This window comes from Ruditapes philippinarum, unplaced genomic scaffold (assembly GCF_026571515.1).
Source record: "Ruditapes philippinarum isolate M1 unplaced genomic scaffold, ASM2657151v2 ctg1417_1_1_1_1, whole genome shotgun sequence".
In the NCBI taxonomy this organism is placed as follows: Eukaryota; Metazoa; Mollusca; class Bivalvia; order Venerida; family Veneridae; genus Ruditapes; species Ruditapes philippinarum.
In genome coordinates this window covers 1-250,088 of record NW_026860012.1, presented here as the reverse complement: position 1 = coordinate 250,088, position 250,088 = coordinate 1, and the positions used below count along the sequence as shown (strand labels likewise).

The following is a 250,088-nucleotide window of genomic DNA, read 5'->3' as shown; positions in this document are numbered from 1 at the left end:
TAACTCTAACAAAACTGAAAAAAAAAATCCACATGCAAAGTCCCAGGTGCATAGTTCCACAGTGATGTTGATCATTATTCCTGTAATTTTAGTGATGTTTGTCATTATTCCTGTAAAGTTGGTTGATTCTAACTCAAGCACACAAGGAACAAATAACACAACATAATGAAACATTTTTTACGAAGTCAAGGGCAATAACTCTACAAATACTGGATAAATCCACAAGCGAAACCCAAGGTGCACAACTACATATGCTGAGCAACATTTCCGTAAGGTTTCATGACTCTATGTCAAATCCTCTTTGAGTTACATGCGACACAAGTTGAAAATTGCAAATTTTTACTAAGTCAAGAGCAATAACTGTAAAAATACTGAATAAATCCAGATGAAAATACCCAGATGACCACTGCACATGCTGATCAACATTCCTGTAAAGTTTCATGACTCTAGGTCAAATCCTTTTTGAGTTACACGCGACACAAGTTGAAAATTGAAAATTTTTACTAAGTCAAGGGCAATAACTCTAGAAATACTGAATAAATCCACACGAAAATACCCAGGTGCAAAACAGCACATGCTGATCAACATTCCTGTTAAGTTTCATGACTCTAGGTCAAATCCTTTATGTCAGTTACATACGACACAAGTTGAAAATTGCAAAATTTTACTAAGTCAAGGGCAATAACTCTAAAAATACTATATTAATCCACACAAAAATACCCAGGTACACAACTACATATGCTGATAAACATTTCTGTAAAGTTTCATGACTCTAGGTCAAATCCTTCTTGAGTTACATGTGACACAAGTTGAAAATTGCAAATGTTTACTAAGTCAAGGGCAATCACTCTAAAAATACTGAATAAATCCACATGAAAATACCCAGGTGCACAACTGCGCATGCTGATCAACATTCCTGTAAAGTTTCATGACTCTAGGTCAAATACTTTTTGAGTTATGTGCGACCCAAAAGAGAACGGACGGACAGATGGAAGGACAGAAGGACGGATGGAAGGATGGATGGATGGACGGACAGACAAGGGTAAATCTAAATGCGCCCCCCCCCCCCCCCTAAAGTGGGGGCACAAAAAAATTTGTTTAGTTTGAAAGTGAGTGTGTTGCCTTCAACACAAAATGTCATACATCTTCTATAATTAAAATATATCTTACACAAGATAAAAGCAGAAATGCGGTGCCAGAAAATAATTCAATTGCTTTAAAGTTAAAACAACGTTGCCTGAGGAGAAATCTACCTATATATTTTTTTTTAAAGGAAATGATATACAAGCATAAAAGGTAATTTCCAGAAATATTTTCATACATCTCATTGTTCTAAATGTTACAGTTTTTTTTATTTTTAGCATTATTTTTTTTTTGCTCAATTTAAAATCAATTTACCACAAAGAAGATAAAGTACCAAAAAGTACCCAAGGGTAAAACTCCCATCATTAAAAATTCATATTCTAGCTTTCAGAATTTTGCTGCTGCTTCTCAAATGGTGTCTAATGATATGAATATTTTATAAATCTCAACAGAATATATCACATTCCATCTGATGGTGATGTTCAATGATTACTATCTTAGATTTTTAATCTGCCATGTATAAGTATGTATAACCTTTGATTCTTAAATGGACTTGTCCAGCTACCAATCTAATTAAAATCTGCAGCAGCTCCTAAATTACACTCAGGGAAATCCAAATTATAAAGAAGGCAAAAAAACGTATATACCGTCTTCATCAGATCTACATAAAAGAAGTACATGTAAGTAGATCTGAACTTTATTCAGACCAGTCCAACTACCATATTTAAACTGTCCATTATCATTTTTTGAGGGAGGTCTTCCAGATAAAAATTTCAAGTTGGTCACCAATAGTATAGAGCCTGGTCAGACGACACTGACATGCATGCTAGACTAGCTCTATACTGGAGGCAAAAGCTAATTCATTTCAGTTCCAGCAAAGGAAGGGTTTGTCAGTTATCATTGATCAGAATGTTGATATTTTTAGCAATTAAGGTTTTACGCCCATGTGAAATGGCTGCAAAGGAGGGGTGACAACTCTCTGCACTGCATACCTTAAAAAGAACAAAATAAAATGCTACTTAGAGAAATGTCTATATCTGCACAGTTGTTGAAACTACAGGGGAAGGCCTTAAGACATGAAAATGCCATTACGTCCGTACTTTTACTTCTAGTAGTACTCGTTTTATACTGTGACAGGATAGGTATAATTAAGTCAATGTCGTATTGTGCCAGTAATCCAACACCATGTGTAATATTTATATGTAGACAGTGTTGACAAGCTCGTAATAATTAATCATATGTCTGCATAGCACTTAAAAAATCAAAATAATCAAAAGAAAAATAAAAAACTTTAAGAGATATATACATTTAAATGTCTTCAAAACAAACTTGTTTCCTAGTTTCTAAAAGTTAACAAATGGACAGATTGAAAAATGCAGATGTTTTATGACAGTGCAATGCATCAGCTCTTACACCAATGTGTTTTGCCCAAATGCAAAACAGTTCCCCTTAAGGTGGTGACAAAATGTTTACACATGATTTAATTTAAGCCTGGTTCCCAGTAAACTACAGACAGATGCGAAGTCCATTATTTGTATATGGGGATAACAAAACATTGTCTTTCCATTTAAAGAAAATGAAAATAAAAAAATGATTTGCAACAAAGCAAGAAATCTAAAATTATGGTATCCCTGCTTAGAATGTTGCAATTATCTGACTATTTCAATCAAAGTTAATACACCTATATTTTTTAACATAATTTCAGTTATGGCCTATTAATTATAGTATCAGTGTTCCTGGATAACATATGGATCAACAGTAGAGGAATATTTTTTCTTTCATTCATTAAACTTTTTATTTGAAAGTGTTCAAAATATTCATTTGTAGTTCAAATGCAAAACACAAAATTTCAGGATCATTAAGGCTTTGACCTAGCCACCTACTTTGCCCTTTTTTAAGACATATAATTATACTATCATGAAGGATATAAAGCAATTTGTCTGTAAGATAGCGTCCCAACATTCTGGTGCTTGACGTAAAAAAGGGAAACAAACTCTGAAAAAAAAAATTTTCAGATTATGGGACCTGTCCCCACATGTAGAAATCAACAGTAACAAATTTTAATCCTTCAGATTAGTAGATACCAATTAAACAAAAAAAACTAAAAACCTAAGTTTTATGGCCATCCAATCCAGAGTGATACAAAAGCTCACCCTATTTTTTCAAATATTGGAAAAAACTACCGACTGATCTGATAAGATAAATGTAAGAAGGACCTTGACCTTGTGACCTTAACAAAAGTATGACTTAATCCTCCATATTTTTATCTACAAAAAGATCTACCATCACATTTGAACAATTTTTTAATTTTAGATCTAAATCGTGTTGATAAATCTATCCAATCTAATGAAATGCATTTCTCATAAAAATATATCAGTTTTATTCCTAAACTAATAACTCATGCAATATTTATCAACACTTTCAGACTGAACAATTAATTTCAATTGCTGCTAATGAAATAAATAAATTGAATTGTCTTTTCATCCCATTAGGAGATCATAATGATATCATTTAACAAACTTTATCAACCCACTTTGATCTCATACAAATCAACTGAATCAGGCAATTTCAGATGAAATTTCAGACCTGGTCATTTTTGCAACATAATTATCATGACGATGATTGCATGCCAAAAATGGTGACAAATTGAAACAATCAGACAAATGCAACAATTGACAATAAATATCATTCTGATATCTAGTATTTATTTGATTTGTGGGGGAAAAAAACACTCTTATGATGATGATGACTCGACTGTTGATGTCATACAAAAAAAAATTATATGAAAGTCAGGTTCTGCAGATGATTAGTTTTACAGAAACACTAGAATTTTAGGGAACAAACTGTTTACTCTTAGCAAGTTTAATTTTATTGTAAGGAACAAATTGTAAAAGCTTGCATTTAAAGAATAATCTAGGAATATTTTGAAAGTTCACAAATGGCCGTAATTCAGTGAAAATCAATGCTATAGTAAAGCCATGTGTAAAAATTACAAACAAATATCTTTCTGGCTGATAAGATATAAAGTTTAACCAGTGTTATGCTGACACTGATGCCAACACTTAACAACCTGCATTGATGCTAACATTGAACAACAGACATTGATGCTAACACAACTGATACGGATGACAACACTGTACAATTACACTGATGACAACCTTTAGCAACCGACAAAGATTCCAACTTTTAACAACCGACACAGATTCCAACCTATAACGACTGACACTGATGCCAACCTTTAACAACTGACACTGATGCCAACACTTAACAACCAACACAGATGCCAGCCTTTAACAACCGACACTGATGCCAACCTTTAACAACTGACACTGATGCCAACACTTAACAACCAACACAGATGCCAGCCTTTAACAACCAACACAGATGCCAACCTTTAATGACCAACACAGATGCCAACCTTTAACAACTGACACTGATGCCAACACTTAAACAACCAACACAGATGCCAGCCTTTACAACTGACACTGATTGCCAACCTTTAATGACCAACACAGATGCCAACCTTTAACAACTGACACTGATGCCAACACTTAACAACCAACACAGATGCCAGGCCTTTTAACAACCGACACTTTGATGCCAACCTTTAACAACTGACACTGATGCCAACACTTAACAACCAACACAGATGCCAACCTTTAACAACCAACACAGATGCCAACCTTTAACAACTGACACAGATGCCAATCTTTAACAACTGACACAGATGCCAACCTTTAACAACCCGACACTGATGCCAACCTTTAACGACCGACACTGATGCCAATCTTTAACAACCAACACAGATGACAACCTTTAACAACTTACACAGATGCCAACCTTTAACAACTGACACAGATGCCAACCTTTAACAACCGACACTGATGCCAACCTTTAACAACCAACACAGATGCCAACCTTTAACAACTTACACAGATGACAACCTTTAACAACTGACACAGATGCCAAACCTTTAACAAACTGACACAGATGCCAACCTTTAACAACTGATACAGATGCCAAACCTTTAACAACTTACACAGATGCCAACCTTTAACAAACTGATACAGATGCCAAACCTTTAACAACCGACACTGATGCCAACACTTAACAAAACCCAACACAGATGCCAATCTTTAAAAAACTGACACAGATGCCAACCTTAAACGACCGACACTGATGCCAACCTTTAACAACCAACACAGATGACAACCTTTAACAACTTACACAGATGCCAACCTTTAAACAACTTACACAGATGACAACCTTTAACAACTGACACAGATGCCAACCTTTAACAACTGACAACAGAGCCAACCTTTTACAACTGATACAGATGCCAACCTTTAACAACTGACACAGATGCCAAACCTTTAACAATTGACACAGATGCCAACCTCTAACAACAAAACACAGATGCCAACTTTTAACAACTGACACAGATGCCAACCTTTAACAGCTGATGCAGATGCCAACCTTTAACAACCAACACAGATGCCAACCTTTAACAAATGACACAGATGCCAACCTTTAACAACTGACACAGATGCCAACCTTTAACAACTGACACAGATTCCAATCATTAACAGCTGACACAGATTCCAACCTTTAACAACTGACACAGATTCCAACCATTAACAGCTGACACTGATGCCAACCTTTAACAACCAACACAGATTCCAACCTTTAACAACTGACACAGATGCCAACCTTTAACAACCAACACAGATGTCAACCTTTAACGACTGACACAGATGCCAACCTTTAACAACTGACACAGATTCCAACCTTTAACAACTGACACAGATTCCAACCTTTAACAACCAACACAGATGCCAACCTTTAACAACTGACACAGATTCCAACCTTTAACCACTGATACAGATTATCAAATTAATAAGGATTGTATAGCTCAAACAGAGTGACAATAATTGATCTAAATTTCCTTAGTTCCAATTATTTTAGCTAGCAAAGTGAAATTAATCAAAACCTTTATACTCTTAGTGGCAACTGAATCTACCCCATGTGACAATTTTGATCATAGTCTGCACTGTTTACTATTAAAGTCAATATATGTTATATATATGTTTTGAATTTTTCCCTTAAAATAATTAATGGTTTTGTCCAGAATAAAGGTTGGACAAGTCTATTTACGATATTTAGTGTGGTAAGGTTTAACACAACACATTAAACTATTTCTGATTTTATAATTTGTACATGGATGTCAAAAAAGTGAAATAATTATGTCAGAATCAAGAATAACAAACTGATGTCGGTGATGATCATATATAAACAATATTAACATTTTTTTAAAACATTAACTCAAAGGATTCAGTGAAAAGTGAGGTGCCAACCAAAAGTAAAAAGGGGCATTATTCTGTCAAAATCGGTTATAAGTTGCCTACAAATGGTGATTGCATTTCAACAATTATTATAGGATCTAAAACAGCATCTTTGTAAGTGGTAAATTGCAAAATTTAATAATAACCAAGATTTTACACTACCTTGATGCAATCAGCAATGTTTACACTCTGGTAAGTAAAATTTAGCTCCTTGAAAAATATTGTTCAATGTATCTATGTTTGAGATATAAAAAAAAGGGAAGATAAAAAAACAATTAACGCTTGACTTCTGAATATCTCTATAAAACTCTGTTCTATAATAAAGAACAGCTTTATTTGTGACAGTGTAATTAATTGAACTTGACTTGTTGGAAACAGAAATTAATGAGAAGAGACTTGTTTCCTGTTTGTGACAATCACCGTAATAAATTTCCTATGCAACACCCACTTAACATGACAGCAAACTGTAGTGGTCAAGCCAGATATAATAGCCTACCTGTCAGCAAAATAACATGGTGTCTCCAGAAACTCCTTTTCTTAGAAATTATAGGAAAAATATCATTATTACTGGTAAAGGCATAACTACTACCTCTGGCAATAATCATATACCTCGGTAATAGTATGAACTCCTTTGACCCATAATGCAAAAGATTAGACCAGATTTACCCAGCATGCAACCAACTCCAATGATGGTGAAATAGGAAAACTTTGGTGAACAGACCAATGTAATACTCAAGGATGTCAGAAATCAAAATTATTATCTAACTATTATGCCAGATCAGTATTTTATTTGATTCAAATCATCAAAATATTTTATTTTCTATGTTAATACTTTTAACTCAGAGAGTGGTTTTGTTTCAAACTGACTTTAAAAAAAAAGTTGTTTTTGCTTAAAATTTTTCCCCTGTTAAAAATTTTAAAAATTTTGGTTTTACCTTTTCCAAAATACTTTTGTTTTTTTTTAATGGCCCCTAAATGACCCAAGTATTTAAATCCCTTGAATTTATAATCTCTTTGCAGCAAACACCTTTTTACCATTATGCTTTTATTTTTTCCAACAATAACTTTTTTAAATTTTAATTTTGGGGCCCAAATTTTGTTACATATAAAAAAAAGGAAATATTGAATTCATCGGGGACAATAATAAAGAACACATGCAATTTTAAAAACTACAAAAATTTTTAAAAAAAAAATATTTTTAAACACAAAAAAAAGAAATTTAAACAAATTTCTGTAATAATTTTTAAAAATTAATTGCTAAAATTCACCACTTATTTTTTTTAAACCCAACATTTAGGAAAAGCAAAGTAAGGGTTATGAAAAGTGAAAATTTTACAAAATTTTTACAAGATTGAAGTATTTCCACAATCCCAAACATAGAATATAAGAATATTCATACAAACATTTCTTGAATATAACTATTGATAATTTGCATTCTTTCTAGAATATAAGCATGCTATAATTTATAAAATAAGTGCCAAGTTGGCACTATAACTATGTCTATGTCATGAGAATGACAGCTGTCAAAGAAAATTGTCCAATTAAATAACTTAGTAATTATTGTAAACTATTATGAATATTGTAAGTTAAAACAAGTAAAGATAATTACAATGTGACTAAATGACATAAATTTTAGTAATAAAACTGTTTTCTTATTTTATTTTTTTTAATTGGCAAGCAATATTAAGTGGCGGCTTGGCCAAGTATTAAAACACCTGGACAATTTAAAGGGAGACACAGGCAAAAATTTTCATTTCTTAGTTTTGAATTTTTTCATTCATTATTCTGTAAAGCCCTCAAAATAAGTATATTATGACAGTCAAAGGAACACAAACTTTTCTCCATATAAAGAATTAAATTGGTGGTTTCCTAACTTGACCCGCGTGGGTCAGGTTTAGGAGCGCTAGCATTTAACAATAGTTGTCAAAATGAACTCTGGAAACGTTAAAGAAAATGTCAAATGTATGACTTAGGCTTGCTTCAATCATACAATATCCACAATATCTGTTATTGTAACTTCAATGGTCTGTTCTAGTCACCTGACTTGTTTTAAAACTATTTGGTGATTCTATTGGCGTCTAAATTTTGTTCAAAATATATAGATATATTTACGCTTCAAACCCAAAATATATAGTATTTAAACAGAAATTCATGCTGAAAGTTCAAGAAAAGTCATTTTAACGTGATTTGAGTACATAAGATCATTTTAATATTTTTGTCATAATTTTGACTGAATATCCCTTTAAGGTCAATTTTTGTATTTTGACATTGAAACCCCTGTAACTTGGAATGGACAGTTTCAAATTCAAAGTAGAAAAAAATCAGTTATTACAAAAATTGACGAGTTTCCAAGTTCCTGAATGCTACACAAGGCATTGAATCCTTGTAACTTAGCAAGGCAGTTTATTAATCAAAGAGGTCTGTGAGCTGAAAACACTTCCAGAACACTTGCGTCATTTTCTACAATTTTGCGGGAGAGAGTTCCAGAAATATCATTTTCAATTCTATTACGTCATACCAACTGTCCGTCTCAAATGAGATGTGCGCATACCGTGACCGAGAACATTCAGTACGCATTTTGATACCGTACCGAACGGACGTGGTTCGTTTATTAGACCGAGAGTTATAATCTCTATTCCTAGATTAATGCGGTTAATCTATTTTATTTCATATTTTCTGATAAATTAGATATTGTATTTTTACAGTATCAATTTAATTTCTTTTCTTGATATATTTTGTTTATGCGAGGCATAAACTTCAGTTTTTCTTTCGGCTTTGAGATTTTCATTCCATGTGCTTTTCAAGATGGCGGATGCCTCTACGTCGGGAAGAAAAGTAATAAATCAAGGAACTTCTGGTTCTAACATGACTAAAGATGTCGATAAACAACCTGATAAATTGTTTTGGGGTTTTTTTTTCGTCAAGTAAATCTGTTGCGTCCGAAGGGTCGTAAAAATGAGTCTCGTAGTAAAGTGTCCACTCAGAAAAGTCAAACCACCTGAGAAAATAAATGACGAAGTCATTAAAATTTGCAAGAACTAAACACTAACGTAACAAAAACAAGGTTCTAAACTTGAAAGTTTATCAAAAAGGGTAGACGATTTATATGTTGAATATGATGAATATTGTTATCCTGACGACAGTTGTAATGATGGGTTTTCTGACAGTCACAGCGTCTTGTCCAATGTCAGTGAGTCTGGTGAAGATTCCCAGCCACCACGCAAGCGGGTTTGTAATGAGAGTGACATATTTAGGAATTTGTGTGACAAATTTCAGAGTGCGGAAAAATGTGACACTGAAATAAATGACGATCTTGCTACTTTTGTAAACAATTCTTTCCGCAATGGTATTGCTGATGATTCTTTGTCAAACATTATTAAAGAAATTCACAGACCCGTTAATTGTGAGTCATTGGTGAAAACTAAGGTGAACGGTTGCATATGACGTTTGTTGAAACCCCAATCACAGTCTGACGATGTGAAATTTCAAGCCATACAAAATGTTGTTGTGAAAGCTGCTATAAACATTACTAAATTGTTGGATAAAGAAGGGGAAAAATTAGATACCCAGTCAATTGAATGGGGCACAAATGCCCTTGCTTTGTTGGGGCAGTCAAACAAACTCATTAACAACAAGAGGAAGGAATGTCATCGTTCGGATTTAGATCCACGATATTACCCTTTGACTTCTGCAAGCCTACCGTTTACAGAAAACCTGTATGGTGATGATATTAACAAAAGTGTGAAGGATATCCAGGACATTAGTAAAATTGGTAGAGATGTTGGAAGAAATCCTTCATTTAGGCCGTTTGGTAGAAGACGTAGTGGTCGGCCAGGCATGTTTTCTCGTGGTACTGGCAGAGGTTTATTTTAGGCCAGGTCATGGTTTCTTCAGTCGTTCCACCACCAAAAAACTCCCGTGTGGGGTACAAGAACAAGTAAATCAGGTCAGTAATATTTTTCAGGCAGGTAGATTGAAATTATTTGAAGAAAATTGGAGAAAATTGACAAGTGATGAAAATATATTAGACATAGTTAAGCATTGTCATATTGAATTTTTAGAAGGGCATGATCCTGTCAATTACGTATGTACAAGGAATAATTTCAGTGAAAATGAAAGTAAAATTATTGATCAAGAAATAAACAAGAGCTGTCCGTAAGACAGCGCGCTCGACTTTTTTATTGCTTGCCAATAAAAAAAGTTTTTGCAGTAAAAGGCAATACAAGAATCTCTTGTTTGATACCCTTGAATATTACAGCAATGTTTATATGACATAATTTATGGTAAAGTGAACAAGTGGATAGGAATGAATTTTTTTAGATTTTTTAAGTTTTTTAGTGCTTGCCTATAATACAAAACATTGACAGTTAAGGGCCATAATTCAAATAAAATCTTTGACAGAATTACCTTCTCCTGGACATGTTTGGGGAATCATGATTGTAAACAAGTATTCCAACTTTCAAATTAATATCTCAAACAGTTCAGTCAAAAAGTGGACTGGTACTAAAAAACTTAACCAAGATTCTAAGTCGATAAAAGGCCTTAATTTTTAAAACAAATCCTTGACAGAGTTACCTTCTCTTTGCGTACAGATGGGGGTAATGATGTGAAATAGCATTTAAAAGTTTCAAAGCAAGTATCTCAAAGGGTTAAGGCAATAAGTGGATTTTACCCATATTCCAATGTATTTTCTAAGTCAAAAAGGGGCATAATTCTGTCAAAAACCTTGACAGAGTTATGTCCTCTTGTCTGTTGATGAAGGTCGTGATGGTAAACAAGTATGGTCAGTTTCAAAGCAATACCTCCAATGGTTTTTGAAATAAAGTGAGGTGGTACAAAAACTTAACCAAGCTCAATACACTTTCTAAAGTCAAAAAAGGGCCATAATTCTGTCAAAAACCTTGACAGAGTTATGTACTCTTGTCTGTAGATGGAGGTTATGATGGTGAACAAGTATGGTAAGTTTCAAAGCCATACTTGTAATACTTCTGAAATAAAGTGGGGTGGTACGAAAAACTTAACCAAGGTGTGACGCCAACGCCGACGGTGACGCCGACGCCGGGGCGAGTAGGATAGCTCCCCTTTTCATAGAAAAGTCGAGCTAATAAAATGATTGATATGAAAGTTTTGATTGAAGTTGATCATCATGAAAATGAATTTATTTCTCCAATTTTCTTAGTCAAAAAGAAGAATGACGAGTTTAGAATGATATTAAATCTTAAATTATTAAATGAGAGTATTGTTTATCATCATTTTAAAATGGAGACATTTGAGTCTGCCCTTAAACTGGTAAAACCTAATTGTTTCTTTGCAAGTGTAGACTTAAGACATGCATATTATTCAGTTCCCATAGCTAAGGAACAACAAGTTAAGTTAAGATTTCAAAAAGATGGGAAAATTTTTCAATATGTATGCCTGCCTAATGGTATTTCTTGTGCCCCAAGAATTTTTACAAAGTTGATGAAGCCAGTTTATGCATCACTTCGCATGCTTGGACATGTTTATTCAGGGTTTATTGATGATTCTCTGCTTCTTGGAGATACATGTGATGAATGTCATCTGAATATAACAGATACAGTTAATTTGATGGGGAAATTAGGGTTTATTGTTCATCCCCAGAATCTATTCTTATCCCAACTAATAAAATTACATTTTTGGGAAATGATATTGATTCCATCAATATGATTGATTTTACTTTACTGTTAGATAAAGTTCAAACAGTTGTCCAAGAATGCAAAATGTTGTATAGACAGAAAAAGGAAAAAATTCAGCAAGTTGCGAGGGTTATAGGCCTTATGATTTCTACCTTTTCAGCTGTCAGAAAAATGGTCCTTTGTTTTATAGACAAATTGAGAATGAAAAAATTTTGGCATTAAAAAAAAATAAAGGAAATTACAATGCATATATGATTATATCAGATGAAATGAAGGGAGAACTTAAGTGGTGGATTGACAATCTAGCCACCGAAAAAAGACATATTAGTCATGGCAATCCAGATTTGACTATTACAACGGATGCAAGTTTAGTTGGCTGGGCAGGTATTTGTAATGGAACAAAATAGGAGGTAGATGGACCTCTCTAGAATCTGTTTTTCATATTAATGTTCTCGAATTGTTAGCAGTTTGCCATGCTGTCAAAATCTTTTTGTTTGCACAGAAAAGACATTCATGTAAAAATTTATACAGATAATACTTGTGTTGTTTCTTATAATCATGAATAAAGGTGGTATAAAATCTGAACTTTGTAATAAATATGCCAAAGAAAATATGGCTTTGGTGTTTAAAGAAAAATATATGGCTTTCTGCTACACACATTCCAGGTATTAGCAATGAGGCAGATTTTCAAAGTAGAAATTTCAATGAAAATGTTGAATGGCAACTTAACAGAAATATTTTTAAACAAATTGTAAAATTATTTGAAGTGCCAATAATTGACATGTTTGCCTCTAGATTGAATAAACAAGTTGATCGATTTGTTTCCTGGAAACCTGATCCAGAAGCGGAGGCAATTAATGCATTTTCTTTGTTTGGTCAGATGTATTAATTTATGCATTTCCTCCTTTCAGTTTAGTTGGTCGAACAGTACAGAAACTGAGAGAAGACAAAGGGGAAATGATACTGGTGGCACCTCTTTGGATAACACAGTATTGGTATCCCAGCAGTAATGCAGTTGTTAATAGAAGTACCTTATGTTTTGAAAGTGACTACAGACACACTTATTCTGCAAAATACAAAGAAAGTTCATCCACTAGTAGGTCATCTACACTTAATGGTATGTCGTTTGTCAGGGAATTGTTCCAAAGTAGACAGATTTCATCAGAGTCTACCGACATCATCATGGCATCGTGGAGACATTCCACCAAAAAACAATATTCATCGTATATCCACAAATGGGTGGAATTCTGTAGTAAAAGGAAAATTGATAAATTTCAAGTTACTGTAGACAATATTATAAGTTTTTTGACAGATTTATTCCATTCGGGTTACAAGTATGATAGTCTAAATACAGCTAGAAGTGCATTATCTTCATTATGTATTACTGAAGATGGTTTTACAGCAGGTGCTCATCCTTTAGTGGTTAAATTTATGACAGGTGTGTTTAATTTATGTCCACCAAAAAGTAAATATAATGAAACTTGGGATGTTTCAAAGGTACTGTGTTACTTAAAGACATTGTCACCAGTAGATACGTTGTCTTTGAAACAGCTAACTTGGAAGTTAGCTATGTTAATAGCTCTGACTCAAGCAAGTCGGTCTCATTCATTAAGTTTAATAACTATTGATGGTCTAAGGCAAAGATCAGGATTCAATTACTGTACAATTATTGCGGGTTATTTTAAAACAGTCTAAGAAAGGCAGAGATAATCCAGTTCTTCAATTGAAAAAATATACTCCAGATAGGAGGTTATGTGTGTATAGTGTTTTCTTGAATACATAAAACAGGACTAAACATATTCGAGGAAGTGAATCAAGACTTTTTGTCAGTTATATGAAACCACATAAAGCTGTTACTTCTACAACTATAAGTAGATGGCTAAAATCAGTTACGTTTTTATCAGGCATTGACATTAAAAGATTTCAATCTCATAGTATAAGAGGAGCATCTGTATCAAGAGCTAAATGTTTTGGAATTCCAATTAAAGAGATCATGAAAGTAGCAGGTTGGTCAAATGAAGCAACTTTTGCAAAATACTACGATAAACCTATTAAAGATAGTCTTTACGAAACTGCAGTGTTCACAGGATTGACGGAATGAATCGTGTTGGTATGTGAATGTTTATTTTTTCCGTTCATTGTGTTTACATGCAAAAAATTTTTGCTATTTGCTTTAAAGTCTCATTTGAGACGGACAGTTGGTATGACGTAATAGAATCCCCCAAATAAACTAGACTTACCTTGAGTCGACGTTTGGTTGGGATTCTATGTAGTCATACAGCAACTGGAGGGATCAAATGCCCGCCCATCCCTCCCTGAATGTGTGTGACACATTCTTTAATGCATTTTGCATTTAGTTTTTTATTTTTATTGAAGCAAAAATTATTTTGCTTAATGCTTTAAATACTGAATGTTCTCGGTCACGGTATGCGCACATCTCATTTGATCCCTCCAGTTGCTGTATGACTACATAGAATCCCAACCAAACGTCGACTCAAGGTAAGTCTAGTTTATTTGGGGGATTATTCTGCATAAAGGAATAACTATACAGGCCTGGTCAATATCATTTAGCATTCATAGGCCGATGTTCACACATTTTATACAGAACGTTAAAAGCAACCCTGTCCGCAATATTACATATTTATTACCACTGTGCTTTATACATTAACATACAAGACTTGTTGCTGATGACAAATAATAATGTTTTATTTCTCTACTTGATAGCAAGATTGCCAAGAAAAATACTTTTGCAGAACAATAATTTTTATATCTGATCGAATTCTTTTCTATTTTGTTGACATTTATTTTACTGTTGACTATTTTCCCCTACATTTCTGTGACACAGAATTATATTTATGTTGTCTGTGTAAATCTGCTGTAACCAGAGAAAATGATATACAAATCCTAAAATATTTTTAAAAAATAAACAAGAAGAAAAAACAACTTTATATTCACCAAAATGATGTAGTACTTAACACAATTTAATTTAGACAAATAGATCCATAGTCAACATAATTTAATTAAAGAAGTATTATCAACACAATTTCAGGTCAACAGTAATATAGTCAACACAAATTAGTCAAAACAGAAAAAGTCAACACAATTTCAAAAAAAACAACAGAAACAATAAACACAATCTCATGAAGACAGAAATAATCAACTGAAACTCATGAATAAAGACATAATCAACACAATTTATCTCATAAAGGCACTCAATCTCATAAAGACTGCAGTAATCAAAGACAGGAATATTCAACACAATATCATAAAGACAGGAATAATCAACACAGTCCCATAAAAAAACATTGAAATAATGAACATAATCCCATAAAGATATAGGAATAATCAACACAATCTCAAAGACATTGGAATAATCAACACAATCTCAAAGACATTTGAATAATCAACACAATCTCAAAGACATTTGAATAATCAACACAATCTCATGAAGACAGGAATTATCAGTCAGTATAATTATGCTCAATATAAAAATTGTGATTAAACAAATCTTATACAGAAAAAATAATTAAACATAATTTAACAGAGACAAAAATAATCAAATCTTATTACATACATGCTGTACAATTCTAAACAATTTTATAAAGAAAACAGATAAGTGTCACTCAACAAAAATTAGTGTAAAACCAACTGAAGTGTCCACACAGCTTTGTATGTGTAACACAGTAAAGATAAGCCTGGGTTACAGTCTGTTGATTTTTTTATGTGCTTCTGTTCTGCAAATCAACATTGTTGATACTATGAAAAACACAAACAAATACGAAATAGCATGTATGTTATGAATAAGCAAAAACTATGTTATAAATAAGCAGAAATCACGCCTGAATCCCAGTCTAAGTAATGATAATCGGCATAAAAATTGCTAAATCCCACAGAACACATGAAACTCTCCAGAAATACTCTCAGGATACCAAAACCTGATGAGTTCCTTCCACTTAGAGTGCCTTAACTGAGCACATATACGCTTATAGCATAATTTTTGCACTGGTGAGCAGTTTATTCATCAAAATAAGTTCATGTTTAATCTGTATACTGTATATAGATCTTTCCTACACTTGTTGAACATTATTCATGAAAAAAGCTGAAGTTATAAGCCTTACGAGTTAAACTACAGTTGACTCAACAGTATTTAAATAAGATGTTTTTAAATCCTTTTGATGTTTACCCCTTTACCTTCCTTTTAATAGTTTGAAATAGTTCATTATAATATTAATTTAATGGATATCATGATTACCTGGTGGGACTAAAAAAAGTGATATTATCCTTTGCAACCAGTACAGAGTCAGGTCAGACAAACTTGAAGTTTTCATCTTGATATCCCTAAAAATATAATGGACAGTTCCAAAACTGGAGGAGGGATGATTCCATTTAAGAAATTCAGCAGGTTAAGGGTTGAATTATGCTGAGACTGACGTACTGCTGTTCTGGGCCAATAGACTTGCCATTAAACCCTGAATCAAACTAAATGGTCTAGTTAGCATCTAATTAACACCTGATGCAATGAAAAATATCTGTATTAACTAAAGCTCAATGAAGCAAAGACAAACTTTGTGGGTTTTTTTCACATTCCAATGCAACAGATACCATCACTTGATTCTGGATGTAATTTGTAAGTATTTTATTTAAATCTGAAAATTAATAAGTGAACATGTAGCACAGTCCAAAGGGGTCCGACACACTTGGGTGTGTTCATATATAGTGTAATTAACTTACACAAGCAATTTGAGAAAAAATATTGGGACCAAAATTTTATATAGAGTCCCAATATGTGTCGGACCCCTTTGGCACAATCTGCAGAGCCACAGAATGATTATTTGTGATCACATGTTATAAACTGAAAATTTTCGACTTATATCTATGACAGAAAATTTAATGTAAAGTAAGCACTTTTTTCTCAAAGAAAAATCCCTCATATATTGTTATGTTATATTACTTATAAAAAAGATTTAATATGTAGCTTTATATACACTTAATGAAACTTATAAGTACTCCGATTTCAAACTTGCAGGAAAACTCCGGTTTTCAAAATATATACCAAATCAATGTTGAAAATGTGTACTGACTCTACTTTCCGACTGCATGAATGATTTTAAAACAAAATCAATCATCCGAAATGCAATATAGCGGTCACATGCAAAAACCTGAAAATGGACTCGTGCATTTCGTGCAAGATGCCCACATTGTGTATTTTGATGCAAATTGTTAGTTTATTGATGTGCCTAACATAAAAACACAAAATGGCCAAAATGTCGCTGCAACAAAGAGGAATTGCCATTGGGCTATTACAGGGCGGCGCATCGCATGCAGAGGTATGAATTTCAAACACGCAATTTTGTTTATTTATTGCGCTTTTTCAAAATATACTTTTGCTATAGGTTTGTTGTGTATCGAATTTCTTGACTTTGATATAATTTATTTTATTAAGGTAGCCCGTGCAATGCATGTACAGAAGAGAAGCAATACTAAGCTCCTAGCTAAATACAGACGAACCGGAAGTATCGCCAATCTCCCAAGACTGCCACGTGGTAGAGCAACAACACGTGCTCAAGATAGATTCATTGTTTTAACACATCTCCGTCAGCGGAGGTGCACATCGGACGAAACATCAAAGGCGACAGTCGGCACCCACAGACGACCAATTAGTGACACTACCGTTTGAAATCGCCTCAGATCTGCAGGACTACGTGCAAGAAGACCATTCCGTGGTATAGTACTTAGCAGAAACCATCGACTTGCACGTGTACGTTGGGCAAGAGCACATTTACGATTTACACGTGCTGACTGGGTGCAAGTCTTGTTTACGGACGAGTCCCGTTTTAATGTTTAAAGTTTATACAGTATCGACTTAGACTAGTTATAGTAATTCTAACACAATATAATAAAAAATTGGTCGGAGTACTTATAAGTTTCGTTAAGTGTACTTTAAATGATTCACAATACCTGGTTGTAACTATAAATTGAGCAACTAACAAAAAAATCAGTTCTCATATAGTCACAATTTAATTATTATAAATAATCAATATTAAATATTTCATCCCTATTTCTTAAGTTCTCAAAACAAATTTCACATTACACTAGAATCCATGCATCAACCGTAACTTTTCTCAAATTTTACACTTCACCAACTTAAATATGACGACATATTGAATAATTCAAAAGCTCTCAGTGTTCAAAAGATGTGTTTTACAAATCATCATGAAATATACTGACACAGTTTAGAAGTTTACTGTAAATGAAAAATTCTTTAAAGGCACATAATGCCTCAGAAATCCATAATTTTTAATTCTATATAAATATCAAATAAGTGTTCAAACAAGGGCTGTCGGTAGGACAGCAACACTTGACTATTCTTAGTGCTTGATAGTAAAAATAGAGTAAAAATAGCCTTGATTAAAAGGTAAAATTTTCTCAGTAAAGAAAAAGGCAAATTTTTTTCTTTAAATCCATATTACAGTCATAGGCCTTGGAGAGAGTCCTATTATGCTCTCAAAGAAGAGTATAAAATTTCAACATGTTTCAAAGCCTTATGTCAATGAACTTTGAAAATATTTGAGGTATTACAAAAACTTTAACGTAAATTCTAAGTCGAAAAAGGGGCATAATTCTGTCAAAATGCTTGATAGAGTTACCTCCTCCTGTTAACAGGTTGGGGTCATGATGGTGAACAAGTGTGCAAAGTTTCAAAGCCATATGTCAATGGACTTTGAAAATATTTGAGGTATCACAAAAACATTAACATAAGTGGTTACGCCGACGCGGACGCTGACGCAGACACCGACGCTTGGGTGACTACAATAGCTCTACTTATTCTTATCGAATAATCGAGCTAAAAATGGTTACATAATAGATTTAGAGCATTTTTTAAAACAGAAGAAAGTGAGCGAGCTTGTGGCGAGGATAATGTTGTTTTATTCAATAAGTTCTACATGTATAATTTTAGTACTGAATCTCGGAGACAACATCACATCAAAGTGTTTTTACACAAGTGCAATATTTTTTTTTGTATAAAATGGGTTTATTACACTCCTGTGCTGTGGTTTATGTGATAAATATAGTGATACTGTAATTGATTTTTTTTTAAACTAACATTTTAATGACTAGGATAGGTTACTGACAATCCATTTGCAAATTTAAATTTTAATTGTAGAATAGAATCCCAGGAGATTTAAACATAAATATCATACACCTTGTAACACTATGAATATTTTAACATCAAAAAAAGAAAAGTCCATTAACTTTCAACATTTTGGAAACCACTTATTGATCATTTAAAAAAAAAAAAATAAATAAATAAAAAAAAACAACCACTGACTTATGCATTTAATTATGTAGACCTGTAATTAGATGTTTATTAATAATTAAACATGTACATGTGTAGCTCTTACAGTGTTTTCATCATATATCAGAATATGGTAAAAATATGTGCCAAATCTAGGGACTTCCATCTTCACAGTTTAAACTGCAAAATGCTCTCTTTTGGTAATTTTAACAAAAAAGAAAGAAAAAGTTCTTTAATGTTATGATTTATTCTTTGCATATATTTCTCAGCAAGAAAAACATAACATTAACAGACCTATTGTTTTTCGTTTGGATTTTTCTGAGAAGAATTGCAATGTTCTGAGGAAAAAAAGGTGTTGAATCAATATGAAATTTTTATATCACAGTCTGGTATAAAACAATATTTTTATACCATTGGGAAATCACCTCCTTTCATTGGAGGTTACTTCATACCTTATTTTAAATGTGTACTGTCTGACAAGAATCTTCACTCTAGACAGCTCATTTCTTGTATTTTAAAATTGATATTGAAAGTTTATGAATGGATAGTTCCAAATTGAAGTAAATTTGAGAAAACTTCAAACATGGTGTCCAGAGTAAATTTACTTTCTCAAAATTCATGATTACTTATTTAAAACAGTGTAAATCTATTGCACCAGATAAGTTGGAAAACACTTAAAAAATTGTGTCTTAAGAAAATCAATTTATCATATCAAAACACCTTAAAGTAAACATAAAGTGAACATTCATATTCATTTATACATGAAGGGCATGAGGTCTTCCTCCACCAGTAAAGCTGGAATGTCGCGATATGACCTATACTGTGTCGATGTGACGTAAAACAAAAAAAAACAAAAAAAAATATTGGCTGAATAATCTAAGGGAAACAACTTGTTTTCCTTTCCTGCATTTTCAGACTGCATTTGTCTCCCTTGTTACACATGCCAAGTTGATTGTATAGTATACACACATACATGTATATGTTTAGTATATGCAAACAGTTTTCATGTCTTCCAAAAATTCATCTCAAGCTATACCATCAATGTTGGCTGAAAGCTGAAAGGTTAAATTGATCTGTAATGTCAGGAAGACACAGTTAAATTGCCAGCATTACCAGAAAAGACATCAGCTGCCCCTCAATGCATTATTTCATGCCTGATTTTATACCTGAGTCCAAAAAATATGAAAAACAATACATTGTATCAATGACCCAGCAACACACACCACCGACATGGAGCCCAGCAGGACACCAAACAAAAACAGGACAGGGTACAAGGGCAAGGGGTGTTCATTTAAATGATTCAGAAAAGGAAATTATAGAAACCAACAAGGAAATAAAAATGTAAACTAGCTGGAACCATCTCATACATAACAAAAGTTCCTGTCTGGTCAGATATACAATAAATATACTGAATATTAAACGAGTCTTGGTAAAGCTGATACTGTAAATTTTAGGAAATTTGAATGCCAGTGAACAAGACAGATATCCAAACATAAAATTACTAACATTAAGATTGATTGTGCAAGGGAAGTAACTACAAAGTCTAAATTAAATTTGAGCTGTATGTCTTGCCTCCCTTACCCCGCATGAGGCAAAGTTAATTAAAATTTTGAAAAAAACAATTTGACCCAAAGACAGACATTTTTTTCAATAAAAGGGGAAATGGCAGAGACCTGCTGAGCACTAAATAAGAGAGGGCATGTGTCCTAGTATTCAATATGTAAATGTTATAGTAATAATTATGTACGAGATAGGAATGTTTCACTACTAGGTTTATATAACTACACGTATCTGCAACTAAAATACAAACATTGTCTTCATTAATTAGGCTAGTGCAAATCTTAAGTACTTTCAAAATAAATGAGAGTAACCATATATGCATTTTAAATGTAAATCTATATAGGGTTCTTCATGCTTATGAAAAGTGATTTTACATCAGTTATGACATTAGCCAAACTTTAAAACTTAATATTTATTCAGGTGGTCATGAACAAGTTTATCCTAGATTATGATTTTATCAATGCAAGTCTTGCAAAACATAATGAAAACTAGAAATGTGTCATCATGCCACGGATGCACCCGCATGCAGCCAAAATTTCAGATGTTATAATATTTAGTTCCAAATTTGTTTGCACAAATTATTTTTTTCATTTGCAGTTCAAAGCCCTTAAAACTTTTCAATGTTAACACAAACCATTTTCATACAATGTTGAAGGCACTGAAATTATTCAGTCTTAACCTTTTGAAAATAGCATATTTTATATTTGTAGCCAAAATAATGGCTACATATATTTCCACAAAAGTATGAGTGCTGAAACTGAAAGTTCAAAATTTTTCCAACATTCAAGAAAGATAAGTTTGTCCAAAATCATTGAACCACGACCAAATTCAAACTTAAACTGCTTATTCCTAAGATGTATCTATATTATTTTCAAAGTGAAAGGGACATAACTCTGCCAAAAAATCATCGAACCATGACCAAATTCCAACTTGACCTGCCCATTCCTTTGACATATCCATATGTCAAATTTGAGTTGAATATGTAACACTGTTGGGTAGATAATGAACAGAAACTGTAAATTTCATATTACTTTCAAAGTGAAAGGGGCATTACTCTGCCAAAAATCATTGAACCATGACCAAATTCAAACTTGGCCTGGGCATTCCAAAAACATATCCATATGTCTAATTTGAGTTGAATGTGTTGTACTGTTGGGGAGATAATAAACAGAAACTGAAAATTTCATATTATTTTCAAAGTGAAAGGGGCATTACTCTGCCAAAAATTATTGAAAAACGACCAAATTTGAACTTGACCTGCGCATTCCTTTGATGTATCCATATGTCAAGTTTGAGTTGAATGTGTTGTACCTTTGGGGAGATAATGAACGGAAACTGAAAATTTCATATTATTTTCAAAGTGAAAGGGGCATTACTCTGCCAAAAATCATCGAACCATGACCAAATTCAAACTTGACCTGTATTTTCTCACGACATATCCATATGTCAAATTTGAGTCGAATGTGTTGTACCTTTGGGGAGATAATGAACGGAAACTGAAAATTTCATATTATTTTCAAAGTAAAATGGGCATAACTCTGCCAAAAATCATCGAACCATGACCAAATTCGAACTTGACCTGTATTTTCTCATGACATATCCATATGTCAAGTTTGAGTTGAATGTGTTGTATCGTTTAGAAGATAATGAACGGAAACTGAAAATTTCATATTTTTTTTAAGTAAAAGGGGCATAACTCTGCCAAAAATCATTGAACCATGACCAAATTCGAACTTGACCTGTATTTTCTCATGACATATCCATATGTGAAATTTGAGTTGAATGTGTGCAACCGTTACTAAGATAATGAACGGAAACTGATGATGACGGAATGACAGAATGAAGGAAGGATGGAAGGACGGAATGACGGAACAGGGTAACACTATATGCCCCGGCCATTACATGGCAGGGGCATAATAATGAATGTGTTAACACAAAGTTATAATCTAAGTTATATGGTAAAAGAGAAGTAACTGCATTTGGCATTTTGCAAACTTTTATTATTTACTTCCCTTCACAACAATATAAACATTCTTCAAAATTTGAAATGTAATCAATATAACACACAATTTTGATACCTTATATGATAGTAAAATTTGAAAGAAGATCACAAAAAAAACTAGAAATGTGTCATCATGCCACGGATGCCCCCGCATGCAGCCAAAATTTCAGATGGTGCATTAATTATTTTTTTCATTTTAAGTTCAAAGCCCTTAAAACTGTTCAATGTTAACACAAACCATTTTCATACAATGTTCAAGGCACTGAATTTATTCAGTCTTAACCTTTTAAAAATAGCATATTGCATATTTGTAGCCAAAATAATGGCTAAAAGTATGAGTGCTGAAACTGAAAGTTCAAAATTTTTCCAACATTCAGGAAAAATAAGTTTGTCTAAAATCATTGAACCACGACCAAATTCAAACTTAAACTGCTTATTCCTAAGATGTAACTATATTATTTTCAAAGTGAAAGGGACATAACTCTGCCAAAAAATCATCAAACCATGACCAAATTCCAACTTGACCTGCCCATTCCTTTGACATATCCATATGTCAAATTTAAGTTGAATATGTAACACTGTTGGGTAGATAATGAACAGAAACTGTAAATTTCATATTATTTTCAAAGTGAAAGGGGCATTACTCTGCCAAAAATCATTGAACCATGACCAAATTCGAACTTGGCCTGGGCATTCCAAAAACATATCCATATGTCGAATTTGAGTTAAATGTGTTGCACCATTGGGGAGATAATAAACGGAAACTGAAAATTTCATATTACTTTCAAAGTGAAAGGGGCATAACTCTGCCAAAAATCATTGAACCATGAATAAATTTCAACTTGACCTGCGCATTCCTTTGACGCATCCATATGTCAAGTTTGAGTTGAATGTGTTGTACCTTTGGGGAGATAATGAACGGAAACTGAAAATTTCATATTGTTTTCAAAGTAAAAGGGGCATAACTCTGCCAAAAATCATCAAACCATGACCAAATACAAACTTGACCTGTATTTTTTTCATGACATATCCATATGTCAAGTTTGAGTTGAATGTGTTGTACCTTTGGGGAGATAATGAATGGAAAGTGAAAATTTCATATTATTTTCAAAGTAAAAGGGGCATAACTCTGCCAAAAATCATCGAACATGATGACCAAATTCGAACTTGACCTGTTTTTTCATGACATATCCATATGTCAAGTTTGAGTTGAATGTGTTGTACCGTTGGGGAGATAATGAACGGAAACTGAAAATTTCATATTATTTTCAAAGTAAAAGGGGCATAACTCTGCCAAAAATCATCAAACCATGACCAAATTCGAACTTGACCTGTTTTTTCTTATGACATATCCATATGTCAAGTTTGAGTTGAATGTGTTGTACCGTTGGGGAGATAATGAACGGAAACTGAAAATTTCATATTATTTTCAAAGTAAAAGGGGCATAACTCTGCCAAAAATCATCGAACCATGACCAAATTTGAAGTTGACCTGTATTTTCTCATGACATATCCATATGTCAAATTTGAGTTGAATGTGTGCAATCGTTCTTAAGATAATGAACGGAAACTGATGATGACGGAATGACAGAATGACGGAATGACGGAAGGACGGAACAGGGTAACACTATATGCCCCGGCCATTACATGGCGGGGGCATAAAAACTAGAAATGTGTCATCATGCCATGGATGCCCCCGCATGCAGCCAAAATTTCAGATGTTATAATATTTAGTTCCAAATTTGTTTGCACAAATTATTTTTTTCATTTGCAGTTCAAAGCCCTTAAAACTTTTCAATGTTAACACAAACCATTTTCATACAATGTTCAAAGCACTGAAATTATTCAGTCTTAACCTTTTGAAAATAGCATATTTCATATTTGTAGCCAAAATAATGGCTACATACATTTCCACAAAAGTATGAGTGCTGAAACTGAAAGTTCAAAATTTTTCCAACATTCAAGAAAGATAAGTTTGTCCAAAATCATTGAACCACGACCAAATTCAAACTTTCCACAAAAGTATGAGTGCTGAAACTGAAAGTTCAAAATTTTTCCAACATTCAAGAAAGATAAGTTTGTCCAAAATCATCGAACCACGACCAAATTCAAACTTAAACTGCTTATTCCTAAGATGTATCTATATTATTTTCAAAGTGAAAGGGACATAACTCTGCCAAAAAATCATCGAACCATGACCAAATTCCAACTTGACCTGCCCATTCCTTTGACATATCCATATGTCAAATTTGAGTTGAATATGTAACACTGTTGGGTAGATAATGAACAGAAACTGTAAATTTCATATTCTTTTCAAAGTGAAAGGGGCATTACTCTGCCAAAAATCATTGAACCATGACCAAATTCGAACTTGGCCTGGGCATTCCAAAAACATATCCATATGTCTTATTTGAGTTGAATGTGTTGTACTGTTGGGGAGATAATAAACAGAAACTGAAAATTTCATATTATTTTCAAAGTGAAAGGGGCATAACTCTGCCAAAAATCATTGAACCACGACCAAATTTGAACTTGACCTGCACATTCCTTTGATGTATCCATATGTCAAGTTTGAGTTGAATGTGTTGTACCATTGAGGAGAAAATGAACGGAAACTGAAAATTTCATATTATTTTCAAAGTGAAAGGGGCATAACTCTGCCAAAAATCATCGAACCATGACCAAATTGGAACTTGACCTGTATTTTCTCAAGACATATCCATATGTCAAATTTGAGTTGAATGTGTTGTACCTTTGGGGAGATAATGAACGGAAACTGAAAATTTCATATTATTTTCAAAGTAAAAGGGGCATAATTCTGCCAAAAATCATCGAACCATGACCAAATTCGAACTTGCCCTGTATTTTCTCATGACATATCCATATGTCAAGTTTGAGTTGAATGTGTTGTATCGTGGGGAGATAATGAACGGAAACTGAAAATTTCATATTATTTTAAAGTAAAAGGGGCATAACTCTGCCAAAAATCATCGAACCATGACCAAATTCGAACTTGACCTGTATTTTCTCATGACATATCCATATGTCAAATTTGAGTTGAATGTGTGCAACCGTTACTAAGATAATGAACGGAAACTGATGATGACGGAATGACAGAATGACGGAAGGACGGAATGACGGAACGGAAGGACGGAACAGGGTAACACTATATGCCCCGGCCATTACATGGTGGGGGCATAAAAAAAAACAATTTATGACCATTTTCAAAGTTCTATGCTGAAAGACATTAATGAAAAAAGTCTAAATTCTAAGAAAAATCAAAATTTTAGAGTTCTTGTTCACACTTGATGTAGATTTATTGGGTTTTATGTTGTTTTATTAATTATTTACAAACCAGAAAACAAAAGCAGTTGCTATAATGAAGACAGTTGTAAAAAAATGTTTTTATTATTTTACAAGTCAATACATCCCTGGACTGGAGGAAAAAAAGAATTGAAATGCTTTTTTATTATTTCAAATTGTTTTTGACAAAAAACAGTGTTCAATATTTCAAAGCAGAAATGTATTTTTTTTTCACACTGGTGACCTTGACCCAAGTCACCCCCAACTCTGGTCAATAAAATTAAGTAGGAGCAAAAGTGTATTATCTATTTATAGCATTAGGGACCTTGATCTCAGTAACCCCCAAACTCAACTCAAAGTTATAAGACCAACACAGGTATCTAAGTGTATTTACCTACCAAATATAAAGATATCAGTCAATAAATAAAGGCTGCATGAGCATAAGAAATGTAATTAAATTGGTCTTGTAACTTTGACCTTGACCCAGTTAGAAACAGAAGCAAAGGTTGACAAATCACAGACAATGACATGCAACAGACTTTAAGGCACTAAATTGTTTTTGGAAGCATTAAAATGGAATTTTGATAACAATAACCTTTGAGTGTCACCAAAAACTAACACAAACAAATGCAGTGAATTTTAAAAGGGGAATAACTTTTTCAAAAATAGAATTTACAATTTTGAAAACTTGCTCTTCTGAAGCTGACTTGTGACCTTTCAAATAATTTCAAAGTTAGTGAGCAATTAAAGGGACTCTACTCAGGTTGTTTGACATGATGGAACTGGAAATATCCTTTTAGATCTCTATACCATTTGACATAAGTCTAGACCAAAATCTTTTTTTTTGAAATTTCAGATCATTTGCTCACTTTTCCCCCTGGAATAATCATTTTAGTTGTGCAAAATGACACAAAAATGAAAGCATTGGAACCCCTTTAACTTAAATCAGACTAAAGAATTGCACAAAATATTATTGATTTTCCATTTTATTTTGAGATGTTTCCTTATTATCTTTTGCATAATGTCTATTATATGTGCACCAGATGTTTTATGTATACATTTCAAGTTTTATGTGTCTTATATAAGCTTCTGGAGCTCCTTAAAAACAAAATTACTTGTGACCCTGCAATATAAAATTTAAATTTCAAATTAATGCTTTTACTAATGTCAGAGATATTCTGAATTTAATGATGATGTAAACTTTATGACATTTTCAAGTCAAAAGGTGATGTAATTTTGTTGAAATAAATACATCATTTCTGAGACTTTACATTTGTAATTTATTTTCTCCTCCTTTTCCCAATCCACCATGAGATATGTGTCTGTTTTTTCTTTTAAGATAATTTTCAGCTTTAATAGTTTAACTACAGTGATTTTCATTTTGAAACAAATTTAAAGCTAAGCTTACATAAAATACATGTATTTCTAGACACTATTGTTTTGATCTGTTAAATCTGCTAGAGGATTGTTGAATCAATTGATAAATATGCATTATTTAATAGGAAATTATTGGGTCACAAAGCCACAGAATACAGTGCCATGCTTAACAAGTAAACTGGCATTATTTGTATTGGATTTATTCAAATGACTCACCTCTTGTTGTCATCCTATTTCCAAGTCCTAATTATATCTATTCATAAAACTAACATGAATGGCATGGCATGTCCTAAACTCTTGTTAATACTTCAAAATTTTGAGGGGAAATATTGACGAAATCTGGCATTAATGCAATAAAACACCTGCCCAATGGGAAAGCGATGTCAGAAAATTTGTCAATATTCAAAATCCACAATATTTTGAAATTTTCACAAGATAAGCGTGGTTTTGTTGTTCGGATAATTGATATAACTACAGCCCGAGGAGGGTGATGGTGGAAAATCAATGCAATTATACAAAGTTGTTACAATGATTAAAAATAGAGCAATATCTGCAAATGACAGAAAAAGCATAATATGCCAAAGTTTGTCTAAATCATTCATAAGCAAGGGAGCAAACTGTGTAGGTAACAAGTTCAAATGAATAAATAATCTCCCTTCTTTTATATCATATGGGGATTTGTTTTTATTATTGAATTGCAATAATAAATTTCAACTCATTTTCAAGAAAGGGGTGTTAAAATTGAAAGAAAGTCACAGTGAAGGCTTTCACTAAATATAAAGATATTTTTTTAAGAACAGTTCTAGTGTCTGGATCCATTAAGTTTCATTTATGTTAATTGAGAGAGTTTGTCATTAATGAATTATATAGATGAATATTTCCTACTTGCTAGATTAAGTTATGTTTAGTTTAAAAGATATTCAAAATAACCCCAAATGTTCTTACAATATTGGCACAGATATAAATTTAGATTTCAAGATTCATATCAAAATACACAAGTTGAAAAGACAATTGATGATCTTCAGTGAGAAAACAATGTTTGCTAAACTGTTATATAATATTCTATGACATATTATCATACTAACATATACAAACATCTTACACCAATCCTTAATCATTTTATTATCACTGAATGTCAGATACATGCCTGATGTCAAACCCAGGAAAATTAATCAACTGAAAAAGCTCACAATAACTGTATTATAAGCACCTTTAAGACAAATCTAGAAACCTTTAAAATAGTTTCTAAAAGGAGAGCTGTCAGTTTTTGTGTCGCCTCTACGGAGTAGTGGCGACATATAGGGATCACTTCTCCGTCGTCTGTCCGTCTGTCTGTCTGTCCGTCCGTCCGTCACAAAACTTGTCCGGACTACTCCTCATAAACTACTGGTGCAATTTCATCCAAACTTTACAGGAATGATCAGTACCAAGTCTAGTTGTGCATATTGTCAGCATTTTCCGGTTCAATGATTTTTGTCAGAGTTATGGCCCTTTAATAATTTTTATTTTAAAGTTTGTCCGGACTACTTCTCTTATACCACTAATGCAATTTCAATGAAACTTTACAGGATTGATCTGTAGCTCAAGTCCTTGCGCATATTGCACGGGTTTTCCGGTTGAATGATTTTTGGCCGAGTTATGGCCCTTTGATAAAAAGGTGTTTTTTTCTGTGTGTTGCCAGATATGCAAAAGCTTGTCCGGACTACTCCTCATAAACTACTGGTGCAATTTTATCCAAACTTTACAGGAATGATCAGTACCAAGTCTAGTTGTGCACTGTCCGTCTGTCTGTCCGTCTGTCACAAAATTTGTCCCAACATGAAATTGGCCATCATGAGGCGACACATGTGATTACTGATCGCTCTTGTTTAGAAATTAGAGTTCCAAACTTAAAGCTTTGTCATGTAACTGATTTGGAACTGTCTATTTATTTAGTATAAGACAATATATTATATATATTAGAAAATGTTTAAAGATATTAAATATCTGATGACATATTTGTTCATTTTACATTACACCTTTCATAAAGTCTTCACAGAAATTTAGTATGCAATTGTCTCGTACCTTTACTATTACAAATGTATGTATGTAATATTTTTCTTGTTTATTAGCATGTCAGAAAGAAATTATATTAATTATATTAATTTTTCTTGCATTGTTGTATAATGCATGGTTTATTGTTCAAATGCTTTGTTATTATTCACTCAGGCATATTGGTCTTCATGATTATATTCCTGTGCATATTAACCTAACCATGCATTATGCTACAACAATGCACTCAAAATTGATATCTATTTCCTAATGCTGCTAATATGGCTCAACTAAAAATGTTAGAGCTTAATTCAACTCAAAATGTTAGAGCTTAATTTGACAGGCTCAATGTTTAAGCTTAAACAAATGATATGATAAAACTTAATTTCTTTCATATCAGACAGGATTATCTGCTGTTTCCGGTGCTAGAAAAATCTGTCTTACAGCCCCCTCAAACTTGTGTAAGACAAGTAATATGCTTTAAATGACGACATTCTCAAGTGCCTTTTATGAATTGTGTTCTTGGAATGATGTAATTTACAGCCCCCTCAAACTTGTGTAAGACAAGTAATATGCTTTAAATGACGACATTCTCAAGTGCTTTTTATGAATTGTGTTCTTAGAATGATGTAATTTTTCTGTTATGAATGATGTTGTAAAATCATAATTATGCTACTAAAAGAAAAATGTGCTACATGAAAATATTACTTTTCATAATTTTTTTCCGAAACATTATTAATATTTGATATGCAAGAAAAGAATAAAACACAAGCTGTTGTCACAGACGGGAATATCTAGCTCTCAGGTAACTGTTTAGCGGAAACACAGCCTCTTTACTGCTGTAAACAGTTACCCTCAAGCTAGATATTCCGGTCTGTACCAGTAGCAATTGTAAGATCCTTATAGTCTGAACAAGACTTAATATTAAAGTTGACCCAAAATCTATCTAGTCAAAGCTGCCCAAAAACCTATCTAGCAAGACATGATGAATGCTCAAACTCAAACAATTACTAGAACTAGACTTGCTGATAAAGCTTAATTCATCAAGAAATCAGAACTCACCGTACTCAAGGATATAATCATCACTAATTAATACAAGAGTTTGAAGCACAGTACCAAGATAGGCAAGCATAAGAAATGTGACAAACATCGTGAATTTTTAATGAAGGAAGACAAGTAAAAATAAAAGCTGTAACAGTATTCTGTAACCTGTCGTCTGCTGTTTAATGACAGCCTCTAATTAACATATATCTTAAATGTCAAAAGGGCATAATAAAAACTTGTAGCCTGACTTGTGTTATATTCTCAACAACAAAAAAATCGGAAAATATTGTTTTCTCACTTCAGAATAATTTCCTTAATGGAACCAGACAGCTGTCTATGGAATAGGTTGAAAAGAACATAATTATTTCAATTCTATGTTATCTTAAGCAATTTGTTTACATCTTCATCATATCCTGTCAAAAGACCGTAATAAACAAAACTTACACAAGGAACTATGCACATTACATGCAAATAGAGTATGATATTTGTGTTTGTTCTTCTATCACTCATTTTTTGTCTTCAAAAGTGATCAGACTTTGGTAAGTCCTCTGATCTGTACATAATGACAAATTGAAAACACCAACAATCCATGCCTTCAGTGCAGACAAAGATCAGCCAGCACATCTATGCCATTTGATCATGGTCTGCACTATTCACTATTCAGTCAGTATATATTTTGAAATTTTCCCTAAAAATGTTGAATGGTTTTGTCTAAATTGAAAGTTGGATGATTCCATTTAAGATATTAAGGGTGATACAGGTTAAAGGGGTTTCTGTGTAATTGGCTGAAGTATTGAAATATCTCCCTGGTTATACATCTACAACTAAAGAACAGATTTCATCAAGGCAAGTCTTCAATTTCCACTTTAAATTAGTAATTGTATATGGCTCCAGAGAGATTTCTTTATTTGAGCCGCGTCACAACAAAACCAACATAGTGCGTTTGCGACCAGCATAGATCCAGACCAGCCTGCGCATTAACGCAGTCTGATCAGGATCCATGCTGTTCGCTTACCAACCCTTTTACAAGTAGAGAAACTGATAGCGCACAGCATGGATCCTGATCAGACTGCGCAAATGCGCAGGCTGGTCTGGATCCATGCTGGTCGCAAACGCGCTATGTTGGTTTTGTTGTGCTGCGGCTCATTTCAGAATTAAAATATGATCTGACATTTTTATTTCTGTACACTCAAAAGAAAATATGTATCTGTTCTAAATGTCCTATTATTTGCACTACACAAATAATAATTTCTGAAAAAAATCATAATTCAACAATTGATGGTAGTCTAGGGATTCAAACCTAGGGATAATCAGTTCAAGCCCAACTGGGGTCAAAACCATTATACCTCATACAACGTCTGTACTGGCTAGTCAAGTCATGGAAGCTGAATTTAAAGAGACTGACAATGAACCTTTAACATTACCTTGGTGTATTATAAAGTGAGTCATCCTAGCCACTTGCATGGAGCCAGGCTAGCCTACACATTCATGTAGTCTGGTGAGGCTCTATACCATTGGCTGACTAACTTTCTAACAGTTAATACTAGTAAGGGCCAGCTCCAAAATGGAAAATAGATACCATCGTTGAAATTTTAGCAGGATATGTGTTAAATACAACCTAACGTCACCTTAGTGCAGTAACTCGTTAACTCCTTAAATGATTTAATAGAAGTTAACCCGTTATTGCACTAAGGTGACAATAAATATGTTTTCAATAAGATTTTACTTACCTAACCCTCTGGCCCTGGATTCTTTTTTCTTTGGTTTATTATCAAGACAAGGGAAGCCACCACAGGAGGAGAAACAGAGGGCCTTGTTTAGGTACAGGAAGAAGATAATCAGAATTAGGAGGAAGGCTCCTACAGCACCTAGAAATGCAACTGCTTCTGATGGTACTGAAAATATATAATGCAACATTTTATAGTATAAAGTGCCACGAGGCATACTAACAAAAGGTATGAAAATTTATGGCTGGAATCAAAATGTGGAAGAACATAATTATGTGGAACATCATATGTTGAACTTTATTTAATTTTACCCATGAAATATGGTGCTATATCAGTCAAATATATTTCATATTTTTTAAAAATAAATATGAAATATAAATATGAAAGTGGGAGGAGTCAAAACTCATATTTATTTTACGGGACTTCTTTCGCCATTTTGTTTGAAAAATCTGAAAATTCATAACAAATTTTTGTCGAATTTTGTTTTGAAAACTATCTAGAATGATAGAAAACGGTCTAACTAAGAAAATAAATCCGAACACCAATATCTTTAATTCAGTCATTAACGCTGTACAGACGTTTGAAGAGTTGTTTACGTGACGTCACAATGTAGCACTAAATATCACGTGCAAAACAAGACAATTATTATATTACTGCTCGCTGTACAATTGCAGTTGCGTAGCAAGCAAGGGGGTTCGTAACCATTTTTCTTTGATATTGAAATTAAATAAAAAGGTTATTTTTTCGTTTTTCGTGAAATATGGTATATATTTTCACTCAACATGATAAAATGCCACATGTTTCCACTCGCCGTCCCGGCTCGTGAAAATATGTGGCATTTTATCATGTTTCGTGAAAATATATTCCATATTTCACTCAAACGAAAAAATATCCTCTTAGTATTGAAATATAGAGGATATTGAATGAGTGTAGTTTAATACTAAATTTATTGAACAAGTTAAATAAAATCATATTATGCAAGCCTCTGGCGAGCATAATATTGTTTTATTCAATGAGCTCAATAAATTTAGTATTGAATCTACACGAATATAATATTCTATTTATCACATATATGTTTGTTTGTTTGTTTGATTTTACGCCTTTTCCCAACAGTATTTCAGTCATATAGGCGGGTAGTTTCCTAACCATCGTTCCTGAATAGTTACACCAGTACTAGACTACCTTCCTCCATGCTAAAATACCAAAGCATCTTCCGGGGATCGAACACACGCCAGAGAGGTTACTGGATTAGAAGTCATAGACTCTAACCCCTCACCACAGAGGCGGTCTTATCACATATATAAAATAAGAACAGTAAACTGTTAAAATGAGTAATTTTTCAATGTCGCGCCTATAGTGTAACGTTAACATTAGCACATTAGCGCGCTTTAACGCTACACAAATTACATCACGTCAAAGTGTTATTACACTAGTGTAATATCGTTTTTATTAAATGCATTTATTATCTTCCTGCGTCGCGGTTTATGTGATAAAAATGTATACTATATATGGAACAATTAGGTGTTTAATGTTTTGTCTTTATTGTGTTTAATAACTTGCATACCTGGATCCTTAAAAAGGGGACAGAAGATTTTAAGATAAAATAGTTGAACACTTTAAGAGCTTCAGAATTCAGTATGGGATTTTGAAGCTCCCAAACATGTTAATATTATTTTTTAAGGAGTTCACCTAGAACTGGAAGATGTTTTCTGATATTAACAGTAAAAAATGAGTCACCAAAACCACTGGTAGCGACTAAGTGATAAATTTTCTGTCTGACAGTTTACAAATAGGCATAATGGTCAAGCATTAGCAAGAAAGTTTGTAAGATGGGAAAAAATCATAGATGTCAAAGTCATTAGGCTGAGTTTCAGCACAAATTAGAGACTAACACTTCAAATAGGATGCAAACATAAACTAGCTGAGTGATGTTTTCTCATATTTTACTATGTTGCATGAATTTCTCCCTCAAGTGGCTTTTAAATGAGACAATACCAACTGCATTTGCATACATCTCTTGAAAACCATAATTATAAACAACATTTGCATTGTATGCACATTCATTTTTGCATAGCAGTCGTTCTAATAAACAGAATTGAATTTTATGAAATGTACATTTAAATTCTTTTCAAATGGTAATAATCTAAAGCACAGAGCTATATACAAGTTTATATACCGTTAATAATCTAACGGTAATAAAAATAAAATGGGATCAGCTTCCTTCATACCTATCTCTTTAAGCTGTCTTTTTCCAAAAATAAGTGAGACCCTGATAACCTATGTTCTAAATTTAAAATTACATGAATAATTTGATAAAATGATAAATGGGGGGGGGGGGAATTTCCGTCACAGTGCATTTATTTTAAAAAATACAGTAATACATGTATATTTGTATTTGTGTAGAAATATCGAAAACTACTTTACCTGATACAAAAACTTTATGAAACACCATTATAGCAAGCTAAACAATATAGTTGCGACATTAATTCCTCGGGAAACCAGTCAAATTTCCATATTCAATAATTTCTGAATATCACATTTTGTTGACTTATCTCACATTACTGTAACAGCAACGGGCAAAGTACTTCTTTCCGTGAGATATATCTAAATTTACGTCTGCTGCAATTTCTGTGTATAAAATGTCATTTGTCTTTCTATATTTCTTATTATTACATTTTGCAGTGTCAGTTTCTTTTTATATATGAACATCCAACATTTTATGAAATTTTCTGGTAAAGGTAATTCCTTATAACAAAGGTTTGATCATCAGTCACGAGTGCTAAAAATGTTACAAGAAAATATTACAACTAAAACAGACATATGAAATATTTTCAGAAAAATATCCAGATATTGCATACTAGTATTAAATCCTACCTAAAATGCCTCTGCATGCACAAATTATAGTCAAAATTATAGTCATATAAATAAATAAAATCCATAAGCATTACACCATAAACCTGCTTCAAATGCACCAAGATAAATACAAGTTGAAAAGTACAATCTCATAAATACTGCATTACACTCTTTATTAGTATTTGTGCGAGTTTTGCACAAATACTAAAAGTAAAAATGTTTAGAAGTATTAAGTATTACATGATGTATTGAACAAATCCTATTATAAGTACTAACGCACCAATCAATGCATCATAGCCACCATAAGTTTCTTCACCCTAAGGGGAATAGCACGGACATTGACTTTTGAAAATTCAAACCCTATGGTAACAGCCTGTGTAGCTTAAATTCCCTCACACTGCGAGTTGTGTAGATAAAATATTTTGGGGTCAAAACAAAACCATTCTATTGTTCGAACGTTGCAGGGACAGCGGGGAAGTAAAATCTTTGGTTATATCTCTCAGCAGTGCAGGGACAGCAGGGAAGTAAAATCTTTGGTTATATCTCTCAGCAGTGCAGGGACAGCAGGGAAGTAAAATCTTTGGTTATATCTCTCAGCAGTGCAGGGACAGTGGGGAAGTAAAGTCTTTGGTTATATCTCTCTGCAGTGCAGGGACAGCAGGGAAGTAAAGTCTTTGGTTATATCTCCCAGCAGTGCAGGGACAGTAGGGAAGTAAAATCTTTGGTTATATCTCTCAGCAGTGCAGGGATAGTGGGGAAGTAAAATCTTTAGTTATATCTATCAGCAGTGCAGGGACAGCAGGGAAGTAAAATCTTTGGTTATATCTCTCAGCAGTGCAGGGACAGTAGGGAAGTAAAATCTTTGGTTATATCTCCCAGCAGTGCAGGGACAGTAGGGAATTAAAATCTTTGGTTATATCTCTCAGCAGTGCAGGGATAGTGGGGAAGTAAAATCTTTAGTTATATCTATCAGCAGTGCAGGGACAGTAGGGAAGTAAAATCTTTGGTTATGTCTCTCAGCAGTGCAGGGATAGTGGGGAAGTAAAATCTTTAGTTATATCTATCAGCAGTGCAGGGACAGTGGGGAAGAAAAATCTTTGGTTATATCTCTCAGCAGTGCAGGAATAGTGGGGAAGTAAAATCTTTAGTTATATCTATCAGCAGTGCAGGGACAGCGGGGAAGTAAAGTCTTTGGTCATATCTCTCAGCAGTGCAGGGACAGCAGGGAAGTAAAATCTTTGGTTATAGCTCTCAGCAGTGCAGGGATAGTGGGAAAGTAAAATCTTTGGTTTTATCTATCAGCAGTGCAGGGACAGTAGGGAAGTAAAATCTTTGGTTATATCTCTCAGCAGTGCAGGGACAGCGGGGAAGTAAAGTCTTTGGTTATATCTCTCAGCAGTGCAGGGACAGCAGGGAAGTAAAATCTTTGGTTATATCTCTCAGCAGTGCAGGGACAGCGGGGAAATAAAGTCTTTGGTTATATCTCCCAACAGTGCAGGGACAGCGGGGAAGTAACATCTTTCCATATCTCTCAGCAGTTCAGGGACAGCGGGGAAGTAAAATCTTTGGTTATATCTCTCAGCAGTGCAGGGACAGCAGGGAAGTAAAGTCTTTGGTTATATCTCTCAGCAGTGCAGGGACAGCGGGGACGTAACATCTTTGGTTATATCTCTCAGCAGTGCAGGGACAGCGGGGAAGTAAAGTCTTTGGTTATATTTCTCAGCAGTGCAGGGACAGCGAGGAAGTGAAATCTTTGGTAATATCTCTCAGCAGTGCAGGGACAGTGGGAAAGCAACATCTTTGGTTATATCTCTCAGCAGTGCAGGGACAGCGGGGAAGTAAAATCTTTGGTTTTATCTATCAGCAGTGCAGGGACAGTGGGAAGTAAAGTCTTTGGTTATATCTCTCAGCAGTGCAGGGACAGCGGGGAAGTAAAATCTTTGGTTTTATTTATCAGCAGTGCAGGGTCAGCAGGGAAGTAAAGTCTTTGGTTATATCTCTCAGCAGTGCAGGGAAAGCGGGGAAGTAAAATCTTTGGTTTTATCGATCAGCAGTGCAGGGACAGTGGGAAAGCAACATCTTTGGTTATATCTATCAGCAGTGCAGGGACAGCAGGAAAGTAACATCTTTGGTTATATCTATCAGCAGTGCAGGGACAGTTGGAAAGTAACATCTTTGGTTTTATCTCTCAGCAGTTCAGGGACAGCAGGGAAGTAACATCTTTGGTAATATCTCTCCGCAGTGCAGGGACAGTAGGGAAGTAAAATCTTTGGTTATATCTCTCAGCAGTGCAGGGGCAGTGGGAAATTTAAATCTTTGTTTATATCTCTCAGCAATCAGGGACAGCGGGGAAGTAAAATCTTTGGTTATATCTCTCAGTAGGGCAGGGCAGGGACAGCAAGGAAGTAACATCTTTGGTTATATCTCTCTAAGCAGTGCAGGGACAGCAGGGAAGTAAAGTCTTTGGTTATATCTCTCAGCAGTGCAGGGACAGCAGGGAAGTAAAATCTTTGGTTATATCTCCGCCATTCTTAAGTACTGCCATAGGGTGGTCATAAGGGATAAAATTTATGATTGATTGATGAAGGTCATCAGTATCCACTCATCCAGCTGTCTAACCTGATTCAGGGTATGTACCTATGCAATGTCAGCTGGCTAGAGCAAAGAAAATAAGAGGGCATTGAAACTGTTATTAGTAAAAACATCAATTCTTCTGCCTCCAATAGGAAAATAATCCTTCTAACACTAAAAGCACTATCTTATCAACTCCTAAATCATATATTACTGTAACTAATAAACCAGTCTACAATCACATAAAAATCTCCAAAAAAAAAAAAAGAATCACTTCATAAACCAACTGATTTTCATATACACAAGTTTTTCAGTCACCAATTATATTCCCCACAACACAATGGCAAATTTGTGTAATCCAAGACAGGTGAAAACACACAGGTCATAATAAAAGAGCTATATATGCACATGTATATATTTTAACATCCTATTTCTATTTAAATTGTTGCCACAACATTTCAGTACATACAGTATATTGTATTACAGCCATTCATTATAAACTTCATCTCAAATTTTCTTTACAATTAAGCCCTCACATTTAAATAGAATGTTTTATATACAATAAATATATAAAAGGTCATTACAATTATCTTTTCCTGACCTTGAAAAAAATAATCGCATTGGCAAAACTCATTGTTCAATACATAATGAATTTTTTTGGGTCGAACAAAGACATAATAGTGAATTATATATTCCAAATTTAGCCAATATTTAAAAGGGTATACATAATTACAGTTACACTTAACAGTACATGTACATGTACTTAAAAAATATTATTAAAGAGGAAGGTCCATGTGTATAAAATGATAAAACCAGAATAGTTGTCACTTGAATGAGAATGACTTTATTTTTCTCAAAACTTTACTATCTCTCCTATACTTCTTTAACCCGTCCCTAATTAAATTTGTGATATAAATTTGAACATGTTTTAAAGGACAAAATCCTAAAAGCATTAATTTTGTAAATCTTACATCATGAGGCACGTAAAACTGAAAAATATGATATAGATGATAGAGATATAGACACAGAATTAAATTAAAAATTGATGTTAAATGCTATACTTAGGCTGACTTGTGCTAAAAGTAATTTTTTCCCCCATTTTTAAGTCAGTTTGTACTATAAAAATGATAATTTTGCAAAATGGAGTGAGTGAATGATCTGAAATTTTGCACACAAGTTATATTGCTATAGAACTCAGACCCACATGGAATAGTATAAAAATCTTGAAAAATTATTTCTAGTCTCATAGTATAAAAAATCAGTGATGTCCCTGGCCATGACTAATTCAAGACAAAAGTCTAAATGAATCAGACTTAAGTGGACTGCACAGTAATGCATCCTACCTAGTGGTTTGCATTCAAAGAAAGTGAATTGGTCTAAAATAAGCACATTTTGCCATAACAACTGGGTTACAATGGGCACACTTTCAAAAAGTTTAAAACAATAGAAATGTATCATTTTGTTACTCATATAATACATTTCTTACAAAAGTAATGCTGGAAAAGTTATTTTGACAAAATTTGGTCCAAATCCCCTGCTTTTCCCCTATCTGGGTGGCTGGAAATATGGCATGTATGTTTCATATGGTAGTGATTTTGTATGAACAACTATACTTTTGACAATAATAGTTTGTTCTAGAACAATATACTATCTGCTATATATATGTACATGTATGACATATCGAATCATGTAATTCTCACCACCAATATCATAGATAATTTTTTCGTGTTGAGTTGTCATATATGATTCTAATTTCACTACCAAAATAAGTATATATGGTATCTAACATTTCCATTATAGACCAATTCACTTTAATTAAGCCACATCAAAAAATGTAAATGTATAGAGTAATTCATTTGTGCTACATATAGATCTCATTAGAAACTAACTCTGTTTATACTAACCATTCACAATGTTTTTCTTTTGTTGTTCCTATTTTCATTATCTTCATTTATTTCAATTTCTACTTCATGTGGGCAGACTTGATCTTTCAGGGTTTTTCTTTTTTATTGTTTGAGTACATTGCTAGTTTTATAATCATAAATAGATAAGTAACGACATAAGGAGTGTTCCTAGAATTTTGTACCGATGCTAATCAGTTTTACTAAGATAGTAACTGCCAATTTCTCCAACATAAATCAATGAGAGGAATGGCATTATACTGTTGTTCTTTATCCAGATAAAAAAATTAATGTGTGGTGACCACCGCTCAAAAATGAAAATCCAAGACCACTATTGCGGCAGGTAATCCATTTTGTGATTATACATTTATGTTGGCATCAAAAGGGTTCTTGTGTAGAGAACCTTTCTAGGCATATGCTATATCGACTACTTCTATACTTATTTCTATTGTGTGTGCAAGGAAAGCCATAAAATTCCTCAGATCTCATAAATAAGACCGATTCTGTTATTCTTTGTACATTTTTTTGCATGAAATATCAGACGTTTTTGACTGACTCCCATGACTGAAGAACAATTGTAATTACATTTCATTATTTCCTTTGATGACAGATAATATTTCCTTTTTTCTGCAGAAATAGCACTCCATTATGGTTTGCCTTTGTTTGTAATAGCATGAAAAACGTCAATAAAGTAATGCAATTAAGTCTTTATTTGATGTAATGTTCACGCTTTGCGTTTAATCAGAGTAAGTTACATGAATAAAAAGTTATAGAAAAGTTTAACATCAACGCTTTAGCATCAGCCGTAACAGACCAATCGGCACATTTTTTATTACTAATTTTTGTCAGTGAAATTTAACTATGTAAGAACTGTTAGATTCCAAGAAATTACTAGCCTATAAAAGACTGTTAAAAAACTATCTAATAATAATGTAAGTAAAGATCTACACTAAAGCATCTTTGAAAACATGTTTAACACAAATACAAAATTATTTAATTACCTCCCTTTTTCAAAACTTAGTTTACTGTAGTAAACCAGCTATGTGGTTTTTGCATGTGTATTTTTTTATATTCTAAATCATTTCAAACACTCCACTTCATATTCTTTCACTAATATTTTGTATCTGTAAGTAAACTAGAAATGTGTCCATAGGACACGGATGCCCCCACACGCCACTGTTCTGTCAATCTTATGACTCAAATATTTTTTGGACTACAATTGTGCCACAAGTTGAAAACTAAAAATTAACAAAGGGCCATAATTCTGTTAAATTTGGTTGCAGCAAAAATTCCTTATATGGTATATAGTGAAAAAAATCAACAAAGGGCCATAATTCTGTTAAATGTGGTCACAGCAAAAATTCCTTCCTTTACTACCATCTACACATTAAGGTTGTTCTTCCCTGTAAGTTTAAGCAAAATCTGCCATCCGGTTTAAGAGAAGTTGCGTTCACAAAATTTCGACATAGTATATAGTAAAAAAATCAACAAAGGGCCATAATTCTGTTAAATTTGGTGGCAGCAAAAATTCCTCCCTGTACTACCATCTACACATTAAGGTTGTTCATCCCTGTAAGTTTAAGCAAAATTTGCCATCCGATTTAAGAGGAGTTGCGTTCACAAGATTTCGGGACGTACGGACGGACAGACGTATGGACGGACGGACAGACGGACAAGTGCAACGCCATATGCTCCCACTTTGTGGGGGCATAAAAACTTAGTGGAGTCCCATTAAGGTTTCATCAAAAGGACCATAAGTATTGTTAGTGGTGAAGCTGAGGATCACACCTGCAACCACTGGATAACTAGTGCATTGTGTAACCACTAGAGCTTAGATCAGCTTTCATCACTTTTTACCTATCTTTTAACATGTTACGTACTAATATAAATGGGCGAGGCCAATAATATAACATGATATAAATGAAATATCATTTCCTGATAATATAATGTATTTTAGCATATACAAGTAACATCTGCATGACCTAACTCATTTCTAGGTTAATTAATAGAAAACACTAATAACAAATAGTGTAAATTACACCCAATTTCTACATGTATGCCTACAAGCTGGAAAAGTCATATTGTGTACATTATGGTCATTACTTAATAATAGATACAATATCAAATTCATTAAACATTATTCACATAATAATATTAAAATTATAAGTCTGCTACCTGGCACTGTCAGTTCTAGTTTCATACACATAACTAAGAGGGGATTTTGGTCATTCATACAGTGGCACAAAGGTGACATGTGTGTGTTTTTATTTATCTCGTGGCCACGAGATACTATGTCGTGGCCACAAGATAGCTAAGTCGTGGCCACGAGATACTATGTCGTGGCCACAAGTTACTAAGTTGTGGCCACAAGATAGCTATGTCGTGGCCACGAGATACTACGTTGTGGCCACAAGTTACTAAGTCGTGGCCACGGGATAGCTAAGTCGTGACCATGAGATACTATGTTGTGGCCACGAGTTACTAAGTTGTGGCCACGGGATAGCTAAGTTGTGGCCACGAGATACTATGTCGTGGCCACGAGTTACTAAGTCGTGGCCACGAGATAGCTAAGTCGTGGCCACGAGATACTATGTCATGGCCACGAGTTACTAAGTCGTGGCCACAAGATAGCCAAGTCGTGGCCGAGAGATAAATAACCAATCAGATTACACCATTTATGTGAATTTCCATAATTAACTTGACATGTGCTATAGTACAAGGATGCCCCTTCTTCACCAGCCTGTAAAAGTGCCATTTATACAACTTATTGGCTTGTCAATAATTATGCTCCCCGAAAAAATTTCGGGGGAGCATATAGTCGCCACCTTGTCCGTCCGTCCGGCTTTCCGTCTGTCCGTCCCCTTTTCTTGTCCGGGACATAACTTTGAAACAACAAGAGATATCAACATGAAACTTTGTAGGTAGATAGATCTCATTGAGTAGGTGTGCAGTGCACAAGAACCGTTACTCTGCCTTGCCTAATTTTTGAATTATTCCCCTTTGTTTATTTTTACACTTTGAACTTTGTCCGGGACATAACTCTAAAAGTATAAGAGGTATCAACATGAAACTTTGTAGGTAGATAGATCTCATTGAGTAGGTAAGCAGTGCACAAGAACCGTAACTCTGCCTTGCCTAAGTTTTGAATTATCCCCCTTTGTTTATTTTTACACTTTGAACTTTGTCCGGGACATAACTCTAAAACTATAAGTGGTATCAACATGAAATTTTGTAGGTAGAAAGATTTCATAGAGTAGGTGTGCAGTGCACAAGAACCGTAACTCTGACTTGCCTAATTTTAGAATTATTCCCCTTTGTTTATTTTGACACTTTGAACTTTTTCCAAGACATGACTGTAAAACTATAAGAGGTATCAACATGAAACTTTGTAGGTAGATAGATCTCATTAAGTAGGTTTGCAGTGCACAAGAACTGTAACACTGTCTTGCCTACTTTTGGAGTTATTGCCCTTTGTTCATTTTGACACTTTGAACTTTGTCCGGGACATAACTCTAAAACTATAAGTGGTATCAACATGAAATTTTGTAGGTAGAAAGATTTCATAGAGTAGGTGTGCAGTGCACAAGAACCGTAACTCTGACTTGCCTAATTTTAGAATTATTCCCCTTTGTTTATTTTCACACTTTGAACTTTGTCCGGGACATAACTCTAAAAGTATAAGAGGTATCAACATGAAACTTTGTAGGTAGATAGATCTCATTAAGTAGGTTTGCAGTGCACAAGAACTGTAACACTGTCTTGCCTACTTTTGGAGTTATTGCCCTTTGTTCATTTTGACACTTTGAACTTTGTCCGGGACATTACTCTAAAATTTTAAGAGATATCTGAACATGAAACTTTGTAGATAGATAGGTCTCATTGGATGGAAGTGCAGTGCTTAAGAATCATTACTCTGCCTTGCCTTATTTTGAAGTAATTGCTCTTTGTTTATTTTTACTTTTTGACTTTTGTCCGAGACATAACTTTAAAACTATTAGAGATATCAACATGAAACTTTGTAGGTAGCTAGATATAATTGGATAGAACTGCAATGCTTAAAGAACCTAAACAAAGCCTGGTCTAATTTTGGAGTTATTGCCCTTTGTTCATTTTTACACTTTGAATTTTACCAGGGACATAACTCTGATATCATCAGGAAACTTTATAGATAGATAGATCTCATTGAATAGAAGTGCAGTGCAAAAAAAGCATAACTCTGCCTTGCCTAATTTTGGAGTTTTTGCCCTTGTTCATTTTTTTTATACTTTCCTGTGTCCAGAACCTTCTCAGGGAGCATCACCCGGTTCAACCGGTTCTTGTTTTACATTAAGCATCACTGTGACCCTGATTTTTGACCCAATGACCTCGAAATTATTAGATGTCATCTACTGATCAGGTGCAATGATCTTTCTGGGTAACATTAACCATGGCTTATCCTTTCTAAATTATTCATCAGACAAGAATTTTACCTTATAGGCTATTTACTGTCCATGGGCAATGTAACTTACAAATAAAACAAGAAAAGCATTGATGCAAAGCATCAAAGGGGCGTCCAAGCAAGAAATGCAGCAGGTGAAGATGAACTAGTAGACATATGATGACAAGATATTCTTATAATCTTTTCAATGGTTAATTGGTTTTTACCAGAATTGTATATCACTTATGAATGAACGGACGAAAGACATTGTTCATTATGAACTTTGATTGGCATGCTACAGATTTAGAATATTACTTGTTATTTCTTTATGATCGTGATTATAAATAGCAACGGATATACATGTATACAATCATTTATAATCCATATGTGTAACGCATGATCAACACCACACTAAGTCTTGTGTAATCATTATGTAATCGCTATTAGAGAAGAACCCCTCTTAAGATATCTGTTCATACAACACTGGTTATATTACCATGTTGATCATGTTGAGCATAATTGTTTATTATACAATAATTGTAATATCTATTTTAATAAAAATTTTAAAGATTTTATGAATATTGTTTTCTTTTCTTTTTTGTGTTTCATGTGCTATTTTAATACTACTCTTTTTTTTTATTAAAATTGTAAAATAAATTTTAAGAATTCAATTGTCATATTGACCGACGATTATAAATCAAAACTTAACTGGAAAAAGTCAGTAAATTATGGTTAATCTTTCATAATATAATATTGCTTATTCTTAAACCATGTACATGTACATTTGTACTTTTCTTTATCATTTTTTAAATTATCAATCAATTGAATAATTCATAAAATCTAATTTGTAACTTTGAATAATTCCTCGGCATCTTTACTAAACACGAATAACAAATTATATAAAATGTTTGAAAGTTGATAGTGTCATATTAATACCATAAAAATGTACCTTTTTTCTCAATTATTGTACATATTTATTGTTTTTATCTCATATAGATAAAATGAACCATGTTATTGTTAATTGTTGTTGTTGGGTTTTTTTTTTCGAATTGTATGTTTATGTATAATAATAATCAATAAATTTGAGTTGATTTGTGTTTACAAATTATTGTAACCAAACTAAGTGACAAACATTCATTTTGGAAAAAAACTTATTTATCTGTAAAATATTTGTTGGCGACGCCGGTGAGCGGCGTCGTCTTTTATGGAATGCTTTTTATTTTTGCCTATGGAAGGAGCTGTTATTATTAGCAGTTAATTTCATGTTGTGTTAATTATATTTATTTTGATTCTGTTCTGTAACGATATCAAACATCTACTCCAAACCCGGGAGAGACCAGACAATAAACGTGTGATATCACTAGTAAATCCTGGACAAAATAGACCAGGAGAGACCGGGGATTACCGATAGGAGTACATCCCTCTATAAATAGATTTTCGGAATGTTTAGGTCATCCACTCATCATTCTATTTATTACAGCTTTCGGATACATGTAAAACAATAACATACCATAATAAGCAACTGTGTACTACAAAATGATAAATAAAAAAACGCCGAAGAGTGCTAATTATTGACGGTAAAGGTTATTTCATTTGAAAATGTTTGCATTGCGAAATTCTCCAGTTCGCTATTCATTGTACATATCGGGACATTTCATTTTTAATTAATAATCAAGCACCCTCATACCGCTTGGAATGATCGGCTTTTATCATAACCAACTAAAAGGCTCGAGAAGTTGCTGTCGCCCTTTCACAAAATCTGATTTCATTCCATAAAGGGCGCCGCGCTTCGGCGCGGACGCCAGTAAACCAGGACTTATTCCTTCTCATGTTATCGTATAAACAAGGTTTAAACAGGCCGTAGTTCGTACAAACTGACCAATTCAAACACACACTTGCCCAACAAAGAGCTATTATGAGTCAAAATTAATCTCTGATGGGCCTTGGAAGGTGACTTTCTAATATGATCTTAAAGACAAGTTCAAAGTAAATATCTTCAGTATTTTCAAAGATTAATGTTGCATGTAAAAATAAGTTGTAAAATTTAAAAAAATCATAATATATAGAGTGTATTCTGATTGGTTAATTATCTCGTTCCCCACGACTTAGTAACCTGTGGCCACGACTTAGTAACTCGTGGCCACGACATAGTATCTTGTGGCCACGACTTAGCTATCTCGTGGGCACGACTTAGTAACTCGTGGCCACGACATAGTATCTTGTATCCACGAGATAAATAAAAACACACACATCACCTTTGTGCCACCGTACATTCAATTTCAAACAAGAACATGTGCATTCGGTTTACAGATGAATAGATTGGTTCCATTAAAGATGAACAGTTTATAGGATCAAAGGGGCAATGCCATAATCCTTATCCAATTTTAGGTTGGTGTGTACTTTAAGAACACAAAGGGCAACACCATAATCCTTATTCAATTCATGTTGGTTTGTATTTTAAAGACCCAAAGGGCAACACCATGATCCCTGTTCAATTTCATGTTGGTTTTTAATGACCCAAAGGGCAGCACCATAATCCTTATTCAGTTCATGTTGGTTTGTATTTTTATGACCCAAAGGGCAACACCATAATCCTTGTTCAGTTTCATGTTGGTTTTTAATTGTTAGGACACAAAAGGAGACACTACCAGACAATCCTTATTCAAATTCAAGTTGGTATTTATTCAAAGAACCAAAAGGGCAATTTCATGTTGGTTTGAATTTTAAGGGCCCAAATGGCAACACCATAATCCTTATTCAATTTTATGTTGGTTTGTATTTTTATGACCCTTAAGGTGACACTATAGTCATTATTCAATTTCATGTGAGTTTGTATTTTTAAGGCCCCAAAAGGTGACACCATTATCCTTACCGGTATCTAAAAATTTTATGCTGGTATATATCTAAGTATATATCTAAATAGGCCATGCCATAATCCTTATTCAAATTCATGTTGGCATGAAGCTGAAGGAGAACAATATCAAAGGTAATTTTCAGGGAAAAGCGAAGGAATAAAAAATAGCTCTCATGGCTTTGTCAATTTACTGGAATTTAGTTCCGTCTTACGAAACAGCTTAATTGGTCTTATTGAGAATGACAGTATTGGTCCCAGGAGAAAAACAGTGGCTTGTTTAAGAATAAGTACCTGTTTCAATCAATATTACAAATGTGCATCAGCAGACGGCAAAAGGTCCCAGTGCTACTATCATTCTGTTTTGACCTCTAAGAAAAAAATCACCTTTCCTAATTATTTTTCTTCCTATTGTATATTTAAAAGATGGCATTTATAACCAGGATTTTAATAAATAGGTCATTTATACATGTGTAACAGTACTATTGTATATACATTATGTAATACATGGCATATTTCAAGACTTCATCACAGTGAATAGATTCATTACATGATTTTTTTGGGAAACAATCAAATTGACCTGGCTCAAACTTTTAAGTCTTATACTTTTTTTAATTACAAGCTCTTTAAAATACTTGACTGAAAATTTGTACAAGCTATTCATGTAATTATCAAACACTATTAACATCTTAACCAATAACCTTCTGTGGAACTAAAAGCAATGAGCATTTGCTGCCAGAGTCAGACCTGCCCAGTGTCAGAGCAAACGCTATTCTTTTAGTTTCTCAATTCTAATGTTTTTATACTTAATCCTAGACTGTTCACTCAGGTCATGATCTGAGAAAAAAAATAATATAATAGAAAAACTCCTGTATTTAACATTTTCATGAAAAGTCCCTGGAAGATCTTCTTTCTATACTTCTAAAAACAAGTGCATGTACACTGATGAAAAATGTTGAGAAAAAAAATCTTCTGAACATCAATCTATTTGTAACGCCTCTGCTTTTATTCTTGATTCATTACTTCTAATGCAGTGTTTTATTACTGATATAAAACTGAGCTTTTTATTTCATTGACCAGCTCTCATTCTATTTAATATCTGATCAACAAGTGTTTTATGACATCAAAGTTCAAGCAATTTGTCATGTGAATTGAGAGCAAAATCAGTTTTTATATTGTCACCAAAGATTCCTTTGACATGGATTTATTACAGCACACAGTCTATTCTAAGCAATAACCTTGTCCTAATTTACATTTAAAGAAAAATCAATTCTTGATTTTCATATGTGTTTCTAAAAGATATGAATAGCAGTAAATGAGGGAAAGACACTCCTCTAAATGATGCTCCCTTACGTGTTTCACAATCTTGTTTTCGTGTGTTTTCACTTTTCTTTTTTTGTTTGTTTTATGTCACTCAGACATTGTAGCGCTCATAAGACAAGTTTCCAGCCTGACTGATGTAGGAAGACCTTAGGTGCATTATTTCAGGCATAAGTAGGGACCTTAAAGAACAAACAATGTTCCATAAGCCTGCAACTGGATAGCTTCCTCACATAAAAGAATTAAAAGTCCTTGGCTGGATTTGAACTCTAAGTATTAAAGGCCTAATGAAATAATTGACCTTGACCTTTACCACTCATTTTAAGATGTTCTCCGCAATCACCTTGACCTTTCATTCTAATTTTGAGCAATGACCTTCACCTTTGAATTTGAAACTATTTACTAGTATTTTTCATTTTTTTATGAAATGTTTAACCAGAGGATGAAAATATTATGTGACTAAATCATAAAATTCTTCATGGAGAAAAAAGGCCTGATATAAAAATGATTGTTCCGAATTTTTCTTTCACAGAAATCTTAAATGCTTGAAACTAATTTAAACCATTTAAAAAAATAAAATTTATAGTCAAATATCTCAATATGTCCCTAGAGGTAGAGAGAAAAATACAATACACTGAGTTAACTTTACTCAAAATAGATTTTGTTTTCCCTAATATTCTCAAAGGGAACATTTTATAAATGGATGACATAAAGATTTTCTGATAGATTCGATTGTAGATCTAATCTTTTTTGATGTGTAGGTAATAATTTGCATATTTGTTTGGTTTTACTGTGCACCAACACAGTTTAGGTCATATGGCACCAAAATAGGAAAGATAATTTTGGCTAACCTTGGGTGTTTCAATCTTCAAAGCTACATCAGGGGTCAAAACCTCCCCACCTGCTCGAGCTAGGAGATGCATAGACTCCAGTTATTCTAACCCATTTAGTTACCTCTTACAGTCACGAATGGATAAACTATAGCTGCAATTCTTATGTCTCAACAATTAAAGGCAACCCCTCAGCCACAAGGGGGAAGACAATGGACCTTTCCGGTTTTTCGTAGCGGAACATTTAGCCACACCTTTTCCATTCATTGCTAGGTCAACTGCTCACAAACAGTATCACAAACATAAGCACGTGTTCTTTTGTGCAAACCAGGTCAACCAGTGACTATGTATTATCTCAGTGTAGCGATTGGATAACAAGTTAGCCAATTTACATAAAACTGTAAACACCGGAAAGGTCCATAGTTTGATAGCATATTTTGTTTCCTAAGAATTTTTCCTTTTCTTTTTTATGGATGTTCAGGGTTAATTCAGTTGGAAATTTATTTTAGCTTTATGACATACGATTAGAGCTTATATGAACCATTCTCAAATCTGTTTCCAGGACTAACCAGTATTGGCGTCAATCACTATTGCTGTCATATGAGGAAACTAAGTGGTCACCTCACTCGGGCATGAACCAAAGATCCTTGAGTTGAAAAGCAGGCACTCAGGAAACATTAATCTTGTATCTAATATGACGAAACAAAGGAGATGCAACAATTTTGCAGTAAGTGAATGATTATATATTGTACCAGAACACTCCTACATGCACTCCAGGCCACATTCACATATCAAAAATTGTTATTTGTCATACAAAGTCTATGAAAGTCCCAAATGGGAATGGTTTTAACACTTAAAGCCTACAGCCGCTGTTACATTTAACTCCCTGGTGTCAAGTTAAGGTGGATATGGCCTGTAATGGTAGTTATACATAAAACTGACAAAGCAATTGATAAAATCTTTCCTTTTTTTAATTTTCCATAATTTTTTTTTTAAGAACTTGTAATATTTTCAAGTCATGACAATGACTATAACATTGTACACTCCCTGCTTGAACCAAATGTGATACAGCTTTGCCAGCAGTGTAGAGCCAGGCCAGCTCAGCCAGCACATCTGTGCCATCTGACCAAGCACTAACCTGTTGACATACCAAATTTAAGTTTCCACTTTGAAATCCCTAAAATTGATAATGGATAGTTCTAAAAAATAAGAGTTGGACAAGTCCATTTAAGAAATTCAGCAAAGGAATCAGCAGGTTAAGGGTTAAGTTACTAAAAAATAAGAAAACAAGCACACATTGTATAAGCGACTATCATGAAGCTCTTCTATACACAAAAGCATTTTACATTTCAATTTCAATCAAATCTACATCAAATTTCATACTAGTATATTTTGAGAGAGGAGATCTGTAACTCTTTTTTCAGTTTGTCAATGAGTATAAAAAGATAAAGGTATAATAATCTTAACAAATTTCAAAATTTAAAAAACACAGGTTTTAATATAACCAGTTTCAAAATCTATTTAAGAATGTGAGTATCAGCTATAGATTATTTAATAACTGATGTCAGACAAATATCATGTCTGATGTTAGAACACTGCAAACAAGAAACTGTAAACTGAAGACTTTTTGTTGTTTTTGTTTTGTTTATAAAACCACTGAAAAACAGTGTTAACTCCAGTCAATATATTGATTAAAGAAATTAAATATTGTGATATCAGGATACAAAACATTAATGTGAATAAAATGTTGATGTGTTACGCTGCATTTTTCATTTTCCTAAATTATTAAAGCAGCACATCTCTAGATTCATAATAAGCCTTATAAAATTTTGAATTTTTTTTTAATTTCTTAAGCCTGTTGGTTGCATTTGTTTTTACCCATGACACCAGTGCAAACCAAGATCAGCCAGCCTATTCATACTGTTTGATTATGGTCTGCGCAGTTTTTCACTCGGTGCATATTTTGAAATCTTCACTTAAACTATTAAATGATTTTTTCAAGATCGAAAGATGGACAAGTTCATTTAACTTATTGGTAATACCCTTGACACACTAAATACATGTATCTTAAATTTTAAGATACATGTATTTAGTGTGTTAAGGGTATTGCCAATAAGTGAACACAAGAGCGATCAGTAATCACATGTGTCGCCTCATGATGGCCAATTTCATGTTGGGACAAATTTTGTGACAGACGGACAGACAGACGGACAGTGCACAACTAGACTTTGTACTGATCATTCCTGTAAAGTTTGGATAAAATTGCACCAGTAGTTTATGAGGAGTAGTTCGGACAAGCTTTTGCGTATCTGGCAACACACAGAAAAAAACTCCTTTTTATCAAAGGGCCATAACTCGGCCAAAAATCATTCAACCGGAAAACCCGTGCAATATGCGCAAGGACTTGAGCTACAGATCAATCCTGTAAAGTTTCATTGAAATTGCATAAGTGGTATAAGAGAAGTAGTCCGGACAAACTTTAAAAATAAAAATTATTAAAGGGCCATAACTCAAACAAAAATCATTGAACCGGAAAATGCTGACAATATGCACAACTAGACTTGGTACTGATCATTCCTGTAAAGTTTGGATGAAATTGCACCAGTAGTTTATGAGGAGTAGTCCGGACAAGCTTTTGTGTATCTGGCAACACACAGAAAAAGAAACCTTTTTATCAAAGGGCCATAACTCGGCCAAAAATCATTCAACCGGAAAACCCATGCAATATGCGCAAGGACTTGAGCTACAGATCAATCCTGTAAAGTTTCATTGAAATTGCATTAGTGGTATAAGAGAAGTAGTCCGGACAAACTTTAAAATTAAAAATTATTAAAGGGCCATAACTCCGACAAAAATCATTGAACCGGAAAATCCTGACAATATGCACAACTAGACTTGGTACTGATCATTCCTGTAAAGTTTGGATGAAATTGCACCAGTAGTTTATGAGGAGTAGTCCGGACAAGTTTTGTGACGGACAGACGGACAGACAGACAGACAGACGGACAGACGGACAGACAGACGACGGAGAAGTGATCCCTATATGTCGCCACTACTCCGTAGAGGCGACACAAAAATTGATAAAAGTAATAAAAGCATTACTATCCACAATAATTGTCTGAAAATGCACGATGTTAACTAGCTGGGCAAAATATGGGAGTGGGGAAGTCAATTTAGCATTGAGCATTGCATGAAATTGAATTTTTAATGGATTTCTTTTTTTTTTTTAAAAGGAGCATTGCATGAAAGTTGAATTTTTAATGTATTTCTTAAAAGTTATAATATCAAGTCTGAAAGTTTGCTCACTTGACAACTTTAGCAGTGTTTGTTGTTTTACCAGTATCAATATTTACTAAAACCTAATAAATAAGAGTTATATTTCAAAATTGGCTGACTTTCTGCCTTGTTTTGTGATATATATCCAATATTTAATGCATTTATTGATGCAGTGGTAATCTATTACTGCTGGAATAATATCTCAAATTATTGATTTAAATAGACAGTTCTGAAAGGTCAACAGACAAGATCTTTAATAGAACTGTTACAAGATTTTATCTCTGTCCCAGAAGAGCATTTTATCTGATACAGTTGTCACACCATCATTCTAACTGTATATTATTTATTTTGCTGGACCAACACTCCATCTTAATCAATCTCCTCAATATTTCACATTTAGAACTGAGATGAAAAGCTTTAAATGCACATACAGTAAGATGAAGAAGATAAAACTTCCATTTATATACTGAATGCACAGGTTCTCGGTGCAGGACCAAGCCCTGCCTCCATGGGATTCTTATATGCCTTTGAGGGATTTCTTTAAATGGAATAAGGGCTATTAACTATACTACATGTATCTGTGCGGCCATTGAAATGATTTCTCAATATGCATAAGAGACCAAGTAAAATACTTTACCATATGAATCCAAAGCCAGGAAACAATGTCATGCTATTAAATAATTTCCTTGTATAGATCTGAAGCAAGAATATAGTTTCACCAAATGAACCTTAGTCAAGAATCATTAATTCCTTCTATAGATAAAGAAACATCCTTGTATAGTTAAAGGCAAACGATTTCATCATAATTATGGTCTTAAGTCAGAGAAAGAATATCCTCAAGTTAATCTAATGCAAAAGAACAATTTCATCACTTTGTCTGAGGCCATGGCATCAATTTCCTTATTGGGATATGAGGGCAATGAAAGAATGAATTTCATTATATGGATGTGCAAATAAAACCATTTCCCCAATCATAACATCTTAGGCCAAAGAAACAATTTTCTGAAGAAGATCTGAGGCCAAGGAATTATTTCCTCAATAGGCTTTTAGGCCACAGAAACAATTTCCTCAAGCAGATCTGAAGTCAAATAACCATTTCCTTAATAGGGCTTGAGGCCACAAAAAACAATTTCCTCAAGCAGATTTGAAGCCAAAAACCATTTCCTCAAGCAAATTTGAGGCCAAAGGAACAATTTTCCGATGCAGATCTGAGGCCTAAACCATTTCCTCAAGCAGATCTGAGGTCAAAGAAATAATTTCCTCAAGCAGATTTGAGGCCAAAGAAACAATTTCCTCAAGCAGATCTGAAGTCAAAGAAACAATTTCCTCAAACAGATTTGAGGCCAAAGAAACAATTTCCTAAGGCAGATCTGAGGTCAAAGAAACAATTTCCTCAAGTTGATCTGAGGCCAAAGGAATAATTTCCTTAAAGGCAGATCTGAGGCCAAAGAAACAATTTCCTAAGGCAGATCTGAGGCCAAAGAAACAATTTCCTAAGGCAGATCTGAGGCCAAAGAAACAATTTCTTCAGAAATTATTTCCATAAATGATCACTATAATACTATGCAACTGAGATGAAATAACAATTTCTTCATAATAATTAAGTCATTAAAGCTTATCATAAATATTATGTAAATCTGATCAGAATATAGGAAAAACACATAACCTCATTCCTCATAAGGATCTAAGTTAGACGGAGAAACAGAAAAACTTCTTTAAGTGTATCTAAGACAGAAAGCAAACATCCTTATAGGTAGTTGTCAAGCTATACAGCATGCTCATTTTATAAACCAAATATGGCAAAATTAATTCTTCATGTGCTTAAAGATCACAGAAATCAAACAGCAAATATGAATTTGAACTAAATTCTGCACTCTGCAGCTTATATTGCTGGAGAAAATATGACTTTCCAATATAGTGTAGCATGTAAGGAGGAAAAATTAAATGAGAATCAATGAGTTCAGACATAAAATTATGAAAAGAATCTTGTTAGATAAGATATCATTATGAACCATCGCCTCAACCAACATGTCCTAGTACATGTAATATGTGTCATCATTATATTGAATTAAAAATCATATGCTCTTAAACAGGATCAACACAACTTCATTAAATTTAGTTCTTCATTTTCACTTAGATACTCTATGCTACCCAGTGTTAGTATTTTCATTGAGATTGAAGATCAAAATGTGGGACTGCTGTCAGAATGAGTCCAACATGTACATTTCTGTCTTGCCTGTAACATAAATCCCTTAATGAATCTGACCATAACACAACACATCCCTAACATAACCCCTCAACTAGGGAGAAAAAGTTTAGGGAACTGACAGCTCCCCCTTCCCAAAACAGGCACTGTTAGGGGCACCAATCAGGAACCAATCTTAATCTTGAACAGTAAAGTAAGTGTCTCATGAGACTTCCATCCTATGCCAGAAAACATAAATTTTAAATAGCCAAGGTATAAGATAAGAAACAATCCTTGATACATCAAACAATCTTTTCCCCAAAAAGCCATCTTTCATGCTCTTGAAGGAGTAAGATGAACACTCACAAAATAATACAAAGCCATTTTTTTTTTCAAGATCCCCTTTTTACCATAGTGCTTTATTTCTACAGAAAAAAGCTTAATTTTTTTCTAAAAAAAGTTATATTTCGTTTTACTGCTCTAATCACAGGGTCTTGTTTCTACAGACTGACAGAGTAAAGGATCAATATTCTCTTTCCTTCTATAGATAATTAATTGACACAATCTGACTAGGGAAGGTTTTGAGACTGATCATGATTACTATCACTGTCGGAGACCTAATTTAATCTTGAGTATTACCAGTTTTCATTCATTTATTATAATTAATTATTGTGACATTATCCAGACTGGTTGACCAACCCTATTTGTTGTATCATTTAGTGTCTGTGTTTTAATTTGGTAACAATTTAGTAGTCTGCTACCATATATGGTATTTATAATCTCCAGTACTACAAATAATTCTATTAATTTTTGGCCGTTTTTGTCTTCAATTTACTTACTGATAAAATTTACAATAATAAAAATCCTCTGTGAGATTAAAAATATCTGAAACAAACAGAATAGACAGACAGACAGATGGATGGACAGACAGACAATATTGTTGGACCTTGGATACAGTGAAACCTTGGATACAGTGACTATACAGACAGATGACAGCAAAACATTTCAATACCTGTACTAGTTCCAAGTTCAGCTGACAACAGTCCCTACAAATACGAGTTTAAAATAACATAAAATTAAGGGGCCATAACTCTGAAAAAATATAAAAAATCAAAGTGCAAGAGGCACAAGTAAAGTTTCAACACAATCTGACAAGGTGATGAAGAGATATAACCTTAATCTATAATCATACACATACATGCAATGTAACGTCTACAGTGGCCCTCTGTTGAGCAAGTACCTCTTTACAACAAAAGTGTCAGTTTTTCCCAATATTTAACCTCTAAACAGCAACACCTCTTATAAAACAACCAAAATCTTTTATCTCCCAAGAGGGTCTGTTCTGCAGAGTTTGTAGTACTACTGTGTTTACTTATTAGATATTTGTACTGTGTTTATGTATTTAACCAGAGAAATTTGAGTATTTGGTGCAACACTTTCAGATTTGCGATTTAATTTATTTAAATACAGTTAGAATGCTAGCTTTTAAACAAAGCTCACAAATTACTGTATTCATAAAATACTGGTATGAAATAATGATTTTTCGGCTCCTATTATGAAGTTTTACACTACCCTGCACTAAATAAATACCTATCAATTATACATCACTAAATGCAGTATTGTCTGGTTTTCTACAATGCTCATGAAAAAATCATTAATTGCTTTAGCCCATGTACAGTAATACTGTAAATATTGAAAGTAATCCATATGTTGTCTCTCATATTTAGCAAATAATTTAGTTTTTAAATATATCATTGTCTTCTCTGGCCCCAAGGTTATGAACCCTTTTTTAAGATCAAGCTCGAATTTCATGATTTTAAATGGTCAATTCACATTCTGTGCCCAGTTTCTGACCAATCAATACCTGAGATCTGAGTTTGAGATTAGAAAATTTCTTTATAACCTGCCCCTAGTATTCAAATTTAAAGAAGTATGTAAACTCTTTCTACCCAAGTATTTTTTTCACATCTATACAAATGGTAACAAATGATAGCGCCACTATTTTTTCTTATTTAAATTTTAAACATATTTTTTAACCGAGGAAACCTTTTTTTATTAGCTCAACACCTGCATTTTTTTCACTCTTGAATAATCCAGACTGCTTTTTTCACTGACATAAATCCTCAGTCTTAATTTTCACATGTTTTGATCAGAATTTTCACAAATTTTAAAACATATTTTAACGCGTAAAATAACTTAATTCATCATTGTTTACTTCTATTAATCAACTAATGCCAGAAACACTCGCAATAAGTAAGAACGACTTCTGGTTTTTCAAACACAGTGTTATTAATAATTCACATCAAATTTCTATTTTTATTACAATGAGAAGGAGCAGAATCCTTGATGAGATATGTACGGCTGCCGTGTCCATAAACCGTAAAACCTCTGACATTATGACGCCTCACGTTCGTGCACATATACGGCACGAATTCAATAGGTATCTATCTACCTTATTTACCATTGAATAGCTGCTTTAAAGCATTTGACAATAGCCCGACAATTAGAATCGTGTCATGAAAAGCCTATTTTCATTTTGTATTAAAATCCAACAATACATAATATAGAGTCCTTCTGCATACATTTTTGTATTTGTATAGTTGATACAAACTCTACTGTCATAAATAAAATCAAAAGTGCCGATATTGTTAAATACATAGAAAATGAAGAATTTCTCTTTTTTCCCTCCTTTTTTAAACAAAGAGCACACAGACTTTAAATATTCATAAAGGATTAAAAGTGATTAAATGAAAAAGCATTTATTATATAACCTTGTGTTAACAATGGACTATTGCCCTTTGCAAACAGAGTGAAACTTCTCCACATTAAAAAAAAAAACTTGAAAATTAAAAAAAAGAAGATCCTATCATGCAAAAACCTGAGAGTCAGAATGTTAGTTTATAACTGACAGGGTGTCATTAAGATTAAAAAAAGATTAGATTGCAAAAGGTAAGTTAAACAGATTCTTTAAACCCTAATAATGGATAATGGACTTAAACTGCTTTGAATTCCAAACAGTCCATTAGAAATTTAAGGTAATTCAGAATCATAATGATAAAACTAAGTAGCCAAAAACAATTTTTTTTTTCAACTCACAATTTCTATTTTTTATAAGATTTTTTTATAAGATTGATGCTCTACCAGGTAATGCTGAATGAAACACCTTAAACCTAATAATGAGCTGAATATTGACACAGGTATAGATCTAAAATGATTATTTAACATATCCTTTAAAACCTTTGAGATACTGATTACATAATTTATTTGAAGTACAGGTAAGAGAAGCAATAAATAAATTTTTGCTTACAGAAAAAAGAAAATTATTATACTACTTGATCACAAAGGTTTGGAAAGGAGAATATTTGTGTATCTTAATAGCCAAATTAAACATAATATAACTTTCTTAATCTGACCACTGTAAAACCTTAGCCTGTTAGCGGCAACTGATTCTACACATGTTTCCAGTGCAGACCAAGGTCATTTAGAACACAGACAAATTTAATCAGTTAGCAAGACCAGTGCAGACCAAGGTCATTTAGAACACAGACAAATTTAATCAGTTAGCAAGACCAGTGCAGACCAAGGTCATTTAGAACACAGACAAATTTAACCAGTTAACAAGACCAGTGCAGACCAAGGTCATTTAGAACACAGACAAATTTAATCAGTTAGCAAGACCAGTGCAGACCAAGGTCATTTAGAACACAGACAAATTTAATCAGTTAGCAAGACCAGTGCAGACCAAGGTCATTTAGAACACAGACAAATTTAATCAGTTAGCAAGACCAGTGCAGACTAAGGTCATTTAGAACACAGACAAATTTAATCAGTTAGCAAGACCAGTGCAGACCAAAGTCATTTAGAACACTGACAAATTTAATCAGTTAGCAAGACCAGTGCAGACCAAGGTCATTTAGAACACAGACAAATTTAATCAGTTAGCAAGACCAGTACAGAACAAGGTCAGTTAGCATGCAGACAAATTTAATCAGTTAGCAAGACCATTGCAGACTAAAATCTGTTAGCAAGACCAGTGCAGACCAAGATCTAGCGCCAACTGATTCTAAGCATGTGACCAGTGCAGACCAATATCAATTAGCATGCAGACCAAGTTCACTTAGCACAGCCAGTGTAGACCAAGATCAGTTAGCATGATTAATCATGGACTGCCTAGTTTGCTATTCAGTCCGTAATTAATATGAAATTTTCCATAAAATGATGTGACATAAGTTTATGTGGTAACTAACTTTCAAGAACTTTAATTCTTGTCTTATTTTGACCCAATGATGTAAAATCAGCGTGACTCTGGCACACAACTAACTAAAAAAAAAATGAACAAAAAAAAAATGTTTCGTATGAATGAGACCAATTTGTCATATTAGATCTACATTCATTTAACCTTTTAAAAACCCTGGGATACAGGTCGTTATCTAAAATAATGTCTAAATAACTGGGGCTCCTTAAATAATCACATTTTCTTTTCTTCTTTATTTCTTTTTTATTTCAATAGGTACATATTTTGGTACATTATAAAGTGAATGGCAAGTTTAAAGTATAACTAATACAGACAGACTTGTCATTTCCTTCAAAGTAGAGATTATTTAAACAGAAAAATATTGTTTGATTTAAAGTGCATTATATTTCAGTATATAATTTATGCTGGATAACATATACTGATATACTTAAGTCTTTCACAGAAACATAACAAAGAAAAAACAATATAAAAAGCAATATTAAATGGCATTCGTATTTTTCAAACAGAACAGAAAGTGATAGGGCCCCTTGCCATCTCTATAACTGGCTCCTAACTGGTGGCTGACATGATATTCCCATAAATTTAAAATTGACAATCCCAAAAGTGACAGCTGGGCAAGTTCATTGTACACCTTGGAAAAAAATGTTTTTAAAGCAAAAACTTTAATATACATGTAGCCTATGAACTGAAAGTTGGTCAATATTTAAGATAGCAAATGGTTACAAAATGTTCAATCAATGCACCTTTTATACAGATATTGAAGATATTTGATGAAGACTTGACTGTGAGAGTTTATCAATTAACAATCTGTAAAACCTATAATGCCTTGATTGTATGTTCCATTAATATTTTATACAAATTGAAGATTAAAAAAAAAGCATTTTTTTTCTTGACATCAACCAATTAATCAAATAATATTTAAAATGAAACCATTCTTTCACTAATTTTATCAGGGTAAATGCAACCCTTGAACTTGACCTCTGTATTTCCCCGGGAAAAAAAAAAGGTTTTTTGGTAAATTTTTCTAAAAGGGAAGTTTAGTGCATGAACCCGTCTCCTCTGACAAATGATGACCTTACTTTTTCCTCAAATATCGGTACTTTCCCTTTGGGAACAAAAATACCTGGGTATTTTTTTGACAAAATTTTTTATGAAGACCATATCTTCACTTTTATAGCAGAAACAAAGTTTATATTCACTTTTATAGCAGAAACAAAGTTTGTCTTCACTTTTTTAGCAGAATCAAAGTTTGTCTTCACTTTTTTAGCAGAAACAAAGTTTTTGGAAGTAAAACAAATTGTACACACTATTATCGATCAAATACCATTTTCACTAAAAGATGGACTTGTGAAAAAAATAAACACATTTCTGCGGAGAAATAAAATATTAGCAAATCCCCAGCCACATAAAGCATAATAATTATTATTTTCCTTATACAAATACATATAAAATATAAAAAATTTGTGCTTATCGTATTATATATAATTAGAAAAAAAATAGCATTTACAAATACAAATAAGTCAATTATTTTTTGTTCTCCTTTTACTTTTCATACATTTTTTATTTGAATTTACCCTCTAGGGTATTTAAAGACCTGGCTGAAAGTTCTAATGGTTGACAATTATGACTCAATCTAATCTGAGAAATTTCATTTATTAATTCATAAAATTTTTGTTCTGTTTTCGGTTCATTAAATATTTAAATTTCTTCATCTGTGATATTGGAATTCATACCATGAAATTCCGTTTGCTTATATCATAGAGATAGCATGTAATTAAATTAAATTAAATATTCATAATTCTATTTAACATGAAAAAAATAAAAACAAAGACAACAGGTTCGTTCAATCGTACATGACAACATTAATCTACGATTCTAAATAATACTTACATGAGAAAAATGCCATAGCCTCAGAATTCAGATTTTAAGCCATTCTTGAACAGAAGCGTTGTCTAGCATTGCAACAGTGTGATTTTTATTTATTTAACAAGTCATGTCAATAAATCAACTGTAATGTTAAAGGAAAAAGTTGACAATTCAACATTTTGAGCGGATAAATAACAGAAGTATAGACAATTGCATAGAGTTATCAGTGAGAAGTCACTACAGAATTTACTATTGATCTCGACATTATAATATGTGCTCAGCAATTGATTTTCTTCAAGCGATTTTCTCCCGAGTTTTCTGGGAGGAGGGGACTCTATTAGTACTGTAATGGACAATCAATACCACTTCGTAGACCAGGAAAATAATTGCCAAAAATGTTTAGTAGACCATGTTAATATACTATTATCTGTCCATTTCATGCAGATTTTAGTGCTCTAAATACATAAAATCTGATTAAAGGAGGGTGAACAAGAGAGCTAATCTGGACCATAGGCGCTGGCCTAAGTGATATGGTAGATTTTTTCAAAAATATCAAAATTAATTAAAAAAATTAAACTCACCTTTTTTAGTATGACTTTAGTAAATGAATATGCATAATAATGCCTGAATGGATGTTATTATCAAAATCTAACAATATTACTAGGAATTTTGTAATTTAGACTTTTTTTTAAAATGTGTTAGCATTACACAGTAATAACATGAAATAATTCGACTGGATTTATATAATACTCACAATGTCATGGTCAAGTCACATCCTTATCATTATTTCAGCAACAGGGAATGATCTCACTGGTCTGGCCATGGTCTTTCAAATAGAAATTTGAAACTATATGAAAGACCCTGCTCAGCTCTGGCTTGACCCATCAATCTTCTGCAAGGTATGTGAATTCAGAATTAGGATTATACAGACAACAGTTAATTCATTTTTCTGATCTTGTGTTGTCATTATATACAAATGTATATTTTTTGTTGGAGTCTTTTCTATCTTTTTAATTGATCTTTTTCCTACCACTTTAAGAAATATAATCTCATTTTGACAATATTTCTCATTTGAAATTGTCAATAATTATAAGTATGTATCATATTATTAATAAATAGTTCAGCTATTTGTTTTTATTCTAGAATCAGCTAATTAGTGATAGACAGTTATTAACCCAAAAAGTGGTCTGTCCAAGATTAAACCTAATTACCATATTGTTTCTATTTAATGCCCCCTGGGGCATTTGGATTCATTTGCGTTTGTTTTACAAAAGGTGGTCGAATTAGAACTGCAAAAATGTGCTTTAAAAATGTTTATTAAAGATCAATTATTAAAACCATTATTCATTAATATGATGTTATACATAATACAGGATTATTTTTTTAATGATTTTAAATTACTGGAGTGTCATTAATTGTTATATTGTAAATAAACGCATCTGGATTTCTTGGATTGCTCTTTCATTATGGATTATACAGATATGAGGTAATATTTTTCCTTATACAAAATGTGGTGGGGGCACTTAAATAAGAGGTGGGGGGGCACTGAATGGAAATAATACGGTAATAGGTTTTCTTTTTCTCTCTCTCAATCATTTTTACATTTTTTGACACTTCTTTATAACCGTTAAAAAACAAAATTAAGAAATAATCCTCTTTATATGTCAGATTTTTCTTCTTTGTTTATTGCAAATTCTAAAATCTCCCTCTTTTTACTCTTGATCATCAAAAACATTTTACATAAGTGCCAACCAACAACTTTTAAAGTACAGTAAATGAAATATGTGTTATAATATATCATCATTTATCATGTCAAGCACCAGTGCTATACCACTTTCAAACATTTAATACAGTTCAAACAATCTTCAACAAAAATCAAATACTGCTGTATAAGAGCACAAAGTTCAACAAAACAAACAAAATATTACATTTGGCCTAAGAATAGAATTATAATGCAGGGGAGGCAATCATACTCAACAGGAAATAAATTATTTGGATTCATTTTGTTCTCTTCGAAAAATGTAAACAAGAGGACACATTGACATCAAAATGGTTTTTCCTCTTGCAAAATTACTCGCACTTGGGGCAAAACAAGCCAGTAGGCACGTTGCAAATTTTGTGAAAGGTAGAGCCAAAAACAATGAACGATTCAAGTCATGGCTGGTTAAATCGGCTGGCTGTAAGTACACTGTCATGTTCTATCTATCACTACTCTATTAACCAATTAACAGCTGATTAAAATTATAATTAATACAATTACACAAAATTTATATTGCTATGTAGATATGTGTAGTAGAATCCTGTATTCTTTTGTTCAATTGTATTCCTGTGATATACTAAATAATGTGATATGCTTAATAATCTAAAATAAAATATTATAAATAATTTTTTGTAAATTATCATGGCATGGCATGTGCCTACATCTTTTTCATGTAACATCCGCATGACGATACAGTACAACCAGGATTCGGGAATATTGAATTTTTGTCTTATTCCGGTATTTATTATAAGAGGTCTGCAACAGTTCTGGGGACACTTTGGTCCAAGGCTGCCTAGCTGTACGTGCCAAAAAATTTGTCAGCCTTACTTTATTATAGGCAGGGTTGAAACACTCTCAGATCCGCTAATTGGAAATAGCCAGTACTGCATGGTGTCATGGTTGTAACCCCAGTAAGACTCGGACCCACAATCCCTGGGTTGAGAGGCAGATACCTTTGACACCACTCTCTGTTAAAGGTTTACTCTATATTCTACATACCCGGAGGCGTGCAGAGAAAATGAGCAAGAGAAATTAATAGTTTGGGGTACAGGGTTATAAATGCATGTGTTAAAGGGATTTTTAGGTGTATTTGAAGTACTAAAACCAGAAATTCAAGTTTTCGAACAATTTTCAAAAATTTATTTTTTACAAGATACCACAAAAGGAAAATTTAGCATATAAAAAAAAAATTTCATCCGAAACAATAATTTACTATATTTTTTTATTTTTAGGGTACCACACTGTTGTTACAAAGTCACGCCGCAGATTTCAGGGTATAGAAAATGTTAAGGAGGTCAAACCACTATCAGAACAGCTTGCCATAGACCTTGGAGTGGAACTTCTTGGAGATACAGTTACAATACTGTGTGCTGTATTCATTTTTGTTTTTATTGAAGCTAGATCATCTAAACATAAAGAGGAGGAAGAAAAACTTAAATACGAAGAGATGAAAAGTCTTAAACAGTTGGTAGTTTTTCAAAGTATAGAATTGGAAAATCAAGCTGCAAAATTAAGAGAATTTGAAAGGATTTTTAATGGCTCTACGATGTATTCACAAACTTCTGATCGTGTCATGGCGGAATTTTCTGATAATGACGGAGAATCGGACAATACTAGATAATACATGTAGTTGATATAGCTTTAGATGAATGGAATTGAAGAAATGATTAGTGATATGTGTATAATTAAAACTGTGTCTTAGAAATAGGGAATTTGTTAAAGATGCATGCCTCCAGATGAGCCAAAATTATTTCAAGAAAATTAAACTTCAGAAAAATTCACTAAGATTTTATGAAAAGTAAAAAGATTTAAGATTCAAGTAATAAGTTACTTGTTATATGCGATTAAGGACTGATTTTGCAGTATTTATCACCATATTTATACTGCATTACTAATGCAGCTGTTGCAGCAAGGCCTATTTTTTCCCCCGCCGAAAATTTTCGGCGGAGGATATAGTAATAGTCTCCGTCCGTCCGTCAGTCCGTCCGTCCTTCCGTCCGTCCGTCCTTCCGTCCGAAATTTTTGTCCGGAGCATATCTCTAAAAGTATTTGAGTTATCAACTTGAAACTTCATAGGTGGATAGACCTCATTGAGGAGGAGTGCAGTGCACAAGAATGATAACTCTACCTTGCATGATTTTTGAGTTATTGCCCTTTGTTATTTTTCAAAATTGATTTTTATCCAGAGCATAACTCCAAAAGCCTATGAGATATTAACATGAAACTTCATAGGTGCATAGATCTCACTCAGGAGGTGTGCAGTGCACAAGAATGATAACTCTTCCTTTCATAATTTTTGAGTTATTGCCCTTTGTTATTTTTCATACCTAATTTTTCACCTGAGTGGAGCATAACTCAAAAAGTGTTTGAGATATCAACATGAAATGTCATAGAAGGATAGATCTTATTGAGGAGAAATGTTGTGCGCAAGAATGATAACTCTTCCCTATACAATTTTTGAGTTATTGCCCTTTGTTGTTTTTTTCATGCTACAATGTATTTTGTCCAGAGCTTATCTGAAAAAGTATTTGAGGTATCATCTTGAAACTTCATAGGTGGATGGATCTCATTGAGGAGGAATGCAGTGCTAAAGAATGATAACTCTGCCCTGCATTATTTTTGAGTTATTGCCCTTTGTTATTTTTCAAAATAAATTTTTGTCCAGAGCATAACTCAAAAAGCCTTTGAGATATCAAAATGAAACTTCACAGGTGCATAGATCTCACTCAGGAGGTGTGCACTGCACAAGAATGATAACTGTACCTTTTATAATTTTTGAGTTATTGCCCTTTGTTATTTTTCGTACTTAATTTTTCAATTCAATTTTTTTCTCAAAAAGTATTTGAGGTATCAACTTGAAACTTCATAGGTGGATAGATTTTACTGAGGAGGGATGCAGCACACAAGGATGATAACCTACCCTGCATTATTTTTCAGTTATTGCCCTTTGTTATTTTCAGCCATCAGTATTCACATAGGTTTCAAATCTGTAATCACTATAGCCATCAGTTTTCATTACCAAAAGACCTCTTAAAATGGAATTATTCTGCTCTACTACATATACATTCTTCCAATGAGCTAACACATTCGGCGGGGGATGGCCATGTTGACATGGCTCTTGTTTATTAATTTTGACCAAATTTTTGGTAATTTACGTGAATTGTAAGTGCTATTAAATTTTGTAATGTGTTAATTATTTTCTTTGATAAATTTACAAAATTATACATTTTTAAAATTTTCATGAAAATTTGCATGGAGGCATGCTGCTTTAAAAAAAAGATACAGTAAAACTGCTCTAAACAGGATGGTTAAACTTTTGTCTGTAATTACAATGTATATAAAATAATATCAACTAGGCATTTCAATTATCAGAGCAAAATGTTATAATTATGGACCTGTCAAAATGCTTTGCTCAAGAATACAATTTTCAGGTTCTGTTGTTAACACTAGTTTGATTGATCAGATTTAGGTTTTATTTAATACCCAGTCTTCCTAGTGACATAATTATAGATCTTTATTGTAAAATGTGCAAATTACATGTTAATAATGAAATTTTGTGGAACAAATGTTTCTAAAAATAATAAATTTCAATACAGATATCCTGACCAATATTCTTAACAGTAAACAGGATTGAAAATTTATTATTGCTATTGATAGACATTCAAGTCATAAAAGTTTTTAAGTGTTCTGAATAAAGGGTTTCTGGATTATAGAAAAATGAAAACAAATTAAAATTGACCAGACAATTTTTCAGTAAAGGGAAGTTATTGATTAGATGGGATCCTGTTTAGAAGGGCTCTACTGTATCAGGTACAAAGTACCAGTAATAAAGGTGTCTTGTTCCTTTTTGTGTGTAATTGGTTGTAGCTATTCACCGTGTCTGCTTTATATATTTATAATAATATAATACCTATGTTTGATATAGTGATAGTAATTGAAATGTTATTATCTTATAAATATTGGATTGATCATTAAATATGCATGTATGATAGCTCCATAAATGGACAAACAAGGTATAAATTTTTATATGATATTACCAGTTTTAAAGCTGCATGCCTCCAGATGAGCCAATATATTCCAAGAAAATGAAACATCGGAAAATATACTAAGATTTTAAGAAAAGTAAACAAATAAAAGGTTTAAGTGATAAGTTATATCTTATATGCAATTCATGACTGATTTTTGCAGTATATATTACCATATTTCTACTGCGTTACTAACGCAGTTGAGGCTATTTTTGCATACCGGTATTTTGACCTCATTTTGGTAATTAAGGTGGGATATAAGTGCCAATATGCAATGTGTCAATTACTTTCTTTGTTCACGTCAGAACATTTTACTTTTAAATATATTTTTAAAATTTTCAAGAACATAAGGATGAATCTGGAGGCGTGCTGCTTTAATGTTATAATGGCAATAAAGGTGTACCTTTGCCACCAGTATAGAACCAGGCTACTAAGTCTGCACATTTTGTATTATTATATAGCCTAACAACATTTTGTAATTTTGACTTCTCATTTTATCTTTGATACTGAAATTATTTAAAATGAAAATGGGCATTCCATAATCAAACCAAGGCATGTCCAATATACCAATTTATCACACACCCGTGCCGCTTTTGCAACTTCGTAAAAAATAGTATAGCACAGCTGTGCATAATTATTTTGACGAGACGTTGTTTGCGTTACTAATATACAAATATAGCGTAATGATGCGCTAAAATGTTAGCATTACACTTCATGCATATTAATGAAAAATGATTCTTTTTCACTTTAGTCAATATTTTGGGTATATGATCGAATATTACATTCGTGATAGAATATTATATTCGTGTAACTGAATTTATTGAACTTGTTTAATAAAGTAATATTATACTTGCCAGAGGCTGGCATATTATAATTTTAATTCAACTAATTCAATAAATTTAGTATTGAACTTACACTCATTTAATATCCTCTGTGTAGTGATGAAAGAATTAAAGGCCAGGAGGTGGGGAGAGTGGAGTTGGAGTTTGTAAGATTAAATAAATTATTTCACAAATATTTTTTATTGTTTCTAAGAAATGTTGTGACAGATAATGTTGTTTAGCATTTTTGCCTGTATTATTTTATTTTACTTTTTTACTTACCAAAGGTGCTGTCTGTATGGGTAATTCAGTTAAGTAATTTTTTATATTGATCAATTTTTACTACTCTTCTGAGGTCCCATAAGCCCAATTTTGGAATTTTTTTTATTTTTTTTACTGTTTAGTGATATACATTGTATTTGATGTACGGTATGCTTAGTCTGTTTGCATAAAACTTTTATGCATTACAATGTAGTTACGCTGAAATTTATTAAATGTTATTCTGGTACATATACATAAAGGGGCATTTCAAAATTGACAAAATTCTCATCCATTTTGATTACTTGTTCACCTAATTTGTTCAAATTTTAAATATACTAATGTACTTGTCAATGGTATTACTTAACTAACATGACTGATAAATCCATTGGTAATGACTTTTTTCCTTGTAAAATCAGAATTCACATTAAAAAGCATTACACAATAATTCATGTGACCTACCCCACACAAAAATGAACCTAGAAATCTCATGAAATAATAAGCAAAGCTACATATGACTTTTCATATTTTTTACAGTGGTTTTTTGTTTTCATGAATGATAAAGTGTTGTGACCTTGCCTCATTTACATTCTAATCTTATAACAACAGTAGAAAAGAAAATTTAATGATATTTCAATATTTAAGACAGTGTACTGTAAAAATTCCTAATAAAGGCCCCTCCCCTAATAAAGGCCCCCCCCAGGTCTTTTGATAATGAAAATAATCTATTCATCAGTGCTGAACTCATAATTAAATACATAATATTATTCAAATCATTTAGAATCCATTTTATTTTATAGTAAACACAAATATATATAATATGAACTATAAAAGCTTTATACTTTTTAATGTTATTACCAACACTTGCTAACACTAAATGTATTTACAGTGATTTTTTTGATTTAGGAAAAATGTATTTTAATAATAGCCCCCCTTTTGGAAAATGTTTAGCCCCCGGGGGCGTTTAATAGGAATTTTACGGTACCTTTCAACTGTATCTCTGAAGAAATGCATAAACTTCTTTGAAAATTAGTGATAAAATCACTTTTTTTCTTATTAGTTATTTTACTGACTTTTGTTACTTGCAATTGCATGTCAGTTGAGTTATTTTGTGCATTGTTTATGAAATATTTACAATAGTTTTTATTATCAAAACGGCTTTCAGAAATAAATAGAAAATGTATCAAATGCATTTTTAAGTGTTATCTGTTTTGTCATAATTTTGTGACTTAATTTCTCAATCTTCCCCTATTACAGACAATACAGGTTGTTATAAACTTCTTTATAAGCTCCCAACTTTGCCCCTTTATTATTCAGTTACATTGAACCAAAACTTAGTAATGTGGACCTTTTTAGCTTACTTGTCACAAAGTGACATAGTGAGCTTTTGTGATCGCTTTTTGTCCGGCGTCCGGCCGTAAACTTTTACTTTAAATGACATAAACCGCTTGGCCAATTTCATCCAAATTTCACAGGAAGTAGATACATTAAGAAATGAAGAAGTTATTTAAAAAAGACAACATTATTTTCATAAAAATTCTAAGTTCAAGGGAGGTAATTCTGATAATTTTTGTGCTAGAGTTGTAAACCTTGTCACATAAAATGTAGTTGATGACCAGAAACTTATATTTAAAGTTTGAAGTAAACACCTTAAGAAATAAAGAACTTATAGTGAAAAAGCGTAAAAATTCAAATCAGAAATCTTGAAATTCAGTCTATTTGTTGCCATAGCAACCAGAATTTTCAACATAGGAAGAAAAGAAAAAGATGTGCATAATTTCCAGACTGTCATCTACCCATATTTCAAGTTTCATAAAAATATTTTCAGTACTTTTTGAGTTATCACTGGATCCAGTTTATGTGTAAAATTTGCCATATTTTCAGTCTATTTGTTGCCATAGCAACCAGAATTTTCAACATAGGAAGAAAAGAAAAAGACGTGCATAATCTCCATACTGCCATTTATCCATATATCAAGTTTCATAAAAATATTTTCAGTACTTTTTGCGTTATCGCGGGATCCAGTTTTGTGGACGGACGGACTGACAGAGGGTAAACCTAAAGTCCCCTCTGGTTAAACCAGTAGGGGACTAATTAAATAATTTGATCTTGACAGTCAAGGTTATTTATAAGTCAAGGTCATATTTGAATTACTCATTATCCCAGTGTTATTATAAGTGTTCTTTTGTCTAAGTGTAAATCAAATTCATAAATAAAGTTGTGGAAAATTGTCACAAAATTCATTAATTTGACTTTTACTGTCAAGATTAAATAGGATCAAGGTCAAGTTTAATTTAATCTTTTTTAATCTCAAGTTTGATCTTCTATAAGACATTGGCCTAAAGGTAGTTTTGTTCAAGTATGAAAACAATCCAGTCATAAATAACAAATTACAGCAAAAATCATGTAAAATTCAATAATTTAACTAAGTCAAGGCCATTGATGGCTTAAATTAAGGCCATGTTCAAGTTTGCCCACTTAAAGGATTGTTGTGTCCAAGTATGAAGACAATATTCAAACATAACAAAGTTACAGGCTCATAATAGCAAAAATAGAGAAAAATTCAAGATTGACCTTGTCAAGGTCATTTATGACTAAAGGTCTACTTGAAGGTCTTGTCTGATGCGATATTGTGTGACAGTGTCTAAGTAGAATGACAATCCATTAAGAAACAAGACCTTCTTAAAAAGGGGACATGATTATGGAATTGAAGACAATTTGCATGTACCATAATTTTTACTGGGCATCTTTTACAGTTACATTTTGCCCCCTGGGAATATAGTTGGCAACTATAGTTTTAACTAATTTAATACTAGAACTATCACTTTATGTGATTAATACCCCCGCAAGACTGCTTTGGAAATGGGGAAGTTACTAGTAACAGAATACCTTGCAAAAGAATTGAAATAGTGGTATGGTTGTGGGCAATTAAAGATAGTTGTGGTTCTTGTATGTTGCATTTCCTTTCAATGTGGTTGACCATTGATGAAGTTTTATTGAATTACTCTGTAATAAGTCCAGAAAGAGCTACGCTTCTTGAGCACTGCACTTCCTCTCATTGCGCTTGACCATTGTTTGAAGTTGCATTGAATTCTTAAAATTAGTTTTTAGCTCGACTTTTCTATGAAAAGGGGAGCTATCCTACTCGCCCCGGGGTCGGCGTCGGCGTTGGCGTCACACCTTGGTTAAGTTTTTCGTACCACCCCACTTTATTTCAGAAGTATTACAAGTATGGCTTTGAAACTTACCATACTTGTTCACCATCATAACCTCCATCTACAGACAAGAGTACATAACTCTGTCAAGGTTTTTGACAGAATTATGGCCCTTTTTTGACTTAGAAAGTGTATTGAGCTTGGTTAAGTTTTTTGTACCACCTCACTTTATTTCAAAACCATTGGAGGTATTGCTTTGAAACTGACCATACTTGTTTACCATCACGACCTTCATCAACAGACAAGAGGACATAACTCTGTCAAGGTTTTTGACAGAATTATGCCCCTTTTTGACTTAGAAAATACATTGAATATGGGTAAAATCCACTTATTGCCTTAACCCTTTGAGATATTGCTTTGAAACTTTTAATGCTATTTCACATCATTACCCCCATCTGTACGCAAGAGAAGGTAACTCTGTCAAGGATTTGTTTTAAAAATTAAGGCCTTTTATCGACTTAGAATCTTGGTTAAGTTTTTAGTACCAGTCCACTTTTTGACTGAACTGTTTGAGATATTAATTTGAAAGTTGGAATACTTGTTTACAATCATGATTCCCAAACATGTCCAGGAGAAGGTAATTCTGTCAAAGATTTTATTTGAATTATGGCCCTTAACTGTCAATGTTTTGTATTATAGGCAAGCACTAAAAAACTTAAAAAATCTAAAAAAATTCATTCCTATCCACTGAACCTGCAGTGTTCAAGGGTATCACACAATTCAGTAAAATAATTCTTCACTAAATATCTTAATGCTCATGGCCATTGTTCACTTTAAAAATACAGAGATTCTTGTATTGCCTTTTACTGCAAAAACTTTTTTTATTGGCAAGCAATAAAAAAGTCGAGCGCGCTGTCTTACGGACAGCTCTTGTTAAGTTATGCACCGGACAAGGAAAAGGAACAAAGGGCAATAATTCTACAAATAATGAAGATGGAGTTATGGTTATTGTACATTGCACTTCCTCTCATTGCGCTTGACCATTGTATAAAGTCGAATTCAACTACTGGTTTTCAAGTAATGCACTGGACAAAAAAAGTAAACAAGAGGGCCATCATGGCCCTGAGGTCGCTCACCTGTATATAGGCCCCTGGAGCGGGGCCAGTTTAAACCCAGGGCTTTTATTTGAACAAACTTGGAAGACACCCATTAGAAGATGTTTCATGATGTTAAGTTTTTACTACACACATAAAATGAAAAACAATGATCTCTCTGTTTTACCCCCTCCCCCCGGCAGGGCCAATTTTAACCCCAGGGCTTTTATTTGAACAAACTTGGTGGACACCCATAAGAAGATGTTTCATGCTAAACATCTAAGATCTAGCTCATTGGGTTTTTTAAAAGAAGATTTTTTAAGTTTTTACTATACACATATAGTTAAAAACAATGACAGCCTGGGGCGGGGCCAGTATTGACCCCAGGGCTTTTATTTGAACAAGCTTTGTAGACACTTACTAGAAGATGTTTCATGCTTAATATCTAAACTCTAGCTATTTTGGTTTTTTCAAAGAAGATTTTTAAGTTTTTGCTATACACATATAAGGAAAATCAATGACCCCCGGGGCGGGGCCAATTTTGACCCCAGGGCTTTTATTTGAACAAACTTGGTAGACACCCATTAGAACATGTTTCATGCTAAATATCTTAGCTCTAGCTCTTTGAGTTCTTTAACCCATTACCAGATATATATGCCTTTCTACGCCTTTTTCACCCCCCCCCCCTTTTTTGCTTTCTCAAATGGTGAAAAAATGCCTTATTTAGGCCCCCAAACATTTGTTTTTGTTTGAGAAATGTGGTTTAAAAAATTGTCCCATTTTTCGGCGCGGCCCCCCATCCAAAAGATACATCAGGGGGTTGCCAGAAGGGGGATGTGCCCCCTTCTGTTTGGGTGGTTTGAAGGGGGGCGGAGTCCCCCTCATCGCCAAGAAAATTTTGGACTTGTGGGAAGCTAAAAATGGCCCAAGGTCGATCATAAGGTAACATATAACCAATGCTGAAAAGCATTTGACTCTATCTCAATCCATTGAGAAGTGGCAGCACTTTGAAATCAATTTTGATGGAAAAAATCAACGCAAAATAGTGATTTTTGGCAATTTTGAGATGTCCCCTAGTTGCCATGGTTACAGGAAATTTCAGACTGAGCATGTTGTTACAAAGGCAATGGTCCAGTCAACATATGTGCCAAGTTTGATTAGTATTGAAGCAGTTTTTATAGTTTTATAGCAACTTGAACTTGTAACGGGAGACTTTTCAATGAAAACAGCCATTTTTCACAAAATGCTCATGGGGTAATGGGTTAATGAAAAAAATCAAAAAATCTACAAAACAGCAATTTTTCTTCAAAATTATATGTTAGGCCATGTTTTAACATGGAAAAACGCGTTTTGGGGTAATTTCAGGTATTTTCATCATTTTCTGTTAACCCATTACCAGATATACATGTATACGCCTTTCTACGCCTTTTTCACCCCTCCCCCCTTTTTTTGCTTTCTCAAATGGTGAAAAAATGCCTTATTTAGGCCCCCAAACATTTGTTTTTGTTTGAGAAATGTGGTTTAAAAAATTGTCCCATTTTTCGGCGCGGCCCCCCATCCAAAAGATACATCAGGGGGTTGCCAGAAGGGGGATGTGCCCCCTTCTGTTTGGGTGGTTTGAAGGGGGGCGGAGTCCCCCTCATCGCCAAGAAAATTTTGGACTTGTGGGAAGCTAAAAATGGCCCAAGGTCGATCATAAGGTAACGTGTAACCAATGCTGAAAAGCATTTGACTCTATCTCAATCCATTGAGAAGTGGCAGCACTTTGAAATCAATTTTGATGGAAAAAATCAACGCAAAATAGTGATTTTTGATAAATTTTGAGGTGTCCTTTAGTTGCCATGGTAACAGGAAATTTCAGACTGAGCATGTTGTTACAAAGGCAATGGTCCAGTCAACATTTGTGCCAAGTTTGATTAGTATTGAAGCAGTTTTTATAGTTTTATAGCAACTTGAACTTGTAACGGGAGATTTTTCAATGAAAACAGCCATTTTTCACAAAATGCTCATGGGGTAATGGGGTTAATGAAAAAAATCAAAAAATCTACAAAACAGCAATTTTTCTTCAAAATTATATGTTAGGCAATGTTTTAACATGGAAAAACGCGTTTTGGGGTAATTTCAGGTATTTTCATCATTTTCTGTTCCCCCCATCCAAAAGATACATCAGGGGGTTGCCAGAAGGGGGATGTGCCCCCTTCTGTTTGGGTGGTTTGAAAGGGGGCGGAGTCCCCCTCATCGCCAAGAAAATTTTGGACTTGTGGGAAGCTAAAAATGGCCCAAGGTCGATCATAAGGTAACGTGTAACCAATGCTGAAAAGCATTTGACTCTATCTCAATCCATTGAGAAGTGGCAGCACTTTGAAATCAATTTTGATGGAAAAAATCAACGCAAAATAGTGATTTTTGGCAATTTTGAGATGTCCCCTAGTTGCCATGGTAACAGGAAATTTCAGACTGAGCATGTTGTTACAAAGGCAATGGTCCAGTCAACATTTGTGCCAAGTTTGATTAGTATTGAAGCAGTTTTTATAGTTTTATAGCAACTTGAACTTGTAACGGGAGACTTTTCAATGAAAACAGCCATTTTTCACAAAATGCTCATGGGGTAATGGGTTAATGAAAAAAATCAAAAAATCTACAAAACAGCAATTTTTCTTCAAAATTATATGTAAGGCCATGTTTTAACATGGAAAAACGCGTTTTTGGGTAATTTCAGGTATTTTCATCATTTTCTGTTAACCCATTACCAGATATATACGCCTTTCTACGCCTTTTTCACCCCCCCCCCTTTTTGCTTTCTCAAATGGTGAAAAAATGCCTTATTTAGGCCCCCAAACACTTGTTTTTGTTTGAGAAATGTTGTTTAAAAAATTGACCACTTTTTCGGCGCGGCCCCCCATCCAAAAGATACTTGTAACGGGAGACTTTTCAATGAAAACAGCCATTTTTCACAAAATGCTCATGGGGTAATGGGTTAAAAGAAGTTTTTTTAAGTTTTTACTATTTGCATATAGGGAAATTCAATGACACCCTGGGGCGGGCCAAATTTGACCCCAGGGCTTTTATTTGAACAAACTTGGTAGACACTCACTAGAAGATGTTTCATGCTAAATATCTTAGCTCTAGCTCTTTGGGTTCTTTAAAAGAAGATTTTTTAAGTTTTTACTATAAGCATATAGGGAAAATCAATGACCCCCTGGGGCGGGGCCAATTTTGACCCCAGGGCTTTTATTTGAACAAACTTGGTAGACACCCATTAGAACATGTTTCATGCTAAATATCTTAGCTCTAGCTCTTTGAGATCTTTAAAAGAAGATTTTTTAAGTTTTTACTATTTGCATATAGGGAAATTCAATGACCCCCTGGGGCGGGGCCAAATTTGACCCCAGGGCTTTTATTTGAACAGAATTGGTAGACACTGACAAGAAGATGTTTCATGCCAAATATCTAAGCTCTAGCTCTTAGGGTTTTTTAAAAAGAAGATATTTAAAGTTTTTTCTTTTGGTTTCCATGGCAACCAGAGTTCTGCATGGAATTAAATTCTTTGAACAATTTTTAAAGGTGACCACCAAAGGAACATTCCTGTGAAGTTTGGATGAAATTGGCTAAGTGGTTTATGAGATGTCATTTAAAGTAAAAGTTTACAGACGGACGATGGACGAAAAGCGATCAAAAAAGCTCACCCTGTCACTTTGTGACAGGTGAGCTAAAAAGGGCAATAACTGTAATTAGTCCAAATAGAGTTATGGTTCTTGTGCACTGCACTTCATCTCACTGCCCTTGACCATTGTATGAAGTTTCTTTGAATTCCAACCATTAATTTTCAAGTTATGCATTGAACAATAAATAGTAACAAAGGGCAAAAACTCTTAAATGAGTCAAGAAAGAGTTATGGTTCTTGTGCAATGCACTTCCTCTTATTGTGGAAGTTCTTTTGAATTCCAACCAGTTTTTTTCAAGTTATGCTTCGGACAAGCAAAAGTATCAAAGGGCAATAACTCTGTAATTTGTCAAAATGGTGTTATGGTTCTTGTGCACTCTTGTGCACTGCACTTCCTCTTAATGTGCTTGATGATTGTATGAAGTTGTATTGAATTCAAACTAGTAGTTTTCAAGTTATGCTCTGGACAAGGAAAAGTAACAAAGGGCAATAAACTTTGTAATTAGTCAAGATGGAGTTATGGTTCTTTTGCACTGCATTTCCGTTCAATGTGCTAGATCATTGTATGAAGTTGTATTGAATTCCTACCAATAGTCTTCAAGTTATGCTCCAGACAAAAAAAGCAATGGCAAAGTAACAAAGGGCAATAACTCTGTAATTACTTTAGATAGAGTTATGGTTCTTGTGCACTGCACTTCTTCTTATTGTGCTTGACCATTGTATGAAGTTGTTTTGAATTCCAACAAGTACTTTTCAAGTTATGCTCCGGACAAAGAAAAGTAACAAAGGGCAATAACTCTGTAATTAGTGAAGATGGAGTTATGGTTCTTGTGGACTGCACTTCCTCTCAATGTGCTTGACCATTGTATGAAGTTGTATTGAATTCCAACCATTAGTCGTCAAGTTATGCTCTGGACAAAGAAAATGCAGCTGGACCGACCGACCACTGAGTGACTCCTTTGTTTCGGGGGTATAACAAGGATTGTGTTCTAAACCTACTCTGAAATTACATGTATTGCGTACATAATTGGTGTGAAGAAATGGTCTACTGTCCTTGGACAAGTATATACGGGATTATATTTTAAGCGGGTATATTGTAGATTTTTCAATTTTGATGCCATACACTGTAGTGAAATTTCAAGTGAATACTTGCAGTAGGTGTGGATTGATTTTGCACACAAAACATAAATCACATGTTTACAAATTGCTGTAATTATGTCCAAACCCATGCTAGTGATAAACAATTGTGACCTTAAAGACATATAGTAAAACTTTGATGATAAATGGGATTTCTATTTGCGTGTGAAACTTTTAACTATAGTAAAATTAGTGACACACAGCTACATACAACTGCCTTACATTTGTACATTGCTTGCTGAAAAAATAAATAACAATAAAATTTCATTATCTTTCACTTTTATTTCTATAAAAACTTGTTCAATAATAATCAAAAAATAAAATAAACAATGAGTATGAACATATGTAATGACTTCTTTGAAATGAGAACAATGAAAAAAGACCTGAAATAAAAACAATCTGTATTCCAATACATTTAAACTCGCTCAATGTTACCAACAATAGCAACCTGACCATCTCACTAGTTTAAAGTCATGCCAGAGTGCACCAAACAGTTTAATGTCATGCCAGAGTGCCGGTAACTGCCAACATGATTATACATATATACAACCAGACTATTACCTTACTCAGTAAATATTAAAATGACATCAAATACTGATGGGAAAAAAAGTTGTGATAAAAAAGAAGTTGTGATACCACTCATATACCATTAATTTGTTTCCCCACTAAAAGACATTTGAAAAAAATCCCTAAACAAATTTGGTAAAATAATCTGTAAGTATACAATTTAAAACCACAACAAATTTCAAAGAAAATATTTTAAAGAAGATATCACTATACAAATCTGTTAGAAGAGAACTTTTTGAACCCACATATTTCACATCATGTTGAAAAAATAATCATATGAAAATGGTGCAAATTAATTTAAAGAAAGGCAGTTTCATGAACCTGTTGGTATTATCACATGAACCGCGGCGCAGAAGTGTAGTAAAGCCATTTAATAAAAACGATATTACACTAGACAATATTACACTAGTGTAATAACACTTTGATGTCACGTCATTTGCACTATAAACATAGCGTTAAAGCGCGCTAATATTAGCGTTACACTATAGGCTCGTCAAAGAAAAATGAATTTTGTTAACAGTTTACCGTTCTTATTTTATATATGTGATAAATAGAATATTATATTCGTGTAGATTCAATACTAAATTTATTGAACTCGTTGAATAAAACAATATTATGCTCGCCAGAGGCTCGCATAATATGATTTTATTCAACTCGTTCAATAAATTTAGTATTAAACCTACACTCATTCAATATCCTCTATATATATCAAGCTAAAGTTGAAGTATCAGGCTTTCTCTGAAAATGTCACATATGATCTTGGTAAAAATTTACTTCCTGTAGTGTCAGCATACTGACTACCAAGGGTTACCAATTACTGATGGTAGGAAATTCTCAAAATCAACTTATTAAGAACTTATTGGGACATCATAACAAAATAACATACAAATGAGACATTTTCTTTGTTCTCTAATTGTAAGAAGAAACTCAATTACAATTTGTTAATTTACATATATTATACTGTGATAAATACAATATTTGACTAGGTGCTAGCATTGCAATTGATAGTTATTCAACCAGTTTACAAAATTATTGACAAATTTCTCAGCAGTCTTGAAACATTGTTTTTACTTGTTTGGTCAGAAGTAAATTAAGTCCACTGCCTGGCAGGTTTTCAGTTATTTCACCAGTAAATGACTTATCACTTATATTAGATTACAATGTCTGGAAAAGTGAAAATCATTAAGTGTATAAAAATGATTTTTTTAAAGATAATAAACAAGCTTCATGTAGATTGATTATGATTAATCTCGACTAGATTAAAGTACAATGGTAACTGGTATATTATGCATAATTTTACATATTATTCAAACAAATAAACCAATAAAACATTGTTAAATTGCTGTTAAATGATATAATAAGTTACATTTCTGTTTGTCATATCAAAATGAAATGAAACTCAAGTACTTTTATTTTACTTCAGAAATTAATTATCAGATATGATTCATATGTGTATTTTTCAACAGTTACATTTTTTAGATAAATTGATACTATAAAGAAATACATTATATAATATTTGTATTATACAACAATGACTGCAGAAAAATAAATGTACTCAGTTTGTATGTCCGACAGATTGTATTCTAAGAGGTAAATCTTCCAGGTCATTCGACATAATAGTATTCTGATATTATCTACAGTTGAAATTAAATCTGACACTGCAATGGTTATTCTTTCATGTCTATTATACACGATCATATTGATATTTGCAAATAGTACTTGATAACCCAAATGCTGATAGGTACAATAATACTTATTAAAGTAACAGAAAAAATGAAAAAAAATTATTAAAGAATAAACCCTTTGATTATTTAAAACATGAATACTACAACAATGTCATTATCTAAAAAAAATCCCATCAGTACAACTAAAATCATGACTTTACCATAGTCATTTAACAACAAATGATAAGTCAAAAATCAAACTTTTATAAATGAACAATTTTCACAGTGATTTGTTCTCATAACTGTAAGTTTGACAAACATTTAATTTTTTCCTTTCAAAACAAGGGTTGTAACTCATATTATTGTTTAAACAACAATTTTTAGAACGGCTTAATAAAATCAAAGTAGGCAAGATATTAGTATTTTAAGATCAGTCAAATCAAGTATCTAATTGGCTGATATTGAAATTCGAATTACCAGCTGGCCAATTAGAAAGCAGTTTCAAAAGCTTTCAAATAGACTATTGGCTGAATTTGAAATTCCAAATTTAAACTGACCAATGACAGTGATCCATTGAAAGACCAGTTTTAACAGCTTGTCTTCAAGAATAACCATTAAGAACCTGATTAGCTGAGTTTGAAATTTAATTTTCAAACTAATGCCCCGGTCACATATTCACGGATAATGCCACGGAAGAGCTACGGTCTAATCGTTCACGGATTACTACGGAAATGTGAAATTTCGTAGTCCGCTACGGTTCCAGTACGGACACACAACGGTATGAGTACGGAGTCCGACGGATTTACCACCAAAAGCCCCCGGAGAGACACGGATTGTTACGGACCGACACGGTTTGATACGGAGCGACACGAATCAGGACGGACGCACTACGGATACACTACGGTCTGCTACGGTATAAGCACGGGTTAGTACGAATAAGTACGGTCTGATACGGAGAAGAACGTATTGATACGGAGAAGAACGAATTGCCACGGATCTATACGGACCTAATACATCCGTCTACAACCTCTTGCTTGCTCATTTCAAAATGCCTTAAAAGAAAAGAACACCTAGAAAACGAATTGCAGAGTTCAATGATTTAACATTTTGTTAATTAATCTTATTATCACTCAAGGGCCAGCCTCCGAGGCTTATGAGACACTTCGTTTTATGTACATATTTACTCTTATTTTACGATCCAATGTTTGTAAAATATGTAACATTAAATGTTATTCTATTACTTGAATTGTAGTACGATATTAATATAAATTTACTTCTATGTATGTCATCAAGCAGCTCGACCACTGCCTCCGCATTCTGAGCCATTTCAATATATAGTTGCAGCCAGTAAATGGCAATTATCATTTATTAAATGTTTCCGCAAATATGTCTGTTTTTTAACAAGAAGGTAGTATTTATACCCTTGAAAAAGTACATGATACTTAATTCATCCGTACTAAACAGTGGTGGACCGTACCATTCCGTACCGTTTCGTGTTGCAACGCAATAAACCGTATAAGACCGTGCTAATCCTTGCCTCTCCGTAGTACAACGTATTACGATCGTGGCTTTCCGTGACAATGCCGTATTAATCCGTATTAAACCGTAGCTTATACGTAGGGTAACCGTACAAATACGTAGTTCTCCGTACAAAACCGTGGAAATCCTTGACAAGTTGGTGGACTACGAATCAGTACGGACCAATACGTATCAGTACGGATTAATACGGACTTGTACGGATACGCTACGGTTGAGTTTTCCGTAGCAAATTTTTGTGCATGTTCAAAAATTGTCAAGGATCGCTACGGATATACAAGGACTACTACGATTGATTACGGTTACAATACGGAGAGCTACTGACCAGTACGGGTAGCTACGGACGATGCCGGAATTAATCCGTGGCTCTTCCGTGGGCGTATTCCGTGAATATGTGACCGGGGTATAACCAATGGCAAAAAATTGGATATCTAGAAACTGCCTTCAATCTTAATTTATAGATCAAGTAGCTGATGTGAGAGTAAATAAAAAATTTGAAACTGACCAGTGGCAGATATCCATTGTGAGACCATGTTTCCTACAGATTATTCTCTCCTCTTAGAAATATGTATCAACAATAACAAAAAAAAAAAGACTAAGAAAAAACATTAATTACAGCTGCTTAGCTTCATTTACAATAAAATAATGAAATGTCTCCATTTGAAAAAAAAATTCTAAATTTTTTTTAAACCCGTTTCCATGACTTTCCCACAATTAACTTGGTACACATAATCTCTCCAACAACAAACTCTGACCATCTGCTGTTAAACAAAATATCAGTTTCAATATCACTCTTGCTGCTGCCTACTTGTCTACTTCATGTGAAATTCTCCTCATTTCGTTTGTGTTTCTGCATTTCTAGATGAAGTGCCAACAGCTGTGTAGTTGGACATGACACATCACATAACTCACATAAAGTTGGTGTCCTCTTTGTGTTACTAAAAATAGACATTGTGTTACTAAAAATAGACAATTGTAACAATGCTTTACCACCTACATTATTATCTCTACTGCCTGCAGTTTACAATTTTTTTGTTTGAGTTTTGACAAATAACTAGAACTGCCACTATCATGGCGTGAATACCCCCACATACCACTTTGTCAGAATCAACAGTGGCCATTAAGAACTCAAGGACAACCACCCTTCCAAATCTGAGGTTACTAAGCCAGTGCATTGCTAAGATATGTATTCTCCATGCTTCAAATGTGAAAATTTTAAAATCAACTTTTTTTAGTCAAGGCCCCTGTGACCTTTACCTTTGGCCCAGTGACCTCAAAATCAATAGGGGCCATCTACTAATCATGACTAACCTCCATGCCAAATATGAAGACTGTGGGTCAAAGGAATCTCAAGTTATCGGGCAGGCAAGCTTTTTTTTAGTCAAGGCCCCTGTGACCTTGACCTTTGACCCAGTGACCTCAAAATCAATAGGAGTCATCTACTAATCATGACTAACCTCCATGCCAAATATGAAGACTGTGGGTCAAAGGAATCTCAAGTTATTGGGCGGACAAGGTTTTTTAAGTCAAGGTCCCTGTGACCTTGACCTTTGACCCAGTGACCTCAAAATCAATAGGGGTCATCTACTAATCATGACTAACCTCCATGCCAAATATGAAGACTGTGGGCCAAAGGAATCTCAAGTTATTGGGTGGACAAGCTTTTTAAAGTCAAGGCCCCTAAGACCTTTGACCCAGTGACCCCAAAATCAATAGGGGTCATCTACTAATCATGACTAACCTCCATGCCAAATATGAAGACTGTGGGTCAAAGGAATCTCAAGTTATTGAGCGGACAAGGTTTTTTTAGTCAAGGCCCCTGTGACCTTGACCTTTGACCCAGTGACCTCAAAATCAATAGGGGTCATCTACTAATCATGACTAACCTCCATGCCAAATATGAAGACTGTGGGCCAAAGGAATCTCAAGTTATTGGGCGGGCAAGCTTTTTAAAGTCAAGGCCCCTGTGACCTTGACCTTTGACCCCAAAATCAATAGGGGTCATCTACTAATCATGACTAACCTCCATGCCAAATATGAAGACTGTGGGCCAAAGGAATCTCAAGTTATTTGGTGGACAAGGAAAAACCGACGGACGGGGAGACGTCCGGATGGCCCGACGGACAAGCTGATTCCAGTATACCCCCCTTACAACGGTATAATAATTTCTTAACACTTGTATTAAAACTAGAACTCCGCGAGTCGGATGTGTCGCCTTGTGAACAATGTAGTTTAGGAGAAATGGCCAGGACAAAAATGAAATATGAAAAATAACAAAGGGCAATAACTAAAAAAATAATAAGTGCAGAGCAGCATATCTGTGCACTGCATTTCTTATCAATAAGATCTATCATTCTATGATGTTTCAAGTCCATAGCTTTCATACTTGAGGAGAAATGACCAGGACAAAAATAAAGTAAGAAAATCAACAAAGGGCAATAACTCAAAAAATAAGAAGTGCAGAGTATCAGTTCTTATGCACTGCACTTTTTCTTAATGAGATCTATCATCCTATGAAGTTTCAAGTCCATAACTTTTATACTTTCGGAGAAATGGCCTGGACAAAAATTAAGTATGAAAATCAACAAAGGGCCATAACTCAAAAATTAAGAAATGCAGAGTACCGATTCTTGTGCACTGCACTTTTTCTTAATGAGATCTATCATCCTATGAAGTTTCAAGTCCATAGCTTTTATACTTAAGGAGAAATGGCCCGGACAAAATTAAAGTATGAAAATAAACAAAGGGCAATAACTCAAAAAATAAGAAATGCAGAGTACCTGTTCTTGTGCACTGCACTTCTTCTTAATGAGACCTATCATCCTATGAAGTTTCAAGTCCATGGCTTTTATACATTAGGAGAAATGGCCCGGACAAAAATAAAGTATGAAAATTAACAAAGGGCAATAACTCAAAAATTAGGAAGTGCAGAGTACCGGTGCTTGTGCACTGCACTTCTTCTTAATGAGATCTATCATCCTATGAAGTTTCAAGTCCATAGCTTTTTTAGTTGAAGAGAAATGGCCCGGACAAAATTAAAGTATGAAAATTAACAAAGGGCAATAACAAAGGGACGCCGCCGACGACGACAACGACACAGACACCGACAAAAGTAACCCCTATATGTCGCCTTTTCAAGGCGACACAAAAATATGTTGAACAAATGGCGCATGCAAGAAATAATTGCTAAATGGCTAAAATACTTCAAATAGCAGCATTATATTTTGTTCCCGGACATTTTGTTCTGTTTACATACACTTTTCATGCATGTCAAATAACACAAACAGTCTATGCACTAGCACTTTCGATAACTGACCATAAGGTAATGGAAACAACAAAATGTTTTATCATTTATAAATTTTATAAACCAATCTTTCACTAGATAGCTTTATACCCTTGAAAAACCAGCCTACCTTTTGACAACCTGTCTGAGGTATTGCACATGTTTTAACATCATTTCCTTCTGTTTAGTTATCTCAGATACATCAGAATCATCAATATCAAGTTGTATTGCACTGTGATAGTTGAGAAGTTGTGCCTCGTCACCCACGTCCACACTGTGCGGAATGACGTCATCTGGATCAACCTGGTTCCATTCATATATCCGCTGTGGACTGATCACCTCACACGGGTCTCGACGTTTCTGTATCAATCTGAAATATAAAGTATATTTAATTGTCCTAGCCCATGCAAACTTAAGGTTTAAATATGTAAAATTTGTGCCAGATAATAGTCTTGTTCATATTACTTGGGTACCTATCTATCTATCTCTGTGTACTGCCAACCCCTCTCGTGAGTGTTATAGGCAGAAATAGTGCGCGTCGGATGTGTAAGTGAAAGGTGTGAGAGAAAGTAAAAACCTGACAATGAACATGATCTACTGAAATCATGACTATAAATTACTTGAACTGTCGCTAGATGTGATAAATACCTCCTGCAAACAAGAACTAATTGAAGCAGGGGCCACAATGCACTTTTTCTTATTATGATAGTATTTTATTTGTGAAGGTCTTTCAAAGGTCAAAACAAACAGATGGACAGTCATTGTGATATCCCAAAAATTTATAAAAGACCTTCCAAAAAATGGTAGCTGGACAAGTCAATTAATGAAATTGAACAGGCTAGTGGTAAACTGTATTAAAATTGTAGTAAGAAACTTGCTCCATCATTTTCTTTCGTGCATTGTTCTGAATTCTACAAACAGCATCTGGTCCCCAGGCAGCAACTTGAGTCTGATTCCCGATTGCAAAGTTTATTGCCATACGTATAGCATTTATCTGGAAATAGAAAAATTTAACATGTAAATTTTTTTTTTAATACTATTGATTTTTGCTTCTTTTTTCAATGTATCCATGTTTAATAGCCTATTATTTTCAAGAAAAAATACATACATAACAACTATAGAACATATGTAGAAAATAGATCATATATATTATGTTTCTAAATGGTACTTTTATTTAATTATTCAAGAGAAATAATAAGATCTGAAAGATGTCTTTAAAACAAGCTTTTTTAAAGTAAAATCTTGAAGTTCTTTCAATTAAATGTTCAGGTTTAAATCACTTCTCATGAGCATCTTTAAAATAAAAGTGCTAACTAGAAATGTGTCCATAGGACATGGATGCCCAAACACATGGCTGTCTACTGATGTACAGCAGGACAGTATGACAGAGGAACCAACAAAAGAAATTCTAATTGAACCCCCCTACCAATAAGTGGTTGGGGCATAAAAACAAGAGCTGTCAGAGGAGACAGCGAAGCTCGACTAATAAAATACTGGACGCAGTAAAGAGGACAAAATACGAAAGAAAAATCAATTATGTATAATAATTATGTATTAAGTTATAGTAAAAAAATAACATTTGTTAACATAAATTCCAAGATCAAGGGGAATAATTCTTGAAATAGTCATGCTAGAGTTATGGACCTTGTTACACAACATTTGTGTAATGATAAGAAATATATATTTGAAGTTTGAAGTAGACACCTTAAAAAGTAAAGAAGTTATCATATTTCTTAAAGAAAATCCTAAGTTCAAAGAGAGAAAAATCTGTAAATATTGCTTCAAGAGTTATGAACATTGTCACATAAAATGTAATTGATGATAAGAATAAGTATTTTGAAGTTTGAGGTAGATACCTTTAAAAATAAAAAAGTTATAATAAAAAATAACATTTTTCTAGTAAAAAAATCTAAGTTTATGGGGAGATAATTCTTGCAATATTGGTGCTAGAGTTATGAACCTTGTAACATAAGATGTGGATGATGATAACGTAAATATATTTGAAGTATGAAGTTGATCCCTTTCGAAATAAATAAGTAACAGTAAAAAATAATATTTTTTATGGAAAATTCTAAGTTAAAAGGGAGATAAATCTGAAAATATTGGTGCTAGAGTTATGAACCTTGTCACATAGGATGGGGATGTTGATAACGTAAATATATTTGAAGTATGAGGTTGATCCCTTAAGAAATAAAGAAGAAACAGTAAGAAATAGCATTTTTTGAGGAAAATTCTAAGTTCAAGGGGAGATAAATCAGAAAATATTGGTGCTAGAGTTATGAACCTTGTCACATAAGATGGGGATGATGATAAGGTACATATATTTGAAGTATGAGGTTGATCCCTTAAGAAATAAAGAAGTAACAGTAAAAAATAGTATTTTTTAAGGAAAATTCTAAGTTCAAGGGGAGATAAATCTAAAAATATTGGCGCTAGAGTTATGAACCTTGTCACATAAGATGTGGTTGATGATAAGGAACATATATTTGAAGTTTGAAGTTGATACCTTAAGAAATGACAAAGTTATAGTGAAAAATATTTTACTGCACCAAAACTTTAATCTAAAATCTGGACGCGGACGCCGGGGCGAGTAGGACAGCTCTCCATATACTTCGTATAGTCGAGCTAATGACATCTAATTTTTCCAATGTTGACACACTGATTTTTTTCAACTACAGATGCATAACAACTGCACACACTGACCAACAGTCCTATAAAGTTTCATAACTCTAGGTGAAATACCATTGGAGTAATGCAAAACACATGTTCAAAACTGAAAATATTTTACTAAGTCAAGGGCAATAACAAATGCATTATTTCGGTTCTACCTGAGTAGAACCATGTTCTGTAAGCTAGCTGGTTAGCTTCCTCACATGAAAGAATCCCACAGGGGTGAGGGGCAAGTGGTTTGAAGTCAACGACCTTAACCACTCGGCCACAGATGCCCCGACTGAACACACACTGGCCTAGCTTTGTACTGGCTAAATACCACCAGACCTAACTGTACAGCAGGCATATTTCTTGACTGAATACAGTAACAGGCTGACCTAGCTATCTAATGACTTAATACAGACTGGCCTAGTTCTGTACTATGAACCATGCTTTAAGGAGAACTGACAGAAGAATTCTATAACACTTGTCTTTTATTTTCATCCTTTTCCATTATGTAAAAAAAATATTTTGTTTGTTGTTTATTTGTATGTACATTATATATGCTTTTGGGAATAAATATGTTTAAACCATGCTGGCCTTGCTATGGGTTAAATAAATAACACTTCTTTCGATTATAGGGTTGAACTATCTTACATTAATATCCATGGCACATAAAGTCTGAAAGCTAGTGGTGATCGTGCTACCAATAATAATAAACCTACGTAAGTAACCACTTCCATAAACTTGTGTTTATAATGGTGGGCACTAAACCTCAGCAATTTTTTGCTTACATTTCTTACATGTACAAAGAAGGCAAGTCTATTACAAATTTACAATAGAGATCAAATTTCAAGCGTATCAAGTTTCAATGTACAATTGTGCAAATATCTTTAAATTTAGAAAAGCAATAATATGTAAGGTACATAAAAATTTCTAAAATTTTAACTTCCTTTTCACTATTTTCACTTCCTACTTGACAGCATAATAATAATAATAATAGGTGTTTCAAGCTAAGAAATATATGACAATAAATTTTTAAAGAAATTATATAATACTACATCATAGACATTATAAAATTTTGAACTAACCAAAAATGCTTATGCAATTTTTAAGCTAAAAGGAAGTTCTAAAAGCATGTGTTTATAACTTATTATTACACAGAATTTCTGAATGAATGTTTGGATTATAATAACATTAACAATTTGATGATGGATGAATCTTTAGTAGTAGTTGCAATAGATTTTGGAACTGTTCACCTTGGATATACATTTCTTCTTAAAGGCAGCAAAGAGTTTTACAGTTGTTGTATAGATGGAACCAGTGAAAGGATACCTAACATTGTACTAGTAAGTCCAGGAGATACTGTCGATTATCTAGGGGAAAATGCTAAGAAGAAATACGTTAGTCTTCTACAGAATGGTTCAGCTAATAACTGGTCCCTTTTTGAGGGATATAAAGTAAGTTTACATAAATCCAGACTAACTCGTGATCTACAAATATCAGATGTTAGAGGGCATAAACGGTCAGCACTGCTTGTCATTGGAAAGACAATCAAGTTCTTAAAGCAGGAGGCAGAAAAAAGTATACGGAAAGTAATGACTAACATTCAATCTCAAAACATCAAATGGGTCTTAACTGTACCTGCGCTTTGGTCAGACTGTGCCAAACAGTTTATGAGAGAGGCTGCAAGTTTAGCCGGAATAGAAAGAAACCGGCTGATGCTTGTTCTTGAACCAGAAGCTGCTTCACTTTACTGTCTCGATAAACCAGTTAATGTTGTCCAAAATGATGATAACATGGCTACGAGTGTAGCTTTACTTACCCGACAGAAGTATATTTTAGCCGATATCGGCGGTGGAACTACAGATATCTGTATCCATGAGGTGCTGATAGCACATTCGCTGAGAGAAATCCATAGATCCACAGGGGATATAAAAGGCGGGATGAACATAAACGAAGATTTTATCCAGCTTATAAAAAATATTGTCGGCACACATGCCTGGATGAAGTTCAAAAATGAAAGTCCTGAATACTTTGAGTTAATGAATGATTTTGAGTTAAAAAAGAGACAATTTTCAATTCCAATGGAACTAATGAAAGAGTTCATACAATTAAAACAGGATCATGTGACGTGTAGAAAGGCATTCAATACAAAAACTGAAAATATTCCAACCATGCAGGAACATGACACTGCTATAAGGTAGACTCCTTTTTCAGTCTCATTGATGACTAACTTATACAAAATTGTCAATTTTTAAACTAGGATGTATAAATTTTCAACAGACAAATTATTTCAATATCACAGTAAAGTCTTGAACAGGTTTTCCTTACTAAAACTTTAAGAGGGTCAGTGCTGATGCACTCTAACAAAAAAAGATGTGTCCTGAGAACACTGCTAGCATTATTTTTTTTCCAATTTTACATGTTTCTTTTGTTTCTCTATAATTTCATCTTTAACATGATTAAAATATCAAAGACCATGCATATTTTCTTGGTATTCATTTGAATCAGTACCTCATTTCTCTCCTTCAAAACCTAGTCCACAGGTAACTGTCCACAGCTATAACTGGCTGTTTAATATACATTTTCTCCCAAAATAAGTGAAAAGCTCTATACCGTCATGTACTCCTCAACTATACTCCCCAACTATATTGTAAATTTATGCTTGAATTTCTATGCAGAATTGATGAACAAGGTAAATCGATTCAAAGCTTTATACAGTCCCTCATCAGGTACCAAATCTAACAGGGTTAGAAAATGTGTAGCCTGAGCAGAACTCAAACTTAGCTCTACTAACTGTGCAAACAGCTGCCTACATTTTTTCTCCAAATTTAGGTAACAGTTCTATAACATAACTCAACATAAAGCTTAGAAGTTCTGCATCTTTTTTAAAAGCTTTATTGTTACTCTTTTCAGACTTCCATATGATCTAAAGGACATTGTACAGACAGAGTGTAAGACTAGTTTTGAAGAACTTCTCAAGGTTAGTGACTACAGTGATGGTCTTCGGTTTTTCAAGGACAAACTAATAATTAAGCCTGCTGTAATGCTAGAATTGTTTGAATCCACCCTTCAAAGTATACTCCATCACTTGAGAGACTTGTACCAGCAAATGAAAAATAAAGGAGAGGACATAAATGTTATCATGTTTGTTGGTGGGTTCTCGGAGTCAAAATACTTTCAGGAGCGTGTCAAGTTGGAGATCAGCAGCCTTGGACTGCAGGTCGTCATTCCAGGAAATGGAAGTCTAGCAGTTCTAAAGGGCGCAGCAATTATGGGTTTTTTCACCCAGGTGACATAGAGAAAAGCCCGCTATTTCTTTGAAAAATTCCATTCTAAAGGGCCACCTGAGCACAAATGAAAGAGAAAGCCAGCTCTTACGTTTTTAAAGATTATTAAGGAGGCCAAAGAAGCAAATTAAGGAACATGATGGGAAAGCAAGGTGTGGGAACGTCTTCTATAAAATGATTAAAAAAGGCCAAATTCTAAGACCTGATGATAAAGCATACTTCCTAGCACATGACACATTCACTAATACAGATATCAAGCATAAAGAGGTCATAACTAAAATCTATAGGTCAAACAAAGATAACCCGAAGTATTGCACACAAGAAGAAGAATGTGAATGTGTTGGAAAAATAACAGTCCAGCCACCAACAACAGGATGGCCTGAGAAGATTGAATTTGAAAACCAGCTCATTGTCAAGGAGTCTGAGTTTGTTGTCAAGGTGATAAACAGAGACACCTATGAAGAGTACCAGTCAACAATTGATTTCCTGTAGATAATTTCTCAGATATATTTGAATAAGTCAAGCGTTGTGCTTTTATTTTCTTAAGTGAACACAGTGAAAATGGCATGCCAATGCCACCAGTAGGAAGGCAGACGGATGACCATTAAAGTATAGTATCAAAGGATAATCTAATGTTTGCTGCACAATTCTAGTGTTCAGACTTTCAATGACAGTGCCATTCTGATGCTTTTATACATTATATTATTACTTTTTACTTTAATATCTTGTCTATAGCGACCAATAAATCATTTTGAATAGACCAAGCTTGTTTATCTTAACTAACAAAATATACAACAGAAAGTCAGTATTGGTGAATGGTTTGGTGTCATAAGAAATGGAGTTAAACAAAAACTAGAAATGTGTCATCATGCCACGGATGCCCCCGCATGCAGCCAAAATTTCAGATGGTGCATTAATTATTTTTTTCATTTTAAGTTCAAAGCCCTTAAAACTTTTCAATGTTAACACAAACCATTTTCATACAATGTTCAAGGCACTGAAATTATTCAGTCTTAACCTTTTAAAAATAGCATATTGCATATTTGTAGCCAAAATAATGGCTAAAAGTATGAGTGCTGAAACTGAAAGTTCAAAATTTTACCAACATTCAGGAAAGATAAGTTTGTCTAAAATCATTGAACCACGACCAAATTCTAACTTAAACTGCTTATTCCTAAGATGTATCTATATTATTTTCAAAGTGAAAGGGACATAACTCTGCCAAAAAATCATCAAACCATGACAAAATTCCAACTTGACCTGCCCATTCCTTTGACATATCCATATGTCAAATTTAAGTTGAATATGTAACACTGTTGGGTAGATAATGAACAGAAACTGTAAATTTCATATTATTTTCAAAGTGAAAGGGGCATTACTCTGCCAAAAATTATTGAACCATGTCCAAATTCGAACTTGGCCTGGGCATTCCAAAAACATATCCATATGTCAAATTTGAGTTGAATGTGTTGTACCATTGGGGAGATAATAAACGGAAACTGAAAATTTCATATTACTTTCAAAGTGAAAGGGGCATTACTCTGCCAAAAATCATTGAACCATGACCAAATTTGAACTTGACCTGCGCATTCATTTGACGCATCCATATGTCAAGTTTGAGTTGAATGTGTTGTACTTTTGGGGAGATAATGAACGGAAACTGAAAATTTCATATTGTTTTCAAAGTAAAAGGGGCATAACTCTGCCAAAAATCATCGAACCATGACCAAATTCAAACTTGACCTGTATCTTTTTTATGACATATCCATATGTCAAGTTTGAGTTGAATGTGTTGTACCTTTGGGGAGATAATGAACGGAAACTGAAAATTTCATATTATTTTCAAAGTAAAAGGGGCATAACTCTGCCAAAAATCATCGAACCATGACCAAATTCAAATTTAACCTGTATTTTCTCAAGACATATCCATATGTCAAATTTGAGTTAAATGTGTTGTACCTTTGGGGAGATAATGAACGGAAACTGAAAATTTCATATTATTTTCAAAGTAAAAGGGGCATAACTCTGCCAAAAATCATGGAACCATGACCAAATTCGAACTTGATCTGTATTTTCTCATGACATATCCATATGTCAAGTTTGAGTTGAATGTGTTGTACCGTTGGGGAGATAATGAACGGAAACTGAAATTTCATATTATTTTCAAAGTAAAAGGGGCATAACTCTGCCAAAAATCATCGAACCATGACCAAATTCGAACTTGACCTGTATTTTCTCATGACATATCCATATGTCAAATTTTAGTTGAATGTGTTGTACCTTTGGGGAGATAATGAACGGAAACTGAAAATTTCATATTATTTTCAAAGTTAAAGGGGCATAACTCTGCCAAAAATCATCGAACCATGACCAAATTCAAACTTGACCTGTATTTTCTCATGACATATCCATATGTCAAATTTGAGTTGAATGTGTGCAACCGTTCTTAAGATAATGAACGGAAACTGATGATGACGGAATGACAGAATGACGGAAGGATGGAAGGACGGAAGGACGGAATGACGGAACAGGGTAACACTATATGCCCCGGCCATTACATGGCGGGGGCATAAAAAAATATGAAAACAAAAGGAGTATTACAATTTTGGCAAAATGTAATTCAATAACATAATGGATCATGTATATAAAAAGAACTTGCACTCACCGCAAGCGAAAAGATATGAAAATTTGTAACAGAGTGCTTCGTCTTAAGAGACCATTATATTAAGCAACCATTTTTGGCAATTTCCTTAGGCATTCTCTCAATACAAGTTAAGACTGTAAACAAATAATTAGTACTTCTTTGTTATATAATATAACAAATCACATACAACCCAAGGAACAAAAGATTAAAAATCCCATTTATAACTTCCACCTGTGGTTATTCAAGAATGTAAACTACCTTGGAAATATCTTCATCATTAAACTTAACGTCAAATGGGACCTCAATGTCATGATCTGGCAGCTCAGAATGTCCATAAACTGGGTCAGTTCCCAGTCCACATATCGCACCAATATATCTTGTCTTCTGGGGATCTACCCTGAAAATAAAGTAGTAAAATTTGCTTATTTCATTGAATGCTAAATTAAAAGAAATATGCAAAAGGTAACTTAAGATAATGAGATTTTAAGATAGAAATGGGACATCAAATAATTGCCTTTGGGTTAAAAGTCACCAGGATTATAATCAGTAAGCTATTCAGCTAAAAAAGTTGAAGATTCTGCTCAGGTGCTTAAGGTTGGGGCACCTGAAGTCTTTCCCAAGCTGCTGTGCTGATAAGTTGCCATATAACCTTAACAATGCCTCACAAATCCATATTTTTTCAATTCTTTAAAAATGGCAAACATTAGTTTAAAATGTTTTAATAATGGATTTAGACCATGTTAAATGTTTAGCAGATGAAGAAAGTAGCCCTGAACATGCAGTGATGTGTCATAAACATAGCAAAATGGAAACAAAGTAGCATTTTGACTTCCATACAAAATACTATTTCACTATTATTAATTATACCAATAACATATATAGCAACAGATGTAAATGACAGTAACTGTTCATCTATATGGCAAATGAGTAATGATTTGGAAACTGTAACAAGATACTAAAAATAAAAGTTTTGATTGCATATCCAAGCATAATGGGATTTTAAAACCCAACAAAGGCACAGGTTTCTGAGAAATGCCAGAAGTGGAAATTGTGTATGAATAAATTGTCATACAACAATATTGTTATACTGTCACCTTAGTGCAGAAACAGGTTAGCTCCTATTAAATTATATAAGCAACAAGAGGGCCATGATGGCCCTGAAATTGCTCACCTGTTTACAAGGAACATAATTATATTAGTACTATTGTAATCTATAAACAAAAGCATATATAAAATCTAAATCTAAAACTGATATCATAAAGTTCATATTTGTATCTGAAATAGTGCATGTGTAAAAACATTACTTGTTGCCATTGCTTAGGGAAAACAAGAGAATAATCAATGACCTCCTGTGGCAGGGCCAATTTTGACCCCAGGACTTTTATTTGAACAAACTTGATAGACACTCACAAGAACATGTTTCATGCTTAATATCTAAGCTCTAGCTCTTTGGGTTTTTTAAGAAATTTTTATGTTTGTACAATAGACATATAAGGAAAATCAATGACCCCCGGGGCAGGGCCAATTTTGACCCCATGGCTTTTATTTGATAAACTTGGTAGACACTCACTAGAAGATGTTTCATGCCAAATATCTAAGCTCTAGCTCTTTGGGTTTTTTAAAAGAAGATTTTTTTAAGTTTTTACAATAGACATATAAGGATAATCAATGACTCCCTTGGTCGGGGCCAACTTTGACCCCAGGGTTTAGAAGATGATTTGTGCCAAATATCTAAGCTCTAGCTCTTTGTGTTTTTTTAAAAAGAACATATTTTAAGTTTTTTCTTTTGGTTGTCATGGCAACCAGAGTTCTGCATGGAATTTAATTCTTTAAACAATTTTTAAAGATGACCACTAAAGGAACATTCCTGTAAAGTTGGGATGAAATTGGTTTAGCTTTAGCTTTTAATGTCGTTTAAAGTAAAAGTTTACGGACAGATGTTTCTTGCTTTATTTGTAGAACAGATTGATAACTTTCATGTCATCTCAGAATACACATTCATAAAATTTGTTAAATCATCCAAACATAAACGCTTTTACAAACTGATACCTAAAAACCTTTACTGATATTTGATAGTATTAATGTTTATTTCTTTATTTTTTGGTTCATGATGGTTTTTGTAGGCAAATCAAAATTTTGTTAAATCTTGTTGATAAGTATACTGCCAACAAGTTGTGAATGTTTCAAAACCGTCCGACATTAACGTCATTTTTTGGTCATATGGCAAGCAGAAATAGTAAATAAACCGCTTGATTCAATTCTTGATTCAACATGGAAGTTCCTGAATTCTTTATCAAACATGACCAAATTAAGTGGAGGCTAAGATAAAGGTTGTATATCATAAGAACATCGTAATAATATTTTTTGATAGAGGGACAGTTTTTGCCTGAAAATGGAGAAACTATATTTTTTCCCCTAACATTTTTCTTACTTTTCTTACTACACAGATCATCAACAACTATCTATTCAACAAAGGCAAGATATCACCTTCTCAAATCTTCTTTAACTTGCTTACATTTTCCTTTTATAAAAAAATTTGACAGCAGTATTTAAGACAGGTAAAACTGTAGAGGTGCGACTAGCACTGTATTATTAAGACAATTCAAACTTTACAGATTTGACTGACTGTATTTATTATTTACATAAGTAAGACTGTACAGATTTGACAGGCACTATACTATGTGACAAGTAAGACTTAACAGATGTGATTAGCACAGTACTATTTAGACAAGTAAGACTGAAAAGATGTGACTGGCACTGTACTATGTAACAAGTAAGACTTAACAGATGTGACTAACACTGTACCATTTAGACAAGTAAGACTGTAAAGATTTGACTGGTTTTGTACTTTTAGACAAGTAAGACTGTAAAGATTTGACTGGTTTTGTACTATTTAGACAAATAAGACTGAACAGATTTGACTGGCATTGTACTATTTAGACAAGTAAGACTGTACAAATTTGTCTGGGTCTGTACTAAGTAACAAGTAAGGCTGTACATATTGGCATGACTCTGTTCCTTAACCTTTGTGCTATGATTCTGGTTCATGTGGGCAATACAAAGTCTCAATGAGTTTGGGATTTGTGTTATCTAATAATCCCTTAATCTATGATAAAATTACGGTTTGAATAAGGTCTGCAAGATGCATTCAGAAACATGTACATTAAACTGCCATTGCAACAACTAAATCAAGCTATGTCAACAGCTGTCTGGCTCAATAAAACCACTGTCCATTCTATAAAGGCAAGATTTGTTTTTTTCCCAAACAACCTTCCTTAGACACTAATGCATTACCTCATTTGGTTAAATTTTGTGTTTTTATAAATGGGGCAATAACTAATAAATCGTAGTTGATGCAAAAATGATGAAAATTGTAATTTACTGTGATTTATTTCCTATGATTATAACAATAACTTGTTAACAAAAGATAAACTAAGTGGCAAATGTGAGTGTTATTTATATTTTACTTCAATCAAAACATTCCCTTAAAATGACATCTACATGGTGCAAGTCCTTATGTCAATATTGTTCCCTGCTTATATCACTCTAATGCATGCTAAATTTGTTTTAAATTTTGCTCTTGGGCCATATTTCTAAATTCCTGTCTGCTACTGTTTAGTATTAATTTTCTAATAATGTTTTAAAATCAAAACTCTTCTTTTTTGTAAACAGAGAATTTACAAGTACTGTTATTTGTAGAAAAAGAAGACTTGTAATGGCACTTGTGCTTGGAGACATTAGCTTTGAATGTAATGAACAAGGAAATAATTTTGGCACCCAATTCACTCACAAATGCTCTATTTATCAAGAAAAAATATTTCATATATATTTACATTCAATGGAAGGCAGTGGTTGTTTGGAGGGCTATATTTGTTTATATAGACTGAAATATTCTGAAATTTAAGCATCATGTGATTTGTCTGATCAACAGATATAACAAAGGAATAATATTGGTATAAGGACATCAAGGTGTTTTTATCGGAAATCCTTCTGATGAAAGTAAAATATTAATAACCCTCAAATTTGCCACTTTATTTTTGTCCATGATGCAACAAACCATGTGATTGGCCACCATGGTAAAATGCATTTTAACCCTGCTAAATTTATGTAATGGATTTGCCCTGCTCAGTGAATTTGGAACAGTCCATTCAAAAGTAAAAGTTTTACTAAATTTAAGCTAGCAACAGTACAGGGCCTGATAAGACAACATGATCAGCAGGGTAAGTGTTTTAATGAGTAGTTTAAATACAGAAAAGACTCAAATTATATTCACAGCAAAGAGCATTATAAATGTATTTATTTACAGTCCACCTGACACTGTTACAGTCAGATAGTGACTTTTGATTATTAATAATAATTCAGAAACAATTAAGAGGGCACCTCAATTTACAGGTCAGTTTTGTCACATAAAAGAATCAAAGATTGCTGGTGGAATTATCACCTGCTATGGTAATGGGTTGGTTATTTGAAGTCAACAACTGTAATTACTTGATCGATTAGGTCATGTCCCTATATATATGGGAGCGTTTTTTGTCAGTTTTCTCATATTTTAGCTGACAGCAAGTGTGTAATTGTTGCATATTCACATAACACTTCTGCCAACATGGTCATAAGAAAGTCAAGAAAGAACAAAGAGAAAATAATTTCAACTTTTTTTTAATAAACTATATAATCTAAATTCTACAAAAACATCAAATACATATATAAAACTATATACTATCAAACAAAACAAAATTTAATAATATCAATTTCCATTTTTTATTTTAAACTGGCAAACATAAAGAAAATTCATTAAAATTATGAAAGTTTTAAATTCTATTAAAATATATATATACCAAGTTAAATTTAATTCTTATAATTTATTGCATAATTTAAATTTTAATTAACTGTTGTTCTCGACACATTAATTTAAATGTAATTTATTGCTAGTTTAATATGCCAATCTTTCAGAATTTTTTTAAAGAATATTAATTAAAATTATCTTATTGAAAATAATGAATGCACTACAATTACCGTAACACTGATAAAGAACATTTGCATAACAACATCTTTCCTGCCGAAAACTTACAAATATGAATGAATTATACATCCTAAAATTACTGACAATGGTCAATGAAATGCTTTTTTTATTATTATCTCATAATATCTTTGCATAATGACACATATAAAAAGTGAACATTGAAAAAGTTTGAATTTATTTGAAATACAAATTAAAATAAAAGGAAAAAACTTTCAAACAAAACAAAACTAAACTAATCTACATACTAGAAAACAACATTTACTGAAGAATGTTATAAAATATTTTATACAAAAACAAATAAACAACAATAAAAACATTTTGAAACAAAAAATTACTTTTGCATACAAACAAGTGAACAATGAAAGAGTAAAATGTTTTGAATTGAATAAAAAATGCTATGAATAATAAGATTATGGTTAAATAATTTTCAATAAATTATTCCTCTTTTAATTTCTGAATTTTTCCTCTTTCTTATATTTCAGTAAAAATGTCTTTTTGAAACTGTTTAAAATATGCAAAATAAAAATTTCCAATCAAACAGGTTTTTATATTAAAGTTTTAGACTGATAAAACAAAATTAAAACATTATAAAGTACTCTATGATAAAAAAGAACTATAAAATTTAAAAACAAACAACAAACAGACAATAAACAATTTATCAAACAAAACATACAAAATGATAGAAACATTTTCTATTTGCCAAAGAGATAAATTTAGATAAACTGGAAACATATCAATTTTCTTTTTATTCCCTCGTGATCAACAGCTATTTACAAAGACCAGAACAATCATCAATTTAAATGAGTAGAAAATACTATTATAAGAAACAAACTTGAAACTATTATCATTATCAAACCAATATCTATATTTACAGCACTTTAGGCATAGCAGCAGCATTTTCAGCACTTTTTTTACATTACCCTAGCAGTAAGCACTTATTTATGAAGCACCTTTTCAGTACAAAAATAGCTCAATACATCACCATGGAAATACAGTTTGCTAAATCTACATTTCAATTTCAAAATTTGTTGCTATTACAGTTAATTAATTCAATGAATTGATCAAAATGAAAAATCTTTTCTCAATAGCAATGGTTACATATAAAGAAATGTAAATTATGATAAGATGATGAATAAACATGAGTCTATACAATAACATTTTATCAGATATGCAACATATTTTTCGTCAAACACATGCCACAAATCTCTATGCACATTTTCTCTAACAGGCAATTTCAATTCACTCAAAGGACCCGTGCATTGTAAAAAAGTTTTGTACCTGCTTCACACGATGTTTGAACAATGTAGATACCGATGATTTTATCAGTCCTACACACTTTGACCACACTTTCTTTGTAACCTTCATAGAAAATTGCTTTTCAACACATTTTTTAATGGCCTTGTATCTTTGTTTCCTAGCTAGAACAATTAAGTTCAAGTCCTTAAGTTCTTCCAAGGTGAACAGTCTGAACAAAAGATCTCTAGCAAGCACTGCAGGTGTTGTCTTACGACAGTTCTCAACAATCCAGTCATGAATTTCACCTTTATTGTTCAATGCATTGTCAAACATGTCATTCACTAAATCAGACTTTTTTGCTAAAGCCATCAGATAGGTTGACGAGATCCAACCTGAAATTACATATGGTTTCACATCTTTCAAACTGTCAATCAACTCAAAACTTGCTGCATCAGGGGAGATAAATCTATCACCAGCTTTCTTTTTCAGTTTATCTTTCACAGAAATATCCATCATTTTGATCAAATCATTCTCATTGTCACTATCACTGCTTCCTTCTGCTGAATTTCCAGAACTTTCATATCCATCTACAGATCTTCCTACCGAGGAACCATATCTGTCTCCATAGTAACAATCACTCTTACTTCCCTCCATCTCATTTTCATTTGGAAAGCAAGTTTGTGAATATGTGAATGGTTGGTCTTTAAATGTCTGAGAATATGCAGTGTCATATAGAGGGAGGATCACACCTGGATCTGATGGTGCAACACTAGGGAAGCTTTGTAATGGTACTGTTATCCCAGGTATCTCTGGGACATCATTTCTCGATTCGATAATCTCTTGTTGGTTCCCAAACACATAAGCATTTACATTTTCTGAACTGTGATGCAGAGCTGTAGCAATGTAGAAAGATTCATCACCTGACCAGCTTGGAAAGTTGGGAGCACCGTATACAGCATTATTGAAACAGTCTGTTGCATACTGGGTAGATTCAACACTAGGTGTGTAACTGTAAGACACACCACCTATATCAATCTCTTTCCACACTGTTGAATGGTTTTGCTCAAGAGTAGCAACACATGGCTCACTAACACAAATTGGTTCATAATAATCTATCATGTCTCCAGTATTCTCTATGTTATTCTCAACACATGTGTCTGATATAGATTGTTCAAGGTCCTTTTTCACACTCAAGTCTAATGGTCCAGGGGAAACATCTGATGGGCTTGGCGAATTGTAATCACTATGTTGGGGGTATAGGTGAGTTGGTCCATCTTGAGTGTACACAGGGAAAGTCTCAAGTTCACTAGAAACTACAGAAGTTTCTTCAGCTTCAGGTTCAGAGTTATAACTTATTGGCGACCACTGACGATCAGTAGACACGGAACTTGCAGGTGACCAGAATGTAAAGGAGTCACAGTATGCTGATGAGGAATTCAAAGAATCAGGATAGTCAACGGCAGACATGTAGCTCTGCTCTGAATTCTGGTTTTCATTACTTTCAGACATATTTCCCATTTCAGATTCAAAACTGTATTCACTATTATCGCAAGTACTGGTCTGTTCTTTCTCTTCTTTTATGTGAAATTTATCCATCTCACATGTTACTGGGAATTCAAAATGTTTATCAGTCAATGGGGTTTTGGGCAATTTTGGACTCGGTGCGTCAGAACTCTCATCATCACTCTCGAAAACAAGACGCCTGGGTCGTTTCGTAGTTCTCTTCTTAGTAACAAGGTTGGCAGCATAACTTTCACTTGTGTCAGTGGTATATACAGTATCTGTATCAAAGTCTGTGACATCATCAAGAATTGGAGACCAACAGATGTTTCTTGATGATACAATAGATGAGCTCAAACTCAGTGTGGGTGATTCAGAGCATGAAAGATCAGGTGAGTAACAAGGGTCCATAATACCAACTACAGACTTCCCTCTTATATATTCACTGTCATGAACGCCATCAAATGTCACAGTGTGTTTTAGTTCATCAGTCTGGTTTTCACTGCTTGTAACATCAACTTGAAGTGGCACTGATAAGTAAGAATTATGTGTAGCTTTTCTTTCATCTAGTTGTTTATACATTTCTGACCTACAACTTGTCAATTTATCAACAGAAAGAGTTCTCAGGGTTTCTGGATTATAGTACTTGGCATTGTTTAGCTGCTGACAGCTGTCGAGATCTAAAATGTCAGTGGAAGGTTCATACTCAATATTTTCAGTAACTTCTATAACTGAGCCACCAGATTGGACACTCCTATCCTCGAGCCTGGATAGGTCTATTTGCAATGGAGAAGGAGAAGACAAAATACTGTCATAGTCTGTAGGCACATTACCAGAATCAGTTTCAGGGGATTCATCACTTGGATCAGGTGTTGTAATATCATCACTATCATTCTCATTATTCAATCTTACATTCACAATGTCTTCAGCCATATCCATCAAATCATTAACAGACATTGAATGGTTACAAAACTCAGGAAATGTCTCATTTTGTCTGCTATCCTCACAACTATCCAAGCAATTTTCATTTTGATCAGTGGTGACAGTCTCCAAGTTTATATCACTGACCATATCTGCATTAACAGAGCTAACGGAATTATCAAATCCAATCAAGTTTCCTACCACTTCATTAACAAGTTCAGCTACCTCAGATTTTACACATTTCTCGTCACAACTCACATCTCCAACAGATATCAATGTGTCATTGAGAGTTGTCTGTGCCTTCTCAAGGACCAGTTTCTTCTTTCTACCGGATACATTCACTACCTCTGGTGTACACAGTTCGGAACAGTCCAACAACAACAACGGGCTTCCAATCCCAGATTTCTTATTTACAGTTTCAATGGCACTAATGTCAGCAATGCTCACTACACTTTGTTCATTTTCAGGCATGCCAGTGTTCACAGGTATGTCAAAGAAGGAGTCGGATGATTTTTCACTCACTATTTGTTCTCTACTTATGTGCGATTCTTTCCTATCATCTGGTTCAATTGCACTGATATTTGACAAACTTATTTCACTGCGGCTTTCAGACCATACTCCAGAAGTACCATCAGTAGTGTGTTCAATATCCATACTAATGTCACTATTGTTATCATCCATTGGAGTGTATAGCTGACTATAATGGCTTGGCTCCAATGACATTAGACGTTTTTTATTGGATCGTTTTCTTTTTACTCCAGTTTCAGGTGATGGAGAAGTCAGGTCATTTGGTGAGAATTCATTATCATCAAACAGTTTTTGACGGGGTTTAGTTATTGGATGTGTCAGTTTTGGGGTATTGCTTGGTGAAACAGTTGCACTCTTTTTTTGTGATATGCACTTGGGTATAGAATCTGGTGGTGGCATGATAGAACTGTCCTCTAGTTCATTGTTACCTGATGGGGTTTCAGCATTCTTCAATAAGTTGCTTGCACTTTTTTTGTTCACTGGCGACTTTATCATATAGAATATTTTTGGGTCAAAGGTCATAGCAGGTTTCATATCCATTTTAGCAGATGTTCTCATTGGAGATTGAGATTCAGACTGTCTGAATTCCTTCAAACTCATTCTTTCTTCTTCAGTATCAATTTCATTAAAGTCATATACATTATTCTCAGTATAGCTTTTCTCTTCTTCAACATCATTGGTCTTCACAACTTTATGAATTAACTGGGTATAACTCAAAGCAATCTCAGCTGCTGACTTAGCAGGTGTTGTAGGTGACTTTACACAGGTACCAAACTTATTTAATGCTCTGTCTATGGGTGATCCTAAATGATCACATGACTCTGATTCGGAACTTGCAGATGTTGTTTTCACACGCAATTTGATTGCTGATTTACCTCCACTTTTGTTCTCCCAGAATTTCTGAAGATGATTGAAATTATCTGAATTCCTCCTTGGTGTTGTCTTAGATAATGACACAAACTCTATCTCTAGCTTTCTCTTCGTGTTCTTCAAGTTCAATGAAGATGGTGATATGGATAGATTGTCACTTTTTGTCGTGGGTCCAAGTTCATTTTCTTCATTAAACAGAGTATCCACAGCATTGTCAGTGGAATCACTGGGTAGAAGTCCTGGTATGAGGAGATTTGTCTGACCTTTACTGACCTTCATGTAGTTCCGACCTTTCGGATCTGTTTTAGATGCCATGCTGGACTGCTATATCCAAACCTAAAAATAAATCAGTAGATTTAGATTTCAACAAATTTATGATGCATCTTCATGTTTATGTATATATGGATAACATGCTCATGATGATAGATACCAATGAAGATTAATTATGCATAGATTTTTCTCAAAAAATAATTTGCACATTTTCATCACACATGAAGTGCCTGAATATTACTTTTTATCACATTTCTATATCTGACCAACAGCCTAAGAATTGGCTAAAATATCTAATGTTTTTATCTTAAATAGACTATTAACAAAATTAAAGACTTATTTTATTTTTATTTTCTTCCTTTAGGACATTATAATTATATTCATGAAGCTCGATGTCCCTTTGCATGGAAAGACACCAGAATGACACATTAATACACCTGGGGCATAATTTGCATTTACCACTTCCACCCATGAACAGGCTCATTCAAACCAAGCTTGCAACATTTTAGCATTTGATGTTTGATGTCTTTATTAAAGGCCTATTATGCCTCAGAATTGCTCTTTTTATTTCTCAAAAGCCTTATATTTTAACCGTATTTTATATCTGTTGCCTTTTGGCAATTATATATTGATTAAGTATTTAATATTAAAGTCAAAATACTGCTTTGTTTACATAATTCTTTTTTTATGACATATTTCATTTATCGCTACTTTTTTCTTGTTACACCATTACTAAAACTTAATTCGTTCTGAAAGGTTTCCATTTCATCTACTTTTGTCAGAGACATATCTACATCTCTGCTTTTGTGAATAAATTTCTCAATGCAAACACTTCGCAAATCTGTATTTATTTTATAAGCAAATGCTTTGACAACTGCCTAATAAAATCTGCCAGGTGCTGTTTTTTGGTGTTTTTTTGGTATTATTTATTTTCATTTTATCAGGATTATTATTTACACTTAAATTTCATTGGTTTTTGATTAAGGAGGGTCATTAGTCTGTGAATAAATTATAGCATTTTTGTTAATTCTTAAATTTTATTGGTTAAAAATGGCAGTATTGGTGGAGTAATCTTTGATTGGTTTATTCTGAATGGTAGAAAATTATGTCTATAAAATAGTAGCAAAATTGATTGACAGTAAAAAAATAATTGCTCTACTTATATATCGTTATACACTATTTACAACTGCTGATAGTTTTGTTTAATTTACTTCATGAGCATTTTGTGAAAAATGGCTGTTTTCATTGAAAAGTCTCCCGTTACAAGTTCAAATTGCTATAATACTATAAAAACTGCTTCAACACTAATCAAACTTGGCACAAATGTTGACTGGACCATTGCCCTTGCAACAACATGCTCAGGCTTAAATTTTCTGTTACCATGGCAACGAGGGGACATCTCAAAATTGCCAAAAATCACTATTTTGCGTTGATCTTTTCCATCAAAATTGATTTCAAAGTGCTGCAACTTCTCAATGGATTGAGATAGAGTCAGATGCTTTTCACCATGGTTACACGTTACCTTATGATCTGGGGTCATTTATAGCCTCTCACAAGTCCAAAATTTTCTTGGCGATGAGGGGGACTCTGCCCCCCTTCAAACCCCCCAAACAGAACGGGGAACAAATACAAGTGTTGGGGGCCTAAATAAGGCATTTTTTCACAAAAAGGGGGGGGGGGGGTTGAAAAAGGCGTGTATGTCGTGTAATGGGTTAAGTGAAGTCATATCTCTTAAACGTAAAAGAGCATCTTATGATGTCAAATTTAAACTGACTGTAATCCAGTTTGCAAAAGAAAACTCTAATTGCTCATCTGAGAAAAAGTTTGGGATAACAGAAAAAATGGTGCGTGATTGGAGATCAAAAGAACAGAAGTTATGTGACGCATCATCTAAGTCAGTTAAGAAGCTAAGAACTGTTCTCTCACCTTGTGAGAATTAGAAAATAAGTTAAAACAATGGATCATTGAGCACAGAGAAAATGGATATATAGTGCCACAATTCGTCTTAGAGCACTTCAACTTTCAAAGGAATTTGTTTACACTGACTTTAAGGCATCAAATGGGTGGTGTACCCGTTTCCTCAATGGTCATGGACTGACATTGAGGCACCTCACTCACATTGAGCAGAAACTGCCTAGTGATGTGGACGATAAAGTGACTTCATTCCAGAAATTTGTCATTGATCTTAGAAAAAGAAACAAATTTGAACTAGGGTGTATTGGAAATATGGACAGAACGCCAATGTTTTTTTACATTGGTGGAAATCAGACAGTTGATTTTAAGGGGGCAAGTTCAGTATCAGTAAAGACAACAGGGGCAGAAATCTCATATTACGGTAGTGCTATCCTGTTTAGCAGATGGTACCAAACTGCTATTGTGTTCAAAAGGAAAACTATGCCAAAAGAACAGTTACCTAAGGATATTGTAGTGTATGTTCAAGAAAAGGGATGGGTGGATAAAAAAGTCCTAATGAAATGGTTAAACGATGTATGGTTTAATCAACCTGGAGCACTTCTAAATAAAAAGTCTTTACTTATATGGGATATGTTCCATGCTCACTTGTTGGAAAGTGTAAAAAACAACCTGAAGCAAAGAAGGACTTATCAAGCTGTTATTCCTGGTGGATGTACTTCTATACTTCAGCCCTTGGATGTGTGTCTTAACAAACACATGAGAGAAGTGGAATAAGTGGATGGTTGAAGGGCCAAAACAGCTGACTAAAGCAGGCAATTTGAAACGACCTGAAATTTCCACAGTATGCCAGTGGGGTGAAATTCTGAAAGAAATGGTTATGAAATCTTTCCTCAAGTGTGGAATTTCAAATTCATTAGATGGAAGTGAAGATGATGAACTCTTCTCTGAATTTCTTGCTAGTAACAAGCAAGATGTTATGCCTGAAAATGAGGAAAATGACTAGGACACAGATATTTACGCTGACACTTAAACTGAATGCCAGTTAAATGAACTCTTTGGTGAAAGTGACCAAGTGAAAGAGTTTGAAGGCATCTAAACAAAAAATTATAGAAATATATGTACTGTTAAAATGAGGCACACATAGTCTTTCAGTGAGAAATGAAATATATACAGTTGACTAAGTTGGTTTTTTTTGAGGGCACAGATTCATATCAACGAACTTTAGAACTTGTATCATTTTTATATCATATGTTACTTTTGCAGTTTTACATTGAAAATGAAATAAAAAATTTAAAAAAAAATAGAGAGAAAAGAGATGATGAAATAAACAAGAGTGATCAGTAATCACATGTGTCGCCTCATGATGGCCAATTTCATGTTGAGACAAATTTTGTGACAGACGGACAGACAGACGCACAACTAGACTTGGTACTGATCATTCCTGTAAAGTTTGGATAAAATTGCACCAGTAGTTTATGAGGAGTAGTCCGGACAAGCTTATGCGTATCTGGCAACACACAGAAAAAAACACCTTTTTATCAAAGGGCCATAACTCGGCCAAAAATCATTCATCCAGAAAACCCGTGCAATATGCGCAAGGACTTGAGCTACAGATCAATCCTGTAAAGTTTCATTGAAATTGCATTAGTGGTATAAGAGAAGTAGTCCGGACAAACTTTAAAAATGAAAATTATTAAAGGGCCATAACTCTTGACAAAAATCATTGAACCTGAAAATGCTGACAATATGCACAACTAGACTTGGTACTGATCATTCCTGTTAAGTTTGGATGAAATTGCACCAGTAGTTTATGAGGAGTAGTCCGGACAAGCTTTTGTGTATCTGGCAACACACAGAAAAAAACACCTTTTTATCAAAGGGCCATAACTCGGCCAAATATCATTCAACCGGAAAACCCGTGCAATATGCGCAAAGACTTGAGCTACAGATCAATCCTGTAAAATTGCACCAGTAGTTTATGAAGAGTAGTCCGGACAAGTTGTGACGGACGGACGGACGGACGGACAGACTGACGGAGAAGTGATCCCTATATGTCGCAACTACTCTCATGATTTTTAACAATTTTCCATCAAAACTGAGCTACAGTACTATTTTCTCCCTGTTAAAAAAACCTACCCGTCTTATAAGAGGGTCTAAGCTAAAAATGCCTATTTTGAGTCAAAATTAGGGCCCCCGTCTTATAAGCAATCCGTCTTATAGGTGAGTAAATATGGTACACAACAGATCAAATGGAGGACTCTCTGATAGATTTTTAAGCACTGCACTTCAAGTCAATGAAACTTACATACCAAATTAGGAGTCAATCAAACTAATAATGACCAAGTAATGTTCTGGACAAGCCTATTAAATAAGACAAGAGGGCCATATTTGATCAGTGTGACCTAGTTTTTGACCCCAGGTGAGTCATATTTTAACTTGACCTAGAAATCATCAAAAACTTTCAGACAAATTTCCAAGATATATTTGGATCAAAACAGTAGCCAATAGAGTGTTAATCTGATTTTTCTATTTTTAGCTCCTGTGACCTAGTTTTTCACCCCAGATGACCCATGTTCGAACTCATCCGAGCAATTACCTAGACAAGCATCCTGACCAAGTTTGATGATAATTGAGTCGAAAATGTGACCACTAGAGTGTTAACAAGGTTTTTCTATTTTTAGCTCCTGTGACCTAATTTTTCATCCAAGATGACCCATGTTCAAACTCATCCGAGCAATTACCTAGACAAGCATCCTGACCAAGTTTGATGATAATTGAGTCAAAAATGTGACCACTAGAGTGTTAACAAGGTTTTTCTATTTTTAGCTCCTGTGACCTAGTTTTTCATCCCAGATGACCCATGTTCGAACTCATCTGAGCTATTACCTAGGCAAGTATCCTGACAAAGTTTAATGACGGTTGAGGCAAAATGTGGCCACTAGAGTGTTAGGATTTTTCTATTTTTAGCTCCTGTGACCTAGTTTTTCATCAGAGATGACCCATGTTAAAACTCATCCAAGCTATTACCTAGATAAGCATCCTGACAAAATTTGATGATGATTGAGGCAAAAATGTGACCGCTAGAATGTTAACGAACAAGTGTGGACGGACGAAGTATGAAGTGAATAGGTTTTAAAGTGTAGGAGAATTGGCTGAGACAAAAATGAAATATGAAAATTAACGAAAATAACTCAAAAATAAGAAGTGCAGAGTACCAATTTTTTTGCACTGCACTTCTTCTTAATAAGATCTATTATCATACGAAGTTTCAAGTCCATAGCTGTTATAGTTTGGGAGAAATGGCCTTGACAAATATTAAGTATGAAAATAAATGAAGGGCAACTCAAAAATCATGAAGTACAGAGTACTGGTTTTTGAACACTGCTCTTTATCTCAATGAGATCTATTTCAAGTCCAAAGCTTTTAAAATTAATTAGGAATGTCCCGTACAAAAATATTTTAAAAATTAACAAAGGTCAATATCTCAAAAATAAAGAACTGCAGAGTAACGATTCATGTGCAGAGCAATGACGACAAAAGTCCCTTTTTCAAGGCTCAAGGACACAGTTGCCAATACAATCCACTGTTTTGTCAATCTATTGACTAGGTCAAATAAGACACAAGTTGAAAATCTAATTACTAAGTCAAGGGCAGAAACTTAACAAATACTAATCAAATCCACAGTCAATTCTTCAGGTGCATAACTACATATGCTAAAAACATTCTTGTAATCTTCTAGGACTACAGGTCAAACAATTTTTGAGCTATAAATGAACAAATTGAAAATTGCAAAGTCAAGGGAAATAACTGAAAAAACAATCGCAAAACCTCAGGTGTTCAGCTTAACATGTTGATCAATATTCCTCTAAAGTTGGTCGATTCTAACTACACATAACTAAAAATTTTGGAATGGTTTATACCTAGTCAAACGCAATCACTCTACAAATTTTTAATAAATCAACAAGCAAACATCCATGTGCACAGCTCAAGGTCAATTATTTTTTGGAGCACACAAATTAGGAGTTGAAAACTGAAAAAATTTACTAAGTCAAGAATAATAACTCTACAAATACTGAATAAACACATTATCAGCACCACCCCCCCCCCCCCCCAGGTACACAACTACACCTGCTGACCATCATTTCTTTCTGTAAAGTTTCTTGACTCTAGGTCAAATACTTTTTTGAGCTATGAGCAACACAAGTTGAAAATTGCATATTTTTACTAAGTCAAGGGCAATAACTACAAATACTCAGTATACTCACAAGCAAAACCTAGGTGCATAACTACATATGCTGACCAACATTCTGGAAAACTTTCCTGACTCTTGGCCAAATACTTTTTGAGCTACATGCAACACAAATTTAAATTGTAAAGGGCAATATATCTGACAAAATGAATTAAACCACAAGCAAACACCAGACCTGTGCACAACAACACATTCCTGCTTAATCTAATGACTCTAGGTCAAATGAATTTTTAGCTATACGCGGCTCAAATGGAAAACTGCCAGTTTTTTTTACCAAGTCAATAACTCTATACTAAAATACTAAATAAATCCATAAGCCAAACCCCTGGTGCACAACTACACATGAGACCAAATTTTACACAAAATTGACAGTTTTCTTACCATTTTTCAAACAGTTTTCGGCGTAAAACGATAAATTTTATATCAGCTTAAAGGAAAAAATTATTTCTGTCGAATGCTGTAGAATTTAAGATATTTTCCGCCAATGGCGTTGAAATACCCGTAACAGTTGCCAAGGATACACAAACGTCATGTTCAAAAATGGGCTTTGATGGTCAACTTTGACGCCATGTGTACAAAAATTGGCTATAACTATTGAAATAAAATCAACTGAACCTAATCAGAAATATGGTCAACTTTTTGCATGTCAATTTTCAAGACGCTACTCAAAAGTTCGCAAAGTGTCACGTACTACCCATGTCGGTTTTGGTAGGGAATGTAAATTTTTAAATCTTATTTTAAAAAAAATATTATTTAAATCAAATTCTATGGAGGCAATGACAGTACGGACCCCGAACATGTACCATTCATGTCCAAATGTTATTATCTACAAAAAGGTGATCCATAAATTTTGAATTTGGTAATTCGCTGAATGGTATGTATGCAAGTCGATTTTGTAAAGTTGTCCATTTTGATGCAAGGAGATGTCCTTAAAATGTTTTGTCCTTTTAACTCTGGTGGCCATCTTGTTCAGCAGACCAGAAACATTGGTTCAATTTTTTTAGGGGACCACCTAAGGACTGTTCCTGTATAGAATTGCATCACTATTGCATTGGCCAAGAGGTTAAGGCGGAGATGTTGTTGAAGCAAAAAACAAAATATGATGGTTACAGGCTGATTTCAATAACTCATCTAAGTGCTCTTGTGAGCTAAAATAAGATCAGTTTCACCAAATTATTTTTATTATTTATTTAAAACTAGAAATATGTCCATAGGACACAGGTGCCCCAAAACTCCACTGTTTTGTAAATCTTGTGACACTAGGTCAAATATTTTTTGGGCTACATGTGCCACAGGTTGAAAACTAGAAAAATCTTTTACTAAGAAAAGGGCAAGAACTTTACAAATACTGAATAAATCCACAACCAAACCTCAAGGTGCATAAGTACACATGCTGACCAACATTCTTGTAAACTTTCAGGCCTACAGGTCAAATACTTTTTGAGCTATGCATAAACAAGTTGAAAATTTCAAATTTATACTAAGTCAAGGGCAATAACTCTAACAAAACTGAAAACAAATCAACTTGCAAAATACCAGGTGCATAGCTTCAAAGTGATAATGATCATTATTCCTGTAAAGTTGGCTGATTCTAACTCAAGCACTCAAGGAACAAATAACACAACATAATGAAACGTTTTTACTAAGTCAAGCGCAATAACTCTACAAATAAATCCACAAGCAAAACCCAAGGTGCACAACCGGACCCTGCACAACTACACATGCTGACCATTATTCCTGTTAAGTTTCAGGACTTTAGGTTAAATACATTTTGAACTACACACCACACAATTGAAAATTGCTAATTTCCGCTAAGTTAAGAGCAATAACTCTGACAAAACACATAAATTCACAAGTGAAACCCCAGGTGCATAACTTCACATGCTGATCAACATTCCTGTAAAGTTTCATGACCCTATGTCAAATACTTGAGCTACTTGAGACACATGTTGAAAATTGCAAATTTTTACTAAGTCAAGAACAATAACTCTACAAGCACTAAATAAATCCACACAAAAACACCCAGGTGCACAACATTCATGACTCTAGGCCAAATACTTTTTTAGCTATGTGTGACACAAAATGAATACGGACAGAAGGACAGTGGACGGACGGACAATGGTAAATCTAAATCCCCCCCCCACCGTGACTTTTAACAGATTTTACAAAACTAACAGCTAACACAAGACCTAGATATGTTACGCTTTAGGCATTGATTGTAAGATTTTTGTAACTATATTTTTTAGACAATTGTAAATTCAAGCAATTTCATCAAGCACAACAAAATAATATTTCATAAATAAGAATGTCAGTAAGCAAGTTTCTATATAATCATGTCACGTGTTTCTTTGATAATCACAGATGTAACAGAGAAAATTAAAAAATACCACAATTACACATATATGCCTATTGGCAAATATGCTAGCGTCAAGATTCACAAGCTTAAACAGCAATGAAAAGTTTTTCATAACACTTTGTTATGTTCTTTTCTATATTCAATGTCAGTTTTTCATTACTTATAAAATTTATTTACTGTAACAATATCAGGTACTAAAATTAGCTTGAAATGAAGAATTGAACCCTTACTTTCTTAATTTAGAAAATTTGAGGCACACATAAATTTTACAATAAATAAAATTAACTGAACTAGAGATGACGGTTACTAAGGTGCAAGAAAGAGAAACTACTGTAATAATTTATATATTAAAATAATCAAAACAATTCCGTGGTTATCTATTTCCAAACAAAGTTTTAAACAAAATTTAAAATTAGATATAACAATGGAGATCAATACAAATATGTCACCAGAGTCGATGTTATTGCCTCCATCACATTTTAAACTTCACAATTAATTTATTCTAAGTTTCAGATCAATCTATGTCATAATGAACCAATATTATTTTTAAATTTAAACATGAGGGTCATAATAACAGGATCACATTCTTTATTTGAAACTTAGAGCTAAACATAAGAAAAGTCTACAGTTCTGCAATTCTCAAAGCTTTCATTTGTCTTACAGTGTTCAATATAGAACCCAGTCAATTTTGAGGAATTCATCTATCAAAAGGTTGAGTGAATTTTAGTCAATTAATAAATTAAGAAAGTAAATCTTTATTTTCGGACCATAGCCCAGACAACTTTAAGCAAAGGGGAGTAGTAATTTTCAACTTTGGATCAGAAGACGAAGACAAATTTAATTCAATTATTAAGCAAATGTTAAAATATAAACTTTGGACCAGAAAATGCAGACAGATTTAATTCAATTATTCAGCAAAAGGGAAGAAATTTAAACTTTGGACTAGAAGACGCAGACAAATTTAATTCAATTATTCAGCAAAAGGGAAGAAATTTAAACTTTGGATCAGAACACCAAGACAATTTTTTAAAATTTAATTCTATTATCAAGCAAAAGGGGACCAGAATATGCATAAAAATTTAATTCAATTATTAAGCAAAAGGGAAGAAAAATTAATCTTGGGACCAGAACACACACACAAATTTAATTCAATTATTAAGCAAAAGGGAAGTAATTTAAACTTTGGACTAGAAGACGCAAACAAATTTAATTCAATTATTAGCAAAATGGAGTAATTCAAACATTGGACCAAAAATGGAGACAAAATTTAATTCAATTATTGAGCAAAAAGGGAGTAATTCAAACTTTGGACTTGAAGATGCAGACAAATTTAATTCAATTATTAAGCAAGGGAAGTAATTCAAACTTTGGACCAGAAGACGCAGACAAATTTAATTCAATTATTCAGCAAAAGGGAAGTAATTTAAACTTTGGACTAGAAGACGCAAACAAATTTAATTCAATTATTAGCAAAATGGAGTAATTCAAACATTGGACCAAAAATGGAGACAAAATTTAATTCAATTATTCAGCAAAAGGGAAGTAATTCAAACTTTGGACTAGAAGACGCAGACAAATTTAATTCAATTATTCAGCAAAAGGGAAGTAATTCAAACTTTGGACTAGAAGACGCAGACAAATTTAATTCAATTATTCAGCAAAAGGGAAGAAATTTAAACTTTGGACTAGAAGACGCAGACAAATTTAATTCAATTATTAAGCAAAAGGGAAGTAATTTTAACTTTGGATCAGAACACGTAGACAATTTTTTAAAATTTAATTCTATTATCAAGCAAAAGGGAAGAAAATTAATCTTTGGACCAGAATATGCATAAAAATTTAATTCAATTATTAAGCAAAAGGGAAGAAAATTAATCTTTGGACCAGAACACACACACAAATTTAATTCAATTATTAAGCAAAAGGGAAGTAATTTAAACTTTGGACTAGAAGACGCAGACAAATTTAAGTCAATTATTAGCAAAATGGAGTAATTCAAACATTGGACCAAAAATGCAGACAAATTTAATTCAATTATTCAGTTAAAGGGGGTAATTTAATCTTTGGACCAGAATACACACAAATATTCAATACAATTATTAAGCAAAAGGGAAGTAAATTTAACTTTGGACCTGAAAACACAGACAAATTTAATTCAATTATCAAGCAAAAGGGAAGCAGGGCTCGAGCTAGTGGGCGATTCGGGCGAAAAAGTCGCCAAATTCCGTCTGACTTCGCCGACATCCTACATGAAAGCGAAGATGAAGTCGCCCGATTTTATTGATCCATTATTGAAAATTACCAACAATAACAATAACTGTGAATAACATGTTGTGTGTGTTTGCTTTGTTTACCCTTGCCGCTGGAAAAAGGGACTGTCATGCATCTCAATCAACGCGAAATGTCATTAATCCGTATGTCATAAAAGTCTAATTAACAGACACTCGAGGAACAATAAGACTCCGCCCACGGCGAGATTACCCATATGTGCGAGAAACCAATCGTAATTCACGTTTTAATCGAGGCGACATTATTAAACCAATCATTAAATCCCTAACATACAACTACCCGTAACAATTATTTATGATGGACGGATCAAACGTCAATTAAATTTTCACTATCGAATGATTGTCAGAATTAAGAGGACCGCTTGACATATAACTGTTATGGTAATTTTAAATGAAAGTTATGATAACCTTTTTTGTCGACGAGTTAAATTTGATAAAATTGACGGCGTATTACACTGTATTTATTACAAATGAAGTTAAAACTTATTTTTGATTGTACAATGATGCTATTATCTACATTTATGCAGATCGTTTCTTTCGTTATCTACTTTCATTTTCTTTACAACATAAGTGAATATGAATATAATGTCCGGCGCAAGCTTTTTAATAGTAAATCAGAAGGGAATAACTGTTAATCCACCCATGATTTGATCCATGATAGGAATCAACTATGGCTTTTTTATCTTCATTTAATGCAATGGTTGCATTACATGATACTCATTCTTATTACTTGCTTCAAACTACTTTTGAATTAAAATTGAATATTCTGTTGTAACACAGATCCAATTCATTTAATAAGATATGTACAGTGAGTCAACATAATTGCGATATTTTACATACAACAAACATCGATAAATGAATCTCCTCACTTCTCCCTAAAGTCTCCCCATTTCTCCCTAAAGCAGCTGGAGGGAGAAGTGACTTCTCCCTAAATTTTGAACCTAGCTTGAGCCCTGGGAAGTAATTTAAACTTTGAGCCAGAAGATGCAGACAAATTTAATTCAATTATCAAGCTAAAGGGAAGTCATTTAAACTCTGGACCAGAACAAGCAGACAAATTTAATTCAATTATTAAGCAAAATGGAGTCATTCAAACATTGGATCAAAAATGCAAACAAATTTAATTCAATTATTTAGCAAGGGAAGTAATTTTAAACTTTGGACCAGAAGATGCAGACAAATTTAATTCAATTAATAAAGCAAAGGGGAGTAATTTTGGACCAGAAAACACTGACAAATTTAAGGTGACAACAGACACTTTCCGTGGTAATCACATAAATGTCATTTAAACCAACTTATTTTAGTAATAATTGTTATTTATTTAATCTTTGTGCATTAAATGTCGTTGATCATCATAAAAAATAACATATTTGAAAAAAATGTCTTTGTAAATGATTGATTTTTAATAAAAATCCTAAAATTTTAAATCGTCATATCAAAGTCAATTTTTTTTATTTTTTTTGTCATCAAACTTTTGGAAAATAAACATACTTATCTGGGGAACCGTGTTTCAAATTTTGTCTATCTTTTCTAAAAAAAATATTACGTAACGTCAAACATTTTATGCGACTTTTTTTCACCATACATATTACGTAATTAAAGATAATTAAGTCGCTGATTGAGCAAACAAAAATCCCTGACACGGTTCCCTCCGTAAATGAATTCCCTTTCATGTGCTTTAAACCGCATGTTAATTGCTTGATTATTAAAAAAGTTATGCCGATTCAAAGTTAGTCCGATCCGCATCAAACGAAGTGTCATAAATTGGCTGTTCTCTCTCGGACCCCTACGTTTCACGCTAAAATAATTACATAATACACAAATATCGCACCAGAGAGGGTCACAAGTTGCGGTAACATACACTAAACAACATTTTATGACCCAGTGACATCTGACCAATTAAAAAAAGTTGCTGATTAATATCAGTTTATAACAGAAATTTCTTCACATCTTAACGTGATTTACCGTTAGTCTGGTATCGGTTGCACATGTCACGTGACTTTCGGTAAAATTTGAGGCACTCGGTGGGGGGAAATGGGACGTATTTGTGCACCGCTAGCGGGGTATTTAATTGTTTCACATTTGAAGTTTATTATTATTATCATCAGCATTATTATTATATTATACCAGTGTCACTCTATCTGTGTACTCGTGTATGAAATTCCGTTAAAATATAAATTAAAATAACAAAAAAACTGAGCTTCTGACAGTATTTTAAAGTCCATGGTAGATGTACAAATAAGAACGGGATTTTATATATTTTTTCCTCCAAATTGATATAAATGCTTCACATATTTTAATAGAAATAAAAGGTATCACTCGATCATTGTGATCTGACCTTCTTGACTATCATGAAAATCATCTATGCACGGCATAGAGATCCAGTTTCTACTGGGATATACAATAAATTCCAAACTTTCTCCCAGGTTTATTAGTACTGTGTTCGATTTACTAGCGAACAATTTATTCAAAGCATTCACTGATAATTTATTTTACTATCTTTTTTTATTGATTCATAGAGAAATAATCATCCTTAGACAACCTAAAATGGTTTAGAAATTTTGTCAGGGAGACCTTACACAAGTCATATAGGCGTTCACATAAAAAATGTTGTCTGTTTTTGTTGTTGTTTTACTTGACATTGTTAGAAAACGAGGTTGAATGTAAAGCAAGCCCTTGAATCCGTACCAAAGTCCATAAACTCAATGTAATATCTATCAGATTAACGGGACAGACAAATTATTTTCACACATTATGGATATTTTAGCAACTATATTTTTAATCAACCCCGTGGTCGTGCGATTTGTCGCTATGCTTAATTATTTATGTTTCATACATTATGTTACGTACATTGGCCGACAATTTCTTATTTTATAAAAAAGGCTAAATAAAAGGTAGACGATATTCATAAAAGATGTACGGTATTTGTACGATACATGAATTACGAGTAGTATGGACCAGTATGGACCGGTAATTCACGCATATATGGAACTACCGATTTCCCTCATTGATGCCTCAACAGGGGGCGGTGCGTTATCGGTAATTGACAGGTTACGCCATAGCAGATAAAAATAGTACAGGTACCGTTTTAAAACGTTTAAAAACACATTTTTTGGACTAACTGCTTCCAAAATTAAAACACGAATGTGTTCAGAAAAGGTTGATAAATATACTAAGCAAAAAATCTCATTTTAGGTATTTTCAGTGATAATTGACTCCGTTGTCACCTTAATTTAATTATTAAAGGAACTACACCGAGGTTTTAAAATCCTTAAAACATAACATTTGAATTTCGTACATACATGTAGACCAGCTAGCACTTAAAACAGAGCGCTTTGCAAAAGATAATTAAGAAATATACTGATAAAAAATTGACAATCGTATTTTTGCAATATTCTTAGCCCTGATATGAGTGAAAAGCATTCCAACGCTTTTCAAATTTTGTTCATTTTTCACAATATGAATAATTATTTTGGCAAAATGGATGGCCAAATGATCTGGAACTTTGCTCACAAGTTATTTACTAGATATTTATCAAATGGAACAGAAATCTTGTTCAGGTATCTTTATCAATGTATTTTCCTTCAAGTTTAGTACTGTGATGCCAAATAAAACCTCAGTGGACTCCCTTTAAGCAAATGGGGGTTAATTTAAACTTTGGACCAGAAGAAGCAGACAAATTTAATTCAATTATAAAGCTAAGGGGAGTAATTTAAACTTAGAAGCAGAAGATGCAGACAAACTAATTCAATTATTAAGCAAATGGAGTAATATAAACTTTGGACCAGAAAATGCAGAATTGCAAAGCTAAGGGGAGTAATTTCGATCTTTAAAGAAGAAAATGCAGATAAATTTAATTCAATTATTAAGCAAATGTAAAAATATAAACTTTGGACCAGAAAATGCAGACAGATTTAATTCAATTACAAAGCTAAGGGGAGTAATTTCGATCTTTAAAGAAGAAAATGCAGATAAATTTAATTCAATTATTAAGCAAATGTAAAAATATAAACTTTGGACCAGAAAATGCAGACAGATTTAATTCAATTATTTAGCAAATCAGAGTAATTTATTCATTAAAATAAATGCATGTACAATATATTTTCAGATAGATTTCTTTTAAAATAAAAAATGGTGTTTCAATATCTATTTAACAGTTTCTTCTCTTATTTTAAGTATTTTTTACTTGAAAAATAAAAACAATTATCTCATTTTTTGGTATATATTGGAAACAATTATCTTACATTAAAATCTAATTTTTGTATGACCTGTAGAAAAATTACAACACTTCCTGATCAATGCTAACTTTTACTCCGCATAATAAGTGTAATGCAATCCTAATATGAATTCTGACATGTTGATTTAAGCACTTTCAATATCAAAATTATATTAATCAAATTTTTACTGATAGCTTCAATGAACTAGCCAGCTTCAATGAACTAGCCAGGTACTAAAATGGTGGCACTCAAAAAACATTTTTTACTTTTTTGTAATACAACAAATCAAAGATTAACACCTTGTCAGCAACCAAATATATGCCCATGCATCAGTGCAAACCAAGATCAGCTGGCACATCCCCACAGCCTGATCAAGGTCTATCTGCACTGCCCACTACTCAGTATACCATTTATTATCTTCCATTAAGTAATAAATGGTTTTATCCAGATTTAAAAAAATGGACAAGTCCATTTAAGATATTTAGTGTGGAAAGTTTAATGTTTTTTGTTGTTTTTTTGTTGTTTTATTTTGAACAAAGTACAATATGAAATACATAACAACTATCCTCATAATCATGAAAGCTTCAATAAATTTTTTTACTATATTTTTGGCACGTGGCACATCAAATCTTTTCTTAAAATCTCCTTTATGTATTCAATACAAAGTTTTCCTACTGTGTCTATAAGCTTATAGTTCCCTGCTCAATCAAAATAAAATAAATTCTGTATAATCCAATGTTTTCCATATACATAATTAAGTATAACAATATAAAATTCAATTCAACGCAAATGCCTGAAAAAAAAAAGAAAGAGAAGAATATACAAATAAAATATCACTTACTAAATACAGTGTTCTTGATCTTGTCCGTGAATTTCAGCCACACAATAATTGCACAATTTCGTTAGCACAATATGATATAATGACAAAATCAGAAAAATATCTTTATTTATAGAGAAAATTTTAAAACACCACCCACATCTTACGGGCTTTGCAAGTTTGCATTTTTATCACTTTCAACCAATCAGCATTGGATTCTGATAATATGCAAATTACAAAGGGGCCAATATGCAAATTAGGTAAGGGCTACCTAAGAACTTTTATGGCACTTCGTGTATTCCACTGATATGTCAGAAATAAACACCTTCAAACAAGGGATTAAAACCTTCAAACAAAATGAAAATTATGATCACCACAGGGGGTTGTCTTTAATTAGGATGCCTAATGGAAATATTACATCATCAAAGAAATTCCATAATTTGCATAATCTTACACATTCTCAATCTTTTGTTTTTAATTGTAAAATATTAAATAAATTTTTTTTTTTACAAATTTCAACAAATAATTTCACTTAATTATGAAAAAATAAACTTTCAACACTTCTTTTTTACATATTTATCAAAAAGTTACAAAATTCAAGTAGAAACTTTTCTTTAAAATAATTTTGGCATTATAATTAAATTTAAAGATAATTTCTTTACTATCGATGGATTTTTTTTTTTTTTTTAGAAAATATTTATTGTCTTTTTGCTTTATCAAGCAGCCAGTGTCTCTTTTTTAATTATCAGCAACTTGAATGATAAGACATTGATAAAGATACCTGGTCAATCAATATATTTAGAACCGAATTAAGGTAAATTCGGATGAACATGTGCAAAATTAATTTAGACAGGTGTTATAATTATATACCTAGGTGTGAAATGATGACACTGTGCAAAATGTCAGAGAAAATAACACAAGTAGAAGATAGACACACAGTGACATCTTTAACTTCTTATTTGTGTTATATTTTCTTTCTATCATGATAAATTAGGTTTTTTTTATTTGTTTGTTTTTCCCCTTGGTAACCTGTTATGAATAACAAAATATATGTTTGGGAACAGATCCACACAGCCTCCCACCATTTTTTCTTTTTTCAGAAAAAAAAATCTGGTAAATTTTTGGTCCAGATATACTTGCCTCTAAATTTTGATTTTTTTATGTAGTATATTTTATTGGAAATAAAATCCTTTTAACATAAAAGAGAATGATGTGTCAAGAAAAACATAAGTTTTAAAATTACCATAATGTAACAATTAAATCTAAGTGTGATTTCAAAAATAACCAAAATTGGGTTTCCTTTACATTTTTTAAGATATGTTATGCATCACATTAAAATATATTAAACATGTTCTATTTTTTAAATACATGACACACTTCATATTCTCCACCACAAAGGTGCATTTATGGTCAGTGAAATCTTCCTTGCGGGACTGTTGATTATATTAGTTTTTTTTAACCGTTTTATTCACATCAGGAAATTCTTATCAAAGGGGAACTTTTGTACGCCATTTCTCATTTCAGAGAATTGGTATACCAGTAAACTGGAAATTTTAAATCTGGAAAGAAAATCAAATATTAGTATTTAAATGTTCCCTATATTTACCTGAATTCTGCTACAGGTGTGAACATGAGTAAAATGAGCGCTGGAAGACCAGGTATGGATGGCATAATTGTTGAATCTCGTGCCACCACCGAGGAACCATTTGGGTTCAAGCCCACAAATCCGGCTACCATCATTCTCTGGTGCGGATCGTGTGGCTCATCATCTATGCTGATAGAATTTACACTGTCTTGCTCTATCTTTGTTGCCCTATGTGAAGATTAAAATATTATTTCAACACTCTAACCTTTAACCTGTTGAATAACTGTAATTCAACTAATATCCCTCACAGGACAAAAACTTACAAAATGGTAACAGCAATTGATTTGATTGATTCCTTAAATTTCTTTTGAAAAATATACAAGGTGATTATCTTTATGACTTAAACTGAAACATGTTGTTTTTCTCCCCAAAAAATATTGAATATATGTATTAATAGGTATCCAGACTTCTAAGTTATTGAATATTTTGAAGGATATTGCAAGGTTTACCTGAGACGTCCAACATTTGTCATGTTGAAGAAACTCATCTCATATGGATTTGTTGGCCCATTTAAATGCACCTGCAAATTTAGATAATATTATTATACAATATTTAAAGTATTCTGTATATGCTATAACAAGCTAGAACAACCCCCATCATACAGCAAATCCCCACCCAATACCTCCGTCCGCTTCATCAGTAGGGCTTTACTTTGTTGTGCTAGGGGAGGGGGTATAATATGAAAAGTAATATATAAAATGCAATAAATAAGAAGCTAAGATTCAAGTACTAATTTTCATTTCAAATTGAACATTGTTATACTTAAAAATGAGCAAATGTTTGTTTTGCTTTGTTGTTGGTTGTTAGATCATTCTCTAGGCTAAAGTATTCAAATAAGAACAAATCATTTCACATCTGGTGCCAAAGACTTTTATAAGGGAGACTTTGACAATTTCTTTCCTATTCTTTAACTATTTAGCATTGAATACCCCAATATTGAGATTTGCCACGTGTTATCTATCTCAAACAGCTGAATTATACTAGAATTTACTAATGGTCCATCACCAGACACTGGAACAAAACAACAAAAAAACATCTGATCACATGTTGATAATCAACTTTTAATTCCTACCCTATTTCCTTTCTGTCTTGCACCAAGATCACAACCAGTCGCGCCCAATGATGCCACATTTAACCAGTCTGCTTTCGGTTCCCCTAACAGCGTCCCTTTCTGTGTCGCCCGCCCGAACAGGTTCCTGGCCTTCATATACTCTTCTACTCTCTGCTCATAGCTTTGCTAAATTAATTATAATAAAGAATTCTTTATTTCAGTTCTTTTTAACTTTTGTTTATTTTTCTCAGGGCTTGAGCTAGGGTTAACAAACCAACCCATCATAGTATGCTCCAACATTGCAAGTTAGAGACATAAATAACGCTTGGTAAAAATTAATTTATTTTTTTCAGCAACATCAACCTAGACCAAATCAACCTGAAATTCTAGTTATATAGATTCATAGAAGAAATGAATGCTCCAAATTTCTATAATTTCACATCTGACAAAATGTGTTCATACATGTGAACTCTCCCACTTTAAGCGGGAGACTCCCACTTTTTGCAGCCATATTTTCAAAGATTTTTCTTAAAATAAGGGGTATTTTCACAAATTAAAGAAATCTCCCTATTTTTGATGTCAGAACTTCCTTCTTTGTTTATTGCAAATTCTAAAATCTCCCTCTTTTTGAAGAAAAATCTCCCACTTGATCATCCAAAAAAGTTCACATGTATGTGTGTTGGTTTTTTTGTTTTTTTTTGAATTTATCATAAAATTTCATCAAAATATGAGGATGCTATGAGAAACATTATGGGAAAAAAACTATTCAAAATATAACTTTTAGAAGTCTCTATAAAAATGTAACAATAGGCATACTTTTGAGAGAGAACTTTCCTCAGCTTCATCAGCAAATCCCATCTCTACAAGCCTTGGACGGACATAGAACTGACCATGCTGCTGTGTGATGTGGATTAAATCAACTCGCAGAACTCCATGTACAACAGAAAATGGCTGAAAAAATAAAGTTTAGTTTTGAAAATCTTTTAATGAATTCTGTTAGTTACGCCCATTAGTGCTTGCTGTGCTGAATATATGTATGTAGCATGTAAATATGTTAAAAATTCATTTTGATAATAAAAATAAATATATACAAGTTATTTAGGAAAATAATTATTGTTTTAAGTACAAAACAAAATGCCCTGCCAAATGTGTTTGCTCATTTGAAGAATGTATATGAAGTAGAGCAGAATAATTCAATTTCAAGGGGTCTTTTGGTAATGAAAACTGATGGCTGAAGTGATTACAAATTTGAAACCTATGTGAATACTGATGGCTGAAAATAACAAAAGGCAAAAACTGAAAAATAATGCAGGGTAGGTTATCATTCTTGTGTGCTGCACTCCTCCTCAATGAGATCTATCCACCTATGAAGTTTTAAGTTGATACCTCTAACACTTTTTGAGATAAGCTCTGGGACAAAAAGTATGAACAAGAGGGCCATGATGGCCCTGAGTCGCTCACCAGAAACAACTGCTTCCCAGTGTTGGAATGTCAATATATTCTAACATTAAATTTGAGCATAGAATGCATGTTTAAACAATAATTTGAAGAAATGCCATGACCTGGGGTATTTAAGCTTTAGCTTAAACAGGGCTAATCAAATTAATATGAGCAAACTTGATAAAAGACTACTTAAGAATGCTACAAAGTTTGGTGATCATCTATCAATTATTTCAGGAGGAAATGATGTTCAAAAGTTTTTTCTATTTTTCTATTTTTAGCTTTAGTCGCCCCTAAATGGGGCTAATCAAATTAATATGAGCAAACTTGATAAAATGGGGCTAATCAAATTAATATGAGCAAACTTGATAAAAGACTACCCAAGAATGCTACAGACAAAGTTTGGTGATCATCCATCAATTAGTTCTGTAGCTATAGCATTTAAATGAATATCAATTTTTAATTTTAGCGGCCCCTAAAAGGGGCCAATCAAAATAATATAAGCAAACTTGATAAAAGACTACCCAAGAATGCTTCAGACAAAGTTTGGTGATCATCCATCAATTAGTTCTGTAGAAATAGACATTTAAAGGTATTTCTATTTTTAGCTTTACCGGCCCCTAAAAGGGGCTAATCAAATGAATGTGAGCAAATTTGATAAAAGACTATCCAAGAATGCTACAGACAAAGTTTGGTGATCTTCCATCAATTAGTTCTGTAGGAATAGACATTTAAAGGTATTTCTATTTTTAGCTTTTGCGGCCCCTAAAAGGGGCCAATCAAATTAATATGAGCAAACTTGATAAAACACTACCCGAGAATGCTACTGACAAAGTTTGGAGATCATCTCACAATTAGTTCTGTAAGAGAACATGTTTAAAGGTTTTTTTATTTTTAGCCCTAGAGACCCCTAAAAGGGGCCAATCAAAATAATATTAGCAAACTTGATAAAAGACTACCCAAGAATGCTACAGACAAAGTTTGGTGATCATCCATCCATTAGTTCTCTAGAAATAGACATTTAACAGTATTTCTATTTTTAGCTTTAGCGGCCCCTAAAAGGGGCCAATCAAATTATTATGAGCAAACTTGATAAAAGACTACCCAAGAATGCTACAGACAAAGTTTGGTGATCATCCATCAATTAGTTCTCTAGAAATAGACATTTAACAGTTTTTCTATTTTTAGATTTAGCGGCCCCTAAAAGGGGCCAATCAAATTAATATAAGCAAACTTGATAAAACACTACCCAAGAATGCTACAGACAAAGTTTGGTGATCATCCATCAATTAGTTCTGTAGGAGAAGATGTTTAAAGGTTTTTCTATTTTTAGCCCTAGAGACCCCTAAAAGGGGCCAATCAAAATAATATTAACAAACTTGATAAAAGACTACCTAAGAATGCTACAGACAAAGTTTGGTGATCATCCATCTATTAGTTCTGTAGAAATAGACGTTTAAAGGTTTTTCTATTTTTAGCTTTTGCGGCCCCTAAAAGGGGCCAATCAAATTTATATGAGCAAACTTGATAAAAGACTACCCAAGAATGCTACAGACAAAGTTTGGTGATCATCCATCCATTAGTTCTGTAGAAGAAGATGTTTAAAGGTTTTTCTATTTTTAGCCCTAGAGACCCCTAAAAGGGGCCAATCAAATTAATATGAGCAAACTTGATAAAAGACTACCAAAGAATGCTACAGACAAAGTTTGGTGATCATCCAATCATTAGTTCTGTAGAAGATGTTTAAAGGTTTTTCTATTTTTAGCTCTGCTGACCCCTAAAAGGGGCCAATCAAATTAATATGAGCAAACTTGATAAAAGACTACCCAAGAATGCTACAGACAAAGTTTGGTGATCATCCAATCATTAGTTCTGTAGAAGAAGATGTTTAAAGGTTTTTCTATTTTTAGCTCTGCTGACCCCTAAAAGGGGCCAATTGGAATGACATGAGCAAATTCAAGTGTGACTGTCACAAGGATGCTACAGACCAAATTTGAAGTAAATCTGTCCAGTAGTTTCAGAGAAGAAGACCATTGTTGACGCATGACGACGGATGCCGGAGCATCCCCCTTTGATACTAATAGCTCACCCTGAGCCTTCGGCTCTGGTGAGCTAAAAATAACAAAGGGCAATAACTCAAAAATTATAAAGGGAAGAGTTATTATTCTTGCAAAGAGCAATCCTACACCATAAGATCTATCTTTCATGTTGACATCTCAAAGACCTTTTGGGTTATACTCCACTCGGGTGAAAAATTAAGTATGAAAACTAATAAAGGGCAATAACTCAAAAATTATGAAAGGTAGAGTAATCATTCTTGTGCACTGCACACCTCCTGAGTGAGATCCATCCACCTATGAAGTTTCATGTTGATATCTCAAAGGCTTTTTGAGATATGCTGCAGACAAAAATGTCGGACGAAGGACGGAGACATATTTTGAAAGGCGGCGGGGGATATTAAAGATCATATGGCACCTTTTACCATAAGTAATGCTGGTCTTCTGTGCATTCTTCCAAAAGCACTATTAATAAAGCAGGTAGAAGAATCATCCTTCTGTAAGCTAGCTAAATGGATTTCAAAACTTAACAGAAAAAGTCCTATGCTCTCATCAGAACTCAAACACAAAGCATAGGGCTATTATTTTAATGTCAACCATTTAATCATAATCTGCTTGGAAACTATGGCCCACAGTTTATCAAATATAAACTAATTTATAACATACTCTAGCAATAAGTTTGTGATTTAAAACCATTTCCCTGAAGGCTGTTGTTGCTTCCACTGTCCATTTTCCATCTGGACATCTTAAAGGTGAAGGTCGTATTTTGATTTGACGGCACTCAAAAGCCTAAAATAAAACAAAAGCCATCATGGCCATTAGTACAACATGTTAGTTTATACAAGATTGAAATTTTTTTATCAAAGTCTTGGTTCAAACCAAACTTTGTGAATGAAGACCCATTCCTTCATCTATAAATTGTTAAAAAGTTTTACTTTCTTCAGTGATCCCAAGTTAAAAGCTATACATTGACAGTTTAAGGATGCCACTATATAATTTAATGACAGTAAATCTTTATATTATTTTTTTTTCTAAAATTATGTAATTACGTTTAAACTTTTCAAACAAAAAGTACACTTGTAAAACATCAACTGTACAGTGAAATAACACCTGTTTAAAATGGTCATACCTGGAAAGGTGTTTTGAGTAAATGTGTTGGCAGTTCTCTCAGCTGATCCCTACTCACCTCTGCAGTGTTACCATAGTCAACAAAGAATACCTGAAATACACATGTGCTGATAGAAAACTTATGGCAATATGGCAATTATTAACCGCTTCCTCACATGAAAGAATCTAAAGTCCCTGCCAGAATTCGAACATACAGGGGTGAGGGGCAAGTGGTAAGAAGTCAACATAGCATAATAGTTAAATAAAAACTTGGATAATGTACCTTTATTTCTTTGTTTGTACCTTTATTTCTTTGTTCACAAAGATTAATAAATTAAGAAAAAATTTATGCTGGAGTTATCAGTCTATGTCAATGACCTACAATTATGATGCTTGAATGGTAAAAGAGTTTCTGAGCATTTACTTTTTAAAGAATAAGGCAGCATTATCAATAAATCTTTCCAACATAATGCTTTTACCTCCACACATTCTCTCCTAGCCCTAACTCTTTCATCAACCTTGTTCTGTACAGACTGTATCCTTGCTCTGTAGTATTCCAGAGTCTCATCCATGTAGGGGGCGACACAGAACACTCCAACACGTGCCACACCACTCAATGGCTGAAAAACATTCAATAGCTTGTCATTAATATTCAATCTGTACATTACACTGGTCATGCAATATTAAAGAATTTACTATTTTATTACCATATTTCAATATGTTATATAATAAAGATATAAAGAATTCTTTTACAAATCATAAACCCCAAAAATATGCTGTTTTATCACACAGTGTTTCCTGGCATTTTGGTTAAAAAATGTTCGAAAATAGTTTTTTCTCTCAACTTATCTTCTGTTCTGATAACAAATTCCTCATTGAAAGTTAAAAACAAGAGGGCCATAATGGCCCTGAAGTCGCTCACCTGTACATAGGCCCCCGGAGCGGGGCCAGTTTAAAGCCCGGGGCTTTTATTTGAACAAACTTTGTAGACAACCATTAGAAGATGTTTCATACTAAACATCTAAGGTCTAGCTCGTTAAGATTTATAAAAGAAGATTTTTTTAAATTTTTTCTTTACATATATAGTTAAAAACAATGACACACCTGGGGCAGGGCCAGTTTTGACCCCAGGGCTTTTATTTGAACAATCTTTGTAGACACTTACTAGAAAATGTTTCATGCTTAATATCTAAACTCTAGCTATTCGGGTTTTTTCAAAGAAGATTTTTAAGTGTTTGCTATACTCGTAAAAGGAAAATCAATGTCCCCCTCACTAGAAGATGTTTCATGCTTAATATCTAAACTCTAGCTATTTGAGTTTTTTCAAAGAAGATTTTTCAATTTTTGCTATAGTTTTACACATATAGGGAAAATGAATGACCTCCGGGGTGCGGCCAATTCTGACCCCAGGGCTTTTATTTGAACAAACTTTGTAGACAATCAATAGAAGATGTTTCATGCCTATCTAAACTCTAGCTATTTGGTTTTTTCCAAAGAAGATTTTTTAAGTTTTTCCTATACACATATAAGGAAATTTGGAAAATCAATGACCCCCAGGGCCAGGCAAATTTTGACCCAAGGGCTTTTATTTGAACAAACTTGGTAGACACCCATTAGAAGATGTTTCATGCTAAATATCTTATGTCTTGCTCTTTGGGTTCTTTAAAAGAAGATTTTTTAAGTTTTTACTATATGTATATATGGAAAATCAATGACCCCCTGGGGTGGGGCCAACTTTGACCCCAGGGCTTTGATTTGAACAAACTTGGTAGATATCCATTAGAAGATGTTTCATACTAAATATCTTAGCTCTAGCTCTTTTGGTTCTTTAAAAGAAGATTTTTTTAAGTTTTTACTATATGTATATAGGGAAACTCAATGACCCCCTGGAGCGAGGCCAATTTTGACCCCAGGGCTTTTATTTGAACAAACTTGGTAGACATCCATTAGAAGATGTTTCATGCTAAGTATCTTAGCTCTAGCTATTTTGGTTCTGTAAAAGAAGATTTTTTAAGTTTTTACTATATGCATATAGGGAAAATCAATGACCCCCTGGGGTGGGGCCAATTTTGACCCCAGGGCTTTTATTTGAACAAACTTGGTAGACACCCATTAGAAGATGTTTCATGCTAAATATCTTAGCTCTAGCTCTTTTGGTTCTTTAAAAGAAGATTTTTTTAAGTTTTTACTATATGTATATAGGGAAACTCAATGACCCCCTGGAGCGAGGCCAATTTTGACCCCAGGGCTTTTATTTGAACAAACTTGGTAGACATCCATTAGAAAATGTTTCATGCTAAATATCTTAGCTCTAGCTATTTTGGTTCTTTAAAAGAAGATTTTTTAAGTTTTTACTATATGCATATAGGGAAAATCAATGACCCCCTGGGGCGGGGCCAATTATGATCCAAGGGCTTTTATTTGAACAAACTTGGTAGACACCCATTAGAAGATGTTTCATGCTAAATATCTTAGCTCTAGCTCTTTGGGTTTTTTAGAAGAAGATATTTTAAGTTTTTTCTTTTGGTTGCCATGGCAACCAGAGTTCTGCATGGAATTAAATTCTTAGAACAATTTTCAAAGGTGACCACCAAAGGAACATTCCTGTGAAGTTTGGATGAAATTGGCTTAGTGGCTTATGAGGAGATGTCATTTAAAGTAAAAGTTTACAGACGCCGGACGGAAGCCGGACGAAAAGCGATCACAAAAGCTCACCCTGTCACTTTGTGACAGGTGAGCTAAAAATATATCCCTATTGTCAAGAAATTGGTGATCTAATCACTGTTAAAAAATTGATTAATTAAATCATTAAAAAGTAATCCAAATAGAGGATACTGAATGAGTGTAAGTTCAATCCTGAAATTATTGAAGAAGTTGTATAAAGTTATATTATGCGAGCCTGTAGCGAGCATAATATTATTTTATACTACGAGTTCAATAAATTCAGTAATGAACTTACAGGAATATAATATTCTATTTATCACATACCCAAAATAAAGAGTGTTTAAAATGAAAAGAATCATATTCACTGACACACCTATAGTGTAACGCTAACATTTAGCGCGTTTTAAACTATGTTAGTATAACGCAAATGAAGTCACATCAAAATATATGCATGACCATGCAATACTGTTTTTACGACGTTGCAAAATCCACACAGGTATATGATAAATTTAGATATATTATGCAGAATCTGACTCCACTCCCAAATCCAGAAACAAAGACCGTTCCAAAATTCATGAAGAAAAATTAAAAATGTGTCTATAAGACACAGATGACCCAAAGTCCCTACTGACAGACACCTTGACAGCGGGACAGAAAGACAAGGGCAAATCTATATCCCCCTTTAGTGGGGGGCATTTAAACATGACACAACATTGTTCACAGTATACATACTCTCAAACTGTGACCATGATCTTTATTAAGTTCTTCTTGTACTTTGTATAAATCTCTATAATTCTCATCTTCCCCATACTGGGCCCAGAAATGTCCACAATCTATCACCTGTAATCAAATGCAACATAATATTTAAACTTCAGTCCTTATTTGCTAATTCATCATTTAATTTTTAACTCTTTAAATGCTGATGGTTATATTAACTTAATAATGACACAAGTATAATGCCTTACCAGCCAGCACATTCTTGCAGTCTAACCCAACTTTACATTGTCAGCATCTCCATTTTATACTTTTCACATTTTACCCTTTAACCTGCTGAATTTCTCAAATGGACTTGTCCAGCCTCCTTTTTCGGTCCAATATTAATTTATGGGACATCATAATGGAAGTTTCAAGTTAGTCAGCCGACTGTATAGAGCCTGGTGAGACTGTACAGATGTACAGGCTGGCCTGGCTCAACACTGGCAGCAAAGGCTAATCACTTTGGTTCATGAAGGTAATGGTTAAAATCTCTAAAATAGCAATGAAAAGATTCAAAATCAAAGCAGGACATGTCCACATTACAAATATGTGGTAAACTTTCACTGATTATAAGTAATCAACAATTCACAAAACAAACACACAATTCATTTATTGATCAATGCATTCAATCAATTTCATCTCTCAAGAAACTTTCAGTTGGAAAAATTATATGACCATTTGAATGCATTTCTTGGCTAAACAAATCATTTGTAATTAGATCTAACCAAAAGTTTGTACACATAGGTGTGCTTTGAAAGAAAATAAAAAATATCCCTAATATCCCACTAACAACTTGTTTGTTAATTACTTTACCTCTGTAATACAGATACTGATAACGTCCTTGGCTGGGTCAGGTGGACTAACATGTGTGGCGACCCTGTTACTTCCAGATTCCTCGGTAATCTGACCAGTAGCAGTTAATCTGTTAGTACGAAGACTTCCAGACTTGGTCAACTTGTCCTGTGCATCTTGTAATTTACTCAACATTTCCCGAGCCTCCTCTGGAGTATACAAGTTGATGACCATCGGCATTCTCAACTGTCTAAAATAAAAAGAGTCAATTATAACTTATGAGTAATGTCATCTTTAACTACCATCTGGTGCATACATGTTTCACAAAACTATGACTGACGAATGACAACCTCAAAATCAATAGGGATCATCTACTGACCATGGACAATGTTCCTATTAGTTATATACAAACTTAAGAGTTATTTTTCTAAAGTAACTGATCCAATGGATATTACAGTGATTTCACTGTGACCTTGACATAGATATAAATAAGGGTCATCTACTGGTTCTACCAAGTTATATAAACTCATGACAAGGATTCTATAGTTTAACTGTGACCTTGACCTACCTAATGACCTCAAACTCAATAGATGTCCTCTACTGACTATAGACAATGTCACTATTAAACTACATTATCCATGGCTTATTCCTTCTCAGCCAAGTGATCAGCTTGAAAAGAATAAAACCTGTACATGCAGACAGACGTGCTAACCAAAATGGAATGAGGGCCATTTATTTCATTTTCTTTTATTTATAGAGGGCTATAGGCCCCTGAAATGAACTCTACTGCCCTCTTTTGCTCTGATTGCAGTTAGATGGCCCCTTATTTATTTTCAGTAGTGCGACCAGATGGACCACCTCATCGTAGGTAAATGTAATCCAATTGTACTTACTTCATTTTAAGAGCCATGTAAACTCCTTCATGCACCTTTGATCTACTGTTTGCTCTCCTTGGAAATTCCACATAAGCTCTGCAAGATATAGTGTGTTAATAATAAACATGCATGTCCATTAATTTCAAGTGTGTGATTTAAGTTAATATTTAGTGGCCACTGGAAACTCATTAACACCTTTTATTGCTTTGATTATGAAACTGTTTATTAATAATTTCATGATTTATTTAAGGAATATCAGCATTTAAGTACTTATACTTATGTTTAGTTCTTTAAAGCCAATATCAACACATTTTTGGTCATGTCTCTATGGACGTTCAAACTATCGGTGTTCCTTGATAACTAACCAGTAATTGCCAATTTCTAAGCAAGTGACCGACTACTAATTTCACAAGATTTCTGAATCGGTGGTAAGAAACAAATGGGAGTTTTTGACTTGCCGGAGGATCTAACCAGCAACCCTCAGTTGATAAATCTTATGCTCTCTCTATTGAGATAAGCAAGTAAAAAAAACAACTGAGAATCCAGTAGTATCAGAGTTTGTTAAGACTGCACAATGGTACAGACTGGCCTACCACTATACTGATACTAAATAGCACAGACAAGTCACTTTTTATTGCCTAATTGTTTTATGCAACTTTACCTTGTTTCCTCAAAGTAAGCTTTAGGGTTGGCCCCACATTTCCGGAACAAATCTTCCACCACCTGCTTGTACAATGTACCCTGATTGGCTGGTAAACCTTTCACCTGTGCATATATAACAGACATCATGAATGCTTAAATTCCAATAGATCACTTGGCTCATTGGAATGATGAAAACAAATACTTCCAAAAATTTGAAGGTTACACCTTCTATTTGCTTTTTTTTAAATATTCAATTTATGCATGTCTGAACTATTTTCAATCTTAACAATTGTAAAATGTTAAATGCGGTCTCTTAATAAACGTCATATAGCGCTTTGAGAAATAATGATAAACTTGTCTTAGAAAGGTTTTTTAACAAGTTAATGCAGAAACTAACCATCACTGTGTTGAGAGGGTCTCTCCCAGATAATGCCTTCAGAGATTCCATCTCATCTATCTCACCTTTAACAAAGTAGTTTGGGTAGAATGCTCCACACAACACCACCTATAATATACAAGACATGAAATAGTTATAACACAGCCACCCCACCACTGTGGTGTCAATAATCAAAGTCGCTTACTAAAAATCACTTGCCCCTTGTAAAAGACAAAAGATGATACAGTCAGGTTAATATATGACTATAGCAGTGGAAGGTTGGCTAGTAGTTATGTTTTCTGGTTCTCCAACTAGGGATCCTGGGTTTGAGCCCAACTGAGATCATGACCTTTATACAAAATACAATATTAATGCTGGTTGGTCAACGACTCAAATGCTTGATTCACAATAGTGGTTAAAAATACTTATGGTTAAAAAAGACTATATTCAAATTGAGAATATCTCAAAATAGACTAACTTAAATAAATATATTACAATGCAGTGTAAGGTTTACCTTAAGTAGAAGTTTTTCCTGATCTTCCGATAATGTATGGGCATATACAGGAGCATGCTGTGGTCTCATTATGTTAAATTTCATCAATCTCTTCTCTATGTCCTTGATCAGCTCCTGTATCTATAGTAACCAATTACAGCTTTATATATCTTACTTACAACAATTTACATCATCAAAGTTTTGTAATGTTATCTGTCAAACAAATACAGACAGATAGTGTAATCCATAGAGGTCTTTAGGTTCAAATATAGTGAGCCATATCAGGAAGGTAAATGTGTCTCAATACTCAAAGTAATGATCATAAGATCTTAGACTTAAATCAAGATGATGTTCACTTATAAGACACCAGAAATGCTGAGAAAAAAATCTCTTTTTTTACAATCAATTAACAGAAGTTTAAATAAATTTGTCATTACAAGACAAGCCACCATATCCATGCAGTCTCAAGTTTCCATGCCGTTTAACACTTATTTTAGGGTAAGCAAGTCAATTATAATTGATTCAGTGTGTTTGCTATAAATATGCTTTCATCCCTTTTCTCAAAGAATGGTACATCTACTGACAATTATCAAGCATTATGCTGATCATACGTTTTTTGATTTCAAATAACCTACATTAAAATCTTGCTCACTTACCTCCTTCAGTCGACGTATTTGTAGATAGTAGTTTTTACCCCAACCCACTTCTCCTCCGCCACCACTTCTCTTAAACTCTCCCTGCTCTCTTTTCCTTTCCCATGTCTACAATTTATATGTATTCTTTATAATGACAATCTAATGCAGTACTCAATCTCAATAATATATACTGAAACAAAAAAGAAACTTTCTCCAAGTTTGAATGCAGATATTCAATCCTTGAACTCGATTTTTACGTTGAATAAACATATCGGGCTTTTATACGGGGATTAGCTGACCGATTTTGCAAACAAAACAAGTTTTACAAGCTACTACATGTATATAAGTGTGTACATCTAAGTGGTACCCTTGAACAACTGGCACATACTTTGCGAAAGTTTCTTTTTTGGTTCAGTATATATCTGCTCTTTATTTTTGCTTCAATACTCTATGTTATTTACTCTATGTTATATAGCAAAAGGTAATGGAGTGCCAGTTAGGAAATAATTTTGATAAGATTGCTGCTTTATGTGATTTCATGTGATGCAAAACTTTCAAGAAAGCTGAACACCATTGAAGATAACCCATAGTGCATTTAACTAGAACCACTGACCATCCATAAGTGAGCTGAATAGCCTTCTCATAAAGATGATAAAAGCAATATTGAAATATTCCTTTCCATTCAAATGTGAGATTGAGATACCAGTGATTGTACATTAGAAGTTGTACCAATACATTAATGCAAAACAAACTGTAAGTCAAAAGTCAGTCAATAGCGAACAGTACAAATAATTGCAATTGTTTGTCTTTCAAAGTATGCAAGATGAAGCATAAAATCCTATCTAACACACATCATTTAAAATGTTCTTTATTATTGTTAAAATCAGATATTTGGTAATAAAAAGAAAATTTGAGAAAACCATTATGATTTCTTGAAAAGTAACAACTTCAGACAATAGAATGTTTCAAATGTTACCTTATATGCATTAAGTATAGCAATAGAGTCACTCTGAGATCCGTTAGCCCACTCTAACTTGTGCCTGAAAATATGAGTTTAAAAGTTACATGCATTAATCATTAATCACTCTGCATTATTGGTTTGGTTTGTTTGGTTTTACAGCGCACCAACACAGTATAGGTCATATGGCGCCGAAACAGAAAAGCCTTGGGTGTTACAAACTTCAAAAGCAACACTAGGGGTCAAAACCACATCACCTGCTGGAGCTTAGAGATGCATTGTCTCCAGTTTCTCCGAACCCATTTAGTTGCAATTATTATTTCTCAACCATCAAAGGCAACCCCTCAGCAACAAGGGGCACTCTGCATTGTGAAAATGTAACTATCATAATAGAAATATATTTCAAGCACTACTAAACTGCTAGTAAGTATACCTGCTGCCATCATTTGTTCAACGGAATCTAATAGTTATAAAGAATAAAAACAAATTTTAATGACAGATCTTTAATGTATTGTAAGTTCTTTATTCATCTTTATTATACTTGAACGATCAAATCTAACATCATAATCAGCTGCTCAACAAAATGAAACCAAGCCAGCCTAAAAATTGTCAGAATTCATGTAGTTTTCATGGAGCCTGGTATTTGTTTATTTTGATGGGTTTAAAGTTGTATTGTGTCTCTACTTGCATTAAAGTTTTAACATATGGGGACAAATGTTTGCTCTTCAAAATCTTTAGGAGGGCAAAATTGTCAGCCTCTTCAAAAGATACAAGGGAGCAAATATCAGCCTTCACAAATAAGGGAGCAAATGTCCAGTTTGTGCAATCGCCAGTTTTCACTAGCCCCATTACATAGGCACAAGGATGGATCTGTGTAGAACCAAAGATGTTCCATAAGCTATCTGGAAAGCATGGATCTGAGTAGAACCAAAGGTGTTCCGTAAGCTATCTGGAAAGCATGGATCTGAGTAGAACCAAAGACTTTCCGTAAGCTATCTGGATTGCTTCCCCTCATAAAAGAATCAAAGTCACTGGAAGGTGCAAACCAAAAGCAGTGAGGGGCAAGTGGTTCAAAGTCAAAGACCTTAACACTCAGACAAGGATACCCTGAGCTTGAAATACAATTGGAGTTATCAATTGGAAAATCCTTCAAAACTAGTTTGTTATGAAAATAATCTGACAAACTGCTAGTTTTTCTATTTTTTTCTGTATTATTGTTAATCAAGTTATAGTCTCGTACAGGTCAACAAGGTCATAGCATGAACAATGTAAATTTATACCTGTAAGCCTCCAATCTTAACTTGAATGGTTGAGCAAACACACTTTTCAGTGACATAGCAGCACCTATTATCAAACACTCTTCCAAAAGTCCAAACACATGGCCTAGCATTAGCATTTTGCCGATCTTCGTGTCAACAGGGAGTTCAGCTAGCACTCGACCAACAAACGTCAGTTCACCATCATGTGGGTTACCTGTTCCTTTTGTAGACAGGGCACCAACCTTAATAACAAAATGAGAGGCATATACTTTCCGAAGTCATCGGAAAATTGATAAAAAAGTTCCCAAAGGTGGAACCATGATTTATTACTTTGTAGATAACCACTAGGTAATGCTACATATCAAATAACTTTGCTCTTCCCAATTTCGTGTATGACAACAAAAGGGTATAAAGCAATACCAAAACAACATAGTTGTTCATGAAAATCAAACAAGTGACAGGAAAATGTTCTAGAAACAGACCCAGAGGTTTAAATGAACTAGAACTGCCACTATCATGGCGTGAATACCCCCGCATACCACTTTGTCAAAATCAACAGTGGCCATTTAAAGCTCAATGACAACCTCCCTGTCAAATCTGAGGTTACTAAGCCAGTGCATTCTACATGCTTCAAATGTGAAAATGTCAAAAACAATACACTGCAGACAGGTATTCTTAAGCAATTGAGGGGAAAAGCTTTTTTTTGTCAAGGTCCCTGTGACCTTGACCTTTGACCCAGTGACCTCAAAATCAATAGGGGTCACCTTATGGTCATGATCAACATCTATGCCAAATACGAAGACTGTGGGTCAAAGGTTTCTTAAGTTAATGGGTGGACAAACTTTTTTAGTCAAGGCTCCTGTGACCTTAACCTTTGACCCAGTGACCTAAAAATCAATAGGGGTCACCTATTAATCATGACTAACCTCCATGCCAAATATGAAGACTGTGGGTCAAAGGCATCTTAAGTTATTGGGCGGACAAGCTTTTTGAAGTCAAGGCCCCTGTGACCTTGACCTTTGACCTGGTGACCTCAAAATCAATAGGGGACATCTACTAATCATGACTAACCTCCATGCCAAATATGAAGACTGTAGGTCAAAGGCATCTTAAGTTATTGGGCGGACAAGCTTTTTGAAGTCAAGGCCCCTGTGACCTTGACCTTTGACCTGGTGACCTCAAAGTCAATAGGGGTCATCTACTAATCATGACTAACCTCAATGTCAAATATGAAGACTGTGGGGTCAAAGCAATCTTAAGTTATTGGGCGGACACGCTTTTTGAAGTCAAGGCCCCTGTGACCTTGACCTTTGACCTGGTGACCACAAAATCAATAGGGGTCATCTACTAATCATGACTAACCTCCATGCCAAATATGAAGACTGTAGGTCAAAGGCATCTTAGGTTATTGGGCGGACAAGCTTTTTGAAGTCAAGGCCCCTGTGACCTTGACCTTTGACCTGGTGACCTCAAAGTCAATAGGGGTCATCTACTAATCATGACTAACCTCAATGTCAAATATGAAGACTATGGGTCAAAGCAATCTTAACTTATTGGGCGGACACGCTTTTTGAAGTCAAGGCCCCTGTGACCTTGACCTTTGACCTGGTGATCTCAAAATCAATAAGGGTCATCTACTAATCATGACTAATCTCCATGCTAAATATGAAGACTGTGGGTCAAAGGAATGTTAAGTTATTGGTCGGACAAGAAAAAACCGACGGACGGCCGGACGTCCGCACGGACGTACAAGCTGATTCCAGTATACCCCCCTTACAACTTTGTTGTGCGGCGGTATAAATATCATACACTGAAACTCAGATCTCAGGTGTTTGTTCAGAATGTTCACTCATCAATGAATAACCAGAGTTTTGAGACAGCTAAAAAAAATGCTTTAAAACCTCAAGGCCAGGTTTTTTGGCAACATAACATTCATGGAAACAACAAGGGGCTCTAACACTACTTCAAAATCTAAATCACAAAATACTGACAAAATATGTGCCAAGGCACTGAATGACTATTCTGTGACAGTTAAATTGTCAAATTGCCCAAAAAAGAAATTGTTTATGTCAAGCCACCTACCAGCTGACATACCAGCTTTTTCCATTGATGTATTGTCTTTATAATAAGTATATCATAAGTAATACCTCTTTAAGTGTGAGAATATTCCTCTCTATATCATCAAGGTTAGGTGGAGAAAGAGCCAGTGCTAGAATAGCCTTTGGTTCCCCTAAATCCAGTACCTTCACCTGTAATATCAGCTTGTCAAGAGGACATCTCTGAAAAAATATATAAATGACTATACATACACAGGAGAATATAGGAGAATATTTCTATAAATAGGTAGACATATCTTAATTAAATTCAACACATAAGTATGTTCGCCTTTCCTAATTGTTACATGTATTTATTAATGTGATGACATCATGCACATAAAAGTAAACAACTAAGACGGATAATGCATTCATGCTCATAAGGGAAGAAATTTTAGCGTACATCAAGACTGAATGTTTTTGGTGGAAAAAGGTGTTATAGATTTTTTAATGCTATCAGAGAAGGTAACCAGCAGCATGATGAGATAGCTTATGAAATTAGAATCAATAACAGATCTGTATATACTTTTTTAACAAAGCAAATGAATATGCAAAAGATAGATAAGCAATGGGTGCCACATTAAGCTTTTTATGATATGATTTAGATGAATCCTTTGTCTAGGGAAATGCCACAAGCATTCTTGCAGCAAGCTGCATAGTTACCTATGAAAGATCAAAAGTTCTTCAACTGATTCAAACCCACAGTAAATGGGCACTATATTGATGGTCAGTAAACCAAAGTTATGACAAAATATGGAAGACATTTAAACCATGCAGTTCAATGGATAAAAAATTTATTAACTGACAAAAGTACAAACCCTCATTTCCGGTGTTCCATATTCTGGTAACCGGTGCTCAAAGAAATGTCGGGTAACCAGTCTGTAGACACGCCCATTACTGACACGTCCAGCACGACCTACGATGCGAATGAAATTATAAAGGATAATACATAATCAAAATATTGGAACATACCTAACCTTGCACTAAAATCGATGTATCTTTCTGAATTACAGGTCTATGCATAACATTACGAGAGTAATTGATTACTGATGACATATCCTTAGTACTACATTCCTTTTCGCACTATGGCGCCTTAAAAATTAATCTTTGCCACCAGTAGAGCCATACTAGCCAGTATAACCAGGCTCTAAATTATTTACTAGACCATTTTCTGTATTTTGTAATTGAAATCCATTAAAATTTAAAGTGTAAGTATCTTGTTATTACAACCCCTTTATGTATCAATGGATAAGTCCAAAATCAAAACAAGGCAAGTTCATTAAACAAATTTTTGGTAAAGTAAGAAAACATAAGAATAATAAATTAAGTACATTTTTGTTTTTGTTTACCTGATATTTTAAATTGATCATTCATTGGAATAAAAAACAAAAAATAGCCCCAGTGAGCATTAGAATTTTTACTGAAGTTTTATCATAAGCTTTAAGTCAATGGTTTAGGACAATAACATGTTAATCTGCCTAGTTAATCTGCCATGTCTATAAATGCAGCTACATCTTTGGCATTATTTTTGTCTGGATTATATTAATGGCACAGGTCCAGGAGAGACTAGTATAGTATACTTTGATACTTCCAACAAACATGAAATCATCAGAACAACAAAACTTAATTGCATTGATGGACTTTATTATACTTTGAAAACATATAAAAGAGTACCTATCTGTAATGTATGTTCATACAAATGTATAATAACTAAGAAAATATGAAATGTGTGACTTAAGACTTACCTTTCCTTTGAGTACAGTTTGCTACTGAAGCCCAGTGGACTTGAAGACTGGTATAGTTGGTGTCAAAATCACAAACCAGATTCTTCGTCAAGCAGAAATCAATCACTTAAATAAAGATCATACTATCATACTCTTGGCTTTAACACATCTTCCATCATAATTTAATTTGGTTTTCTCACGAGACAAGAAATTTAACAATACCAGGGTCAAACCCCAAAATCAATAGGGGTCATCTACTGGTCATGACCAATCACCAAAACAAGTTTGAAGTTCCTAGGCCTGAGCGTTCTTTAATTATTGATCTGAAACCGTTTTTACCTACAAAGTCAATGTGACCTTGACCTTTGACCCCAAAATCAATAGGGGTCATCTACTGGTCATGACCAATCACCATACCAAGTTTGAAGTCCCTAGGCCTAAGGGTTCTTTAGTTATTGATTGGAAACCCTTTTTACCTTCAAGGTCAATGTGCCCTTGACCTTTGACCACTTGACCCCAAAATCAATAGGGGTCATCTACTGGTCATGACCAATCACCATACCAAGTTTGAAGTTCCTAGGCCTAAGGGTTCTTTAGTTATCACTCGGAAACTGTTTTCACCTACAAGGTCAATGTGACCTTGACCTTTGACCCCTTGACCCCAAAATCAATAGGGGTCATCTACTGGTCATGACCAATCACCATACCAAGTTTGAAGTTCCTAGGCCTAAGGGTTCTTTAGTTATCACTCGGAAACTGTTTTCACCTACAAGGTCAATGTGACCTTGACCTTTGACCCCAAAATCAATAGGGGTCATCTACTGGTCATGACCAATCACCATACCAAGTTTGAAGTCCCTAGGCCTAAGGGTTCTTTAGTTATCACTCGGAAACCATTTGGTCTACGGACCGACGGACCTACGGACTGACAAATGCAAAACAATATACCCCCTCTTCTTCGAAGTGGGGGCATAATAAGGCGTTTCCATATAAGTCTTTTTATGTGCTGTCACCTTGTTGTTTAATGCCAAATTATGTATATTGGAATTAAAGCTAAAAATCATTTAAATAACCTTTCCAACAAATTTCAAGAATATTTGGACCAAACAGTAGCCTCTAGGGAATACAGACGAGTTTACTGTAGATACAAAATCCCAGAGTGAAGAGGTAATAACATCTTCAGCACTATTTATATACATACCATATTTTATATCTGGTACAGTGATGGAGCTCTCAGCAATGTTTGTAGAAAGTATCACCTTCCTGAATCCTGCACATGGCTGACAGAACACCTGAGCTTGCTCTTCCATTGTTATTGTTGAATGTAAAGGAATGAGTCGCAGTCTGTGATTGTAAAAATAAAATAATAAACTCAAATAAATATGTGGAAGCTATTTACAATCAAAAGTGGAAATACCTAAGGTCTTTAAGGCCTTATATTAATTGATATCAATTGATATCATGCAAAAAACATATATGAAATTGAGAAACACCAGTTAATGTCATGGAATTATTTAATGATAAATAAAGATATCTATATACATGTACACGGATAGACTTAGTGTGACTCAATCAAACAAAAATTTAGTTTTATCTGATACAATATCAGACCTGCGTTCTTGTTATTTTGCTAAGCTTTCATTTCAGATTAAAAATCTTTTCTTGCCAATCAATTTAAACACAGGCACTGACTGACCAACATTGTACTTATCTATGTCGGTGCTTAAATTTCACAAAGGGAAATAATTCAGTTAAATTCCATTATTGAGTTATTGGTTTCAGATTAGTAGTGACAATCACGATTAGGTATGGTAAACACTATGTTAGGTTTTAAATGAATACTTTCAGTGATGCTTGAGAAGCAAATAATGCACAAAACACTTAATAGGAAAATTTTAAGTGAATACTATCTATCTATCTTCCACTAATGTCATACCCCTCGCAGGGATGTAGCCATGAATACTGAGAGAAAATTAAGAAACATTAAAGTGCATGCCAAACCTCAACCACATTATAACTTACTGGTGCTTGGCACTTAATTTAAATAATGCTTCTTCAAGGGAACCAATCTCAGCCAAACCTGAAATAACAAAAATATCAAAATGTCTCAACAGACCATATAATACGCGGAAAGTCCGAGCGGGGCCGAAGCGCTCTTAGATAACATGTATGACGCGTATCAATTCAAATGAAATCAAATTAAAAGTAAATGAAAATTTCCAAAAAATATATATCCTATACCTAATGAGCTGTAAAAAAATCCTTAGTTAACTGGGCGCCGCCATTTTGAAATTCTTTTGAGCTAAATATAGATATCACAGCGCTTTTAATGAGCGTCTACATAATTCAGACTATTGCTAGCAGACGCATGCTAAATAACACTTCCGGTGAAAGAATGATGTACAAAATCAGAAAATGAACATTCATTTCATTCATAAGAACTATAGTAACGATAATAATTGTAAAAAGTTACTTTTAAATCCTTTTTGATAAATTAGCACATTAAAAATAACGTAAAAACAACAGATGTGATTAGAGATTAACAGAAAATGGCAGACGGGATTTTCCAAACGCCGACGCATGCGCAGTGGTCCCTCTTCCGATAATAGGTTGAACACCACCAATTTATTGGTTTCTGATTACGGTACAAAATACCTGCATTTACTTATTAACGAATTGTATGATAGATCTGGTTAACATATACACTAAACATGTTATGCTTAAATAATAAATCATAAGAGCTTTCCGCGCCATAGGTAGCACCTAATTTCATATTAATATATGTTAAAGACACCAACTATAAATTATAGAAAGAAATAAGGTTTCACTTTGACAGTTACCTTGTTGTTTTTTCCCCTAACATTTTGTCCTACTTGCTACATATGATATATTTTTCCATACATAGATTTCATTTCCTTTGTGTTTTCTTACAATGACAATGTTAAGTGTTAAATCATTTGACATCTTTCCCACCTTCCACTGGCTGATAAAGATTGTCAATACTCATTTTATATATCATGTTCAGAAAAAGTGGGCTGCATAGTAAAATGGCAGACTTCAGGTTTATATTTAATGAGCCACGCCATGACAAAACCAACATAATGCGTTTGCGTCCAGCAAGGATCCAGACCAGCCTGCGCATCTGCACAGTCTGATCAGGATCCATGCTGTTCGCTTACAAACACTATTACAAGTAGAGAAACTGATAGCGAACAGCATGTATCCTGATCAGACTGTGCGGATGTGCAGGCTGGTCTGGATCCATGCTGGTCACAAACACATTATGTTGGTTTTGTCAATGCACCAGAAAGTGAAGTCCCCAATCATTTGAAGAGAATATACCTGGAAGGAACACAAGAACAGTTCCCCGAATTGGTGCAAATCCTGTGGCATCATCAAGTCTGAAATATTAAATAAACACAAAAACATTTATCTATTTTTTAATAACCTTCCAGTTCTTTTAATCCTTTAAATAATTTACTACCAATTTACAAAATCTTTTTATTTTCGAACCTTCTTCTGTATGTTTAATCTTCATTTAAACATTATTTCTATTTCCATTTTATGTTAACCCAGGTTATCTCAGTTAAGGAAAATCTCCTTTCATTAAAAAACCTCTGACTTACACATTTGAATTTCAGGTGAGACAACTGTTTTGATAAAATATTTAGTACAGAAAGTGTAACCTCTATAATCTATCTATGTTTGTCCTCCAACACTGATTATATGAGGGATTGTCAGGTAACCAGGTTTGCATTGGTGTAAAAAATAAGGAAGAATACCTTCTTGTAGAGTAAACATTATACTGCCAGCCAGTACTATACATTACCATGCAATACTGTTAGAAATCTATTCTTACCGCCAGACACAAACAAACACATGAGTTAAAGGCCCATTATGCCTCGGAAATACTTTCATTTTTTCATGTATTTCTCAAAAGTTTTTTTTTTTATAATTTTGGTGTACTTTTATAGTACCCTAAAAGTTTCTCATTGGCCGATTACCTGAACCATCTTGTTCATCTGATGCTTTTTGGTAATAAGTACTGTTATATTGAATTTGTATTTTGTATGGAAGTCAAAATACTACTTTGTTTACATTTTGCTACTTATATGACAAATTATTTCACATCTTTCACTATTTTTATAGGTGACAAGTATCTAGCATTCACTAAAACCATTATTTAAACATGATAGAATTCATGATTGCCTTTTCTTAAGAAGTAAAAAATTATTCATATACGAGGCATAATGTGCCTTTAAGTAGTGGTACTTCAAGCAATACAACATACCCTTGTTCTTTTTCTTCCAGTCTATCAAAGTGTTGTATAAGTTCCACAGCCAGGTTACGAGCCTCTTGAGATATGTGTGGATCACTTTCTTCAAGTGGAGGTATCTAAAAATACATTATATGTCATACACAAGAGTTGTTGGTCGACTATTCTCCGTGCTTGATAGTAAATCAAGAGCCTGGATAATGTAGAATGTTAAAAAAGGCCATTATTCTGTCAAAATCCATGTTCAAGTTATGGGCCTTAAAAAACTACCTCATATTATGCTCTGAAGTAAAAGTGTGAAGTTTTATCCTAGTCCCTTGAGTCGTTTTGAAGATACCAACTTGAAAGCAAAAAACAAAGAGTGAATACAACGCAATCAAAAGGATGAATACAACAGCTCTCTCTATTCTCCAAATAGTCAAGCTAAAAACAAAGAGAATCCAAGCTATAATCTCATCTTAAATGTTTGTCAGAAATAACAAATAAGGTTATTGTAATGCCATAACCTTTTACCTCATATATACGCGAAACAACGCACTTTCGACCCCCCCCCCCTTTTTTTAGGCCTGAAATAGTGAAAAAATGTCCTATTTGGGCCCCAAACACATGTTTTCGTTTGAGAAATGTTGCTAAAAAAAGTGAGCACTTTTTCGGCGCCGCCCCCCGTCCAAAAGATACATCAGGGGTTGCCAGAAGGGGGATGTGCCCCCTTCCTTTTGGGGGGGGGGGTTGAAGGGGGGCGGAGTCCCCCTCATCACCAAGAAAATTTTGGACTTGTGAGAGGCTAAAAATGACCCCAGGTCGATCATAACGTAACGTGTAACCAACGCTGAAAAGCCTTTGACTCTATCTCAATCCCTTGAGAAGTTGCAGCACTTTAAAATAAATGGTGGAAAATTGAGGCAAAATATTGATTTTTGGCAATTTTGAGATGTCCCCTCGTTGCCATGGTAACATTAAATTTAAGACTGAGCATTTCGTTACAAAGGCAATGGTCCAGTCAAAATTTGTGCCAAGTTTGATTAGTATTGAAGCATTTTTCATAGTTTCATAGCAGTTTGAACTTGTATCAGGAGGCTTTTCAGTGAAAACGGCCATTTTTCACAATATGCTCATTAGGGAAAGGGTGAAAAGTCCTCCTTGTCAAACTCCTATATAGAAGAAAATTCAAATATCCTTTGTATTTTTACATTAACCATTACCTACCTATATTTCTATGATCGACTTGTCTGGATTTGATTTTTGAAAGGTCTCTTAGGGATTTAAATATTAAAATTGTGCAGCTAATGTGATGGCTCTGTAGTGATGGCACAGGCACTTTGGTCCAGAGACTTTTACAATATCAGTAATAAACTTTAGTCAAGTAAGATACGAAACTATATATAGTGTAACTTAACTTTAATGACATCATTCAATTAATCAAATGTGTAAATCATGATAAAAGAACAATTAACATTTTATCACTGATAATATTTTCACCAAAAGATAGTTTATCTTTACCCACATTTAACTTATCTAAATACAGTGTAGACTGTCTTCAGTGACCTTCCATTGGAGGAAACAAAAAAGGTCACTAGATACAGGGGATCACTAGACACAATCCCATCAGTTTTGTCAATAGATAAGTTTCCTTTTATGCCATCAATGTGATTTTATAAAATGGATAGAAGTACATTACTACTTGTATAAAAGGCAGTCTGAAGGACAGCTAAATACATATACCCTTCCGCAGCAGACATGAATGTGTACTTCTTGACCTTAAACCAACCATGACCTTGATGTTATGCCATGTATATCATAAGGCAAAGTCTCATGATGGTGATTATTTGTGCCAAGTTATTTAAAATCTTCCATAAAGTCAAAACCTTATGGGGAACATATAACCTTGACCTTGGTGGAAGCAACCTGGATGTAACTTGGGGGTAGCAACCTGGATTTTGTGCTCTGCAGATTGTGTCAGGGTGGGAAGATTTGTGCCAAGTTGAATTGTCAGTAAGTTATAGAGACGACATGAAAACTAAATGTTTTAACATTGGACCTTTGAGTGTGACACAGACCTTGACGGTAGTGACTCGATTGTTGCGCTCTGCAAATAGTGTCATAATGGTGAGCATTTCTGCCAAGCTATCTTAAAATATTGCAGTGGTTTAAATGTTATGGAGCAGACACAAAATATAGACATTTTTACACTTGACCTTTAAGTGTGACATTGACCTTGGGTGTAGCAACCCAATTATTGCCCTCTGCACATCGTCTCATAATGGTGATCATTTGTGCTAAGTTGTTTCAAAAATTTCCAAAGAGTTAAAAGTTATGGACTGGGCACAAGTGTTACAGATGGACAGACAGATGGACAGACAGTTTATGAGACATAATCATATTTCTGGCAGTTTCATGATAAAATAATTTATGTAATCAATAAGTATAAGTTCTTAATATCCAGTCTTCATACCATTAATTTTGATAGGGACTTTAAAGCAAATATTGAGTGAAAACAACCACAACATTTTACAATCATAAAGGCAAACACATTCACAGTTTTATCATACATAATTATGTCTGTCAATTACATAAATCTGATGATAAACTACTGTATAATTATGTAGCTATTTTAAGCGCACTTTCCATTAAGTTGAACACAATAATGTTTACATTATTTGTTCATACCATTATGATATAATGGGTTGTGCAAGTTGAGTTATTACATTTTGCATTTTTATTGCAACAAAGAAGAATAAAAGAGGCCATAAAAATGTCACTCCAAGTAGCGTATAGCTTAGAGAGTTCAGTTCATGAAGCGCTCAGGTTATGAAAACATTTTTTAAAGTTCAAATCTTCAAATTTGTGCACATGCTTAGATTATGGCTTTTACTTTCAGAACATACTCTTTATAGTTAGTCACATAACTTTTCATTTTTCACTTTTATAACTTGTAATCAATTTAATGTTTTGCACAATTGAAGTAAAACTTACAAGGTTATTGAATGTATGTTCATTTTAAAACGTCATTGAACAGATTGAATTATATTTTTATTTTCATTCTAATTCCATTCGCCACACTGTTAACAATTTTGGCTCATTTATATAATTATTTATAAAAATAAAAAAAAATGAGTAATTGTTTTGGTTGTAAAAGATTTATGTGATAAATACACGGTAGTATACTTTTATGTAAGAATTATCTATACCCTATATTTGTCAATATTGATCTAAATAGATAATGGAAGGAGTATCTTATTCGAGCTGTACCTGTGGCTAAAGTAACACTTCAGTGCACAGCCTATACACATTGAATTTATCTCCTAATTACAAATTGTTTAACATGTTGTTAAACAGGTCAATATTACCAATTTTGGAGTAAATTTAGTGTCATAAAACACATCTTCCAGGGTGTCGCTACAGACATACCAAGTATAGTGCAATATGCTTCTGAAGGAAAGTTATAGGGTTCCCGTTTATATAGTCTCCACTGTATATACATATCTTTATCATAACTGACAACGCAGACACTCAAATCACTTCCTTAAACAAACTACCGATATACTAGGCTAGTAGTGGATTTAATTAAAACAAAAGATCGCTAGATTGGTGAGAATTTCTTACTTTATGAATATTAATTTATGAATATTGTAACTACGTGTACATCTTTTACTGTTATTATTTGTTCCTACTTGACATGACCTTCTGTACTCTTTTAAACCTGATCTGTTTATTTAACAATGAGAAAAAACTAGTCAAGAAAAGAAAGGTCCATGTTGAACAATGATTAAGAATAATGAGACTGAAATTTCAAAGTGTTTCTGTAATTACCTTGTCCAATATTAAGATAATTTAAAAAGCCCTCACACTGAGAAGTATTACTTTTACTTCAGATATATTTACACCAATAGAAAATGTCCGAGGAAGCCGTGTTTATTTCTCAGAGGTTAGACTTCTTGGAGTCACAGGTACAATCTCTGGTTCAGGGGCAACAGTACATTATACGAAAACTAAACCAGCTTATTAAAGCAGGGGGAAGTCAAACAGACAAACAACCTCCTAAAATCATCAGAAAAGAAAAAGGTAAAATATTTTAGCCTTATATCTTATAATTTATATAATAAGGTTCAAGATGAGTGTGTGTAATAGACATGTCAAATGTTTAATTTTGAAATGATCCATATAGTGTTTTTAAGCAATTTTGAAAACAAAATCATAACTCAAAGCAGCAAACAGTAATGGTCCTGGTCAAAGCGCAATGTCAACAAAAGTCTGGTATGCATCTATGTCATAAACAAAACATTAACACTGGAGCCACTTACTTTTTGGTAAAAACAAATGATACATATCCTATAACTCATGAAATTTTCTTTTCCCCTTCAATATTTTGAACAAAATTTCAGCCTATTGCCCCTACATATTTTTTTTTTTTTCAAATCTCTAAATGTTTTTTTACTTCAGGTTCAAAACCTTCAACAAAAGATGTATCTAAACTACTAAACTTAGCAGAGGCATTGCAGAGAAACATTGTGAGATTTACAGATGATCTAACCTTCAAACAAACCAGCATACCTGATCAATTAGTCGCCACTGGATGTCTTAGCGAAGATGAATCTGCAACTATTTCTTCGTTTCCTAGTGACAAAGACAAAGCACGAAGCCTAATACGGAAAATAAGATCACGGGGACCTCAAGTTATAGAAACATTTCTAGACATTGTTGGCGAGGATCATCATCATCTTAAGGAAGAAGTTTATAAGACTCTAGACATTATCGTAAATGAAGGCAAACAGAAACCAAAATGCATTATTTGCATTATGCAACTGACTGTTGACCTGAAAGACATTGGGGACTTTCTTTTTCAAGAAAAGCTCATATCTGACAACACACATGGAGACATCTATGAGACTGAAAGTTTTCATAAAAATAAATCACAAGTATGGAATGAAATTTTAAACTCCATAAACAATTACGATTCTCCATACACAGCTATAGAAATATTGAAAAAAGCCCTTCATAAAAACTATAGTCACATAGTGGAATATCTAAATGAAAGCCCTGAAAGGTCATTTCTATCATGTTCTTGCTGTAAAAGACTCAGAATAAGACAACGCCAGAATAGATCCGATTCTACTGCCTTCTCAAGTCTTACAGACGAAAGCACAACCTCCGAACGTCCAAATTTCAGCAGTTCTTTACGGTCACTAGACTCAAACTTACAGTATGACAGTCATGGGACCAGAATACCAAGCTTAACAAGCAGTATCACACCTAAACAACTTCAGGAAATAAAACAGATATACCAAAAGGAAACACAGACTTCAGGTTTTTTCAACCCGCAAAGTGACTTAGAAATTTCCGGTGAGGAGACAAACAATGTTCAGAGTCCAGAAAATATCACTGAATTCCAAGAGTTACCAAACACAGCATGTATAAATCAAAGTATCGCAAGAATACAACTTATGCATAGTTCAAGTATGGACAGTAACACGACTATGTGTGAAGAGTTTACCGATGATTCTGTCATTGAACAGGACCAAGTTTTAACTGAGGAGAAGGGAAAGCGAGATACTACAGATCATAATGAACTTGCTAATGTCAACAGTGATATATTAGAGGAAATATTTAAAGAACAATCTTCAAATGAAAACCAACATAAATAATTCAATATAATTTAATGTAAAATTTTGTCACTATTATGTATATGTACTGCCAATTTAGGCTGTCATTGAATATTGCGATATTGATACCTCTTTGATATACAAGATTCAACATTGATTCACAATATCACTACAATTTCATTATAAAACCCATTTTTTCTGGGTCTTGTGCAAATAGTTCTCATTTTGTTTGAAGGAAAGTCACTCTAACTCTTTTATTCTTGGCTAGCTTTAACCATGAATTTAATTTTTGAGAGGTCACAGAGAAATTATTACCAAGAAAACTTATGTTATTTAAGTATATTGTATTTCTGATGACTAAAACAGGTATGCATAACACTATAAATACAGTTTATAACACTCATTCAAATGATTTCTACTTTTTGCGAAGTATTCAATTTGATATATTTATTTGATATCAGCTTGTGATATATATCAATAAAAAATTGATGAATTAATGATCAATGACTGCTGTTTGTTTGATTGGATTTTAGGTTGCACAAACACAGTATAGGTCATATGGTGACATTTCAGCTTTACTGGTGTAGGAAGACCTCAGGTGCCCTTTTGTGCATTGTTTCAGGCAAGAACGAGCTCCTGAGTAGAACCACCGATGTTCTTTAAGCTAGGTTAATAGTCAATGATCACCGTACTATATAGTTTAATTTTATCTGTATTGTAAAGAAAGATTAGGCTTATCCGGACAACTCAACAATAAGCATTCTTGAACTTATTAGTGGTAGCGCCACATGAGGAAACATTGTTGTGGTCCCAGTAGGGCTGGAACCCATTATTTTAATCACAAGAAGACACTAATTAATGGTTTGTTCATCAGAAAAAGTTTTAATAACATTTCTATATTTGATTGTTTTCGGTTGTATTATGGATTCGATATTATCACAGAGAGGAGATGAATTGTTAAATTTTACAGAGAAAATAAAGGTCAATTCTATATATTTCTTTATTAATAGTCTATCTGTTTAGTACAACAATATAACCAGCATACAAAATTCTTCAGTCTTAGTTGTTACAGCATATTTTTCACAGATTATTCATAGATATTTGTTTGTTTCAGTGTGAGATTGAAATATTTTTCAACTCAAGAGGCTACATTTACTCAGTTTTGCTTGTAAAGTCATACTAACTTAATCTAATCATAACATCATAAGTCAATATGTTATGCAAATTGATATGTAAATTTATTGACCACACTTCAAACAATTTTTTTTTTTTAACAATAAAACATAGGCATTTATTATACATAGGCATTTATTAAAAGTATACTTTTCTCTGTAATACTATGTTGTTTTTTTTTGTGTGTGCGAAAATGAGCAGCATTCGACCCTGCCATGAAAATATATATTCCAGCCCCATCCCCCCAATATATTTCTTATTCCCCCCCTAAATGATTGTAATAATTTTTGCTTATTTAAAAATATTAAAATTATCCAAACATCTTAAATTGTTGTTTTAATTATTTATTATTATTTTTTGGTTGGGTTTTACGTTGCACCAACACAGTAGTGGTTATGTGGTGACTTTCCAGCTTTACTGGAGGAGGATGCCCTCAGGTGCCTCTCAGTGCATTATTACATTATTTCAAGCACAAGCAGGAACCTCAGTAGAACCACCCACATTGCATAGGCTAGCTGGATATCTTCCTCAGACAAAAAAAAAATCCAAAGCCCAAGGCCCTGTTCAAACCTTCAGCGATGATAGGGCAAGAATTATTTTTATTAATTACAGTAAAATACAATCAAGTGTCTACAATACAGAGTAGAAAAATTTCCCTTTCAACACATTAGTAGCACCCTTTCCATTCCTCCCATGGCCCAGAACCCCTCTACCTCAAAAAATGAATAATAAAAAACCCACTCCATTTATTTAATCTCTTACACAACTTGCTGCAAATATCATAACCAGTAAGAATATTGGACATGTGTAATGTGTATATATATATATCCAAATTTTGATCCTTATCTTTCAACTTATCCTTTTTTTGATCCACACATTTTATATCTTGTATAATTTACATAATTAAAATAAATGTTGTTTTTTTTTTTTCAAGCAAATTGTCACATCTGTAAAATATTTTATAACGTGCAAGGAAAACAGTATCATTATTAAAAGATCCTTATCCTTAAAAGTTTCTTGTAAACACTGGGTCAAACTTACAAATTATTCCAACATGTCAAAGCTACAAAGATACTGTGAATTAACTTAATTTCTTGAGCATGAATTTTCGTGGTTTTGTCACAAAGAACATGTTTGTGGGTTCTTAAATTTTATGGATTTTCTATTTTTCCAAAAGGTAAAATGTAAATAATGTGATGCAAAATAATCATACAGCAGACAAAATGAAATTTCATTGCATCTTAAATTTGTGGATTGACCTATCCATGAAAAATAATTATTCTGCAACAATAAAGAAATACAGACTTACTGGTCCGAGCTGGATAAGATCCTCAGCATAGTACTCATTAACCTTGAATGGTTTTCCTTCAACATCTACAACAGGTGCTTGTTCTAGACGATCTCGTACTGGCATGGCAAAATACTGTGCAAACATCTCGGAATCAAATGTGGCCGACATAAGAACCACTTTTGTGTGACGGGAATTTGTACGAAGAAGTTTACGTACGACTAGCAATGAAAAGTCTGTGTCCTGATCTCGCTCATGTACCTGAAAATTCATTTTCATAGTGAAGATAGAGAAATTCTTAACCTCCCTGGATATTGACTTCTGAATTCATATGTAAGAACCATACAAGTTCCTGGCACATCTGAATGTCCTGTCCTGCAACAAATTAATCATCTCCGGGACAAATACCATATTTCTGGGACAATCCCGGTAGTGTGGGACATGTATGACTTTTAACTGGTTAAAATATATAAAAATATCTTGCTTCAATTGATGTAATTGTTCACTTGTACTTTTGAAAGACTAAAATTTTCTTGCCCCGACCTTACTATTAGTTACCACAAACAATATCTAATACTTATATCCAGACCACATTAATTTATCACTTAGAGTTTTAAACGCTGATTTAGATTTAATAATGAACAGAAAATAGTAAATTAATGTCCATTTTCAACAACAATACCAGTACACTTTAGCTGATTTTACATAACAATGACATGTTGTAAATCATGCTTTACAGGTATACTTATTATTTCAGGTAGACAGACACCTTAGAATCAGAATCCACTGATGTGACTGGCCATGTATACATTACCTTGACAGACCAAACTATCAAGTCCAATTCTATTGGTCTGTTAAGCATTAAGTAATAAAGGTATGATATAAACACAATAAACTCTTCAGACAGAAATTCAATGTCCCCAAAGATACTTTATTCCATTCTTTAAATCTTAACATTACAGGTTTCCATAAGACAGCGCAATTAACTATTTTTAGTGCTTGACAATAAAAGGGGCCTAACTCTGTAAAAGGTAACTCAGAGTTATGGGATCTTTGCCCATAATCACAGAGAACATCACAGAGAACAAGTGAGTGAAGTTCAACCCATTCTTTTCAGTAGTTTTGGAGACATCAACTTGTATGCAGGAATTTATCAAGAGAGTGACAGTAATGCTGATGCAAACACCAGTGCGAGTATAATAGCTCTCCCTATTCCTCAAATAGTCAAAGTAAAAATGAACATGTTCATGCATTTAAAAGAAAGTCTGAAATAATTTTATTATGACAAACCTCATCAAGAATGACGTGTGTATATTTGTGCATATTTTTCTCATTGATGAGCTTGTTAAGAAGAATCCCTGTAGTACAATATAGAATTCTGGTGTCATCACCTGCTTCCCTATCCAACCCCACCTGCAACCAGAAAATACAAGTATCTCTAATGTCCTTAATGTAATGTTGGTCAATTCTGCCAGGCAACTCACTTTAAAGTTTTTTAGAAATCATTTTGGACTACTTCAGTTAATGTGTATTTTCTTCTATAGTTAATGTGAAAATTAAATCTTTTTCTTTGACATTAAGTTATAAAATAAAATCTCAAATTTAACCTGATAACCACAAATTGTCCCGAGCTAAAACTTCAGTTAATATGTACATTTTCTTCTATAGTTAATATGAAAATCAAATTTTTTTATTTGAAGTTAATATATAACAAGAGGGCCATGATGGCCCTAGATCGCTCACCTGACTTATCAAACTCATCCAAACAATTACCTAGACAAGCATTCTGACCAAGTCTCATGACAGGTGAGTCAAAAATGTGACCACTACAGTGTTAACAAGGATTATCCATATTTGAGCAGTGCGACCTAGTTTTTTACCCAGGTGACACATATTCAAACTTGACCTAGAAATCATCAAAACAAACTTTCAGACCAATTTCCAGGATACTTGGATCAAAATAGTAGCAACTAGAGTGTTAACAAGATTTTTCTATTTTTAGCTCCGGTGACCTAGTTTCACATGCGATTTTGAACTCATCCAAGCAATTACCTAGACAAGCATCCTGACCAAGTTTGATGATAATTGAGTCGAAAATGTGACCACTAGAATTTTAACAAGGTTTTTCCATATTTGGGCGGTGTGACCTAGTTTTTCATCCAAGATGACCCATGTTCGATCTTGACTTATCAAACTCATCCAAACAATCTTTCAGACCAATTAACAGTATATTTGGATCACAACAGTAGCCACTAGAGTGTTAACAAGATTTTTCTATTTTTAGCTCCTGTGACCTAGTTTTTCATCCGAGATGACCCATGTTCGATTTATTCCCAGCAATGACCTAGACAGGTTTCCTGACCAAGTTTGATGACAATTGAGTCAAAATTGTGACCACTAGAGTGTTAACAAGGTTTTTCTATTTTTAGCTCCTGTGACCTAGTTTTTCATCCGTGATGACCCATGTTCGAACTCATCCGAGCTATCACCTAGACAAGCATCTTGATCAAGTTTGATGATGATTGATGCAAAAATGTGACCGCTAGAGTGTTAACAAGGTTTTTCTATTTTTAGCTTCGGTGACCTACTTTTTCATCCAAGATGACCCATGTTCAATCTCATCCGAGCTATCACCTAGACAAACATCCTGACCAAGTTTGATGATGATTGAGGCAAAATTGTGACCTCTAGAGCAAGGGGGTTAATCCATGCGCGCGCATCCTTAAAGTTCTGATACCGCGAACACTTCATCGGCCGGTATTTCGAAGAAAAACGAGTGGTGTGAAGAAATCAGAAAAGGTATGAATTTAATTTGTTTTGCAAAGAAGATGTCCTAACTTCTAGTTTTTATATACAAAAAGTCCTTAAGTAAATCTTTCCTGTTTTGCCAGTATTTCGCGTTGAATGCGATTTTGATTCTGGATAGTGCGTACAACCGGCGTTGAAATGTTACAGAAAATGAGCAAATATCGGTTAAACTGGCTGTTTTAAACGGCTGGAAGTTATTCTGATATAGAATCCTTTTCAAAAATATATTTTCAACCGTCGTTCCAATTCATTTTTACTAAAAATGTATTTAAACGCACTATTTACAGAAAACAGAGATAATGATATTGCGTACACTCAAAAAATATCCAGATACTGCGTACACATAACTATGCAATTGATAGAAAGAAGCAGACTAAGGTTTATAAAACGATAAAGGGGATTGCATCGGTGTCCCGTTTTAATCTAAATCCTAGAAAATATTTAGAATTAACATTTATTTATGCAATTTATTTAGGTATTTATGTAAAACCTGGTGAATAATTGTCTATCTTGATAATGTTTTTATACTCTACATTTTAAAATAAATTACTTCTTTTTACAGTCAAATGTATATCTTATTTCAGAAAATGAATGTGTGTCGATTTTGTGGTGAATTCTTTGCCAGTTAATCTTTTCTCAGACAGCATGAGGCAGACATCGGCAAGATGGCTTTTTGGAGTACCAAACACACATGCAGCGTCATTCCTCTGAACGCAAGAACGAATGTAAATGCGACAAATCGTTCAAGACATCTCATGATTGAACAAAGAAAGAGCCAAACAAAGGAATTCAAATGTGATGAATGTGGCTTGGCCTTCTCTAATAATAAAGATCTTAGGTATAAATTCAGGTATATATGCAATATTTACAGACACTCTAAAATGCACGAAGCGTGAACATTGTGGGAAAAATTTCCAAGCAAAGCAGCTATTTCGTCCCATCTCTCATATGCAAGTAAAGATCCTCTCAAGTGCAGTATTTATAATCAAAGCACAGAAGGCGCTGAATTTGTTTGGGTCTCAGAATGTCAGAAAGATGAAGGTTGTATGATTATAAACCAATTTGTTTTTGTATAGTGCAACCAATGCTTTCCAGTGTTTTAATTGTAGTAAATTGGCATAAGACTCATTGCAACACTGATATTCATTTCAATGTTTATTTGACTTAAACAATTTAAAAAAATGAGTTGACCTTAACTGGGATTTGAAGTTGCATGTAAACGGCCTGAAGAAAACCATATTATTCTAAATGAGGGTTTCTTACTCTTATTATTTCGACGCTAAACCTGTTGTTTAACACAGATGTAAATAATCATGGAGCTTACTATAAGCATGTATATCTATTATTAAAGAATAAAACAACATTAGAAATCTTCGACCATTCGGGAACTATTTTGCTTGAAAATTAATGCGCCTGTCATTTGACAATCTTTACGCAGTGATCTCCCCTGAATTTTTTGGCGTTAGTGTACATATAAAGGGATGTAACCGCTTAAAAAAAACGGACTACTTTCGGCATTTGCAATTAACAGCATCAAAATTCGAAATTTCGCTACCATTATTTGTTTGGTCTAAAAAAAACTATTCAGTCATACCAAAACTGTTAGGAACACATGAAAAGAAAACACAGTTAAAACTTCGTGGAACATGAACGCATTCCAAAGAAATAACTTTCTGCAAACGTTTTTAGTTCAAGTTACAAATATATGCTATTTTCTTGTGCAATTTAATTTACCATGTTTTTTGCCCATGGAGTGTATGTAAAGATTGCATTTATACCCGAATGCTTTGCCTACCATTCCACATTCATGACGTTTTCTCTTCTTGTGCTTATCTTTGTGATCACTAATATCTTTATTATTAGAGAAGGCCAAGCCACATTCATCACATTTGAATTCCTTTGTTTGGCTCTTTCTTTGTTCATGGCGTTTTAAATCATGAGATGTCTTGAACGATTTGCCGCATTTACATTCGTACTGGCGTTTAGAGGAATGACTCTGCATGTGTGTTTTGTAATGGTACTCCGAAAAAGCCACTTGACTACATATATCACATTTGAAGGGACCATTTTGCCGATGTCGTGCCTCGTGCTGTCTGAGAGAAGGTTCACTGGCAAATAATTCACACATTCATTTTCTGAAATAAGATATACATTTGACTGTAAGAAGTAATTTATTTTGAAATGTAGAGTATAAAAAACATTATCAAGATAGATAATTATTCACCAGGTTTTACATAAATACCTAAACAAATTGCATAAATAAATGTTGATTCTAAATAATTTCTAGGATTTAGATTTTAAACAATTCTTCAAACGGGACACCCATGCAATCCGCTTTATCATTTTATAAACCTTAGACTGCTTCGAATAAAATGTACTTTCTATCAATTGCATAGTTATGTGTACGCAGTATCTGGATTTTTTTAGAGTGTACGCAATATCATAATCTCTGTTTTCTGTAAACAGTGCGTTTAAATACTTTTTTTAGTACAAATGAATTGGAACGAAGGCTGAAAATATATTTTTGAAAAGGATTCTACAACAGAATAACTTCCAGCCGTTTAAAACGGCCAGTTTAATCGATATTTGCTCATTTTCTGTAACATTTCAACGCCGGGTGTTCGCACTATCCAGAATCAAAATCGCATTCAACGCGAAATACTGACAAAACAGGAAAGAGTTACTTCAAGACATTTTGTATATAAAAACTAGAAGTTAGGACATCTTCTTTGCAAAACAAATTAAATTCATACCTTTTCTGATTTCTTCACACCACCCGTTTTTCTTCGAAATACCGGCCGATGAAGTGTTCGCGGTATCAGAACTTTAAGGATGCGCGCGCATGGATTAACCCCCTTGTAGAGTGTTAACATGGTTTTTCTATTTTAAGCTCCAGTGACCTAGTTCATAGTTAATATGAAAATTAAATCTTTTTCTTAGAAGTTAATTTATAAAATAAAATCTCAATTTAACCTGATAACCACAAATTGTGCCCAGCTGCCAATTTCTCTCCTGACAAACTCTTCTGGCAATACTGATTGCTGCAATTCTTCTTGGCTGTGTCACGATAATATTACAGTACTGGTTTTGTTTAGCGTAGTAGTCGAGGATATACTGGGCAACTTGTGTAGTCTTACCAGACCCAGTGGCTCCCTGGATCACAGTTACCTGATTACTCTCAATCGTGTTCACAACCTGGAAATATACAGGTATTATAGACAATCATGAATATCACAGTATACAAGTTAAATCACTGTACCTAGTCTTGCCAGCCTATACAAAACAATGTGTACCCTATCTTGTGATAACAAGCATGTGTTCTGATCACTGTACCCTTCTTGGGAGCCTACATATTTCAAATTGAACCTTTCTTGCCATAATAGGAAGTAGATTGTTTATATGCTGTGAATATTATTGGTACTAACCGTGATGAATTTTGTATCATGAACTCATCCTACTTTGAAGTATTTTGAAATTGGAACAGTCCGTTGTACGATTTCAGTATCAAAATGTTTAAACAGTGTTTACTACATGTATGTTCAGACAATATTCCTGTTTCTCTTCATATATTCTACTTGTTCTTGGTTTATCAAAGGAAGAATTTAAACCATTTTAGAAATTTTAAATATTATCTTTTATTATCAGTATACCTGTTCCTTGCACCTTGAGATTGGCAATCTGTCATCATATCTGTGGTTAAAGTTGTAAACTCCATACACTTGTGTCGCATTTTCCGGAGCAAGATCTGAGGGCAACACTTCAGTACCAGCTATTGTGCTGTCAAGTTCTAACGCTTCAAGATGGCTGCTGACCATTGACATTGTATCATCCCCAGTAACCTATATACAGGGGAAAAAAACTCAATTTTGGAAAACAAAAAATGTCAAAATATAATAAGTGCTAATATTATAAGGACTTTTTACATCTAGTGTTGATCACACTTTCCATGTTTCTACTCAAAAAGAGAAACCTGCCTATATTTTAAGACTTTTCTTTAAAACCCAGAGAGATAAATTGCTGGTCATTATAAAAATTGCTGTGTTTTAAAACCAAATATGTCATTAACTGCAACCTTTAAGTTTTAATTAAAGAAATTGAGAAAAGCATTAAACTGTTGACAATGTACTACACCCTATTTCCTCCATCAAACATGATATCTAATTTAACAAGTGATATACATATATGGTACTTACAAATGAGGATCTGCTGATGAGTTTTTCATCTTCTTCTCTTTGATATTCCTCAGCATAATCATGACCTCCATGAAAGTCTGGCTTTCTGAGTATAAAAATACAAAAATAAATGCATATAGACAGTTTAACAATTATTCAGTATTTTACCCCCGTCCCAGTTTTATTTTGAAACAGTGTTTGAAATTTTTGAACATATGCGCTGAATAACAGTTTAGGATTGAACCAGTTGATTATATTTCACTCAGGGCAGTGCCCAAAGTGAATGATCATGTCTGACCTGCTAAAGTTGTTAATTAAAGAAATATGGTAACAAACATGCACTTTAAATTATCAATACAAAACGAACTGGAACAAATCAATATATTAAAGAATAGTTTTCTAAATTTCCTGGATTTTATTTTTCTGACACATTTTGCCATTTAGTTTCTCTTCACTTAAAAAAGCTGTACATTCAATAAAGAAATATTCACTAGACTAATATGCAAAGTTTTCCAGAACACCAGCATTTCCCTGTTTTGGCAACTAACTGTAAATATAACATAATTTGACTGAATAATAATGTGAGGAAGCTATCCAGCTAGCTTACGGAACGTCGGTGGTTCTACTCAGGTGCCCGTTCATGCCTGAAATAATGCACGGAAGGGCACCTGAGGTCTTCCTCCACCAGTAAAGCTGGAACGTCGCGATATGACCTATACTGTGTCGATGTGACGTAAAACCCAAAACAAACAAACAAAAAAGACTGAATAATACATCTATTACTCATAATCATCCGAATACCCCTACACTCCTACTTTCGTTTTCGCAAAGTAAGGCGTATGACAACCCTTTCTCGGTATCAAGTTGGTTTACCAATGACATATTGAAGTATTTTTAACTAAACAATATCATTATTTATAACGGAAAACCTTTTATAGTGGGGTATATGATGATGCTGTGGTTGTTTTGGCTGCAGTGTAATTGGGTCAATGGCTCTTCCACCAGTGAAACTTTTTGGTACTGTTTTAATCTTAGAAGTCTTCTTGCCAATCTTAAACCAGTCATCAATCTGGTCCGGCGTTATTTCAGGTATCATGCTCATTTTGAAATTTAAAACCGCAGAACTTTTTTCCACGAAGCATGGATACGCTTGATACTATTTTGGTTTCCCAATAATCAAGCTCGCCTATTTGTGGCAAACTTTTCCCGCCAAAACAAAATTCCAAAATATTTGCCGATAAAATCAACTATTTTTGCTAGCCATGCAAATGGGAAGAGGAATCCGTTCGCTGTTATAATATAATAGAGAAAATCATGACTTTCCTTCCGACTAAAATGTTATTGATACCATTTCTTTCATCGCAAACAATTTTTACTTTCATGTTCCAGAAGCCTAAACTCTTTTATCTGTACCACTAAAATATGCAACAGAGATTTTTTGGCGCAACGGGGTGCAAATTTTTAAATATAACGATAAAATACGATTAGCAATGCATTTTTTGAATATGCAAAAATAAAATGTTACTTTCCGACTTTTTTCTTTTCTTTTTTTACCATCAAAAGCATTTTTACAGAAACGGTAAATAAATAAAATTGCGTTTTAGACAAATATTTTACACAAGAATGGAAAAAGGAACATATGCACGTGTTTTAACTACCAAAATATGAATGATTTATATAATACATATAGAATAGTATTTTTCATATTTGTATGGCCATTATTGACGACAGTTATTATATGTCAGTCGCCCAGCACTTCCGGGAAAACGAAACCACATTTCGTAATCTATACATCCCACCGAACATTTTGGTAAATGAAACATTTTGTTCATGATCATGACCAGTTACTCCATAAATAATTTAATAACGTGAGCCTATTTTCAGCACTAAAGTTTTAGAACATATGCAAGCACAGTCATTATGCTGATCAAAACTTCTGTAACAAGTATATATAACATTTGAACGAAAATATCAAAAAATGCAAAAAAACACATTTTCCATTGAAAAATGACATTGACTTGAGATCCCATATATACTTTGGGCGGTCATTACGTGCTTCAAACAAACATACTTTGAAGTTATCAGCGAATGATTTGTCACCATGTATATCCAGTAACGCAAAATGTGCAAAGAACACAGGAAATGTGCAAAAGTAACGCAGAATTGTGCAATTTAGTGGCTAAAACGAGCACCGCGATAAGTAACTGGTCCAATATTTTTCATTGTACATCAAATTGGAATAAATGAATGAGCACCACATACGGTTGCTGAGACATAATACTTTAAACCTCATCAAAAATATATGCATGAAAATGATTATTTTTCAAGATCATTCGTGAAAATGACGACCTGACTGGCGTATTGATGGCGATTTTTAGTTTCGTTGATATCTTTGAATACAATAACGTACGTATTACTTTATGATTTTTTTTAATTCGATGCACCTGAGACATTTTCCAATCTACTCGTGTCATATTACACTTAATTTAGCAGATAAAACGTAATTGAGACAATTTTGACGAGGTAACGCCGAATTCGTGAATGAAGCACCGAAGCAACGGCGGTTATCTCATTAAAAGTAGCTAAATCCTATTTTACCAGCTTCCTTCATATTGTTATACGACACTTGTAGTTTGACAAATGTCTTAGGTATACAAAATATGAAAAAATATAGTTTAAAATGTGTTAAATGTACATATATATTTGACGAAACACAAAAGTCACCTTCAAAACGGTAATCATGTTGTCTTTCTCACGAATGATCTAAAAAAGTAAACATATTCCAGATAAAAAAAAAATGTAATGCTGGTTAAAGTATAATGTCGTAACAGCCGTATGCGCTAATTAATTTCTTAAATTTGATTAAGAATAAAATATTTTGGTTCGTTTACTGACTGTGTTATTCGTTTTGTCGATAGCGTTGCACAGTTTCGGCTTTTACGTACCGGAAATTGCACATTCCTGCGTTACTGGATATACACGGTGTTTGTGTCTTCTTTTTTATCAAGTACTGAAGTACTGACGAAAGATTTTTTAGTCAGATATGTATTTCCTCTAATGAATTATAGACATAAATTAGACATAAAATGGTATTATAATTATGCTTATGGAAATTACTTATGGAAATATTAATTAATGAAATAAATTTTGTTGTTGTTGGTTTTTTTGGGTTTTTTTTGTTCAAGTTCAAATTCATTTTTTTTTCTATTTTCTTGTGGTATGAAAATTAAGATATTTCACTCGTGGCAACCGTCACTCGTGAAATATTTATTTTCATAGCACTTGATGAAAATAAATCCTGTACTTATAGAAAAAAACTTGAATATCCACTATGTATTTAATTTTATGCTGTTAACTGAAACAAAGTTTGATTCTGTGACATGATGTCAGTTTATGTCCCAAGTTTAGTTGCTTGGAGTAGTCTAAAAAGCTCAGCTATTTGTACTATAAGTACATCTAGATACATTAGCATTTTTAATACATTTAAGAATTTAGTTTTGTATATATAAACTAGTATACAGAACAACTGAGTATAAACTAGCTTTATTTTCATAATCAATTTTCTTTCAAATGAAACGAAGTAGAATTTACCTTTTAATTTAAACAAAAGGGTAATATTCAATTAATAAACAAATCTTTCTCAAAAGTTTTGCATTATTTCAATGAAGACCATAATGTTAATGTAAATATATTAAATGTATATAATATGTTTTATATATCGGTTGGTAGTGTGAATGTATAAACTTTAAACTGATCACTTGCCAAGTTCGTGATTATGAAGTACATTTCATCAGTATTTCATCAGAAAATTTACTATCATATGACAAATACACGTGACTCATTTACTTAATTAAGGTAGTCTTAAACCCGAGGTACATTCTACACTTAATAATTCTTTTGTTCCTTCATATATAACATGCATACACACTTAATGATTTTAAAATAAATCGACTCAAAATGTGTGAAATAAACCGAAAATAGTAATTGTTTATTGAACATGCTCAGTATGCCAGAAGCGAGGATGTTATTAATGTATGATTGTCGATATCTTAATAAATTCCTATTAATTAAGACTATAGCTATGAAATTTTGCAGTTATATATAGTTATAGTTATTTTATTTTATTTGAGTCTCATCCATATTTAACAATTTTAAAAGACATATAAAATTACAATTACAATATGGTCATTCTAAAAAGAATTATCTGAGACTATATGTTTACATATATTAACATATACAGTAAAGTTCCACCAAAAAAAGACCACACAAAATGATGGCCCCAACAGCGGAAAGGTCCCATCAGCGAGCCACTTCAGCTCCATAACTTAAACTCTTATTCTTTATATTGCCGAAATTTGCATGATTTTGAAACAATCAAGGTGGTCTTATTAGTGGAACTCCACTGCATATACAATTAATGAACACTATACATGTATATACACTAATCAGTAATCAGCATTTGTGGAACACCGAAGTGTTAACCCCATGTTAACACTTCGTTGCTCCACCCACACCATGACTGCACATAAACCAGACATCAATATTTTCCATATAGTTAGGCAGTTAAAAAATTAATAGGACACAGTTGCTAATCCAGACATAAACTTTATCTAAAATTTATCTAAAAAACAAGCTGTCAAATAAAACACTTAAAATTCTGTCATAAGTAATGATCAGCCCTCTAAAACCAAACTTCTTTACTTAATAAGAATAGAATTGAGAACTAGATAAAAAGTAGATTAGCAACCATGTCTTATCATGTGATAAAAAACCCTTAACTATTATTAAGAAAATCCTACCCATGTGTAAAATTAATTTATTTCGACAATTTACTACCATATATCTGGAGACACCGCAAGTCTGAAGATATATACAAGTATCGTCAAAACAAATATTATCTTATATTTTATATACAATACTTATTTTAAAATGTTTAAAATCATCTACTGAATCTCAAGTGTTGTGATACATATATCTATTTCGAATGTTAAGAATTTGATAACAGGATTTTGCCGCACACTTAACAATATTTGGATTGGAGAGTATAAAGTATAACTTTTCATCATCACTTAAATTTTCAAACCCACTATCTATTTCCATAGCTTTTACAAACAGGTCGTTCCTAATGTCAGAATAAACATTGCAGTACAATAACACATGTTTTTCATTTTCTACCCCTAAATGGCATAAAGGACAAATTCTATCATTTACTGCCAGACGCTCATATCTACCAGTCTCTAGCCTAATTGGGTATACAATAAGCAGCTACAATTAACTTTGCGACATTTGATTAAGTTCATAGGAAACGGACAGCCAAGTCTTCATGCCAGACTGTTGGTGTTGTTTAAGGGAACACATGTCCAAAAATGGTAACAAAATGAAACTTTTGATAAGGTCAGAACATTAAACAAGAAACGGAGATACACAACAAAGTGCGAATTCAATATTCTTAAAAAAATAGTTCAACCCAATAAGTACCTTCTATTGTATATAATTTTTTATATATATCGTGTCCTTTTCCATAAAATGACAGTTAAGTGATGTTTCAACAGAAATAGCATACAAATGTACCTAATTATTACTTTATCAATTATCTCCTCATCGTGATTTCTTGTGAACGCTTCAATTTGCTCTCTGTCACATTTAAATAAATTAATAGTAAGATTTTGCCCAGAAATAACGTTATCAAGAACAAGGGCTCTAAATAATGGAATGAAAATATTTAAGCCATGATTAAAGTTCTCCGCAGAGACAGACAGACAAATAGACAGACAAGCTGGAAAAAAACTAATGCCTCAAATATATTATCTGACCATTATCAGACAAAAATAAATGTTTATTGTACCTGAATACATGTATTTGATACCATATCAAATTATTAAATAAGTAGTTTGCTGGGTTAACATTACCTTAAACTGTAATCCGAAAGTCAATAAACCGATGAATGACGTAGGCAGTCATATAAAACCTTGTTGCTGCGCATTTGTTCATTATTTAACAGACGACAGGCAACGAACACATACACACAGAGCGATAAATAAATCGAAGAAAAAGATGGCTGAAATCGAGATTGACAGCATAATAGAAAAGCTTTTAAACGGTCTCTGTCCTGTTATATCATATGTACTCTTATATAAGCATATGAACCCCTTTTTGTTTAAGTAGAGACCAATTTTGGTTAAGGCAGCCTTCAAGTCTATAAACACTTTCAAAAGTTTTCACTTAACATAAAATACCATTTAAACAACCATTCTCTACTTTTCCTGAAGGCCCAACAATATTTAATTTAATACATATGCTTTATATTCATCTCAAAACAATAACTAATCTGATAAAACTAATAATATTTCGTTCACGAACAATTCAAAATGGCTGCCTCTGTAATATTTATTATTAAGTAAACTAGGTTAGATAATTAAGGAGGAAAATAAATAAAACAAACAATACATGCTAAAACACAATAAAAATGAGATATATTTAATATCAAATGTACATTATAATTATATTTCTTATATATATTTCAGTGCGAGGAGGCCGTCCAGGAAAGAATGTACAGCTCACGGAGCAGGAAATACGAGGACTATGCCTGAAATCAAGAGAAATATTTCTTGCCCAGCCGATGCTGCTGGAACTGGAAGCGCCATTGAAAATTTGTGGTATGTCTGCAGTGGAAGTTTTTGCTGTTTTTATTTAATAATGATATCCATTTCGCGAGGACTTGAGTGCTAATTTATTGATTGCCGCGCAAGTCGATGATGGATCTTGTGGTCCACCTGTTCCATGTGAAGGATTTATTTCTTTGATGAGGAAAGTTTCAATTTCAAAATGTTTTGAAAAAAAAATTGAAAAAAAGGATTGTTTACGTGTCACATAGCGTTGGACTTGTTTGAATTAAAATTAAAATAATGTGCTCGGTTGATTACACGGAATATATAATTATGTTTTAAGGAATGATAACAACTATGTCAAGGTAACAAATATTATTTTCTTTAAATTTGCTTTTACATACACATACATACTTATTTCAACTAAATGTTTAACAGAAATTGATCGTTTTTGCAGGTGATATACACGGCCAATATTACGATTTATTGAGATTATTTGAGTACGGAGGCTTTCCACCAGAATCTAACTATTTGTTCCTTGGCGACTATGTGGACAGAGGTAGACAGTCAATAGAAACGATATCTTTGTTACTGGCATACAAAATCAAATATCCAGAAAACTTCTTCTTGTTGCGTGGTAACCATGAATGTGCAAGTGTTAATAGACAGTATGGATTCTTTGATGAATGTAAGTACATTATAATGATATTTTGGGTTGCCAAATCTGTTTTTCAATGGCATTGAATACATCTATGTAATTATTTTACTTTGATAATAAAAAAGACGAATATCTATATGAAACGTGAAATACTTAATTTACATTCATAACTTTATTTGTGTTTTATGCTATTTCATGCAATTTTCTATGGATAATACTATGAAACTTCAAAACAATTTATGTTGGGTTGTGTAATTATAATTCAAATATTGTGCTTTTTTCGTTGGTCAAACATTTCCTTGTCAACTATACAAATGCTTGCCCTTAATCAACCCCTGGATAACTTGAGTCACTGATATGGCTAAAGGCATTTTATATTGCTGAATTACCAATATAAAGATGAATTATTGACACAATCATGTAAAAGCCGTTTGATTTCTGAAAAATGTTGCCGTTTAAAAACAAAAAACAAAACGAAAACCAACAACATAAATATGGACAAAACCATGCTTGGTTTAGTTGTGCTGTGTATAATTATTAGTTTAAGGTAAATTAGAAAATATGATACAACGTATATTTAATATGCATCACTACCTTCCTTTAATATTAATATATTTTGCATATATGGATGGGTAAGTAAAACCACAAAAGAACTAGTTTATTGTTATTATTATCATTATTATTATGTATGATTGTGATTTGATATCTCTAAATATACTTGCATAATTATTTTTTTTCCGTTTCTACTTAAACAGGTAATAGACGTTATTCTCAAAAGTTATGGAAAACATTTACAGATTGTTTCAATTGTTTGCCAGTAGCAGCTGTAATAGACGATAAAATATTTTGTTGCCATGGAGGTTAGTTCACTATTCCCTTTGCTTTCAGTTTTAGAAATGAATATGTATATATGTTTATATCTCAGCCAGTCCAATAGTATTATCATTGTTTGGATCATTAGCACGTTCTGTATTGAGACATTTGCATCCATGTTTTCATTTCTCTTTTGAGATCACCCAGTTTTGTTTAATTTCAGAATCTTGGCAGATATCTAAATTATGTATTGAGCTAATTTGCACAACCCCATTTCATAGTACTGCTATAAATTATTAATTGTATCAATCATTTACATTGATAATTCTTTACATTTATCAATGATATCAGTTGTTTAAAATTATTGTCATTTATCATAGAGCTATTATTGATCATGCCCATGAATATTTTTATGCCTGTTGTAACTAATGTTATGATATTAACATCTATAATCTAGGAATATCACCAGATTTACAGTCACTGGAACAGATTCGAAGGCTTGCAAGACCAACAGACGTGCCTGATACAGGTCTGTATAATAATACAATACTTAACTTCTTGATTCATTTTCGTTTAATGTTAAACTTTAAAAGAAAATACCTTAAGCCGTAGGAATAAATATAATGACATTTTGACCAAAATATCATTGTTCGAGAAGCTATGTAACTGAAAATATTCTTTTTGCTCGTTCTTCAACACAAAGAACTGACGAATATTCATTTTAATTTCCACTGCCTCTCACCTGCATGTAGTTAGTTTGAATTTGCTCCTTTAAAAAGGTATGTGTTGCCAAATAAACTATAAATTTTGAATATAACTCTGTTCCACAATGTTTGTCCACGTAACTTTTATAACATTATGCAAAACCCGTCGTTCAACTGTTCGGCTTGCAGTGTATTGCAATATTGCGTTGTACCCTTGATGCTTGGGGCGTGACAGATATTTTTCACTTTCCATACTCAACTATTTAATTTGTCTAACTTACTTTCAGTGTTCTCGGCTGACCATACCTTTCCATATTTTTTGTATATTCAAATATAAAAAGTACTTTAACGATGTTATAGTCAATGTAAGAGAATCTGCACGAGTCAGGTTTAGAGCGTTCGTTTCCGTAATCATCATGCTTACAATGAATCTTTTCACACTACCTATTAGATAACAAATAACTATTTGTTACGTGTATACATTGATTTACACGCCCGTTTAACTCACAACGAGTGAAAAATGTCCATCGGTTAAAATGTTGTGAGCAACTTCCGTTCCTCGTTGTGAGCACCCATCTTTGACGTGTGACACGATAAACAAGGTGACTTTTTCATAATTTTTGAAGATTACAGACATTTATGTAAAAATATCGGAATGCAGTTAGCTAGCTATGTGTTTTCCGAGTATGCACATGTAAAGATATTGTCTGTTGGTGGACAATTTGATGGAAATACCGTGCGACGCAGTCACTCGTGGTAGCTGGAAAACTGGAGACAACTTCTCTTTGGACCTAATTTAACATTGAAAACGTCGATTCTGGTGACGTTTTGTGCATTCTTACCTTAAACAGATGCCCACAAGTCATCAGCGTAAATTATTATCTGAAAGTCTTCGTAGAAACGAAGATATACTCTATTTTGCTTTAATCCTCGTTGTGAGCACCATAACCTCGTTGTGAGCAAGACAAGCGCAGTGCTTGTCTGGTTTTAATATGTAATTCAAATGGCAAGAATACAATTTTCAATCTACCAAAAGCAATCAAAACGTTTTTGTACAAAAGTTTTTCTTTGCAATAGTTCTTCTTTTTCTTTTTAAAAGTTTTTTTGAAAATTATTCTTCATATTCACAAGTCATCAGATTAACAGAAGAACTAATCAGTGTAGGTAAATCAGGTATTTTGTTTCGTATAATCTAGTTTGGCTGGAGTGAACATCACGGGAGTTTATGAATATTTCAACAATTTCACAGTCTGTGTGATACACACATACATATGTTTATCCTGAGCTGAAGACTGACCAAGTTATGTAAAACAAGAACTATCACGGTAAGTTGACAATGCCCCTGAAGTGGTGCTTTGTCCTTTGATTTATGGACCAGATAGATTATTTGTTTTTGGACAATTAGATCTTCAATGTGAAGGTAATTCAATGTCAAGGTGAAATACATATAGGTCAGTTGGAAGGTCTTGTCCAAAGGGGCATTGTGTCCAAATATGAATTAAATCAACTTACTTATAAAGAAGTGATGACCAATCTTAAAGTTTTTGGATGTTCTAGAAGGTCATTCACGGTACAAGATAAAAAAAATACAGATCAGTTTGAAGATCTTGCCTAAAGGGGTGTTGTTTCAAAATATGAGTAGAATCCGTTTACTAATAAGGAAGTTTTGACCAATTTTTAAGTATTTGGACAATTTGACCTTCAAGGTGAAGGTCATTCAGGGGTCAAGTTCAAATAAAATAGGATAGTTGAAAGGCCTTGTCCAAAGATGTGTTGTGCCTAAACATTATGCCAGGACATTATGGCCAATCTTAAATGTTTTTGGACAATTTGACCTTCAAGGTAAAGGCCATTCAGGGGTCAAGGTAAAAAAATACAGGTCCGTAGGAAGGTGCTAAGGGATGTTGTGTTCAAATATGAATCAAATCCGTTTTCTAATAAGGAAGTTAAGGCCAATGTAAAAGTTTTCGGACAGATTGACGGACGTACCAACTTTTGATATTTATGAGGCAAATCAGCTCATAAACACCACCTGGACCAACGTCCATTAGCAAAATTAGCTCAAAAATAGCTCTTAATTTGAATTTTATGAGTTTTTGTTCTTTATTTAACTACGGAATGAAGCTCATAAATATCATATATTTGCTCGGACTGACAGACGAACAGTTCAAAACTAATATGCCTCCCTTTGGGGTATGCACAACGTCAAGTGCAAAGAAATGCTGCTGTGCAAAAACGTTTTAATTGCTGTGGTATATTGAAAATTATATTTTCACCATCTGAATAACATATTAAAACCATACACGCACTGCGCTTGTCTTGCTCACAACGAGGTTATGGTGCTCACAACGAGGATTAAAGCAAAAAGGGTATATCTTGGTTTCTATGAAGACTTTCAGATAATAATTTACGCTGATGACTTGTGGGCATCTGTTTTAGGTAAGAATGCACAATACGTCACCAGAATCGACGTTTTCAATGTTAAATTAGGTCCAAAGAGAAGTTGTCTCCAGTTTTCCAGCTACCCCGAGTGACTGCGTCGCACGGTATTTCCATCAAATTGTCCACCAACAGACAATATCTTTACATGTGCATACTCGGAAAACACATCGCTAGCTAACTGCATTCCGATATTTTTACATAAATGTCTGCAATCTTCAAAAATTATGAAAAAGTCACCTTGTTTATCGTGTCACACGTCAAAGATGGGTGCTCACAACGAGGAACGGAAGTTGCTCACAACATTTTTACCGATGGACATTTTTCACTCGTTGTGAGTTAAACGGGCGTGATTTAATAATCTAATTTACAGGTCTGTTATGCGATTTGTTATGGTCTGATCCGGAGAAGGATGTTAAGGATTGGGGAGAGAACGATAGAGGTGTTTCTTTTACATTTGGAAGTGATGTCGTCAGCAAGTTTTGCAACAAACATGATCTTGATTTGATATGCAGAGCTCATCAGGTATGTCGGTAATTTATTATTATAAACCGCATGTTCATATGCTACCCACCTTCATTCCCGTGTGCTCAAAACAGGCATATGCTAATAAAATCGTCAAAACAAGTTCAATTATTTTGATTGAATCTTTTGGATAAAGTCATTGTAAATCGTAATATTTCATTTTTTTAATCACATGACTAAATTCTTTATTTTTTATTTCCAAAGGTATTGTTTACCCAATCAATCTTCTTATCTTTCTAGGTCGTTGAAGACGGTTATGAATTTTTCGCAAAAAGGCAATTAGTGACCATATTTTCAGCACCAAATTATTGTGATTTTGATAACGCTGGAGGGATGATGTCTGTGGATGAAAGCTTGATGTGCTCATTTCAGGTAATGCTAGAATCTTTATTTCAAAAAATCTAAATTAACCATTATTTTCCATATAGAAAGAATATATGCTTAAATTTACATCGTTTGGAAAAAATCACACACAAAAAAAAACCCAGAAGATATTCTATATGTCTCAGCATTTTCGTCATCATTATCTTAATCTCAGTATAAACCGTATCTTTGTCTGTAAGGACCATTCATTTTATTAAGCTGATGATAAGTCATGAAAATTTTCATCTTAAGAACTCAAAATAAAACTAGGTTTTTCTTTAATTGTTTCTACTGCCATTCCTTTCAAAATTACTCCCATTTTTAAAATGCATTGACGTGTAAACAGAATCGAACATTGTATTTAACTTCTGTGCCTGACCTTGTTTCTGTTGTATCATGGTTTTACTTTAACATAGTCAAATAGGTTTAAAAAAGTTTTATACAATTTTAAAAGATTGTCTGAAAACTTCAAATAAAATATATTTTGTTACTTTCTTAGATTTTGAAACCAATGCAGAAGAAACTGAAGTACAAATACGATGGTATAAAATCAGATAGACCTTTGACCCCACCAAGACTTCTCCAGAGAAAATCCTCCGTGAAGGAAACATGAAAAAAGTTTTAAAATTTTCTACAATTAAAGAGATTGATATTGCAAAACTGAAGATCTTACAGTGTCATGACCATCATGGATTCAAAACATTTTCGTGTAATTATTTAAACAGTCGTGTTAGAGCAAGGAAATGTCTAATATTTTGCTTCATTGTAGCAATACATGTATACATATTTTATATTCCACAAAGATTCCATTTGAATCTGCACTGAAGATGGACACATTATGTTTCTGAATTTGAAGCAGTAAAGTTTTGTTTGGTTATATTTTACATACATAAATATATATATATATATATATATATATATATATATATATATATATATATATATATATATATATATATATATATATATATATATATATATATTGAATGCCAATTTTATTAAGTTTGTTATTGAACGGTTTCCTTTTTCTAAGTTTTCTGTGTGAAAGAAGTCGCTTTGTTCGACGCAGAAATTGTGTCGTGTGACTTCTTGATTAATTTGAATTTATGTATATTGCATGTATCTATTATGTCATATTTTGTAGTTCTTTTTAATAAAATAAAATTGTTTTATTGTGTTTTGCCTCAGCAAATTTACTATTATTAATAGAGTGTTTTCTGCCATAGACAAAAATGTCAAATGTCAAATCATATTAAAGTTGTTAATGGCGGGTTTAAAGCTGTGTTCTAAATGTGTTTTCCTTGTTTTCAATGTATTTTAGAAACTACAAAAAGGAATGCCATAAAATATATACTTTATTCAAAAACTAAATAAAGAAGTAAATACACTTAGAAATCAATTCATAAATATTTCGAAGGCAGTATATACGTATGTTCATAGAGCTATGCCATTTCTTCCTTTCTAGAGGCAAACTATTAGGTTTAATTCCAAAGCAGATTATACCTTAAACAGTGACATATATTTGATTTAACTATACCAGTGTTATACGCTGTCGTGTTGGAAAAAATACTGACTTTGTTTAAAAACTAAAATACACACTTAAAATTCTTGATAAGGATATTAACTTGTAATATTAAAGCAATAGAAGTTGTTTTATAGACAATAATTTGTCTGTTATAAAAGACTCTACTGTTATGAAACTCTTGTCATTTTGATTATATATAAGTATTTTAAATAATATTTTTAAAAATAAAGTATATGCGTAAACCCATCTTATTTTCATATCAGTATACTGGATAGTTGATAATATTGGAGTAAGTATAACAGCAAATATTTCAATAGAGTTCTCAACAACAATAGACATATACAACTTTTGGCTCATTTGAATCTTAATATAATTTCTAAAATTAAGTAAACAAAGATTTGTTTGTAATCTGGAAGGTTAACATCAGTGTTCATAAGTAAACCAATAGAATGTTTCTTTAAGTAGTTAGGTTTTAAAACGTTTCCTGCAGGTACGGGAACAAAACACTTAACTCCCCAAAAAACTTCACCCCTAAAATTGTGAAGATACTTCATCTCTTCAACACACTTCATCCAAAATCAGTAAGACACTTCAGTCACCCCTCACAAGAGTAAGTATTTCAATAAAAAAATACGCTTTTCTATGTTAATTTTCTTTACTTTTAATAATTTTGATAAATATTTAACTCCGGGCAATTTTAAGTATATTTATAACATTTAAACATAATTGTATCATTTTGGTCAATTTACAGTTATCCACGGATTTAAATTGTCAATTAATGTCCTAGAGTTATCATACACAAGAAACTTTTAGAATATAAAATCAATTAAACATTTTACATTTAACAATTGGAACTCTAATCAATTACAACATGTAAAAATAACATGAAAGACAATTAAAAGAGGACAGTGTACAAAATTAATAGGAAAAAAATAAACATGCGGTGATATAGTTGCTTACAAATAAATATACATGTATTTATGACTTTCAAACAGTAAACTAACGAGGTAGTACATGTCAATTAAAGAAGAAAGTAAGTATGAAAGTGGATATAGTATCATCATATATCTATGGAGAAACAATCACACCCTTGAAATGAGTGATAAAAAATTATTAGAATTATAAGAGTTATTTGAATCAGTGCAATTTTGAAATAATTATAATAGAAATATTTTAGACAAATGAAAATGTACATTTATTTATGATATTACATGTTTACTATTTCACAAATGCCTTAGTAGTAACATTTTTCATGAAAATAAAAACAACAACACCATTTCTATTTTCTAAGGTATACATTTAATTTATAATACAAATATATTCAAACAATAAATATTTTTAATCACCATTGATAATATTTCAATTTTTCACCTTCATGTGAAACACAAAACCACAAATTGGGGGATGTAGCGTCTCAATCAGATTTCATAAAATGAGAGGTGAAGTGTCTACAAGAAAATGGCTCGGGCATGGAGCTAAATGTGGCTTGGGTAAACTGTGTTAGTGAAATTTATTTAGTGTTCTAATACCTGAAATAACAACTCGATTAAATTCCAAAAGATAGGGTGCACATACTATTTTACTATTTTAAAGTGCTAGAATAAATTTTGTTAATGGCACGTCAAAAAGTAAAATATATCATATATTTCAATATTACTTGTCGATTCAGCAACTGGTCATATGTAAAGACATAAATGAAGCATTAGTAAAATTACATGGTTGTGCATTACTGTATGAGGTCAAAGGTGTTGTCGTATGACGTCACACCTTAATACTTCCTTACAAAATGGCGGAGACAGAATTGAATGTTGACAGCTTGATTTCTCGGCTTCTAGAAGGTTTCTACCTATAATATATGTTACCTTGTTATGAATCACGTCAGTAAATAAAAATGTGCAATTGTGTCTTGCAAATTTTCACACTTCATCGAAAATTTGGTCAAAATGTTCATCTTTTTTTGGCAATAATTTAAAACTTTCTTTTTAAATTTTTAGTTTGTTTTGACAAATATTGTACACCAAATACGTTTTTCACTTGAGATTCCATAAAGATTCATTGGCTGTACAATATCATACTTAAACTACGCGTATTCCAGTGTTCCGTCTTTTTCTTTCCATATCGTGTGTTTGATAATTCATAAACTGAGTCACAAGCTCTGGCTTCCAAAACTGTAGCTTAAGGTCTTCAGCATACCTGTTTATAAACTATGACATGACTTGAACGTTGAAGACAGACGCGTAAGGAAAGTCCACCAATAATCGTGCCAGGAATCACACACACTTGTTTCATTCATGGAACATGCCATGAAGTAAAGTGAAGCATACCTTGATAAAACCAGATTTCCTGCAATACTTCGGTCAGACAGACATGTCTGATAAATTTTAATTAGGTGTGACAATCAGGGCTCTAGCAACTGGGCGATTTCGGCGACTTAGTCGCCTAAAGTGTCAGAACTTCGTCGAGTTTGAACATCAAAGCGAAAACGATTTCGCCGCATTTTTTTACTGACCACATGTACATTTATATCATACAGTGCATGTTAATTAAGTTAATCCTCGCCTCCAGGCATAAATCAAACTGAATTGGTGACGCACATGCAGTTACTGCCGATAATTGACATCAATTAACACATTTAAGTGACATGATATGCAGATGTAAACATCACATTTTTTAGGCATAATTTTACGACACCTGCCACTATTTTATCAGCGAGTGTAAAAAGCTTACACCCGGAATTGCTCTTACCATATTTGACAGTAATTACACGCAACCTCACACAGACCGTGTAAATTTACTTGCATATAAATTAATACACACAGAAGCACAAGTAAATGGTTTGATACCTGTTTGATAGTAAAAATGAAACTTGTTAAAGAACTTAAAAAACATTGACCCACATTAGACCAATTTTGGACAAGTCAAAAACAGTAGTAGATAAACTTTGTCTTCAAAAAGTTACATAAACCTCGGTAAATTATGCGGTAAACTACAAATTCGAAAATTTTGTTTTACAATGCCTGTTGCAATAGCGGATGAATAACAATCTAAAAATAATCATTGAATATTTAATTAAATATAATCAAAATCAACAACAACTAGAATTGTAAGTGTTTCTGCAGGAAACAGACAAATTTTCAATTGTCACATATTTTCGCGATGCCGATTTTTACGATGAAAATAATAGTTACCAAAAGGAAAATTTGTTTTGTTAAAATGTGTCCAGTAGCACTTAAAATGTAGTTTATTAATGAAAATTCCTTAAGGTATGGTTTACATTAATTTTCATTGAGAATTTTGCCAGTATGTGTTGTACAATGAATATTTTCTTAAGGGAGGGGGGTGTGTGGAGTTAATCAGGAAGAAAACATTATAATGGTCTGATGATAGAGGGTTTTAGAACTTATACTTCAAACATCACTATCAATAAATAGGTAAAACTCCTTTTTATAGATCAAATCAATGTACTAAGCACTTTTTCACTTCTCCTTATGTCGTCAAACTTCTCCCTGATAGGAGCTGAGGGAGAAGTCATTTCTCCCTAAAATTTTGGTCTAGCTAGAGCCCTGACAATTCTTTATTCCGGATCGGTCCGGCTGTCCCGCTTTTACACATGTCACACATATACAAAATGGCGTTGCTAAAATATTACGAAGGTGCCAAACCTGGGAAAACAAAATTATACATCAGAGGAGCGTGCAGAAAAGAAGAAAAAGAATAGACCTGAAAGAAAATTTAATAAAATATGGAAGCAGGACCATCAATTGTTGGTGTACAACATGGAGGCGGTGAAAATGCGCTGAAAGAAAGAGCAGATTTTACGTTAAAAAATTAAAACCAAAAGTAATTTTAGAAATACTTATACAAACACAAGTTTTCCTTTGATTTTGATAAATTTCATTCGGTCCGACAGATTTCGTTTCGGTTTGACAGATTTTCATGGTATGTCAGACCAAATGTCTGACTTTTTTCTGAAAGTCTAAAACTTTGTATAATCTGTTAATAAGACTGTTGTCAGTGTAATTGATGCTTCACAGTTAGATAGCCAATTTTAATGACAATATTAACAATTGGATACTTTAAACTGTGTAGAACGATATTAAAATAATTGTTTTATCGCAAAATGCACAAGAATTAATTGGGACACAGGTATTTGAAAATGAAAAATAAGGTTAAATCAACGTATGTTATTTTGATAAGGTTTCATAATGGGTCTTATCCAAAACTTTAATGCCGCATCAGATGAAAAACAAAAATGTTAGAAGGTTGCTTATAAAGTTTTGGAAGCAAGAACTACCAAAACTGTGTCTAAGCCGCTTTTTAATATTTTTGTTTTTCATCTTCTGCGTCATTAAAGTTTCGGATCAGACCTGTTAAGAAACCTAACCAGAGTGACATACGTTGATTTAACCTTAATTTCCATTTGTAGATAACCTTTTTTCCAATTAATTCCACAGACACTCCGGGTGTGAAGCTCCAAACACCTTTAAAATCCAAATAAAATGTATATTTGTCAATCCCAGCATATGTACCGATCATATATATAAATAAAAACTTAATATAAGCGGTTTGAAAAAATTTCATATTTCAACGTCTATAGTAATACACAAGATAAAAATGTTCGCACACCTTCCGTCAAAATCACCATGTTTTTTATTTCATTTCCAATATTTTCAGATATAATTCTTCAGGCTGATGGTCAAAAACAAAACAACAGGCGAAATAAACTTCAAGATTATTGCCGTTTTCCTCAATTTGCAAATTCTTTCGACAAATTCAGAATTGGCTTCGCAGCTTTGCCATATTCAAATACGCCGCACTTTGAATATGGGAACCAACATATTAGCAAAAGGCACCTTCTATAGACCCTTTCATTTAAGCGATAACAGTAAGGGAAGAGTTACTTCCCTTACCGGATGTGACGTAAATGGGGGATAAAACTATGCAGGGCGCATAGAATGTTAGCTTTAGTATTGAAAAGTTAAATGCATAAATACTGACCGTTCAATTATGATTATAACATGTAAAAATTTACGCATGCATACATAAGTTCAATATCAAGACAATAGCAAAAAATACAAAAACAAAGATTGAGATTAATTCTCGCTACGGAGTGAAAAGTGAATATATTTATTAGATCTAGATTTTCTTTAATTAATGCCGGGAACTAAATCAAATTTTAAAAACACCCATACACACTGAAATTGCCTATTATAAATTTAAATGGTCATTTTCTAGTTTTCTGTGTTATTTTCTGTCATTTAGGAAATTCCGGCGTATTTGTGACAAACATGAAAATAAGATTTAATTATGCCGTACAAAAAATATTTCAAAGAACCAGTGAAGGATATAATTTTATAAATATTCTGGAAAAAACGAAAACCATGTGGCAATGTCTTTTATAATGTTAGATTCGCACCAGACGATAATAAGATAATTTTGAAATTAAATATCTATTCTTATGATTATAAGAATAAAGACCTTTTCCCCAGTAACTTATTTCATAGATAAATAGATTGAAGCGCCACTGAGCTGTAACATATTAATAAACAGGGTGCATACAAGCGGCACTTGGCTGTGATATCATAAATCACCAGGGTGCATTTTTTAGAGTTATAACATTACATTAGATTACGTCACTTTTGTTAGTTGTCAAAATATTTATGGTCTGAATTTTGTTATGGATCATCCTAGGGACTTTATTGGTCATGCCTTACTGATTTGATACTCGATCCAGAGTCCTACCAACTGGCACAGTCAAAAATACGAAAAATTATAATTCAGTTAATAACAAAAATCTGTGAACGTGTTCACAACTTGTTTTTTTGTTGTTTTTTTGTGATTTTTTAAAAAATATTTGATAAGCAGAGTATGAATTAAAAAGTATCAAGTTAAAAATATTACTTTACCAGCTTAAATATATTGGTGGTACAATTTTTGAGAGTGCATTTTTTGCCGACACAAATAGTATACATGTACATTCATGTACATTCAAAAGAATTTTTACTTTTTATGCTTTTACATTTCTTTTTGAAATTACATATATTTATATTGTTGTTTTTCTTTGTCTTAGTTAATGATTTTTAATAAACCAGTATTTTGCAATTAATTATTACGCCGCCGTTTTTTTCGAAACGACAGAATCCTTACATTTTTGAAACTCAAAATATCTTTTGGGTATTGTATATTAGCAGAGACATATGATACATTATCTATCTCTGGTATTAGCAAGTAAGTACGATTTACTTGCCTGGGAAAATTTTCATTATTAAGAATCTAACGAAAATGGTAATCATGATCAGTTACCCAGCAATATGGTCTACTATTAAAACAAATCGTTAACCTTATTATAGTAAACATTTTATTCATTTCAGCATCCATTTTATGTAATATCTTATTCAATTACACAAAATTTTGGCAGTTTTAATCTGCCAATCTTACAAGAGAAAGGATTAAGATCTTTATATCCCTCTATTATTGTACTTAATCCCACCGTATCCCCCAATGACGTCATCCAAGGGCGACAACTTTAATACGGTCTTAAATGAAAGGGTCTGTAGTCAGTCTGGTTCTCATCTTTAAAGCGTGGCGCAATTCAATATTTTATATATTAAAACTACCTTTACTTTGTATCACAATTTATTTTTTTAACAAAATGGAACATAAATTTAGAAAATGATTAATGTTTCAGATGTATGCACACATTTTAAACGACTGTTCATTTTTTTAACATATTTAATATGCGGAAAAAAATCTGTTTTATTGAAGTTCGAGGATGTCGTCCTGGGAAGACTGTACAGATGACAGAAGCCGAAGTTAGAGGACTTTGTTTAAAATCAAGAGAAATTTTCCTCAGTCAGCCCATCCTTCTTGAACTAGAGGCCCCACTCAAAATTTGTGGTAAGCTTTTGTAACATGTTAAGTAGTTTCTTTTTAAGCCTGTGAATTTTGTTTATTTAAAGATTTTCTGTGCTCATCTTTAGGTAGAACTTTCATTGCAGACAATGACATTTATTGAAATCTAGGAAATTTTCACTGACATTGTCTAATTTGAATAAGAGAGTTAGGGTAGCTGCATTAAAAGTGCATTTCCTATTACTGGTATGCAATATAAATTTTCTTACTAATATCAGGGTATATCTGTCCAATTTCCTTGTTATTAAAGTAGATACAATGTATATAACTAGGTACCAAGCAGAATATATACTTGTATGTAATAAATAGTTAATGACATTGCTTGTATTTTAGGTGATATACATGGTCAGTACACAGATTTAATGAGACTGTTTGAATATGGAGGATTTCCACCAGAAGCCAACTATTTATTCCTAGGTGATTATGTAGATAGAGGGAAACAGTCCTTGGAGACAATTTGTTTGCTGTTGGCTTACAAGATAAAATATCCAGAAAACTTCTTTTTACTGCGGGGTAACCATGAGTGTGCTAGTATAAACAGAATCTATGGATTTTATGATGAATGTAAGTTGCAATTAACATGGAAAAAAGATATTATTGTGCTTAATTCTTTGAAGTTTATTCACTGTTAAAATTTGCTTGTGTAGTGATCATGAATTTTTATGCCCCCGCCATGTAATGGCCGGGGCATATAGTGTTACCCTGTTCCGTCATTCCGTCATCATCAGTTTCCGTTCATTATCTTAGTAACGGTTGCACACATTCAACTCAAATTTAACATATGGATACGTCATGAGAAAATACAGGTCAAGTTCGAATTTGGTCATGGTTCGATGATTTTTGGCAGAGTTATGCCCCTTTTACTTTGAAAATAATATGAAATTTTCAGTTTCCGTTCATTATCTCCCCAACAGTACAACACATTCAACTCAAATTTGACATATGGATATGTCATGATAAAATACAGGTCAAGTTCGAATTTGGTCATGGTTCGATGATTTTTGGCAGAGTTATGCCCCTTTCACTTTGAAAATAATATGAAATTTTCAGTTTCCGTTCATTATCTCCCCAACGGTACAACACATTCAACTCAAACTTGACATATGGATATGTCAAAGGAATGCGCAGGTCAAGTTCAAATTTGGTCATGGTTCAATGATTTTTGGCAGAGTTATGCCACTTTCACTTTGAAAATAATATGAAATTTTCAGTTTCTGTTTATTATCTCCCCAACGGTACAACACATTCAACTCAAATTTGACATATGGATATGTTTTTGGAATGCCCAGGCCAAGTTGGAATTTGGTCATGGTTCAATGATTTTTGGCAGAGTAATGCCCCTTTCACTTTGAAAATAATATGAAATTTACAGTTTCTGTTCATTATCTACCCAACAACTCAAATTTGACATATGGATATGTCAAAGGAATGGGCAGGTCAAGTTGGAATTTGGTCATGGTTCGATGATTTTTTGGCAGAGTTATGTCCCTTTCACTTATAAAAAAATATAGATACATCTTAGGAATAAGCAGTTTAAGTTTGAATTTGGTCGTGGTTCAATGATATTGGACAAACTTGTCTTTCTTGAATGTTGGAAAAAGTTTGAACTTTCAGTTTCAGCACTGAAATGTATGTAGCCATTATTTTGGCTACAAATATGAAATATGCTATTTTCAAAAGGTTTAGACTGAATAATTTCAGTGCCTTGAACATTGTATGAAAATGGTTTGTGTTAACATTGAAAAGTTTTAAGGGCTTTGAACTTAAAATGAAAAAAATAATTTGTGCAAACAAATTTGGCACTAAATATTATAACATTTGAAATTTTGGCTGCATGCGGGGGCATCCATGGCATGATGACACATTTCTAGTTATATTTTCATGTATATTGATTTTTGAATTATCTCGACATTGTTGAAATTATTTTCACCACATGACCACTATATAAAACCAATAATCAAAAAAATGTAACAAACTAAAAAAACAGTATACAGTATGTAATTTCCATCTATTGCACAGTTTGAATACCTAAACATATTCAGTTCCCCCAGTTCTTTAATTATCTAATTATAGTTACAAAACTATTTTGATTTGTTGATTCAACCTTTCAGGTAAAAGAAGATACAATGTAAAGTTATGGAAGACATTCACAGATTGTTTCAATTGTTTACCTATAGCAGCCATTATCGATGAGAAAATCTTCTGTTGCCATGGAGGTAGATATTTCATTTGAACCATTTTGTGAACATTTTTTTGCATGGATTAACCATTTTCACAAATTGACTTTAATGCTTCCACAGATTTTAATAGAGGTAGTTAGCTTACGTATTGAAAGCATCAACTTTGAAGCTATTGTTATCCCCATGAGTTTTTCTAAATCTATTCGGAGACTCTCATGTTAGGAATATGTTTAGTAGTAATAGTACTAATACCTAGGTGTCTTCATATGTCTGGATTACTAAAATAGGAAATCAACTTTTGTCCTGAAAACATGTATAACTCTAGAAAGTCACCACTTGACCTTTGGATGGAGCTAGAAAATTGATTGCCTTTTCACCCAAGGGAATAAACCTTAAGAAGTCTAATTTATCTTTTCACAACAATTTATGCATGATAATGAATGAATAATGTAAGAATTGGCAGAAAAAAACCAGATTTGTCTATTTTGTGATCATGATTTCTGCAAGCATCTAGGGGTACTGCTCCAATCCTGTATTGAGTTAATCTATATTGAAATAACAAAATATTTGATTTCAGGTCTTTCACCAGATTTACAATCAATGGAACAAATAAGAAGAATTATGAGACCAACAGATGTGCCTGACACAGGTATTATAGTATATCATAATGATATTATTAGTGTAACCTCTGCAGAGCAACACTCTGTAGAACAACTTCCTCTTTACAAAAAAAAAACAAAAAAAAAATAGTTTAAATAATTTTTTTCTAAACTCCACATCTAGAACACATCCATCAGCAACAACCAGAATCTTTGCCACCCTAAGGGTGATGCTCTGCAAAGGATATACTGTGTATCAATTATTATACCAATATGCTGTATTGTCTACACAAAGTGTTACTTATTTTGTGTTGTAAATTGGTCTAGTGTAAAGAACAACCATTATTGCATACCTTGCAGTGAACCTCTCACACATGTATTTTCTACTTGATTATGGATTACCTTAACAGAGAATATTGAATTGAGTGTAGGTTTAATACAAAAATTATGTGAGCCTCTGGCTAGTATAATGTTATTTTACTCAACATGTTCAATATATTTAGTAATGAAGCTTCACAAATATTATATTCTGTTTATCACATGTCCAATAAAAGAATTTTTTGGTAAATTGAACCCTGGGTGCATTGAAGTGCTTCTACCGTAATGCTAACATTTAGCATGTCTTTATACTATAACTCAAATGATGCCACATGTGACATCAAAATATATGCATGGCTGTGCAATATTGTTTTCACAGAGTCGCTTTTGTTACATGGGTATGTGATAAATTGTATAACCCATGTGATGAATTATTACAGCATTTTCAAGATTAAGAGGTACCAATGAATTACAAGAAAATTGAGAATACATTTGCAAATCTAGAATGAACAATAAAAAACAGACAAAAATTATTAAAATAAAAAAAATATATATGTTATGTTTCCTTCATCTTTCAAGAAAAGTATGATACATGTATATTTAAATTATGTACTACATTATTTTCAGGTTTATTATGTGATTTACTATGGTCAGATCCTGACAAAGATGTACAAGGTTGGGGAGAGAATGACAGAGGTGTATCATTTACATTTGGTGGTGATGTTGTCAGTAAATTCCTGAACAGACATGATTTGGACTTGATATGTAGAGCTCACCAGGTATGAGAAATAATGAATTTCTTCTCACACCCTTCAATTTGTCCGCATGCTTAGAGAGAGAGCATTCATGAGATAAGTAATCGGTACTAATCAAGGGGAAGCTGGTTTGATCCACTGAGTCAGTTGAAATTTCTCTGAAACTTGATTTTACTTGACATTTGGTCTGATGGTCGTTTGTTTGTCTCTCACAGCTGTTTCAGAAAACATGTTGGGCTTGGTAGTTGGTCATTTGAAAGAATTTGGTAAAAACTGGTTAGTTAATCCAGGAAAGCCTGTTAGGTTGACGGACCACTGAGATATTACCAAAAATTTGTTGTATAATAAACAAACTGTTACAATTAGTGATCATGCAAAGTTCAAAAAGGAGAAAATCAGTAAATACCAATTTATAAAGTTTTGGTTGTAGATTTTTTCACTAAAAGCTTTAATATATTTAATCTATACCAAAAAGTTAACTCATTCAACCCTGTACACTGTCTACCACTTAAACCCTACTGATAACTGATAAGCCAACTCCTAGGTACCTTATTGATTTTATCTAAACTGTCTCCCTGAGGGATATTGCACTGTTTTATTGACAGGTCATAAATAATAGGGGGTGCATTATGTAATTTGCCTCTGGCAATCTCATTTTTAATCCAATCAAGCTGAAATGACACATAAATGTTGGCAATAAAATTACCTAATCAGTGGTGTAACTTCCATCACTATGGCAACATGTTGGAGTGATTTATTATCAATAAAATAAAGAAGATTTTCAACATAAAATCAGTTTATTTGTAATAAAAGAACTTTATTTATTGTATATATTTCTATTAAAACATTCTTCTCTATTATATAATAATTTAAAAAATATATTGAGAAATTTACTGCTAATTTACAAATTAGAAATGAATACTTTGGAAGCATTATGCAAATAAATAAGTATAGTAATGACTGATGAGCAAATATAAGTATTATGTTATGGAGCTCATAAAACAGACAAGAAATGTAACATTTATGGTGCAGAGGTGTATATACGTCAGAAATTCATATTCATTAAAAAAAACTTTTATTTTCCTGTTGATTTTTTTTTTAAGAAAATTTCAAAGGAAACAATAAATAATTTATCTTTACTACTGTGTCTAAAAGTAAGAAAATATTAGCCGGAAAAAATAATCGATATATGAAATATGAATGAAAATTGTTATATGTGTGGATTAATTTTAGATAATTTCAAAATTATATATAATAATTATAAAAATTATAGATCTATATAATATAATAATCATAATAATATAAAATAATTACAAAATAAATACAAAAACTGTAAGCCAGTTAGGTATTTACATTTTTGTATTTCTTACATTAGAACAGTTACTATTATTTTCTAGAGCTTTCAATTATGTTACTTTTCTGGATAAAAAGGAATGAAAAAAAGGTCATCAACTAAATATTTTTGTAAACAATATCAAAATTACTGTCTACAAAGTAGCTCAATCAGAAACACAGAAAAGAACAGTTCAAAGAAATCAAATTCATTTGAGTCCGAATCAAGATCTGGATTTGGGCCTGTGAACGGTCTCTTAGGCATTGAATTCTGACCGATCGTTTGTCTTCCACTGAGAATATTCCACATTTTCGTCCGCACTTTCATTTTCACTTTGACTGTCACTCGATCTATCCGATTGATTCTATCTCACTTTCACTATCGAGACTAATGTCACAATCCGAATTTGCGCCATTTTCCGAGTCCGTATCAAACATTATGTCAAATAAATTCTTCCGACTTTCCATTTTTTTAACGCAATATAACTTTTTTTCAGATAGAGATATTTCGATAAAATTTTCACTTTCGTATAGGTAAACCTTTATACTATACATATAACGCGTTTCCTGATTGGTCAAAATACCTCAAATCTAAATATAACCCGTCGAAACAACCAATGAAATGCGCCGACATAACTCGTCACGCGGTATACAGTAGTAGTTCAATACGCGACGACTACTCTCGTCATGCGGGATAGCCGATAAATTTTATACGACGACTATACTCGGCGCGCGGTACACGATAACAGATAAAGACGACGACTATACTCGGCATACGGGTCGAATGAGTTAAACACCTTGACATTATTGTGTGCATATTTTAACTTTAGTTTAAGAATGAAAAAAGGATTTAGCTGTTTTAAGTTTTCAATTTCAGACTTTGTATAATACATTGAGTTTTATATTCAGGTTGTAGAAGATGGTTATGAATTCTTTGCCAAGAGACAGTTAGTTACGCTGTTTTCTGCACCAAATTACTGCGGAGAATTTGACAATGCTGGTGGTATGATGTCTGTAGATGAAACTCTTATGTGCTCTTTCCAGGTAATTTGATGGAGATTCAATTTTATATTTGAAATATTCATAAAAATTTAGCCAAAAATATATATTTAAATGTCTTATTTGTTTTTCATTTAGCATTAATTAATGTAAATGGTTAGCGTCAAGGTAAATGTTTAGCATGTAAAGCAATACCAAAATTTCTATTGCAATATATATCAGATTCTTTGTAATGTACTAAATTTTTCAAATCTAGAGATGTCATTATGGGATGGAAACTTAGTGTAATCTGTAGTGATTATATGTGAATTATATAGTTCAGTGGCTTCCCTTGCAAGTCGCTATTTCTACTTTAACATGGATTGTTGTAAAAGTAGTGCAATAACAAAAGGCTTGAATACTAGTAAATAGCTACTGAATACTAGTAAATAGCTACAGGTCAGGACTGAAAGGTTATTTTATTTATTTTAATAGATATATTTTATATTTCAAAATTTCCTAACTAAACTCAACTTTTTTACAGATCCTGAAACCTTCAGAAAAGAAGGCAAAGTACCAATATGGGGGTATGAACTCCGGTCGACCTATCACGCCACCACGAGGTCCACAGAAGAAAAAGTAATGTAACTGACAGTGCAGTTGACAGCACTGTTAACAGACATAAACATTTTAAACTATGGTGCCACATGTGTGATATTTATGCAGGTTCTTGCATGCGGTTGTGTGAAGCTAAATACTGTGTTAGTTTATATCATGAGGAACACTTTTGTGATCATATTGACACATAGCCAGATAGGATGAAAATTTTGCTTGCATACATGAAAAAACCATTTCTGTAGAAATCTTCTTATATTATCACTTGTGTTTTTACAATTTTACTTTACCTACGTGTACTGAAAATTTATGACTTTAAAAGTTATGAGCACACGATACTGGTGATACTTTAGCATGTTTTCGACCATACGAAAGCTTTTTGCTTTAAGATAAATCTGCACGGTAAAGGCTGCACTTTTAGTTATATAAACTACTAGTATTAGTAAAACTTTCTTAAGCAATTATTGCACGATTGTTATACAAGGTAAATCATTGTATTGCCATACCATAGCTATTGAAATCCACTGGTTGTGTCAAATGGCAGATCAGAAAAAGATAAACACCCAAGTTATCAAAATGGCAATTTGCTTATCAGCTGTTTTAAAGTTTAATTATTAAAGTATAGTGGAATGACAGAATAAATCTAAAATGAGAAAAAAAGAATTCGTCATCAGACATTGGCTTAAAATGATTTGGCATGTTACTGTTAGAATAGATACTTTGGGTTGAATTCTGCGTTTTGAATTTTATTTTTAGACGGGGAAAAAAACAAACGAAAAATAATTCATATTGATAGGCATGAGTTAGATATTGTTCATACATGACATGAACATGTTAAAAAGTGCTTACATAATTAAAGTTCTGTTTATTTTTCTAATTTCTGTTTTGTATGTAAAACATTTTTGTCTTTTAAAATGGTTTTACTGTTTCCGTAGCAATAAGCATGCACAGATTGTAACCATGATATCATGACATTATTATGATGATGTCTTGCTTTTGGTAGAGCAAATACTGGTGCTTTTTACATTCTCACGAGGGTACATCAATATATATAGAGAATTGTTCACATTTTTTATGGATTTTAAATTGATTAACGAGAATGAGTTTATAAGACTGAGATTGTGGCATCTCCCTAAAAAAGAAAATGTTTAAAAAGAACAAAAACAAGAAAAAACAGCAATTTTTAACAAAATATTAATATGAATAAGGTGAAAACTTTGCAAAACTTAACAACACATTTTGGTTTTGACAATTAAGTTTTTGGTCAGAATACAGAAATTATGTGCTGTGGCATGGTTCTCTTATTTTACAGTTGAATAATAAATGGTATACTACCATTGTTTGGTAGAAATTTTGATTTGTAAGAATTGTTTTCCTTTGCTTAAACCTTCCTATACTGATGCAGTGCTTATTTGTTGGTTATTGGTTGAACAATTTTATAACTACGGCATAGAAAGAAATATTTGTTATTATAGTTTTTAGCTATATATTGTATGTTTGTGCAAACAATCAAGAATGTCACAATTCTTGTGCAGTTTGGTTTTTTATCTAAATATAGGAAGTGATGTGCATTGTTCGATAAGGAATTTGCTCAAAATGTGAATTAGTTTGGATTTATAAATGAAAGTTTTTTTTTGTAAAAAAAATCTTGGCCTTAATATTTTTTTTTAATACATTAATTTCTTTGACTTTCTGTAGGCACATAGTAAAGTCAGAAAAGGGATATTTTTAGATAGAATTAATCATATTTGGTTAATTGTGATGTATGTTCAAATATTGTCATTTTTTTTTTTTAATTTTTTAATAAATTGTAAGCTTCATTTTAAAGAAATACTGAGCAAGTTGTAAATAGATTGATACTTCTACAAATTTATACAGGTATATTATATGAATCATATCTTAATAAAGATTATTTATGTAGTAGAACCTGTTAGCTTACTTTGTTGTGATATTAATTATGCAAAATATATTTCTATGTTTTTATTTAGGATTGGGAGTAATGATTTTGCTTCTTTGGTTTTGTTAAAATAATTTTTGATTACCTTTTATTACTTATAGATATCTTATATACATACATACACAGATCATAGATAGAAAATGATTCAAAATTGATGACTTTCAGGTCAGTTTGTAGACCAGTCTAAGAAAGGAGTTTAGCTTTTGGCTGATTCCATATTTTATTCATTTAGATAACCAATCAGCCTCTGGGAAACATTTTAAGAATGTTCTTGTATTATTTTGAATAAGAAAAAGACATTTAGATATTGGAGAAAGGATTTTGTGTCAGGGTGTTTAGATAGTTTTTGACAGGTGTAATTTAATTTAGCTGGGAATGGTTTGTACGGATGATCATGTTAAATAACAGTTCAAAGATATTTTTATCTTATATTGTTCTAAATATTTATACTGTGAAGACCAAGTTTAATGAATTATTTAGATAATAGAATAAGTGAAGTAAAGTAAATGTTTGGGTCTTGGTGAGGGCCAAGTGGTTAATTAAGATCACTGACTTTAAACCACTTGCCTGTCACTGCTGCTGGTTTTATTTGAGCCAAGGATTGTGTATTCTTTTATGTGAGGAAGCTATCCAGCTAGCTTATGGAAGGTCAAAGGTTCTACTCCAGTGCTTGCTTATGCCTGAAATAATGCACAGAGCCTTTCTCCATTAGTAAAGCCCAAAAGTTGTCATAAGACTTTAATGTAATGCCTCTTTTGGTTGGATTACAAGTCCTATCATTATATTATGTAATGTTACAACTTATAATCTAACCAAACACACACAAAAAAATGGATACAACATATAGATATTTGTAACCTGCTTAGAAACTTCCCTGGAAGATAGTTGTACATATGTGCTTTGAAAAAAACACAGAAATAATTTTATCTTAAAACTTAACACAATTAGTTACATTTATGTTTATTTATCACCTTTGATGTTCATTTATTGCTTGTACATGTATATTAAAACCCAGTGTCTGTAGATAGTCATTTGTCTTGTTTTTGTTGTGTTTGTTTTAAAAGAAGACGCTTAATTAGCGTGTTGTTTTTTCCCTCTTCTTGTTAACCATAATTTTATATCATATGTGTCAAACATTGTTCACTGATTAATGTTTTTTTCTTTTTTGTTGTATCATATAATCATATATTCATTATGTTGTTAAGGAATTTTGATCTAAATTTTAACAAAAGTAGCATATATATTTTGTACATGTACATAGAATTAGACGTCTTGTATGACAAATTTGTCTGTATGTTTATATAGAAGAAATATGATCAGTGAGTTAGGGACAAATTATGTAAGATATGAATAAGGTAAGCAAGAGAGAAACAAAACAAATGAGAGAATAATTGAGGGGAAATTTTTAAATTAAAGAGGAACAATATATGTGAATGAAGAGCAAGATAAGTAAAAGAGGAACAATGCCATGAAGAGGGAAGCAAGATAAAGTAGGAAGTAACAAGAAATATTAAAGGGAAATAAGAAAAGCAAAAATGTAACAAAAATAAGTGAGAACAACATCAGCAAGATAGAAACATGGAGAGTGAAAACAAAATAAGTGAGAAATACTGAAAGTGAGAGAAAAACAATATTAGTGAGAGTGAAGAAACGAGATGTCAACAAGATAAGTGAGAAATATTGAAAATTAGAGAAGAGTTATATAAGTGAGAGTGAAGAGACGAGATAATGTGAGAGAAAGACTTATGAGAAATTTTCATACTTTGTTTCTATTATTTAAATGAAGATTACCATAATTTTGCTTTAGTTTACCATATGTTGACCAACTCTTTTTACTTGTGTAACCATTCTTTGAAGTAAAACAAAACATTTTCTCATTGCTCCTTCTTTAAGATATTTTTGCAGGCCTGGCTAGATTTGCTTTCAGTACTACTATGTAGTTTCACTTTAAAAACTGTAAGGTTTTACAATATAGATTGCCTGGTTTTATATGAGATAAAAACTTTAGAGTGGTGATAAATGTTTGTGTGATACATTGAATTTGAGCTAGGTTTTAATTTTGATCAAAGGGATGTTCAAAATAACTGCTCTTTTATTTAAAAAAAAAATTCTCATTAATTATTGAAGTAATAAAATTACTGATGGGTACTTGATACTTGATTTGTTCTATTCATTTATAAAAAAAAAAGACACATATGGAGTAATTAATGTAGATTATTGTAACAAATTTTGTTTAATTGCACAAATCTTAGCACAAACTTATTGGTTCTTTGCTGTAAATTTAATTAACACCATGAGCATACACTGTCAGATCACATATTAATTTAAGATTACATAATGGATGATATTCATTGATATGGGAACCAAATAAAAAAAAGGTTTTCGAATAAATATCCATTCAATACTGTTTTTGTAAAAATGCATGTGTAATTAAAGGAGTATGAAAGAAAAATATGCAAATCAGAAATCTCATTATTATCAGTGTATAAAGGTGATTGTAGCTGTAACTTTTGTAATTGAATAATTATAATATATTTATGTATTTCATTTGAAGCTGTAGAGATTTGGTTTTTGGCCTGTTATGCTAATATCTTTGGAATATCGTTCACAGGCCCTTCTTATGTACTTATTATTCCATGTATTTAAACAATAAAAATATTTATATATGCATGGTTGTAGTTGTTATTGACTTAATGAGAATCCAAGAAAAAAGGAGAAAGAAATGGTAAATATTCCTGTAAGACTGATGACAATGGAAGATATTAGATAAATATTTAAAGTAGAATTACAGAAAGGGTAGGGTAAGTGTAAATGTATTTTATATGAGGTCTTTATTACAGGTTTCAAAATGTTTGGTTGATCTCAAAACCCTTTGGGTATGCACCATAGCATAAGATGAACCGTGTTTTCCTTATTCATTTGTATTTCACTTGCAATATTGTCATCAATATTTGAAGTAAAAACAGGTTTGAAGATTGATAATGCTAAAGGTATACAAAACTAGTTCAATTAATTAAAGCCAAAGAATTTGAGGGATAACATGAGTTAAATTCTAAATGAAACATAGTGTGAAAGTCAACAATAGAAAATAAATGCATTTTACATTTCAAGATAGATCATCTAAGAGCAAAACCTGAGCCAATACACCAACTAACTGAAAATGTTCTAAATACATTTCCTTCACTCTTAACCTACTGAATGTTTTATATGGACTTGTCCAACTTTCATTTTGGAACTGTACATTGCCTTCCTTGGTTATATTATGACAAAACTTTGTTTAACCACTAGTCTTGCTTTGGTGAGATACTAAGCAAATTCAGATTGGTCAAAAACTAGTGGTCAAATCTAAGGAAAGCTTGTTAGTTTAAACATAATTTTATTCCCAATAATATACATTTGCATAGCTACATGCCCCACGATGGGTTGGACACTATTGGGAGATACTAGTATATAAAGATGCAATCAACAAACAAGAATTGTTTTCATACATAAAAAGATGATTATAAAAGATTAAGATCATTCTCCATTCTGATACTTAAATCTTGTCTCTTTAAACATATTTTTACAAGATTGCCAAAAAGAAAAACCATAGGATCCTTCTGCTAAACCTTTCAAAACCTAGAAATTCTTAGTTATGTAGGCAATTCCATGTATTTTTGTTGTTGTTTTCCTGTGACAGCACTGCAGTTAAGCAATTTGTTAACATATTAAATTTGTTTTGTGGCCAACTTATATCTTTTCCTGCCAATTCTGTTGATGATGGCTGTTATTTATAGGGCAATAAAATAAGTAAAGCAGGATGCTGCTATTTACTATGTGTTTGGGTAAGTAATATACATCACAGGGACCAGGCACAGTGTTGGGATAGTGTAAAAAAGTAATTATAGAAAAAAATATATACTGTATCATGGATTTATATTACATGTAATATAAATCCGTGACTGTATATATAATATATAGACTATATATTATATCTATAGTATATATTTTTTTCTATAATTACTTTTTAACAACACTGCGCTGGGTCTCTTTGATATAAATGTGTGTTCTTCAACCAACAATTCAAAATAATTTTTTCATATGACAAAGGGTATACTGTAGAGATACCAAATTTGTTTATAATGTTTCAAAAACTGTCACATACACGCGGATTGTATATAAAAAAAATTGTCAATTTTAATCTGAAAAGAAATATAGATCTTACGGAAGCCCTGGAGGGACATTTATTATTTAATAATTATTACTTATTACTTAAAACCAATAATCATTATTTAGCACATATACCCCGTTATTTATAATTTATTACTTATTACTTATTACCTATTATCTATAACTTATTATCTGCCAGTGGCGGGAAATAATGAACACATGGTGCAAAATAGATGTCAAAAAGTACACTTCTGTGAAAAGTTACATTGTTACGCAGCACAAGACAAAAACCAGTAACAGAGGGTATGTAATGTTGTTTTTTTTAAAAATCAAATCCTATTTGTGCTGGTGTATCTTAAATGTTACATGTTACCATATATAGAGCAGTAAGATCACTGCTGGTACTATAGAACTTTTGGTCTTACATTGTATATACTTGAGAAATAACATCGGTCTGAGCGGTGTTTATCGGTTATTAAACACCAAATTAACCAGGAAGGCCGTTTTCCTGAGTGGTAACATTTTGCATCAAAACGACAAATAGGTGTTTAATAGCCGATAAAGACCGCTCAGATCGATGTTATTTTGTTTCTAACATGACCACAAAGAGCAAAGTAATGGAGATTATTGAGGCTTTTTTTTCAAGCGGATATTATTTCCGCTGCCAATTTTCACATTTGGCTGTTCTATTCAACATCCTCCTGACACTATGGTAATTAACAAACAAAAAATAATGAAGAATGCATTTTTATTTCAAGTATCGTACGTTTCTGTCTTATTTAAGTATTTTTTACATCGGAGATAGATAAATCAATTTTATCCCAATTTTATCACCAACTCATACAACTTCTATATGATGTCATTCTGGCGCCTTCATGCATGCCAGAAATAACGTCAGCTGGTTCTAAATAATGAATTTATAACATTAGTTGAATAAAGGTAAAAATAAAACTCAAAACTCGGCGCAAGTATCGATCCCTTTGTGCTACTTATGCATGTTACACAATGGAAAGGGAAAATATCAATAAAAAGCATAATTAATGTAGTTATGTTTATCAATCTTTTTTTGTAAATTGCAGGTCAGATGGAAATGCTTTGGAGTGCAAGGGTTGTACTGTTCTCAACAATTCTGATAAGCCATGCAGGAGCTGTTGTACCTCATAAAACACCACCAGTGAATCAAAATAAACAGTCTAGACTAAACTTGGTGAAAGAATATTTCAGGGATGGTTTTAAGTACTTTGAAATCGTTCTTCTTTTATTTTCTCAACACAATATTAAAATCAGCATACGGCACTTGAAGCGAATATTGAAGGCGAATAATTTATGCCGCCGAGGAGATGTTCTTACCGCAAAAGATGACGTTATTAAAGATTTGATAGAGAAAGAACTTCAGTACAGTGGAAATTGTATCGGCTATAGAAGTATGTGGCGTCGTTTAATGTACGACTATAAATTAAAAGTTAAGAGGCATGATGTAATGCGGTTAATGAGAGAAATAGATCCTGAAGGAGTACGCTTGAGAAAGGCCCACAGGCTAATTAGAAGGAAATATTGTTGACGTGACGTTATTAGCGTTATACAAATATAATGTAAAGACGCGCTAAATGTTAGCGTTATACTATAGGTGCGTCAATGGAAAATTACTCTTATTTCAATTTTTAAAAACGGAATTTATATTGTGTGATAAATAGAATATTAAATTCGTGTAAGTTCATTACTGAATTTATTGCACTCGTTGAATAAAATAATATTATGTTCGCCAGAGGCTCGCATAATATAATTTTATTCAACGAGTGCATTAAATTCAGTATTGAACTTACACTCATTCAATATCCTCTACATGTACGTATATACAACTAAACCATTGATACATGTCTTGATTCAGCAAGATTATTTAACCGAGTTTCAATCTTTTATTAGTATTAAATTTTTAGCTCGTGTATTCAAAGTATATGGACAGCTGTCCAATTCAGCCAGGCGTCCGCGTCCAGATTTCAGATTAAAGATTTTGTGCAGTTAAATATTTTTTTCTATAACTTTTTCTTGAGTTATCAACTTCAAACATACGTTCCATATCATCAACCACATTTTATGTGTTAAGGTTCATAACTCTAAATGCAATATTTTCAGAATTATCTCCCCTTGAACATAGCATTTTCCTAAAAAATATTATGTTTTACTGTTACTTATCAGGAATAAAATTCTTTGATAAATTTTAGACACCCTTCACCCAAGGAACAATCATGGCAAGTTGCGTTGAAATTGGACTTGTGGGTTTTAACAAAAGGATTTTTTAAGTTCACTATAACATATGTACGCACAAACATGAATCGCAAAATATGGCATGCGCAGTGGCATAAAGAATTATAAATTTTAATTTTCCAGGATTCGGACCAGGGTCTTTAGTCTGTTAATAAACGAGTAATGCTTCAATTTGTACAAGACTCAGATGTATTGGCGACGCCGGTGAGCGGCGTCGTCTCTTATGAAATGCTTTTTATTTTGGCCTATGGAAGGAGCTGTTATCATTAGCAGTTAATGTCATGTTGTGTTAATTAGTTTTATTTTGATTCGTAAAAATCAAGTAAACTAATATGTTGTTATATTTGTATTTAATAACATTATGTAAAAAGCATGTGCATTGTGATATTATTTTCACGAAATTGCAGCTTGTCCCTTAGCTTTATTGGCAATACTAAAACCCGAATTTCGAATATCGTTGTGGTCTACATTGATGCTGTATTCTTTTTCATTCATTTATATATAATCAAAATGTTCCTACAAGAAGAACGTTCACCTGTAAAAATGAGTATTAAGATTGGTATTGGAACTGTTGTAAACGATTATCCTATTGATTTTATCCATATTACGTTTATCTATTGCACAGAATGATTGTTTTTACAAAGTGTACCAGTATCCGGATGTTGAAAGCTATCCGATTTTCTGCAATTACTGCTGTCACATGGCCATCTAACTTTTTATGAATACTTTACCATTACTTTGCATGGCTTAATAAACCTGATCCTGCAACATTTCATAATTTTGCTCTTTAGGGTGTTCTTTTGGGTTTCAGGTTTTCTCTATTTTAAGGGGAAGTAACTCATGTTTACAAAATTATTTATTCTTTTCTGTCTATCTTAATTATTACTTACTATTTTTGTAGTATAAAATTTACCAGTTGTAAACTTGTTTAGTGGATATAAAAATGTATAAAAATATGTGCATTTACATGTCTCATCGTTCAATTCATATTTTCATTGCATACAACAAATGAAATCCCTAATTGATGCTTGTCACAAGATGCTCTGAAAAAAATTCTTAAAACACTGTCTCTGTTGAATATTTGGAAAGTCCAACTTTTCCAAGAGAACATTTGCAATGGTCGTTTCTAATGTTATGGTAAGAGGGCAATATCCTTTGTTCATATTGTATTAAAAGACCCAATTCAGTTAGTAGAGAAAATGTATCTGTCTCTACTCCCCTAAAGATATAAATTAATAACAGTCACTGTCTACAGTCTACACTGTGCTGGCAACGGCATCTTGCAAGATCCGTGCTGAAGAAATCGGCGAGATAACCGGACTTGTAGATTAGGTATAAGTATGCAGGCGAATCCAGAATGAGATTTGGCTTGTACATGTGATAAGGATTACTTTAAAATATCAAAATAAGACAAAAATATTGCGCTAATTTTCACTTACTTATTTTAATTATTAAATTTTGTCATAATTTTTACTTATAACCTTAAGCGTTAGATAGTGCCTCTAAAGCGCATTCGTAACAAAGCACAAAAAATCGATAGTAAAAATTTTATTAAGCTTTTGAAATGTAACCGACAACTTTTCCTACATAAAAACTACAATATATAATTCACTTTAATACGGAAAACAAGAACACAAAAGAAAGGCAGCGTTCAATGAACACAACCCCACACGACCAAGCAAAACATAATCTGCAATCTATTCAAAACAATTAAACATTAAAAGTCGAGATCCCACTACCATAAAATGACTTCAGTATGGCGAAAGTTCTTTCAGCTTTTCTTATATTTCACTCGTAAGGGATGATTTAGTGCAATAATGGGAATAAATATTTTAATGAAATGTAGTTACAATTTCTCTTAAGAAATGACAATAAATATTTGTAGAAATTTATAATACCTTTATTTAACACAAGGTTTTTAACAAAACGAGTATAGTATATAAACATAAGTGTGTATTAATAATTTCTGTAAGCTCAAAAGCTAATTCTTAAAGGAACTCAACTGAGATTTTTTGATATACTGAAATTGATTTTTTTTGTATTTAAAAGGACTTTAGCATGTTATATTGAAAATAATATGAAATATTGTCAGGCATCCTATAATAAGATGATTCAAGTCGTCAGTTTCACTCCCATGAATAATATTCGGTCCATGAATGAAGCAAACAACTTGATTTGGATCAAAATTGACTTGTGGGAAATAGTAAACATTTTCCTTGTCTACCAAATATTCTTTATTGTCTTTCTGTACACTAATTACTGAATAGCCATCATTGAAAACATTGTATTCTTCAAGATCATCTTTTGCCAAAGACATAGCAGTTCTGTATGATTTAATGAAAATGGAACTTCCTGTATCAGCATATACAGATTGTGTTTTTTTCTCATATGATATTTCCAGCAACCCAGCTTTAATGTTGTTTACAAGAAAACACGGACTTTCTTCTTTTGTTTTTAAACATTTATCTGTATCCGATTCTGATTTGATTTTCGTTCTTAAGTATAAATGACACTGAGATGGGTACAGTCCATAAGCTTTAACATACTCTGTGAAGCAACAGGGCAGATCATTTCTGTCTGTGAAGCCTGAAATTTCTTGTCCAGAAGCTGTGACAAGCGTAACAGCCATTTCCTCTAATAAACCAAACTTGCTTTTGCCATCCTTAAAGTAAAATGCTTTCCCTTCTACGAGTATTTCATCTACTGTTACTTCTTCATCAGAATTCTTGTATATATATCGTGTACCACCTCCATTCCTTTGCATAACAATTCTGTATTTCCCTTTGCTAAAATGTTGCCAACCTATGGGCACCTTGTATTCTGACCTCCTTCCACGCCCACGATCACTTCTAGTATAAGGACTCGTGTGCTAAAAACAGAATAATATTTAGTTTATAAATTAAAGAAGCCATGTAAATATAATTTATCATTACTTATTTCTATACTTTTATTTGTTGTTACTAAATTGTTATTTGTAAGGAGTTATAGATCTATTATAGACTTGGTTAATTGCAACAATGGCAAAAAGGAGAACAAAGAAATTATTCTAAAAATGTTATTTTAAGTCATGTTTTCAGTATGTATATATTAAATTGAATTGTTCATTACTGCTTCATAAAAAAACTATAATATAGTTGTAGCTATCATTACTTGGTCTTACTTGTTTCATCTTCATTAATATCATTTAATATAAGTTCTTAATAGACTGCATACATCACATGACCAAAGTAAATATATGTTTGTCCATATAGCAAACGACAACCATAAATACCAATCTTGATCAAATTGATTATGTTGAAATCAAGATAAATTCAATATTTGCTGTCACAAAACTGGGTGGTGACCCTGACCTATATTCTTTCCAAGTTTCCAGGTCTTAGAAAAGTAATGATGCAACAAGAAAATCATGCATGAAATTATAATATTATCACCAAAATTAACTGAGGGTGATAAACCTTTTCTGACTTTTTTCAAATTTGAATATGTTACAAAGACCTGCAGATTTGAACAAATAACCTTAAAGGTAAATGTTATCTGAAGGTGAAGGTCTTGCTCAAATTGCTTAACATATCAGTTTGTCAAAGGTACTCAATTATGATTAGCATCTGTCAAGTATTTTCATAGTTCTGACAATTTGCGCAATTCAATGAATTGGCCTTGATGCCCAAATTCCTATATGAATCATTCATTATGTGCAATTTGTCAACAGTGTTGTTTAGTCTCAGAATGATAAATAATAATTCAAATAAGAACAATGCAGCATTACATTTAGCAAAATTCAAGAATTAACCTCTAAAGTTGAAGGCCATATAAATGTCAGGATCAAGTTCAGATTGATCAAACTATAGGTACTTTTTAAATGGGTGTTAAGCATGAACATATCAAACACTTTACAGACATGTTTTGGTCAATTTTAGCAAATTCAATCTCGTGATCAATTACATCAAGTCTGTTTTCTTGTAAACGTCAAGTTCAGTTGGAATATGATAATGGCATCGAGCATTGTTATAACAATATTTTTGCCATTAAATGCAAAATTCAGGCAATATTTCACAAGTGGACCTAAAATATAAATCAATGTCAAATTTAGTTTGGGATACTGGAAGCTCTTTTCCTAAGAGTTATTGTTTTAAGTAAGAAGACAATCCAATCATTAATAACAAATAATGAATATGTAAAGTAATAAATTCTATTACTTAAAGTTTTAAAAGAGCATAATTCTAGTCAAAACAAGCAATTATCATAGTATTGCAAGCAATCCATAAGTCCCCTACCGGTTAGAACCCCAGCAACATTCTGATGGGCCATTGGCCATTCAATTTTACCAGTGAATGAACTAAAATCTTTTGAGTTCTAAGTTTGTCTATATCCCAGTAATGTGTTAAGTTTCCCTGCCTTAGTAAGTAAATTATATTTATACAACCTTGTCATATTATTATGATGTGGGATTTTAAAGTAAATCCTATTAGGAATGAAGAAGTTGGAGTAAAAAATACCAATTTCTCGAAAAAAATCTAAGTTCAAGGGGGACATAATTCTGAAAATAGTCATGCTAGAGTATTTAACCTTCTCAAAAATGTTGAGTGATAATAAGTCACATATAAAAATATTATATGAAGTTTGAAGTAGATACATTAGGAAATAAAGAAGTTATTTAAAAAAGACAACATTATTTTTCATAAAAATTCTAAGTTCAAGGGAGGTAATACTGATAATTTTTGTGCTAGAGTTGTAAACCTTGTCGCATATGATGTGGATGATGACAAGAAACTTATATTTAAAGTTTGAAGTAAACACCTTAAGAAATAAAGAACTTATGGTGAAAAAGCTGAAAAATCTAAATCAGAAATCTTGAAATTCAGGCTATTTGTTGCCATAGCAACCAGAATTTTCAACATAGGAACAAAAGGAAAAGACGTGCATAATTTCCATACTGCCATCTATCTATATATTAAGTTTCATAAAAATATTTTTAGTATTTTTTGCGTTGTCGCGGGATCCAGTTTTGTGGACGGACTAACAGACAGACAGACGGACGGAGGGTAAACCTTAAGTCCCCTCCGGTTAAACCGGTAGGGGACTAATTAAGACCTATTACTTAAGACCTATTACTTAAGACCTATTACTTAAAATTTATTACTTAAGACTTATTACTTAAGACCTATTACTTAAGACCTATTACTTAAGACTTATTACTTAAGATTTATTACTTAAGATTTATTACTTAAGACTTATTACTTAAGATTTATTACCTATCATTAAAGGTGTATAAATGTATATCCATATTGGCTGTGTAACCTAGTTTTTCTAGTAACCTAGTGTAACCATATTTGACACTGCCCTAGAAATCATCAGCACAACCTTTCACACCAATTTCCAGGATATTTTGACTGAAACAGTAGTCTCTATAGTGTTTTCCATATTGGAAACCTATGGCCATCCAGGCTGGGGCCAATTTTGACAATTTTAAAATAATTGGTGACACTAAACCTCTTTAAAAAGCATATTCATTTCCCAAATGAACTAACTTTTGCAAATACGAGGGGTGTTCAAAAAGTTTTGAGACTAATGTGCTTCCGTAGAAAATTACCATTCAATTTGCACGAAATTTACGAGATCTTATTGTTAGGCTTTCGATGACAATTGAGTAAAATTTCATTGAAAACAAATCATGCGTTTAAAAGTTATTGTGTATTATTTATCATATACTCGTATACACTGGTCATTTGTACATGTAAATATGAAACCTAGTGAAAAATTAGAGATTCGAGGATACATAAAAGTGCGGTGTAGTTTAGGAATTACTGCTGAGAAGATTCTGATTGAAGTGCATAGTCACTTTGGAATCAATAGTGTTTCGAAAAGCACTGTGTACAGGTGGTTCAAAGCATTCACCAATGGATTGGATAATGTCAAAGACAGGAACCGTTCTGGCAGACCTCAGGCAGCAATCACTTCCAGAAACATTGCTGCTGTGAAAAATCTAATAGAAGATGATGCTCGGTACACGGTACGTGAGATAGCTTATTATCTGAACTTATATCAACGGGTACCATTCAGAGCATTCTGACGAAGGAATTGAATCTAAGAAAAGTTTGTGCAAGATGGGTACCCCATCTCCTGACCGAGGACCAGAAAAAGGAAAGAGTGCGTCTTGCGAAAGAAACATTGAAAAAAATCAAAAATCTCAATTCAAGGAAAATAAATGAACTGATTACGGGAGACGAAACATGGATCTGCTATTTTGAGCCCCAGAGACGCATAAACAACAAGCAATGGCTCCGCAAGGACCAACCTAGACCCACCATTGCTAAAAGGACTAAGAGCGCTAAAAAAGTGGTGTATGCGGTTTTCTTTAATTCGCAAGGCCCTGTGGTACAAGTTGCAGTTCCAGGAGGGAAAACTGTCACTGGAAAGTTCTACCGGGATAAGATTTTGAAACGTGTCAAGGCGTTTTATGAAAATCGTCGCCCAAGAACTGGTTTAAGAGGTTTGTACCTCATTCATGATAACACCTTATCTCATAAATGTGATATAGTACAAAGGTTCATCGAGGAAGAAAAAATTGTACAAGTGAAGCATCCCCCTTATTCTCCCGATCTAAGTCCGTGCGACTTTTTCCTCTTCCCCGAAGTCAAGAAACGGCTTTCTGGACGGCGTTACGCATCACGCAGTGCGCTGGGAAGTGCGCTCTACCAGTGCCTTTTGGGTATCCCCAAGGGGAACTACTCTGACGCTTTCCGGAGGTGGATAGATCGACTTCAGAAGTGTATTCGGGTTCATGGAAACTATTTTGAGGGATTAAAATAGAAAAAAAATTGATATATATCGTTGGTTTTATTTTATTGCTACAGTCTCAAAACTTTTTGAACACCCCTCGTAATACATAAATAACAAATTCTGAGAATTTTACTTTCCATCATACCTTTGAAAGAGATTGCCTTTCAGTTTTTTTAGTGGCCTTTATGCTTTGTACTAGCTGCTGTAACTTCTGTTTCCGCTTTGTACGATCCTGCAAAGCATAAAAAATACTTTACTAACTATTTCTTATCTTTAAAGGTGATTCTTTACCTTGTCTGATACTAAATAAGGTTTATACACTGCCACCCTGCTATAAAATTAGCCCCATTTTAATGCCAAGTCCATTATAATGCTCAAAGAACAAACTTGGTAAAGATTTACAATGTGATCTTTGTGTTGACATATCATTTATCAATCTAACATTTTATTCTGAATATATACACACTATTTATTGCAAAAAACAATACTTATGGTACTTTTCCTTATTCATACATCCAACATCAAGTATCATTTCAATGTGTTCTTTGTATGTATGCAGTCTTTTCAACTTTTAATCTTCAAACTTTCTATTAAGCTATCACTCAGAATAAGTGTAGACATATTATCATCTGCTCTGCAATATACGCCCGAATTTATTGCAGGAGGCCACATTAGAAAGAAAATATCAACAACAGATAATCAATCTTATTTAATGAAAATCTAAAAGAGGATGAGTTTAAATAAAAATGAGAGGAAATATCGGTATGCAAAATGATTTTTAAGTACACAAAAGACAAAAATAATAATAGAAGAAAATGGAACTTATGTACTGTTTTAGCTTATCTCAGTTGTTCTATAATAATGACAGTCACATTATGATAGTTTTCTTCTAATGGTTAATTCTTTAATTGTTAATAAATAAAAGTAGATGAACAGTTTGTTTGTTGGTGTTATTTTGCTATGTTGGGGATTTTTTTTAATTGGGAAACAAAGAGGATATTTTGGATTTGGAATTGGGCCTGATCCTGGCTAGTGGTGATAGGACAAAAAAGCTTTGTATTATAAGTGACCAAATATTTTGAGTGGATGTCAAAATGTAAATTTGTTTACATTTTGCTATATCTAAGGTAAATTATGTATTACACTTCAAGCACATAATTATCTCTTTCCAAGTAATTTGCTAACATGCACTAAATCCATTCTTACATTACCAAACAAATTTTGCACTTTTTTGAAACAAATATTTGTTTTCATATCTGAGGAATATGCTTTTAAAGTAAATAAGATAATGGTAAAAAGAAGTCGCTACAATAAAGATCTTTTTGAATATTAAAGGATTATCTTAAATATTTTAAAATATTTAAAGTGACATTATGCCCATCCAAGAGTATATAGTGAGTGAACGGATAAAGATCAAAATAAGTTTTCATTTTGCCATAATACCTTTTAATTTAAACATTAAGTGCACATAAACAATAAATAACACACAGATCCAAACAAAATTTCTGTAAATATCCATTAGAACTTACCCATAACACTTAGTTAACAAGAGGGCCATGATGGTCCTAAAGTCGCTCACCTGTATATAGGCCCCCGGAGCGGGGCCAGTTTAAACCCCAGGGCTTTTATTTGAACAAACTTGGTAGACACGCATTAGAAAATGTTTCATGCTAAACATCTAAGGTCTAGCTTGTTGGGTATTTTAAAAGAAGTTTTTTTCTTTACACATATAGTTAAAAACAATAACACACCTGGGGCAGGGCCAGTTTTGACCCCAGGGCTTTTATTTGAACAATCTTTGTAGACACTTACTAGAAAATGTTTCATGCTTAACATCTGAACTCTAGCTATTCAGGTTTTTTCAAAGAAGATTTTTAAGTTTTTGCTATACACATATAGGGAAAATCAATGTCCCCTGGGACGGGGCCAATTTTGACCCCAGGGCTTTTATTTTGACAAACTTTGTAGACACTCACTAGAAAATGCTTCTTGCTTAATATCTAAACTCTAGCTATTCGAGATTTTTCAAAGAAGATTTTGTAAGTTTTTGTCTTACACATATAAGGAAAATGTTGACCCCGGGGCGGGGCCAATTTTGACCCCAGGGCTTTTATTTCAACAAACTTGGTAGACAATCACTAGAAGATGTTTCATGCTTAGTAACTAAACTCTAGCTATTTTTTTTTTTTTTTTTTTTTCAAAAAAGATCTTTTAAGTTTTTGTTATAAACATATAAGGAAAATGAATGACCCCCGGGGCCGGGCCAATTTTGACCCCAGGGCTCTTATTTGAACGACCTTGGTAGACATCCATTAGAACATGTTTCATGCTAAATATCTTAGCTCTAGCTCTTTGCATTCTTTAAAAGATTTTTTTTAAAGTTTTTACTATATGCATATAGGGAAAATCAATGACCCCCTGGGGCGGGGCCAATTTTGACCCCAGGGCTTTTATTTGAACAAACTTGGTAGACACCCATTAGAAGCTCTTTCATGCTAAATATCTTAGCTCTAGCTCTTTGGGTTCTTTAAAAGAAGATTTTTTAAGTTTTTACTATATATATGCATATAGGGGAAATCAATGACCCCCTCGGGCGGGGCGAATTTTGATCCAAGGGCTTTTATTTGAACAAAATTGGTAGACACCCACTAGAAGATGTTTCATGCCAAATATCTAAGCTCTAGCTCTTTGGGTTTTTAGAAGAAGATATTTAAAGTTTTTTCTTTTGGTTGCCATGGCAACCAGAGTTCTGCATGGAATGGAATTCTTTGAACAACTTTGTTAAGGCTTCAAACAAGGAACATCCCTGTAATGGTATATAGGAAAAAAAAATTCAAATTTTTTTTCTTACACTCAACCCAAAATAGTTATTTTGATGGTTTTTTTTTTCAATTTTTTTTTGTTTTTTTTTTTCAATTTTTTTTTAAAAACTTCATTTTTTTTATATGGGCAACAAGACTGGACGAGCACCTGTGTATATAAACGTTCATGCACCGAAGGCGAAGAACTGGGAAAATTAATCTGAGAAGTCTGAAAATACACAAGCAAACGACTTGCAAGCTCACAACCGCATGTATATGTCAACAAACTTAAAAGAATACTTACAATAAAACTGGCAAGATGATAAAATGAGTTGTTGAGATATTTTATCAAGTTTTATTTTACAAATGGCATCTTTGAAATAAAGGGAATTAACTAATGAATTTCACGAATTCGAAAGCCTACCTAAACGCCGTTTTCCGGTACTTTCCGTACATAGCTCTGGGGAGTGTAATAATGAACTTTTATGGTTTTGGCCTTTCTTGAATTAAAGTGAAATAAAAAAGTTATTTCTTTGTAAGATTATATAATTAAATAACATTGTACTGTATGAATAATTCCATACAAAAAGTAAAGTAAATACACACATTTACGCAGAAAATATCTCTATTTATTATGGAAGATGTCACAATGACTGTTTTAATTTAATTGATTTTCATTATAAACATTTTTTTTGAAAATATGCACCTGATATTTTTGATCTGAAATGGTAAAATAATGAAGAAAAATAGAAATAATATGTAAGTGTGTTATGTACTTCATTTGGTACACAGCTAAATCCATAACGTACCGGAAAACGGTATTTAGCTAGGTTTTCGAAAAGGTCAAATCCAATACACTTAAAAACTTTCTCAAGGCTTTACTTAACAGAATGGGATGCTTTAATTATAATCAGGAACCTAGATCAAATAATATATGAAATAAAGGTCGCTGTTTAATTGCCGCAGATAGTCAGAATACTAGATCTAAAATGGCCCTGTACCTACTGCTGTAATCGGGACATTTCTTTTTTCAACAAAATTGAGAACAAGAAAAATTGTTTCCTACTTAACGTCCACAAAAAGGTTTCAATAAAGTAGAAATTATTCTAAACAGCGTGCAGTTACATTTAATTATTGACTTATTAATGTATCATACATACCATCTGTAACTGATCCTCAACTTCATCCTTTTCGGTCATCGCCTCAATTAAAACATCTTGTTTCTCCCGCCAAATATAGCGCGGTTCAGATAATATGTAAATAATAAGTCATAATCTTTAAATAATAAGTTATAAGTTATAGATAATAGGTAATAAGTAATAAATTTTAAGTACTAAATTTTAAATAATAAATGTCCCTCCAGGGCTTCCGTAAGATCTAGTACGTTTGAACGGGAAATTGTAGAGCAAACGGTCAAATAACGGCATTTAGACCAACCACCGTTAACAGGAAGTGGATTTTTTGTCAGAGTTGGAAGATTTTGCATCGGTAAATATCACATAATTTCTGTGTTTCTATCAGTCTTGTAAAACACTCCTACTTATTTTATGCCTGATCTTATGAGTGACATTTCCAGAATTAGGTTTATAAATAGACTTTTATTATATTGGTCCCATATTTACAAAAACCTGCAGTAAAGTGGATTGTAAAAGTTCCTTTAAAACTAAAAGTTTAAAAAAAGATTTTAGTTATCTGTCGTAGACATTTACAGACAACTCATGAAATTATAACTAGATCTAGAGCACAGGTGCTTAAAACAAACTTTTTTTTATGTTCTATATGGGCTATATACGTATAATAAGATATACGGTCTCCAACAAAACATTATCATATTGCTGAACAAACAAGAACATAATTTGCTGCAAGAAACGACCAGAACACGGTTATCTATTTTTGACGACTTTTGAAAGGATCAATCCATACACCAACCGCTTTTTATGTCATTATAATCCCCCAAATAGCAAAGAAATGAGTAAAATTTTCACAAAATGCCAATATTTTCAATCCATGTTATTTTCGACGTCCATTCTATTCATGTATACAAACAAATTTTCTGGTTGATTCCAACAAAATAAACTGTTCCGTTGGGGGCCTTATATTTTAATATACATATATAGGCTGATTATATAAAATACTTTATTGTGACTAGCGCCTGTGATCTACTAGAGGTCCTGTTATCCTGACAAATTTAGCCTTTTAATATTTTTCCCAATATTTTTGCATTGATTTTATCTTGGCTATCAATTGGTTGAAGCATCATCTTATTGTTTAGATCTATGTTTAGCATGGAATCCTGTATGATCGAAATATTTGACATTATTTGCCATGACTGCATTTGTTTATATGGTAAACTTAAATTATTGAAATTTTGTAAAAAAAGAATCAAATAGGAAAAACAACTACGATACATAGTCCTTTAAATATGATGTTGCTTTGAGATATTTTAGCTTCTGGGCAAAGGAACATAAACTATAACAAGGCGGTAACGTCTGATATATTGGACTACATGATTCTGTGAATCAACTATACCCCAAATCTGTACCGACACAACTCTATTACCGACATACTCTAAATATTTCGTCATGTGCGGGCATGCATACAATGCAGGGCTCTAGCAACTGGGCGATTTGGGCGACTTAGTCGCCTAAAGTTTCAAAACTTCGCCGAGTTTGAACATCAAAGCGAAAATGATTTCGCCGCTGTTTTACTGACCACATGTACATATAGCTATCATACAGCGCATGTAAATTAAGTTAATCCTCGCCTCCAGGCATAAATCAAACTGAATTGGTGACGACGCACAGTTACTGCCGATAATTGACATCAATTAACACATTTAAGTGACATGATATGCAGATGCATCAGACATTATTGCCATTTAATTCGCCGATGTAAACATCACATTTTTTAACACCTGTCACTATTTTATCAGCGAGTGTAAAAAGATTACACCCGGAATTGCTCTTACCATATTTGACAGTAAATACACGCAACCTCACACAGACCGTGTAAATTTACTTGCATATAGATTAATACACACAGAAGCACAAGTAAATGGTTTGATGTAAAAATGAAATTTGTTAAAGAACTTATTGACCCACATTAGACCAATTTTGGAGAAGTCGAAAACAGCAGTAAACTTTGTCTTCAAAAAGTTACATAAACGTCGGTAAATTATGCGGTAAACTACAAATTTTGTTTTACAATGCCTGTTGCAATAGCGGATGAATAACAATCTAAAAATGATCATTGAATATTTAATTTAATATAATCAAAATCGACAACAACTAGAATTATAAGTGTTTCTGCAGGAAAAAGACAAATTTTCATTTGTCACATATTTTCGCGATGCTGATTTTTACAATGAAAAAATAAAGTTACCAAAAGGAAAATTTGTTTTGTTAAAATGTGTCCAATAGCACTTAAAATGTAGTTTATTAATGAAAATTCCTTAAGGTATAATTTACATTAATTTTGATTGAGAATTTTGACAGTATGTGTTGTACAATGAAAATTTTCTTAAGGGAGGGAGTTAATCAGGAAGAAAACATTATAATGGTCTGATGATAGAGGGTTTTAGAATTTATACTTCAAATATCATTATCAATAAATATGTAAAACTCCTTTTTAGCTCGACTTTTCTATGAAAAGGGGAGCTATCCTACTCGCCCCGGCGTCGGCGTCACACCTTGGTTAAGTTTTTCGTACCACCCCACTTTATTTCAGAAGTATTACAAGTATGGCTTTGAAACTTACCATACTTGTTCACCATCATAACCTCCATCTACAGACTAGAGTACATAACTCTGTCAAGGTTTTTGACAGAATTATGGCCCTTTTTTGACTTAGAAAGTGTATTGAGCTTGGTTAAGTTTTTTGTACCACCTCACTTTATTTCAAAACCATTGGAGGTATTGCTTTGAAACTGACCATACTTGTTTACCATCACGACCTTCATCAACAGACAAGAGGACATAACTCTGTCAAGGTTTTTGACAGAATTATGCCCCTTTTTGACTTAGAAAATACATTGAATATGGGTAAAATCCACTTATTGCCTTAACCCTTTGAGATATTGCTTTGAAACTTTTAATGCTATTTCACATCATTACCCCCATCTGTACGCAAGAGAAGGTAACTCTGTCAAGGATTTGTTTTAAAAATTAAGGCCTTTTATCGACTTAGAATCTTGGTTAAGTTTTTAGTACCAGTCCACTTTTTGACTGAACTGTTTGAGATATTAATTTGAAAGTTGGAATACTTGTTTACAATCATGATTCCCAAACATGTCCAGGAGAAGGTAATTCTGTCAAAGATTTTATTTGAATTATGGCCCTTAACTCTTTTGACTTAAACATTTCAAACTTTGCTGCAGTGTTCAAGGGTATCACACAATTCAGTAAAATAATTCTTCACTAAATATCTTAATGCTCATGGCCATTGTTCACTTTAAAAATACAGAGATTCTTGTATTGCCTTTTACTGCAAAAACTTTTTTTATTGGCAAGCAATAAAAAAGTCGAGCGCGCTGTCTTACGGACAGCTCTTGTTATAGATCAAATCAATCTGCTAAGCCCTTTTTCACTTCTCCTTATGTCGTCAAACTTCTCCCTGATAGCAGCTGAGGGAGAAGTCACTTTTCCCTAAAATTTTGGTCTAGCTAGAGCCCTGCAATGAAGTTAAAAATTTTTGATCTCATTCAATAAAAAATTTAATATTAAGTTGAATTTGACCTGCTTCGCATAAAATATTTATTATTAAAATCATAAATGAAATTCAATGGCTATGCAGACATATAGAAAATGTTAAATATGTCAGTAATATAGAGTCCCATGCTACAGGAATTTGTACAGGAACTCTTTGCATGCCATGCCAGTGGTGAATAATTTTATTCTGTTTAATATAAAATTTAAACATATAAAAGTATAGGTACTAGAATGGATCTTTGTCACAAGTCAGTTTCAACTCAGCACTCCGGCCCTGCAACCTTGGAGGATTTTTTATTTTCAATTCCCTTAAACAGCCTCACATGAAAGGGATAACATAATGTAAAACGCATTAAATTTCCTGCATGGCAAGAATTCCCCAATAAATTCCTGGCCTCAATTCTTTATACATGTAGGATATGAAACATTTTATGTAATTATCATAATTATATAATGCATTATATGAAGGTTTTTTTAAAAGTATAAAGCATTTGAGCTGTGTCAATTAATGCAGTTTTTTTCTGTAATTATTTAGAGGTTAATATTTTGTTGCTGCTCGCCATTATGCGATAATGGCCCGAAGATGTGCATAATGGCCTGAGGGCGTATTAACAATTTTAATACCTATGCCCGAAATACAGTGTTTAGACATCACCGCTTATTTTGTCACCCTTATTTTGTCACCCTTTCTTAGAAACGGACAGTTGTCAATGTAAACAAATATCTGTCATACAGTTTAACCCTCTGATAAACTTACAAAACATGACAACAACACTTGAAATATGAGAAAATGTTGTTTTATTGTTGTTTATATCAATAAAATACTCTTTATGTTTTTGTTAGAATAATGTTTAGTGTCAGTTTTTTATGAACTTTTGTACTTTCAAAAACGGTTTCTGATGTCTAGCTCTAAATGCTCCACATTTTTTTTTCTGAAATCATAAGGGTCATGTTTTTTCTTGGGTAGAGATATTGTATTTTCCTTGAGTGTATAAATCTTCAATGTAAGCTTTGTTGATTGCAATTGATAATGCCATCCGAACTTAGAATTTAATGTGCAAGTGACTACAGTTTATTCGACGTCAGCAGCCATCTTGAAAGTCACCGAGTACTTAAAAAAAAGATTTTAGTTATCTGTTGTAAAAATTGGACGGTGTTTTTGTATCAGGCTAACACTCGCATTGGATATTGATTTTCAATATATTTCTTTATTATCTTTTATATATTTTTCCATTCCCCAATCGATCTTTTAAAGAAGATTTTTAAATTTTGTGTTCTTTAACCTTTTATATCTCAGTGGAAATCTTTTAAATTTTTTATATTAAAATTAAAAACATCGGATCATATATCAATATATTGATAATTATTTTTCTTATTTTAGTTAAGAAAGGCCTCTTGTTTTAACAGCTCTGGTCTCAATATTGTAAAAACACAGTCTCTAATCTTAGACTTTTCATTGGTCAGTGTACATTCTGAGCTGCTTTCTGATCAATAAAAACTTATATAATAAAGTTTCTTATAACCTTGGACCAAGAATGCAATAATACTACGTTGAATAATGTGATAAAGTTATTCATATTTATATAATGTATTTGATGTGATGTTTTTACCCTTTATTCTGACTAGTCTTGTCCCCTCTACATAGCAACCCGATAATGTGGTGTAGTTTTATGAATTTGAAGCTTCAAATATTTTGTAGAATTTAAAGGTATATGAGTTTGCCTGATTTTGAAAGAAGTTTTAATACCTTTGGCCCTTGATACTATTTTCAACTTTGCAACAAATGGGTAAAAAGAGATATTTTTCATCAAAATTGTTTAAAAAAATTATCATTTCTGTGTTGTGCAGAAACTGATAAATGTGTTGAAATCAATATCGGATTGGATTAAGACTATAAAACTTTATCATGAAAAACTGCATGTATTTGATTACGTAAAGTCCCAGATAAAGACAACGTTAAAGCTTTAAACAAGAGCACAGTATGTGGTGTAAATGCTCATCTATTAAGAACAATGTCTATCAATAAACAATTTAATTTAAAAGGGACATAATTCCTAAAATGTTGCTTTCAGAATAATTTCCTTAGAACAGTTTTCTGTGCCTTGTCATGATAAATAAGTTTTCTAAGTTTTTTTTTATAAATGCATGTACCTTTCACTAGTTTTAGAATTTTTCTACATAATAAGCAACTTGGACAAAGAAATCTTAAGTTAAAGAAGGACTTAAACTCCAAAAATTTAGCTTTCAGATTTATGCCACTTGTCTAACAACTGTAGATTGTCATGAACAAGTATTCCAAGTTTCATAGCTTTCATAGTTTTAAAATGATTCTACTTCAAAGGCAACTTTGCAAAGATTCTTTGTTAAAAAGGGGCATAATTCCAAAATATAGCTTTTAGAATCTGTATTGTCTTGTAAAAACAATCAAATATTCGAAGGTTCATGTTCATACCATTTAACATCTTTCAATGATAAACAACAACAAACAACGAGGACAACAGCGACGACGAAAACAATGCCGCAGCAATTATAGTAGCTAAATTTTTCATCATGTGTTCGAGCTTCTAATCTGGTCACAACCATCTTTCTTTATATGACACCAGTACTGGTTGGTTCCTGGGAGCTGACTCGAAAATATGATAAATATAAGTCGCAAGAACTTGTTTCGCAATCAAGCTTAAATAAATATGTTTAAACTAAACATACATGTAGGGCTTTTTAATAATGCAAGTGTGGCATGTTATACTGGTTATAATGTTAAAAGGTTTTTCCATATATAGAAGTTTAAGTGGAACTTAACACTGTTGTGTGATTTATTTATGATATATACAAGTGTTGTGAAAACTGATGTACATAGATTTACTTGTATTGTACTAGTACGGTAAAATTATACGAGGATGTAACATTAGCCTTGTGGATCTTAAAATAGTCAGCTTTTAGTTAATTAAGTATTTAAAACGTAATATTTTAGTGTAGTGCTGTTACCTACTTTGGCATATCTTAATCGTTTAAGCTATGGAAATTACAAAAAGGTAAATTTATTTTTGCAATTAAATAGGTTAAGGACATGTATCCAAAAAAAAGTCACAGAATTGTACTGTAATAAGTATACAATGTGGATCGATTGATTGATAATGATTCCACTATATTAAATCATATCTGTATCTTTAGCAGTTTACAGGATTCTAAGAACTTTCTTTTCTGTTTAATATTTAAAATAATATATATTATGTATATATATATATATATATATATTATAATATATGTTAATTAAAGTTCAATCTTTATAGGATTTGTTTGTGTTTTTTCATTTCCAATTTGCAGCCATGAATAATTTGGTTAAATTGACTCACATAGGAAAAAGGTGATCTCTTTATCCTTTAAATAGGTTAGTGTAACATCAGACAAATTTGCAATTCTAATTCAGGTATCCATATGTAATCAAAGAAACACATTTGTTTACCAAATATAGGAGTATGTAATACAAACTTGCCTCTGTGATTTAAAATAAAATTGAAATAAATCAACAGGATGCTGTCCTATTTCTGGATCTAACACAATTGTGTTTAATTAAACAACCATGCATGCAGTGTAAAATTTTCTTTTTTCAGTGGTAAAGTTGAATTATTGCAATTACTTGGTTGTTGTTGATGTTTTAGCCCTGAAAAAGCTTCAATCAAACACTTTAAAAGGTATCAACAAGACAAGTGACATATTAAAGCTTAGTTGTAGGTAACGAGGGATGCTATCCTGAAAGCAATATTTTTGGATTATGTCCCCTTTTCAATTTTCAGACGAGCGTTGGTACTGCATGCGGTGCTCTTGTATTTAAGTTAATGTTATGTTTTAAAATAGAAACAAACAGCGATGTGTTACAGGAGGCTACTCATCTCTTAAACAAACATGTCTTCCTGTAACGGATTAGACACGGCAGGAAGTTATTATCATTAAGGAAAGGTTTGATGCCTGTGATTACCATTTAAGCTAAGTGTTTGCGACGCGTGTTATACTAAATTTGTGAAAAGTTGTGCTTTATGTCAATATTTAAGTTTTTTTGTGTGTTTTTTTAAAACAACATAATGTACAAAATTAAGGTATGTATCTAAGCGCTAGTTTGTGTTTCTGAAATACATATTAAGATAAAGAGATCGTTTTTAAGTTTGGATTTGGTTAGATAACATTTAATGGGAATATAAAACAGGTAAGATAGAAGAAAAAATGATTTTAAGCTCTTTGATAATGTAAATCAAGGTTTTTCTTGTTAAGATTGATCTAAATGTGTGTGAAACAATATGATTATTTTAATAAAATGCTGTACAGCAAAGTGTGTTAAATTTTGAATTTTTCGCCCTTACTGCAGTGTTAACTGTTTATGCAACAAGGATATGTTGACGATTGTGAACTTCTCTTTAGTTACATTCACAGCAAGTTTCAGCGGTAAAAAGAGGCATTTGATAGAGATGCATTTCAGTGTTTCATTATTTTTTGTAGAAAAATGCAAAAAATATTTAGATTTTACAAAATTAAATCCTGTTACAGGCAAAAATTAACGTTGTATGAATGGAATGTTGTCACATTCACTGATAAAAAACGCATTCAATGTTTAATGAATAATTTGTTCAAGGGTGTAATTTTTGCTTTTTTGTAGGCAATCTTTTAGGCTTGACAGAATTTTTCAACTTTTTGTAAATTTGGATAGGACATGAATTTTATATAAGGGGATGTAATTGGGTTTCTAAATCTGAAGGATTAAACAGTATTGTCTCCCTTGATTGCTATATTTTTTTTTTTGAAGGTCCATATTAGTTTTAAAGAAGCATAAAAAACAACAAGAAAAGAACACACACAAAACAACATGAAATTAATGAAGTTTTAAATAAGAGACAGTTATAGTAGTTCTTGGAAACTTTTAAGTTGATCTAAACAACCTTTTTCCTAAATTAATTTCACTTAGGCATCAATAAAAGGAAATATAAAAGTCATGTAGTTTCTCTGTTAAAAAATAAAGTATCAGTATTTTTTCTGCAAATTACTGAAATATGAAAATAAACTTATTTCAAATTGTTGATCAGTTGAGACTGTATAAGTAAGTGAAAATGTTTCCTTGCAATAAGTCATGAGATGTAAATATTTGAAGTGATAGGTTAGGAAGATAATTCATATTTGTTATCTGTTATGGCAGACAACGGTATGTCCCTCCTACGCAGCTTGACCTTGATCTATTGCTGACAAAAACTGCCATTAATGACATCAAGTTCATCACTTATCATACCTATAATTTCCTCTTTTTTAGACTTTATGGCTCAAATGCTCTTAATCGGTAGTTTTGTTGTCTTCTGGGACATTTTTTGTTTCGTACAAATATATTTAGTTTCTGTATTCAAGGGGAGTAATCTATATACATGTACTTTTACATCATGTACTTTTGAAAATCAGAAACATAAAAACTGAGACTCAATCAGTTCTGATTTAATTGGCCACTTGCCCCTCAATAATGTAGGTTTGAATCCCACCAGGGACTTGGATTCTTTCATTTGAGGACGCTTTAGAGCTAGCTATTGGAATATTGATGGTTCTACTTAGTTGCCTGCTCATGCCTGAAATAATGCATGGAGGAGCACTGAGGTCTTCACCAGTTAAAGCTGTAAATTTGCTATATGATCTCGGTGAGTCATAGAACCCATCAAAATAAAAATGCCATAATGACTAATGACCTTTAAAATTCAACAAAATAATTAAATTAGCAATTTTACTAAAATACCGATAAATGACTAACTGAACTATCATTAACCTGGTCTACTTTTGTCCTAAGAGGGTACTTAAGACATGACCAGAAAATGAAACAAAATTGAGAAGGTTAAGTTATCAATGAAAGGGTCAGTGCTTATAATTTATGCATGAATGTTTTAAATGTTTTATAGACATTAATTTTTTACTTGGTAGCAAAAAATTATTGCACTGTTGTTGCATGATTCATTTTTGAGTGACCCAAGGTGCCGTGTAAAAATTGTTTTCAGCATTGTTCCGGTAGTTTCATTTTAAGGCGTAACTGTCATATGACATTGCACTAGCATGATGAACATACATGCAGTCTGACCAGACTCTATACTGTTGGCTGACCAACTCACTCATCTTGATATCCCTAAAATTGATAAAGGACAGTTCCAAATCTGGAAGCTGGGCAAATCAGGATATTCCCTGATCTACTGGCATGTTTTTTTCCTAGGATTTTGGGAACATGACCCATACCAATGTAATTGGGAATTTCAGCGATGTTTGGTTGAAAATTTGGAAAAAATGCATGACTTATATTTTGCAGAGGTTAAATGAATGCAAAGAATCACTGACTGTCTAGGATGGCATCTTCAAACATTTAAGCACCATAATGTCGAAGAAGCCAAAATAAAATCCCTGACAGGAGTAACTATAAATGAAAAATTAAATTGTTCAGACAGATGAAATATCCCAAAACACTATTACAATGACATTTTTAGTTTGTTTATTTGTCAATTTGCATGTGACATTATGCTCTGTAATAAAAGACTGTCAAATATCATCTTTGTCAAGTAGGAAACTGCAAGTTGCCTTCAAATATAAAGAGATTATATTGCTTTAAAATAAAGATACAGATTTTTCATTAAATGTCAGGATTGCTTGTTAGTGTGTGCTGATCAATTAATTATGCTCTAATGACTGGTTTATTAGAAGATGTGGGGGTGTTTTTGACATTGATATATTTTATTTGGATTGTATAAATGTCAAAAAAAGGAATATTTATTGAAATATAAAAGTGTTTATACTTTTAAAATGTCACATTTGATGATATAGTTACAGACCAAATTTGACATTCATGTGATATGGAGATGGACTTATTTTTTCATTGTGATTACCCTATTTTCATGTTGAGGTTATATGAATCAGCTATAAAATGGTATTTTTTTTGCCTTTTTTTTATAAGCTCAGCTATTCAAAGAATAGGGAGAGCTGTTGTGCTCACACAGGTGGTGCCATCCTTGAGTTTTTGCGTGTAAGTTGGTATCCCCAACTCTACTGAAGGTAATGGGTTAAAACTTCACATACTCATTTGAGAGCATGATAAACATGGATTTTGACAGAATTATGGCCCTTTTTGAACTTAGAAAATTGTACATTTTTCAGGCTCTTGTTCACACTGAGCATAGATTAGCATGCTGTCCTACTGAGTATTGACCATAAACTTTGGTACTTCAATACTTAAATTTCTATAAGTTTCTGAGAATAAAAAGGACTTAGTTTCATTGACGTATTTAAGTGGTATTATAATAATAATATAGACTTTATTTAAAGAAGCAACACAGGCAAGCCCAGTCTTCCCTATGAGCGGCTTTATCTTATCTAATTGATAAAAGGTAATTACATTCAGGTCTGTCTGAAATGTTTAAAGGTGGCTTTAAATATTCAAATTTAAACATGTTGAGATTACCTGGCTATTGGTGGGGACACATACCCATGGGAAGAAAAAGAAATATCTAGAGGATTGTATTATTTCTCAACACCATAATTTTTAAATTGTTATGACATGGCTTTCACTTAAACTATTTTCACTTAAACTTACAAGGTTTTTAAAGCAATTGCAGCTCAATTTAAAAAGATCTTGACTCCCAAGAAGTTTCAGGTTCAGATATTATTAAACTTGTAAGTTGTAAAATAAATGGTGAAATCCTGTAGATTTTTGTTGTTGATTTTTTTCTTAAGTTTATGTCCTGTTTACAGCTTTAAAAAAAACCCAGAAAAGTTTAAAAAGAAGCTCATTTTGTTTGATGGAGTCAATTTTGATAATGGACTAGCTGTACATGGGATTTCATTATCAAGAAGTAACTTAAATTGCGCAGGGACATGGACATACAGGCTGGCATGGCTCTAACTACAGTATGTTCACTTATATAGGCATAGGAGAGTCATTATTGCTGTTAGCATGAAAAGGTTTTTAGCTTATAAAGTGCATTACATTTAGATTGGGACATAATATGGGACAATTTAACTGGAGATAAGTTCCTTGTAAAGTTGTTGTCCAGTCAGGTACATAGGATGCTATTTTGCATTGTTGATCAGTGAAATGGTATTTTTTGCATAAAGTTTGGGGGAGAGAGAAAAAAATCAACTTGCATAAGATTTTAACAGTCTTTTCATGTTAAAATTGTTTTAACATGAACTTACAAAAATTTGTTAATGATAAAGGCATTTAAAGGCTAACTGTCCGTCTGATTGATCTGCTGTCAGCTGGATGCCAGCTTATCTAGTGCATATAGGTAGTTGCTAGTCTCACTATATGATTAATCAATTACAAGATTATAAAATGAAAAAAGAATTATATCGCTGTGCTGTTTAATATATGGTAACTTATTAGTTAAGTTGACTGACTTTCTTGTTGATCAGTGGAAATAAGGATATTTACTTTTACACACTTAGACAAAAGTATCAGTGTAGTTGACAAAGAAAAATACATCATGTTTCACTGTACAATATCCTTGATATTTGATCATTTGCGTTTGTAACATGATGACACTGTGACAAAAGCTGTAAATGTATTTGACGTCATACTTGAAATTCAACTTGCTAGTATCATGTTTTCATTGTGTAAGAATTTTGTTTCATCTATAGTTTCATTATAACTCTCAAATGAATTCATATCTGTTAAAGGGACTCCACTGAGGTTTATTGACCTTACAGATTGGAAATATTTTCCTAAGATTTTAAAACCATTTGATGAAGGGTCGGACTGCAGATATTCAGATCATTCCTTCACCTTGTTTTTCCAGATCGTCATTTTATTGAGCAGATTGACCTGAAAATAAAAATAGTTGAAAAGCTTTTTACTGTAATTGGGCAAAGAAGCCGCAAAAAAAAACAATTTTCAATTTACTTCTGAGCATATTTCCTTATTTCTTATTTGCATTAATTTTTGTAGTATTTTCCATCTTAAGTGCTTCCCTATTTTAATATTTTATGTTTTTAGGATTTTTGATCTCAGTTGAGCTCCTTTAAAGACCAACCATATCTTTATTACAGTGCTTAGAGCATCTGCCTTTCTCTTCTGTTGGAGGTCAATGTCAAACCCATAATGACAAGTTTATAAATGGTACAAGAGGCTGCCTGGATTGTCACTGGTATCATGGGCTATGTTTCAGTATTTGACTGAGTGAAATATCATGTCCATGATCATCATATGTTAGCAAAAATTGGCAACATATGAGCTGTTTCAGGATGATACTTTGACACTGTATCTGTATCAGTACTCTGGTAACTATGTAAGTGGTGTGGCCCAAGTGATTTAAGAGCATTTTCATATTTATAGTGGTTTTGCAAAAGTAGCTGGCAGTAAATTCTACTGAAGTCTGCAATTTAGCTGCTTTAATTATGTTTCTGTATAACTGAAAATATTTAGAAAAGTTGATAAATTCTTGCACATTCTTTCTCTTTTGTGAAATATTAAGGGCTTTGATATGTATGAGGTCATTACCCTCCTCTTTGCACCATAAGTTATTAGTACATGTAGATATACGCAATGTACTAATCTGGTGTCTGAAAGCATAAATTGTGACATTTATTGACTATTAAGATTTTATTGTTTTATAGAACTTGATCAAACATAATATAAGATATTAGATTGTAAACAAAGAAAAAAATCTGTTAAGCATGTGTCATAAAAAACAGTTTGAATTGTAACATTTGTCCAAATACCAAAGATTCTTGGTTACAGTTTTACATGTAACAACAATCTTCAAAACTAGTCTACTGAAAGAATTCACTTTAAACCTTATATATGTCTGTTGGATTATCATTTGAAGTCAGTGTCTATGGCATGGATTTTGAATGAAACATGGCCATTTGTGAACTTAAAAATCCAAAACTCATATTTTTTTTATGAAATCTTCCTTTCTGTTAATTCTTACTTTATCCAGGCTCTTATTGTATTATATCAAGCACTGAAAATAGTCAGGCGTGCTTTTCTGCTGACAGCTCTTGTTGACTGTTGTATGATAATAACAAGTTTGTGGGAGGGAGAATTTTAGGTCTTCACAAATGACAGTAATACATAGAACATTGTTAACTCTGAAAGAAAATGATGCATGATTATCAACAGAATGGTTTGAACTTTGCAAACCTTGCCAAAGTGCCCAATATTTAAAGTAAATGTTTTCTAATGAACATAAATAGACTAAATAAGATAATTTTTGTTTTTGGCAAACATTTAAAGTGCAGTTACATGTTTTCATAAACATCCCACCCACAGTATATTTACAAAGTTCTTGCTGTTTATGGAGAAAAGCAAATGTTTGTTTTGTGTACTGGTATATATTTTCCCATACTTTTACTTGGTATTATTTGGCATCATAGATGATAAGATCTCTCCTTGATTTTATTAAAACAGTATTGGTGTAAATTGTTTTAATGGTAAACAATACTAACTAAACATTAATTAGTTTCTGCTAGTATTCTTTCATTTAAGGAGGGTATAATACTGATTATGAAGGTAGATGGACTGCAGGTGTCCTCCATGCTTCTTTGTCTTTACTTTCTCTTTGACCCCCTTGTGGCTGAGGGGTGCTGTAATGGGTTGAGGTAACAGAATTGCAGCCACCATTTATCCCTGCTTAATCAACAGATAAAAAGATGGTTCAGGCAATTGGCCAATGATTAACATTATTGAAACTATTAAAGGTAAACAAAAAATAAAAACCTTTTGAGAAATATAAATAAAATCATTTCTGAGGCATAATGGGCCATTAAGCTACTAAGAGCACAATATATAGAAAAAGAAATCAAATATTGAATGGCTAAGGGCATTTTAATGATTTCTGGCATTGAAGCTGGTTTATTACCATATGACCATAAAAGAGTAGTTGTAGGATTTTAATGTCAGACCAGACAAACATTTCAAATTTTGTTATCAGTCTATAATAACATTTTATAAATTTGAAACAATACTTTAAATGATTCAGGGATCATAAATCATGTAAAATCTTATAGCCAATTTGCATCATTATTTATGAAATAAAAATAAATTTTTTATAAAAGATACACTTGACTGTTGATGTCTTCAATAAAATTGTTACCTTAAGGGCATGTGTCAAGTATCCTTTTAGATCGCTGTACGATAACCTCTTGACCGTCTTACGCTGACTTAACATATGGCTGCTGTGGAGAACAAAAACAGAATATAACACTTATTTTTACGCCCACCTCATGTGTCGTTCATTAACCATCAGTGATTGTTATTATGTTACTATGTTGAATACTAAACTTTCTCAGCATTGTATTCATTTATTAATTAGCGATGTTTCTAACTAGTACTCATTGGATATAGAAATTTTTTTACATCAATATCAAGCTGAACATTACTTTCTCTATTTTTCAGGGATAATAAATAGTATATGTGGATTGAAAGTGATTTGTAACCCTGAAGATTGAAGGAATTGGAAAGTGAGTAAATTTTGTTGTATTTAGGTTTTCGATTGCATCGACCCAATTGATCAGTACAGACCTGATCAGTACAGACCATGTCTAGCCGGCAAATCTGTGCTGCCTGATCATGGTCACGTCTGCACTGTTCAGTCTTTACTTGTCTTGAAATTTTCCCTGAAATTAATAAATGGTTTTGCCAGATTGAAAGGTGGACAAGTCTGTTTAAGATAATTTGCGAGGAAAATGTGAACGGTGTAGGTCTTCTTATGTATTACAGTTCTTTTCAAAATTTGTAAAGTTTTTAGAAATACAATGTATTAAAAATATTGCCATGTAAAGAAGTGAACCCATACTTAATAAAATCTATGATTTATCAAAATATGTAATTTCCCTTCCTTAAAATGATAGTGGGTTGGAAATTTGATCAAAAATAATTAAATATAGTGACTTAAATGGATTGTATTTGATACTCATTTTTTTAAACTCCCAATAAACTGTTTTAGTTTTTTAATTAAAAATAAATATACATGTAAATATATCTAAAAGACTAAAAGTATGCAGCTTTACTAGATTTTAAGAAGATTCAAATAATGATTTACATGTTATGTGCAATAGTCATTTTGATAAAAATTGATGAAAATTATTCCTTGTTTCTTAAACTAGCGAGGTGATGTTACTTTACGTATGTATAAAACTGTTATAGGTTGAATGGCATTCTAATGACGTACAAGTTTTAACAAGGTTAATTAACGATAGAAAAATAAGCTATAATACCATGATTTCACACTGAAACTAACACGGTGAACTGTTAATGGGTGTGTCTCGAGACAATAGTCATTGAATAAAGTGGACACTATTTTACGTTGTTTTCAGTGTAATATAACCATTTGTCACACTGTATACACAATAACGGTGTAAACAGCAGCATAAATAATGAACAATGTTCATTTGCGTCATCGATTATATATAAATAATGCATTCTCTACGTCATTATAATGGTGTACATTTTTCCTTAACAGAATTGTGTGTGTTATTGAGTTTGGTTGTTTCTTCCTTATTGCAAACATTTTTTCTTTCTGCATTCATTTTGTGCATCTGATTTCATTTAATATAATCAGTTAATTTCATGCACAATTTCTTGTTTACTGGCATATGAGCAGTTATCGTACAAAAGTATTGATACGTCATTATGGTGTCTATGATAACCATGGATTTTTCGGCAATACATGCAGAAAGAACAAGTTCAGGTAATGGGTAACAACCTGTCAAGACAGCCTGCTAATCAATGAATTTCAGCCAGACTTTATATTGTTGCTTAATTTTCTTAATGTTGAAACTGTTTTACATAACATTAGACACATATTTTAAATCCTGCATTTCAAGATGCTGGTGAATTATTCATGAACAAGGCTTGAACATTTCCTTATGATTAAACATCTGCATCACTTCAGAGGTTCCTTAGAATTGTTCATGGTAAATAATGTGTACTAATCATGAACTTTTATTCAACCAGTCATTGAATTTAAGATTTTTAATTTACTGGCCCGAATTCCAGTTTTGAATTTCTTCTTCTATATATTGAACTAAATTGTTTTTAAATTTACATATTTACATGGCCCGAACTAATTTTCACTGGCCATGGGGCACCGGGCCAGTGCTCAATTGGATGACTGTAATGAACTAGCCACTATTCTTCAAGTCATGAACTTTAATTAATTCATAATAGTTCTTGAATTGTTCATATTGTGGCTTTAAAAAAACAAACCAACAGGACATTTATGTTCTTAAAGTCATGAACTCTTTTAGATAAGGTAACATTTTGTTCTTCAAATCTTGAACTTTTCAAGCTGATTGATGAAAAGTGCATGCATGTAGTTCATGCATGTACCCTTAATGATTTCATAATAAAAGATCATGAACAGCAGGAAAAAGGTTTTAAATATCCTAGTTATTAAGTTTTTGGTCATGATTTGGATTTTATGTTATTTTAATTCAACCTTAATGAAATCAAGGGATCTGGTTAGAGCATTTAATTCATATTAAAACATGTGTTACTATGTTTTTGAAAGTGTGGCCTTACACAATATAAATTTCTAGCAAATTTGTTGTAAAAGGAAATTTTTAATAAAGACCGCATGTATCCCTGAGATATTTTTAGAAAATTGAATCACGAATGTTACGTGCTCTAACAATAGTTTTACAATGGACTTCTTATCTTAATTTACAAAACTGAGGAAAAACTTTAAAAACATTATATAACTAAATCTGACATCATTTAAGACGGATTATAGTTTTATGAAGTACAGTTTTGCGTGAAAACTTTAAAAAGTAAGTTGTTTTAAATTTTCAAATGGTAATTTTAATTGTTAAGCATTAAAAAAAAGAAAATGGAGAGTAAAGCTAGATACATTATTAGTGTTTTTCCTGCAATATTTTTGTATGCCTAAATACCTTCTCGATGTATTATGGAATGGCATTGCCAGTCTGTCTGTCTATCCGTGTGTCTGTCAGAGCTAACATTTAGTTACATTTGAGGCTACACTGTGCTTTTTCTTTGATGCCATTCATTCAGTAAGCTTAATTCATGTAGCTATTTTCCTATATGTTGATATAAAGAACAATAGAGGGAACAGTGGAGTTGCCACAAAAGTATTAGAGTAAGAATGTCTGTCTGTCCATCTGTAGACAGTATTAGTTTCTGTAGCATAACTTTAGAAGGATTTCAGTAGTTTTGTTTATAACCATTCATTATTTTTAGGGGAAATTTCAAAATAACTGGAAAGCGGACAGTGCTAACCATGATCAGACTGCAGGGATGTGCATAAGCATGGTCATATACATGGGCATATTGCCATCAATGGAATGTGTGCGTGTTTGAATGGTTAAAGTCACTGCATGTATTAGGTTTCTGTAAGCTAAATTGTTAATCAAAACTTGGCCTAATGACTACTTTAGGCTTACCAAGACTAATGCATGATTGTTTAACAAAGCTAAGTTAAGCACCATACCAAAGTGCTGTCCCTGAAGTCATTCTGTTGTTAGCACAACTTTTGAAATTTCTTAAACTTTGAATAGACTGTTGGAAATGCGGGCAAATCCATTTACACAAACTTAGCAGGTAAAGGACTGAAGAAAACTGAATGAGGTTACTCTTATTAGCTCGACTATACGAAGTATATGGAGAGCTGTCCTACTCGCCTCCGCGTCCGCGTCCAGATTTTAGATTAAAGTTTTGGGTCAGTAAAATATTTTTCACTATAACTTTGTCATTTCTTAAGGTATCAACTTCAAACTTCAAATATATGTTCCTTATCATCAACCACATCTTATGTGACAAGGTTCATAACTGTAGCACCAATATTTTCAGATTTATCTCCCCTTGGACTTAGAATTTTCCTTAAAAAATACTATTTTTTACTGTTACTTCTTTATTTCTTAAGGGATCAACCTCATACTTCAAATATATGTACCTTATCATCATCCCCATCTTATGTGACAAGGTTCATAACTCTAGCACCAAATTTTTCAGATTTATCTCACCTTGAACTTAGAATTTTCCTTAAAAAATACTATTTTTTACTGTTACTTCTTTATTTCATAAGGGATCAACCTCATACTTTAAATATATATACCTTATCATCATCCCCATCTTATGTGACAAGGTTCATAACTCTAGCATCAATATTTTCAGATTTATCTCCCCTTGAACTTAGAATTTTCCTCAAAAAATACTTTTTGTTACTGTTTCTTCTTTATTGCGACGGACGCGCCCTCAGGCGCGTTCAGAGCTAAGTCATCTACACATGGGATTTCGTTGGCTACACTCGCGCAATGTGTCCTAAACCAATTAACAGCCCAAGAAATAGTACATGAATTTGATCCTTCAAAACACCCATACTTTGTCTGGATATCTTAATGTCTTCCATATTTAGCCTTTTCAATTTCAAATTAAGTTATCCAAGTTAAAATATTAACGTATATTATTGATAAAAACGTTGTAGTCCCGTAGTATTATTGCGCAATATGCAAATTACTGCTGCTGAAACGAAATTTACCGCTGTCGAAAAAGTAGGACAGCAAATTATACTACAATAAAGTGTAATCTCTGAGTTCCAAGACATTATTAGTAGGAAATAAATATTTTCTACATTATACAAAACATTATTATTAACAATCAAAAGTTTTTCGTGACTCTAGGATAACTCGCGCATTAATAAAAGAAAACTATTTTCGTGACTCATACCGCGGTTTAGCTGAATATTCAGCAAGTTATTAATATTAAGATACAGTTTCAATGGCTAGTATAAATATCTATTTTTGAAAATGCATGTAAGACACTTTACCGCATGTAGTCTTGAAATCATGGTAAGGAATTATATATATCAGTTTCTACTTCCGATTCTTGTGGTTTGTTTACATATTTACTAGGTCATGATATGAGTTAACCTTCGATATTCTAAAAATAGATTCTTGCTTTACCTGTTCTGATTTTTGGACAGGCGATTAGGAAATACAACCAGCGGATTGTAATGCAATAGTTTTAGAAATGCTATACAATTGTAAGAAGCAAACAAGTTGAAAATGGAATTTAGTGTGAAGTTGAAAGGACAACTAAACACTGTAGTGCTTAAGTGACATTTAAATTAAAATAAAAACGATTGTGCTCTGGCCTCTACATCTTTACCTTGTAAATAAAAAATCTAAGAAATACACTATTAATTGCTGATGATTTTAACCAATTTTTTTTTAATGAGACATATCCAAGAGAAATAAAAAATACAAATGACTTATATTTTATTGTCTGTATGCCCACTATGATATAACACGAAGCAATTCTAAATAGCATTCTCAAATGTACAATGTATTTGTTGTTTGAAGTTTATTTGCCTGGATTTATTCTAGAAATATTTCGTTGATAGTTTTTTTTTTCTATTTACATATCATTTCTTAGAATAAATCGATAAGGACACTGATTAACAAGTTTGACCAGAGTTTTTAGGCATAAATTTCATCCTGTATTTAAGTGCTTGAAAGTAGAAAATCTGAATTATATCAATTTGGGAGCACAAAATATATTGCCCTCGTACAAAATCTCGAACTTGTATGGAAGCAAATTTTCTCTGTTATATATTTTTGTTTTTTTTTTTATTTTGTTTTTGTTTTTCTAAAAGAAGGCCTTGGTGTAAAATCTCCGGTTGCATGTCCGTCGCATTCAGTGCTGCACACTTTGATTTCTTAAGGGGATCAACCTCATACTTCAAATATATTTAGCGTATCATCATCCCATCTTATGTGAAAGGTTCATAACTGCTAGCACCCAATTTTTAGATTTATCTCCTTTTTAAACTTAGAATTTTCCATAAAAAATATATTTTTTACTGTTACTTATTTATTTCTAAAGGGATCAACTTCCATACTTTTAAATTAATTTACGTCTATCATCCCAATTTATTGACAATTCATAACTCAGCAACCAATATTGCAAGAATTCTCCCTAAACTTAGATTTTTTTTACTAGAAAAATGTTATTTTTTTATTATAATTTTTTTATTTTTTAAAGATATCTACCTCTAACTTCAAATACTTATTCCTTATCATCAATTACATTTTATGTGACAATGTTCATAACTCTTGAAGCAATATTTACAGATTTATCGCTCTTTGAACTTTAGGATTTTTCTTTAAGAAATATAATAACTTCTTTACTTTTAAGGTATCTACTTCAAACTTCAATTATATATTTCTTATCATTACACAAATGTTGTGTGGCAAGGTCCATAACTCTAGCATGGACTATTTCTAGAATTATTTCCCCTTGATCTTGGAATTTATGTAACAAATGTTATTTTTTACTATAACTTAATACATAATTATACATAATTTATTTTTCTTTCATAGTTTTGTCCTCCTTACTGCGTGCCAGTATTTTATTAGTCGGCTTCGCTGTCTCCTGTGAAGCTCTTGTTATACTATAAGCAATACTAATATAAATATGTTGTTAATTGAAGCCAGAATGAATCACTTGACAAGTTTACATCATCAAGATTTTGATCAGGAAGGGACTTATTGTATGGGGAAATTTGATAAAAGTTTCCTATGTAAATGACATATACTGTCTCACTTTCCTTGATGTAATGTAAATCTTTCATAATTTGACTCTAAGCCAACTGGTGGGGGCTGAATCCACCCTTGCAGTCATTGCAGACCAAGATCAGTTTGATCAGTTATAACATCCGAACTGTTTGCTTTATATTATAGTCAGTACATATTTTGAAATTTTCCCTAAAAATGATGAATGGTATTCCCTAGGTTGAAAGATGGACAAGTTCATTTAAGATATTTAGGGTGGTAAGGGTTGAAACAGGGAAACTTAAGTCATATTTTGTTTGCAACTGGAAATAAGTGGACTTTTTATTTCCTTATATTTAGTAACACAGGTGACAAAAAATGACAAGTCCATTTTTAAACAGTCATTTTTTTCCTCTATTCTAAATAAAACAAGCATTTGATAGTATTGCGGGCAATACAGTAGTCCCCTACCGGTCCCTCAAAAAGTTCTTTAATTGTCATACACTCCTGTGTATTGCCATTTATAATGAATTTGAGGATGAAGTCTGTATTTGAAAATATCGACCACAAAACATAATAAAATAAGTTTGTCTATATCACAGTAATGTGTTAAGTTTCCATGCTTAGTAAGGAAATTATGTTTATACAACCTTGTCATATTATTATGATGTGGGATTTTAAAGTAAATCCTATAAGGAATGAAGAAGTTGGAGTGAAAATAACCAGTTTCTCGAAAAAAAATCTAAGTTCAAGGGGGACATAATTCTGGAAATAGTCTTGCTAGAGTATTTAACCTTCTCAAAAATGTTGAGTGATAATAAGAAAACATATATATGAAGTTTGAAGTAGATACATTAGGAAATAAAGAAGTTATTTAAAAAAAAGACAACATTTTTTTCCCTAAAAAATCTAAGTTCAAGGGAGGTAATACTGATATTTTTGTGCTAGAGTTATAAACCTTGTCACATATGATGTGGTTGATGACCAGAAACTTATATTTAAAGTTTGAAGTAAACACCTTAAGAAATAAAGAACATATAGTGAAAAAGCTGAAAAATTTAAATCAGAAATCTTGAAATTCAGGCTATTTGTTGCCATAGCAACCAGAATTTTCAACATAGGAAGAAAAGAAAAAGATGTGCATAATCTCCAGACTGCCATCTACCCATATTTCAAGTTTCATAAAAATATTTTCAGTACTTTTTGAGTTATCACTGGATCCAGTTTATGTGTTAAATTTGCCATATTTTCAGACTATTTGTTGCCATAGCAACCAGAATTTTCAACATAGGAAGAAAATAAAAAGACGTGCATAATCTCCATACTGCCATCTATCCATATATCAAGTTTCATAAAAATATTTTCAGTACTTTTTGCGTTATCGCGGGATCCAGTTTTGTGGACGGACGGACTGACGGACTGACAGACAGACAGACAGACGGACAGACAGACGGACAGACGGACGGAGGGTAAACCTAAAGTCCCCTCCGGTTAAACCGGTAGGGGACTAATAAGCCATTACTCAAACTTCATTAATATTTTTCCTCTCAGGCTGCATAAAGCATGAGCAATCAGAATGGACTTTATCCTATGATATTTAGCCATAATCATATAATTATTGTTTTTATGTTAATAAAGTTAACATATTCTAACTATTTAAGCATAAAACTGCAATGAATTCTGGTTAAGGTAGTTGTTTGAATATTTCATAAGTTGCAGACTCACAACTCCCTATCCTCACTTTATCTCACTGAATAAAATAGAAATAGAAAAATAATTATAAGTTATGGAAATGTCTTTTTGTTGAATTTTTCTCATGATAGACTGTAAAGCAAGATGTACATTTATAGGTTTACAAGTAGAACTTCACTCAGTATAAAAAGATCCTTTCAATTAAACTTTTAATCTGGTATTAGCTATCTAATCATACAAAATTCCTGAATTTTTGTGAATACACATCAATTAGTCCAGCTGGAAGTTTTACAAACAATTAACTATCACAAATCCATAGGTAAATTTTATTTAAACATTATAGATGGAAATTAAGTCACTAAGTCTACAGATTTGCAGTCATTGGTCAAAATGTCAAAAATATTATCAGGTATGTCATCGTTTCGGAAAAAGGTGCAGACCACTGATACAATTTTTCACATGTCTCGGCTTAATTTAGAAACTACAAGACATGACTAGGAAGCAAAAAATGTAAATTGATACATGTTGATGCGTTCGTTGACATTTCAGAATTTGCCGCTAAAAATCCTAATTTAGGAAAATTATTCCGTTTATGGAATAAATTGACGTTGTTAATGGTGGTTTATACTAGTAATTGTGAAAAATTGGACATTGGCCTAGTTTGTCACGTAAATGATAGTTGAATCTACGTAATTGATAAGAACGGCTTTTTGTCTTTTTATCTTTACAGGTAAAACTAGTGTGGACGTGGTCAGCGTAGTAATTTTTGAGTAGGGAGTTAGGTAAGTACGTCTTACATTTATGGAATTTTAATTAAGGTTTTAGATATTAAGATGACTTGTTTTTAAAATTTTCAGTGTTTTTTTTTTTTTATTTTGCTTGTATAAAATTTAATCAAAGTTGATTGCCATTTTACATTTTTTGCATATATGAATCAGTTACCATAGTTAAGCTACGTTTTTAATTAAAGAAAAGAAATCAGTTTCATTAATAAACAAAGGTAACTTACTAAAATCTAGCCAAGTATAGATAATATATGTTTTAATTATAGAGTACATCAAAATCGATACAAAAATTGTTAATTGTAGCTTTTTACAAATCTGATATCATGTTCTGTAAAATTGTCAGATGAGGCAGTTAAAAGGTGCAGCCTCATTTGGTCTCCCCTAGGAACTTAAAATATGATTAGTTTTTTTTTATTGATAAATATGAGATGATGTGGTACAGGTGTGTTTTATACAGGTGACAATGATTAATAGCAAACAATTTAGACAGTTAATATGTGCGCTTTCAAACTTTGTGTCAATTTTAAGTAAACATTTTTGTTTGTTGTTGTTGTTTTTTTTCTGTCATATCTGTGGTGTGGTAGTATAAGGAATGTTGTATTTATATAAACAGAGATGGAGTTAGCGGGAGATGGAGCAGCGATACAGAAGAACACCGTTAAAAACTTGGAGTGATGACAGGGAGTTTGTCTGTAAAGAAACATTATCATCTAGTCCAGATAGAGCCCGATTGGGACCAGATACATTAAGACATAAGGTATTTCAAACTTTATTTTTATGTAACTTCATCCCCTAGCATATATTGCATGTTTGTTGAGGGATGGCTATTTTTGGAACCACTTTGTCCCGCTCCATCCTGTTCGAATTGTTTTTCTTCAATATCTTTTGAACCAGTACAGATATTCATTTCAAACTTGAAATATAATTATATGAAGGGTCATAAGTGTGCTCGGTAAGCCAAGTTTCATAACTCTTCATTTTCATCTATAAAAAAAGTAATGCCCTGATTTTGAAATTTATATTTTTTTGAATATAAGATATTAACTTGAAACCAGAAATATTATATGTATAGAGAGAGGGTCATCATCAACTATCATGCTCCAAGTCTCACAACTTTTTATTGCATTTGACATTGTTATGCCCCTTATCCTGGAAATTTACATCTCAAACACCGAATTTACTTAAATATCTCAAACACCATATCAGAATATTCACTTGAAACTTAATATGGAGGGACTAAAACAGAATTAGCACAACACTGTTTTGCATTTTGACAAAGTAGTGCCCCTTCGTTACCAGAAAAAATCTTTATAGTTGCATTTACTATAATATCTCTGAAAATAGGATAGATATAAGCTTCATATTTAAAATGTTAATACAGGGTCACAAGCAATGATATTGGGCTTTGTTTTACATCTCTTTAAGTTCTACATGTCTTTGTTATGTTTTAACAAAGAAATGCCTCTTTTTACTAGGAAAATTATCTTCTGTTTTAATTGTTGTACTGAAATAATTTTTAGTTGTACTGAAATAATTCAGACACAAATTTGGATATTTCCTTGAGAGTTTTGTAATTCTGTATTGCATTTGAAGAAAGATACGCTCTTCTTTTCCTAGAAAAAGTGTCAGAGCCATGCAGGAAGAACTGGGCTGGCAATCCCTTGAACATCGCAGACTGGACTGTAAACTCTATGTTCTATAAGATATACCATAATGTACTTGCAATTAATAGCCCACCATATGTATTATGTACCACTTAGATTAACCAGACATATGCACCCCTTATCCCTACATCAAATACAGGTTTCCTTCAATTATCATATTAAGTGCTCCTTCTTCCCCTATAGCATAGTACATGTACTATTGGCAACATTGCTACTCTACCCAACTTCAGTTGGTTCAAATGGGCAGAAGTAGGGTTGCAGTATTAACCTAACTTCCAGTGTTTTTAAAACTTTTTTTATCCTTTGTCGTTTTCTCTCACTGTTAACATTTTAACCAAATCTAGAATACTTTTCATGTTTCATCATCCTGGCATGTTTATAAAGCCCAGACTATTTTACTTTATTAACAATCAAATGCACACTTAATCCCTGGCTAAAATACTTGTGAGAGCATTTGGTATTATTCAGAGATAGATAGAAAAAGTCTTTAGATTATGCATTAACTATGATATTTTCAAACCAGAACATGTATTAACTTGTGATTTTGTTATATAATTTTAAAGAACTTACTAACAGTTCAACATGCATATTTACAAGGTATTAACAAAGCAAGTTGTAAACTGTTGATATTCATGCAAAAAGTAAAAAGTGATATCTTTTTTTCAATATATATATTTTCTTTCTTCAGATTGATCCATTATCTGAAAGGGGAAAGAATCTCACAATGGTAAGAAATATGGGGACCAATCTTCAACCTTCGGGGACCAGTCTGTCATCTTCTGACATGTGCGCAGACAGAAACAATTCAGCATTATTACGTCGTAGTTTTGACATTCCAAGGAGCACATTAGATCTGTACATTAGCAATCAGAGAAGTTTATCTGATTCCGAGTTAGAAAAGACTTCAAGTAGTTTGCCGTCGAGCATGACCTCAGAGTTTTTAGATTTACCTCAAAGATTGACAGCTCGCTCGATTTCACCGGTCAGAAGTAGATTAGACTCTGAAAAACTTTATCTTGATCTCACAAATGTGAAATCAAATAGATCTCAAAAACATTTACGTTCAAATAGCCATAATCCAGAACAACCTGCTGTTGAATTGCCAAAAATAGAATTCAGCAATATAGACGTGGTAGTTGACAATATTGAATGTAACGAGGGAATTCAGCAGTCTGAATATTACATGGAAAATGAAAGTGATACACATTTCGAAAATGACAATTATGTTTCGAGAAATTCAAACTTATGGAACAATTTAGATCCACAGATGCATTCTTTGTTAAGTCCACGTAGTAGTAATGGCAGTATTTGTAGTTATCGATCAAGCAATGCAGATTCAGCAATAGAAATGCTTACGCCTGATGAAGAAATTCATGAACATTCTTTATCGGAAGTTACGGAATCTCGACTTTGGGATCATAAACTGAAGTCAAAAAGAACTGAAATTCATGAACTGTTTAATGATTCTACTGAAGGTGCTAATTATGATATACATATGATTCACTCATCTCCCAAAGCTGAAAAAAGTTCATTTCATTCATCAAAAGAAGATATCAAACCTAGTCCTCCTCCATTAGACATTTTTCATAGAATGACTCAGCAGATTTCATCAGATGAAACAAATACACCTTCACAATTGAAGAGCAATAAAGGGACACGACCTCCGTCTGTTGTCATTAGTGATTTTAGCAGCCAGATTTCATTAGAGAATAAAAGTTCACAAACATTGACATCGGACATCACTACGCAAGCTCAGGGCAATTTTCTTGATGATCGTTACTTGTTCTTCCATCGTAGTTTTTCCAACAGTTCAATAAGCTCAAATGAATCAACTTTGTCTATACAATCAGATTCTTCACAAGATGTAGAGGACCAGCAGGAATTTCCCATAAAACTTTCCAGAAAGGTAAGTCTTAAATTTATCTTAAATATAGATATAGTTGTATAATCCATTGTGGGCATATCAGATAGAAAAATAAAAACCACTGCTGCAAAAAATATTTTCCCCAACAGAAGACATTTGATTAGCATAAAAGAGTAAAGCTAACATAACACGTCTATTGCAAGCATCCAATGATTTTGCATATTTCAGGTAAAAGTCAGTATGACCTTGAGCAAATAAAACTGCTTTCATGAAAAGTATGAGATATGAAAAATTACAATAGGGATCCTTCTGATATTTGCTTAATTGACCTGTTCTATAGAGAATAACATGCTACTGTCTTTTGATATCAATTTTATCAGGCGAGGCTGATATGGGCTAGAAAGGGCGAGGCTTGCCGAGCCCTTTCTGCCCATATCAGCCGAGCCTGATAAAATTGATATCAAAAGACAGTAGCATGTTTTTCTATTTATCATGTAACACATAATTACTGTCAAAATAACAAAATAATCTACTTTTAAATAGCGAATTTCGTTAAAAAGGGGGATTTTTGTTCAAAGAAATAATTCTTGAAAACAAATTCCTCCGCCCCTGAAACTTAGAATTTGTTATTTGCGGCCATTTTTTCTTTCGACTCGGATAAAAAATACAACAGAATGTAGGCCTAATACGATATCATTCTTAACTTTAATTTAAACATCGATCCAAAAATCCGCTTAGAATCACATAAACTAAACTTTTATACTGCAATTTTTTATCTTGAATTGTTAAATTCAAAAGTTCACGATAATTTCAATCAAAGAAAAGTCAAATCGGCAGTCAAACACAAGCTACACAAACATGCGTCTTATTTTTTAAACGAAACAATTTGTTCACTTATTAAATAATAATCCGGCGAAATAAAGTAAACATTTACAAGTTCTCAAAGAAAATCGTCTAGCCTGTTTGTTATGATTACATGTATAGTATGACGTGAACATCGATGATGTCATTTGCAATATAAATTATGACGTCACTTCATTTAGTTGGTGCTAAAACTATTCGCTATCTAATTTATTCGTAATTGAAATCGAAATAATAAATAAATAAATTTCGCATATTGATTTAAGACTTGTAAGGGTATGAGATTACATTGTAGAATTCACATGCTGATGAAAATGAGAACATAAGCAATTGAAAAAAGTCCGTTAAAATGGGCGGGGCTAATTTTTGATATCAGGTTACTGACGTGATATCAAAAATAATTATCAGGCAAGTGTTATCGGGCAGTTACCATAGCAGTTGCATGATAAAATGCTGAGGCTGTTTCCTGTCAGTGACCACATCTCCTTAACTGTTGTCAGGCATTCTGGCTATCCCGTAAAGTTTGGACTTATGACATTGGGTGCCTAAGCTGCTACAATCAAGCTCTGTGTCATTAATGTATCAGTCATCACTATTTCAAACTACATTGTACATGTATACACAATTGAAATGTCATATTGTCACTACAGGTGAATTTTTGAAGACAACAAAATATCATTACTTGTCAAAATACATATTCTAGCAGATTGCTTGTATCAGGTCATGTGCAGGTTTGTGCCTGAAATGCATGAAGCAGTATTTGAGTTGTTTTACCACCAAAAAAAGCGAGAAAGTAATACCGTATAACTGTAATTTTAGATGTGATTTAATACCAAAACTAACAAATTCAAATAATTTTTGAAGTCACTTTTCTAAGGTTTTCAATTGTTTTAATAGGCGCTTTATTTGTGGTCTTTTCCCCAAGTTTTGAACAACTATTTTGAAGAAAAGGTAGTCCTTTCATTGTGTTAAACAAATTGAGTTCATGTTAAACTTTAACTGAATAGACCTAGACTAGACGCATTTCATAAGCATGACTAATTTAGGGGTTTTTATTTTTTGTTCAAGGTCACGCACATACATAGAGCTTTGATGTGGTTGTACCTCATTATATCATTTCAAATCTTTAGGTTTATGTCATAAAATGTGCTATTAATTTGTCCAAAAAATACATTTAACTTTCTCTCTGGTTTAGCAGGTGCAAAACCATATGTTAAGCTGGATTTAGTAAACCAATTCACACATTCTAGGCTTGTCATATTTTTGACTTTGATATTAAAAGAAATCCCAACAAAATAACTACCTTTATTATGAAAAGAATATATTAAGATCACAGGCACGAGTATTGGACCTGGGAAGAAAAAATATGACCAGATTGATAAAAAAGTGTCAAAAAACCAAAAAAAATGTAAATAATGACCCCCTTTAAAATAAAAGTTAAGTATAGTATATTATAGTAACTTATAGTATATTTTTAAAGGGGGTCATTATTTACATTTTTGTTGTTGTTTTTTTGACACTTTTAAGATGAACACAGGTTTTTTTTATCAATCTGGTAATATTTTTTCTTCCCAGGTCCGATACTCGTGCCTGTGATTAAGATAAGTTTAAATTGACTTTGTAAAAATCCCCCTTGCACTCGAAGCTTTGTTGGTGTGACCATGATGGATTGAAATCTAGGTCACTAGGTCAAGCCAATGAGAAATGAAGTCGCACACTTAGATGTAATAATTTCTACCTAATTTATCAATATTTCAGTCTTTAAGACATAATTCAATTGATATGACAGGATTTGCTGTAAGCGTTATTTTTATAAGTGAAGTTTTTGTACAAAACAGTTAAGCTATTTTTATGCCCATTCTTACATATTCTTGACCGTAGGGTAACAAGTGCTTAAGTCTTGTTTTCATTTGCCTCATTAAACTTCACACATAAACATGTGTTCGGAATCATAGTGGTCATTCACTGTCAAAGGCACATAACTCAGGATGGATTTTTTACTGAATTTAATGCATTTATGAAGGATCTTGTTTTATATAGCCAGCCCGCATAGCTCAATCGGTTAGAGCGCGAGACTTGTAATCTCGACATTGTGGGTTCGATTCCCGGGCTGGCCAACTAAAATTACTAATCAGTCTTTCGGATGAGACTTTAAATCGAGGTCCCGTGTATGGGTGCTTAAACACTTGGCACGCTAAAGAACCAGGAGAAGCTTCTGGAATTGGGGCATCTTTCTGTATCTGTAATTGCACTATCCTCCAAAAATCTAAAATGACTAATACTCTTCTGGAGGACTCGCCCATATGGGCAACCGGTGGCGAGTATAAATAAACGCAAATACACACACACAAATCTTGTTTTACATAATAGTCAAACATGCATTCTGACAGCTCTTGTTCTGAATTGTTGGATCTTAAGTTAACATAATGATTAATATGTTTGTGTCTAAAACCTTCAAATATAAAAAGAGATTTGCCAGAATATATTTATTACCTGGAATTGGAGGGAAAACTTACTTTTCAAAAATTTTTAATTCAAAACTTTTTTTAACATCATTATATTTGTCATCATGTCAAAAGAATTTTTTTTTCTTGCAAACATTTTGTATGGGTTATGTGAGATTGTTTTCATGTTAGCAGTTAAAAAGGTAACACTACCTTTGTTTGCTGTACTGATTTATTTAAAGTTAAATCTGTGTTACATTCTCATGTTTGTCACATACCATATTTCTGGGTAGTAATAAGAGATAAATACGAGTAGGTAAATTACAATGTAGTCAATGCTTAATTGTCACACTTAAGTTATTTATATTTATAGCGGACATACCTTTTTAGCAATGAAAAGATTATTTTATTTATATTTATAGCGGATATGCCTTGTTAGCATTGAAAAGATTATGTTATTTATATTTATAGCGGATATACCTGCTTAGGATTGTAAAGAAACACTCCGAGTTGTATGAGTGTTAAAATTAATCTGACAAGGTGTTTTGAATGGAAATAAGATAACATCAGTTAATATAGTCTATTTTCTTTATTATGAATATCATGATTATCTTCTAGAGTTTCATTTTAGTGAAAAAATTGTTAGAAATATAGTTTTCAGAGAAATGAAATCATTTACATGTATTTATATATATATTAATTTCAAGGACTTTGTTCACAGATAAAGGAATAGGACCTTCTGTTAAATAAAGGAAAAAATAACATGGTATTTGCGCAAAAAGGGAAGAAAGGGCTTTATGTAAATTGAATTTTAGTGAAAAAATGCATGATTTTGATTGCAGTTAGGTTCTTGTTCCACCTTCAAGACCTGTCAATTGAATGTTCCTGTTTCTCTTTCAATTACAGTTGATTGCTATTCCACCATCAAGTGCTGTTGATTTAAAGGTTTAATAGACCTGTTTAGTTCCTCTTTCAAGTTCTGTTGACTGCAAGGTTTCAAAGACCTGTTCTTGTTTCACTTTCAAGCTCTGTTGATAAAAAGGTTTCAAAGACCTGTTCTTGTTTCACTTTCAAGTTCTGTTAATAAAAAGGTTTCAAAGACCTGTTCTTGTTTCACTTTCAAGTTCTGTTGATAAAAAGGTTTCAAAGATCTGTTCTTGTTCCACTTTCAAGTTCTGTTGATTACCAGGTTTTAACGACCTGTTTTAGTTCCACTTTCAAGTACTTATGTTTGACCTGTTTGTGTTAAACTTTCAAGTTCTGTTTATTTTGATACTTGTTTTTGTTCAACTTTTAAGTACTTTTGATTGCAACGTTTCAAAGACCTGCTCTTTTTCCACTTTCAAGTACTGTTGAGAAAAAGGTTTCAAAGACCTGTTTTAGTTCCACTTTCAAGTTCTTTTTTCACTTTCAAGTTTTACTGTTGACTGTCATGTACTCCTCTGAGGCCCACATGGAAGATTGGGAAACCGAATGTGTAAGCCTCGATAAAGGCGCTACTTACTTTCTACTAACTTACACTGTGTAATACAAGCACAGCTTTACAAAATGCTGTTCTGACATATTGTCTTGGATCAATAATACTTTATTCTGACTCTTTTGAGTTATGACTTTAAATAACATTTAATTTATGAGTACTAAGATAACAATTTTTCACTAAATTTTGACCTAACAGCATGACTGTAAACTAAAAGCAAAGGTTACTAAACTTGTTGAGATAAGTGGCAAAAAGATTTATGATTTCATTAAATGATACTGCCATGTTTGTCCAAGATAAAAGTGACATTGTAAATATTATCACCAATGTCCATGACTTTCATGTTTTAAAATTAAACATTGATATAGTGCCTTGGGTTATAGCAAAAAAAAAATAGCTGACATCATCTGAAATGATGTTTTAAGCTTCATGGCTTCTTTCAACTTAATAGTACAGGATCTTGGCTCATCATTTACAGGGTAACAAGCTCACAGTATATATTTCCTAATACATGCATACAAACATAATATGGTATCTCACAACCTGATGGATGCCACATGATCTGATCTCAATATGATAGTAGAAAAACGAAATCACTGTACCCTGTCTCATGAGTCTATATAATTCAATGTGTACAATGTCTTGGGTGTAAAAAGCACATGCTACTTTCGATCACTGTACTCTTCTATTTTAACTTGAGCTTTTCTCAAGGTAAAAAGAAGTAGACATGTTGATGCACTGTGAATATACAGTAAAAACTCGCTAATGAGACCAATGAAGGGACTTTACATATCTGGTCTTAATAGCGGGTTGGTCTCATTAATGAGTTTGGCCAAACAGAAAACTAGGCAATATATTAAGGGATATCATGTACTGTACACATGTTTAATTCTGGGCTAACCTATTTCAAATGAGAAGATATAAAGCATACACTATTATTTTTTTATTTTCATTTATTTTCTTTTACTTTTTAACATTATAAAAAATTTTAACTTCTTTAGAGGTAAAAAATGTATGATGAATGTCTTTAAACACAAACATATTTTACATTCTTGTTAAAAGAATGACACGACTTACTCTATTTAATCACCATTTTACTACAAAGCACAGCGAACAATTAACCTTTAATTATTTTCACAGTTTTCATCGCCGATAACAACTTCAAAAACCTAATCGTATTTGTTTAAAATTGTGGAACGAAAGAGATAATGATAGCAGCAACACCTCTAAAAACTTATTGAAAGTTTTCTGTTCAATACTTTGTTGTTTTAATCCCCCAGTTATGACATTAAAGGTGTAAAATTAAGAAATTATTATGCCCCCTTTTGAAAAAAAGGGGGTATATTGCTTTGCACTTGTCGGTCCGTCGGTCCGTCGGTCCGTAGACCAAATGGTTTCCGAGTGATAACTAAAGAACCCTTAGGCCTAGGAACTTCAAACTTGGTATGGTGATTGGTCATGACAAGTAGATGACCCCTATTGATTTTGGGGTCAAGGGGTCAAAGGTCAAGGTCACATTGATCTTGTAAGCAAAAACGGTTTCCGATCAATAACTAAAGAACCTTAAGGCCTAGGAACTTCAAACTTGGTATGGTGATTGGTCATGACAAGTAGATGACCCCTATTGATTTTGGGGTCAAGGGGTCAAAGGTCAAGGTCACATTGACCTTGTAAGCAAAAAACGGTTTCCGATCAATAACTAAAAGAACCTTAAGGCCTAGGAACTTCAAACTTGGTATGGTGATTTGTCATGATCAGTAGATGACCCCTATTGATTTTGGGGTCAAGGGGTTAAAGGTCAAGGTCACATTTGACCTTGTAAGCAAAAACGGTTTCCGATCAATAAGTAAAGAACCTTAAGGCCTAGGAACTTCAAACTTGGTATGGTGATTGGTCATGATCAGTAGATGACCCCTAACGATTTTGGGGTCAAGGGGTCAAAGGTCAAGGTCACATTGACCTCTTGGGTAAAAACGGTTTCCGATCAATAACAAAAGAACCCTTAGGCCTAGGAACTTCAAACTTGGTATGGTGATTGGTTATGACCAGCAGATGACCCCTATTGATTTTGGGTTAAGTGGTCAGAGGTCAAGGTCACATTGACCTTGTAGGTAAAAACGGTTTCCGATCAATAACGAAAGAACCCTTAGGCCTAGGGACTTCAAACTTGATATGGTGATTTGGTCATGATCAGTAGATGACCCCTATTGATTTTGGGGTAAGGGGTCAAAGGTCAAGGTCACATTGACCTCTTAGGTAAAAAACAGTTTCGGATCAATAACTAAAGAACCCTTAGGCCTAGGAACTTCAAACTTGGTATGGTGATTGGTCATGATCAGTAGATGACCCCTATTGATTTTGGGGTCAAGGGGTCAAAGGTCAAGGTCACATTGACCTCTTAGGTAAAAGCAGTTTCCGATCAATAACTAAAGAACCCTTAGGCCTAGGAACTTCAAACTTGGTATGGTGATTGGTCATGACCAGCAGATGACCCCTACTGATTTTGGGGTTAAGGGGTCAAAGGGAAAGGTCACATTGACCTTGTAGGTAAAAATGCTTTCCGATCAATAACTTAAGAACCCTTAGGCCTAGGAACTTCAAACTTGGTATGGTGATTGGTCATGACCAGCAGATGACCTATTGTTTTTAGGGTCAAGGGGTCAAAGGTCATGTAACATTGACCTTGTAGGTAAAAACGGTTTCTGATCAATTAACTAAAAACGCTTAGGCCTAGGAACTTCAAACTTTGTATGATGATTGGTTGTGACCAGCAGATGACCCCTATTGAGTTTTGGGTCAAGGGGTCAAAGGTCAAGGTCACATCGACCTTGTAAGTAAAAACGGTTTCTGATCAATAACTTAAGAACGCTTAGGCCTAGGAACTTCAAACTTGGTATGGTGATTTTTCATGACCAGCAGATTACCCCTTTCGATTTTGGGATCAAGGGGTCAAAGGTCAAGGTCCCATTGACCTTGTAAGTAACGGTTTCTGATCAATAACTAAAGAACACTTGGGCCTAGGAACTTAAAACTTGGCATAGTGATTGGTCATGATCAGCAGATGACCCCTATTGATTTAGGGGTCAAAGGTCAAGGTCACATTGACCTTGTATGTTAAAACGGTTTCGGATCAATAATAAAAGAACCCTTAGGCCTAGGAACTTCAAACTTGGCATGGTGATTAGTCATGACCAGCAAATGACCCCTATTGATTTTGGAGTCAAGGGGTCAAAGGTCAAGGTCACATTGACCTTGTAAGTAAAAACGGTTTCTGATCAATTAAGTAAAAACGCTTAGGCCTAGGAACTTCAAACTTTGTATGATGATTTGTCTTGACCAGCAGATGACCCCTATTGAGTTTTGGGTCAAGGGGTCAAAGGTCAAGGTCATGACCAGTAGATACTTGATAACCCTTATTAATTGTTTGATCACTGGGTCAGAAGTCATGCATAATTACCTTATCACATGAATAATTGGCTGCTGATAGGGGGCATACATGTTTTACAAACATATCTTGTTGACAATATTATTGATCATTTCCGGGTTTGATACAAAGTAACCTTGACCTCTGCCGTAAACTGGATGTCATTAAATGTCGTAAAACTAGGACAACTGTTGTTTACATCACGTGTCAAAAAGATTTCAGCAATAAACACGCATGTCAATATCAAGGTGAAAAAGTGCCCGCGGTCGTATTTATGGGTTTCCAAATGTACAGAATTTACGAAATGGGACTGAATTTACTGGTCGCATTACGGAATAACGGGGTGGTCTCAAAATCGGGGTTAGCGACCATTAAAATAAAGAATAAAAAATTCGGGTCTTTAAAAAATCGTTCGTATTAGCGGGTTGGTCTCGAAAACGGGGTGGTCGTAAAACGGGTTTTTACTGTAATATAATTCTTATGGTGTGTCTCATAATGACAGCTAACATAATGTCATATATTTTATACTGTGCTTCATGACTAGATTAATGTCATATATTTTACCTTGTTCCTCATGTATAGCTTAATGTCATATAATATCTTCAACAATTTTTAATATGACCAAAGTAAGTGTCTTAATAAAGTCAAGAACCAGTATAAAATTTGGGTACCAGTTTTGAATTTCCTATATCTTTTCTTACAGATCTTGGAGAATTTAATGTGACACTATTCTGAAAAATATTTTATTATGAACAACAGTATTATTCCAGGAAACAGGAGATTGTTGCTATATTTAAAACTGTTCTTCTGCGGAAAATTCTAATATTGGTTATACCGTGTTTGCTGTATTAAAGGTTCAATGATTGACAAGAACAAATTCTGATATATATACGTTGATTTGTCCATGGCTTCAGTATTGTTTTTGTAGATTTTGGGAAATTTTCAAGAATCAGGGAACCTGGTTCATTGTATTTTCAGTATTAAGTTAACACACAAAAAATGTACATGATACATATGGCAACAGTTTATATAATGATTTGGTTTTTATGCAAATTGCTGAAGAATGCAAATTGTTTTGCTCTTTTTGCCGATGATTGGGGTAATAAAGCAATCACAATTTTGTGAACATTTGGTATTCAAGTGGCAACTTTTTGTATCATGAATGATGAGTACATGGAGTAACCAAATATATTGTCCAATCAGCATTTTCATATACAGATAGTGACAAAGTCATGTGATAGAATTTATATGATGCAACAATAAGATGAAGGATCATTATCACTAAATAAGTTCTACTTACACTGATAAAATATCATCATTATGCCCCCATTTCGAAGAAAAGGGGGTATATTGCTTTGCACTTGTCGGTCCGTCGGTCTGTCGGTCCGTCGGTCCGTCGGTCCGTAGACCAAATGGTTTCCGAGTGATAACTAAAGAACCCTTAGGCCTAGGAACTTCAAACTTGGTATGGTGATTGGTCATGACTAGTAGATGACCCCTATTGATTTTGGGGTCAAGGGGTCAAAGGTCAAGGTCACATTGACCTTGTAAGCAAAAACGGTTTCCGATCAATAACTAAAGAACCTTAAGGCCTAGGAACTTCAAACTTGGTATGGTGATTGGTCATGATCAGTAGATGACCCCTAATGATTTTGGGGTCAAGGGGTCAAAGGTCAAGGTCACATTGACCTTGTAAACAAAAACGGTTTCCGATCAATAACTAAAGAACCTTAAGGCCTAGGAACTTCAAACTTGGTATGGTGATTGGTCATGATCAGTACATGACCCCTATTGATTTTGGGGTCAAGGGGTCAAAGGTCAAGGTCACATTGACCTTGTAAGCAAAAACGGTTTCCGATCAATAACTAAAGAACCTTAAGGCCTATGAACTTCAAACTTGGTATGGTGATTGGTCATGATCAGTAGATGACCCCTATTGATTTTGGGGTCAAGGGGTCAAAGGTCAAGGTCACATTGACCTTGTAAGCAAAAACGGTTTCCGATCAATAACTAAAGAACTTTAAGGCCTAGGAACTTCAAACTTAGTGTGGTGATTGGTCATGATCAGTATATGACCCCTATTGATTTTGGGGTCAAGGGGTCAAAGTTCAAGGTCACATTGACCTCTTGGGTTAAAACGGTTTCTGATCAATATCAAAAGAACCCTTAGGCCTAGGAACTTCAAACTTGGTATGGTGATTGGTTATGACCAGCAGATTGACCCCTATTGATTTTGGGGTTAAGGGGTCAAAGGTCAAGGTCACATTGACCTCTTAGGTAAAAACAAGTTTCCGATCAATAAACTAAAGAACCCTTAGGCCTAGGAACTTCAAACTTGGTATGGTGATTGGTCATGACCAGCAGATGACCCCATTGATATTGGGGTTAAGGGGTCAAAAGGGCAAGGTCACATTGACCTTGTAGGTAAAAATGCTTTCCAATCAATAACTTAAGAATCCTTAGGCCTAGGAACTCAAACTTGGTATGGTGATTGGTCATGACCAGCAGATGACCTATTGATTTTGTGGGTCAAGGGTCAAGGTCACATTGACCTTGTAGGTAAAAAACATTTTCCGATCAATTAACTAAAAACGCTTAGGCCTAGGAACTTCAAACTTTGTATGATGATTGGTCGTGACCAGCAGATGACCCCTATTGAGTTTGGGTCAAGGGGTCAAAGGTCAAGGTCACATTGACCTTGTAAGTAAGTAAAAACGGTTTCTGATCAATAACTTAAGAACGCTTAGGCCTAGGAACTTCAAACTTGTATGGTGATTTGTTATGACCAGCAGATTACCCCCAATTGATTTTGGGATCAAGGGGTCAAAGGTCAAGGTCACTTTGACATTGTAAGAAAAACTATCAAAACAAAAGAACCCTTTGGCCTGGGAATTCAAACTCAGGGGTGATTTAAACACCCAATACCCCTTTTTGTTTTTGGGGTAAAAGGTAAAAAGGTCACATGCCCTTTTTTAAAAACTTTTTCGATCAATTAACTAAAAACGTTAGCCTAAATTTAAACTTTTTTTGGTTCGTGGACCAGAAATACCCAATTTTAAAGGGGTAAAAAGGGGTAAACCAGTAGATATTGATAACCCTTTTTAATTGTTATCCTGGGGTCAGAATATGCATAATAACCTTATCACATAAACAAATTGGCTGCTGAAGGGGGCAACATTTTTTTACAAACATATCTTTTTACTTCTGTCATTTTTATACAAAACGAAAATTAAGGGTAAAGGTTACCCACACCCCAACCAATTTTAATTTTTGAAAAATGCGTACTAATAAATTTAGTGTTTTAAATTATTTTTACAAACATTTGATTTACAAGACTGATTAACAGTTTGCCGATTAACCAAAGTAAATGTGTTTTTTTTGTAGTGAAATATGTAAACTTTTATCGTTTCATTAGGATAATGTCTTTACGCATTACACTTTTTAAGGGAACCATTTTTCAAAGAAAAATTTGCCCCCTAAATTTCTAAAAAAACATAAAATTCTAAACCAAAAGATCATTTAAAAAAAAAACTTGGCTTTTTTTTACCACTAGACTGAAATTTTAAAATGCTGTTACTCTTTCTCCTACCCAGAAATACTTGTTTGCACAAATGGTGTCATTCCATGCATGGTTTTCCAGAGGTTTGGTTGATTTTTTGTTATTGTGACTGTTGTATGATGGAAATGTTGACTAAGCAAAATTTGTATTACATGATCTTTTATTATTTTCATAGTGTAACTTTATGAAATTATGATAAGATGAACGAAATAACAAAAAAAGATAGTCACCCTGGTAGAAACAGAGTGTAAATGATAGTCAAGGACTTGTTACCGTGGTGTTTAAAAAGTTAATGGTGTCTCCATTACATCAAATATGACATCTCATAAAAACAAGTCTGAATGAGCTGTGACTCAGGGGGAAAATCTAGGTATTGAGGACGAATTTCTGCAGTCGAAGCATTTTCATCGTTAATACATTTGTATGCTTTTTGTAAAATCATTGATATTAAATGCATTGTGTACAAAATGAAGGCATATGAATCTGTGGATATAATGATTCAGTATGTGAATTATTTTTGAGAGTTATGAGGAAATCTCTACGAGACCTTAGGGATTGATTAAGTAGGAAAGTCATCGTGTCAGGAGTGGTGATATGGAAATATAGTAGTGCGCAGTTTGCTCGGAGAACAAATTTAGGACATAAATCAAGCAATTAATATGTCAATTGTTACAATTCAGGTTCATATATGCATGTAGATTTATTCCGATTGTAGTGGTCATCTTTGAATTATATTGATCAGGGAATTTTTTTTTAGCCATCTGCTTGATAGTTTTTTAGGTCAGCAGAGATGAAAAAATTTATCTCATTAATTTACTTGCAAGCAGTAAACGGAAAGTAAATGTCAACAAAAATGGAGAAGAAGATATATGAATAAAAGGAATTTTTCGGATTTGTTCAAATAAGGACAGAAGAGTTTTATCAGCTCACGGTTGGGGGAGGATCATTAATTTTAAGTGCAGTCACTTTGTTATCTTGTTTGTTTTGAACGAAATTTCCGTCCGCGTGGTTCGGTATGATAATATTATATTTATCTATGCACGGTGCACACAATTTTGTTCAAATATTGAAATAAGATACGCTGACATTGTTGTCAGATATGTGTTTTTTGTGTGCAAACAAACCTTTCAGTATTTGTTCGTTTTGCATGACTTGGTATTTGCGCGTTTGATGCACAGAGAAGAAATTAAAACCGATGCGTAGAGACGTTTAATCTATGAAATATTGTAACTATAAATTGTATCATTTGAGAGGTTCATGACCAAATTTATAGTTTTATCCCGTTTAAAGATAGTAAATTTGTTTGCTGAAACCAGATTTAAACTCTTATTCACAAAGTAGAGATGTATTGCGTACCAATTTGCATAAACTGGAGTGTTTGCTTTTTTTTTAAAATTTCAGTGGGAGTTTCAAAGTGAGCTTGTGTTACTGTTGGGGAATTTAATTTAAATAGTGTGTAACAAGAAGTAAGATTTCTGATGATTTAACTTTTGTTGGTGTAGATATGGTTGCAAAATGATGTTTTTATTGTAGAATAATTGCACAATAGTTATTTCTTAAGTAATATATAGGTCATTATTATGACAGTAAATTAGGTGTCAATTCTGTGGTTGTAATGAAGTAGAGCAGTGTAACTTTTTATGTCTTTTGAGATGTAGAAATATTGCAGGGCTCTCGTTAGCATTTTGAGACTGGGGCCAGGGTCCATGCAGGGGGGGAATTTTGCATGATTTTCAAATATTTTTCATTCAAGGGGGAATTTTTTTTTTCGGTAAGACTTGAAATTATGCGACATTTTGGAATGCTAAAAACTGTCTGGAACGTCTTATTTATATATACGTACTAATTTCCGATTGCCGTTCGCATAATACGTACTAATTTCCGGTTGCCGTTTGCGGAATATATATTCGCCGATCGGCATTTTCTATGCCCGTTAAATATTAATTTCAAGGGGGATTTTTTTCGGTTTTAGGGGGAGAAAAACACACTTTTTTGGTGGGGGAATGGGGCCGATATTTACCAAACGAGAGCCCGGTATTGCATTTTAAGGACTCAATATAGCTTGCTTTATCAGTAACTTACTTAATTTATCTACTAGACCTGTCAGGGTTCAGTTTTTTAACCATTTAATTTTTATTTTAGGGATTTTTAAAATCCAAATATTTAAAAATTTATAGCAAATGAATTTACTAAAATTTATTACTAGCAAAAAAAAAAATATAGGCTTACATCAGGCTGTTATTCCTTTAATTAAACATTATCATACAAAACCCCAAAAAATCTTTTCCTACAGAGGTTCAATTAGCATTTTTAAAAGAAAACAAAAGATTAAAATTTATGCAGAAGGGAGTGGGGCCAAGTGGGTTAAATTTTTTGCCCTTACTCCAGATAGGTTCAAAACCTACTGATGTAATGAGATGTTTCCTCAAAAGTCCATACTGGGGTTTTTCCAGGAAACACTGGCCATAGTGGTTCATATTTTAATTGTCAAGCTTTCATCTTGATGAAGCGTAAATAAATATATTAAAATGAAACAATGAAGAATTTAGATAGTTAGAAAACCTGTTAAGTAGATCAATAGTTTCTTGTTTAACCATAGTCATTATTTATTCAAAGGGTAATCTGTGGCTGCAGGGATGCAACATACCAGCATAAACCCCTTCATAAGTCAAAATACAGTCTATTGTGTCTATTATTTGCTGCTCATTTCAATTCAGCTAAAAGTTCAGGTTAAGGCATCTCCATCATATATTTAGAAGGGCAAGAAATAAGTGTTATTTTTTTTCAAACATACCAAAATATCATGGCATGGCTTGAAAAGTATAGGTTACAATAGCAGTTAAAAACTTGTTAACAGATTGTTTCTCAGCTACATTGTGAGAATGAACAGTAGCTTCTATGAAGCAATGTTTTAGCAAAGTATGCAAAGATATTAAATGTTTGATTTAATATCTGAAGTAAGGATGTAATGATTGTCTTAAACATAAAACAGTTTAAGAATGCATGTGATAGTTTCATTGTCTAGTGCCGTATTCATTGTCTTGTGCCGTAGCTGAAGTTTGATTCAGGTAACATTTCAGGTTTTAATGCAGTGTTTTGTCTTGGTATAGCTTTTGTTTGAAAGCATTATTTCAGGTTTTAGTGCTGTGTTTTGTCTTGGTATAGCTTTTGTTAGAAAGCATTATTTCAGGTTTTAGTGCTGTGTTTTGTCTTGGTATAGCTTTTGTTAGAAAGCATTATTTTAGGTTTTAGTGCGTCATAGCTTTCATTAGAAGGCATAATTTCAGGTTTAAGTGCAGTGTTTTGTCTTGGTATAGCTTTTGTTTGTTTGAAAGCATTATTTCAGGTTTTAGTGCTGTGTTTTGTCTTGTCATAGCTTTCATTAGAAGGCAGTATTTCAGGTTTAAGTGCAGTGTTTGTCATGGCATATCTTTCATTAGAAAGCATAATTTCAGATTTTAGTGTAGTGTTTTTATTTGTTTGGGTCGTCAGACCAAACAAATAATGGTAGCGAAATTTCAGACTCTGATGCTGTTAATTGCAAATGCCGAAAGTAGTCTGCTTTTTTTAAGCGGTTACTTCCCTTTATATGTACACTAACGCCGAAAAATTCCGGGGAGATCAGGGCGTTAAGATGGTCAAATGACAGGCGCATTAATTTTCAAACAAAATAGTTCCCGAATGGTCGAAGATTTCTAATATTGTTTTATTTTTATAGATATACATGCTTAAGAGTAAGCTCCATGATTATTTACATCTGTGTTAAAAAACAGTTTGCGTTCGAAATAATAAGGGTTACAAAACCCTAATTTAGAATTAATATTGGTTTTCTTCAGGCCGTTTATGTCTATAACTTCACCGTGGCCAGGCGTTTACGCCCCGCTTTAGGAAAGCCTTCACCTTTTGACATTTTTGAGACCCAACAAATTCAGCGCCTTCTGTGCTTTGATTTGTTTTGGCATAACTTTTGTTAGAAAGCATTATTTCAGGTTTTAAGCCAATAAGCTGTAGCTGAAAGGTGACATTGTGCTGTATTTGTATTTGGTAACAAACTTCAGGATTGCTTTAATTTTCATTATCTTATGTCATAGCTCTTTCTGAAATGTTCTTTATATTTAACCAGGTTTTCAACGAAAACCGGGTTATTGAAATGCCGAAGTCGGCGGGCGGGCAGGCAGGCGTCAACTTTTGGTTTCCGCTCAATAACTTGAGTTTGCTTTGGCCTATTGACACCAAACTTGGTGTGTAGGTAGCTTATATCAAGAGGCAGCTTGGGATTGCTACCCAGGTGTCTGTGATCAAGGTCAAGGTCACTGTTACTAAAAATAGAAATTCAGTTTCCGCTCAATCAACTTGAGTTTGCTTTTGGCCTATTGACACCAAACTTGGCTGTATGGATAGCTTATATCAAGAGGCAGCTCTGGGATTGCTACCCAGGTGTCTGTGATCAAGGTCAAAAGGTCACTGTTACTAAAAAATAGAAATTCATTTTCCGCTCAATAACTTGAGGTTTGCTTTGACCTATTGACACCAAACTTGGTGTATGGATAGCTTATATCAAGAGGCAGCTTGGGATTGCTACCCAGGTGTCTGTGATCAAGGTCAAGGTCACTGTTACTAAAAATAGAAAATTCAGTTTCCGCTTCAATAACCTGAGTTTTGCTTTGACCTATTGACACAAACTTGGTGTATGGATACCTTATATCAAGAGGCAGCTTGGGATTGCTACCCAGATGTCTGTGATCAAGGCAAGGTCACTGTTACTAAAAAAAGAAATTCAGGTTTCTGAATGACACTAAACTTTGTGTATGGGTAGCTTATATCAAGAGGCAGCTTGGGATTGCTACCAGAAGTCTGTGATCAGGTCAAGGTCACTGTTACCTAAAATATAGAAATTCAGTTTCTGCTCATAACTTGAGTTTTGCTTTGGCCTATTGACACCAAACTTGATGAATGGGTAGCTTTATATCAAGGGGTAGCTTGGGTTTGCTACCAGGTGTCTGTAATCAGGTCAAGGTCACTGTTCCTAAAAATAGAAATTCAGTTTCCGCTAAATAATTGAGTTTGCTTTGCTATTGACACCAAAATTTGGTGTTTTGGTTAGCTTATATTAAGAGGCAGCTTGGGATTGATACCCAGGTGTCTGTGATTAAGGTCAAGGTCACTGTTACTAAAAATAGAAATTCAGTTTCAGCTCAATAAACTTGAGTTTGCTTTGGTCTATTGACACCAACTTGGTGTATGGATAGCTTTTACCAAGAGGCAGCTTGGGATTGCTATCCAGGTGTCTGTGATCAAGGTCAAGGTCACTGTTACTAAAAATAGCAATTCACTTTCTGCTCAAAAACCTGAGTTTGCTTTGGCCTATTGACACCAAACTTGATGAATGGGTTAGCTCTATATCAAGAGGCAGCTTGGGATTGCTACCCAGGTGTCTGTGATCCAAGGTTATGTATTAGTTTTATTTATAACTTGAGTTTGCTTTGACCTTTTGACACCAAACTTGCTGAGTGGCAGCTTTGGATTGCCACTTAGATATCTGGGAGCAAGTTCAAGGTCATTTGCTTACAATAGAATTTTCAGCTTCTACTCAATAACTTCAGTGCACTTTGACCTATTGATTGCTGTCACATAAAAACTTGGTCGTTGAAAACCTGGTTTTCGTCGCATTGCGGCGCTTCTTGTTTGTTGTTTTTTTTGTGCATAACCAATAGTTCTAGATATACACTAATATTTAGTTACTCTTACAACAGAAATCTAGATTTTGATATATTAGAGCTATCAGTTTTCAGTTTATACAAAAAATGTATGACCTAATATTGACCAAAATTAAAGTTGTAATTGTTACTGTAGTTTTTTCACCTATGTGTAGGCGGGAGTAATTTTTGTACCATTGTTTTTCTTGATCGAGGACAAATCTGTCACTTGAATAGTTTATGTCATTGCAAAAATTACAACAAAAGCCATTACATAAATTGCGCTGTTAAAAGGACGTCATAACATTATCTAGATATGAAAATTTATATATATAGGTTCACTTTTGCAAGGTTTGAATCATTTTGTAGTTGCAGCAGTTGGTGTGGAAGGTAAATAGTGATAATAGTGAATATTGCAGAGTAGTTTTAGATAATTTAACCCTTATAACATGTTGAATTTTCATAATGGATTTGCCCTGCTTTGAATTTTGGAATAGTCCATTTTCTTAATTTTAGGAATTTCAAAAAACGATCAGACTGCATGGATGTGCAGGTTGGCCTGGCTCCCATTCTGGTGCTAAGACTAATTCACTTTTGATTTTTGCAGGTTACGGGTTTTAAAGAAATATTTAATTATATTAAAGCATTTCTTTACAAATGGTTTTATCTCTTTGATTATACTTGTATATTGAACTTACTGCGCTTACTTTCCATTAGTTTAAAAGACACTGACAAGGGGATAGTAATACTCTGTTTTGGTTTTTT

At 33.0% G+C, this 250,088-nt stretch overlaps 8 protein-coding genes and 2 long non-coding RNA genes across 14 annotated transcripts; 6 read left to right on the top strand and 4 right to left on the bottom strand.

Annotated features, from left to right (window-relative positions):
* Positions 1-32,403: 32,403 nt before the first annotated feature.
* LOC132758616 (uncharacterized) lies at positions 32,404-57,087 on the bottom strand. Of its 3 annotated transcripts, none has more exons than XR_009629601.1 (3): positions 56,948-57,087; positions 34,845-35,199; positions 32,404-32,588 (listed from the first exon to the last, which is right to left on the bottom strand). It is a non-coding gene; the product is annotated as an uncharacterized LOC132758616 (long non-coding RNA). The 3 variants fall into 3 exon arrangements; XR_009629602.1 differs by lacking the exon at positions 56,948-57,087 and adding an exon at positions 38,119-38,384; XR_009629603.1 differs by lacking the exon at positions 56,948-57,087 and adding an exon at positions 38,146-38,384.
* Positions 57,088-62,724: 5,637 nt separating this feature from the next.
* On the top strand, positions 62,725-64,444 carry LOC132758614 (optic atrophy 3 protein homolog). The gene is made up of 2 exons (XM_060750307.1): positions 62,725-62,924; positions 63,737-64,444. Exons 1-2 carry the CDS (start codon positions 62,795-62,797, stop codon positions 64,123-64,125), a joined length of 519 nt encoding a protein of 172 aa, XP_060606290.1. The 5' UTR covers positions 62,725-62,794; the 3' UTR covers positions 64,126-64,444.
* A 16,393-nt stretch (positions 64,445-80,837) lies between these two features.
* LOC132758612 (ATP-dependent RNA helicase TDRD9-like) lies at positions 80,838-159,550 on the bottom strand. Of its 2 annotated transcripts, none has more exons than XM_060750304.1 (33): positions 159,294-159,550; positions 158,386-158,470; positions 157,843-158,031; positions 157,166-157,387; positions 152,675-152,797; positions 151,406-151,645; positions 143,339-143,442; positions 142,390-142,448; positions 141,070-141,127; positions 140,249-140,391; positions 139,069-139,173; positions 138,142-138,239; positions 137,378-137,509; positions 135,252-135,472; positions 133,990-134,053; positions 133,035-133,139; positions 132,400-132,519; positions 131,907-132,014; positions 131,529-131,632; positions 130,886-130,963; positions 130,014-130,242; positions 129,177-129,284; positions 126,260-126,400; positions 125,803-125,892; positions 125,340-125,462; positions 121,993-122,127; positions 121,198-121,362; positions 120,575-120,645; positions 120,087-120,293; positions 92,553-92,691; positions 84,587-84,702; positions 83,839-84,078; positions 80,838-81,363 (listed from the first exon to the last, which is right to left on the bottom strand). In XM_060750304.1, exons 1-33 carry the CDS (start codon positions 159,464-159,466, stop codon positions 81,243-81,245), a joined length of 4,416 nt encoding a protein of 1,471 aa, XP_060606287.1. In that variant the 5' UTR covers positions 159,467-159,550; the 3' UTR covers positions 80,838-81,242. The 2 variants fall into 2 exon arrangements, with proteins under 2 accessions (XP_060606287.1, XP_060606288.1); XM_060750305.1 differs by lacking the exon at positions 159,294-159,550 and adding an exon at positions 158,856-158,879.
* Positions 87,362-89,661, top strand: LOC132758606 (heat shock 70 kDa protein 12B-like). The gene is made up of 2 exons (XM_060750298.1): positions 87,362-88,560; positions 89,277-89,661. The coding sequence occupies exons 1-2, from the start codon at positions 87,566-87,568 to the stop codon at positions 89,659-89,661; spliced, it is 1,380 nt and encodes a 459-aa protein (XP_060606281.1). The 5' UTR covers positions 87,362-87,565.
* Positions 90,765-92,235, bottom strand: LOC132758611 (uncharacterized). The gene is made up of 2 exons (XR_009629600.1): positions 92,038-92,235; positions 90,765-91,876 (listed from the first exon to the last, which is right to left on the bottom strand). It is a non-coding gene; the product is annotated as an uncharacterized LOC132758611 (long non-coding RNA).
* On the top strand, positions 146,563-150,428 carry LOC132758613 (uncharacterized). Its single transcript, XM_060750306.1, has 3 exons — positions 146,563-146,911; positions 147,196-147,385; positions 147,764-150,428. The coding sequence occupies exons 2-3, from the start codon at positions 147,217-147,219 to the stop codon at positions 148,963-148,965; spliced, it is 1,371 nt and encodes a 456-aa protein (XP_060606289.1). The 5' UTR covers positions 146,563-146,911; positions 147,196-147,216; the 3' UTR covers positions 148,966-150,428.
* Positions 159,551-164,328: 4,778 nt separating the features above from the next.
* On the top strand, positions 164,329-171,362 carry LOC132758610 (serine/threonine-protein phosphatase alpha-2 isoform-like). Its single transcript, XM_060750303.1, has 8 exons — positions 164,329-164,464; positions 164,889-165,020; positions 165,427-165,657; positions 166,383-166,487; positions 166,898-166,969; positions 169,957-170,108; positions 170,349-170,480; positions 170,971-171,362. The coding sequence occupies exons 1-8, from the start codon at positions 164,419-164,421 to the stop codon at positions 171,082-171,084; spliced, it is 984 nt and encodes a 327-aa protein (XP_060606286.1). The 5' UTR covers positions 164,329-164,418; the 3' UTR covers positions 171,085-171,362.
* Positions 171,363-173,678: 2,316 nt separating this feature from the next.
* On the top strand, positions 173,679-189,509 carry LOC132758609 (serine/threonine-protein phosphatase PP1-beta catalytic subunit). Of its 2 annotated transcripts, none has more exons than XM_060750301.1 (8): positions 173,679-173,834; positions 178,762-178,893; positions 179,242-179,472; positions 181,020-181,124; positions 181,666-181,737; positions 182,633-182,784; positions 185,002-185,136; positions 185,615-189,509. In XM_060750301.1, the coding sequence occupies exons 1-8, from the start codon at positions 173,783-173,785 to the stop codon at positions 185,711-185,713; spliced, it is 978 nt and encodes a 325-aa protein (XP_060606284.1). In that variant the 5' UTR covers positions 173,679-173,782; the 3' UTR covers positions 185,714-189,509. The 2 variants fall into 2 exon arrangements, with proteins under 2 accessions (XP_060606284.1, XP_060606283.1); XM_060750300.1 differs by having other exon boundaries at positions 173,721-173,834; positions 178,759-178,893.
* A 6,097-nt stretch (positions 189,510-195,606) lies between these two features.
* LOC132758608 (uncharacterized) lies at positions 195,607-205,004 on the bottom strand. Its single transcript, XM_060750299.1, has 3 exons — positions 204,798-205,004; positions 200,982-201,068; positions 195,607-196,925 (listed from the first exon to the last, which is right to left on the bottom strand). The coding sequence occupies exons 1-3, from the start codon at positions 204,834-204,836 to the stop codon at positions 196,110-196,112; spliced, it is 942 nt and encodes a 313-aa protein (XP_060606282.1). The 5' UTR covers positions 204,837-205,004; the 3' UTR covers positions 195,607-196,109.
* Positions 205,005-205,029: 25 nt separating this feature from the next.
* Positions 205,030-231,946, top strand: LOC132758615 (uncharacterized). Its single transcript, XM_060750308.1, has 5 exons — positions 205,030-205,125; positions 219,742-219,806; positions 228,280-228,331; positions 228,948-229,091; positions 230,687-231,946. The coding sequence occupies exons 4-5, from the start codon at positions 228,966-228,968 to the stop codon at positions 231,944-231,946; spliced, it is 1,386 nt and encodes a 461-aa protein (XP_060606291.1). The 5' UTR covers positions 205,030-205,125; positions 219,742-219,806; positions 228,280-228,331; positions 228,948-228,965.
* Positions 231,947-250,088: the final 18,142 nt, after the last annotated feature.

Coding starts and splice junctions, on each gene's coding strand:
- LOC132758614 (XM_060750307.1), top strand. CDS start 62,795: ATGGTTTTTCCTCTTGCAAAATTACTCGCACTTGGGGCAAAACAAGCC. Junction 62,925..63,736: donor GCTGGTTAAATCGGCTGGCT/GTAAGTACACTG, acceptor TTTTATTTTTAG/GGTACCACACTGTTGTTACA.
- LOC132758606 (XM_060750298.1), top strand. CDS start 87,566: ATGATGGATGAATCTTTAGTAGTAGTTGCAATAGATTTTGGAACTGTT. Junction 88,561..89,276: donor GAACATGACACTGCTATAAG/GTAGACTCCTTT, acceptor TACTCTTTTCAG/ACTTCCATATGATCTAAAGG.
- LOC132758613 (XM_060750306.1), top strand. CDS start 147,217: ATGTCCGAGGAAGCCGTGTTTATTTCTCAGAGGTTAGACTTCTTGGAG. Junction 147,386..147,763: donor AATCATCAGAAAAGAAAAAG/GTAAAATATTTT, acceptor TTTTTACTTCAG/GTTCAAAACCTTCAACAAAA.
- LOC132758612 (XM_060750304.1), bottom strand. CDS start 159,466: ATGAGCATGATACCTGAAATAACGCCGGACCAGATTGATGACTGGTTT. Junction 130,243..130,885: donor TACATGGCTCTTAAAATGAA/GTAAGTACAATT, acceptor TTTTTATTTTAG/ACAGTTGAGAATGCCGATGG. Junction 120,294..120,574: donor ACAAATGTTGGACGTCTCAG/GTAAACCTTGCA, acceptor ATCTTCACATAG/GGCAACAAAGATAGAGCAAG.
- LOC132758610 (XM_060750303.1), top strand. CDS start 164,419: ATGGCTGAAATCGAGATTGACAGCATAATAGAAAAGCTTTTAAACG. Junction 166,488..166,897: donor AATATTTTGTTGCCATGGAG/GTTAGTTCACTA, acceptor TCTATAATCTAG/GAATATCACCAGATTTACAG. Junction 170,109..170,348: donor TGATATGCAGAGCTCATCAG/GTATGTCGGTAA, acceptor TTATCTTTCTAG/GTCGTTGAAGACGGTTATGA.
- LOC132758609 (XM_060750300.1), top strand. CDS start 173,783: ATGGCGGAGACAGAATTGAATGTTGACAGCTTGATTTCTCGGCTTCTA. Junction 179,473..181,019: donor CTATGGATTTTATGATGAAT/GTAAGTTGCAAT, acceptor TCAACCTTTCAG/GTAAAAGAAGATACAATGTA. Junction 185,137..185,614: donor CTCTTATGTGCTCTTTCCAG/GTAATTTGATGG, acceptor ACTTTTTTACAG/ATCCTGAAACCTTCAGAAAA.
- LOC132758608 (XM_060750299.1), bottom strand. CDS start 204,836: ATGACCGAAAAGGATGAAGTTGAGGATCAGTTACAGATG. Junction 201,069..204,797: donor TTGAGGATCAGTTACAGATG/GTATGTATGATA, acceptor TATGCTTTGCAG/GATCGTACAAAGCGGAAACA. Junction 196,926..200,981: donor AAAGGCAATCTCTTTCAAAG/GTATGATGGAAA, acceptor TTCTGTTTTTAG/CACACGAGTCCTTATACTAG.
- LOC132758615 (XM_060750308.1), top strand. CDS start 228,966: ATGGAGCAGCGATACAGAAGAACACCGTTAAAAACTTGGAGTGATGAC. Junction 229,092..230,686: donor CAGATACATTAAGACATAAG/GTATTTCAAACT, acceptor TTCTTTCTTCAG/ATTGATCCATTATCTGAAAG.